At 37.1% G+C, this 288,358-nt stretch overlaps 6 protein-coding genes, 1 long non-coding RNA gene and 1 other non-coding gene across 13 annotated transcripts in view; 7 read left to right on the top strand and 1 right to left on the bottom strand.

The window, feature by feature from the left end:
* The first annotated feature begins 93,364 nt into the window (after positions 1–93,364).
* On the top strand, positions 93,365–96,043 carry LOC129928759 (ring-infected erythrocyte surface antigen-like). Its single transcript, XM_056044560.1, has 2 exons — positions 93,365–94,006; positions 94,037–96,043. The coding sequence occupies exons 1-2, from the start codon at positions 93,365–93,367 to the stop codon at positions 96,041–96,043; spliced, it is 2,649 nt and encodes an 882-aa protein (XP_055900535.1).
* Positions 96,044–147,314: 51,271 nt separating this feature from the next.
* LOC106051583 (protein fuzzy homolog) lies at positions 147,315–229,570 on the top strand. Of its 2 annotated transcripts, none has more exons than XM_056044165.1 (11): positions 147,315–147,423; positions 150,154–150,266; positions 177,924–178,045; positions 179,774–179,930; positions 219,245–219,355; positions 220,614–220,811; positions 221,662–221,757; positions 223,220–223,323; positions 225,981–226,150; positions 227,590–227,722; positions 229,201–229,570. In XM_056044165.1, exons 2-11 carry the CDS (start codon positions 150,189–150,191, stop codon positions 229,256–229,258), a joined length of 1,227 nt encoding a protein of 408 aa, XP_055900140.1. In that variant the 5' UTR covers positions 147,315–147,423; positions 150,154–150,188; the 3' UTR covers positions 229,259–229,570. The 2 variants fall into 2 exon arrangements, with proteins under 2 accessions (XP_055900140.1, XP_055900141.1); XM_056044166.1 differs by having other exon boundaries at positions 147,323–147,356.
* On the top strand, positions 221,290–221,428 carry LOC129928886 (U4 spliceosomal RNA). The gene has a single exon (XR_008780413.1). It is a non-coding gene; the product is annotated as a U4 spliceosomal RNA (small nuclear RNA).
* Positions 229,207–247,617, bottom strand: LOC106051586 (uncharacterized). 5 transcript variants are annotated; one of them, XM_056044163.1, is made up of 9 exons: positions 247,468–247,606; positions 245,090–245,270; positions 242,663–242,839; positions 241,725–241,893; positions 240,456–240,738; positions 237,614–237,721; positions 235,664–235,918; positions 235,142–235,369; positions 229,207–229,284 (listed from the first exon to the last, which is right to left on the bottom strand). In XM_056044163.1, the coding sequence occupies exons 2-9, from the start codon at positions 245,247–245,249 to the stop codon at positions 229,249–229,251; spliced, it is 1,416 nt and encodes a 471-aa protein (XP_055900138.1). In that variant the 5' UTR covers positions 245,250–245,270; positions 247,468–247,606; the 3' UTR covers positions 229,207–229,248. The 5 variants fall into 5 exon arrangements, with proteins under 5 accessions (XP_055900138.1, XP_055900139.1, XP_055900136.1 ...); XM_056044164.1 differs by lacking the exon at positions 229,207–229,284 and adding an exon at positions 233,642–233,964; XM_056044161.1 differs by lacking the exon at positions 229,207–229,284 and having other exon boundaries at positions 234,102–235,369; positions 247,507–247,617.
* Positions 247,618–249,703: 2,086 nt separating this feature from the next.
* On the top strand, positions 249,704–262,762 carry LOC106051587 (glycosyl hydrolase YngK-like). Its single transcript, XM_056044881.1, has 10 exons — positions 249,704–249,895; positions 250,849–251,018; positions 251,494–251,663; positions 255,782–255,905; positions 257,414–257,545; positions 258,102–258,178; positions 258,699–258,781; positions 259,241–259,433; positions 260,746–260,872; positions 262,307–262,762. Exons 1-10 carry the CDS (start codon positions 249,838–249,840, stop codon positions 262,634–262,636), a joined length of 1,464 nt encoding a protein of 487 aa, XP_055900856.1. The 5' UTR covers positions 249,704–249,837; the 3' UTR covers positions 262,637–262,762.
* A 1,888-nt stretch (positions 262,763–264,650) lies between these two features.
* LOC129928512 (uncharacterized) lies at positions 264,651–266,686 on the top strand. The gene is made up of 2 exons (XR_008780021.1): positions 264,651–265,149; positions 265,889–266,686. It is a non-coding gene; the product is annotated as an uncharacterized LOC129928512 (long non-coding RNA).
* A 268-nt stretch (positions 266,687–266,954) lies between these two features.
* LOC106058450 (glycosyl hydrolase YngK-like) lies at positions 266,955–282,388 on the top strand. Its single transcript, XM_056043132.1, has 10 exons — positions 266,955–267,725; positions 269,699–269,868; positions 270,425–270,594; positions 270,810–270,933; positions 271,201–271,353; positions 271,485–271,561; positions 273,538–273,620; positions 274,414–274,606; positions 276,976–277,101; positions 282,254–282,388. The coding sequence occupies exons 1-10, from the start codon at positions 267,662–267,664 to the stop codon at positions 282,270–282,272; spliced, it is 1,179 nt and encodes a 392-aa protein (XP_055899107.1). The 5' UTR covers positions 266,955–267,661; the 3' UTR covers positions 282,273–282,388.
* Positions 282,389–288,227: 5,839 nt separating this feature from the next.
* Positions 288,228–288,358, top strand: part of LOC106051584 (glycosyl hydrolase YngK-like) — a 13,834-nt gene continuing 13,703 nt past the window's right edge. Inside the window, exon 1 of the mRNA XM_056043717.1 lies at positions 288,228–288,358. This exon is cut by the window's right edge and continues 26 nt beyond it. The gene's annotated coding sequence lies outside the window, so the exon portion shown is untranslated.

Below are 288,358 nucleotides of genomic sequence, written 5' to 3'. Positions count from 1 at the left end.
ACTTCCTACGCAGCTGATAATTTCGCGAATTTTCTGTCAGAAAATGTTACAATAAGATTAAGTTCTTGAGTTTCTGTTTGGGCTACGATATAGTCTTTCTTTCTTCCTTTCACTCTCTCTTTTTTAATCCCTTCCCCCCCCCCCTCTTCTCTTTACATCTCTTTCCCACTCTTTCACTCTCTTATTTACTACCTATCTCTTTCTTTATCTCATATTTTCTGTGTCTCTTTCTTCCTGACATAATGTTCAATTCTTTTTCTTCCCCCTTCCTCTTTCGTACCTCCTCCCTTTTGTTTTTCACTAACTCTCTCTTTCTCTCTCTCTCATTCTAGCAACATGGTCTGAATTATGCTAATGTGAAAACACCTAAAAAACTACAAATATTTTGTGTTCTCATTCTTTCTCACTCTTCCTTTTTATTAGTCAACACTGCTGTTGTATGACTGTATTGTAACATTTTCTCTTTCTAAGTCTCCTCTCAAATGGCTCTCTTTCTTTAATTTTCTTTAAGTATTCATCTCTTTCCATAAAAAGATGCAGGAGGGCTATAAAAAATAAACAAATAACAATATTCCTTGATCTACTTTCATGGACTATTTAAAAAAATAATAAAACAACACTTACATTTAGGAAAAAAATTCTTAAAATGGTAATTAAGACATGTTAATTACCAAATCCATTAGAAACTTTTCTTTATAATTGATTGATAAGCATACTGTCTTTGATATAATCATTGCATAAATATTTAATCTTTCAAATCCAATCGACTAATTCTTCATATAACGCTTATTATTATTAGCCATTATCTATAAGAGAAAAAAAATACGACTCATTTATTAACTAATAGGTTTGATATTTTTTTAATTGATTCCTGTGTTGTCATCGAACATGAGCTTGTGTGTAGAATTTGATGACGATTGAATAAGTAGAAGTGGTTGAAAATTGATTACGAAGATCCAAAAATACAAGAAAGACATTCAGTGACTTCAGATAAGCGTTGTACAAACATACAAAGTCCAAATATGTCTTGACACTAAGCTTTATTCACATCATAAATTACAGGTCCGAAATAATCAAAATATTCCCATATCATCTTGTCATAGATCGAACATTTAATACTTGAACATTCGGTGTATATCCGATGAATGTCACAGCCAGAGTGTTAATGTTCCCACAAGATAAATGTAATAACCAAATGTCTTAAGTAGGTGACCGGTCATTTCATCCCCGGTCACTTCATCCCCGGTCACTTCATCCGCGGTCATTTCATCCCCGGTCACTTCATCCCCGGTCACTTCATCCCCGGTCATTTCATCCCCTGGTCACTTCATCCCCTGGTCACTTCATCCCCTGGTCACTTCATCCCCGGTCACTTCATCCCCTGGTCACTTCATCCCCTGGTCAGTTCATCCCCGGTCACTTCATCCCCGGTCATTTCATCCCCTGGTCACTTCATCCCCCGGTCACTTCATCCCCGGTCATTTCATCCCCAATTAAATATTTTATATATAAATATGTTTATGTAGAATGCTTTTTGACATTTTATGACTTGTTACTAATGCGTTTATAGTGTTTCCTCTTCCACTTTGTTTTCTTAATGAGAAATCTTATATTATATAGTAAATCTGGGTGTGTACTTAGCTATAGGCTTCTATTGGATGTGGGGGTTGTAATATCATAATATTATCCGGATCGAAGGCCAAGGTTTGGTGGAAGTAGTAAAAAATCATTTGAGAGATAGAAGTGCGATTAGAATAATTATGATCATGCCGCTGATAACTTATCATTAAAGGCCAAGGTGTGGTGCAAGTAGTGGAAATCTTTTGAGAGATAGAAGTGCGATTAGAATAATTATGATCATGCCGCTGATAACTTATCATTAAAGGCCAAGGTGTGGTGCAAGTAGTGGAAATCTTTTGAGAGATAAAAGTGCGATTAGAATAATTATGATCATGCCGCTGATAACTTATCATTAAAGGCCAAGGTGTGGTGCAAGTAGTGGAAATCTTTTGAAAGATAGAAGTGCGATTAGAATAATTATGATTATGCCGCTGATAACTTATCATCAAAGGCCAAGGTGTGGTGCAAATAGTGGAAATCTTTTGAGAGATAGAAGTGCGATTAGAATAATTATGATTATGCCGCTGATAACTTATCATCAAAGGCCAAGCTGTGGTGAAAGTACGACCATGTTTCACTTTATTTTATTTTTCAATTGCTCTTTCTTGACAATGGGCGCGTCATTTTTAGCCTTGAAATAAGGTTCTATTTTTTTTTCTAATAAAGGCTGAGTTCACCCATCCTCGGGATATCATGTCGCCTGTATAAGTTTTGCTTTAATTCCTTTTCAACATTAATATGTTACAATTTTGTCATTTAAATAAAAAATGAATACATTAAATATTGCTCATTTCATGATTTTTAAAATTACAATTTGTTAGATAAAAATGATCAGATGATGAAAATATCAGGGGATGAAATGACCCGGAGATGGAATGACCGGAAATCAGATGACCGGGAATGAAATGACCGGGAACCCTTAAGTATGCAGGTGGTATTTGCTGAAGGCAAGAAATAAGAAGAACCCTTTATAAAAAAAATAAAATACTTCAAGAATACAAGAAGAAATTACAAAAAAAGATTGAATGCACACTATTAACACACAATATAGCTTAATGTCAATAATAGATTCGCAAAAGTATTTAGCATGAAGCTTGAAATTTATTTACTGAAGAGTTCCGATATAAGTTTGTCTCCCCTTTAATAGATTTTCAAATACTAGCATCTCGAACAGGAAATATCGTAAAAACATTTTTTCATTCCTTATTACCCCCTTTCATTCTCCAGTCTTCTGTTTCGAAAAGTGAATGTTCGCGAAGCCAATGTAAAGGTAAACTTCCTGTTTACACTTCTCTTGAGACCTTGACGTGTACAGAGCATGACACTTAAAATAAATATATCCTTAAAGAATACAATAACAAATTTATACTTGTGTTCATCTACACAAGTCTCTAATAAAGTATCTCTAAAAGAGCACTAATGCCAACTATAAACAAAATCAGTATCGGATTTTAAGAAAGAAATAGAGTACTTGTAAAGAAAGAAATAGAGTACTTGTAAAGAAAGAAATAGTGTACTTGTAAAGAAATAGAGTACTTGTAAAGAAAGAAATAGTGTACTTGTAAAGAAATAAAGTACTTGCAAAGAAAGTAAATAGGGTACTTGTAAAGAAAGAGAGTACCTGTAAAAAAATAAATAGAGTACTTGTAAAGAAAGAAACAGAATATCTGTAAAGAAAGAAATAGAGTACTTGTAAAGAAAGAAATAGATTGCTTGTAAAGAAATAGAGTACACGTGAAGAAAAAGAGTACCTGTAAAGAAAGAAATACAGTACTTAGACGTAATTGTAATTCCGATCTTTTTCCCTTCATTTTCTTTGATTTAATATTTTAATAGATACTATTTTGTTACAAATTACATATTTTTGACATGTGGAGGACGCGTTTATTGGTGAGTCTCTGGGCTACGGCACAGTCTCGAGCTGTGGTAAATCCGGCCCTGTTGGAAGTATACTACATTTGTAGAGAGTGTTATATATCTTTACATATTCTGGCTACACACATGTCTGTAGAGCTTCGTTTCCATCTTCAAACACCTCGTCGATATAGCCCCAGTCCAAATGTAGGGCTAAACATTTCTGACAAAGATCCCACAATGCAACATTCTCAGTCTGTTACTGATGCCAGGGCACGAGGTGTGGGGAGGAGAGAAGTGGGGAGGGGGAGGTAGAGAAAAGAATCATCAAGGTCAGGGAAAATAATGAAGGTCAAATGACGTTTTTACGCTCACGATTAAGCTTTAGGATCATGTTGATGTTAAGGGTCAAGATGACATCCAATGCCCAGCAAAATCGGTAGCAAGCAAAATGGCGGGAAGGGAAAGCGGACAGGAGGGAATCAAAAATTGTCACCAGTTGGGTTGTGCTTCTTAGGCCATTTCCTAATTTCATTCCCCCCCCCCCTCCCCTCTCTTTTTTTCAAGTCTCTTTCCGCTTGTTTTCTCCCCCCCCCCCCCCCTTCTCTTCGCTTCTCTTGTTGTATCCGTTAATTATGCAAAGTGATGGATGCGAGGCAAAAATTAAAAGGTTTATTTAAAATAAAGAACTTCACAAACAAGAGAGGTGTGGGCATGGGAAGATAACTGCAGCTTATAAAAATCCGAATTCAACAAAAAAAAAAAAGTTAAATAAATAAATAAATAATAGAAGGGCTAATATTTTCAGATAATAACACCATTTCTTTTTAATGCTCTTCTGCTCTCGTGCTAGTTTGTCAGTTTATGTATATCTACAATCAAGACCCGCTACAATCCGCATCTTATTTTAATCTTATATTATTATTATATTTACGTGTACACATTTTGAAAGAGATCTGATAGATACATATCTTGTATACCGCAAATGTGTACGTGTGTACCGAACAATCCACAATCTCAAAGAAAAGAAGATTGAAGTAAAGCTTAGAATGCCAGTTGTTTTTTCCCCCTTTTTTCCCTTTATTTTATTCATTAAGTTTAAGATTCTACCATTGAATACAAATTCTACCATAAAGTGAAATATTCTATCATTAAATATAAAGCTCTACAATAAAGTGCAAGATTCTATCTTTAAATACAAAATTCTACAATGACGTGCTAGATTCTACCATTAAATTGAAGAATCTACCATTAAATACAAAACTATACATTTAATTGAACTATTCTACAAATAAGTAAACAATTCTTCCAGTAAATACAAAACTCAATGATTAAGTGCAAGATTCATTTATATCATCAGCAGATTCTACCATTAAAAACAAAGTTCTATCAGTAGGTAATTCTTCAATTAAATATAATATTCTACCATTAGAAAATGCTACCATTAAATACAAAATTCTACGATTTAAAAATTCTACCATTCTACATGTATAGACATTTCTACCATTAATGGTTAGATTTTTCTAGTCAGTACTTTGCAATACTAATTCTCTGCAGTCTTGTCAAAATAACTTTTAATATTTGCTATGCATAGCTTAACAATTCCCCTCAAAGTTCCCCTTTCAGACCTTGCGATCTGTAGAGAGAGATCATCTGTTGTTTTTTTTTTTGTGGCCCACGGTTAACGAGGGTGTCAAGTGTCCAGCACAATGACCAACCGCCTTTACTTTTTCCTCAACTAATTTAAGGTACCGATCAAAGCTAGATGGACTCACAGCTTGATGGACTTATAGGTGCCTTAAAGATCCCAAATTTAAAAATCCCATTCTTTGAACCCGAGACCCCTGGTTTGGAAACCAAGTGCTTTACCTCTCAGTCACCGCGCCTCAGCCACCGCGCCTCAATAATCCTCTTTGGTTAATCATAATGTATCTTAAATAATATTTCTAATGATAAAAATAATGTTTGAATAATGCCTTTGAAAACACTATATCAGTTTCTATACCTGTTTTCTTTGTCCCCGCAAGACACTGTCAATCATTGAACTAGAATAACACAGGCATTACATATGCAACAATGGAAGTCAACTTTAAGAAAGAATGATTAGAATTTAAAAAAAAATATATAGTTTGGTGGGGGGGAGGGGATGTCCGGTCACTGGTGACATGGGAAATAAAGCTCTCCCTTTTATCTTCGCAACTAGCAAATCTATATTATAAAGTAGAATGTGTGGTGTATGTATGTATGTTACTTATAGACATCAAAACCGCTCGACCAATCTTGATAAAACTTGGCAGGAATGTTCCTTGGGTACCAACTTAGACCTTAGTGAATGTATTGTAGCCCTAAAACAAATGTAAGACCCTCAAAAAAAATAAAGTTGTCCGACTCTATTACAGCTATAGTATTTTATGGATCTAGGCCATGTCTACAATGTTGACATAAGAAAAGATAGAAAGGATTTAGACCTAGATCTAATTTTAAGAAATACTTTTTGCGCAGATAGTTTTTTACTTTGACACGTGAAAATACAAAATAAGATTCATTGATTTCATTATGTAATAAAATTAACCTTCAATTTTGTGTTTCAAAAGCATTTTTTACATAAATTAGTTCCTGATATCTGTGACTACAGATTTCCTGACGAACATTCTTTCATTAGACAATACCGTAATGAATCGCGTACTAAATATTAATTCGTTTAATTGTTTACTTTATAATCCCATCCCTAGATCTAAAACTCTAATTCAACTCTAAGATGATAAAACTTCTCTTCGCACAGATAGTTTTATACTTTAACACATAAACATATTAATTAAAGTCCATTCATTTCATATTTTGATCAAATAAACATTCAAATTTGGTTTTCTAAAGCTACATTCATTTACCAAAGCTGCGAAGCCGAGTTGAGATAGGCCTAGATCTATATTCATTCATGAATCGCGTACTAAAAATTATTTCGTTTAATTGTTCACTTTATAATCCCACTCATTTAACAAAGCTATCGCTCTTTTTGTTTTTAATAGATAAGAATGTATCGACTTCGGGTAAACCATTTTCGCAAAACTAATTTTATTTTCGTAGCGAAAGAGAAATAACGTGAAAGGATCATTTGTTACGTTTAACATACATCTAAATCCAATCCACTAGATTATTCAAAAGCAAATGTTTTAATTTAAAAAAAAATGGATTTTCCCCTATTAGCTATTTTGATTTGATAGCTTCATTCACACTATTTTTACATTGACACATTCGCTTTACTTATTACATTATTATTTCGTTTAATTGTTTACAAAACACTCTCAGTGACTATATCGAAAGTAATGCGCAAATAAAGACCCGCGGGTCGCGGGTAACATATGTCTAGTATAAAATAATAACCGTGAATGGGTCTTGGGGTGGGGAGTGATTCGGTGTTGAAGAGTGGCGTGTAGATTTAGGCAACTAACGATAACCGGCCATAATAAACAATGGTTTAAGTAGGAGTCTGGCCTGGAGAGTGAACACACAATAGAGCAGATGGCCAGTCCAAAAATGCCTAGTTCGCTCAAACTAGGTCAATACGCAGAAAAAAAAAGATTAAAAAAATGATGTCTGGGTCTAAGAATCCTGGGTGTTGACTTTCAAATTTTGAGGGGTCAATTTATAACTCAATTCTAAAATTATACATGATATATCTATCACGGTGATCCTAGATGATCGTTAATCGGGAGATGGACCGGAAATGTATAGTGAACAATATCCCCCATCAGGTCCCATCCCTCTCTAAGTCTCACAAAGTCTTAAAGGTTTTCAAGATGTCAGGCCATTGTAGGGCTGTATATTCAAAATGTAGTTTCTATAAATAAACATTTCAAACATTTTTGTGTAATTGAAAGTGTTATTTTTAGTAATGATTCGCTATTTATGGAAAAACTGCTGATTAAAATGACTTTGCTTTCTTATTGCTAAATTCTGTTTTCTGATAGCTAGACTTAGAAGATTAGACTCGCCAGTTACAAAGCCAAAAAATAACATAGTATGTAAAAAGTAAAGTTCCCTTTTCAGACCTTGTGATCTATAAGTCAGATAATGTAGACTAAAGTGATGTTTCTGTGGCCCACGTTTTTTTTGAGGGTGTCATGTGGTCAGTACAATAAACAATCGCCAAATATAAAAAAAACACACTATTTTTTAAAACTTTTTAAAAATATCTAAACACAAACTTTGAGAAGAATTTCAAACTACACTTAAACTTAAGTATTTATTTATGTGCTAGCTGGTGGTAGAATGAAATCAGTGTCAAGGCTCGAGTCTCTGAAGCCAAAAGTAACGTGGTACAGGACATCTCTGTGATTGTGTTCTACGTGCGACAATATGGCCACGCCAAGCAGACCCAACTTCAGTTCACACCGTGAATTCTGAGCTTTAACTCTTTCTCTCCGTAATTATTTACCACATTCTGGTGGAATCAACGTTGGTATCGTCAGTTAGGAGAGAAAGAGTTAACACGTATAAGTCTACATCCAGTAGGCCTAACCAATGAAGTGTATATTGCAATCTGTGTGAATGTGTAATGTTAAAGAAGTGATCTCCAGTATATATAATCGTGTTGATCACATCTCTTATATGTATGCAAAGTCACATCAGATCTCTATGTATGTTTGTGATTTTAACTTTTTTGAAATGATGAAGTGTAGGACTACTTAAATATTCATATAAATATTATTTTCTATTTCCTTAATTTTGTTTATTAGTGACATTGTGTGAGCTTATAATTATTTCATGTGATTAGGCTCCTCTAAGATTTCGACAAGTGGAGCTTGATAAGCAACGATAAGTTCAGAGTACAGATGAAATGAATTACTCTGTTAATTAAATACAAAGTCCCTGCTATAGTGAAATAGCTCCTGGCTACATTTACTATAGAAAAATATTTTCTATTCAGATTTTTTAATACCAAAATAAATATATTTAAAAATAACTTTAATTACGTTTTGTTCTTATCACTCGTTTGGCCCTAATGGTACATTTATATTGATTAATCAAAATCTGTACAGTCTGAAAAATAATAACTCTTTCACTGCCATCACAAAGCTTACTATAGATGTCACAACTGGATCACAAGTAAAGTTATGTTGTAATGGTGTACAACTCTTGGAGAGCAAAGAGTTAATGTAACTCTCCTCCAATTAGGTCTACGTATTGTATTACGTAATTTTCTATAGGGCTCTAAATCATTTATTTGAAGAACAAAAATGGCCCCCACATTGTTTGCTCTGACAGATTTCAATGTTAATCAGCGGGGAAAGGGTCAAAAGGCCATATCTATCGATTGCTTTGTTCTGTCTCTGGCGTCAGCAGCTATTTCTGTAGTCATATGTACATTTCCATAAATAATGTATAACTAATAGAAGTCAACCGGAAGAACATTTCCGATAAATCCCGCCTTCCCCTGCAGCAGACGATCTACACCTAGGATTGATGGTTTCCAGATGCAGCTGTGGACTTCTGAACTGGACGGACACAAAGTGGACCGTGGGACATCGTTATCTATTATTTGTCATTACACAACCTCCGCTTTTATACAGGGGCGGTACTTGACGGATGAGTAGGTGCGGGTGAGCGGGAGCCCCTCGGCCTGAAAGAAAAAGTTTGACTGCTGATATCATGTAGGCAGGATATTTGTTAACTCTTTGAATGCAGTATAGTCTCGTTAACTCAGTTAACTCTTTGAATGCAGTATAGTCTCGTTAACTCAGTTAACTCTTTGAATGCAGTATAGTCTCGTTAACTCAATTAATTATGTAATAGAAAGTTCAATGAATAATTGTGCCCAATACGTTCCATTATAATAGGATTATGCATCAATTTATTTAGATCATCAAATTTATACCGTAAGAGGCTAATTAAGTCTAATTAAAATTTAATTAACAAAATAAAAAGCGATATCACTCTAAAAATATTTTATGAGAATGGGAAGGACATTAATTGTGATTATAGTTTTTTTTTTATTCCTCCAGTTTAATTACAAAATAATTGTTCCACGAAGTATTCATAATTTTAATTGTATTTTTGGCGGGAAAAGGTTAAGGTATTTGGTGACAAAGACAAATAATTGCTAAGTGTTTCTGCTTTAAGTAAGTATCAACATAAAGTCTAAACACTCTGGCTGACCTCAATAAAGACTCTAAAATTAAGAATCACTGTGTGGTCTCAGTACGAGCCCCTATGTGGGGCCTACTACAGTTAGCCTTGATAAGTTCACTGTGTGGTCTCAGTACGAGCCCCTATGTGGGGCCTACTACAGTTAGCCTTGATAAGTTCACTGTGTGGTCTCAGTACGAGCCCCTATGTGGGGCCTACTACAGTTAGCCTCGATAAGTTCACTGTGTGGTCTCAGTACGAGCCCCTATGTGGGGCCTACTACAGTTAGCCTCGATAAGTTCACTGTGTGGTCTCAGTACGAGCCCCTATGTGGGGCCTACTACAGTTAGCCTCGATAAGATCCCACTTTCAGACCTGGCGATCTACAGGGCAGGTGATGTAAAGGTCATCTGTTGTTGTTTGTTTTTGCCAAAGGTTAACGAGGGTGTCATGTTGTTAGCACAACGACCAACCGCCTTTTTTTCCCCAACTAATGTCAGGCACCCATTAGAGCTGGCTGGATTCAGACGCGCTATAAAGATCCAGAAATAAAAAAAAAATCTGTCTTCACAAGGATTCGAAACCAGGATACCTCGGTTTGGAAGCCAAGCGCTTTGCCACTCAGCCACTGCGCACCTAGTCTAGATAAGGAGTCTAATTAGTGCTCAACATGGAGCGTTATACTACTATAAGTCTCTTAAAGAATCGACTGGTCTATCATTGAAAAAGATTGTAATTAATTCGAAAGATAGTGAAGAATGGAGAATGATTGCAACAGGTCAAGTGTGGTGCCCCAACTGCTCAACAGACGATAATAGGTAGAAATGTGAAGGCGAAGTATCTATGTCGGGTATAAATACTGCTTCACCTTCACCTCCCCCTATCTCTTAGTTTAAAATACTACTGTAAGCCTGAAATTGGGGACTCAATACCACAGAAACTTGAATGGAAAGTTTTATCATTTTCCTTGCTATAAAATAGTGTCCAGCGCTGTCCAGTACTATCCAGTGATGCTAATAGACAAAATAATAATTCCCTAAGCTAAGTTCTTAATAACTGAGAGGGTCAAGCAATGAAATAAATGCCATTGTTGTGTTCATGCCGCACGCAAGCACACACGCACTCTTTGCCAATTTTTTCTCATTACCCGTAGCAACGCTATTTTTCAAACCTTCTGTGTGTGTGTGTGAGTGTGTGCGTGTAACTGTTGTCCAAGTGAGTGGTCAGGTGTCATTTGTTGACCAAACCCTTACCTTTGGTGACTTACGCTTTACAGATGAATGCGTCTGCTTTCTGTCCTGCAGCACTCTCCCAACGCACGCACGCACACACTTCATCTACACCTATTATCTCTCTATTCCTCTCCCCTCCCTCCACAGAGCTAATTTCTATTATCATCCTCTTTTTTCTTTCTTTCTACACAAACTCCCCTTCCCCGTTCCACTTACTAGTGTCCAATGACCATTTGGTCTACTGGCCACTCCTTTCACTTCCTGCATCTGCCCCCCCCCTCCCTCACCCCTTCCTCTTATCTATTGTCCAACGGGTCACAATAGAAAAAAAAAAGAATCTTCCGTCGTCCTTCTTGCATTGTCCATCACGCTACATCTGCAGTGGTCATCCAGCGGTTGGGTCATTTTTCTCTGGCATTGACACACCAAAAAGCAAACTAATGTCTACCAAAAAAAATATTCAAAACTGACCACTTGAGGCTAACATACAGTTTCGACTCCGACATAAACGGACTCTCTGTTCAATACGACGTACTGGTAATAGAAAAACTCTTTTACTTAAGTGCATGCTTTCCGAAACAAAACATCTTGCTTTTAATACTAGTTTGATCCTATTCTATCTGTAATCCTATTTGAAGTGTATTGTTTAAACTATTTACAGAATTTTCACAAAAGTTTTGTTATTTTTTTTACACACTGTGAGTGAATGAATCCTAAACATACCGCAAGTTGACGGGGTAATGACGGAGGGCAGGAGTCGAGCCCGGGACCCTTCTGACCACAAATGACAGTCCAGAGAGCATAACACTATAGGCAGCTATATTTTTTCTCTATATATTGTATGTGTTCAACTACAACAGTATGGATACCTGGTCGTGAGGTATGCGCTTGGAACTGTGGTCGAAATGTCTCAAGTTCGAACCTCCACTGCCGTCTTACAGAAGGATTGAGCTAGGACCTAATAATCTCCCTTCCTGAAGGAACGCCCCCATCGTATGAAACAAAAAACCTGGACACTATTTTACCAAAGCTGTTCACTGGAAACAGTTATGTAGACCAGTGGTTCCCAAACTTATTCCTTAACGGAACAGTTCACACATTCAGAGTATTTAACGGAACACTTTGATTATTTTTTTCAGTGAGATTAATTCACGTAGAGGCTTACTACTTAATTATCCCAGTAGTTCGTGTAACACCTATTCTCGCGGTACACAGTTTGGAAAACACTGATGTCGACAAACGTCAATGGTTCTAAAGTTATTTTGTAATGTCTCGCACTCTCACTGTTTTTTTTCTATTTTATTTTGTTCAGTCACAAACTCAATACGTCGGAAGAAACATTTACAGACATTTCGGGACAGGAGTATGAATTATACAATATTGATTAAGTTAATCTTTTCAATTTTTGTTTTTAATTAAAGTCCGAGTTGACATCTCTCTGAGTTTGTTGGATTCCTTCCAGATATTCAAATCACGTCATGGCGAGGATTAGAGTTGGAAAACGTCACGTGACCACAGTAGTCGCAGCTTAACAGAACATTTTGCAGTCATTTCTGTGACGTTTCAAAGTACACAGTAAGTCAAGACTAGTGAGGCGTCACGTGACCCTGACATCGTGTGAGTGTCTTACTTTCTTTTCCCAACCAATGTCATACTTGTCATTCAGTTGACATTTTGGTTGTGTTATCATTTGATTTTCCTTTAGTTAGTTTTTTTCATTTCAAGTGATATCCATTACAAATATGTACTTTATATGGTTCTTATTGTTATAACTTAATTACCCAGTGTAATTACACAAAATAATAGATTGGTGTGTGTCTACTGGACGCTCAAAGAATGGAGCGTTAGGGTTTCTAAATTTATTCAACTTATTGCTGAAAAAATTTTTAAAGAATTTTTTTTTTTAAATACGAAGAATGACCCAAAATATCTACTGATATCTTGACATTAAAACTTGGTAATCTTTTTATTTGTCGAACACCATTGATTGTACTGGTAAATGCTAATTTAAATTACCCACCGGGTTCAATAGTAATATGTCGTACTATTATTCGTACTGCTACATTTACATGATGCATAGTCTTAAACAATTTAGTCAGTATTAAAAATAAGAGTTTTATTATAAAAAAAAAACAAGTAATTGACATACTAGGTTGATTTCAATATGACCATAGTGTCAATGAGGAGATGTGATATACATTGTAAATTGTTCAAAAAAGGTTTTGCTTAAATTTAGTTTATAGCACACGCAAGAATTAATTGAAATGTTTATGGCTTTGTTTTTTGAAAAAAATACAGTGAAGCCTGACAACTTTTGTCAACCTGTACAAGTCTATCATGTCTTGTTTCACCTCTGAGACACAAACATTTTGTGCTGACATTAAAAGTAACCTCTTAGTTTATACCAAACGGAAGTCATTAAAACATTTTTTGAACGAAGATCACGTAAGCGTGTATTATACTTTAGACATCGTCTGCAAGGCCACGGAGTCCAAGAATTGAGCTACTAGCTATACTGAGGACTGGTCTTATTTTGAAGACAGTTTTAGTTATAATTATTATTATAAGCTATCTGACAAAAGAATTAAATCTTTTTCTGGTCCCAAGTGGTCCCGCAGCCAATCATGAAAATGCAATTGGAATTTGTTCTAGTTGCTACTTTTGATAACGTCACCAATAGCCCAAAGCCTAAGGTTAAAATATACGTTAAAACTTTTCAATTATGTCCAAAATTAAGGTCGCTATTAAACAGTGTCTAATTTTCCGGTGCCGAATTTTCCGACTTCTCAAAAAGTGCCTATAATCCGGTGCCTAAATTTCCCCGTGCCTAAATTTTCGGGTGCCTAAATGTCCGGGTGCCTAAATATTCGGTGCCTTAATATCCGGTGCCTAAATTTCCTAGATTAGCTTGCCCCACACTTGTCTAGAGCTTAAAACACAAAGAATCAAAATTAAAAAAACAAAAATAAATAAAAAAACTAACTTTCATTGCTGCCATCTTGTTTCGTAATTGACAATAAAGATACGATAAACAAATACAAAAACAGAGCAAAAACAAAACAATTCTAATGAACTTACTATATGGCAATAAGAAAACAGAGAAGCTTCAGTTTGGTCTTCCGTTGAGAGAGGCTTCAGTTTGGTTTAAATCTTCCATTGATAGAAGCTTCAGTTTGGTTTAATGTCTTTCATTAAGAGATGCTTTGGTTTTGTTTAAGTCTTCCATTGAGAGAGGCTTCAGTTTGGTTTAAATCTTCCGTTAAGCGAGGCTTCAGTTCACTGAGGCTTCACTTTGGCTCAAGCTTTCCATTGAGACAGGCTTCAGTTTGGTTTAATGTCTTCCATTGAGCGGTGCCTCGCTTTGTCTTCGTACAGGCCGCGTTTATCCTGTGAAATTTATGTTCTGTTAGCTCACGCGCAAAATAAACATTCGCCAGTTTGCCGAATAATATTTCAACTGTTCATGTCATCTCCCCCCTCCCCCAAAACTTGTACCCACTCCGCCTCTTTATCAGCAAATAAACTGGAACTCCGAAGCAAGAAGTGTTAGTAAAGGCGTGGGCGGTGGATTTTTTTTCGGGGGTGGGGGGTGGGGGGCATTACAAGTGGAGCTGAGAAGGGTGAGTGGAAAAGGAGGGGATGGGCGGAGTGATTGTTACCCGATGGGAAGGCATTAAGACGCTGCTATTGTTCGGCCATATGTCCACTCTTTCCAAAGCCAGTCCCTGCTGCTCCCTGTGACCTCTCTATTTTCGCTTTATTTAGAAATTGTCTATGCGCTTCTATTCCACCCTAGGGGGAAACTGCATCACCGATGACGACCGTAAGTCCTCTCCTCTTTCTATTCCTCGCCCTCCCCCAAAAAAACTTTCCACCCGCCCCTCTTTCTCACCAAGGGGACCGTTTTGTAAGGCTGGATGCGCTCGGCCTTGAAGCAAATCCTCACAATGACCAGTGCCCGGCTGTTTGGTGGAGGGCATCGTGACATAGGTAACGGAGGTGCTGGACTTCCCCCCACCCCCTCACCACCCCTGTTTTTATTGTGCAGATTTTTTTTTTGTTAAAGGGGAAAACCCACTGGGGAATTCCAACTACCTACAAAAGACACCGGAAGATGATGGAATGAAATGAAACATAGAACATGATATGTGAACAAGACTTAACTCCGATTCGCAGGATGCTAGTTTGGGAAAGTTGTGATATATACGCGTGAATGACCTTCATCCCTACAGGTTAGGGAAAGTTGTTTTTTTACCAATTGATGGCGAGTGTATGGTGTGACGAGAGGCTGTACAGATTCTGTTTTTTTTTTTTTTTAGAAAGCATAGATAATTAGTATATGATTTGCTTCGCATGACAAATTTTAAAGAAATGTAAAAGCTTGGCTTCCAAATCTCGGTGAAGACTGGGATGTAATATCACAAATCAGAATCCCAAACATACGCACACAATAGTTCAAGTAGACAAACACAATAGAAAATAATTTCAACAATAAATTCACGGTGATAGTGACGAAATGAAGGACACAAAGCAATATATCCCTCAACCTAAAAATAACTTTCTAGAATACTCTGGATTATCGTTATTACATACTTAAATGAATATTAAATTTTCTACCTCCCCTGGACATTGTAAACTATTTTTAGCTTTTCCATCCGCTGTAAGAGTGTGGTGGTAAGAGAAGTGCAGACAGACATCTTGTTGTCGACCTTGACACGTTTTATCACGTGACACTACGTTACTATTTTAATGACGGAAAAAAATCAGTTTTTCTAGATATGTCAGGTGGTTTAAAAATGACGAAGACAGTCGTCAACAGTTTGAGAATTTCAGAAGCTAAAAACAGCCTATAAATAAAGCCCTCAGCCAATGAACTCAAACATAGCAATAAGGGACGCGAGGCAACACATAGATAAACCTGCGTGCCCAGATAGCAACAAAGAGAGCTGGCCACGTAACTTCACACAAAATAGCTCCACCTGTTTTTTTCTTTCAAAATCTAATCTTTCGCTTTGGAACCAGTACACACAAGAAGGAGACAGCTAATGTTCAGGAAACAAAAAAAAATGGAACTAGCGAAATCTGCCCTTGTGGAGTGTCACCAGAGAATGCTGACCATGTCCTTCAAAGCTGCATTCTCTACCAAGAGGCCCAAACAAGACACTGGCCCCAAAACACCCTCTAGAAAGAAAACTTTATGGAGAGCTCCCTGATTTGGAAACCAATGCGTTATATATTGATCTAATCATCTGAACACTCCAACAGTTCATCTCATATATTGGTCTAGTCATCTGAACACTCCAACAGTTCATCTCATATATTGGTCTAGTCATCTGAACACTCCAACAGTTCATCTCATATATTGATCTAGTCATCTGAACACTCCAACAGTTCATCTCATATATTGGTCTAGTCATCTGAACACTCCAACAGTTCATCTCATATATTGGTCTAGTCATCTGAACGCTCCAACAGTTCATCTCATATATTGGTCTTGTCATCTGAACACTCCAACAGTTCATCTCATATAGTGGTCTAGTCATCTGAACGCTCCAACAGTTCATCTCATATATTGGTCTAGTCATCTGAACACTCCAACAGTTCATATCATATATCGGTCTAGTCATCTGAACACTCCAACAGTTCATCTCATATATTGGTCTAGTCATCTGAACGCTCCAACAGTTCATCTCATATATTGGTAACAGATCTATGATGTACGAACACAACAGCAACAACAACAAGAAAAACAACTGATAAACAAAAGAACATTCCATTGTATAGTTGTCTTATATCGATTTATTAAAAACTGTAACATAGAGTATTTGACATTCAATTTGCTTCCAACAGGACGTCATTTGCTTGGAATTTTCTTTGAAGAACAAAAAACGAAACAACTTTTTTTTTTTTTTAGATTTAGTGGCAACAAAAAATGTATTAAAAAATATAATGTATCAAGGCCGCTTCTGAGTGGACCAAACTGACCACTGTACAGCAGTCATTCATTACACTGAGAGTCTGATGACCATTGTCCAGACTTCTCAAGGTGTACTTCCTGACTGTGACATTTAATACTATTTCCTTTCACATTCCCCCCCCCCCTTTTTTTTTTGTCCACTTCAAAGATTTCATTTTGGAGGTCACTTTTAATGTCCACTCTGTTAGGACTCATTCATAAGCTATACTGGCCATTTATTCGACATTTCTTTTTCCGGTCAGTCGAATTACTTTTTATAAAAAAATTGTTTTAAATTCATTAGAATGATTAACGACGAACAATTAAAATCGAAAATTGACCTCATTTTTTTTAATGTCCAAATTTTATTGGCTATGATATTAATTTACACCAGCTATGGCGACTACAGTGTTATGTTTTAATGAAATTTTATTTGAGTTTTTTATTTCATAAATATTATTTGATTTTCGATAAAAGGTTTGTTGAATATTTCAAAATATGTATGTACTCATAAGCTACATGTATTTTGGATTAATGCATAAGCTTGTTGGGTGTGTGACAAAGAGTAGCCTTTTATTTTTGTTTTAATATCTTTATGATGGTCTATTAATTTTCACCTGTTTATTGTGTAAAAAAAGGGGGGGGGGGGGAGAGAATATTCACAGGTATAAAAAGTTGTTCACAGTAATCTGCTCTTTGTTTACACTTTACTTTTAAGATTTCGTTTACGTTATTTAAGCAATAAAAATAGAGCAAGAGAGAAAAAGAAGAGAAAGCTGCACGAAGAAATGTGGTGGCGATATAAGGTAAGCTAGCAAGAGACTTATAGAAATGAAAATTGGGCAATTCGGATACACTTTGCCTTTGTGTATGAAAACCTGCACTAGGTGAACCGTTACTTTGCTTTAGGTTAAAAATGTTTGTAAATAGCTTACATCTAGACTTGCTCCGGGGTACACTTTTAATTAGTAATCTAACTATTATAATATTAATTACTAAAAATTATATAATTTTATACTTTTTCAATGAAGCTACATTTATTATTTGTTTCAACTGAACACAGTGCTGTTATTTGGGCTATCATATATTTTGGTCTAATATCTATCTAGTCTTTCTTTTCTTCTATGAATAGAGGACTTTAGTTGCTCACACAATAACAGCTTCATTATTGAATATTGCTGTGTATAATATTGGACAAATGAAATGCTATCAAATTATAAAAATATTTGTGTGAACTAACTTATTCATCTTGTTTCAGCGTGCAAGTTTTCTTATCTGGATACTTTCTTGTACCAAAGTCTGTTGTACCTTGGGTACACCACAAGTAGTTTGCCATCACATTTCCCCCATCACCCTTATAGTTTTGTTGAAAGCGCCTCATCTAATGTAAGCCCCATTCCATTCCTTAATGCTGTTTACTCATCCTTTCATTTTCCTGTCTCACTTTATTTGGTACTGATGCTAATCCTGATGCGAATTTCCACCCTATGAGATGTCGACCTTATAGACCTAGTGCATCAAAAAACTTCCTAAAGGGTATCGTATCTAAGGCCTGAAATTTTAATTTCTTTTTTTTAGTTGTATTCTCCAATTTGTAAGAATCGTGAACTATTAAGTCACGTGATGTATTACGTCTCAAGATTTGCTGCTAACGAGTAACATAAAAAGTTTGTTGTTTATTTTTTAAAATTTATTCCACCTTTAAGAAACTGATGTTAGTCTATAATTTCTCAGTCTAATTATTTCTTCTATTGCTTCATGATTGCAAGGCGTCTTTCCATTGAGATTTGTAGTTTGTATTATCAAGTTCTTCCATTCAAAGTCCAGCTAATGGTACGTCTATTTATTTATTACATTTTTGTTTCACAGTTACATTTGAGCCAATTGCGGGAATTCCCGCTGAAGCCGTGTGCAAAATTAAAAGACTTAATCCGAATTTTAAGATGTTTTCAATGTGTGGCCAATAAGGTAGTTTGTTTATTTATTTATTTTTTTTTTACTAAAGATATTGTTGTAGATCTGTGGCAAGCAGCTCAACGCCATGGAGAAAACATGGGTTGAATCGACACTATTCGTTAGAGAAGGCCTCACCACTGACCTGCGATGTCACAACCTGTAGGCTGTGGAGACCAACAGCTCGTCGCCACGTCGTACAGGCCTGTGAGGGTGCTATTGGTCTAAACTGCCCACAGGTTAGGACGTTGCAGGTCAGTGATCAGTCCTTCTATGACGATTGGTCACGGTTTAATACCACATGAAATACACAGACACACACATGTACGACAACCAGCCTTCTTGAACACAGCTTCCATCTCAGCTACCATACTTAGGCGGAAGTAGAGTCTCTCTTTCTATCAATGGCCCATCCATGTTTTGTGCTGAACAGTGCGCTGGTGCGTACCATAAGATCAACTGCAGGGAAGGGTTATAACAATGTACATAAACTGTCGAATTTCTAGGAATATCGACGTTTTCGAACTACTCGTCCAGTATCAACTCAAGAACAGTTTGCAAGCTGGTAGGAGGAACTGTAAAAAGGAACTTTGTTTGAAACTTCAATCATTTAACTTTGTTCCTTTTTTTTGTCTGAATTTGATTCGTTTCAAACGTTTAATGTTCTCCTACTTTTTATCACATTGTAATTTTCATCAATGCTCTTATTCACAAAGGTTTTTGGTATCGTTTTAAAATTTTGATTCTGTTTCATTTTTATTGTCAATGACGTCATTTTTTGGAGGAATTTTAAATCTCAATGTTTTGTTGTGTTTTAATATTTTAAATAATAGTTTTGTTAAAATTTTATTCTTCAATTTTCTTTTCTCATTTTGTAATATTACATTTTTTAGCATTTATTTCTCCAGCTTCATATAATATTTATTTCATTTGCTAGACAAATAGCATAATGACATATAACATAATGAAATATAACATAATGACAAATAACAAAATGGCATATAACAGTTATAACATAATGCGCCATTATTTTGTTACGATTATTGCATTCTTCATATATGTAGGTCAGTGATGAGCATCTTTGTTGGACATTCCTTCTCTGTCCTGTCCACCCCAAACTAACCTCGTACACCAAACCAAATACAATAAATAAATAAATAAATAGCTACTGAGACTTCACTTAACGCAAAGTGGAGGACGTTGGTTGTTGTGCTGGCCACAAAACACCCTCGTTAACCATGGGCCACAGAGACAGATGCCCTTCATCTGCTATATAGATTGCACGGTTTGAAAGGGAAACTTTATTCTACTTTACTTAAATTCGAATGTATCATGTTAATAATAAATCACTAAGTAAAGAAATAATAAATGGAAGTTGTGTGTCCAAAAAAAAAAAAAACAACAAGTAAGCATATATCAAACTATAATGTTTTGATTAATAAATGAAATTAATACTTGATGATATTGAAATCTAAATAAGTAATTCTTTTTTTCTTTTATTTTTTAAAATACCCCCCTCCCCAAATCCTACATCGGCCACCTCAATTTAGATATAAACAATGAAGATGTATAACAAGGTTACAAGAATCAAGGACTTTTCCACATATATTTCCTCTAAATCGTACAGTTGGGAGACATACAAATACCATCTCTCTTCCTTCAGCTCACTGAGCTAGCCAAGTCTTTAAAATACAAATTGGGAGAAGAAAAAGACGAATTTCAAGGAACACTGAGAAGTCGGGTGCCGCTAGAGGGCGCGGGTGCAGTTTTAAAGAATGAGGGCTAAGTGAGGAGTGAGGGAGGAGGCTTTTAACGGAAAAGGGAGGGAAATAAAAAACAAACGACGTCCAGGAAATGGTCACGGTATCAGGGCAGGCAGTCCTGACCCTGTCCTTACAGCGGTCAGTGCCAGGCGTTTGGTTGGGTCACACCCAGCCACGGTCACAACTGGCGCAAGAGGCAGATGACGCGGCGGGCCGCAGTGGACGCTGCATTTTGCCAGTAGGAGAACAAGTGGGATGTGAAGGCAAGCGCTGAGGAAGGATGGCGGGGGGGGGGGGGGAGACTGGACAATAGAGACACTCACAGTGTAAATGCTTAGCGATAACAAGAAGTCCCCCCCCCCCCACAAAGAAAGAAAATAAGATAGGGTTTTTAAAAAAAGTGAAGAGAAAAAACAATGTGTGTGTGAGTGTATGGGGTGGCGGTGGAAGGGGAGTAGCGCTTAGGTGCATGCAGCTGACCAGAGTGGACAGACGGCGCGCGCGGCACGAGGCTAAAGATACTGACCGAAAGAGTTTAAGAAAGAAGAAGATTAACGTAGTCAATAAGCGGGGAAATGGGGGGGATGGGGCGCTTTAAAACTTGGATGGGGATGAGCATTGATATAAGAAAAATAGAATTAAGAGAACTATTGGGCCAGAGAGAGAGAGAGAGAGGGATGAGACTGAGAGAAAGAGAGAGAGAGAAAGAAAGAGTGAGAAAGAGAGAAAGGGAGAGAGAGAAAGAGAGAGTTGGAGAGAGAAAGAAGAAAAAGTGAGAGAAAGAAAAAGATAGAAATAAATAAAGAGAGAGAGAAAGAAAGATAGCCAAGAAAGAGATAGGAAGAAAGAGAGAGAGAGAGAAAGAGAGAGAGAGAGGGGGTGTGTGGGGACAAGGAGAATGAAAGTTAAAACTAGCACTGTACTCTAACCTAGCACGAAGGGTGTGAGGGTGCATCGTGATGACTATCGCACTTTGCGTGCCTCTGACTCGGAGGGGTGGGGGGGGCTGGTCAACTGTAACCAAGGGTGGAGCTCCGTTGGACAATAGGGCAGCTTGAATCAGACTGAACTCGGAGACATACTGTATGAATGGTCAAATGATGTCCGTCAAAGTAAAAAAAAAAAAGGATTGTGGAATGAGGTTAAGGGTTGGGGGTAGAGAGGAGGGTGAAGGACTCAATTGTTAAAAAAAAGTTTTTTTTCCCCACAGAAAGACTGGAAGAAAGAAAAGAAGGCATAATAGAACAGAAAAAATGGATTGTACTGACCTCGGGTCTGATATGGGTCAAAGTGTAACAGTTTGATGCACGTGCTGCTGGTTGCGCCCACTGACTGCTGAGCAGACGAGATTAAAATGGAAATAACTTTTGACGTCTGCCATGACCGTACAGCTTTATTATGGTCATGTGACTCTTTACATAGCAATAAAAAATATCCTCGAATTGGAATTTTCAAAATACTTTGATTTAGACCAGTTGTTCCCAAACTTTTTTGTCTCGTAGACCCCTTGCTATGTTTTCTGGTTTTCGGTAGACCCCTGCTTAACTTTCAAATTTTTGCAAATTTAACAATTTTAAAACTAATTTCTATCTGTGCAAAAAGTAAAGTAAAGTTCCCCTCTCAGACCTTGTGGTCTATAGGGCAGATGATGTAAAGGTCATCTGATTCTGTGGCCTACGATTATCGAGGGTGTCATGTGGCCAGCATAACGACCAACAGCCTTTACTTTCCCCAACTAATGTCAGGTACCCATTAGAGCTGGGTGGCCTCAGAAGAGCCTAAAGATCCCGCAATTAAAAATCCGTCTTCAACAGGATTCAAACTCGGGACCCCCGGTTCAGAATATAGCACTTTACCGCTCAGCCACTTTTCTATCTGTAGAGAGTTGAAAAGTGAAAAAGTAATGTAAAGCTACATATTAGAGATTTTAGAGATCTCTCTTTTTTATTGATAAAATTCAAAACCAATTAAAATAGCAATATGTATTGCTGGAATCTCCAAACACAATGGCCTTAAGTATCATTGTAAGAGTTTTCGCAAAGAGCAGTTTCTCGTGTATTTGTTGACGTTTCACGTGTTGCTCAAATATTGTGTCCGCGCGAAGATGTTATCACTATTGGGAGAAAGAGCGAAGGCGAGTGACTGTCACCTAAACCAGTAAGCCCAAACTTATATATGTCGTTTGCAAAGAATTACATATGAAGCTTTTAATTTTATAACTCATACCACCGAAGCAACCTTGAACTGTATTGTTGTTTAAAGAAATTCTTTTAATAATATCAGATGTGGGTTTGTGTAAAACATGTTTTAAAACTACAACGGCTGGTAAAAATCAATGTTTTACCTATGGTGTTTTCCGCTTTTTGCCATAAATAAGTAAATGCCCCCTTTCAGACATTGTGATGGTTTTATGGTCATCTGTTTCTTTGGTCAACGGTTAACGAGCAGGGTGTCATGTGGGCAGAACAACGACCAACCGCCTTTACTTTTACTAACATAATTCAGGTACCCATTAGAGATGGGTGGACTCAGGGGAGCCCTGAAAATCCTGAAATTCAAAATTCACAGAGATTCGAACTCAGGACCCCAATTACGGAAGCCAAGCGCTTAATCACTACCACCACACCCTTATTTTGCTATAAGTGAACAGATATTGTAAGACTCATAAACCACCATCTTCTCTACATGATGTTGAATAGAGATTTTGTGGGTCTATTCTGAACTTTATCTTTGAATGTTCAAAAGTTTTTCAAATCTATATCTTTTTATCAGGGTGATATTGTCGCATAAGATCCTCAAGCGTAATTAGTTTGATATCGTCATAAAAAAAAGGCAATCGGTAACCGCTTGGTTGACAAGGAAGGAATGAACAATTTTATAGAATCAACGCTAGACAGTCTACATTTCTTTTTGTTAAACATTATTTACATGAAGACAAAATTAAGTTATTTTAATAAGTATTGAAATTAAATACAACAATTTTTCGTTTGAATAGCAGGATAAATATTTAAATATTAACTAAGTTACAAATTATATATAGTGTGAAGAATTACATTAAAGGGATGTAAAAATTAAAGTTACGACCTGCTTATATGAAATCTATTGTCATAGACCCCCTTGGACATCTCATGGACCCCCAATTTGTTTTTTCACTTTCGTAGACCCCTTGAAAGTCTTCGTAGACCCCTGGGGGTCTATATAGACCACTTTGGGAATCACTGATTTAGACCATCATATAACCAATTTTCAATTTATTTTTACTTCGTCAACGGTTAAACGCAAAACTAGCCATTTTGGTGTACAGTATAGAGGGGACATTTTGGTGTACAGTATAGAGGGGACATTTTGGTGTACAGTATAGAGGACATTTTGATAATAAAGAAATGTTAATTGTGAAATAAATATTGAAAAGATTTACGATAATTATGTGTAATTTTTAACACAGTAAAATCACATTTCTAAGTATAATTTAGTTTTTTTCTATTCCTCTTATCAGCTTTCAAATTCTTCATGGGACCAGAAATCATTAACAATCTGCACAATGGCTCTAACGATTTTCCTAGAAATTAACTATTTGTAGCCTATATCTTTGGGAAAGAAATTTTAGCAGTTTGGCTACACAGGGAAAACTCTGGTTTGATCATTATAATTGTTCAAAATATATTAATCTTCAAAATAAATTTGGCCTGGAAATCTATAACCTTGGCTCATAGTAGTGACTTAGAGCTAGGCTAGTAGAATCAGAGCCCTGGTGTTCTGAGATATTTGAGAGGCCCCCATCAATCGGAAGCCCTAGTTTGCCAATGCCTTCGGCCGGCCATGATCATTAGTTGATAAGAGCAATGTAATCGCTCTTACCAAGAGTCATCAGCTTCATAAAGAAAGAAATGTATGTTCCAGGTTAATTAGCCTCAACAGTGATGTTACACTGCAGCATCCTTGACATTGTTTCGTTTGTCCATTAAATCAGTGTCTTCCAAAGTGGGGTACGCCTACCCCCCCCCCCTTTAGGGTTTCAGGAAAACTTTGGAGGAGGTACGCGTTGGACTTCATTAACTATGCTGATTTTTATTATGTTCTGTTAATAATTAAAATATGGTTGAGGTAGGGCGAAGAGTACTTAGCATTACAAAAAAAGGGGTACACATAGGTCAAAAGTTTGGGAAACGCTGGTCTATTTATTTCCAAATCTCTCTTACTTTTTCTATTTCTGTTTTTTTTTTTTATTTCTTTGGGTTTGGGAATTAAAAATTATCCCAAAAAAATGTATAGTGCGACCATACATGAGGAAACCGGATAAAGGATTCCCGGGATCGAACCCTGCCCGTCACCATCCTTCGCCGTCTTGCTGGAGGTTAGGGCTAGGACGTAATCATTATATTCTGTAGGAACAAGCCAAATTAAGTGCCGGATTTTTTAAAAATTTGTTACGTAGCACATCCTTCATACTTAAAACAAGTTCAGTGTGTTAAGGTCCTATCTATTTATTGTGTAAAAGTGTGTGTGTGTGTGGGGGTTATATGGGAGAAGGTTTCCGTGCTGACTATAGACGCTCAGCAAACACAACTCTGCTGGAGTTGAGATTCGAACTCGAGCACTCTTATTAGGTGGGCAAGCAGTTCACCTCTCAGCCACACATCCCACCAGTTAATATTTTAATTAAATATATTGATTGTTGACAGCTCCGAAAGTAAACTACAATCCCGGAACTTGCATAATAAGTTAGTTTCGAATTTCCAAAATACATAGTATCAATATAAACATAAGCAACACAATACATACACAGATAATCACACATACACACACACACTGAGAACGTTACTCCCTCAGAGCGATGTAATTATATGGATAACTATCTTATCTTATCTTATCTTGTCTTATATAATACAGACGTTACTTCAAAAAAGAAGATGATTACGTCCTACGCGTCATGCATTCAGTCATGCATATTAACCAATGACTTAAATTTTGCCAAGTCACTGATTTTCCTGGCTAGCTCAGGCAACCCATTCCATGCTCTTATAGCACTAGGGAAGAAGGAGTATTTGTACAAATTTGTCCTAGCATATGGGACGAGGAATGTGCCTTTCTCTTTGTGTCTTTCAGAGTATTTTATTAAATTTTGCTTTTGTATTTGAAGATTATTGTTCAGTGTTTTATATATAATTGCTACTTTACTTCTATCCTGAAGGCTTTCTAAATTTAGTGATTTTTACTAAAGGTGTTACTCTAGTCAAATGTGAATGTTCGTTTGCTATGAATCTCACTGCTCTATTTAGTGTCTGTTCCAGTTGTTAATGTTTTCTTGAGTTGAGGTGTCCCAAACAGAGGATGCATATTCTGTTATTGGCTTAACCAAGGTTTTTTTTAACATTTTAGCTTTATGTTCTTATTTGATTTATAGAAATTTCTTTTAATATACCCTAATGCTTAGTTTGATTTTTTTGATAGTTTCATCAATATGGGTATTCCATGACAGTTTTTTATTTATTATAACACCTAGGCATTTTGCGTTTTTAGTCTGTGTTACAGGTTTACCATGAATAAGATAAGTGGAATTAATTTGTTTTAGTTATTTTGTTACTCTTAACAACTGACATTTAACCAAGGAAACTTTAATAGTCCAAATGAAAGGAGCAATTATTTTAGAATAAAGAAAATCTGTCATTGCCTGTACAAAAAAGAAAAAGAGATTGATGGCTGACAAGCAAACGAGGAGGGGGTCCTGTGATGGGCTGGCTGCGATTCACACTTCAATGCGCCTAGCAACCGAATTTCTTTTTCTTTTCTTTCGTTCTTTTTTTTTTTTTTTTTCTTATTTTTGGGGGGACTCGCAATGGGGGTGCATTTTGTAATGCGCTGGAGGTCAACCATTGTCGTCCGGTAATCCTAGACTGCGTAAACCTCTCGGTCAGTCGGCTCGCGCATATGTCACTGGACCTGCACGTGGCTAGAGTTGACCGCGCGCGCCAAGAGTTCACTGGTCATCGTCTCCTGAACCTCCTGTCATAAGATACTTGCTTTTGATTACAAAAGGGAAAATTCTATTACTATTTTTTTTTTTTTGAGTTGCAAGGTGGGGCACTTTTGTGTGCGTGCGTGTCTGCATCTTTAAGGGGGTGGGGGGGTTGGGGGGGGAATAAGAAGATGATTACACACAAGAAAGAAATAATACCCCAGGAAAAGAGATGGACAAGAAAATGGAGGAATGGAGGAAGTTTACAACAAAGACGAGAACAAAAAGAAATGGTTATGTGGTCATCCTGGTAATATAAAGGTCAAGGGGTGGGGGGAATAGTGGTGCAACTCGTAGGATTGGGCATGTGGATTAATAGAGAAGGGGCTAGGCAAGGGACAGTATGTATACAAAAAATTGCTGGACTTGGTGGACACAGAAAGGTGAAAAGTGCAACAGACAAAGGAGCCTTTAAAAATAGTCTTCTTAGTGTTCTATCTTTCCTATTCCCGCAGAGATTGTAATTAGATCTAAGCGTTCATGGCGCACGCCCAAACCAGAGAAGTAGCAATCAAGCATAGTGTATATCTAAAGTGGATGTGGCAAAATATGCAGGTCACAGCTGGGGCTGCGCAGCCACGGGAAATATTGTATTCCTCATTAATCTTCGGACTCGAAGACAAGCCTTATTATATCTAAAGTAGACCTAACGATGTATGAAGTCGTGTTTCTTACATAAAGATGATGCATGCAACCCCTAGCATCTTATTAGGACACACATCTTGTATACAGTTGACCTTTGTATCTTATTAGGACATACAGCTTGTATACAGTTGACCTTTGTTCCTTGAACCAAGTTAAACCTCAAGTTTGGTCTTCGTTCAGGTTGGACCAACATGCCTACGCGGTTTAGTGCTTGACCTCACTTCTATAAGCCCTTACAGAAGCCATGTTTTGTTCATTTTATAAGCATCGAAACAGTTCGTAATCTCAAAAGGATATATTGGAGAATGTCACACAAGGGGGCGAAACCATAAATAAAAAGATTTTTTTGTGTATCCTGGTGTACAGAATATAACAATAAAAAGTGTTGATAAGCGCAGAACCGCACATTATCTGTGGACACGATGATTATATAAAAAGTAATGTTCCCCTTTCAGATCTTGTGACCTAGTGGTCTAGAGGGCAGATGATGTAAAGGTCATCTGATTCTGTGACCTACGGTTAACGAGGGTGTCATGTGGCCATCACAACGACCAACCACCTTTACTTTTCCCCAATGTTAATGTTAGGTACCCATTAGAGTTGGGTTGACTCAGAGGCGCCCGAAGATTCTGAAATTGAAAATCCCAGTCTTCACCAGGATCCGAACCCGGGACCCCGGTTTGGAAGTCAAGCGCTTTACCGCTTAGCCACCGCGCCTCCGTGATTATATAATCATTATTGAATTTTACGTGTTTAGAAAGGCTTAGCTATGACCTATATATCTTGCCACATATTACACAGATGAAACTGTTGTCTAAACTGATTTCAGATCTTTTTTGGACTCTAGTTTTCTACGTGCCTCAATAGTTTGTGCAGAAGCCATTTGTTCTATTTACATAATTCTTTAATTGAACTAGAGGGCGCTTGAATCAAGGAATAATGTCACATTAAAAATAAACTGTCTATCTTCCAATTCGAACTTCTTGTCTCGAAACGCCTATTTTAAAAAAATAAGAAAGTCAAAACAAGTCAATGTATTATGTTTACCACAACGCCAAAAACAAAATGGCGGTTGAAATGAAAACTTTTATAGTTCCCCGATTCACGTGGGAAAACTCGGTTGCAGTGTGGTGTTAGAACATCGCGGCCATTAAAACATACATGCAGGCCGAATTAACCCTCATTAATGCCCAGGGTGCTCGGTCGTAAAGACAGCTGACCGGCGACTTGGACAACCGATAAGGGGGACTACTCCTGCCTACTTGTTAGGACATAAATTGGCCAACGGATAAGAAGACTTGTTTCCTCCACTCATCCCCCCTACCCACCTTACTCTCCCCCCCCCCAACCAAACCCTACACGTGCCTAGGAATACATGAAAGTCTATTATTGAAAAACTGATTGGTAGATATCGCCACGAGCGTCTTTGAAAACGAGGCGACCAATCAAAATATATTTACGCGAGCCCAAGATAGCACGAAAAAAGAGGGGGGGGGGTGTAAGGAAAGAAGAAAAGCGCGTGCGGGTTATTGAGGGGTGGGGGGGGGGTGGTGAGTTAAGAATCCATTTTAATGAGGCGTTAGGTCATCGGGTCACGCAGCGGGGGTCAAGTTGAACTTTTAGATTCCATAAACAAAATGAATAAGGTCACACGCGCATAAAAAATTAAAAATAGATCTACATTCTATTGATTATTTTTCACATTTCTTACACACACGATTTCATCCGATATCCTGTAATGATTACATCTCACAACATAGAATGATGATAATTCTAAAATGTAATGATTGTACCTTACAAGTCTATATATAATGATTGTACCTTACAAGTCTATATATAATGATTGTACCTTACAAGTCTATATATAATGATTGTACCTTACAAGTCTATATAGAAACTTTTTTTTTTCTTTCTTTGCTAGAAAGTTAGTTAGACAATAACACATTTAGTGAAGTGAAAAGCAAATTTAGCAAATTTAGTGACAGAAAAGCAAATCTAACAAGACAATAGCAATTCAGTTAGCGAAAAGCAAATTTAGCTGAAAAAAAAAAAAGGAAATTTAGCTAGATAAAAGTTGGCTTGCAGCTTAAAATGGTTTTGTTTATGTTATAGCCCGTAGTGCCAGGCTTTTAGTTCATACACATTGGTGTTAAAATGACCCACTAATTTGTCAAGATCTTGATCGCTTGCTGATTGTTTTTAATCGGTATCTGGAACTAAAAGTTGGCTATTGGACATTTCCCTCAGGATGAAAGAAAATGTCACTGACACAAAATTGAATTCAATGATTCCAGCTAAATAGAGAAACAAATGAGTTACCAACAGAAGAACTTTTAAAATTTTAAAAATTTTAAAACTATATTTAGCACTAAATTTCTTTCAAGCTATCGTTCTCGATCGAACTTGTTTTGTTCCGTTTAATATCATGTAGATCCAACTTTTTGTTTCGTTAATCTTATCTTATAAAATACAGACGTTACTTGAGAAAAAGGTTGATGATTACGTCCTAAGCGTGTATCTGGGTCAATCACACACACACAGACGTAAACAAACACACACACACGTGCATTAGCACACTTGCAACAATAAATTCAATGAAAGACTACAGTTTCTATCTAAATTATTTTTTTACAAATTTACAATTAAACTTAATTAATAAACAACAACAACAACAGCAACAACAACACACACACACACACTCACTCTTGCACACACACATACAGTTTTTAAAGTTTTAAAAATGTTACTTTTATGTATATACTTTCTACATCAAAAATATATTTGTTTGTGTTTTTGTCTTGTCTATGTCTAGAACCATACCTGTGTCTATGTTTCTGTTTCTGTTGCAGTCTATGTCTTGTCTCTATGTCTGTTACTATGTGTCTGTGTTGCTGTTTATGTCCGTGTCTATGTTTATGTGTCTGTGTATATGTTGCTATGTTGCTGTCTATGTCTGTGTCTATGTTTATGTGTCTGTGAATATGTTGCTATGTTGCTGTCTATAACTGTGTCTATGTTGCTGTCCATGTCTGTGTCTATGTTTCTGTATAAACGTAACACCACTTAAAGGCCATTAAGGTTGTAGTCCCATCAAATAACTCTAAAATGAAAATACAAATAGACAGCTCGTGGAAAACAGAACAGGTCTAGGACTGTTGTCAACTGTTATATTCGTAAACCAATTCAGTTGTTACAGAAATGTAGTGCCGAATACAATCATCAGGATATGGACGATAGAGCACACCTAGCATAGTGTTCTTCTGCCCATACTATTTGGCATCTAAGAGAATTCGGGCATTTGGTTTTAAACAGTTTATAAAGGAACACTTTTGTTTTACAGTCACAACTGGAAAGTGCGTGGGCTGTGGACAAAATTGGGGGGGGGGGATTGTTTGGGTACATTCAATTCATAGCGAGTAGAATTAAAAAAATGGTTTTATTTTGTGGGTAACAATCTTGGAACCTAAATAGTTTCAAGGGTTCTATTGTTTAGGTTAGAAAAACACAGCTAATAGGACTAATTGATGATTTTTCAAAAGGTTTAGATACTAGCGAACAAATAGATGATATCTTACTAGATTTTTCTAAGGCTTTTGACAAAGTTCACCACCATAGTTTGCTTAAAAAATTAAAATATTTCGGCATTAATGGTCCACTGCATCAGTGGATTAAAGATTTTCTGATAGGGAGAGAACAAACTGTAATAATAATTGGCTCTAAATCAACACCGATAAGAGTAAACTCAGGTGTACCTCAAAGAACAGTCTTGGGTCCACTACTATTTTTAATTTACATAAATGATTTACCAAATTACATTACTTGAGGAACAAAAGTCAGATTATTTGCAGACGATTGCATAATATATAGAACAATAAAAACAACACAAGACACAGATATTTTACAAAGAGAATTAGATGAATTACAGAAATGGGAATCAAATTGGACCATGTCTTTCCACCCAGAAAAATGCCAGTTGTTATGAGTAACAAAAAAACTAAAAGAAATTAATTCCACTTATCGTATTCATGGTAAACCAGTAACACAGACTAAAACGCAAAATAGCTAGGTGTTATAATAAATGAAAAACTGTCATGGAATCCACACATTGATGTAACTATAAAAAAATCAAACAAAACTTTAGGGTTTATTAAAAGAAATTTCTATAAATCAAATAAGAAAATAAAACTAAAATGTTATTTAACATTGGTTAGGCCAATAATAGAATATGTATCCTCCGTTTGGGACCCCTCAACTCAAGAAAACACTAAGAAACTGGAACAGAAACAAAATAGAGTAGTGAGATTCATAACAAACGAATATTCAAATTTGACTAGAGTAACACCTTTAGTAAAATCACTAAATTTAGAAAGCCTTCAGGATAGAAGACTTAAAAGTAAAGTAGCAATTATACATAAAACACTGAACCATAAACTTCAAATATAAAAACAAAATTTAATAAAATACTCTGAAAGACACAAAGATAAAGGCACATTCCTAGTCCCATATGCTAGGACAAATTTGTACAAATACTCCTTCTTCCCTAGTGCTATTAGAGCATGGAATGGGTTGCCTGAGCTAGCCAGGAAAACCAGTGACTTGGCAGAATTTAAGTCATTGGTTAATATGCATGACTAAATGCATGACGCGTATGACGTAATCATCTTCTTTTTTGAAGTAACGTCTGTATTGTTATAAACTTGGTGGTGGCACAGAGAGGGGTAGAAGTGTGTGTGTAGTCAGCCGACGCAAATCGCCCCAGGCCAGCGCTAGACGAGCGGTCAACCGTGACGAGTTACGACGATCGGCCGAGACGAGTGTCAACAAGAGAGTTCGGGAAGGATCGCCGACGTGAACAGAGCTCAGGGGCGTCACGAGAGTTGTAGTCATCTGACCACCTAGAAACATCGAGCGGCGTTCTGTCCGGTTCGAGAAGGCCAGTAGGGACCCTATATAAAGAGCGGAGGTGTCGCAGTCAAGACAGTCGAGAAAAGGGGCTCAATACAGCAAGGTTCAGAAAGCGGGTTTACGACAGGAGTTCAGAACACGGTCGACTACAGCACAGTTCAACGGTGTGGTCCTGTACGGAGCATTACGACGGTCCAGTGCGGAGTACTATCAAGTACAGTTGAGACGAACGGCGTCTTGATCTTGGTCTGTGATCGAGTCCGACACAACGAGCCCAAGTGTGTGAAGTCAGTCCCGAACTGTTGAACCCAGTGCAAGCCCGGAACGAGACGGAGAGACCAGTGCAAGACTTGATACGGCGGAACGGTGTTATCGGAGAGATATTTGTTATCGCAGAGCAATTTGTACTATTCTACGTGCTGCCAATTGTACAGTATTGGCTGTTATTTATGGACATTAAACCTTTACGTTATTTTGGAGCCCTGACTTGTCAAGTTCTTTAAGTTGGTGGTGTATGGTGCAGTTTGCAGAGAGCCTGGATAGTGAGATTCGTAACAACTGGTGTCAGAAGTGGGATCGGATTGGAATCGGATTGGATCGGATCTACTATGGCTCGTCTGAAACTGCTGTACGAACTTGAATTTAGAGAACTGAAGGAAGAACTCCGTGATCGAGATCTGAAAACGAGCGGAAATAAAGAAACCTTACAAGCACGCCTCCGAGAATGTATAGTTGAAGAAGAGGAAGATCCAGACACGTATCTGTTTGAAGTCGCACCAGATTTTGGAGAGTTCATTCGGGCTATGAGTGTGACACTGAAGAAGTACACCGAGGACATCTGTAGAGAGATTAAAGAGATGGGTACCTCAGTGAAAGAAGTGACGAGCCCCGTGGTCAAAACGATGGACGAGGTGGAAGAAACCCTGCACGACCAAAGAGACTTGAAAGATAAAGGAGCTTCGCCATCGTTAAACAATGAACTACTACCCACCCAAAGCTTTGAAGAAATATGCAGTGACAACGGCAATGCTGATGAATGTGGTGCTGCCTGTCAATCTGAAAACAGGGAGTACAGACCTGTGGAGCCGAAAGAGACAGATGAAGAGACAATGGAAGCTGCCCATAGTTCGAACGAATCTTGTGCTGAAGCTTTACCTGATATGAGCACCTTAAACAGCAAAACAGACCAAGAGAACGCTGATTTTGCCTACAAGCCTGTTGCTGAGGGACGTTTACATGATGGAAGCTACCAGCGAGGCTTGGACCCTACTGACGTTTATCAAGATTCTCAGACCAGTGAGAAGAGCCGTGGTGGTGATAATGAGGACCCATTGAAACCTGACGAAGCCGTTGAGAGACATATCCAAGTCGAGAGATACCAGCCAGGTCCGAACCTAACAGACGTTGGTCCAGCTGCCAAGACTGGAGATGAAAGTCCTGATGGTGGTGCAGAGAATCCAAGGAAGCTTGACGTTGAAGTTGATGGACATTCGCACGATGAAAGTCATCGACCAGGTCTGAAACCAACAGGCGATTGTCCCGATACTGAGACGAGAGAGAGAGAGGTCCTGATGGTGGTGAAGAAAGCCGAATGGAGCCTGAAGCCGAAGACGAGGGACCTTTGCACGAGGAGTGTTACCAACCTGCCCCACAAGCATGCCCCCCAGACAAGGCTGAAGATGATGACCTGTCCCACAATTCCCTGTCCTGTGGATTTGAAGCCCATCCCAGTCCTTCTTCGCAAAGCCCTATGAAGCCACTTCTTTTGCCAACAATCTTGGTAATCCCTGCCCTTACATCCTATACCTCTCCATGTGTCGAGTGACTGCCCTCAGTACCAAACGACAAGAGAGCGATGCAACTACAACGTCACTGCAACAAGAGGACGATCACCTGGAGGAAAAGAAGAAGGCGGCGTTTGCTTAGTCCAATGTGCATGGTGATGCTACCAAGAAATAACTGCAGCCACATGAAGACCAACTGGCGGAGAAGAAGAAGAAGGCGACTTTTGCGGAGTGCAATATGGGTGACCATGCGATCACGAGGTCGATACAACCAGATGAAGGCTAACTGGAGGAGAATAAAACGTTTTCTGAGTTCCACGTGGATGGCGATGAAAGCACGACGGCGAGGCAACCAGGTCAAGGCAAACTGGAGGAGAAGAAGGAAGCGACCATTGCTGACTGCAACATGGATGGCTCCGTCAAGCTCAAGAGGCAAGCCAACTGCCACCGATCGACCCCCGCCTGCAGCGATGAAACTTCACAGCCAATGTCATGAGCTTGATTCTGTCCGGGACGGACAGATCTAAGGAGGGGGCAGTGTTATAAACTTGGTGGTGGCACAGAGAGGGGTAGAAGTGTGTGTGTAGTCAGCCGACGCAAATCGCCCCAGGCCAGCGCTAGACGAGCGGTCAACCGTGACGAGTTACGACGATCGGCCGAGACGAGTGTCAACAAGAGAGTTCGGGAAGGATCGCCGACGTGAACAGAGCTCAGGGGCGTCACGAGAGTTGTAGTCATCTGACCACCTAGAAACATCGAGCGGCGTTCTGTCCGGTTCGAGAAGGCCAGTAGGGACCCTATATAAAGAGCGGAGGTGTCGCAGTCAAGACAGTCGAGAAAAGGGGCTCAATACAGCAAGGTTCAGAAAGCGGGTTTACGACAGGAGTTCAGAACACGGTCGACTACAGCACAGTTCAACGGTGTGGTCCTGTACGGAGCATTACGACGGTCCAGTGCGGAGTACTATCAAGTACAGTTGAGACGAACGGCGTCTTGATCTTGGTCTGTGATCGAGTCCGACACAACGAGCCCAAGTGTGTGAAGTCAGTCCCGAACTGTTGAACCCAGTGCAAGCCCGGAACGAGACGGAGAGACCAGTGCAAGACTTGATACGGCGGAACGGTATTATCGGAGAGATATTTGTTATCGCAGAGCAATTTGTACTATTCTACGTGCTGCCAATTGTACAGTATTGGCTGTTATTTATGGACATTAAACCTTTACGTTATTTTGGAGCCCTGACTTGTCAAGTTCTTTAAGTTGGTGGTGTATGGTGCAGTTTGCAGAGAGCCTGGATAGTGAGATTCGTAACAGTATTATATAAGATAAAAGGTAAGAGGCTAATAGAGAGGTAACGCTAGCAACTGATTATAACTAGAGCAAGACATGGCGTCATTTTCTACTGGTCAGAACTAACCATTGTCAGTTTTAGAAGAAAGAACTTTTTATCCATTTTCTTTTAAGTGTCTGAATGTTCGACTCAATGTGGGACTTGGCCTTATCCGAGTCTAGAAGAAGCACTGGATGAGAATCTCAGAGCGAGGGTGTGGGATGGTCTAGGAACGAAAACAAACACTACGGTCAAAATGACCTTAATAACATAAAATGCATCGTTATAAATATATTTGTGCATATAGTGGGGGGGGGGGACGTAAGGAACGTCAGGAGCGTGACCTTCACATTTGGAGAGAGACAGGTGAGAGGGTGTGGTCAGTGGAGGTCAGTAAGAAATTGCACTCTTAAGAAAATAAGCAAACGTATTGTGGCATTCGTTCCAGGGGCAGCGACTTGAGCCTCGGGGCACTGGAAGGGAACGTTCGTTTCCTCTGCCACTTTTGTTTCCCACATTTGGAGTTGGCAGTATCGCCATATGTTACCTAAGAGGAAAGAGAAAAGACATTACTAAGTGGTTTCAAAATAATAACAATAATAATAATAATTTAATAATAATAATTTTATTTATAAAGCGCTGTTAACAAACAGAATGTAGGCTCAAGGCGCTGTGATAACATTACAAACAGAAAACAGAAACACGAGAGCTAAAAAGAAAAACTAATCAAAAAAACGTTTCAAACAGGTAGGCCTTAATGTTCTTCTTGAAGGAAGTGTAGCATGTTGTCTGCCTGAGATCAATGAGGAGTGATAACAATAATAATAACAATAATAATCGCCAAAAGAGGTTCTCGAGTCAACTAATTACTTTTTACGTCACATTGACAGACAATTTCTCAGTGAACACTGTTAAAGGGAGACTACATTGAATTTTGTTTCTCTCTAACAAAGCTCGACCCTGTCAGTGTCAGAGAATGAATATTCGTACGTTTCTAACTTAATAATAATAACAATATAACAATAATAATAATAATAATTCATAATAAGTTTGCGAAACTAGTTAGTGTATTTTAAATGTCTATCCCACAGCAAGATGGAACTTATAAAAAAAAAAATACCTACAATTATCTCTATTGAAGAATGAAACGTTTTATTAAATCGGGTAAACCCGTTTTTGCAAAATTCTATATTAGCTATGAAGATGTCAGCTAAACGGTTAAACCCCATTTTCATAGTCTACTTTCATTTTCGTGTGACAAAAAAAAAGTTGTTCTTAAGGGAACATGTCGCCATGTTTAGCATATAACTAAATCTAATTCACAAGATCAGTAATACACAAACCAAGTACCGAGGGCCGCGGGTCCTATCTAGCAAGTCATTAATAAATTATTTTATTTCTCGTATCTTGCAATTCAATCTGTTCATGGGACAGAAAATGTAAACGCGTGTTAAAAATTGAACTTTTACATTTTGAAGGGAAATTTTGAATTTTACATATTTCTTGTGTTATAATCTTATCTTGTGTTATAATCTTATTTTGTGTTATAATCTTATCGTGGATGTGGCTGGTGGCCGAGTGGTGGCTGAGTGGTAAAGCGATTGGCTTCAGAACCGGACGGTCCCGGTTCGAAGTTTGGTGAAGACTGGTATTTTTTATTTTTGGATCTTTTGTCCACCTTGCTCTAATGGATACCTGAAATGAGTTTGGGAAATCTAAAGGGGCTTGATCGTTGTGTTGGTCAAGTGTTTACTCAAATGTTCACTCAGGTCTCAAGACTCCTCAAGGGGACTAATTAAACTTATACTTGTACTGTCCAGTACGATTTCTTTCCCTTGTTCAAGATACCAAAACAAAATTATTAATTACCCAATAGTTAGTTAACTAATATGATTTTTTTTTTAAATTGATTCTTGTGTTGTCAGGTAAAAGAAATAATTGTGCAAAATTTCTGCTTAATCCGAGATTGGGTGTGGGAGAAATAACGTGTACACATTTTTTACTAGACAGACAGAGTTGATATTATCTTTATAATAAGTTTTACAGTTTTAAAACATTTAATCTTGTCTTAGTACACCAAGCCCCTTGTTCTCATTCCTTTGAAGCCTATGGTCAGTCTCAGTAAGGAGGCTATTGCGAGTCTAAAGCACAGCAGATGATGACTACTAGGTCTGGCAGCGTCGAGGCGGCGTTTCTTTGTTTTCAATCCCTAAGGAAACATGAGTAGCATTAGCCATGTACTCTCGAACTGACCATTACTGACCATTCGCCATGTCGTGACCTTTTGGCCTCTTTTTTTTTTATAAGCTGTAATGAGAGTTTAGGAAACGAGAAAGGCTGAATAGAGTAAGAGAGAGAGAGAGAGAGAGAGAGAGAAAGAGAGAGAGAGGAAAAGAGAGAGAGAGAAAGAGAGAGAGAGAGAAAGAGAGAGAAAGAGAGAGAGAAAGAGAGAGAAAGAGAGAGAAAGAGAAAGAAAGAAAGAGAGAGAGAGATGGAGAGAGAAAGAGAGAGAGATGGAGAGAGTGCGAGCATGCGAGTGACAAACAGAGAGAGAGAGAGATGCGACGAGAAAGAGGAGAGAGAGAGAGAGAGAGAGAATAAAGAAGCGAAAGGAAAACAAACAAAGAGTAGATTGGAGAAACGGACAAAAAGATATAAGGATGTAATATTAAGAGGGAGACAATCAGAGAGAGGGTGAGAGAGAGACTACTACTGGGAATGAGAGACAAGAATGTGCGAGTGAAAGAGTGAGACTAATAGGGAAAGAGAAGGAGCAAAAGGGGGATAAACAGGGAGAGGATGGGAATGAGAGAAATAGACAGACATGAGAGAGAGGGAGACTGAGAGAGAGAGAAGGAGGGAGGGCTTTCCATAAACGTTTCAAATATTGCTATGGAAGACTTTAGTTTAGACGTAACAGTCAATGAGAGAAAGAGAGGAGAGAGAGAGAGAGAGAGAGAAAGAGAGAGAGAAAAGAGAGAGAGAGAGAGGTAAAAAAATAAATGAAGAGAGAACTAATGACAAAGTGTCAAGACATGCAAGCATTTACACAACATCACTTACACAAATTTATTTTTTTCTGAATTTTGAGCCATACACTAGCCATGACAAGGTCAAGTTGAGGTCACAATAATCAGTTAAAGATGACATTAAATAATAATCGAAACATCCAAAAGAACAACTGCCTCAGACAAAACTCTCGTTTCTCCGACTCTAAGGGTGAAATTTGCGAAACAAAACAATAACGTGTGGAAAATGGCGGTATTCCACTTCCTGTATAGTACAAACGCTCTCGATGTTATTAGGTCAGATTTGCATGACTCGGCAACATCAAACAACTTCCGGTAGCATTCGGTTATGAGTGTTGGCAGAATGCAAGCTCGGAAAAAAAAATCCCTCTTGCTAATTATTAAAAAAATGAGATTATAACAATAATGAGTGAAAACATATTAGAGAAGTCATTGGCGTAGCGCCAATGAAAAGGAGGGGGAGTACTAACTTTGTTCGGTAAAGTAATCTCTATATATACACGTGTACACAAACATGTCACACTGGCCCCTTGATTTGTTCCCACGCATTCTATTGTTTATTAAGGCTGGAACATCACATCGTTTTTTTCTTATTTGTACATCCGACAAACAGTCCACATTTTAACGTTTGCCCTAATATACAGAGATCCGTACATTATTGTATCTTTCTCTTTCTTTCTTTATCTCTCCTCTCTCTCTGCCTCTCTCTCTCTCTCTCTCTACCTCTTTCTTCTTCTTTCTCTCTCTCTCTCTCTCTCTTTGGAACTTACATTTTTTGTCATCCTGCGAATCGTAATTTCTCTGACATAGACTTTTGACTTGATTTGGAGCGACTCGCTTTATAACGTCCAATCCCTGACACACAAACACACACACACATGCCCTTGAATTCTAATATCTCTGTGTGTAAATAGGAGTTTGTGTTTTGGGGTCAATTAAGGTCATGAAATAAAAAGCTGGGTTTACAAAGTGCATTGCTTGGAACAAATGTCCTTGGCTTCTCTTGCCAGTGCTTCTCTCTCCATCGGATCATTCTCTCATGGCTTCTCTTACAACTGATTCTGATTACTTATGTCATACTCTTATATTACTTCTGTTTTCAGCTGCTATTGTCAAACATATTACAGATGTCACCAGCTGCTATTGTCAAACATATTACAGATGTCACCAGCTACTATTGTCAAACATATTACAGATGTCACCAGCTACTATTGTCAAACATATTACAGATGTCACCAGCTACTATTGTCAAACATATTACAGATGTCACCAGCTACTATTGTCAAACATATTACAGATGTCACCAGCTGCTATTGTCAAACATATTACAGATGTCACCAGCTACTATTGTCAAACATATTACAGATGTCACCAGCTACTATTGTCACTACTTCACCAGCTACTTTGTCACCATTTACTATTGTCACACACTCATTTCGCTAATGTCACCAGCTACTATTGTCACATTCTTATATCGCTGATGTCACCAGCTGCTATTGCCAAACACTTATATCACCGATGTCACCAACTAATCCTGTCACAAATCTGGTATCACTTTGTCTTTCTGTGTAACAGTAATTAGCTGTTAGTTATTATGTCATTAATATGCCATAGAAAAAACAACCCAGTATCTCTGCTTGCATCCTATATTTCAACCCGTCCTCTGTCTAACCCTGCAGCGCCGCTCCCCTCCCCCCCCCCCAACTCCATGACTACTTCATAGGCACAATCATGTAGACGCTAGAACAGATGGACGCCCCCGGGGTGTAATCCTCCCTTCTTTCCTCTCGGCTTCCATTTAATGCTAATTTAGGAAGCAGTGCACGGAACAAGACAGAGTTGTGGACCTTGTTCTAATCAGTTACTAAAACTGAGCTAGTAGCGTCCCTTTAATTTTTAAATATACCCTCTCTTTACAACCACCGCCAGGACCCAAGGCCCCCCCCCCCACCCCGCCACTAGTCCATGTTTTAGTGTGATCTAGACACTGTCTTTAAGTTGTTGTTGTTATTGTTTTTGGTGGAGGGTGGAGGGGAAAGGGGTGACTTTTAAATAAACTCATTTTCTTGTCAACGACAACTCACTCTCCTGAACTCAACTCCGTACATTAACATCCCTCCCCCATGAGCCTCCCAACGCCCTCCATCCTGGTTTCCAATCACTAGCCCTATTATCTCCATGGAGTGACTGAAGGGACCAGACTGTATGTGAGTGCACATTAAAAGAAAGAGTGATCAACATAGCAGGACTCGGAGGAGAGGGATATCATAGAGAAGGAGGGGGGATGCACGAGGACGTCAAGGAGGGGAAGAAAGAGAGGAAAGCGATGTGGGGGGAAAGGTCTGAAAATGAGAGAGGGCATAAGAAGGGGCGTAGAGACCATGATGTCATCGCGCCAGACAAAGAAAAGGAAAGTGTCATCAGTTTTGTCATCGTCTTATGTCTAAATATAGCTCTTCAAGGGCAGATAACTTAAACTTTTCTTTCCAACTGCCCGATAATGAAGCCGAAGCACTTAAAATAACCATTTAAAAAAAAAGGAAAGAAATGATAAAGTGTATTGAAGTAAGACTCTGTAATTGAAGTCAATTATGTCTTAAAATACAATTGTAATATGTCGATTAATTGACTTAGTCATAGCTTTTCAGTTTCTCGATTTAAACAGCTTGCGCTATAGTTTTCATAGGGTAGCTACTCCAGCACTTCTCTGTACCTATAAGGTATCAATACATCATCTCATCTGAGTCATTGTTGAAGAGTTTCACTAACGTTTCAAAAGTACGTAAAGAGGCTAAATTAAACTTGCCTGTTGTCAACTAAATGAAAAAGAATTAAGTTTAATTTAAAAAATACCGAGATGCATTGTAGTAGATCTTCATATCAAATCTTCTTTATTGTCGCTCAATAGTTGACCGCTAGTGTAATATTTGGCCATAAGTCATTGAGTGACAAGTATCGTTCTTCATATTTAAACTTTTTGGTGCTACAAAAGGAAGATCTTTCTTAGAAAATCATTCTTCTTAGTTAAAAAAAGGGAACAAACATTACCCTTGACTTTGTAACAACAAAACGTAGCTTATGGACCCTGCCTTTAGTTTTATACATCATGTATATCGGAACGAAAACAAACTCGCTATTAGTTTTTTCAGTCATATAATTATATTTTGAATTGTTTAACTTTTTTTTTTAAATCCAAGTAAAGTTCACCTTCATCTTCACCTATCCAATAGTCTGTTGGACAGTTGGGCACCACACGAGATCTGTTGACCATATTTCTCCATTTATCTCTGTCTTTTGCCTAGGATAGAATCTCTTTCAGTGACAGGCCAGTCCATTCGGACTTCCCGTCGCTTTCTCTTTCTGCCTCTTTTTCGTTTTTTTTTACTGGTACTGTTACCTGAAGGAAGGTCTTTGTGAGCCAAAAGGACATTGCGGGGTCATATATCGCTGTATTAATCCTGTTTTGAATATCTTCAATTGTAATGAGATCTTCGTTTTTGATTCATAAGATCTTTCTGTAGCATCTCAATTCTTCTACTAGGAAAATCAAGAAGAGTTAGTAGACTATACAACAATTGTAAACAATAAAGTAAATACATTATAACTACAAGATTTCTGTGTAACACGACCTTCTAGTGCGTTAGAAGTCCTACACATGTGAAGTCCACATTCACACAATAAGATCAGAGTGTTTCTTAGTCCATCACTGCACCTAATATACCTAATCATTTCTTGGCATTAAGCGTAAGGCTGAAAATAATAACAAATTGCTAGCTCATGATGACCGCTGTAATATACATAAAAATCGAAATTTCTTTAAATATTTTTGAAAACTAATTCTTTGAAGAAACCCCCCAAGTGTTTTTTCACTTCTATAACTGTCTCACTCGATTGGACAAATTGGTTTATGATAATGACAAACTATTTGACATTGGTTCAATGTAAATTGCAATCAATTATACGTCTGACCTTGACCACATGTAAATCTAGTAGCTCATGTTAGCCTCTAAACAAAGTTTATACTAACGCCCGTCATAACACAAAATTCGTTATAAATCTAAAAACCCAATGTTGGACTTAAAGCCAAATTAGTCTATAAAAGTCAACATTAGTTTGAAAGCCAAATCTGATTAAAGTGACAGGGTTCGTACATTTGTAAAAAAAAAACATTTTTTGTGCCTAACTTAGTAGCTCAATGTCAAGGACAAATACAAAAATAGATTGGCTACAGCAAACAGAAAGTTGACTAAAAAACAAACAAACTCAACACTCGCAACCACACAAGTTTCCGTGAGATAGACCTACTCCCAAAGACCACATTGAGGATGACAGTACAGTGTGACGATGCCACTTTTGTCACGTAGAAGGTCTGAGTCGTGAGTGGCCCGGCAAGTGTATGACGTACATTAAGCACTTGGTCCAAAGTAGTTGTGCCCTTGCGTGCGTGAGCAAGTTCTAATTGAGATGTAGAAGTGTAGACTGATTCGTTGAGTTTAGTGTTTGTTTTGTTTTTTTAAGTGATTTAACACTCTCGAATGACATCATTATGACAATGATTATTCTTGTTATTATTGTATCTATGCAAACAAACTAAACCATTCCTGTCCTTTATATTTTATGTGCACATTTTGACCAAGATTTAACATTATTGGCACCGGATTAATAATGGTATATTCTACTAAGAAACATTATCATTTCCGGTCATTCATATTTTTGAGTCCAATCTTACAAATATCTTCAAAATCTTTCAATTTAAGCTTAAATACATAAACATTTAGCTTGATATATAAATTTATGATTAGATACATCAACTTACAATAAGTTATATAAGTTATATAAAGTTAAGACTACATATATAAACAGGAGATTCCATACATATACTACACAACATAAGCTTTAACGGGCCATTGCGTTTCTAAATTGTTTCAATACATCAGCACCTGCCTTAGGCATAGGCAAACTACGCAGCCGCCTAGAGCCTCCAATTGATGGGGGCCCCGTGCAGAGCTAAAAACATTGCGAAACGTGTATCAAATGTAAAAATATCACAGCACTACGGCTCTACATCTACTGCTAAGCTCTATGTCTCTAGGTCTACTATGACTCAAGGTTTATTGACAAATGTTGAAATCTACTTGCTGGGCTACTTATGTCTCTAGGTCTACTATGACTCAAGGTTTATTGACAAATCTACTTGCTGGGCTTCTTATGTCTCTAGGTCTACTATGACTCAAGGTTTATTGACAAATGTTGAAATCTACTTGCTGGGCTTCTTATGTCTCTAGGTCTACTATGACTCAAGGTTTATTGACAAATGTTGAAATCTACTTGCTGGGCTACTTATGTCTCTAGGTCTACTATGACTCAAGGTTTATTGACAAATGTTGAAATCTACTTGCTGGGCTACTTATGTCTCTAGGTCTACTATGACTCAATGTTTATTGACAAATGTTGAAATCTACTTGCTAGGCTACTTATGTCTCTAGGTCTACTATGACTCAAGGTTTATTGACAAATGTTGAAATCTACTTGCTGGGCTACTTATGTCTCTAGGTCTACTATGACTCAAGGTTTATTGACAAATGTTGAAATCTACTTGCTGGGCTACTTATGTCTCTAGGTCTACTATGACTCAAGGTTTATTGACAAATGTTGAAATCTACTTGCTGGGCTACTTATGTCTCTAGGTCTACTATGACTCAAGGTTTATTGACAAATCTACTTGCTGGGCTTCTTATGTCTCTAGGTCTACTATGACTCAAGGTTTATTGACAAATATTGAAATCTACTTGCTGGGCTTCTTATGTCTCTAGGTCTACTATGACTCAAGGTTTATTGACAAATGTTGAAATCTACTTGCTGGGCTACTTATGTCTCTTGGTCTACTATGACTCAAGGTTTATTGACAAATCTACTTGCTGGGCTTCTTATGTCTCTAGGTCTACTATGACTCAAGGTTTATTGACAAATGTTGAAATCTACTTGCTGGGCTTCTTATGTCTCTAGGTCTACTATGACTCAAGGTTTATTGACAAATGTTGAAATCTACTTGCTGGGCTACTTATGTCTCTAGGCCTACTATGACTCAAGGTTTATTGACAAATGTTGAAATCTACTTGCTGGGCTACTTATGTCTCTAGGTCTACTATGACTCAAGGTTTATTGACAAATGTTGAAATCTACTTGCTGGGCTACTTATGTCTCTAGGTCTACTATGACTCAAGGTTTATTGACAAATGTTGAAATCTACTTGCTGGGCTACTTATGTCTCTAGGTCTACTATGACTCAATGTTTATTGACAAATGTTGAAATCTACTTGCTGGGCTACTTATGTCTCTAGGTCTACTATGACTCAATGTTTATTGACAAATGTTGAAATCTACTTGCTGGGCTACTTATGTCGCTAGGTCTACTATGACTCAAGGTTTATTGACAAATCTACTTGCTGGGCTACTTATGTCTCTAGCCCTACTATGACTCAAGGTTTATTGACAAATCTACTTGCTGGGCTACTTATGTCTCTAGCCCTACTATGACTCAAGGTTTATTGACAAATCTACTTGCTGGGCTACTTATGTGTTAGACTGTTAGAAGACCAGTTTTGTTTTTGATGAAATGTATAATTTTATTTTTTCGTTGTTTATTATTTTTCTAATTTGGGGACATCAGATTCACTTTGCCTAGGGCCTCCAATACCTTAGGGCCTTCAATACCTTAGGGCCTTCAATACCTTAGGGCCTCCAATACCTTAGGGCCTCCAATACCTTAGGGCCTCCAATACCTTAGGGCCTCCAATACCTTAGGGCTGACCCTGACTAAATTTCCCCCACTCTATTTTGTGTTTTTCAACACTTTCCCACACATTCTAATCAACATTTTTAAGTTGTATAATATTTAAAACTGAAATATATGTGAAAAAGATGATATTGTATTGCTAAGGAAGTGGCGCTCAGAGAAGAAGAAGAAGAACCAGAGTAAAGCACTCAGTGATCTTGTATTGCTAAGGAAGATATACATGTCGCCAAAATCGGATGCAGGTGGGCGAGACACTGGACGTAGTTGGAGAGACTCTTTCAGAACAGAGACGCCTTGTGGAAGCTGGTTGGTGGCAGAGACGCCTTGTGGTAGCTGGTTGGTGGCAGAGACGCCTTGTGGAAGCTGGTTGGTGGCAGAGACGCCTTGTGGATGCTGGTTGGTGGCAGAGACGCCTTGTGGAAGCTGGTTGGTGGCAGAGACGCCTTGTGGAAGCTGGTTGGTGGCAGAGACGCCTTGTGGAAGCTGGTTGGTGGCAGAGACGCCTTGTGGAAGCTGATTGGTGGCAGAGAAGCCTTGTGGAAGCTGTTTGGTGGCAGAGACGCCTTGTGGAAGCTGGTTGGTGGCAGAGACGCCTTGTGGAAGCTGGTTGGTGGCAGATACGCCTTGTGGAAGCTGGTTGGTGGCAGATACACCTTGTGGAAGCTGGTTGTGGCCTATGTTCTAGATTGGACACAAGCAGAGATACAGGGCCGGCTTTAGGCCACTGCAACCTATGCGGCCGCAGTGGACCCCGCACTTTCTTAGGCCCCGCACTAATTCTAGGTGTAAATTATTAAATTAAACCATTTTAACTTATTATTACAGGATTCCCGCGGCCTTTGATTTTGCAGGAGCTCCTGGAAATCTGAAATTGCAAAATATACAAAAAGTCATGAAAATCTCCTGAAAGTATTAAAATCTCCTGAAAACTCTTAAAGTTTGTCATTTTTGGGTGTCATTAAAAATGGATAACGCCAATCCTACTCGCGATAAAAAAAAACGGCATTGTCAGCTTTCTGAATAAAAATAATAGGGCGAAATTTAACCAGAACAGGAAGTTCCTGTACTTTATTTACTTCAATAGTCACTGGCATATAAATATATAAATATATATCTAATTCTATCGCAATCTCTTTTTAAAAAATGATCAAAGCCGATAATTTGCTAGTCGATTGTAAATCTAAAAGGCATATCTGAATGTTTATCGGCTTTTTGTTAGAAAAATACTATACACTGTAGATGGCTCATATTTCGGAAAGTTTATGTGACCGTGATTTTGTACTTAGTAAAATCTGAATAAATAAAAATACGAATTTCTTTTCTAATTTAAAAACTTAATTTTCACTTATTATCCTTATCCCTACCCAGACTGGGCCCCGCGCAATCTGTTTCGCCCCGCAATCAGTAGGACCGGCCTTGCAGAGATAACCATGTCCAGCAAAAAAAGTGACTAGAACCATGTCCAGCAAAAAAGTGACTAAAACCATGTCCAGCATCACAGAAAACAGTACCTGAAAACAGACCCTACTGGATGACTAATTTATAGTTAAGCTTAACTTGTCATGTTTCTAAAGGTTCTCGAGGGTTAATCTTACTGGATCCATCTGTATTTCTAAGTAATGTAATCACGCATTCTAATCAAACGACGGCTGCCTGCTCGTGTGGTATGAGCTCTGGACTATCGTCTTGATGGTCTAGGGTTCGAACCCTGCCCCCATAATCCTCAGGCCTGACAGCGCGAGGTTTGTGCAAAGACGTAAGAAACCTTCCATTCTAAAGGAACACCAGAAACAGAAGAGTTGATACAACAAGTTTTTGTTCTAGACGCCATATTCTAAAATTAAAAAATATTTTTTAAAATATAGATTACAAGCCGGATATGACCCACGGCATGCGGGCATTAGTTTAGGTATTACTGATCTACAGGATTAAGTAAAGTTTTCCTTTCAGATCTTGCGATTTATGGGGCAGATGATGTTAAGGTCATCTGTTTCTATGGCCAACGGTTAACAAGCAGGGTGTTATGTGGCCAGCACAACGACCAACCGTCTTTACTTTCCCCAACTAGAGTCAGGTACCCATTAGAGTTGGGTGGACTCACGGGCGCCCTAAAAATCCCGAAATTCAAAATCCTAGTCTTCACCGAGATTCTAACCCAGGACCCCAGGTTCGGAAGCCGAGCACTTAACCACTCAGCCACCGCGGCCCCTACTTTCGATTTGTGGGAGAGAACCAGACAAAGCCCATAGCCCAAGACATCACAAAACGAAAATGGAGCTAGATAGGACACACCCTGCGAAAACCAGTTACCAATGTTGCAAGGAAGGCACTTGACTGGAACCCACAAGGAAAGAGGAAAGTGGGCAGACCCAAGCAAACTTGGAAGAGGACAGTCGTCAGTGAAGATGAGGGTACTGGAATGACATGGGAGCAGATGAAGAAAGCTGCTCAGAACCGAGTTCGGTGGAGAGGTGTGGTTGCGGCCCTATGCTCCCCTGGGAGTACACAGGATTAAGTGAAGTAAGTGAAGTGATCTACAGGATTGAGTTTAGATCTTCGTCCAACTTGGAGAATGTTGCAACGAAAATAAAATTAATGGGTTTACCCGTTCACCCGACAAATTCATCTATATTATAAAGTAGAATGTGAGGTGTATGTATGTATGTATGTTACTTATAGACATGAAAACCGCTCGACCAATCTTGATAAAACTAGGCAGGAATGCTCCTTGGGTACTAACTTAGAACGTAGTGTATGTATTGTATCCCTAAAAAAAACTTAAGACCCTCAAAAAAAAAAAAGTTGTCAGACTCTATTACAGCTATAGTATTTTATGGATCTAGGCCAATGTCTATAATGTTGACATGAGAAAAGATCGAAAGGATTTAGACCTAGATATAATTTTAAGAAATACACTTTGCGCAGATAGTTTTTTACTTTGACACATGAAAATACAAAAGAAGGTCCATTAATTTCATTATATATTAAAATTAACCTTCAATTTTGTGTTTCAAAAGGATTTTTTACATAAATTAGTTCCTGATATCTGTGACTACAGATTTCCTGACGAACATTCTTTCATTTGACAATACCGTAATGAATCGCGTACTAAAAATTAATTCATTTAATTGTTTACTTTATAATCCCATCCCTAGATCTAAAACTCTAATTCAACTATAAGATGATAAAACTTCTCTTCGCACAGATAGTTTTATACTTTAACACATAAACATATTAATTAAAGTCCATTCATTTCATTTTTTGATCAAATAAACATTCAAATTTGGTTTTCTAAAGTTACATTCGTCTACGAAAGCTGCGCAGTCGAGTTGAGATAGGCCTAGATCTATATTCATTCACGAATCGCGTACTAAAAATGATTTCGTTTAATTGTTTACTTTATAATCCCATTTATTATTATTATTATTATAGATTATTATTATTATAACAAAGCTATCGCTCTTTTCGTTTTTAATAGATATGAATGTATCGGCTTCGGGTAATCCCATTTTCGCAAACCTAATTTTATTTTCGTAGCGAAAGAGAAAAAACTTGAAAGTTTAGTTAAGTTTAACATACATCTAAATCCAATCCACTAGATTAGTAAACACAAACTTAGACCCGCAGGCCGCGGGTAATGTCTGGCGAACATCCTTTCATTAGACATTACCAAATGGTTACACATTAACAGTGATTAACACATCTCTCTACTGAGTCACTGAGTCTATTCCTAGGCCTAGGTCTAAAACTCTTATTGAACTCTAAGATGATAAAACTTCTTTTCGCAAAGATAGTTTTATGCTTTAACACATAAACATACTAATTATTGTCCATTCATTTCATATTTTAATCAAATTAACATTCAAATTTGTTTTTCTAAAGCATTTTTAATACATTCGTTCGCTGTTCGCTAAATAAAGCTGCGTAGCCGTGTTGAGATAGGCATATATTCATTCATGAAAAAAGGTCACGCATGCGCAACACAGAATGAACTCTATAAAAGCCAATTTTTAACTCTAAATTATTGTAGATTTAGATCTATGTCTACCTAAAGATCTACTTTATACTTTAACACATGAACATACAAAATTAAGTCTATTCATCTCAAATTTTAATCAAATATATGTAGGCCTGAATTTGAACAAATGGATTTAAGCCTATTAGCTATTCTGAATTGATAGCTTCATTCACACCGTTTTTACATTGACACATTTGCTTTACTTATTACATTATTATTTCGTTTAATTGTTTACAAAACACTCTCAGTGACTATATCGACAGTAATGCGCAAATAAAGACCCGCGGGTCGCGGGTAACATATGTCTAGTATCTAATAAAACAAAATACTGTGAAAACGGGTTTACCCGATTTGTTTAAAATTTTCGTTCTTTGAAAGAGATACAATTAAGTATATTTTGTCTATCCTTAGGGCCCTTCGGTTGTGGGGGGGGGGGGGGACATTACACATACACTACGATCTCCACCATGATCTAAGGAATATTTATGCCAAGTCTTATAACGATTGGTCAAACGGTTTTGATTTTTACTGAAAAAATAAAGTTCTCGGAGATAAATAATAAACCAAAAATACAATTGTTAATAAACTATAAATAAAAGTTACATTTTAAATAATATTAATTTGCATCAAAGAGAAGGCGAAGCATAGTTAATGTACCTCCTTGAAACTCCTACAGTACCCCTGGAGGTACGCGTACCCAACTTTGGGAAACACTGTATCAGATAATTGTTGTGGGCTACCTGTAATCGCCCAGAATTGGAACTACTTACAGGATCTCTACTTCTTATTAATGTATATAAGAATCAATTTATGCGCAATATCATAAAAGCTGACCCATATTTTAATTGTGCATGGTCATTTTTTTTTATTATTTTTTTCTAAAATAGAAATAAAAAGTCCAGTAAATTTATTCCCGATTCATTATTCAACTTACTTTCCCGCCGGATATACAAGGGACTACATTAGCTATGCCAGACTGGAGTTGCATGCCCCTGCCGCCAAACGAACCAATTCAGCCGTGGCCAGCGTTCCATGACACTGGCCGACGCGCCAGAACCAAAACCGAAATGTCACAGAATGAAGTAGAGTGGAAACAATGGTCCATCTAATTACCGACAAAACCAATGGAAACGAATATTAAAACAATAATGCCAACAAAGGAGTCGACCAAGTGTGCACATGTTTTATTCTGCTGATGGACCAATAATTATGGCAACAACCAATAAGGATTAAGGAGAAGTAATACAGCAATTATTCCAGGTTCATTTCTTAGAAGTTATAGTGTTATTACTATTAAAATGGAAAAGAAATTTTAAAAAAATTATTAAATGGTACTAATCTACATAGTCATTTTCTAAACTTAATAAATCTGTTAGTTTGACAAGAGTATATCAATCATCGGAGAAGACAAGTCGTATCAGTTTTTTTTTATGTTTCAATTTTGCATTCAAAAAACATAATTTCAAAATGTTTCTTTCGACAGGGAAATTAGATACACTCAAAGAAGATAGAAATCTCCTGATCAGGTACGATAACCTATATCTAGTCCACCAACTCCAACTCGCGATCCATTGCTACTAAAATCCGCATGAGCTCTCAGCATGGTTGATAAAACTCCAGTCCTGATTTGACGAGTTGATGGCAGTCATGGACATCAGCAAAATGGAACCCCCTCTGTCAACTTGTAGAGCCTGTCTACTAAGACGCAGAATCATCAGTCCTAGTAATAAAGTTCATTAGGATACCTTAGCCTGTATACAATATTCAACAGAACAATTAAAACCGTTTACATATAGTGTATAATAAAGCTTTGAGAAGACTGTTGGTGGGGCAATGCCTTTGTTTCCTCTGCGATCCATAGTCAAAGGACCTTGCTGATTTATTTGGATTTCTAGGAATGTTTACGACGCAGATGAATCATATCATCTCTATGATCGGGAAATGTATCTTACCATGATAGTGTAGACTGTTATTGCATGAATGAATTATAAAACTAATGATTGATGTATAGAGCTGTAATCGATAAAGCTAGCGCAATTAAACTTGGACAAGAACTTGGACTAGGAACAGCTAATGTAGACTTTAACTTTGAACTTTGGAAAACAAATGTAGAAATCTAGCTTTAAAATAGTATAAGGAGTGTAGACATTTCACTTTGAACTAGGAAATCAGATGTAGACATTTAACTTTGAACTAGGAAATCAGATGTAGACATTTAACTTTGATCCTGGAAAAATAAATGTAGACATTTAACTTTGGAATAGAAAAACGAATGTAAACATGTAACTTTGGAATAGAAAAACGAATGTAGACATTTAACTTTGGACTAGAAAAACGAATGTAGACATTGAACTTTAGAATAGAAAAACGAATGTAGACATTGAACTTTGGAATAGAAAAACGAATGTAGACATTTAACTTTGGAATAGAAAAACGAATGTAGACATTTAACTTTAGAATAGAAAAACGAATGTAGACATTTAACTTTGGAATAGAAAAACGAATGTAGACATTTAAGCTTGATCCTTGGAAAACAAGTGTAGAACTAGAAGTTTCTCTGTAAACTTGGACAACAAGAAAGACACGAAGAAAAGAATGGGATACAGCTAGAGTCATAATACTGAAGGTCATACTGGGTTGGGTGGGATTCCTTTTTTAATCAACTATTGATCCGGCCTGCGTATCAATAGCTAATTAAGAGTACATTAAGACTGTTTGCCTGAGACCGTTCACTGTAAATAAGATTGGCTATTCGTATGTTCAAATCTTGCAGTTTCAGGTCTCGGTGCTATAGTCACGTACATCGAGCCGGAGTTAGGGGAATGATGAAATGAAGCCGAAAGGCCATGGGCAGGGAGGATTCCGGGGGAAGGGGGGGGCTCCGTTTGAGAGGGGGATATGGAAAAAAAAAAGGATGAGGACTATATAACGGAGGGGCTTGAGTTAACTTGAGGGAATGAAGGATGTAGATTGTAGGGGGAGGGTGTGGGCTGGACAGGACATAATGTAGCTGTAATCAAATTACCATTGATCGATTGTTCTATACTATCTACACAGACAGCGCTCTGGATCGGTTTTGATGATGATGATGGCTGAATGGGCATAAACACACACACACGTGCGCACCCACCCACCCACACACAATCGAGTATCAGGTTTCTGTAGAGTGGATTCAGTGGAAGCTAGACCTACAGGCATAGATGATTCACATAGCATCAAGATTATTGGTTATAATATCAAGAATCATGATCACTCATCATGGGCCGGCCTTAGAATTGATATGAGGGTCCAGGGAATGAACATGATGTGAGGTGCTTTTCTTTCCAATGATGTTTTCAAAGGTAGAGGTAGACAAGACTAGCCCTTTTCCGAAGCCAGGGGCTGCCTCAATGCTGAAATCTCCCCCCTCTTTCTCTTTCTGTCTGTCTCTCGCTAATTGAATTAATATTTTTTTACGAATCTGACATTAATTAAATGATTTAAATGACACGAAATTGGTATATGTAGTTAAGAATAATACAAGGAATGGCATTTAAACAAATACAACTAATTATCATGACATCATTCAGTAGAGGTAGATATACAAATAATGCAGCGCTGTTTGCTCGCTATATTTTGCGACCTGATCTGGTTCAATTCATCACGCACGTGCGCTCTAGAGTTCAGCTACTCCCCATTCATACCCTCCTCACGCTCCTCCCTCACCCCCGACCACTGCTCCCTCCATCGAATCAAAGCTAAGTGTGAAAAGTAACATACAGTCGAGATACCCTGGAGAGTCCCCCGTGGGAACCTCCCCCGTCAATTATTGATGCCCCTGACGCGGTAATGTATGTGGCATTACCTTCTTTTTATGCTCTCCCTCTCTCTCTCTCTCTCTCGGGCTCCCCCGCTCCCACTACGCTTCCAGACACGGCTGTGAGTTTGTCAGCTGGTGCACCTGAATAAATTTATTTGTAGATTGGGAGTTTCGCCCCTGAACACACACACACACACATACACACACATACAGAGAGAGAGAGAGAGAGAGAGAGAGAGAGAACCCATTCCACTCAACATTTGCTTTATTTAATAAGCCCCCCCCCTTTTCCCATTTTTAATTTTGCATTTCTTTTATACAAATATACTGTGCCGTGACCTCCAGGGTTGATAGGTGCAGCATAGTTGAGTAACACACAGTCAAGGTTGAGGAATGGGGGGGGGGTGAAGGGTTGAGTTATAAAAAACAACAACACGTGCAATTGGGAAGGAGTATGTCTCAGGACGCCATCAGAGTGAGCAGACATTAATTAATCAGGTTCGGCCTTGACGTCTGCCTCAGTCTCACCTGACAGAATGCTCTGTTTCAAATGTCCTTCCAGAAATGACGAGTATTATGTCCAAGCCTCCTTCAGGATGTCAAGAGTTGATGGCGGTCAGGGCTCGAGCTCGGAACATAGGGCGACAGTCCACTCGACCAGGCCGCCATCCATACATACTCTGTCAATGCAACACAACTTTTTAAACTACAAAGCTTATAAAAGGGAAAGAACCGCTCACCATGGAAACGAAACATAAATACTCTGTAGATGTATCAGAACGACCCAAAAGATGCTTAAACCTTATATTCCCATAATGCATCGCTTTGTATTATAGTTGCTAATTTTTTTTTTTATTTCGAATGTGTACGGAATAATATATAGCTTCGACTATTCGTTAAGCACATTGTATATGAAGTAGTGTATATGTGCTAGCCTAATGTGTACAACTAGTTAGCAAGTAAAGTAAAGTTCCCTTTTCCCTGTGGTCTATAGGGCAGATGATGTAAAGGTCATCTGTTTCTAGTCCAGTACTTAAGTACTAAGAACAATGGTGTGTACATTTGTGTGTGTGTGTGTGTTGATGAGGGCTGTGGGTGACAAGGTGTATTTACTAAACAAAGAGACTTGTCGCTGTCAAAAAAGCTGACAAATGATGCTTCGTTAGGTAAGTCTACAGTTAGCTTTGATTGTCTGCCCATGGGCTACCATGTTTGTAAGGTTGTCATTTAATCAAACGAGAGAACACACACACACACACAATATATGTGTATAGCTAGACTAGGGTGTGTACAGGGTCGCCGCTACCTATTGTGCAATGAGTGAATTGCACGCAGGCGGCCGACATCAGGGGGGCGGCCAAATTATTATTTCAAGGTTACTTTAAAAAAAATTAGATAAATAAAAAAATTACTTCAATATTTTATATAAATTCTTATTACTCCATTATCCTTTAAAAATATAAACGATATTCGTACATTAGAAATTATCTCGGAAAATAGAACAAAAAGTAGATCAGCATACGAGGGATTCCCACGGTTTTCCCATAGATGCCTATTAATTTCGTGCCTTGAATTTTCGCGGGATGATTGTAATATTTTTTTTCAATCGAATAGCCTGCACTGTAAATGTAAGTAGATCTATTACCGGTAATTAAAAAGTCAATTTTAAAATCATTTTCACGGGGGGGGGGGGGAGGGGGGGCAAAAAGGTGCATTATGGAGTGTGTGTGTTTCTTAGGCGGCGGTAACAAGAGGTTAAGCGATTGGTTGGTGGTTATGCAGTGACGATGATGAAATTAGCTTACCTAGTGTCAATGTGAGACGATCTTAAGACATGAAAGAGTAAAGACTTATTTTATTGTTGTGAGGTAGATTTTGTTTAAATATCAGTTTATTTCATTACTATTAGATCTATATTTAATCTCAAGTTAAATCTTGAATAATTACAATTACATTGAGTTTTTTGTTCACAGGAAATTTGTTCAAGTTATTTAAGTTTTTTTATTAAAAAAAAGTCTATATCGGTTCAATTGTACTAGTCGTCTTGAGCTACAAGCCAACAAAAAGGTGCATTATGGAGTGTGTGTGTTTCTTAGGCGGCGGTAACAAGAGGTTAAGCGATTGGTTGGTGGTTATGCAGTGACGATGATGAAATTAGCTTACCTAGTGTCAATGTGAGACGATCTTAAGACATGAAAGAGTAAAGACTTATTTTATTGTTGTGAGGTAGATTTTGTTTAAATATCAGTTTATTTCATTACTATTAGATCTATATTTAATCTCAAGTTAAATCTTGAATAATTACAATTACATTGAGTTTTTTGTTCACAGGAAATTTGTTCAAGTTATTTAAGTTTTTTTATTAAAAAAAAGTCTATATCGGTTCAATTGTACTAGTCGTCTTGAGCTACAAGCCAACAACCGAACAGCAACAGGGTGGGGGAATTGGGCAGTGAAAAAAAATGTTTAGACCCCTTGCTGACTTGAGCGGAAACCTGCCGTATCTTCAACTCTACCTCCAGGAAGAACTTTTTACAACACTTAAAAATGATGTAGGCAACACAATGTCCCCCCAAAATAACCCACAACAACGTTTCAGTAAAATTTCATGACGTTAATTTGGTTTCTAGACACAATGTTCACATAAATAGAGGCTAAATAAAAAATAAAACATACAAATTGTGACTAAATTTCTTTTCTTTCTTTCTCACGGATCTCACTGTGGGAGCCTACATCGCTCCTCTGGGATCCAGCTTCTAAAGGGGGCTCGAACGAAAATGTTTTTACCTTGGGAGTTGTCTCCCGGGAATGTGAGAAGCACTGCCTTACTATGATTTATTTCAAGTCATTGTTTAATTATTTGTTCTTTGGATTATTTTTTTTGCATTAAACTCAAGAAAAATATTCAGCGCGAGTTGCTTCATTTGTTGGATAAATTAGCAGGCAACTCTGAATCCGTATATGTCAGATGATTGTGGATACAATGCAGATCTCTCCAAAATACAATCGTGATAATTATCGTATTATGAAAGTGTACAGAACGTTGAAAATTTCAATATTAATGGTATCCCCCCCCCTTCCAGAGTTTTTTGACGTTCAAAAGGGGCGGCATTTTTAATTTCGCACGCAGGCGGCCACAACCCTCACGGCGGCCCTGGGTGTGTAACACGGAGACTTAACTAGTGAAAGTGTGACAGACAGACAGACAAGACAAAGTTTTTTAGTTAAAAAGAAAGAACAATAGAGCAAAGATAAAATCACGCGAGTTTTTTTATGAATACTTAAAGTGACCTCTCACACCCTACGATTTATAGGGCAGATGGTGTACAGGTCCAGTTTCTATGGCCAACGGTGAACGAGAGGGCCATGTGGCCAACACAACGACCAACCGCCTTTACCTTTCCCGACGTATGTCAAGTAGCCAGTAGAGCTGGGTGGACTCAGGGCCGTCCTAAAAATCCCGAAATTTAAAACCCCAGACATCATCGAGATTCGAACCCGAACCCTCTTGGCTCGGAAGCCACGCACTCAAATCACTTAACCACATTGCCAAGTGAAAGAACCTCAAAATATTATTTTAAAGACAAAATGATATATCAGGTCATTTTAATGAACATTTTCTAAGAAACAAGAACTTACAGTCAAAGGTCTGAAACATCATACTTGTTACTTACATACAGACAGATAGCTAGAAAGTAACACACATAAAACGCTCAACCATAAATTACAAATACAAGAAGCAAAATAAACATGAAAAATACTTTTAAAATACAAAGCTTATATATAACGGAAAGAACCGCCCAATTACTGCCATTTCTCTCAATACTGCAAGATTTATTGTCCTTTTTTATTAAGTAATTAATTAATCATCACTAGCTTATTAATTAATTTGGTTATTTTTTTTTATTGATTTGTGTCTTCATCTAGAGTGAATAATTGTGGAAAGTTTCAAATCAATCCGAAAAGTGGGTGAAAAAATAAGTAATTCCTGTCAGATAGACTGGCGAATGAGTTGATATAAGCTTTGTTAATAACACAACCTAATTTAAAAAAAAAAAAAGCATAAAGACACAAAGATAATTCCACGTTCCATATGCAAGAACAAATTCGTAGAGCACGGAACGGGTTGCCTGAATCAGCCTGGAAAACCAATGACTAAGCAGAGTTTAAGTCTTTTATTCACATGCACCATTAAATTAACACATGAATACGTGTAGGACGTAATTATCTTCTGGTTTGAAGAAACGCCTCTATTTTATAATTATGATAAGAGAGAGAGAGAGAGAGAGAGCGGGAGAGAGAGAGAGAGAGGGGGGTATGGCCGATAAGAAAGAGGAGAGAAATACAAAACAGAAGATGGACACATTGGACGATTGTGGCCAATGAACTAAAAGATCTATGTAATAATTGCTTTAAAGGTCCAGAAAAAAAACAACAAAGAAAATTGTATTTCTAAAATAAAGATTTCCAGAAGAAAAAAAAGTCTATTGAATAAAGAAATCTGACTTCTGGAAAACAGTTAGGCGGCCATATTTAATATGGCGTCCATTGTTACACGTGGGGACATAATTAACAGTGTTTTCTTGTGTGCCATCTTATGACGTCATTGTTGGCTAATGTCAACAGACAGAAATCATTGTAATGGATTTCTTTCCTTTTTCTGGCAGAATCGTTCGCAAGAAAATTTATGCAATAATTAGGAACTCCATTCGGTAAACTTAAGCACATTGTTTTCCCTTCTTCTTTTTTTTTTCCTCACATCATTTTTGATGTGGAGTTTTTTGTTTCAAGACTAAAGATTTTATTCTTGATACGTCTTCTATGATTGGTGTGATTTATTTCTATTGGGGCGTGTCTAGCAGAGTGGTAGATCCATTGTTTCTTAACGTATCAGTTCAATGCAAGGTTGGCGAGGGACTGTGGGTGTATGATTGACATGTGCGCGCATGCAAACGCCTGCATTTTAGTGTGTGTGTGTAAAATATTAGGTTATCGATAAAAGGCGGCCACAATTATTTAAAGGAAAGATTTGTTGAATTACCTCGCTTTTTAATATCTACTTGAATTGACCTAAAGTCACCAATTTATTTGTAGAAATCACAGCTTGTTAAGGGAATCCATTAAATATCTATATGATTAAAACTTGTTATTGATATTTTAACCCAGTGATTCCCAATGTGGTCTATATTGACCACCAGGGGTCTACGAGGACATCCAAGGGGTCTGCGGAAGTGAAAAAATAAATTGGGGGTCTATGACCTGTAAATGGGGGTCTACGATAGTGGATCTCATTTAAGCATGTCGAGACTTTAAATTTCATTTCCCATTAATGATTTGTGCCTTAGTTAATCATTTGAATTGTATCTATGTTAGTCGAATGATTTTATTTTGAAATTTTAACATCTTTTTTTAAATAGCTTAATTTTGTCTATGTGAAAGTAATATTGTACATGGCCGAGTCTAAAATAACAGTAGAAAGTCCAGTGTTGGTTATTAGAAATTTGGCTTTATTATGTCCTTGTGAAACAAGCAAATACATTTGTGCTTATTATGCAATAAAGTTTAAAGTTATGTCGCTATGAAACCATTGAATCTGGAACATCATTTGAGACAACGCCAACATGATAAAATAGATTCAGATTTGAAATACTTTGGATCACTTCAAGTTCAGAATAGACCCAGAGTAGAAAAAAAGTTTGATTAAACATCACAAAAGAGAAGAGGTTTGTGGGCATTTTAAAATATTTTACTTTATCAAACTCTAGAAAACTGCACACTGTAGGCAAAAAAAATTGACTTTGCCAGCCATTGAGGAGGTTTTACAACCTGTTTTACACAATCCTATATCTGATATCAGGAGAAAATGTTCCTTTAAGCAACAATACAGTTCAAAGGTGTAATGGTAAGATGAGTTAGGACACTAAAAAGTTCTTATGTAATTACTTGCAAATGACTTACTTCTAAAAAAAAATAAAACTGGACTAGTTAACCTTGCCCGATTTTATAGTGTTATTACTATCAAATTTTTCTTTTTTTTTTTAATGAATCAAGAAATCAAAAAGAACTACTTTTTGATCAATGGCTCCTTCACACTGAAGTATGATAGTTGTCGAAAGGCTTAAATAGTGTGACAATATTTTGTCCTTGGGTGCTAAAGATCCAATTTTAAAACCAAAAAAAATAAGCGGGAAGCTGACATAGTCTATTTAACAGACTTCTTTCATAAATTTAATGTGGATAATTTGCTGCGACAAGGTGATAACCTAAATTTTGTCAAAGCGAAGTCATAATATCAGTGTTTATTGTGAGGATTAAATGAATGTAGCATGCATTGGACAGGATGAACAATGTTATTTTCCAAATTGAACTTAGTCAAACATTATCTAATCGAGAAGGTATAATGTTAAACCTTAATTCAAGCTCAATATGGAAATTTTATTATCAAACTTTTCAACCAACAGGGCTTTTTTTTTTATTAGTCAATTCATGTAATGCACATTATTATTATTTTTACTTCATTTTAATTTGAATATCATCGATATATATATATATGGCCTAGAATCTGTAAGAAAAACAAATTTGAAGTTAATGAATTTCCAAAAAAATGCAGGGGGTCTACCGAAAACTGGAAAACATTGCAAGGGGTCTACGAGACAAAAATGTTTGGGAACCACTGTTTTAACCGATCTTTATATTATGTCGTTCCCCTATTAGCTGATTCGGTGGTGTGGAGGGGGGAGGAAACATCTACTGCCCTTCCAACATTAACCCTTTAAGTGTGTGTGTGTGGGGGGGTCCTACTTTTTTTTAGAAATCATAGTTTGTTAACAAAATTTGTTGAATTACTATATCATTTTTATATTATGTCGCTACACTTCTGGTATCTTTGCCAATTCGGTGAGGTGTGGGGGGGGGGGGGGCGATTGCTTCTACTGTCCTCTCCCCTTTCCATACGAAAAAATTATGTTTTAAAACAGAAAAGTCATATATGGCGACAGAGTTTATGTAATTGTACACAAATATATCTGTTATTTTAAGTTTTTGTTTTGGAAAATTTAGAATTCATACGAAATTTGTCATTATAAGAGTAACAATTGAGATGAGTTCTGAACCCGAATATTATTTTCCTAGTCATCTTTTCCCAACCTTTACTCATGCTGATACTTTTCTGTTGTATAACAAAATGTGGGACTATAACCGTTACCTCCATATCGAAGGCGCCTCTATAACTCTCAATATAGGGTTGAATCCTAAAAATGCAAAAATTTAAAGTAGAATCTAATTGGTTCACTTAATTTCTCCTCCCACTTCCATGACAAGGTTACAAAGACAGTTTGTGTGGAAACACAAACTCAAACTCGGTCCCCGAAGTGGTCCTCCTAGGCAGGTAAAAGGGCAGGTTTCAATATTTTCAGAAAGAACATCAGAATGAAATGCTATCCAAAAAAATGACAGAGATGAATAGAGAAAGAAAGTTGACAGATCTTGTGTGGTGATCCAGCAAACCAAAGTATAGGTAAAGGTGAATGTGAAGTTAAACGTGTACCTGGTCTAATTAATGTCTTATAATGAATATCTAGTTGATCTAATTGTTTTTAAAGGGTCAATCTCTTATTCAAATCCTGAAGAAAAAAAAATTCCTTTAGTTAAGTGTTGTAGGTGTTTTTTGTCAGGATTTTATTCACTCGATAATATGAAAAACCTCTTTTTAATTGTTGTTTTAAATTATGTTCAACTTATATGCATACTAAATAAAAATTTTTCTTTAAAAAAAAACAAAAAACTTTTTTTTTATTAATGTAGTAATTTATATGACAGATCGTTTTTAACTTAGCAATACATTTGTAAAAAAAAATAGATAAGTTTTTGAAAAAAAATCTAAAACCTTTTGCTTAAACGTGTTATGCATTTGATATATGTTTGTTCTCCCCTCCCTAGTTTGTTACTATTAATAGTGAAACGTTGTAAAAGTGGTGTATTTTTATGAAAAAAAGCTGCTTGCATAAGTGATTTAAAAATGTAGATATTGCGCTTTCAGAAAAGAAAAAAGTAGCCGTTGCATCAGAACGTTGAATGGTCTAAAATATTAAGATGTCTTTTCCCCTTTCGGGAAGAAATCTCGGAAAGGGGCGGAGTTTAACATGCTGGATAAGCCAGACCTGTCCAAAAAAAAAATCATTAAAAAAAGTTGAATCTTTAATGCATTCATTCACAGATAACGATGTGTAAAGCCTGTTGACAAAGCAAAAAAAAATGTTATATTGTTATTTTGTACTGGAGCTATTACATCATACACGCACACGCAAACGTAATCATAAACACGTTTTTTGCAAACACACAGACACGCAAACAGACAAACACACAGCAAAATAAAGCCACAAGTTCCAGTCCTTCGAGCGCTTGCTTCTAAACACCTTGAGTCTGTCGTTAATCTTCTAATGTCTCATATTGAAGTCTCTCAGCTACCCCATTCTTTCATTTGAAAAAAAAAAAAAACAGAATGAAAACTATTTTTTAAAAGGACGAATGATGGGGGTTTGAAAAAAAAAATCAAAGAAAGACACCCCGTCTCAAAATGAGGTCACGTCTGCACGCACCTGGCTGTTGTCGACGACACGCGCCATCGCGAGGCGAGACTTAAAAAAAAAAACTAAATCAAGGGCATTCACTCCTTTTTTGGCGGCGTAACTTTACAAGAATTTAAATTTTTATCTTCCCCCCCCCCTCCTAATCTTTGAGCTACACACATCTAACCTCAACACGTAATGAGGTTGTAACTGTGTGGTGAGCTTCAATCTCAACATTGCACATGCATTTAGTTTTTTTTTTTTTTAAAGGGGGGAGGGGGTCTGTTTTCTCACCTGCTAAAAGAAATGCTTTTAATTGGCGGGTAATCCGTCGTACGTGTGACATAACAATGACTTAATTACCCACTTTGCCATAGTATCGGTGTTACCTCTCGGCCCCTTTTCCCAGCTCTCCTACAAGAGAAAAACTATTGTTTATAATTTAGGTGAAGTGGTTTTCGCTTACAACAAAAAAAAATCGTTTTCGAAACTTTGATTAAGTCCTTTCCCCTTTAATCCTTAAATAGCCAATATTTTTCTAATTTACAGACCCCATATTTAAATGCCAAGTAATTTCTGCAAAAGTTTACGCTGAACTTGCTGAAGACAACTAAAAGGTATAGGCAAACTAGGAAGCCGCCTAGGCCCTCTGATTGGTGGGGACCTCGCAAAGGGAGTACACTGGGTTTTTTACATACATGAATTTCATTATTATTTTTTTTCTCGCTGTTTATTTTTTAATTTTTCTATTTCAATTGTGGCCACAAAATTTACATCGCCCAGGGCCTCCATTCATCGAAGCCCGGCCCTGCAACTAGTTACTATTTTTAGCTCTTGTGTGTTTGTGTGTGTGTGTGTGTGTGTTTTAATCATTCTCGAATTTATAAGAAAAAATGTAGTAAAAATAAATGAGCACATTTAAAGTAGTATTTCATCTTGGAGGTGATATACAAGGGGATGAACAGAGAATTCGCCAAAACTATTGCAAATAGCTAAAGGTGCTCTTCTCGAGTGGAGAGTATTTAGAAACGTTTAATAAAAAGCATATACAATGTCGTCTGCGAAGCGAGCTGGCTATTGCTTCTCTTTATTTTTGAAGAGTTCCTGTGACCCAAATACCTCCGTGACAAGTCAAATAAATATGTAAAGCCACATTATAATCACCTCTTTTATTACTTAAAAAACAAAATTAAAATAAAGAAAATACAATGGTATAATGACGGAGTAATGCATAAGAACTGAAAATGTTTACTGTAATACCAGTCATTGGAAGCAATGATGACGCATCGAATATGTAGCGTTCTTAACCCTGAGTTTAGCCATCCATAATTATTTTTTGAAACCCTTGACACAAACATCATACTCTCTAGACCCCAGAGACATTGCACTGAACCCATTTACCGACGTTGTGCAACCCCTCATCCCTCCATGAGAGCCCCTAACCAACCATGACCTTAATTTGTATCTGAACCTCCACAGTTCTGCTTTAAAAGAAACCCTCATTCCGCCAAAGTGTACCACATATCCTACATTCATACGATAAGCCGCAATGGGCTCATACATATCACGAGTTATGATTCTTTCTTTGCTTGATTTGAAAACTCTCGACCCAAGGTAAGCAAGGTTGCATGGCAGGTGGTCGCATAGCCATTGGTTTCTTTCAGCTGACGAATGTATGTCAGACACACCCACTACTTACATCCTGTCAGACACACCCACTACTTACATCCTGTCTTGCGCGTGCGAGGAAGACGAATGTTATGTCTATCTGACGCCGCCTTCCATGCACCTCTCACTCTGATGCTTCCTCCCTCTCTCTCTCTCTAGCCTTTCTTTGTTTCTCGACTCCAGTATCTATTTATCTATCTATCTATCTATCTATCTATCTATCTATCTATCTATCTATCTATCTATCTATCTATCTATCTATCTATCTATCTATCTATCTATCTATCTATCTATTTGTTTGTCTGTCTGTCTGTCTTTCTTTTTCCCCCTCTTTTTTTTCTGCATCAATGGTTCGGTAGCTGAGTAGTTAATTAAGCGCTTTACTTCCGAACCTGGGGAACTGGGTTCCAATCTTGGTGAAGGATTTTTAATTTCGGAACTCTTAGGGCGCCCCTGATTCCACCCAACTCTAATGGGTACCTGAATTTAGTTGGGGAAAAGACAAGGCGTTTGGTTGTTGTGCTGGTCACACGACACCCTCGTTAACCTTCGGTCTTAGGAACATATGAAGTTTACATCATCTGCCCCATGGGAAGCACGATCTGACAGAAAGTTACTGCAACCTTATATATATCTATATCTATATACAAGTATATATATATATATATATATGTGTGTGTGTGTAATTTATGAGATAAGATAAGAAGATAAGATAATGAAAAGAAACAGAAAAGGGAGACAACATTTCCATAAATCTTAAGTTCGTCGCTTAGTTTTCTTTCTACAGGCACTTGTGGCTTTGGTCACGTGATAAAGAAAACGCGATGATCAACGACAGGTGTTCTGCGGGCATACCCCCCCCCCCTCCCCACCACCCGTTTATCCAGCCGCCAGGTACTCCACACATCACCCGGCTATCAAAGTAACAGATATTGCAGATGACAAGAGGGGAAAAAAAAAGCCAGTAGAAAGGGTGGGGGGCGCTCAAAACTCTGATTGTTCTAAGGCGGATGAATAAAAAATTTGGAGAACTTTTAGATTTTTTGTTTCGTTTCGGTAGAAAGACAACACTTGAAACAAAACAACATCCCACAGAAAACCAAGCTGGAGTGTGAAAAGATTGCAACGGTCCTGGTTATGGCGCGTGGCATGAGGGGTGGAAGGTCGGTGACGGCGTTTCTAGGACACGTGGCGGGACGTGAGGGACTCTCTGGGTGGAAGGTGTTCCGTGAGGTTGTTCAGGTAGGAGGACAAAAGGTGTAGGAGTAAACAGAGAGAGAGAGAGAGAGAGAATATATTCATAGATTGGTTCCGTAAGATTGTTTTAGCCGGAAGTGAAAATAGATATAACACTCCACTACCTATAATGCACAAATTGTAAGACAAATTTTCTTACGGATAATAAAGATTATTATTATTATTATTATAACATGCTTCCAATGGAATGCCTCTCAAAACCAACTCTGTCAACCAGTCCAACTCCTCGCTTTCACGTGTGGCTCCGGCGGAACTATTTTCACTAAGAAGGGACAAAGTCGAGTAACTGGTATTTGATTCAGTAAGCTTCGGACGGAAGGGGTCTGTTTGTTTTGGTTGGCCCCCACCACGGAGAAAGAAAACTCTGAATTCAAACCTTTGCTGCTTGCAGCTACATACAAACATTGATAAGTCCAAACATTGATAAGTCCAAACATTGATAAGTCCTCTGATTCCAAACTGTTTCAGCACTTGTCTTTTGTTTTTTAAATCTTATCTTATATATTAGAGACTTACTTAGACTTAGGTCCTCCCGCGCCGTTCGGCGCATTGGGCAGCAAGCTGTCTCCATAAAGATCTGTCGTTGGCAATGTCTGAAGTCTCCTCCCACCTGGTGTCCACTGTTCAGAGGTCCTCCATGAAGGTGTGGCGCCAAGTAATACGAGGACGCTACGTCAATAAAGAAGATATCTGACAAGCGCTGAGTTGAAATTTATATAATAATTATGATAATAATAGTAATAATAATAAATAATAATAATAATAATAGAAAACATGAAAAAAAGTTCAATAACTATCGACATAGCAATGCTACTATCACATAACGTTAAAAAAAAAGAAGGAAATCTTTGCTTTGAGACATAATGGGCTTGGAAGGTAACAGAAATTACAATATTTTCAATTGTCAGCCGAAGGAGTAAAGACTAATGACTTGTATCCATCTGGTTGATTTTAAACATTCCTGGAAAGATTTTCAATAATTGTCAGACAGTGGTGCGGCTGCAGACCTTCCATCTCATAAGATAAACAATACTTTGTTAAAAGTTAAGCTTATCTGAGGGAAGCACCATACAATCACTGTCACACCTTCAATACTGCAATGTTTATCTCACCCTTTTGTGTATAAAACAAAATGAACTAGTTACTTATTAATTTATTAACTAATTGATTAATGGATTGTGTTCGACTAGGAATACCTGTGTCACAATTTCAACTTGATTCGAGAATGGAAAGTGAGAGGACAAAAAAAAAAAAACGTTTAAAATCATCCCCTAGACAGACAGACTGACAGACAGATGGAGTGAGTTTGTAAAACATTGCTTAGTGAATACTGTTAAGGGGACTACAATGAATTTTGTTTCCCTTTAATGATTCTCGATTCTGGCAGCGCTAGAGAATTAGAAACACGTTTCATTAATCGAATATAATTAACCATTCCAACCACAGGTATGTGTCAACTAATGTTAACATCGGTTAAGCAGTATAAAATCTTTGCATTATACAGACAAATCTCAAGGTATGATTAAGTAGATAAAATAAAAACGTTAAACCCCCAAGGAGCCAAAAGTTTCGCCCAAAGTCACGTGAGTCACAGAAAAACTCCTGAGGCGCCAAGAGTTTATCCCCAGGTCACGTGACTCACAGTAAGAGTTGGGTAAGTAAAACTACAAGATTACCCCCCCCCTCCCCATCTTCTCTCTTCTTTCCCCGCCATCTTGTTTTTCCGGGGCGTTCAAATTTCTAGCGCCCCACTTGAAATGTTAGAAGAAAAGGGATTGGTTGAAAGCGTGTCTGACTGGAGGCTCTAGCACGAGACATTGGAACAAACACAAAAAAAACACCTGAAAGCATATTTTCTGATCTACCTGTAAGGTTCAAGGTGAAGGTCGCGTTTTAACGTTTACTTAAGTGAATGGGCGCCAGGTCTTATCAATGAACAGGTAATAGGGGCGTCTAATGGGGGAGGGTGAAGGAATAGCGCATTTTACTTATAGGAAGTAGATCAACTAAGAATGACGTAGTCAAAGCAGACGACAGAAACGAGATTTGAGGAATTGTGGGAGATTTGTAGATTGAAATGTCGACATTAGGCAGAAAGAAAAAGTAAAATAAATAATCTTACATAGATTGTGGTAAGACAGAACATGTGAAGCTCATCTTTTTCTATTTCCCGAGTTACGAGGGTGTCTTGGAGGAAGCACAACGACCAATTGAATTTTTTATTTGCCCTAATGTCAAGCAAACTCACGGGCGCCCTAAACAAAAATGTCCTGAAAAAAAAAACTCATTCGGTTTCTAAAACCAGTTGACCACTTAGCCACTGCGCCTTCTGGATAGAGTGAAGGACATCAGTACGTCTAAGAACATTTAGGGACATATACGGACTTTCTGTGGCATCTTACGTCTCCAGAGACGATCTTTTCCCTTTGCAACTTCATGTGTGACTAAGGTCATTCCTTGATGATGGCGACACTTCTCCATAGCTGGGAGAAAGTCTGGGAGGTTATAAATAAGGGCATGTAATAACATTTAAGGGCATATAAGGACATCTAGAAATGAGTCAAGACAGGACATAATTTGAAACGAGTTGAATCGTGACCTCGTGACTTCATATCACGTTGGCTGTGGTAGAATGAAGTATCGGACTGTGGGGGCTGACCGAATGCCCATAAGGTCTATCAACATCTTTCATTTATTGAACTGCAATGTCTCATGGTTACGTTTTGTTTTACTTTTATTTTGAACTAATGTTATATTTCTTTTTTTACTGATGTTATATTTCTTTTTTTACTGATGTTATATTTCTTTTTACCAATGTTATATTTCTTTTTACTAATGTTATATTTCTTTTTTTACTGATGTTATATTTCTTTTTACCAATGTTATATTTCTTTTTTTACTGATGTTATATTTCTTTTTACCAATGTTATATTTCTTTTTACCAATGTTATATTTCTTTTTACCAATGTTATATTTCTTTTTACCAATGTTATATTTCTTTTTACTAATGTTATATTTCTTTTTACCAATGTTATATTTCTTTTTACTAATGTTATATTTCATTTTACCAATGTTATATTTCTTTTTACTAATGTTATATTTCTTTTTACCAATGTTATATTTCTTTTTTACTAATGTTATATTTCTTTTTACTAATGTTATATTTCTTTTTTACTTATGCTATATTTCTTTTTTTACTAATGTTATATTTCTTTTTTACTAATGTTATATTTCATTTTTTACTACTGTTTTATTTCTTTTTACTGATGTGATATTTCTTTTTACTAATGTCATATTTCTTTTTACTGATGTTATATTTCTTTTTACTAATGTTATATTTCTTTTTACTGATGTTATATTTCTTTTTACTAATGTTATATTTCTTTTTACTGATGTTATATTTCTTTTTACTGATATTATATTTCTTTTTACTGATGTTTTATTTCTTTTTACTAATGTTATATTTCTTTTTACTAATGTTATATTTCTTTTTACTAATGTTATATTTCATTTTACCAATGTTATATTTCTTTTTACTAATGTTATATTTCTTTTTACCAATGTTATATTTCTTTTTACTAATGTTATATTTCTTTTTACTAATCTTATATTTATTTTTACTAATGTTCTATTTCTTTTTACTGGTGTTCTATTTCTTTTTTACTTATGTTATATTTCTTTTTTTTTTACTAATGTTATATTTCTTTTTTTACTAATGTTATATTTCTTTTTACTAATGTGATATTTCTTTTTTACTAATGTTATATTTCTTTTGACTAATGTTATATTTCTTTTTACTAATGTTATATTTCTTTTTACTAATGTTATATTTCTTTTTACTAATATTATATTTTTAAAAATGTATTTGTTACAGTTAACGTTATACATTTAATATTATTTGTTAACCATGTGAGACTCTTTTCCCCAATCAACTACAACTTTTAGTAAATAAACTTTTTTTTCAACAAATGTTATGATTACAAAAATATTAATGTTATCGTATTGTGTTTTAACGTAATGTTATACTTTGTTTGAAGCGAGCTCTACAAGAATGAAGTCTTAGTTACAACGATGTAATGAAAGAGATCAAAGAAAGAAATTATTTCGTTTGAAAATATTCCATTTTTTTAGAAATATTATTAAAAGAATTTGTTTTTTTTATTATTAACAAGCTAATACTTTTTTTTAATGCGATTTGTTTATACTAAACGATTGTTTCATAAGCAATTATAGTGTTTTAAAAACGTACTTCCCAAGACGAATATATCAGTACGTTACTATTAGATAATAGCTAATTTCTAATTACTATTTCATATGATTTAGAGACATGTATAGAACTGAGCTTTACACCAACACACCAATATATAATCTTTAATTCAATTGAATAAGTAACTTTGACCAAACAGTATTTAGCATTGCAGGGCTGAGTATGTCACGTGACCAAAGAAGAATAAGATTCCATTCTTTCTTGCTTTCTGTAGTAAAAAAAAATGCAAGAAAAAATGAATGCCCCAATTGGCCCCCAACTCTCCCTGCAACGCAACCCTCTTTATTCACACCCCCCCCCCACATACACATCTCAAATAACGTTCCACTGTACTCTCTCCCCCCCCCCCCCCCACACACATACACTTTCTTTTCCCAGGTACGCATGATGCTACGACAATGGTCTAACAGGTCAAGGCCAGACAAGTGAAAGATCCCGTCCTTCGGAAGGACAAGTCAACTGTCGTTTAGGTGGAGGGAGCGCTTCTGGAAAAGAAATCAAACACACACATACACACACATGAAGAATTTCTTTGATAGATACTATAGAATTAGACTTTCAAGAGAAACGCTCAGGGCGCGGGCAAAGATTGGCGATGTGGGGTGGGGGGGTATATTTTTGTCTGATCAAAACCTCCAGCACATTCAGATAAAAAAGAAAAATAAAGAAAAACGTTAAAAAAAAACAAAAAAAAAACAAAAAACAAAGCTTATTATTAAGTTTAATTGTTTAAATTTGTTTGGATCGGTCACGTAATTAGATTAGTAATAGACCTACTTAACAATAACAAACGTTTACGATTAGAATTAATTTTTTTGCCAATTTGTTTTTTTTGTTTAGCGAAATTTCTTACTTTTAGCTTTCTCAATACGTATGAATCCTATCACTTGTCTAGACAAGTTGAGAAAGGGGCGGGTCGAGAAAAGGGAGTAGGCCTATCTGTGTGAATGATACCGTGATTGCTTTTTAGATGCTTAAACAAATTGAACGACTTGAATTCCAACTCGAGGGCTCAGGCTTCCTCAGGCCAACACACTAACCACTGTGTCAGGGAAGTGCTTATGAATATAGAAGGTTTTATAGTTATCTCTTGCATGTTTCAAACTTTAAAGCGGCGACCTATTTCTCTCTACAAAGTATACAAGGGAATAATTTAACTTATACCCCTACGTCCGCCTAGTACAATTTCTTTCCTTTATTCGATACAAAACAAAATAATTAATCAACAATAGTTAATTAATTAAATGGCAAATTTTCATTATTCATTCTTGTTTCGACAGGTAGAAGAAATAATTGCGCAAAATTTCAGCTTAATCCGAGATTGGGTGTGTGGGGGAGTACAAACTTTGTACCAGACAGACAGATAGCCAGACAGAGTGAGTTGATATAAGCTTTGTAAAGAGCAAATCAAAATGTTGCAAAGATTGGTATTAAAACCAACGATTCAAATCTCATACAATGGATCCGGAACATTGATCTGGAATCAAAACGTTTTTTTTTTTGAGAAACTCTTACAAGTTTATATTGAAAACTGACTTAAGTAAAGTTTTTTTTTTAAAGAACAAAGAAAAGTCTATTTTTTAAAATCACATTAAAAACATTAAAAAGTTGAATTGTAAAACATTCTGGCAGCAGCGCTGAAGTTTCCACTAGAAAGAACGAAACAATGTCTGGCAGTATAAGCCACCAATTATCAATCATTGCAGCTTTTGTAGACCAACTTTTCTGCGTACTTTATGCAAATACACACTATAAACCTTTTTAAGTCAGTAATTCAAGTACATTTAATGACCTTCTTTAGGTCAACATTTAGGTACCTAACGCGGTCAAACTGTATGACCTTCTTTATATATGTATATATTGTTTGTTATCTGGTTCTTCCAGAATCTAGAAGATAATAGACAATATGTCCAAGCCATGTTTTATTCAGATACACAAGTTACTTATTGTTCAGTTGGTAATCTATTCCAATTTAAGGATACTCTGTATCTTGTAGTGTACAGTATCATTCTGCGGACAAACTAATTGATCGCTTCAATTACCTTCACGTCTATAATCTTAGTGCGTCCCATTTCCCAGATCCCGCCACACCCCTCTCCTATCCTTTTTCTCCCGTATTTCCACTTTCACCAGTCAAAATACAAAGTTTCAAAAGTCTCAAAGCAAGTTTTAAACAAAATTATATTCTTCCCTTCTGCTCAAACGCTAAAAGTTGGAAAGAGAAACGTGTGTTATAGCGTGTGTGTGTGAGTGAGGGGGGGGGGAACGTGTGTTATAGCAGCGGGTGGGGGGATGAGCTGGGTAGAGAAAGAGACATTTTTTGTTGTTGTCATATGTAAATTAGGTCACGGCGGCACGCGACCCCTAGGTAAACCATATGTCAGAGTTAAACTATACGTTCTGAGGGCCCATCTTCGTGCCCCAGCCCCCCCCCCCCCCCCGCCTGTTCAAGTAATGACAGTTGGCTTTAACGCTGGCGCGCACGAGGCACACACACACACATGTTGATACGCACACACAGACCATCACAAATCTGTCCTTGTTTTTTTTTTTTCCTTTTGTAAAACCGGCTCTTGAAGAAGATAAAAGTGTGGTGATGAATTACATTTAGTAGGTCAATAAAACATTCGAAGTAGAGGCTGGGGGACAGAGAGCTTCAGGGGCGTAAAAGGAAGGCTTGAAGGCTGTCTGCAGGAACTGAACGCAGACTGACTTGGAACAAAGGAAATGTTTTAATTATATATCCACGTATTTAATGTATATATATATATTCATTTATCTGTTTAGATAGATAGATAGATAGATAGATAGATAGATAGATAGATAGATAGATAGATAGATAGATAGATAGATAGATAGATAGATAGATAGATAGATAGATAGATAGATAGATAGATAGATAGATAGATAGATGGATAGATGGATACGATAGATTGATAGATAGATAGATACATAGTTAAATAACAAAAACTAGCTACGAACATGATTATAAAATATTACAAGAGACGACCTTAATTCTCTAGTTTTGTATATGACAAACATGTCAGGCTGTTATCAGATTGATTTAATAAAAATTACTTGTTTTGTTCATGTCAGCAATTACAAACACGTTTTCAGAAAAGTGTATGACAACATCATGGCCCTAAAAACTGGCCAATATAACCCACAAAAAAAAAGAAAACATGGTCTAAATAGAACGATAAGAAAACATTAAGAAACTGGAACAGACACAAAATAGAGCAGTGAGATTCATAGCAAACGAATATTCACATTTGACTAGAGTAACACCTTTAGTAAAATCACTACATTTAGAAATTCTTCAGGACAGAAGACTTAAATGTAAAATAGCAATTATACATAAAACACTGAACCATATTCTTCAAATACAAAAACAAAACCTAATAAAATACCCAGAAAGACACAAAGATAAAGACATATTCCTCGATCCATATGCTAGGACAAATCTGTACAAATACTCTTTCTTCCCTAGTGCTATTAGAGCATGGAATGGGTTGCCTGAGCTAGCCAGGAAAACCAGTGACTTGGCAGAATTTAGGTCGTTGGTTAATATGCATGACTAAATGCATGACGCGTAGGACGTAATCATCTTCTTTTTTGAAGTAACGTCTGTATTATATAAGATAAGAAGATAGTACGTCATGACCTGTAATTGAACGCCATGACCTAAAAAAAAGTGCTAAGATGACCTAAATAGAAAGGCTTGACCTAAATTGCATTGCACGTGAAGTTGTTTTTTTCCGGTCATTACCAAGAATAGTAAGGTCATGACCCTACCGACAAGCCAAATTATTAAATCTTCTATAATCGACATATTGGGTCCTACATATGCTCTAGATATGAATATAATAGGTCCTACATATCAACACGATAGGTTCTATTTATCTATGAATTTAAGGACATTTAATGTTTGTTTTGGCCAAAGCTAAATTCAATCAAATGTCTACTCTAAATAAAAGTGTTGAGAGCTGCGACTGGAAGTTAGATATAACAATCGTTCTTCCAAGCCAAATATAAACATGACGTAATAGTGAAAACATTAACAACTCCGATACAACAGAAACATCGTTCTGCATGAGTAAATTCTCGGACCGAAACAAACGTTTAACGAAGTGACTTAGACAACACAAATAATACGTCAGACATGGAGATAGATAAATGTAGATTTTGTTTCTTGCCAAGGTGACCGTCACAGATCGAGTGACAAAACTGCGTCACCAAGTCACCCCCTCCTTCTCCATTCAGTATTTCTTCCTCTTTCTCCCTGAGCTACGCCACTTTCGCCTGTTTTTTTGTTGCATATTGCTTGCCCTCAGTGGTAAGTTTCGCCCACGGGTCAGTGGGCACAGAGTGTACGTTGTGTAGACTAGTGGATATCAAATCAACCTACTTGGATTGACTTCTAGAATTTCTTTGCTACGCCAAATGTTTGGCCTCTATGAGTAAATGTGTCATTTTTTTTTAATTTTTAATTTCCATATCTTGTTTTCAGGTTTAAGAAATGTAGAGGGAAGATCAACTCTGTTTTATACACTCCCCAGGGGCGTAGCAAGGTACGTTAGCCTCCCCCCCCCCTCTAAAGATGAGTAAGACTGAGCACAAATTGAGCCAACTGTATCTAATTTGAGAGCACATCTCCAAGAAAACAAGACACTAAGTACACACATTCCTGAGGTCCAAAACTTCCGGTCATTTAAAAAGTCCATTTCACTTGTCAAACATGTAACTTACTAGGATTTCGTCCCTCCTGTTGAATCTTCCGATATTCTGAAAGTGTATATCTGGAACTCGGTGGGGATGCATAAAGGTTAATAAGCATTTCCAATTATGAGGGTGCGACATAATAACATTAGAACTTTGACATAGAAATGAATTATTTTACTTATTTCCCTTGTGAAGTTCTTATGTTTCTCTCACTTTCTAGTGCACCACAAGTACATTTGAAAACAATCATTGGTAAATATTAGCCTAGGTCTCTGCAGAAATGTCAATTGCAACTCTTCAGAAGTGTCTGCACTTTATCTCCTCCTGCAGGACCATTGTTCTGATTACCTCCCCTAATGCATAGAACAATAGCCAGAGTGATAGTCGGCTAAGATAGGTCATCTATTTAGTTTACTTCACTTATTTCAATGTACTGTCCACGTACTGACGTAACAATGAGGGTGAGTGTATGGTCAACTCATACAATTAATTAGTTTATCATAACTAGTACATACATTTTGTAATATTAAAGAAAGAACAATTAAATATGAACAAAAATAACTTTATCTAGAAGGTTACTTTTACAAAATTTCATGTTTGTTATTATTAAAATTATTATTTTTATTATTATTAACTATTACTATAATTATTATTGAGAAATGTAACGCGTTAGAATCAAATAAAACTCTGAGCTGACAATACAGGAGTTACCTTCCTTTAATAGATTTCATATCGTCATGTCTCCCTTCAGTCGTGAAGTGGCAATGAATCATACAGAATTGAGATGAATGCCTGGGCATTAACTATGGATGAAACGATATTGCCCACAAAACGGTTGCCCCATCTCAACGCAGCTGATCTATACGAAAAACGGTAAGTGCCCACACAGTTTGGCTCTTGATTGTTTCTTAGGGTTGCCTGCTGAAACCTTTCCCATGTTAAGGTCTACCTGCAAGCAGCAGAGGTTTGAATTCTGAGTTCTCATTCTCCTTTGCTGGAACCATACATAGAGAAATAGATGAATTACAGAAATAAGAATCAAATCGGAGCATGTCTTTCCACACTGAAAAAAATGCCCCTTATTACGAGTAAAAAAATATAAATAATAAAATTAATTCCACTTATCTCTATTCAAGGTAAACCAGTAACACAGACTTAAAACTCAAAATACCTAGTTGTTATTATAAAATGAAAAACTATCATGGAATCCCAATATTGATGAAATTATCAAAAAATCAAACAAAATTTTAAGGTTTATTAAAAGAAATTTCTACAAATCAAAAAAGAACATAAAACTGTTGGTCAGGCCAATAATGGAATACGCATCCTCTGTTTGGGAGCCTCAACTCAAGAAAACGTTAAGAAACCGACACAAAATAGAGCAGTGAGTTTCATGAGAAACAAATATTCACATTTGATTAGAGTAACACCTTTAGTAAAATCATTAAATTAGAGACCCTTTACTTTAGAATAAGAGACTTAAAATTAAAGTAGCAATTATACATAAAACACTGAACCATAATCTTCCAATACAAAAAAACCTTATACAATACTCATAAAGACACAAAGATAAAACTATATGCATATCTATCGGTCGTGAACCCCATCGCGCCATGGTTGCTACGCCTCTGACACGCCCTATTCCTTCTTCTCATTAAATTGCTATAAGGATTGGTTTTCAAACAAGACATGTAACATGGGTTTCTCTGTCTCTCTTTCTCTCTCTAACTCTCTCTCTCTCTCCCATTCTCTCTCTAACTCTCTCTCTCTCTCTTTCAGTCTTTCTCTCACTCTCTCTCTCTAACTCTCTCTCTCTCTCTCTCTTTCACTCTCCCACTCTCTCTCACTCTCTCATTCTCATGTACTAAAACACTAAACAAACTTTACGGCATATGGTCCAAAAAGAAGAAAAATAGACTTGTCAGTCAGTTGTGTCACAAAGGCGTTCAGACCCCACGATGACATTCTGACCTTTGTAAAAGGCAGGTTAAGACTATACGGCAATGTCAGGAGCAAATCTCTTAAACACATTTCTGCAAAGACCAAGATATGAATGGACGGCCCTGTTAATGAAAGAGACTAATCATGGCGACAGACAGGACTGGATACATGCAGTCATCAGATCACGTGATGTTCAACACTAGTCTAAATCACGAAGGTGACGTTATGTCTACAGTCTTAGCTTTCAATGCAACTTGAAATATAAAATATCAATGAACTGTACACACTTCACACACAGGACTATGACCAAACGAAGTTGTCTGCGACGATAGAAATGTAATCCTCTCTTTATGTGACCAGTTGGTAGCTTCGAGGACCTTCTCTTGACACCCCCCCCCTCCCTCTAGAAAAAACAAAACAAATTTTAATGGTTAGTTTACCTGAAAATAATGCCAAGACACTTATACAATAAGAAAGTAAACTAACAATAAAAAAATCTATACGCTTAGAAATATTTTCACCAATTGTTTTTTTTTTTTTGTTTTTGTTTTGCGCAATTTCAAGCTTTTAGCTTTCTTAATACGCTGTGATCCTGTACCTTGTCTGGACAGGTTGGGAAAAATACGAGGGGGGTTGGTGAGGTAAGGTAGTATGTATCACTTTTAAAATGCATTAAAAAAATTGAATTCGAACTCAAGGGCTCACGCCTCCTCATGGGGACTAATTCTACTTATAACTCCACATCTGTCAGGTACAATTTGTTTCCCTTGTTCGATTCCAAAGAAAATAATGATATACTAATGTTAATTTGCTAATTGATTTTTTTTTATTGAATCTTGTATTGTCAGGTACAAGAAATAATAGTGCGAAGTTTCAACTTGATCCGAGATTGGGTGTGGGAGAAATAATGTGTACAAACTCTGTACCAGACAGAGTTGATCTAAGCTTTGTAAAAACGGCTGGATAACTGTATCTATCTATCTATCTATCTATCTATCTATCTATCTATCTATCTATCTATCTATCTATCTATCTATCTATCTATTTTCAGTTTCAGCTTACGCTGCCGCCATTGTGTCACGTACCTATATATTAACCCTGTAATTACAACTTCCTTTCTTTGTTGCAAGGGGCGGGCCCTGCAGAGGTTTATACAACAGTTTCAGGAGGGTGTGTATCCTTACATTTACATACAGATGTACTTTGTGGCGCAGCGGATGAAGAAATAAAAAAAAAAAGGTGACAGGGTTAGGTACAGTTTATGTACAAGCTTTTTTTCTCCATCTTTTTTTCCTCTTTATTCAAACCCCTCCGTTTGATATATATTTTTTGCAGGTGCCGAAGCAGAGCAGTGGCGTAGCTAGGGTGGGGGAGGTAAAAAGGTGGGGGAAGAATTTAAAAAATCCCCCAGGGCCCCCACTTGAGGGGGCCCCAAATGAGTGTTTTCTACATTAAATATTAAATATTACGCAAAAATGCAGGGGCCCCCAAAGAGGTCAAGCCCCCGGGCCCCTTAAAAGGAGGGCAAATTCCTAGCTACGCCCCTGAATCAGAGGCGATCTATTTATTAATTTGGGGACAACTGGAGGAAATTGGATCCTACATTTATAAACGTTCCCAAGTATCCCATTTTGACAAAATATAATTATTTACATTAAATTCATCTCTTTATAATTTTTAGAAATGAAATGGATATGGAAGTAATGACATTGTGTATCCATTTCATGACATTGATATCTAAATTGTTGATAGGTTGCAAAGGTGATTTTATGATGGGGTAAATATTATAAAGCGGCTTTGCTGTCACTTAAAGAGTCTGGAGTTGGATATATTTTAATCCGAATCATACAGCAGGTCCGGGTTTACACGTTTCTAAGCTGACAGCGCGGATCATAGATCTGGTCACGTGACATTCTTGTCAACGACGGCAACAGATGAGTTTGAACTTCAGTTTGCCTGTGGTCCTCCAGGTCGCGTAGAAATCATTTTGTTTACAATAGTATTAAATTAAATAGGCTTATGAAGCAACTTGTTTATATGCATGCATGAATCAATGCATCTATGAATATATATTTGCATTTTGTATGCGTGTATAAATAAATAAGTAAATGTGTATGTATGTATCTATAATGTATGTATGTATGTATGTATGTATGTATGTATGTATCTATAATGTATGTATGTATGTATGTATCTGGTGGCGCGGTGGATGAGAGGTAAAGCGCTTGGCTTCCGAACCGGGGTCCCGGGTTCGAATCCAATCCTGTAAGATAATTTCGGGATCTTTGGGCGCCTCTGGCTCCACCCAGCTCTAATGGGTACCTGACATTAGTTGGGGAAAAGTAAAGGCGGTTGGTCGTTGTGCTGGCCACATGACACCCTAGTTAACCGTGGGCCACAGAAACAGATGACCATTACATCCTCTGCCCTATAGAGATTCCAAGGTCTGAAATGGAAACTTTACTTTTTATGTGTCCATCTTTTTTTTTCTCCTCTTTATGATAAAATGCAGGGGTCAAGAGGTCAAGCCCCCGAACCCCTCATAATGATGGCAAATTTCCAGCTACGCCTCTAAATCAGAGGCGATATATTTATTTATTTGGCGACTCAACTGGTATGTCTGTCTGTCTGTCTGTCTGTATGCATGTACGTATATGGAAGTGTATTTGTATGTTTGATGTAATGTGTATGAAATGTAATGTCCTATTATGTCATGTATGGAAGCCCAGCACTAGACATCATTTAATCTTTTCTTATAATGTCGTATCGAAGTTCTCTTATTTTAACTGTATAAGAAACTATGCCAGAAAACTCTTATCTGACTTAACACCTGGTCCTCGATAAACCCTGACCTATGACATCAACCAACGCACCGGTGCGTAAAGAAAGAGAAGTTAAGTCATAGACTCAATTTACATACAGATGTAGAGCACGTCACGTCTCTGACCTGTTCATCTAGGGGGGGACGGAGACAGTTTGTTTTTTACTGGGTCAAATCGGTGAATGTGGGGTAAATTGTGACCTCCGTAGTATTTACTTCCTAGCAATAGCCTCTTTTTATAGTCTTGTTGATCATCAAAAGCATAAAAGTCAATTAATTATGTGTAATATTAATATGCTGGATCTAGAAATATTTACTTACTTAAGAGTTTAGAGTACTCCTTTAATGGTACGTAGATCTAATCCTTCTACTAAGCCTAAGGTAGACTCTATTACCGCTGGCCATTTTTTCTTTCTAAGGCATTATTCATCACCTTTTGGTAATCGGAAAGCATCTGCTAGATCTAGATCCTTTACAAAACGAGACATTTGTTCACCATTGTAGATCTAGAGTTTTAATCCATGATGAATATTTTGAAAAGTCCAAATCATATTTAGATGAAGATTCTATTTGTTTCAAAAGAAATCTTTCTGTCTATGTACACTAAACAGCAACACAGTCGTTTAGCACACACACATCATCAGTGACGCATAACCTTGGACTCTGACCAGTGATGACGTAGGCCGCGACGTGGTCAGAGCTAAGGCTTTGTATGTCGTAGGCGCCGGGTAAATGGTCACATTACCATGAGGTTTGGGTGCCAAATTACTAGATTTACTAAGAGTTAAGATGATAGATATTGTTATCGAGTATTAGATGCTCTGCCAACTACGCGCTGCTTTATTCCACTTTTGACACTCTGAAAGTCGCGCTAACTAAATACAAGATAATATCAGCTCTGTTTAAATAAAAGAACTTTCTAATGGTCGCTTTTACTAATTTGCAGTCTAGGTCTGATATTAGTATGTTTATTTGTAACATTTGTAACATATTTTTTTTAAGTAATATAGATTCGCAAGGGCTACTTACGATCTTGCGTTTCACAAACTCACCATATTATTTGGTAGTATTTGTTTATTTTTTATTAATAACCTTTATGCGCTTGTATTTGAAAAGAGCCCTGTTGGTGCTTTATGTTAAAACCATTTCCAATAAAGTTAAACTGTTTTACGTCGAGTCGATCTCATAGCCACCGGCCTGTGTTGATCACAGGAATCTAGAAATCCTCAAACTATTTCTATCAGCTGGCATCAGACTCACGCCAATGTAAGGATTAGGATTTCGACTTGGACCTTTCAGAAACTGGGTATGTCATTCAATCTTTGGGCTGTCCACTGTCGGATACGGAGGGGGGCGGTAGGGGCGATCTACTGCCCTCACAACTTTAGACATTTGAGAGGGGGCTGCGGTCCAATTTTTTAAGAAGTGGTGCTCTCTGGTCAGCTCTGGAAGTCTCAATAGCCCGGGTTTATACTATTGCGGGAGATTTGGGCTAGGCTATAAATTATCTTCAACTGTAAAGGAACATCCGAAATAAAAGCTTTTTCATTTGCATTGCTTACAAAATAAAGATACCACAGGGGCCACTTAGAGTTTGTGTGGAAACGAAAATTATCTTATTGTGTTTGTGTGTAAATGTTTAATCCTTGATTTGATTGTGAAGTAATAGCCGTCATTTTTTTTTTTTTTACAAAAGCTGATAGTGATTAAATTTGTAAAAGTGTTCCAATGTTTGCCCAATAAGTTGTGGAGATATTGTCAACAAGAATACATCGAATTTACTTCAACAATGTGACGTTCTCTATCTCTCTCTCTCTCTCTCTCTCTCCCTCACACACACACACACGCACACACACACATACACGCACGCACACATACACAAACACACACAAGAAGAGCCTGTTCTAATATAGAAGTGCCTTAAACGTTCTATGCTGAAATTGATTGCTCTATTTATAGACCTCGTTTTGTTTATTTACAATGTACTAGAGATACTTACAGACCGAAACCACAAGTATCGTAAATTAGTTCAACGGCGCTTCCTATGCACGTATTGTAAGGCGCATAGCACAACTGAATTTCGAAACTAATTATTACGCTCTTTTGCTTTAATTTTGTTTACAATTTCTTCGCTGGGTCTGAAAATAAAAAAAAAGGGTGGGGGGGTCGGATGGTTGGGGTAAAAAATGTTTTTTGAAACTATCATTTATTGTTATTAAGAGTTATTAATTGCTCTTTAAGCTGCATAAATGAGGAATTGTCTTTTTTAAAAACGTATTTTTATGCTTTACTTCTTTTTGTCTTTAAATTATAAGCAGACAATGTCTATGTATGTGTTGTCAGCCATTAATATGTGCTGTTCTGAGTTATTATTTCGCACATTGCTTGATTTGTTATGTCACATATTTGCATGGAGACTGTTTGAGCAGAGTTTTTGACTATTGGACAATAGGACCTTGAATCGTGTTTGAAAGTTGAGATTCGAATTTTCTATTTTTTAAAAATCCATAATAGGAAATAGCAGCTCGCACTCTCTCTCTCTCTCTCTCTCTCTCTCTCTCTCTCTCTCTCTCTCTCTCTCTCTCTCTCTCTCTCTAATACGTTCTAGTATTAGGTGCAGAGAATTTCTTCCTACACTCCAAGTCTGCAAAAATATGAGTCCATGGGTTTTTTAATTATTTTTTTTCCCCATCTGCAGACTATATATTTGTCCTACATATTTCAGGCTAGTCCTGCCTAGCATTGACAATATCGTTGGACTCTATCCATAGACGTAGTGCTGAAGGTGAGCACTAGTTTGTGTACTGGACATTTTCACGATTAACTGAAAAAGGGAGCTAACTCGAACTTGCAAACTAAATAGAATGAATGAGATTATAATTTTAAAAATATTTCAGTGAGCAGCGGTTGGTCATCGAATTAAATCTCCTTTATTCCTGTAAGTTAGTTGCCGATTTGTTTTGAAATAACGTTTAAGTCCTAGAGCGAGAGTCTAATGCTGTCTTCAAGTAGAAATTAGTTGATGTTGTCAATGGGAAGAGATTAGAAAACAAATTGATTCTTCCCTTTAAAAAGTGCACATATATATATAACAACACTTCCAAGTTTGTGCACACCCGATACACGAAGAGCTAGCTATTTATAGTTTAGTCCACAATGTATGACAATGTCCAATACAACTCATATTAGTCAGAACAAAAAACTGAAAATGTTTTTAATCATAACGCAGTTCTGTTCAAGTATTGCAGACTGGAAACGCCGTAGTCGCATCTGTGGAGATAGACTTGTATGTGTCGTCGTCAATCAATTGATTATCTTCATTATTAAACATAAAATATCGTCTCATTTCTTTTCGTGAAATCGCTTGCTTTAGATTTACAAAAAGTATATTTGTTTCGAATTGGCAGCCAGTGCTACTTTTTAGTTGTTATGGTTCATTTTCGGACATGCGATATTGACATTCACGTCTGGGAAGCACTAGCGGCAGGCTTTTTAAAGCGAGGATTCGACTTCACAGTCATCTTCGAGTCCATAGGATATGAGAAATGTATTCATCTTTGATCACGAAGGAGGATATATATATATGTGTGTGTGTGTGTGTGTGTGTGTGTGTGTGTGTGACGATGAGGAAAGAAAGCGGTTGTTGTGACTTAAATGTTGCTGATGAAATCACGGCATGGTCTGTAATAAATGATCTCAACAGAAGTCACGTGTGTGTGTGAAAGTGGAACCGGAGACAAATCAGAGACGTGAGAAACGACTTGAGTGAGTTCTATCTTACTTCTACACACATCTACGTTCAAGTTGAAGCTGTGTCTGTTTGCTCATAACAGTGACATTAAGTTTTGTCTACTCAAGAAGTATATTTCAAGTCCTACATCGAGAATGTAATACGCGCACACTTTTTTAGTTGTACTATCTGTATGGGGCCCCAAACCAACGAGCGACCAACAACAGAGGGGATAATAGAAAGGTTGTTCCAGCACGTACACCTGGCATGCTAGCAGAGTGGGCCTTAGAAGTAAAAGAGTCCCTTTTTTAGTCTTATATGCCAGACCTAGATATTCATGTCGTAAAGGCTGTAGCAATATCCAGTGACAAGTCCATGTTTAGGAGAACTGTCTACAAACAGTCTATATTTAATTGATAAGTACATCAAAATGCCTGGCAGAGGCCCAGCATATTCTTTATAATGGGCTGATGGTGCTCCCCCCCCCAGCTCTCATGCGTGGGGCCCCTGGGGCGATAGCCCCCTGTTCTCCCCATAAGCTACCTCTGACACTATTCAACCGCGTATTTCCCGCTTCTTTCTTGTCGCCCGCGTAATATAAATCTATAAACTGTAAACCACCTCTGGAGTGTGGGTAGGTGTGTGCGTCTATGTCTCTTCTAGTGTACATTTATAAATAGGTACATATCGCTGCCAAGTCACATGGAGATAAGATTAGCATAGGTTCTGCAGCTATTTGAGAGTATCCTTGACTGCCCTACACCAAATGTTGGTTACAATTCCCATGATTTAACTTTCTATTTAATGTACCAGTCCCCATTCCACACACATGCACTACATAAGTAAATGAGTCTCCGCCCGACCTGTTTAAACAAAAATTTGAGGGGGGGGGGGGAAGGAAAGGGCATTTCGTCTCAAAGTTTCGATCTTAACCAACAATACACCGGAAATGGCCTTAGCTATTTGAATGTAGATCAGACGTGTATGCTTGGTACAGTGCAGGAATGTCTCTTGTAAGGAATTAACAGTTGAGAAAAGGGGGGGGGGTGTACAGCTTTCTGAAAAGGTACAGACCAGAACTTATAAGAAGAAAAAGTTTGTTGTGTTTCTCCATGCTCTATTATGTTGCATTTACAAATCTAGATGTACATCAGGCTACATTGAACTATCAAATGGTAACCTTTATCCTTAGAAAAAAAAAAAAAGACACGTATTCAATAAGGGAATGCAATAACATTAATTCTGGTCTTTAGGATTCAGTTTCCAAGTAACAAAATAACGAAGTAAATATGTGATCAGGTGAAATTCTTAATGTCATTATAACTAATCAGATCAGAGTACTGGAATCTAGAGTTTTATTTATTTGATTTTTTTTTTAATTATTTATTTTTATTTTGTTTGTAAAATTTTAGAGTTTTTTTTTTTTTAATTGACAAAGCAAGGTAGAAAGGCGTTTCCTTTTGTCATGGCCTTCCCTGGAGTCTCCAGCTTCTTTCACAGGCCATCAGTGAAGTCCAAGAAGGGGAACAAGTCTATTGTTTCTCTACGCCCCTTTCCTTCTTCTTTGTAACGATAAGATCACTGTACGAAACCTGGTTTCATTGGCCCTCATTAGACAATGCCTGTGTTCTTGGGATATGTCTCAAATACATGCCTGCCTTCTTTGACAATATCTATGTCCGCGGGATATGTCTCAAATACATGCCTGCCTTCTTTGGCAATACCTATGTCCGTGGGATATGTCTCAAATACATGCCTGCCTTCTTTGGCAATATCTGTATGCCCTAAAACTGATCTGAGATTCCACTTTGTCTCCTCTTGTAACCCTAGCAAAGTCTCTAAGAATGGTTTCTTTGGATCATGGGAGTAAAGGGAAAGATGTGCTCCAGCCAAGCCAGTCTTAATGTGCTCTTGTTTTCAGAAAGTTCCAGAACAGTTTGGACTCTCGAGTGTCAACGGACAGCCAGCAGGATGTTAAATTGCTCGGACATTGCGACAGCTTCAAGGTTGTTACCGTTCGTAGACATTATTAATCCTAAAGTAAACTGCGTATTTTCTCATTTGTAGATTATGGGTGATCCCTTTCAGGTACATGTAGTGCCAGGGGCGATCACCAAGTCAGAGGTAGGGGTCTCGAATTAGGTGCAGGTAATTTTTTGTTGGTCACAAAATTACTATAAATATATTTGTGAGTGTGTGTGTGTGTTGGTCACAAAATTACTATAAATATATTTGTGAGTGTGTGTGTGTGTGTTTGTGTGAAAGAAAGCTCAAATGTGTTTGTGTTGTGATTGTGGTGGTGTTTATGTTGTGTTTGTGTGTATGCTTATCTACAGAGAAGTTATATTTGAAACAGGTTTAGAGCAGATTTTAAGAAATAAAACTAGGACATAGTGCGCAGAGCTGGGTGGGTAGGTGGAGCAGGTAGGTCACGCAACCTGAGGTGCCTATATGGTACGTGTACCTTGATCCAAAGTAGGTCAAAATAAGACAGGAAATCTTAAATCAAACTGTTAGCTGTGATTTATAATGGGCTATTAAAGACAATTAAAACACACAAAGGTAATTGTATAGCCCATTACTAAAAACACAATAGGAAATGACGTAGTGCCACAACTTCCAGATATCAAGTTTCCCGTGGGGCCTACGGGTCAGAGGATGTAAAACATTTTTTTCTGTAGCTATTGGTTCAGGAAATAGTGTGGCCAGCACAACGGCCGATAGAAGTAACTTTACTCAAAGTCTGAACACGAGATTATCGCTTGACAAGGCAAGCGCTCTACCTCTCAGCCATCGTCAAACTATACCTTCAGAAATATTCTGATCACAATTTGTTTTGAAGATTAAAAAAAACAAACAAATTTTCTTCGCCTCTTTCATGCGGTGCATAGTGGGGTTGTCCATTATACAACTTAAAATACAATAAGATATTTTATTTTTTTAAAGCTCAAATTTGGTATCAAATGCCCGAATGCGATTGTCCTTATGTTATCTTATATAATACAGACGTTACTTTAAAAAAAAAGATGAGTACGTCCCACGCGTCATGCATCTAGTCATGCATGTTAGCCAATGACTTAAATTTTGCCAAGTCAGTGGTTTTCCTGCCTGGCTCAGGCAACCCATTCCATGCTCTAATAGCACTAGGGAAGAAGGCGCATTTGTATAAGTTTGTTCCTTTCCAGAACGCGATATTTTTTTAAAACCGATGTTGGATCTAGCCCAATTAACATTTATTTATTTTTACTTTGAAAAATTATGACGGTCAAACTAGAGTTTTCTCCATGTTACCAACGAGCTAGCAATTCTCTTGTCAGCGTTAAATTTATAGGAAATTCGTTAGGTTCCTGGATCCAAGTTCCATGAAGTTCTGACTTGAATAGAGGTATTGTAATATAAAAAAAAAGTGGATTTCTTCAGTGAAACGTAAATTGTATTGATTTCACACTCAAGCATTAGACTCAGAAAAAACAAGTTATACACACAGCACAGAAACCTCACATTCACAAGAACATACCCAATATATACACAAGAACATACCCAATATATACACAAGAACATACCCAATATATACACAAGAACATACACAATATATACACAAGAACATACACAATATATACACAAGAACATACACAATATATACACAAGAACATACACAATACATACGAAGCATATAAACAGCACAAACACAAGAATATGCTCAATTATTGTGGCCTCCGTCAGCAACTATGGATCATGTCATGGAAATGAGATGATTGCCTGGGCATTAGCTATAGTGCGAACGATGTCGCCACACAGCTGTTCCCCTGTCTCCATAAAGCTGATGTGTCCAAAAGGGAACGACAAGTGCCGATATAGTTTTGAATCACCGGCTTGGCAGGCTCTGCCAGGGTGCAGCTGCAGCAAACTGCCTAATGGTAGCAGGCTCTGCCAGGGTGTAGCTGCAGCAAACTGCCTAATGGTCGCCGGCTCTGCCAGGGTGTAGCTACAGCAAACTGCCTAATGGTCGCGGGCTCTGCCAGGGTGTAGCTGCAGCAAACTGCCTAATGGTCGCCGGCTCTGCCAGGGTGTAGCTGCATCAAACTGCCTAATGGTTGCAGGCTCTGCCAGGGTGTAGCTGCATCAAACTGCCTAATGGTCGCCGGCACCTAATTTTTCTTTAAGTTTGACTCCCGAAGCCTTTCCCATTCTATCTATGTATTTAATAAGTAATGTTTCGTGTTAACAATGGTGACCCACGGATAGTCTACCAAGAGAATTGTAAATTGCAATGTAAATAGCTCCAATGAAGATAAATTTACTGACAATTGTCAGCTTTAAAAGAGAACTGCCTAATATATGTCTAAATGACCGTTATGACTAAAAGGAGTACAAGTTCATGTTCAAGTTCATGTTCATACAAGTTCATGTTCAAGTTCAAGTTCATACAAGTTCATGTTCAAGTTCATGTTTATACAAGTTCATGTTCAAGTTCATACACGTTCATGTTCAAGTTCAAGTTCATACACGTTCATGTTCAAGTTCAAGTTCATACAAGTTCAAGTTCATACAAGTTCATGTTCATACAAGTTCAAGTTCATACAAGTTCATGTTCATACAAGTTCATGTTCAAGTTCATACACGTTCATGTTCAAGTTCAAGTTCATACACGTTCATGTTCAAGTTCAAGTTCATACAAGTTCAAGTTCAAGTTCATACAAGTTCATGTTCATACAAGTTCAAGTTCATACAAGTTCATGTTCATACAAGTTCATGTTCATATTCATACAAGTTCATGTTCATACAAGTTCAAGTTCATGTTCAAGTTCATGTTCATACAAGTTCATGTTCAAGTTCATACAAGTTCATGTTCAAGTTCATGTTTATACAAGTTCATGTTTAAGTTCATACACGTTCATGTTCAAGTTCAAGTTCATACACGTTCATGTTCAAGTTCAAGTTCATACAAGTTCAAGTTCAAGTTCATACAAGTTCATGTTCATACAAGTTCAAGTTCATACAAGTTCATGTTCATACAAGTTCATGTTCAAGTTCATGTTTATACAAGTTCATGTTCAAGTTCATACACGTTCATGTTCAAGTTCAAGTTCATACACGTTCATGTTCAAGTTCAAGTTCATACAAGTTCAAGTTCATACAAGTTCATGTTCATACAAGTTCAAGTTCATACAAGTTCATGTTCATACAAGTTCATGTTCATGTTCATACAAGTTCATGTTCATACAAGTTCATGTTCATACAAGTTCATGTTCAAGTTCAAGTTCATGTTCATACAAGTTCATGTTCATACAAGTTCATGTTCATACAAGTTCATGTTCATATAAGTTCATGTTCATACAAGTTCATGTTCATGTTCATACAAGTTCATGTTCATACAAGTTCATGTTCATACAAGTTCATGTTCATACAAGTTCATGTTCATGTTCATACAAGTTCATGTTCATACAAGTTCATGTTCATGTTCATACAAGTTCATGTTCATACAAGTTCATGTTCATACAAGTTCATGTTCATACAAGTTCATGTTCATACAAGTTCATGTTCAAGTTCAAGTTCATGTTCATACAAGTTCATGTTCATACAAGTTCATGTTCATACAAGTTCATGTTCATACAAGTTCATGTTCATGTTCATACAAGTTCATGTTCATACAAGTTCATGTTCATACAAGTTCATGTTCATACAAGTTCATGTTCATGTTCATACAAGTTCATGTTCATACAAGTTCATGTTCATACAAGTTCATGTTCATACAAGTTCATGTTCATGTTCATACAAGTTCATGTTCATACAAGTTCATGTTCATGTTCATACAAGTTCATGTTCATACAAGTTCATGTTCATACAAGTTCATGTTCATACAAGTTCATGTTCATACAAGTTCATGTTCAAGTTCAAGTTCATGTTCATACAAGTTCATGTTCATACAAGTTCATGTTCATACAAGTTCATGTTCATACAAGTTCATGTTCATGTTCATACAAGTTCATGTTCATACAAGTTCATGTTCATACAAGTTCATGTTCATACAAGTTCATGTTCATGTTCATACAAGTTCATGTTCATACAAGTTCATGTTCATGTTCATACAAGTTCATGTTCATACAAATTCATGTTCATACAAGTTCATGTTCATACAAGTTCATGTTCATACAAGTTCATGTTCATACAAGTTCATGTTCATACAAGTTCATGTTCATACAAGTTCATGTTCATACAAGTTCATGTTCAAGTTCAAGTTCATGTTCATACAAGTTCATGTTCATACAAGTTCATGTTCATACAAGTTCATGTTCATACAAGTTCATGTTCATGTTCATACAAGTTCATGTTCATACAAGTTCATGTTCATACAAGTTCATGTTCATACAAGTTCATGTTCATGTTCATACAAGTTCATGTTCATGTTCATACAAGTTCATGTTCATACAAGTTCATGTTCATGTTCATACAATGGATGAGTGGAAAATAAAATAAATAATCTATCTATTTTTAATAAAGTGAACATTTGATTAAACAATTTTCTTAAAAATCTGGATAATAATGTTGGTTATTATTACATTCAATGATTGCCTTCTGTCTTTAATGGTGGTTCTGCACGAGTGAGCGCGAACAAAAGACAATGTGTATATTGAACCTTCCAACTATCGCGCAGCTATTTTATAAGCTTCTAGGTTTTTGTTGAACTTTTTTGTGTTTTTCCTTAAGTTACTGTACTTACTGATGGTCAATTAAACTGCTTCTTCTAAACAATGCAATGTACTATGTTTAATAAGATATAACAGTCATCTCATCTGATTAAATGTAGTTTGTAAGGTGAGGTACAACTGGTGCATACATTCTACAGACTAATCGGAAAAGAAATGAGAGTCTGACTAGGACTTTAGCATAGTTTTTTTTTTTGATTGGACGATTTTTACAAAGCTTAAATAAACTCATTCTGTCTGTCTGTGTGTCTGTCTGGCCAAAAGTTTATACACGTTATTTCTCCGACACCCAATCTCGGATCATACTGAAATTTCGCACAATTATTTTTAAAAATTTCGCACAGTTAGTTTAAAAAAAAAAAAAAACGACCTGAATTCGAAGTTGTGAGCTGAAGCCTTCTAAGTTTTTTTAAGCCAACGTGGCAACCACTGCTTTTTTTATTGTTAGTCTAAATTTAACACAAATTTAACGACATGACCGATCCAAAGTAATTGACAGAAGTACGCTTAATATAAGCTTTGTTGTTTTTTTTTAAAGCATTTTTCAAAATGTTTTTCTTGATGTTAGCACTGCGGTTCCAAGATTCAGTGGCGTAAGAGGGGGAGGAGACGAGAGAATTTGAAAATCCCCCGGACCCCACTTGAGGGGGGGCCCAAATGAGTGTTTTTGACATTAAGTATAAATGTTACGCAAAATGCAGGGGCCCCGAAATGTTGGAAAATTCCTAGCTACGCCCCTGTCAGGATTGTTTATTTCTTATCGATCACATTAATAAATATCTCCGAGGTTTTAGGAAGGAGATACAACACTGATTCGGTGGCCGAGTCTGAATAGCTAACCAAACCGTTCTAAACACGGAGGTCGCTTCGGAATACCCACCATCATGAGGAGAGCTTGGGGAAGTTATGCCAAGGAACTCGGCGCTCACATTTTAGTAAGAAGAGTGAATGTCCCTGTGTGCGCGTGTTTGGGATGCTAGCTGCTAAGACACTTAAAGGCACAATAACTAATATTGGTCTTGACCATTTACGATCCTTCACTGGTAACATTATCCACATTGTGCCTTATATCATTCAGCATTCTTTGTTATTTTAGACCTCGTGAACTGATACACTTTTGGTTTTAAGAATATACATTTTTAAATTACTTTTTTGACATTACAACTTTGTCCTCCTACAGGGAAGTGTAGATAATATCAAATTTTAAAACGCGACAATAAATAAATATGTATGGCCTACGTCTCGGATTAACCAAAAATAATGTCAATCTAAATATTTTTTAAGAAAAAAAAATGTTTGTACAATGAATGAATTAGAGCGTAGGCACCACTAAGGTGAAGGTCAGACCTGCTAACAAAAGAAATAGACTTTAAGATCAGGGGGAAGTAAGAAACTAAAGACAGGAAATATTAGCTTACTGCAATAGTGGGCTTGTCTATCCAAAAGTTGAACTGTAGCAATATCGGAGAATTTCCACAAATCAAAATATACTATTACAAAAGTATGTACACACAGTAACCTAATGACGGGAAAATAAATAGTTGGGCTTTTACCCAAAACTGAAATACACTAGACAAATATGTACAGCATAGTTTAGTGTTTGCTTTTGTTAAATATTTTAAATGGGCTGCATATGCAGAAGTTTAATAATAATAAATTCAATTGTACAAGATTGTCTGTATTCTTGAGTAGACAGTATTCTTTTTTTTTTTTCTTCTTTTATTTGTAAGCATAGAATGTTTAATTTGCAATGTGAAATTCATGGAAGAAAAAAAAAAGTGTTGAAACAATGAAGAGAAATGACATATCATGTTTGTTTTATAAATGTCATTTTGAACTATTAAAATCCGCATTACGTAAGGTTGTTATTGGCAGACGTGGTAATGGATATAGGCAATGCTTCCAATAGCATGCGTCTTAAATAGCCTCTTACAACAAGTCCAAGGTGGGGCTCGTTAGCCATGGCTAACTACCCATTTAGTGTTATGGAGTGTGTGTGTGTGTGTGTGTGTGTGTGTTTATGGTGACAGTGGGAAGAGGTTAACAATTGGTTGTGGATGATGCAACATAGGTGTTAATGTTGTCGTTTGGTCTTAGTAATTACAGACGACTCCAGAACGTGAGACTGAAAGATATTGTAGCAAATTAGATTTTGTTAAAAGATATAATTACTAAAGTCTATAAAATTTAACTCATTTGATCACAAGTTGATGTTGTCTCTATTATAAATAAAGCTCTATTTTGGTCTTGTTCACAAGGAAGTTATTGGAAGTTTTATTAGTTTAAACATGTACCACGCCTACAACGGTCAAGTTGTCTACCAGCAGTTTGCTGCTTCAAGTCAATGACCGGTCATCTAGGTCCTAGGAGAAGGAAGACATGGGAAAGACTTCGGGAGTCAACCCTAAGGAAATATCAGGAGCAGGTGACCCTCAAGGGGACTGAACCTTGATGAACAAGTTGTTGGCAATTTACGCTTTGCTTCAACACACGTGATAATGGCTGGGACTTTTACTTTTTTTTTATTCCCTAATAATCTTTTTTTTTTAAATTGTTATTTTACATGCTGAGTTCCTGAATACAGGACACAAGTATCGAGCCATTTTTCATGGGCCAGATATGTTCCGCAGGCTGGTCATCAATGAACGTGTCTTACACTGAGTGAGACTTGAGAAAGTATCTTTGCTAGCCTAGCCTAGCCTAATATTGCCACATATTATTTGTATATCATTCGTTACATTTTCCTAACACGGAAGCCACAAAGAGGAAAGATAAAACCCGTTAACGTCTAACATGGTGTCGGCCCTTCCTAGAAAACCTAAAATCCTTGGCACAATCTGGGAAGAGGCTGTGGATGTCGTCTGTAATCGAGCTCTGTAGAGAGAGCCTGTCGCCCTATACGCTGAACGTGGCGTTAGGATCCAAGTCTAAGTCAAAGTGAAGTCTGATAGTGCACTGCGTATTTCTGACTCTATATATTCTACAATCTGAATATACAAATAAACCTGCTAAATTTCAAGTTAAGTGTATAGTCAGTATGTAAACACATAAACGTCCAACTCTCATTCTAGTTACAGTAATGACATAAAAATACTCAAAATGATATTGGATTACAGAAGTCACTAAAGAGTATAACTTGCAAATTAGTGCAACCATTTCTGAATATGGTCCCGTCTGAGTCTTAGACCACCTGAGTTAGATGTCCTTTGTGGTTCAAGATTTCGGCATCCGTTTTATGAACCACGTGACCAAGGAAAGGCTTTTATCCCGTGGCCAGGATGAGAAAATGGCTCTTCACCAACCCCTCTGTCTGAAGTCCCCCAGCGACTAGATGATCATTTAACCACATACGTCTGGTCGTGGGACACGGTCCCTTGAGCCAACGACAAGGGTTCCCCCAACTAGTGCGAGGCCGGAGGCCCATCCTACGGGGGCCCTCCATATGCCTATAATGTGCCACCGTACCCATGAGGGGACCATCACCACCCGTATGGCTTCCGTTGGGGAACGAAGCGGTGGGGGTTTCGGACTGGTTAACACGCCTTTCTCACACCCCCACCACGTGCAAGTACACTCGCTAGAGCATAACTGTGGTAGCTCACTGGGAGCCGTGTTCGCTTCCGTTATTGGCCTATCCACTTCCCCGGAGGTGCTAAGATGAGGCGACGGAAGCTGGAATTTCTCCGGCTTAGACCACCAACCTGCTTCCTTTAGGCGTATCGTTTCTAGGCAAGTCTCTTTTCAACATCTCCACGTCTTGCCCATCAGCTTGGCATCAGCTTCCAAATCTCGTCGCAATGTATTTGTGGGTCACCTCATCTTCCTCTTTCATTGGGGGGGTTGCTGGTGAGTTTGTCTTGTGATGGTGATGCTGGCCTAGACTTTCAAGAGCCTTTGATTCAGATCTACCGACAGTTTCAACTGATGAACTTAGCAGCGATCTGATGGGCGGAAACAGACGATTTAGTACGTCTGAGAGAAGTGACAGCGAACAACATTTGCTGCTTTGAAAAATGTTTTATTATCATGTCAAATGTGAATGTAAAATTGAAGTGTAAAGATACAAAATGGAGAGACCTGGCTGATAATATCATAATAGTAATGATTTTTAGTGGTTTTTTTTTTAAAGGTGTACAGCCTATTAACAAAAAAGTTTAATGTATACTCTCTCAATAGAAGGCGTACAGATTTGTTTTTAAAAAAAAGTAACACCGTTAAAAAATGTATTTTTTATTTAAACCTAAATCTAGGTTTTTAAATCTAAATCTAGTTCAAGAGATATATGACCAAAGATTTTTTTTAAAGTTTTTTTTTCTTTTTTACGAGAAAAACAAAAAAGAAACACATTTTAGTATTGGAACGGAAATCTTGCAATAATAGATCTCCATCTTCTTGAAAGTCTACGAATACTTGTAGAACTGATCCACCATTACAGAAATAATGGATCAAAATTTTTTTTTAAACCCCAAGACCATTGTAAACCTAGACGTTCGTGAGGTGCCTCGAGCCACAACATCATGCAGGGGCGGAGACACGTTGAATTGAAGGGAGGGAAAAGTGTAAATATTTTGAGTTTGAGTTTTGATTTTAGGCACATCGGCGCAATTTAGTATAGAACAAAAAAATCAGCAACACACTCGCACTATCTCGGTCAAACAAAACTAATACAAGATATTTATCTATTGATGGAATGGTTTATTTTGAAATATAAATATTGCCACCACTTTTATAAATGGAACAAGCTGTCTAATTTTAAGTATACACAATTCTTTTGGTCTGTCTTCCTGTTACGATTTGTTGTCCTGTTTGTGCTCTTCGTGTTTGATCTGCTTTAATGTTCGTTACATTGGTTGAAGAGATGGTTGAAGATAATGTAGTAGAGATGGTTGAAGATAATGTAGTAGAGATGGTTAAAGATAATGTAGTAGAGATGGTTGAAGATAATGTAGTAGAGATGGTTAAAGATAATGTAGTAGAGATGGTTGAAGATAATGTAGAAGAGATGGTTGAAGATAATGTAGTAGAGATGGTTGAAGATAATGTAGTAGAGATGGTTAAAGATAATGTAGTAGAGATGGTTGAAGATAATGTAGTAGAGATGGTTAAAGATAATGTAGTAGAGATGGTTGAAGATAATGTAGAAGAGATGGTTGAAGATAATGTAGTAGAGATGGTTGAAGATAATGTAGAAGAGATGGTTAAAGATAATGTAGTAGAGATGGTTGAAGATAATGTAGAAGAGATGGTTAAAGATAATGTAGTAGAGATGGTTGAAGATAATGTAGAAGAGATGGTTAAAGATAATGTAGTAGAGATGGTTGAAGATAATGTAGTAGAGATGGTTAAAGATAATGTAGTAGAGATGGTTGAAGATAATGTAGAAGAGATGGTTAAAGATAATGTAGTAGAGATGGTTGAAGATAATGTAGTAGAGATGGTTAAAGATAATGTAGTAGAGATGGTTGAAGATAATGTAGAAGAGATGGTTAAAGATAATGTAGTAGAGATGGTTAAAGATAATGTAGTAGAGATGGTTGAAGATAATGTAGAAGAGATGGTTAAAGATAATGTAGTAGAGATGGTTGAAGATAATGTAGTAGAGATGGTTAAAGATAATGTAGTAGAGATGGTTAAAGATAATGTAGTAGAGATGGTTGAAGATAATGTAGAAGAGATGGTTAAAGATAATGTAGTAGAGATGGTTAAAGATAATGTAGTAGAGATGGTTGAAGATAATGTAGTAGAGATGGTTGAAGATAATGTAGTAGAGATGGTTGAAGATAATGTAGTAGAGATGGTTAAAGATAATGTAGTAGAGATGGTTAAAGATAATGTAGTAGAGATGGTTAAAGATAATGTAGTAGAGATGGTTGAAGATTATGTAGTAGAGATGGTTGAAGATTATGTAGTAGAGATGGTTAAAGATAATGTAGTAGAGATGGTTAAAGATAATGTAGTAGAGATGGTTGAAGATAATGTAGTAGAGATGGTTGAAGATAATGTAGAAGAGATGGTTAAAGATTATGTAGTAGAGATGGTTAAAGATAATGTAGTAGAGATGGTTAAAGATAATGTAGTAGAGATGGTTAAAGATAATGTAGTAGAGATGGTTAAAGATTATGTAGTAGAGATGGTTAAAGATAATGTAGTAGAGATGGTTGAAGATAATGTAGAAGAGATGGTTAAAGATTATGTAGTAGAGATGGTTAAAGATAATGTAGTAGAGATGGTTAAAGATAATGTAGTAGAGATGGTTGAAGATAATGTAGAAGAGATGGTTAAAGATAATGTAGAAGAGATGGTTAAAGATTATGTAGTAGAGATGGTTGAAGATAATGTAGTAGAGATGGTTAAAGATAATGTAGTAGAGATGGTTGAAGATAATGTAGAAGAGATGGTTAAAGATAATGTAGTAGAGATGGTTAAAGATAATGTAGTAGAGATGGTTGAAGATAATGTAGAAGAGATGGTTAAAGATAATGTAGTAGAGATGGTTAAAGATAATGTAGTAGAGATGGTTGAAGATAATGTAGAAGAGATGGTTAAAGATAATGTAGTAGAGATGGTTGAAGATAATGTAGTAGAGATGGTTAAAGATAATGTAGTAGAGATGGTTAAAGATAATGTAGTAGAGATGGTTGAAGATAATGTAGAAGAGATGGTTAAAGATTATGTAGTAGAGATGGTTAAAGATAATGTAGTAGAGATGGTTGAAGATAATGTAGAAGAGATGGTTAAAGATAATGTAGAAGAGATGGTTAAAGATTATGTAGTAGAGATGGTTGAAGATAATGTAGTAGAGATGGTTAAAGATAATGTAGTAGAGATGGTTGAAGATAATGTAGAAGAGATGGTTAAAGATAATGTAGTAGAGATGGTTAAAGATAATGTAGTAGAGATGGTTGAAGATAATGTAGAAGAGATGGTTAAAGATAATGTAGTAGAGATGGTTAAAGATAATGTAGTAGAGATGGTTGAAGATAATGTAGAAGAGATGGTTAAAGATAATGTAGTAGAGATGGTTGAAGATAATGTAGTAGAGATGGTTAAAGATAATGTAGTAGAGATGGTTGAAGATAATGTAGAAGAGATGGTTAAAGATTATGTAGTAGAGATGGTTGAAGATAATGTAGTAGAGATGGTTGAAGATAATGTAGTAGAGATGGTTAAAGATAATGTAGTAGAGATGGTTAAAGATAATGTAGTAGAGATGGTTAAAGATAATGTAGTAGAGATGGTTAAAGATAATGTAGTAGAGATGGTTAAAGATAATGTAGTAGAGATGGTTAAAGATAATGTAGTAGAGATGGTTAAAGATAATGTAGTAGAGATGGTTAAAGATAATGTAGTAGAGATGGTTAAAGATAATGTAGTAGAGATGGTTGAAGATTATGTAGTAGAGATGGTTAAAGATAATGTAGTAGAGATGGTTAAAGATAATGTAGTAGAGATGGTTAACGATAATGTAGTAGAGATGGTTAAAGATAATGTAGTAGAGATGGTTAAAGATAATGTTGAAGAAATGGTTGAAAGCTAAAGGTGCAGAGAGAATTGAAGAGATGTTGAAACTAAACAAAATACAGTTTAGAATGTTTAACAAGAACAGGAAGGGAAGGTGGACACGTTTTACTGGGTTATTCAAATGATACTAGATTTACTAATGATATATACACATATATATAAAGCCTTATAAGTCGTTTCTGTAGATTAACTTTGAGTATCCAATAGAAAAATGCCACGTAATCGTGTTCTTAAAAGTCACCTGGAAGTTCACGTGGTGTGTGCTGGGCCCAAATATAACAACAGAAGATGGACAGAAGTATTGCGAAATAGAAGGTAAAACCACCTACCCATATAGGCCTGTGGGTGAAGCCATACTCTCTCGTCTGGGTCATGTGTTTGTTACCTGATACGCATGAGTGAAATATAAACTTCCGAGTATAAACTTCCGGATTGAAATAGCGTCACCAAAATAAAAAAAAAAAAAAAATTCCCTGTGTCATAATATGTAAGAAATTATTTCTATTGAAATAGCCTTTAATTGGATACTCTGTTATTATTTCTATAGATTTAAGAACTAGAAGATAACTCTAAATATTTATAAAATGTCTTTTTTAAAATGTATTCTGGAACATTATTTTTTTGGTAACTAGTGGAATGTGACTAATTTGATTTGTTTATTATTCATTCAAAACATCAACATATTATTTATAATTCTGACATTGTCATTTTTCAGCATTTTTAAAAATAATACAGCGCTCTAAGTCTATAAAATTAAAATCTTATCTTATTGAAATAAGCAATCAAAATTACGATATAAATTTAATACACAATTTTAAAGCAATGACCTATATATAGATTCTGTCTTATATTGAGTACATCGTAAAGAAAACAGAAAGACCTTTTCTCAGAGTAGTTTCTGTTAGGTATAGTACATTTCTAGCGCTATATACATAGATGCAGCTGTGACGTCATCTATTTTATAGTGTCGGTCGGCCTTCTTCTAGCAGTCAAAAATGAATTCTGTGGATTCATAGCATAGCTGAATTTTGTGACAAGATTTCAATCAGCGTTTACATTGTTACTCTTTCAATACATCACAGTTTCTATGACAAATATAGGTCAGGTAACCCCCATTCCCTTTTTCAATGACTCCAAACATTCTTCTTCTATGTAAGTACTGGCAAGAACCCCCCCCCCCCCACACACACACCCATTTGTTTCAAAATAGATACCAAAATTCAAACATCTATGGCTAGTACAGACAAGACGAATCATTATTTTTAAATAGATACTAAAAACATATTTCTAGACATCTTTAGGATAGACCGCTCTTCCCTTCCCATTGTTAGCACTAGTATTACCTTTAAGCATCCAGTTATAACAAGAATAATTTAAGGCTGCATTATTAATGCATTTTATTCTACAGTGACAACTTCCTGTCTCGTGACGGTCAGTGGCCATGAAGAACGTCATAGAAAGGACGCAAGCATTGTGTCGCAAAGCAAGTTATTCATGGCTTCTGTTTTATTAGGTGTCACTCGCATTTGGTCTTTGTAGTTTCTATTTATTCACGACATGTCAGTACATAAAAGTGAAGCCATTATTTAAAAAAAAACATCGGGAAATGAATATTTTAAACGAGCTTCCAATGGTTAATGAATACAAATGATCCTCATTGTAAATACTAATAAATAATAAGACGTGATTGAGGACGAACTCAGGCTTATGTTGGCTCTCAGAATAGGGTTCAGAATGAACAAAGCATTTCATAACACTAAAAAAAAAATTATCAAGACACAACAGGCTTTCTTTCCAGACCCTTTCCATAACACACACACACCACAGACAACACCACACACACCAAAGACAACACCTCGCACAATAAAGACAACACCTCACACACCACAGACAACACCACACACACCGCAATCATAGAGAGTTTTGATAGTAAAGCTTTCCATTCATGTTGCATGATAAGAAATGAAGCCACAACTATTTCTTTGACCAAAATGACAGCTTTAAAAATGTGGCTCCGCTTTGGAGATTTCGAATGTCATTTCAATGTAGCGAAAGTTCAGGAGGCAGGCTTTTATATAATTCTTGTGTGCTGTAAATTTGAGCTAACTTGCAGTGAATAGGAGCTAACTGATAGGAGCTAACGTGCAGTGAATAGAAGCTAACTTGCAGTGATGTGAGCTAATGTGCAGTGAATAGGAGCTAACTTGCAGTGATAGGAGCTAACGTGCAGTGATAGGAGCTAACGTGCAGTGATAGGAGCAAACGAATAATAAATAGGAGCTAACACGCAGTGAAAAGGACTTAACGTGCATTGAACAAAAGATAATGCTCATAAAATGAAGCTAAAAAGTAGAGAATAGGAGCTCAAGTACAGCGGACAGAATCTAACATGCAATAAACATGTGTGATTAAGTGTAATTAATAGGAGCTTAATTGTAATGTAATGGAGTTTAAGTGTGGATATTAGAGCTAAATTGTAGTGTAAAGGAGTTAAAGAGTGGGGATGGAAGCTAAATTGTATTGTAAAGGAGCTAAAGTGTGGGGATGGGAGCTAAATTGTAGTGTAAAGGAGTTAAAGTGGGGGATGGGAGCTAAATTGTATTGTAAAGGAGCTAAAGTGTGGGGGATGGGAGCTAAGGAACAGCGAAGAATAGCTTAAGTCTAGTAAAAATAAATACATTCACACACCAGCACGTATATTTCACGCCACACGTACACACCAACACGGATATTTCACACTACCCTCACAGCTCACAACTACCAATAATGGCATGCAAATCAAATAAATTTCGAATGTCACCCCCTCACACTTCCTTTGCACCCCCCCCCCTTTTCCCTCCTCGTCTCTTCTGCTGGGATCTTGTAGTTGGTCAGAGATGACCGGTTATGACATTACATTGACTAAGTCAGAGGATCTCAAACTCCAAGCGTGTTTTCTCTCTTAAGAATTTTTTTCTTTCAACATCTTAAGGTGTCATTCTGTGGTCTACGGAGACCAAACAGCTTGACCATTTAATGACTACCAGCCTTAGCAATTGTAGTTGAACCAAATTGACAAATGGATGATTAAAAATCTTTAACTGTAGATGAAACAGAACAAATAGTGGCCAGACGGTCTGATCAAATGTAGACCAAATAGTCTGTCCAATAATAGGCCAAATAAGATGATCGACAAAAGACCAAACGATATTATGCTAGCTAATTTGAGGTTTCCAACTATCCATTTGATTACCTGCAATGAAGGGTATACCATATTCAAAAAAGCACCTTTAAAAACATGACGATGATTTATCCTCATTTTGTTTATAGTAGTTTCATCGCTGAGTTACAGTTTTATTACAGTATAGACCGAGAGCCGAGAGTGACACCATCATATCAGAGTCTTATGGTCTTTCTGAACGATTTTTATGGTTTTATGACCTTCTATAAATTCACATCAGATCAAATCTACAACCCCATCGATGTACATACTTTGACAGTAGGACTATATTTCTGATAAATTGAGCCAGTAAATGTATTGCCATCAACCAAGTCTGTTATTATGAGTTTTGAGACCAGCATAACAAAATAAAACGCAAGTAGTTCGCAGGCTACTTTGTATAGCAACGTACTTATCTATAGGTCAGTGTGGTTTTTTTTTATCTGTCATATCTGTTATGTGTGTGTGGGGGGGAGGGGGGGGGAGGGCTTATCAGTATTGTGTAAGGACCGTCGACCTAAGCCAATCATACATGGGAAGGGGGGAGGGGGAGGCACCGTCGATCGATCGTCTTCTTTTGTCCAGGCCTCATAAGAAATCTCAGTCGAGTGGTTCTGGCACGTAGAAACAAAAAGATGGGAGTTAGTTCCCCCTGTTATCGACCAAAGCAGATGAGGGGGGGGGGGGGGGACCAGGCGGGGCGGTTGGGGTGGGGGGTGGGCGATGGGAAGGGTCCGGTCCGGAACCCGACATTGACTATCATTCAAAATAGTCTAAATATTCCTAGACGTCTGCGCACAGAACGTGTTTGCTCGCATCTGCCTGCTTATGTGTGTAGATGCGTGTGTGAGTTTGAGTGTGTGGGCGTTTGATTGCGTGCGTGAGTTGATGAATTTTACGCAGGGAAAAAAAAAGAAAAAGGAAGGGGGGGGCGGGGCTTAAAAAGTAACTGGGGAGGGGTGAAGAGAAGGAAGAATAAGTCTTAGACAAACAGCAGAATTTGACGAGATATTAGAGAGGATGTCTGGCCTTAAGAAATAAATAACAAATTTTGAAGAGAAAAAGGAGAGTTAAATATGTTAGTCTTGACGAAAAGGGGAGTTCACCGAACAGAAACACACACGCACACATAGTATAGACACACACACAAACACACACTTTTACACGTAAACACATATTTTGAACACACATTCACACATTTTTCTGAGGCTTACCTATGGACGTGCCACATCCTTCCTTAAAGTCGGGGTGATTTTGGATTTATATATTTCATTCCCTGGTATACTGACTTGGGAAGAGAGAGGGGGGTTGAGTGGTTGAAGAACAGTTGGGGAATTTATGCTGGACAATCAGGAAGAACTATCCTTTCTCTCTCTCTCTCTCTCTCTCTCTCTCTCTCTCTCTCTCTCTCTGTCTCTCTCTCTCTCTCCTTCCCCTCGCCGTAAGCCAATTTTACCAAATGTATCTTTGACTATTGCACCGCTATTAACCCAAGTTAAACACCTGATAAATAAACTTCATTCTCTTACTGAAAGCTTTGCTTTGTGTGTAGATAAACATAACTTCAAGAGATCACTTTAGATACAGTAGAATATATCAAGTGTAGATATATATCAGAGAGATATAACAGATACATATATGTATAACAATATAAGAAAGACGTAATGGCTACATCGTTTGGAGAGAGAGAGAGAGACAGAGAGAGAGAGAGAGAGAGACAGAGAGAGAGAGAGATAGAGAGAGAGAGTGAGGGTGAGGGAGGAAAATAGCTTTTGATGTTTCTTTCTTTTTCGTGTCTTAAGAACTGGTGAAAGTAAGATCATGGACGTCCATACATCATCACCAGTGGCGGCACCAGGGTTGGTTCGGAGGTCAGACGTACTTTGAAGCTTTATAATTCGTTAAAATAATAATCTAAAATCTAAATAATATTTATATAAAATTATTATTACTTTATGTTAATTATAATTACAATAAGTAATAATTTAGATAGCATTTCATATCTATATGGCGCGTAGGACGTAATCGTCTTCTTTTTTTTTAAAGTAACGTCTGTATTATATAAGATAAGATAAGAAGATAAGATATTTTAATAATCTTTTTTTTTTAATTTTATGTAATTTTTATAAAGAAGTTAAGTCATCAATCTTGGGGTGGGGGGGTGGGGGTGATGGTCTCTCACTACTTGCAGACCACAACCAGATTTTTTCCTCAGTCTAAGATATTCCAAACGTGATACATGGTCAGCATACAAATGACTTATTGGTGTAGCTAAGAGGTTTCTCACTTTGATTACTAATAATGAGGAGTATTCTAATATTCAAATGACATTTATTTTGTATTTGAAGGAGGCTTGTCACTTCTCAAACTTTTAAATAGCCTCGCTCTTTTTTTATTATTTACACTTTGAAAAAAATACATGTAGTTTAAGCTTCATAAACGTCGAATATATAGGTCCTGTGTGTCCTCTTCAACGAGGCCGAATATAGGTCCTGTGTGTCCTCTTCAACGAGGCCGAATATAGGTCCTGTGTGTCCTCTTCAACGAGGCCGAATATAGGTCCTGTGTGTCCTCTTCAACGAGGCCGAATATAGGTCATGTGTCTTCTTCTTCTTCAAAAAAAAAAAAAAAAAGCAGAATATAAAAAAATATTATTTGTAAACAAAGCTTTTATTATGTAAAGCACCTCAAAACCACTGACAAAACTTTAATTACTGCAAGATTTATCCCCGTTGCTATATAAAATCAAATTATTTAATTTCCACTAAATAATTAACTAATTTCTTACTTTTTGGATTGATTCAAGTATTGTCTCTAGCAATGAATCAATTTCTTAGAAATTTCCAATGGATCCAAGAATGGGAAGTGGGAGAAGAAAACATGTCAAAGAATCTACCCGGACAGACAGACGGAAGGAGTAAAACATTGACACCCAATTTTACTTTTGCCCCCTCCATGCACTCCTTTGGTTTCTATTTTCAATTTTTTTTTTCCTTCCATGAACGTAATTCATTTAAAAAAGGGGGGGGGGGGGGCGACACAAGAATATATTTCCTACACATAGGTCCAATTAGCTAACATACCCCCCCCCCCTTTTTCAAAAAAAAAAAAAAAGAGACAGGCACGCAACTGCTATTGAAAACAGTGTTACGATGGCTACATAAAGGTAGAAATAGGTAGAGTCAATCTCAACCACTTTCATCTGCGTCATGAAGTTTGTTTATAAAACTATATGTAATTCTAAAAGTACACAGAAGATATTGCAGACCTCTCAGTGTTTCCTGTTGTCGACTCAAGTCTTGCAGACATTCTGGACAATCTTTGCTGAGTCGAACCAGTTTACTTAAAGAAAAACAATCATTGAATTAGTTTCTTTCTTTTCAGAGGTTAGGTATTTTCTTGGTTTTATTTCTCTCGCTCTCTCTCTCTCTCTCTCTCTCTCTCTCTGTTTTTGTTGTTGTTGTTTTTTTTGTTATGGTATTTTTATTTGCAGAAAATGAAAATCCACATTAAATACTGAAGGTTGTTTTTTTATGAAAAAGGTGGGGGAAAATGGGGGGGGGTGATAGTTGTTTTTCTAGTTACTGTTGTAGTTTTGTGCCCAGCCTATACCACCTACTCTTGAATATATTTTCTTTTTACTTATAAACAAAGGTAATTCTGAATTAGAAAACAAGGACTCCATCTTGACCTTGTGTACACTATCTTGTCCACATCGACTATTGATATTGTCCACATCGACTATTGCTGTCAGCTCAACTGTTTGATTGGCACCTTGATTCATTCAGTCCAGTCAATGCTCAAGTGCATGTCTACTAGAGGGAAAGATTATCAAGGTCCTCTTTCCATTGTAGACGTCTGCATGCTGAATAAGATTCTCTTCAGTTTTTGAAAAGTATTTCTCAGAGTTTGATTACAAGAAGGTTTTAGTTGGTGGGCATTTTTTTTACATGTGTTCTTCAGGAAATGAACTAAGGATACTAGCCCGATATGGGTAATTGTGTACTTCTGATATATCACGTGATGTACTTCTGATATATCACGTGATGTACTTCTGATATATCACGTGATGTACTGCTGATGTATTACGTGATGTACTTTTGATGTATCAGGTGATGTACTTCTGATGTATCACGTGATGTACTTCTGATGTATCACGTGATGTACTTCTGATGTTTCACGTTGTACTTCAGGTCATTCAAATGACAATGAGAGTGGTCCTTCGCAATGAAAAGAACATAAAAAACGTAGTAATAACAACTATTAAATAACACAAAGCAAAACAGCAATAACAAACTCAAGAAAAACAAAACAAAAACAAAACAAAACATAATGGCGAGAGGAAACAAGAGAGAAAGAAAAATATAATGGACATTCAAAAAAAAAAAAGGAAAAAAAATATAATGGACATTAAAAAGGTATATGCAAGATGGCTTGCTTGACAACGGCATCGATTTGCGGTGTCCAGTTTCAAGATAGCCATTAAGAACTGGCCTCCCGGTGTGCCAAAGATCCCCTACCCCGGCGAGAGACCCGGTCTTAATAACAGGCGTATGTCAACATTAGACTGTGGCGTCGCATTCAGTTCCACAATAACCAATAGTGTCACAGCACACATTCCCACACACATTCTTACTTACAGGGGCGTGTAAACTGGTCTCGAGTATTTAGGAACTGTCTCCATTGTCCATTTTCAGAGCAAGTTCATGAAAACAACCAGGAACTAGAAACATATAGAATTACTTTTGGAAACTTTACGTGTAAGGTGATGCCGATATTGTCACACATTAATACATTGGGTGTAAAATAGGTTTATCTATCTATCTATCTATCTATCTATCTATCTATCTATCTATCTATCTATCTATCTATCTATCTATCTATCTATCTATCTATCTATCTATCTATCTATCTATCTAATCTATCTATCTTATCTATCTATCTTATCTATCTATCTTATCTATCTATCTATCTATATGTATATATATATATATATATATATATATATATATATATATATATATATATATATATATATATATATATATATCACTGGTGGATCAAGGGGCGTGTCGCACACACACTCTGATCTCAAATTTTATCATTAGTAAATATAAAATAAAAAGAGTAGTACCAGATGGGAGGGGCGATACATGCAATCGCTCACCGCCCATCGGAAAAACTAATACTTTTTAATTTTTGTATTTTAGTTGTCACAAATATAATTTATATGTGCTATAAATTAAATTCTTATATTAAGTCGCCTCACCCCTATTCTTTAATGCAAATGCAATCATTAGCAGAAATTATAAAAAGGAGCAAGGATTAACGTTTTCACTACCGCCCCTCCCCTTTCCAGATGAAAACATGACGTTATAAAACGTAATATTCGTATATGGCGACAGAGTTTATGTAATTGCACATGATTTACATAATTATTTTAGAAAGACTTTATTTTTGAAAATTTAGAATTCATACGAATTTTTTAGTATAAGAGTAACAATTGAACCCAATTATTGTTTTCCTAGTCATCTTTTCCCAACCTTTATTCATACTGATATTTTTCTATTGTATAAATTATTTTGGGACTATAACTCACGAATACAGAAGAATCTAATTGGTCCACATCATTTCTCCTTCCACTTCCGACTTTTTTTGTCTACAGCTTTCAATTCTAGTTCTGTAACAAATCAAAGTTACAAACATCACTATTGAGCAAAATGTATTACTTAAACTTTTTTTTTCCACAATGCCTTCATCTAAATATGTTTGGGTATCTTATCTTTTCAAGGAACCAGTCGGTTGTATTTGCAATGTAAAAAGGTCCTGAAATTCATATTAGAATGAGCTGTAGACGTCAGGAGAAAGCATTCAAACATTGAAGAATGCAAGAAAACGCTTTTGGCGTCTGGGCTTTGCCCTGAACTCCACTGGGGAGCTTACAGCGCTCCCCCAGACCCTTTAGTTGTCAAGAGAAAGGCCTCAACATGTCTGTTTTTTGTTTTTTTATTTCGCTGAAAGTTGAGGAACACTTTCTTTTTTTATTCTCATATACATATATATTAATTATATTATAATTATATTAATATATTTATAAGCCTTAATCTAAATATGTGAAGTATCCTATTTCTTTACATATATATACACATATACATACATACAAGAATAGCTCGCTTAATTAAGAGTTTAGGATATATGCAATATATATATATATATATATATATATCATGGGCGTAGCCAGGGGGGGTTCTTGGGGTTCAAACCCCCCCTCCCCCCCCGAAATGAAATCCCCCCCCCCCCCTGCGGAATTAAGTGACTGATTTTTGCTTTCATTTTGTTTATTTTAGGTGAGATTTTAATACTAAATCATCACTTACCACAGCACAGCCGAGGCAGTTATGAGTTAAAAACCCTCTACCAGGGGGTTTTGAGTTTAAATCCCCCTACCAGGGGGTTTTGAGATTTTAAAAACCCCTATCAGGGGGTTTTGAGATACAAATCCCTCTACCAGGTGGCTTTGATTGTGAATTTTAAACCCCCTACCAGAGGTTTTTGCAGTTAAATTCCCCTCTTCTATAAAACAAAACAAAAAAATGCAAACAACAATCCCCAAATTCCAACAGCACAGTTGAGGAAGATTTTGATTTTAAAACCCCATCCAAAATTTACGATAACCCCATCTTCAATATTAAAAAAAGCAAATTACACACTCAAAATTCTATGAGCGTAGCCAAAGGGGTTTTGAGTTTAACCCCCCTCCCCCTTCCAGTTGGGGTTTGAAGCTAAAAAGTACCTCTTCAATATAAAAAAAGCAAATTACACACTATAAAATCTATGAAGGTAGCCAAACGGGTTTTGAGTTTAAATCCCCCTCCTCCAGATGGCTTTTTCTTTAAAGTTTAAAACCCCTCCAGATGGTTTTGAGTTTAAAATTCCCGTACAGAGCGTTTAGAGTTGAAAACCTCTCTCTCTTCAATATTATTTTAAAGCAAACTACAGTCACCAAATGCTATGATCGTAGCTAAATGGGGTTTTGAATTAAAAACAAAACAAAAAAAATTTTTTAGTTTAAAATCCCTCAACAGATGATTTGACGAAAAAACTTTCTTTTTCGATATAAAATCTAAAGCGAAATACAGGCATGTAATTCCAAGAGCGTAGTTAAGAAATGTTACAAATTTCTACCAGTGGCTTGGGCTCCATTAATTAAGTGTGAATAGTCTTCTGCCGAAATTGAAAATCATTAAATGTGTCTCAACAAAGATGGCTTAGACAGATTTTAGGAGTCAGTCATAGAGATCGGGTCTAAATCAAAGAAATCATATGTCGAACTGGGAGTCGAATCCTTAGTAAGGTTGTGACAGAGTGTCGCATGAGGTTTTGCGGGACATGTTTTCCGACAAAATGAATTACGCAAAATAAGAGTTGCGGAAACAGCTTGCCGGAAAATGCGCCGAACGTCGCGAGAGGGTTTAAAGTCAGTAAGAATAGCACATTAGGTTTTTGAAATAAAACTTTTTAATAGCAAGATAATGCACTGTAGATACCTCAGAATATGCATTTTGTTGGCTTTCAATACCAGAAATAGTGCTCGGCGGCGGGGCTTCGCCCCGCGGTGGGGGAGCGCTGCGCACTCCCCCAGACCCCCTTGCTGTCAAGGGCGGGGAGTCTACAATAAACGTCTTCCGAAAGGGTCAGAATGTAATAAAGATTAATTATGTACACACACACATATATATCTATTTTTTTTCACGGGGGGGGGGGGGTGGAGGTCGGGGAATCCCCCCCCCCAAAACCCTCCCCGAAAAAAAATCCTGGCTACGCCCATGATATATATATATATATATATATATATGTTACGTCTTCATATTGGATGAGACTCTTTAGACATGAAAACGACAAATCACAGTTTATAAATACTTTAATCTGTATTAATACTGAAAACACTTTCTTGTTCATATTCCTCCATTTTGATTCTTCCTTCCTTTCAACACGCAATCGCACCATTTCACATTCACACTAAGATGCGCACGTATGTCTTGGCTGCCTTGTTCCCTACGAATGTCTGAAAAATCTCCAATGTTCCAGTATCAGATGACAATGATAAGCCTTGCTCTATTCTACCTTTCTCCCAGTCCTTTCTTTCCTGTCTGTTTCCTTGATATCTTCCGTTGCGGCTATCATTTTGTCTTTCATATGTACCACTTCTATACTGTCTATCCTGTGTCTCCCTTGTTCTGTGAGAGTTATTCTGTGTCTCACATGTTCTGTTAAAGGCAACTTTTTCTTCTATATCACTGCCTCTAGATAATTTCTTCTCGGGATGTGCCACTTTATAAGCCCTTATCAGTCTTACTATGTCTTCTATGGATTTCGGTTTCCTCTCCAACAGAAATATTTTTAATTCCTCCTGACACTCGTACATCACTTTGTCCAGCATGAGAAATGTCTTAAGACTGTCAAAGGTTTTTTCTACCTCAGCGGTTTCTATCCAGTTATCGAAATGGCTGCTCATTTTGTCCAAGAAGGTCTGCGGGTCATCCTCTGGTTCTATCTCACAATTAACAAACTGTTGGCGATAGAAAGCTTCTGTTTTCCCGAAAGTTCTAAGTAGTTGTTCTTTCACAATGCTGTAGTTACCCTGGTTCATACATATTTTTGAGGGCACCTCCGCTGTAAATGATCTCGACAATAAGAATGTCCATTTGTCTTCAGGGTACTCCAGTTCTCTCATTTCTATCTCGAACTTCTTCAAAAAAATGTCTATGTCCATTTTGTCTTCGTTGAATATCAAACCTTTATATTTTGCCAGTTTATTCCCTGTAGAGTCACTCTTTCTTTTATCATTCTCTTTTCCTTGGTCTGTTTTTAACTTTTTCTCTGCTGTCTCTTTTTCAAATGCTAATCTTTCTCTTTCAATGGCGACCAATTCATTTTTCTTTTCCCTTTCAATTGCTACTATCTCCTTATCCTTTTCTCTTTCTCTTTTGTCCTCCTTATCTAATCTCTCCTTTTCTTTTTCTCTTTTGTCCTCCTTATCTAATCTCTCCTTTTCTTTTTCTCTTTCTCTTTTGTCCTCCTTATCTAATCTCTCCTTTTCTTTGTCTCTTTCCATCGCTAATCTCTCCTTTTCTTTGTCTCTTTCCATCGCTAATCTCTCCTTTTCTTTTTCCCTTTCTCTTTTGTCCTCCTTATCTAATCTCTCCTTTTCTTTGTCTCTTTCCATCGCTAATCTCTCCCTCTCCATTAACCTTTCTTGTACGTATTTTCTTAGTTCTGCCCCTTCAAGCTCCAACAACCTTCCCTCTTCCTTCAACGCTGCTACCTCAGCCTTGTCCGCCATAGTTGATTACTAATAATATCGAATCGAATGTTCTCCTGTCTCTAGATCTAGACTATACTATCTCTACTGTCTGCTGACAGGAGATCCCCTGTGAATAGAGGGATACGTGGGTTACCTTTGCGTTGGGCGCCACTTGTTACGTCTTCATATTGGATGAGACTCTTTAGAAATGAAAACGACAAATCACAGTTTATAAATACTTTAATCTGTATTAATACTGAAAACACTTTCTTGTTCATATTCCTCCATTTTGATTCTTCCTTCCTTTCAACACGCAATCGCACCATTTCACATTCACACTAAGATGCGCACGTAACAATATATATATATATATATATATATATATATATGCAGTACGCGCGTTTATGCACAGGCTAAGGGTTTACTGGGCGTTAGGGTTAGGGTTTGGAAAAAATTCGCCCCCCCCACTCCAAATTTCTGGCGTACCGGCACCTTTTTCAATGTGGGGAAAAATATTACTTGTATTCTTGTTTTTTTTTTTACGTTTATTATTAATTTATTAGTAGTTAAAAGTTAGACAATTCATCACTGTGTACCGGCACCTATTTGTTTTACAAAAAAAATGCACTGTATATATATATATATATATATATATATATATATATATATATATATATATATATATATATATAACTTGCACGTTAAAAAAAATGTATCGCTGAATGGAAAAACAAAACATCTGAAAAAAAGGACTTAAAGCTGGAAGGTTATCTCTGTGAATGTGGCACCATGACATTTTGACATCTTTGCTCTTCATGCCAAACAACGGAAGATAACATTAGCTAACTTCATGTCACTACAACCATTTTTCACGAGCCATTTTAACTCTAGAAATGTTCAGCTTCTGCTCAATGACGCCAAGAGCAGACCATGATCGCAAATAGAATTAATGAGAAATACAAACAACTTAGGCGCAACAATTTATCTTATCTTTTGTCCATCAGTTATATTTCTTGAAAGACTAGGCTGTCCAACAGGCTGTCCAACAGGCTGTCCAACAGGCTGTCCTACAGAGTCAATAAAAAGTACACAATATAGTTTTATGTTGTTCTATGTCACTGTCGATATGCTAATATATTGTTCACACGTGTAAAATGTCTGAAATATTAAGCACAAGCTCTTTTCTCTCCCCTCTCTTTATCATGTTCTCTCTCTCTCTCTCTCTTTCTCTCTCTCTCTTTATCCTCACTCTCTTTTTCTTTCTCTTTTTCTCTTTCATTCTCTTGTTCTTAATTTCTCTCCCCTTTTTCTTTCTCTCATTTTCTCTTCTATTATCTTTCTTTTTAGCTCTCACTTTTCTTTCTCTATTTCTCTTTCTTTCTCTTTATCTTTTTGTCTTTCTTTTTCTCTTCCCCTATCTTTGTTTCTAGTGAAGGAAAAGATAAATGTAAAGAAAGTAATAAATGTAAACATTAAATGCTATTCAATTATTTAAAGTTCGGATTTTTTATTTCTTTAGGTCTGCAAAGTGAATTTAATCTTATCCCTTCCTTTTTCACGACCAAACAGTTTACATCTATGTAGAGTAGAGCGTTAAAAAGGAGATGAGCTATCAAACTCCTGATAATGCTAGCGATATTATGTGGAGTTCGCAAATGAAACAATAGTTCTTCAATGATAGATAAAGATAAAGTAGTGTTTTGCATTATGGTGTATATAAGTACGAATAATAGTATTCTAAGATACTCTTTCATCTATCAAGAGAATATATATATATATATATAGTACATCTCTATTCATTTAATGTCATTTTACAATGTCATTGCCCGATACAATGATTTACTGTAGTTATCCAATACTACCCATTTTATTGTAAGGAAGTCGTTAAGGCTCATTTCTAAACGTCATATATCCTGTCTAGGCAACGAGCTACACACGGGGACTACTTCATGGGAAATAATTTGTATTTCTATGTGGAATCCCGCTTGCTCCCCCTTAAATCCGGCCCTGTCCACATAATCACAGTGGTACCTAATGTACAACTAGAAGTAATTGAACACGTCTCAGTATTAGTAACTGTTATATCATGATGCCACATTACATGCTGAGAAAAAAGACCGGCCTGTTTTCAATTACTGCATCTCTAATTAATGCCAAGAGTTTAATGAATTTGTTGTTTTTTTTCCTTGTGAAATTTGGGTTTTACAAACTGTTCTGATCAGTTTTATTTCTTTAAATTTTCTATTGCAGAAATATTTTTAAAATAATTATTTCTTAGGAATGAGAAGGTTGGAGTGACCGCTGGGTTAGGTCACTTTGACGAAATTGTTTATTTCTTTATAGAAATAATGATTTTATTTAGGGTTTGAAAATCCTGTGTCAATTTGTGAATATGTTTGTTTATAAGTAGGTTGATCTATCTATCTATCTATCTATCTATCTATCTATCTATCTATCTATCTATCTATCTATCTATCTATCTATCTATCTATCTATCTATCTATCTATATATATATATATATATATATATATTTCTCTTTCTCTCTTTCTCTCTTTCTCTGTCTATCTATCTATCTATCTATCTATCTATCTATCTATCTATCTATCTATCTATCTATCTATCTATCTATCTATCTATCTATCTATCTATCTATTTATCTATCTATCTATCTATCTATCTATCTATCTATCTATCTATCTATCTATCTATCTATCTATCTATCTATCTATCTATCTATTTCTTTCTCTCTCTCTCTCTCTCTATATATATATATATCTATCTATTTGGTTGGTCGTTGTCGTTAACCATTGGCCAAAGACACGGACGACCTTAACATCATCTGCCTTATAGATCTCAAAGTCTCAAAGGGGAACTTTACTTTTTTTATTTTACCACATCCTAGGAAACAATCGTAAGATTTAATACTTAAGTGTCTTTCGAATTGAAATATTTGAAAATCATGCAGGTAACCCATAGGCTAAATTCAAACTATTAAATTTTACTAATGTAAGGGAAGTAACTACTTTTAGGCAAATGCATAAAGTTGATATAGCAAGTAAATCAATACAATCTATACTAATGCATTCACATTTTCAATATTTAAATAATCTTTAGCCATGCCTTGCCTTTTTATTTTATTTTTGTTCTTTGTAGATTTTCATGCAGGAAGCCTAATCCATAAATATTAACTTTTTGGTATATCATGTGTACATAATGCTGCAGTATTGATAGCGGAAGTATTTTAATAAACGATATAATTGTTATATGTGCTTTCCAGAACTGTAGAATCAAAATTCCAAATTCTTTCGCTAAATATAATTCTCCCGTCGGTTATTATTTAGTTGGTTACAGTTATCTTTAATATTTTTTTTTACGTTTTACATTAGTTGCCATTTCTTCATATTGCTTTCTTTTCTTTTTCTCTCTTATTGTATTTTATTGCTTAAAGAATGCCCGATGGTATATCACAAATCAAAGTGTTTACAAATAGATTTGAATATTTAACTTTTAATTTAAACATCTCTAATAATTGTTTTTAAAATAAGCTCGAACTATGACCTCTCTGATATGTAATATTCACTACAAGCAGTCTGGAAACAAAAATTGACAGAAGGTGGGAGGGGAGGGTGGGAAAAACGTTGAGCAATCAATCTGTAACATAAAATCAATACAACTTGAAAAGTCGCCTTGCAGTAGCTTTTTGTAGGTCGAATCAGACATTCTACGGATTTGTTTCTTATCAAGCCTTTCCCCTCCCCCCTCCACCTTGTCTTCGTTCGGATTTTCAGAACATTTTTCTGAAGACATTGCCTACGTCACAGGCAAGGTGTGGCACGTGATCACAGCCAAAATGTAAATAGTTCAACAGACGTAATAGTTTCCCTGTCAGACCATGCATGATGTCAAGGTCATCTGTTTCTGTGCCCTTGGTTAAGGAGGGTGTCATGTGGTCAGCATAACGAACAAACTTCTTTACTTTACTAATGTCAGGTACCCATTAGAACTGGGTGGAATTAAAGGCGCCCTTAAAATCACGAAATTAAAAAGTCCCAGTCTTCACCAGGATTTGAACCCTGAACCTCCAGGATTGGAAGCCAAGAGCTCCAACATTAGCAATCGCACCTCCAATAGAGGAAATACCGCGTAGAGTTGTATGGTCCAGAGATAACGCAATACTAGTGTAAGTGACAATATCACATCCTGCATTTGACTTTGTTTAAACCACAGTCCAACGCATACTATACACAGATTGGAAGCGCTGATCTCCAAACACAGCACAACAATGTCCTGAAACATTTATCAACTTACTTGTGTTTTTGAAGTGTTGAACATTTCTGTTGTACGCTCGTCTCTCTGACGTTTCGATCTCAAATTTCTCACCTATTTTCTAATATCGACCCTTTTACGTATTTCTATTGACGTTTGACACTTTAAAAATCACAAACACACACAAATACGTACAGGTACAAACAAATAAACTCACGAATACATACCAACAGACACGCTAATTCATACACAAACACACCGAAATACACATAATACACCTATTAGTATAAAAACACATTCATAAATTCGCACACACCAAGACACACAGACACAAATACACACAAGCGCACAGAAATACACTCATACACACAAAGGTAAGTGCTCATTATTCATGCACAAAAATTCAGTCAGAAAACATTGAGACAAAAGTCGTCTTTTTGGACGAGTTATTTCGTGGGTCACGTGATCTCTTAACAAACGTCTGCTACAGATTAAGTGAAATGTAAACAATGTCAGATTTGCAAAAACAAAAACCAAAAAAAAAGTAGGAAATTAAAAAAAAAATACTTGTACTCTCTCAATTTCCCAGCGTACCTCTAAAGGTTGTGTATGCGCGCACTTCTTTTAGCTTTCGTCTGTTGGTTTTATTTCTGTCTTGGAACCTTTTGTTTTGTGTAATATTCCCTCCCCCCGGGGGAGCACTCAATCCCCCCACCCCTGAAGACCAATATAACAGTAACGCGTACATTTCGCGCATACAGGATACATTTTTTTTTCCCGACGCTTCCTGCTGGTCAGCTCGCTGTGTCCACAGGACGACCCTGCGAAAAACAAACGAAAAAATAAGAAGTTTTGTTTTTTTTCGTCTTAGAACTATTCTCCCAGGCTCCCCCTCCCCCATTCTCCTATAATCACTTGCACCATTCTTGATGTAATTCTCGCAGGTGGGCGACTTGATCTTTACATTTCTACCTTTATCTTAGTGCCTCCCCCCCCCCCCATCTTCCGCCCCCCGTTAAAACGTTTCGTTCACGTATCCACCCCACCCCCTTCTCTCCAAACACAAATAGGTGATTTCAAATATTGAATTTGAACCAGTTGAAGGGAAACTGGCCAAACTGACCAAATGTTGGCAACGAAACTGCTTTTATTAGTGGAGGAAGGCAATACATGTGGGGGATAGGGGGAGCTAGGGAAATGAAAGACAAAGGTCAACAAATGGATGTTGACAGTTTAGAAAGAAAAGCAAAACACACACACAACAAATAGGTCAAGCAGTGGTCAAACAGTGGTCAGACTCGACATGTCTGCCCGATAGTCGTGTGAAAGTTGCCGTATGTGTTGATTTCAATCATCTATCTATCTATCTATCTATCTATCTATCTATCTATCTATCTATCTATCTATCTGTCTGTCTGTCTGTCTGTCTGTCTGTCTGTCTGTCTATCTGTCTGTCTGTCTGTCTATATGTCTGTCTGTCTGTCTATCTATCTATCTATCTATCTATCTATCTATCTATCTATCTATCTATCTATCTATCTATCTATCTATCTATCTATCTATCTATCTATCTATCTATCTATCTATCTATCTATCTATCATATATCTAATCTATCATATATCTAATCTATCGATCTATCTATTTATCTATAAAGCAAGGCAGTGTTGTGGAAGGTAAAGGTTCAAGTCCAACTGACAATGTCTATATAGCAAGGCAGTGTTGTGGAAGGTAAAGGTTCAAGTCCAACTGACAATGTCTATAAAGCAAGGCAGTGTTGTGGAAGGTTAAGGCTCGTCCAAGTAATAATGTCCAAGCACAAAGGAAACAGACAGAGATGAGTTAGAAGTCAATACAGATACATGGAAGCTTATATGGAAAAAGATAAGAGAAAATGTACGAGCTGCACTTTTCTGGGAGGGGGCCCCCGGGGGGGGGGCGATAACATGGGTGGTTGAATGAAAGTCCACCAAGAATATTCTTCAGGGACGGCAGCAGCGGAAGCGAGGCGGAGGCGGGAGGCACGTACAGTGTAGACGAGTAGTGATCTATCAGTCTCTCATTACCCGGACACCTGTTTGCGATAGGGTGTCAGGTGGCTCCAAGAATGGATTGTGATAGAGCCTGGATCGAAGCATGCACACTGAATTTAACTGTGCGTGGGGGAGAAAAAAAACGGGGGTCGGGGGGGGGAAGCTATCGACTCACCTGTACCTAAGTTATTTGTCATTATTTTTTGGATGTCATAGAAAAAAAACATGACATTGTGAGAGAATGTGTAGAGCAATTGTTTGTCATGTCTATTGCGTCTTGCACATTTGATTAATGCCTTGGCCTTTAGTTCAAAACCAAGCTCGTTTCCCTTCCCCAGCCATCTCACAAGACCTAGAGCTGGCTTTAAAGAACAGGGATAAAATAGGTCAAACTAGTATTTTTATCCCTATCATTTAGATTTAGTGCAGGCGTCAGCGGCAAATAAACAATACATTTGTAAATGTCGCCGATTAATTCTTCTTTTAAGTTAAAACACTAAGCAGTGGTGTAGCTACGGGGGAGGCGGGGTCCGAATTTGAAACTTCCCCCTGCCCCCTATTTAAAGGGTCTCCATAATGAGTGTCCGAATTGTTTTTTTAATTAAATATTTAGCCAAATCCATATTATCTTGCTATTTGAGTTGTTATGTAAATCAGTGACTAAGTTGCATACATTAGACTTATATATTTATTAAGTACATTCTCTCATGTCATGATGTCGAATGTCAAAATGCAGGGGCCCCTAAAGAAGCTAAGCCCCCGCCATTCCCCCAAATCCGTTGCTACGCCACTGACACCAAGACACCAAGAAAGGCGTTAAGTCAATAGCCAAGGATTAATCGGGGACTATTTTCTTAGTCTGCGCATTGTATATTCTCTTCACCTTTTCTGTGGGGATCTGGGACATGAGTGCAATATAGAAAGCAGATTTAGAACTTTTTCCACCAAAGGTTGCTGCTTTACCATTAAACTGCAAAGAGAGATCTCCTGGTGAATGTCTGTGTGGACAGGCTAGAGACACAGACACTGCTTACTTTTCGACTCATGGGTGAGGACATTATGCAAGAGGCTTTTTTTTTTTTTGTAAATGTTAAACGAGGGCGGAGTAACAGAGATGCCCCAGAGAAACGTTTTGAATCTTAGACTGCAGCTTGCTTTAGCTGGAACAGAATCAAACGCCTGGCTGCAAGTGGCTTAGAAAAGAGACAGAGAAATAAATACCAAAGAAAATATATTTCCGTGGATAGGCGGAAAAAATAGAAACAAACAAACAGCTTAAATCAGGTAGTCAACGGCTGTGTCTGCGTTGGGTGAAGCTGAACATGTAGATCACAGATGGGACATACGTAGTCACGTGAAATACTGCAGTACTCTTTAATCTTCAGACTCGAAGTCAGGCCTTAATGGTATTATACTGTTTTTGTTTTAGAATTTCGCAAACCAAATCGACTCTTCAACGACTGTCACATGTCAATGGAAGTGACAACATTGCAAATGATGTCAAGATGATGTCACACTCTTATTACAAAGCTTATATCAACTCACTCTGTCTGTCTGTCAGTCTGTCTGTCTGGTACAATTTTTGTACACCTTATGTTTCCAACTCCCATTGAAACTTTACACGATTATTCACCCTACCTAACAAAACATAAATCAATAAAAAAACAAAAATACAACGAAATATCTAATTACTTAGTGGTAATTACATTTTTATACAAAAAGGGAAATAAATCCAAAACTATGGAGAAATATGTTTTTTTCATTGGAGTTCTTCCCCTTAGATAAAATTTGTTGTTTTTTTGTTCCAATGCTAAGTAGGTCTTTCTGTACTGGAAAGAAAAAAGTGGCGCCCATGTTTTGGCTGTTTTTACAATTCTCGTGCTCCATCCAATGATGGCTTCACAACTGACGAATAGTCCAACATGATGGTGCTCCTCATGTAATGTCTTTACTAAAGATGGTATTAGGATGTCACATTGTCTTCGTTATCTACGACCTAATCAAATGTCTACTGTCAGAGGAAATAATTGTCACTGGCGATGATCGTCAAAAGGTTATTGGTCCTGGCCGGAACATGTCTGGTGTCACTGTGACATTCCGAGTTGATACAGTACAAAATATCTGCTCCAACATTTAATCCCACATATTTTAGTCAGTTGATAGTTGGTGAATTTAGGCTTCGGAAACAAATGACGCTAGTTTTTATTTTTAAATTCTACATTTTCTTGGTGAGGAATTTTTTAAAAGGGCAATATTTTTTCTAAGAGAGAGAAACAGAGAGAGATAGAAAGAGAGAGAGATATAGAGAAAGAGAGAGAGAGAGAGAGAGAGAGAGAGACTGAGAGGGGAAGAGGGCTGAGGAAAATATCCCAAGAGCCTATTTAAGTAATTTCTACTATATACTAAGAAGTACAAGGTGCAAGCGTGTCCAGTTAACGGTCTTGGGTTTGAATCCCGATTATTGAACTGGTGTTAAGTGTTTGAATCCCGATGATTGAACTGGTGTTAAGTGTTTATCCAAAGCTTGGCTGAAAACTTTACCAGATCACCCTTTCGTTCGAATGTCTACAAACGGGATCTAACTAGAGCACTCCTAAGTCTTTCATAAGATTAACAAGCATTCACAATACAAGAATACAATACAGGAATACAATACAAGAATACAATACAGGAATACAATACAATAATACAATACAAGAATACAATACAGGAATACAATACAGGAATACAATACAAGAATACAATACAGGAATACAATACAATAATACAATACAAGAATACAATACAGGAATACAATACAAGAATACAATACAGGAATACAATACAATAATACAATACAAGAATACAATACAAGAATACAATACAGGAATACAATACAAGAATACAATACAAGAATACAATACAAGAATACAATACAGGAATACAATACAAGAATACAATACAGGAATACAATACAATAATACAATACAAGAATACAATACAGGAATACAATACAAGAATACAATACAAGAATACAATACAAGAATACAATACAAGAATACAATACAGGAATACAATACAAGAATACAATACAGGAATACAATACAATAATACAATACAAGAATACAATACAGGAATACACTACAAGAATACAATACAATGAATACATTACATTGAAAAAAAGTAAATAATAGATTAAAGCAAAAAAAAAAAACAACAAGAATTGTATGAAAAATCTCCCTTTTTATATAAAAAAAAATCCACAGCTTATCTAAAGTGGAAGATCTCCAACCATAAAACTACATCTACCAATACTGTACAAGTTATTTCTCTAATTCGAAATTAAACAAAATAATTAATTGCCAATAAATAATTTACTACTTGAGTATTTTTGTTTATTGATTCATGTTTTGTTAGGTACAATAAATAAATGTTTAAAGTATCAACTTGATCAGAGAATGTGTGAGGGAGAAACAGCATTAACAATTATTTAAGGAGACTAAACCCAACAAATTTAGCTATTTCTGTGAATACTGTATTAGTTTCCCTTGTCGCTATTAAACAAAATAATGAAGCAACGATAAATAATTGTCTAATTGGTTAACTTTTTTTTTTCATTTATTCATGTCTTGTCTATGTCAATGAATAATGGTGCGACGTTTCAGCTTGATTCGAAGACGGGTGTGGCAGAAATAAAGTGTATACCCTTTTTACCAGACAGACAGACAGACAGAGCGTGTTGATATAAGCTTTGTAATATTAACACCTGCAAATTACCAGATAAGACTTCAGAAACTCTTTCTTAATATCGCTTCCACGACAAATGCTTCATAGACAAATGCTTCATAGACAAATGCTTCATAGACAAATGCTTCATAGACAAGTGGTTCATAGACAAATGTTTCATAGACAAATGTTTCATAGACAAATGCTTCATAGACAAATGTTTCATAGACAAATGCTTCATAGACAAATGCTTCATAGACAAATGTTTCATAGACAAATGTTTCATAGACAAATGCTTCATAGACAAATGCTTCATAGACAAATGTTTCATAGACAAATGTTTCATAGACAAATGCTTCATAGACAAGTGGTTCAAAGACAAATGCTTCATAGACAAGTGGTTCATAGACAAATGTTTCATAGACAAATGTTTCATAGACAAATGCTTCATAGACAAATGCTTCATAGACAAATGCTTCATAGACAAATGCTTCATAGACAAATGCTTCATAGACAAGTGGTTCATAGACAAATGCTTCATAGACAAATGCTTCATAGACAAATGCTTCATAGACAAGTGGTTCATAGACAAATGCTTCATAGACAAGTGGTTCATAGACAAATGCTTCATAGACAAGTGGTTCATAGACAAATGCTTCATAGACAAATGTTTCATAGACAAATGTTTCATAGACAAATGTTTCATAGACAAATGCTTCATAGACAAGTGGTTCATAGACAAATGTTTCATAGACAAATGTTTCATAGACAAATGCTTCATAGACAAATGCTTCATAGACAAATGCTTCATAGACAAATGCTTCATAGACAAATGTTTCATAGACAAATGCTTCATAGACAAATGTTTCATAGACAAATGCTTCATAGACAAATGCTTCATAGACAAATGCTTCATAGACAAATGTTTCATAGACAAATGTTTCATAGACAAATGTTTCATAGACAAATGTTTCATAGACAAGTGGTTCATAGACAAATGCTTCATAGACAAATGTTTCATAGACAAATGTTTCATAGACAAATGTTTCATAGACAAATGTTTCATAGACAAATGCTTCATAGACAAATGCTTCATAGACAAGTGGTTCATAGACAAATGCTTCAAAGACAAATGTTTCATAGACAAATGTTTCATAGACAAATGTTTCATAGACAAATGTTTCATAGACAAATGCTTCATAGACAAGTGGTTCATAGACAAATGCTTCATAGACAAGTGGTTCATAGACAAATGCTTCATAGACAAATGTTTCATAGACAAATGCTTCATAGACAAATGCTTCATAGACAAGTGGTTCATAGACAAATGCTTCATAGACAAATGTTTCATAGACAAATGCTTCATAGACAAGTGGTTCATAGACAAGTGGTTCATAGACAAGTGGTTCATAGACAAGTGGTTCATAGACAAGTGCTTCATAGACAAGTGGTTCATAGACAAGTGGTTCATAGACAAATGTTTCATAGACAAATGTTTCTTTGCTTCATTTGTCATGACGCCGTCAATAAACATACACTAATTAACATTGAAACATATAGGTATCAAAACCTATCATCAGTTTCGGACCTGTCGAAAACTGTCAAGATTTTAAATTGTACTTTGCTGTAGATTTACATAAGATGGAGGTAAAACTATTCATAAATCGAAGGATTCAAAGACAAAATTGAAAAAAAAATTTAACTTTTGGTATGAAAATGTCCACTAGTGACAAATCTGTTGTTGTTTTTTTTTAAGTTTTATTCGGAGACATTTTCTATTGTTTGTTTCTTTAGACTTAAGTCTGAACAGTGAGGACCCATTGTCGATATGAACGATTGTCTATCTATTAAAGAAAAAAGCAATATTCTTTGACTCAATTTTTATGGGGAGGGGGGTAAATTATTTAACTTATTAATTAATATTTTGTCTATTTTATAACACTAAAATATTAATGCTATAAGAACATTAAGCTGCATTATAAAAGCGCGTAACTATCAAGTTTTGATTTATTGAAATGAATGTCTAAACAAAAAAAAAATAATGGTAAAATAAAATGTAGATTAACAACAGTTGATAGATTTGCTCTAAACGAAGTTCGAAATGTCTTTTTATATAAACATATTACAATTCCATAAAGTAGTATAAATGTTCAATATTTCGTTAGTATTGGGTCACCTTCCCAAGACCATTAATGCTTTAATGAAGTAGATCAGATTCTTACAACATACCGCATTCATTACACGAGTTACCGGACACCCAGCAAACAAGAGGAGGACAAATCCTCTTTTTCGGGTCGAATCCTCTATCCGGCATATATTTGCCCAAATTGTGAAAATGTTCCTCGTAGCTACTGGCACATACATTCTTTGATAAATGGGGTGTATTGTCATGCATAGAGCACCTTAGGACATGGGACATTGATTTGAAAGATGTTCCGTTGGTTTGACCAGTAATGTAACTTGAGATCATTTGACATTAAAATGACATTTTTTTTTATTTTTTGTACGAACTCCATCTTAAACAGAGATGCTTTATTCAGTGCTTAGTAAGATTTGTGAATATTTCGTCTGACAAAAAGGACGATATGACAAAAGACAAACAGACTCTTTAATGACTTAACGTCGTTTATCCGGACGTCAGTTATCCGGAACGTCAAATATCCAAACTTAGAATTCTGACTTCTTCCCATTCTCTTCCCCTTCTTGCACCTCATCCCCCCCCCCCCACACACACACACTGGTCCATAAAAGTGACAAGACCATTGCGCACTGAGCACAATAAGCGTAGAAGTTGCGCAAAACAAAAAGTTTATAAAAAAAAACGGCATTATGCAATACCCTTAATTGTGGAATTTAGTGAAAGAAGCTTCTCGCGCCTCAAACTAATGATGAATTACTTGAGGTCAACAATTCTCAAAGATAGATTGAAACATTTGGAATTTTTTGCTATTGAGCGTGATCTATGTAGGAAACAGAATACTTATGATATACTGTTTGACTTCGCTACACGCAAGGCTCGTGTAGTAAATCTGTGTGTAGTAAAGAATGAATAAAAATGCAAAGACGAATATATTTTCTAATACAAACTATTAATTTTCACTTATTATCCGTTTACCTTCCCAAACTGGGCCTCGCGAAATCCATTTTGCATTTGGCCCCACAATGGTTAAGTCCGGCCCTGCTATTTAGTGACGGGTGAATACAGAGTAGATTGCTTGTTCTCTTTCCATGACTTCTTGGTTACAATGGTTAAGTCCGGCCCTGCTATTTAGTGACAAGTGAATACTACTTGTTCTCCACCACCCCCTGTTTTGTTTTCGTGGTGTAACTCTAGTCCGTCCGACTTGCAGAAATAAAAGAGTGATCTTTCCTTTATGATATGTCCATAGACATAAATAAATATAGACTGGCCAATTAAAGAGTTTTATGAAACGAAAATTTGTGACTTGCAATTTTGTGTACTTTATTATAAAGCATTTATGAGCAGTATAAAAGTGCTTTTTTAACTTTGATACACACCTATATATATTGTCTATAAGGAGGCAGTGTAGATTTGTTTAATCTCTAAGAATGAAGATCATGCAACTTTTCATAATTCGGAAATCCGAATACAATAGATGTACATGTTTTCAAGTTACATGAAGTTACTTCCTTTTTCCAGTCTATATTTATTTATGTCTATGGATATGTCCAAACTCTTGAGTCATGAAGATATATATATAGATAGATGTTCAAACAAACATATAGTAATTGTAAAATAATATGCATATTTATAATAGTTTATGTATTTGCTCAAAAGGAAGTTTAAAAAGTTATTTGTTTTGAACCTTGTAGTGTTGACTGTATAAGAATGTACTTTAATTTTGAGGTATTTTGCTCACATGCTCAATCCCATCAGTACCGTTCACACCATTATAGTTAGGACCCTTGGACAAACCGAATTCATTACAGCTATACATTGCCATGTTGATGTTATGACCCATCTAGTTTAAATTCTTAAAACAAAAATATGACCATATCACAATGTTCTCATGGCTCGCAAAGACCATCAGGGAATAGTGCCAGGTCAAGAAGAAGAGGCAGACAGAGAAAGCGATGGGAAGACAACATATAAGGATGGCCAGGCCTGTCATTGAAAAGAAATCTATCCACGGCAAAAGACAGAGAGGAATGGAGAAAGACGGTCAACAGATCTTGTGTGGTTCCCCAACGGTTCAACAAACTAAGGGATTGGTGAAGGTGAAAACACTAATTATGGACAAACAGTGCATGAACCAAAGTTCTGCAACTCGCTCCTCATTGAGTTCAGAGAAGAAAGACTACATTCCAGAAGAACATAAAGAGCAGTTCAAAACTTTTTTTTAAAGATTAGTTTGAGGAGGCGCTGTGGCTGATCGGTAAAGCGCCTGGCTTCTGAACCGGGAGGGTTTGGGTTTCGAATCTTGGTGAAGACTGGGATTTTAAATTTCTGGATGTTTAGGCGCTTCTGAGTCCACACAGCCTTAATGGGTACCTGACATAGGTTGGACAAAAGTAAAGGCCGTTGGTCGTTGTGTTGGTCGCATGAAACCCTTGTTAACCGTAAGCCACAGAAACAGATGACCTTCACATCCTCTGCCCTATAGACCACAAGGTCTGAAAGGGGAACTTTTACTTTGGTCGATCCTTCGAAGTATTTCTTTCATGTCGTTAACGTTTGATACTTTAGAATTCACAAACACGCAAATATAGGCCTACATACAAGTACACACAAATAACCGCATACAAACACATACACTAAGCCACGCACACAAAGAAACATACAGAAATACACATATATAAATAAACCTATATACAAACACATTCATAAATACGCACACACAAAGACACACACACAGACACACAAGTACACTCAGCCACACACAAGTAAGCCCTGTATGTGTTCATTATGATGTAAACAAATTCAGATAACGTTGAGACAGAAGTCGTCTTTTTTGGAAGAGTTACATCCTGGGTCACGTGAAGTAAAGGCGGTAGATCGTTGTGCTGGCCACGTGACACCCTCGTTAACCGTAGACCACAGAAACAGATGACCTGAAAGGTCTGAAAGGGGAACTTGTCATTAGACCTCTCGGGCCTATGACTGTTTTAGTCTGCGCCTTGAGCCTGCTAAATGTTTGCTGACAGTGCTATACACATTACAAAATTAGTCATTAGTATTCAACACTGTAATACTCACAAATATAGTGGTGTGAGTTTTAGTTTATAAACAATCACAAACGTCTGCTCATTTATTATTTCATAGTTTAGTTTAGATTCTCATGTGTCCTTTTTTTTTGTTTTCATAAAAACTAGATCTAAATCACATGCACTGTCTCTGTCTCTCTTTCTCTTTCGCCGTTTCTCTCACTCTTTTCTGTATCTTTCTCTCTCATACTTTCTCTCTTTCTACTACATATGCTCTCTCTCTCTCTCTCTTTGTCATCCATCATCCATGTTATTTCTCTCTCTCTGTCTATCTCTCTCTTTCACTCTCACGCTCTCTTTCACTCCCAAGTTCAACCACCCTCTCTTTCACTCTCAACCATCCTTTCTTTCCCTCTCTCTCTCTCTCACACACACACTTATTTTCACTCTATATGGTTTTATTTCTTTTTTTTTTCTATTATTTTTCGCCACATTTCTAAATAAAAAAATATTTTGGACTAATACACACAAATGTTTACAAATTTCATTAAGTTTTTTTTTTTTTTTTTTTTTTGTTGCTTAAAACATGATCCTAAAACATTGTGTTTCCAATAAACCATTATATCCTCAATAGACGAGGCAAAATTTGTTTCATTTCTTGGCTAAGCCTCCAGATGACCAGATATTCACTGACTCCCATTTCCTAGATTCTAATTTTAATGAAGATGACATCATAAAGAAGAGCCTATGCTTCAAAATTAATGGAAAAAAAAGCGCGCATGCAGAGAGGTCACGTGGGGGTCAAAGGATGCAAAGTGTCCTGAAGTTCTTGCGCGTATTGAATGAAAAGTAAGAGGGATATTCCTAGACACTAATTTCAATTTGATTAAAGTGTCTTTCTTTCCCAAATAACAGATACTTCATCTAGAGTTTTGTTCTCACTCACTCTCTATAACACCATCTTTGTTTTATACAGACTCCTTATGTACTGTTCAAATAACTATTAAATATAATTTGTTTGTGTATTGGAGTAGTATGCCTTCAAGTGCTCAATTAAAAGTATGTAATGTGTTAAGTGAGAGAGAGACAGAAAGAGAGAGGGGGAGAGATAAAGAGATACAGAGATACAGAGAAAGAGATAAAGAGAGAGAAAGAGTTAGAGAAATAGAGAGGGAGAGGGAGAAAAAGATAGATAGATAGAGAGAGGGTGAGGGAGATAGAGACAAAGATAGAGGGAAAGATAGAGAGATAAAGAGGTGGGGATAGATAAAGAGAGAGAGAGAGAGAGGTTCAAATAAATGCTTTAGTTCACGTCACGTGACTACCCTATTTCACTTTGGCTTTCTTTTAATCCACGAACGGGCACTGATGAAACGGTGTAGTTTGAAATCCTTAACAAATGCGGTACTATCACCACATAGTAATCATTAAGCAGTAGTGTGATTAAAGTCACTAGACCATTAAGACAACATTAAGACAAGCCTAACATGGTAGATGTTCAATATAGTCTCCAGATTTGATATGCTACGCTACGTGCGTAAGGCATGTATACATTTTTGAAAACAAAATATGTATACAAAATATAAAAAAAACATGAGTAAGATTTAATAACAAGTACTTTATTTCTTTAGTCTTGAATATGACATGCTTTTAGATTATTATTAAATGTATCAATATTGAGACTTGAAGACGGTATGTGTCACTACAAAAATACTGCACTGTACCTCCACTTACTGTGGTCTGGCTCTGCCCCTGATATCTTAACTATATGATTTAACATTTTTAAACATGATTCTCCACTCTTCGGAAAGTGGGAAATGGGATTTCTTGGACCTGGACAGTATTGTTTGGCACTGCAGTTCTATGAAGCAGATTTCATGTATTAATATTTCTAGGAACAACACATTGAACTATTGGTACGTATAAAGTCTGTTCTGTTTTATAGTAAACAATCCCCAGTGCAATAAAGTCATTTGTTTTTAACTTATTTCCAAAAAAATGTTATCCCAAGATTTATTTATCAAATTTAAAACAAAGTTAAAACCTGGCTTCCAATGCAATGTAGACATTTTTAATTGCGCAATCATTCTCTCTCTCTTCTTTCTCTCTCTCTTACTCTCTCTCTCTCTCTCTCTCTCTCTCCTTTTTTCCCTCTTATTTATTTATTTTCATTTAACTTTTTTTTTATTCTTTTATTTCTCCCATAAATTTGTTCCGTTCTATTTTTTCAAGGCAATCTCAGCTATCGTATTTGCCTCCTCCTCAAAATTTCACCTCACTTTCCATTCATCTTTTTATGTTGTCAAATTAAATTTTGCATGAACATTTCTAAATTTTAATTAAATATTATTTTTTTTTGAATATCAAAAAATGTAAACCATAGAGTCATTTTCATACCGCAAAATCAGTGGAATAATAATGAAATGTCATGACATTTGTATAGTTGTAAGTACAGATTTTATAAATTGCATATGAACAAATAGTCTACCATTCAACATATAGTTGAACACAGAATTTCTGTTTTGTGACAGGTCACATTAGTGAGAGTTTGTTGTTGTTACCAGTCAATGTTTTCTAGCACCACACTGCTGATAGACAACTAAACCATTGTTGGGTAATATATCTTAACTAGTAAAACTTCAAATATCTTGAATCACTTCAGTGTGAACAATAGTAAATATAACTTTTATTATAATATAAAAATAAATCAAGTGGAAATGAGATATAATATCTGTAGTAGAATTTTAGTAGTAACATTTCTTAAGAAAATCTCACTCACTACAATAATATGATCATTATCAATATGATCTCATGTTCTGGGGTCGTCTTCCCTAACTCAGACCAAGTGACGACAATGCCACCTACGTTGCATCATTCACAACTAATCGCTAACCTCTTCCCACCGTCACCATAGAAACACTCACACATTCCACATTCTTTGTCCACGGTACTCCTACAAGCTCAATGACAAAATTGAATTAAATATAGCTTTTGATGATGAGAAATACATATAATAATAATAATAATAATAATAATAATAATCGTTATTATCTATACGGAAATTTGTCTTGCCATTCGTGCAATACACCAAACAAAACATTATAACTATAGAAAACCAAAATATACATTCACACCAGACTCACTCATAATTTACATGTAAAAGGTTTATATCAGATAGTTTCTATTTTATCATTTGATTGGCAGGGAAGAAAAAGAGTTTTTGTTTCTATTTGTCTTTGCTATCGGTGTCTTGTATCTCTTTTGTGATGGTAAAATCACAAAATCTGACCCAAATGGTGATTTGGTTTTTCTAGAATCTTTTTAGCTTTTTTATGAATGTTTTTCTCAAACAGCTGCCCAAACGGGATTTGATTTTGCCAATGACTAGCAGCATTTGGGATTCTATGAAGTTTATTTTCTTGAATGTTCAGAATGCCATACCAGACAGTGATACGTACTTTACAAGACTTCAAAATAAACGGAAAAGATATTTTCTATGGTTGAATAAAGTTCCTCTAGGTCAGTGTGTTAGATTCTCTGTTTGTTTGTTTTTGTTAATGTTTTTGTTTCTTAGTTTTGTGCTAGAAATGTTTTCTAAAGAACTACTGATTGTTAAGCAAGCGCAGCACGGTTTAAAAATGAACTAACTTAACAAAGTGAAAGCAGTATATAAAAAGTTTGGACAGACAGTTGTCAGACATATTATATAAAGCCGTTATATACAAATCAACGAGATGGCCATGTTAAATCACTAGAGTGTCACCTCAAGACTGTGTGACCATTATCTGTGTACAAGATGAGCCTGTCTTTTACAGATAATTTTTGATACCGATAACACACAATTCACAATACAGACCTACCACAAGCTATTGCTTATAGTTTAAGTTCCGATGCCATAGCTTCCATTACCTTTTGGATGGGTTATACGCCAATCTATTATATGCAAGTACAGTAAGTCTCTATGAAAATTCTGCTCGTATATCTCCATGCATCTCCCTCAAAAGCTATGGTCTGCGGGCTTTTTCAGCTCACGGACCAAAGGTTTGGAACTCACTCCCCATTGATCTCAGACAGACAACATGCTACACCACTTTTAAGAAGAACATTAAGACCTATCTGTTTAAAACTTTTTTAGATTAACTGTCATTCTAACTGTCGTGTTTGTGTTTGTAATGTTATTACAGCGCCTTGGGCCTACATTTTGTTTGTTAACAGCGCTTTATAAATAAAATTATTATTATTATGCAAAGTTTACTTCTTCATGTTAATGATATGATGAGCTTTTTTTTAATCTTCTTTTCTTTTACGCTTTTTCTCACATCATTTTTTTTTCAAATCTTTTCCTCTATTTCCCCCCCCCCTTCTCAATCTCTCCCTGTAGTATTTCCCAGTTTAAATAACTTACAAACTTCATTTCTGCATCTTTCAACTTCAGTGAGTCTGAGAGTAACGGAAGCCGAGGAGGCCGCGTCCTTTATTATATTTAAGTCACACCCCTCCCAGCACTCACTCCCCATTCTTTCGTACTCCCCGATCCTCTCGCATTCACTCTGCTGTCCCCAGAGTTCTTGAAACTGTCCCCTCATCTCCAACATCACCAAACCGCCCCCCCCCCCACTTTTCCCCCAAACTAAGGTTGCGATTCTTAATGTCCGACCAGAGTCTCTGTTCGGCTCTATCTGGGCACACTTGTCAATAAAAATCTGGCTCGCCCGAGTCTTTGTCTCACGACCAAATTATTACGGACCACTGCTTTGGCTAGGGTTCTAGACCCCCCCCCCTTCCCTCCACTCTCAGAGTTTCAGAGACCCCCCCCCTTCTCCTTACTCTGAAAGTTCTTCACCATCTTCCTCAAACTTTTATTTTTTTTTGTTAGTGTTTTTCTTGGTTACAACTTTTCCGCTGCAATACCCCCCCAACCGCTTATTTTTAATACCCCCCACCCGCTTTAACGATTCTTTATCGTTTTCTGTCTTCTGTCTTTATCTCTGTCTTCCACTATATTCTTCCTCGTTTGCAAACCATCCCCCGCCCCCTTTCCAGTTCCTCTCTTATTTTATTCAATAGTACTTTTGGAGTGTCCCTCTTCGATCCAACGATCCTACCTCCCTCCCTCCAAACACAGCATGTTAATCGCTCATAGAGTAAATAAGAATCCGTTAAACTTCAGTCCTGAAAGCCCCCCCCTCTCTCCCCTATCCGAGCCTCCCTTCAACGATGCGCCATTACATCCTCCCTGACGTTTTACTCCTCCCAAAACTTTGTTCCATCTCTCCTCATTGTCTTCCCTTCTTCCCTCTTTTTTTATCTGTACACTTCTAAAAGTTTGTTTTTAGCCTCTGTCGCGATTACCCCAAGTACGTCACGTGACTCACTGTGACCTTCCAATACTCACTCCTCGAACACCATCTCCCCCCCCCCTTTTCGTTCTTTGAACCTTTTATCTTTTCCTAACTTCTGATAGTTAAAAGTTACAAAAAAAATGTTGTGGAGTCAAGAGGTTGCTGCAATCTGTTGTCGTCTATTGCCTTATGTGTCTTTGTGTGTCTGTCTTTGTGTGTCTGTCTTTGTGTGTTGTGTCTTATCTGTATAGATTCACGCCTTATAGATCTAGATGTATTAGTTTTTCCGGCCTATGTAAATGTAAGAGTCTTAAGAGTACTCTAATCCTGACCCTATAATCAGATTAATGAGTTGGAGCAATGGGAATCAAATTTTAGCATGTCTCTACCCAGAAAAAATGTAGATTATAATGAGTACCCCCCTCCCCCGAAAAAACATAGGGACTGGGGTATTTAAAGCTCAAAATACTTAGATCTATGTTGAAATAACTCAAACATTCAAGTAAGAAATTAAAAAGATGTTACGCTTTAGTTAAACTAGTACCAAAAAAATGCATTTTTGTTTTGGGAGCAAATAATTAAAAAGAAAATAAAGATTTGATAAAATTACAAATGTGAGTATCGCTAATGATAAATATTCTCTCTTTGCAAGCATTGTCAGAGTTTAATGGAGACACGGGGCAGTATCTTTGTGGATATCCCTGGCATTTCATCATTTTATGAAGACTTTAATGAAAAAACATGCTCTCAAAAGTAGGCTACTGTTAGTTGTAAATCTACTATTATGCACTACCATAAATCTGTCCCAGTTAGAAATAATGTCACTATTGGTGAACAAAAAAAACATTAAATTTACAAAAGATTTAAAATACCCCCCCCCCCCAACTAAACTCTCATTGACATTGTTTACCCCCCCCCCCCAACTAAACTCTCATTGACATTGTTTACCCCCCCCCCAACTAAACTCTCATTGACATTGTTTACCCCCCCCCCCCAACTAAACTCTCATTGACATTGTTTACCCCCCCCCCAACTAAACTCTCATTGACATTGTTTACCCCCCCCCCCCAATTATTTATTGCTATGTCTCTTTCTTTTCCTTTTTTTTTTCTTTTTTTTTTCTCTCTCCACATATTTGATGAATGCGACTTATTAAATGATTTCTAGTTCTTGCTCTTAACTTACAGGGTCTGAGAAAATGTTCAAGCCAAGAAAGAGTTTGACATTGTCGTAAAATCTGAAAAAAAAAAACAACAATATTTTTGTCTATATGTATATGAAAGTAAAAGACAGTGCATTTGGTTTTTGGTTTAATTTAAAGCAACAGCATATTTTGTCTCTCTCCTATGTTCTCTTGTCTGCACCCTATTGACTTATGGCCCACTTTTTTTTCTCTATCTCTTGTTGTCTGTCTGACTATGTCTCTAGCAGCACACCTTTGAAAGCTGCACATAAAACATATTTCTCGTGTCTCTATTTATAAACACTTCATTCTATTTCAATCCTTAAATTGCTACTTTTTTCGTCCAACGTCCATAGCAAGCACAGCTTTGAGAAAGATTAAAAAAAACTTACATATAAACAAGCCACAGTAATAAGGTTGACATGTCTCTAACTAGCGATTTCTTGTGAGTTCGCTGCTTGTAAACTGTAAAAACACTGCAGCAGCTAAATGGATGTAATATTTCATTCTTATCTACGACATTCTCACAACTCAGTTCATGTAATGAGAAAATCTATCATTAGGATTTTTTTTTCCTGACTGACAATGTCCTCACCATTCCGAGTTTTATTTACGAGGTCTTTCAACTTTTTCACTCGTCTTTCTTCTTTCACATTCTTGGCTTATAAGCGTTTACTTTTATGCACATGATCCTGCACCAGTGTCAAGTACGTGCAGAGTAATGTATTAGTACTTTTTATCTGCAGTCGATAGTACATAGTATCACAACATATTAATTGCATTACATCATCACAATGAAGACACAATTTGTTTAAAGGGCGTTAAATTAAAGAACTAAGCAACGAGTGTTCAGAATACTTTTTCAGGCATCGGCTAATCAGGGTAGATTTATACCGAGAGACTGAGAAGAAGCTAACCTCACTCGACTTTTCAAAAAAGGAGATAAAATCCGATCCATGAAACTACAGACCAGTGTCACTCACCAGCTGCATATGTTTCTTTAATATGGATATTTGGCCTCATAATTTCTAGATACAGCAGCTACACATAATGTCCTAAATCCATTCTAACATCGCCCAAGGCCCTAGGGAATAAAAGTCATGTGAACATTAATAGGTCTTATTAATATGTCTTTAGGAGGCTTAGAAAATAATGTGCAAATAAATGACATTTTATTAGACTTTTCCAAAGCATCTGATAAAGTTCACCACCATAGCTTGCTTAAAAGATTTTGGTCTAATTGGTCCATTACATTATTATTACACCAATGGGAGATGACAAATTGTAATAATAAATGGTTCCAAATCAACAGATTTAACACATTAACACAATAGATATTTGTTATAGTCCACCATTTGTAAGCCTCCGTGTACTGAAGCTCAGAGACTGCATCGACTGCAGTACGGTCGATGAGTCTAGCCATATTCCTCAGTGTCTGCCTTATTCCGCACGGAGCGAGACCCCCATTTGTACAGGTCGTACCGTTTTTAAAACCTTTTGCGTCTTCGAAACCTGTTTTAGTAACATGTACTAGAAAGGAGAGGAGACGCGGTGTCTGAGCGGTAAAGGACTTGGCTTCTGAACCGGGGGTCCTGGGTTCGATTCCTGGTGAAGACTGGAATTTTTATTTTCGCGATCTTTGGGCGCCTCTGAGTCCACCCAGCTCTAATGGGTACGTGACAGTAGTTGGGGAAAAGTAAAGGCGTTTGGTCGTTGTGCTAGCCACATGACACCCAAATCCATCGTTTCCTTTTCTTTTGGCACTGTTCACTTCTGGGATCAACGTTTTCACAGAGCCTAGCGGAGTAGGTATCAGTGGCATGTGAGACATCAGTGACATGTGAGACATCAGTGGCATGTGAGACATCAGTGGCATGTGAGACATCAGTGGCATGTGAGACATCAGTGGCATGTGAGGCATCAGTGGCATGTGAGACATCAGTGGCATGTGAGACATCAGTGGCATGTGAGACATCAGTGACATGTGAGACATCTGGCTAGAATTGCTTGTTCCTTACCGTGTACCTATGTGAGAGATGGAGGAACTTTGAGACTTTCTGGCCTGTGCTGCATTGGTCCAGTTCTTGAGTTCTTGTACCATTTAGATCTGTTCCACTCACCTTAAGCCTTCCAGTTCTACCTCCAGCCCCAAACAACGAAACAAAACAAAACAAAAAACAAAACAAGAAAAACCTATGCAGACGTTGCTGTTAAAATATTGAATACATTCTGCAATTATTCGTTTCATTGTTAGTTTTCATGGCGAGTTAGTGAAATGTGGGCTAATGAGCTCCTCGACCAATTTGTTGTTTCACACCCCCCCCCCCCCCATAGTGATTCTCTTCTACCAATCATATACTTTGTTTTTCCAGGCTTAATTCAATCTTTGAAACAAATATTTGTGACAAACCTCGCTGAAAAGACCGTGGCGTTGTCTCGGCGGGACAAAGCACATAAACACATGGCGAGAACTGATGAGTTTGTTACATACAAGGCGAATGTACTGTTTTTAAGTTAAAGCTATTTTTTTTCCTTCACTACAGAATTTCATAAGATTGATCAATTGTAAGAAGCTTACAAATAAAATGTACAAATATGAAAAGGTTTAGTTCAGATTTGCTTAGTTTAGTTTTAATTTAATTTAATTCTATTTAATTTTAGTTTAGTTTAGTTTGGATTAGTTTGGTTTATTTTTAGTTTAGTTTGGATTATATGTTTTCCTCGGTGTACGTCATAGATCTTGTTATTGCAATGTTAGTTCAAACAAGGTTACTAAGATATTTCGTGTGGAAACACAAACTCATAATCGGCCCCCGAAGAGGTCCACTCAGGGAGGTAAAAATAAAAGGCAGGTTTCAATACTTTCATAATCATAGTTGAAGCTAGGTGCTGAAACAAATGTGATACATACATATATTAAACATAAATGAATAGCAGCACCAGGGACCAAGTTTTTAAGAGAGAACGTAGTGGAATTAAATGCTACGAAAATAAGGGACTGCGCCGACCAAGGCTCGAACCAGTGACCCTAGAAACGACAACAACAGCGCCTAGCGATAACGCACTAAGCGAACCTAACATCTAGACCATCGGAATGTCCAAACAATAACATACTTCTCTCTCTTTGAGAACAAAACTAAACACTTAACATTCTAAATGTGAATGTCTTACAGGAAACTCTAAAAGTGGTAATACAATTATTTTCCAAAACAAATTGTCTTTAGAAAATGACTCAACCTGTATCTATGGATTCTAAAGTGTATTTCTTTGAAGATTTAAGTCAGGCAAAGATCATTGACCAGGCTCCTGGGTCAAACTCATTACTTATGACAACAATAACTCATCAAGAGGCTGGCCGCTGGAACGTTTCTCAACAGAACAAATTCAGATTTAAAAAATAATAATTTTGTAACGTGTGTTCAGTGTTCGGTCTCTCTGTGTGTGTGTGTGTGTGTGTGTGTGTGTGTGTGTGTGTGTGTGTGTGTGTGTGTGTGTGTGTGTGTGTGTGTGTGTGTGTGTGTGTGTGTGTGTGTGTGTGTGTGTGTGTGTGTGTGTGTGTGTGTGTGTGTGTGTGTGTGTGTGTGTGTATATGTGTGTGAGTATGTGCCGAAGGGTCAGGCGTGAAATGGGTTTGTCTTTAAATTATGATCGATGAGATCATCAAAACAAATCGTTCATCCTAATTATGGATTACAGACGTTTGATCTCTTACAAACTTACTTATAGAAGGAATCAGTACTACATGGCCTGTACCTGTGTGCCATTGTCTGTGTCTCTTTATCTCTCTATCTCTCTCTCTCTCTCTCTCTCTCTCTCTCTCTCTCTCTCTATCTATCTGTCTGACTGTCTATCTATCTATCTATCTATCTATCTATCTATCTATCTATCTATCTATCTATCTATGACTGTCTATCTATCTATCTATCTATCTATCTATCTATCTATCTATCTATCTATCTACCTACCTACCTACCTATCTATCTATCTATCTATCTATCTATCTATCTATCTATCTATCTATCTATCTATCTATCTATCTATTTATCTCTGTCAATTCGTTCGTTTGTTAGTGAACGTTTTTCTTAAGCTCTCTTACTCTCTCTGTCTTCTTACTATCACTTGCTCTCTCTCTCTCTCTCTCTCTCTCTCTCTCTCTCTCTCAGTTCGTCTTACGACAGAGAACTTTCATGTTACATTTTTCTTTTAAAACTTCTGAATGTTCTATTTTACTTTCTTCAGTTACAACTTGCTTTTTGATCTTACCTCCCTTGTTTCGTAACTCTCTTTCGTTTAGTTGAGCGATTGTTTTTTCTTTACCATTTCCCTATATTTTTAATATTTTGTTTTTCATTATAATTTTATCTTATACATTTTGTCTTTCTTTCATTCTCTGTCATTTCTTTTCATTTATTGACCACATTTCTTTTCTTATTTCTATACATAAAACAAGTAATTAATAACAGAGAGAACGTTTTGCCCACAGACATCCCCCAACCCACCTTTTTTTATTCGTGACTCCATCTGGCCAACTTTTCATTTTCCTCTGAAGAAATCGCTAATAAATCTAGATCTAGCTGCCAACTGCCCTGATTTTATTCAGCATGACAGATACGTGAGACCAAAGTCTTGGATTAGTGAGATAATTAGGCATGTAAAGATATACATTCTATATATGCAAATTTAAAGGATTAGATTACAAAAAAAGTAGGTGGGGCCAAACAAATTTGTGATCAATTACATACTTAAAGAAAATGCCGGACTTCCGTTACCGCGCGAACACAGCCAATGAACAGCGGGACAAATGCGTAATGGTTGGGCAAAATGAGGAAATTGCAAACGGGAGATAAGTGGGGTAGGGGCGCGGGGCGGGTGTAGGGCGCATTCAAAATCAAAAGTCGTTCAATGGCGTTTTGTTTCTGCTTTTCGTATTTTTTTTTTTGTGCTGGGTTAGACTGGTGCATATTTATTTATTAAACATATTTGCCAGTTCTATTATTTATTTCAGAACTGTGAGGGGAGCACAGGGCGTACTGCGGGGTGGGGGAGGAGGCAGTAAGATTAGCTTGAGATAACTCTCTTCCTGCTCCCTGGGGCGTTTGTGTGTTCGCCTACTTGTCTGGTGCCCCAACAATCACATTTGTTACATCTTTGATAGATCCAATTTGTATTGTATATCTTGCTCCCAGGGGGAGACAATAACTCACAATGCTGGTCTACAATTATTTCCCCTTCGGCGTTCGGCTGTTCACCAAAATAATAAAGTTATCAGCATAACATATTATAGCTGTGACATCATAACATATTCTGGATGTGACATCTTACTGGTTTCTGCTGGTTCCGTTTAATTACTTTAAAAAGCGATGCTAGCTCATGGTTTCAAAAATGTATCAGAACCGGAACTTGGGCAAAGCGGAGATTGATTGAATATGACTATGGCGCAGTGTTTCGAAACAGCCTTACATAAGCCACTTAGGCCTACGTATATATATATATATATATATCATGAGCGTAGACGGAAAGGTCATTGGCTCAACCCCACCCACTCGGAAAAAAAATCACCACAATAAAAAAAAATAAACAAAACTGCAGTCAGCGAATTCCTTGAGCGTAACGAAAGTGGGTTTTGAGGTTGAAACCCTCTCTTTAAAAAAAAAGTGAAACTACAGTCCCCTAATTCCACGTGCTTAGCCTAAGGTGGTTTTGTAGTTTTGTATGCATGTGAACAGAAAGGAAAATAAAGGACCTCCTCCTCCAAAAACCACTTTGAAAAAGATCCTGGCTACGCCCATGGAATACTTGCATACAGTTCCCCGATAGGCATTAAACATGTTGTAGAAACCTGTATTCACTTAAGATTATGCTTCTTTAGATTATGAACAAACTGATTAAGAAAAGGGGGATTCCGTCCTCGATTAAAAAAAAAAAAAGAACCGTTGATCAAGCAATTTAATGTCTTTAATAGAACCTCAGCGTCTTGGATTTAAATAGAGTATCTGACTATTTGATAGGACTTAATAGCTGAGAGGTAGAGCATAATGTTGTGTAAACGAGGGTGTGTGATTAAATCCTGATGATTTTAGTATCAATGTGGCTACATCACTGCCGGATCGCCCCACCCCTCCTTTTTTTCCAGATTTCAATTAAAGGGCAACCAGCGTACCTTTTTTTTTTGTGTGTGTATCGAAGGTTAAGAGACACTGTTCTTTACTGGGCGTTAGAGCTAGGGTTTGGGAATAAAATCGTTCCCCGCCCCCTCAAAAGTTCTGGATCCATTAATGGGCTACATCGAAAAAGTAATAGAAGTCATGTCCATAAAATCAATTTGATTACATCTTATCTTATATATTACAGACGTTACGTCAAAAAAAAAAAAAAAAAAGATAATTACGTCCTACATCTACTTGAAATACGCTGAAAACTAATGGATTTCCGATGGATTATTATTATATATATATAATTTACTAAAATAATACCTTGTTACTTTCTTCTTCTTCTTCACATTCTTAGTATCGATATTGACGACGTTTTATTCTTGTTATTGATATTATTAGATGGGTCACAATACTATAATAATAATGGCAATGTCTTCGATTCCAAAGATTAATGACAATACTAAACTCAGTGGCGTCACTAGGGTCGGTGTCACACGGTACGGTTAGCAAATGGTGTCACTTCCTCCTCTTCCCTCCCCCCCCCCCCCCGAAAAAAAACAAAACTTTATCCAAACATTTTCCCCCCAAAACGCTATCGTTAAGCTTGTTCTTTTTGTTGAACCAATACAGTGAGATGATTATACTTTGATTGATTGTTGCAAAAATGTAGACATTATCCTATTGGTTACGACAGTTATCCAATAGTTATTGCATATTTTACAAGGCAAGTTTATTAAATACAGAAACAGAGTGAACATCCCCTGAACATGTTTCCTTAGTTAGACTTCCAGACGGCAACACTATAACATTACGACGAGCCGTTTAAACTTACACAACCATCTAGACCAGAACATGTAGGTCTGCTGCTTCCCTAATCAGCAGTTGGTCTGTTGGAGCGCTTAAAGTTTCCACAGCGGAATTCGGGGCAGAGCCCCGTGCGCCAATCCCTTTTCAGCTTTTCTGAGCTTCAGAAACTGACTCTCTTTCAAGTCTAGCCTGCACTATATCTAAAAGTAACAAGATTGCAAGTCACATAAGATTCAATTACAAGAGGGTGAAACTGGCCGTATCTGAAATGTTAAAGGCGTCCGACTTCATCCGAGGCTAACGAGCAGTGTTTCTCAAACTTTTACCGTTGGCACCCAGTCTAACGTTAAGTCTTTTTTTTATTTCAGAAAAATTGCTTGATTGATAGATAAGCTTAAAGTATTTTTTTATAACCAAAAAAGTTCTTTCTGGAGATATGATGGCCAGGATGTCGCACTCCCCATGAGAGAACATTTTGAATAGAAAGACCACTTTTGCATCCTCCTTGTAAGCACTTAGGTAGCGTTTTAGACATTTGTACAAACAAACAAAAATACAATAAAATAGATAGATCTATATTACTGTAGATGTGCCTAGGCATGTTTGGGTTCTAGAGGTTTCTTTTTTGATGTTCTAACTTTTGCAAAAATATAATTTTTCTCACTTGGGGGTCACCCCCATATGGATGTCACAAAGGTGCGGACCGCATCCTCCCCCCCCCCCCCCCGCACAGCTTAGTGACGCCATTGTTATAACTATAAAGAAAAGTACTTTTATTCTCACAAAATTATAATTTCGCCGCTAATTGTTTGTTTGTTTGTTTGTTTGTTTGTTTGTTCTTGCAACTAATGTAGCAGTACCGGTAAAACAAAAAGATGTGTTCATATTGCTATTTCCGTGTTTGAAAAAAAGCACAATAGAGACTCACTGACAGGTCAAGTCCATGCTAGAGACTAAATCTGGACTGTCCCAGATGGTCAACTCAAGGCCGGTCAATTCGTGTGACCAGTTTCTTGGAATGTCACCGTGTCTCAGACTTAGCCCCCCCTCCCCCCCCCCAACTGTGACGTCATGGTCAGCGGGCGAGCTCATCACGTGCCGGGTGCATAATGAAGAAACATTAGCGAGCCAGCTGATGGATCCTTAGCCCTGGCCATGACGGAGGGAGGGATCGGGAAAAGGAAGGGGGTTGAGTAAAAAGAGAGTGGAATGAGAGATGGAGTGAGGAGAGAAAGACGGAGGGTGAGTAAGTGAGATTCTCTTTGTGGGGCACCGTGACCCAACCCACAAAAAAAAGGTGTCGGGAGAGGGATGGGGGGGCGAAGGACGAGAGCGTACATGTCTTCGTAGGATGATATAAGATGACCCAAGTTAATAGGAGAGCGTGCGTGTGTGTGTGTGTGTGTGAAAGAAGAGAAGGAGGGTAAATGCAAGAGTGCGTGGGGGAGGGGGGGGGGAGGATTGAAAAATGAGGATATACAATTTTTTTTAAATGAAAGTGAGGGTGTCATTGTGAGGGCATACGTGTGGGTGTGTAAGAAGTGTGTGTGAAAGAGTAAGTTGAGGAACGGGAGGGAAAACGAGAGAGGTGGAAAAAGCAGGATACATAATTTTTAGGCATGTCAAAATGTGTTTGTGTGTTTGAAAGTGTGTGTGTGTGTGACAGATAGAGAGAGAGAGAGAGAGCGAGAATAAGGATGGAGAAAGAAGAAAGAAAGTATAAAAAAAGAAGGATATATAATTTTTCTTAAAGACTGAAGAGGAAAACGAGTTTATTGAGGCTCAGATGACATTGAGAACAACAAGATGGATGCCTGGATGTAGCGGGCTTAGAAGAAAAATAAATGTTGAGGAATACAGAAGCAGAAGTGTACAAAAAAATTGATTGAAATTTGATGAGATCGTGTATCTTCTTAAATATCATTTCACAGCTAATGACCGCCATATATCTATGCCTAGTTTGCTGCGGCTAATGAAGCCCAAACAGATGCGGACAGGTTTTCAACAAGAAAATATGAAGAGCAGTTTCAAGAAATAAGTAGATATTCTTACAACTAATGTGTCTTCAAGAAATAAGTAGATATTCTTACAACTAATGTGTCTCCAAGAAATAAGTAGATATTCTTACAACTAATGGCTTCAATAAATAAGTAGATATTCTAACAACTAATGTGTCTTCAAGAAATAATTAGATATTCTTACAACTAATGTCTTCAAGAAATAAGTAGACATTCTCACAACTAATGTCTTCCAGAAATAAGTGGATATTCTTACAGCTAATTTTTCAAGAAATAGGTAGATATTATTACAACTAATGTCTTCAAGAAATAAGTAAATACTCTCACAACTAATGTCTTCAAGAAATAAGTAGATATTCTTACAACTAATGTCTTCAAGAAATAAGTAGTTATTCTTACAACTATTGTATTTGATTAATTAGCTGACAATGTCATAAACATAATTAATGACCTCAAAACAAAAAAGCTGATATTCTAACAACTAATGTCTTCCAGAAATAAGCAAATGTTTTCATAACTAATGTCAAAAAATTATCAGATGTTCTTACAACTAATCTTTTCAAGAATTTAGCAGATATTCTCACAAATCATGTCTTCAAAAGTGTCTTTAAAGCAAAGCATAATTAAAACTGTCTTCGTGAAATTATAAGATAGTTAGCCTACTGATTTCTTCATGTAATAAGTAGTTATTCTCACAATTTATATTTTCGATGTACATGTAGATATTCCCACAATTTATGTTTTCAAGTAATATATAGATATTATCATGAAATAATGTTTTCATAATAAACATATATTTTCTAAACTCCACATTGACGAGTGGATAGAAAAAAAAGGAGAAATAGAGAGAGAGAGACAGAGGGAGAGAGAGAAACAGAGAGAAACAGAGAGAGAGAGAGGGAGAGAGAGAGAGAGAGAGAGAAACAGAGAGAGAGAGAGAGGGAGAGAGACAGAGGGAGAGAGAGATAGAGAGAGAAACAGAGGGAGAGAGAGAATGAAGAGTTGTTAAGAGAATAAACGAGAGATGAAAAAAAAAAGTTACAGAGATAAGAAAATAAATATGGCAAGTTCTGGGAAAAAAAGAATCAGAGAAAGAAATATTTATTTAAAAAAAAAGAACATTAGAAGCCACCTCAAACTAATACTACACTAATTCTACTCTAATTGTTATAATAGTTTTTTTTTTATACAAAATAATAAAAAAAAATGTACAGATGAGGATAATACTCTAACAAACAAAACTGATCTGCCGTCATGGACAGAACTCTTCAGATAAAACCTTACAATAAGAAAACAATCCCTGCTACCGAGGACCTACAATGACAGCTACCAATGCCATATCTCTAGACTATTTTGGTGACACTATAAAGCGAAAGAACCAATCAATACCAGGGACAAGTCTGCCTCCTCCCCTTCCCATGGGACAAAAAGATGCAAAGATAAATGTGGACGCTTTGGAAAAAGAAAAAAAAAAGGGGGGGGGAGAGAAAGAGGGTATTTAAAAAGGGAGAGGTTAAAGGTCATGGACTAAAAACAAGGGCGTGAGCTGTGACCCCTTCCAATGGATGACACGCGCAGAGAAGAAAAATGAGTATCTTTTGTTTATTGATCTTGGAGACATTGTTTCTCCACATAACTAGTAGAGACACTACACAAGAGTGAGCTTTACCAGGGCCTCGTTACCAAATCGAGGTTAGGTTTAGAAGAAAAAAAAAAGCATTGTATAGAACAAATAATAAAACTGGATAGTCTCGACACGAAAACAAAAACAATCTTGTTTAGAGAGTCAAGATATTATTTCTCTTCTCATATTAGGCAGGCCTACATACACAAACAAAGCAAGAGTACTACATAGTGAATGGAGTTTTACTTTATTAAGTAACTAGCCTGACATTACCCGCGGCCTACGGGTCTAAGTTTGTGTTTACTAATCTAGTGGATTGGATTTAGATGTATGTTAAACTTAGCTAATGATCCTTTCAAGTTTTTTTCTCTTTCGCTACGAAAATAAAATTAGTTTTGCGAAAATGGGTTTACCCGAAGTCGATACATTCATATCTATTAAAAACGAAAAGAGCGATAGCGATTATAAAGTGAACAATTAAACGAAATAATTTTTAGTACGCGATTCATGAATGAATATAGATCTAGGCCTATCTCAACTCGGCTTCGTAGCTTTCGTAAACGAATGCAGTCTATTAAAAATGCTTTAGAAAACCAAATTTGAATGTTTATTTGATCAAAATAGGAAATGAATGGACTATAATTAGTAGTATAGTATAAAACTATCTGTGCTAAGAGAAGTTTTATCCTCTAGAGTTGAATTAGAGTTTTAGATCTAGGGATGGGATTATAAAGTAAACAATTAAACGAATTAATTTTTAGTAAGCGATTCATTACGGTATTGTATAATGAAAGAATGTTTGTCAGGAAATCTGCAGTCACAGATATAACCAACTAATTAATTCAAAAAATGATTTTGAAACACAAAATTGAAGGTTAATTTTATTATATAGCCTAATAAAATCAATGGATCTTCTTTTGTATTTTCATGTGTCAAAGTAAAAAACTATCTGCGCAAAGTGTATTTCTAAAAATTAGATCTAGGTCTAAATCCTTTCGATCTTTTCTATGTCAACATTGTAGACATGGCCTAGATCCATAAAATACTAAAGCTGTAATAGAATTGGACAACTTTTTTTTTTAGGGTCTTAAGTTTGTTTTAGGGCTACAATACATACACTAAGGTCTAAGTTGGTACCTAAGAAACATTCCTGCCAAGTTTTATCAAGATTGGTCAAGCGGTTTTGATGTCTATAAGTAACATACATACATACACCTCACATTCTACTTTATAGTATAGATTGTAATGACAGGACGCTATAATACTTGCGATTATGATACCAAGTTTAGATACATCCAATACATTACACGAGTTCTGTAGGATGCTTGTAGGTACATTTCTCGTGGGCTTGTCGTCCATAGCAGTATTACAGTACTGACAACAGTTACAGGAACTATGGCGAAAATATCATTACAAAGGCTTGCTTGTGGAGCGTGTATGAGGTTTTTATTTCCATGATGTCAATCCAATGTGTAGGATTCTATTGGATGAACATAACAACTTTACAGATAAAAAGGACTGCACTTTGTTAATATTATTTCTAATTCAATTCAACAGTGTACAAACATGATTAGGGCTATAAGGTTTATATAAGAAATATAGTTTATAACATGTAAGCATTCTGTTGACCAGATGCACAAAAAAAAAGTTTGCAATTTCTGGATTTGCCTCCTTTTTATCTGAGCAGGATATACGTATAGGCGACAAAGTCTGTAGCTGTAATAAGGGCTCTCACTCTTTGTCGTACACCCCAAGATATTGTCCGACTGAGTTAGATATAAATAATCATGATTCGAGGTATATTCAGGGCCGGTCTTAGATAATTGGAGGCCCTAGGCGAAGTGAGTTTGGTGACCGAAATCAAATTGAATAATAAAAAATAAACAGCGAAAAAAATAAAATTACGCAATTTATTTATTAACCTTGTGAGGTACAGCAATAACACTGAACACAAGTTTCGCTATTTCTTCTCTAAAAAAATTGAATCTTGTGCTAGGCCCCCACCAATCAGATGCCATAGGCGGCTGCCTAGTTTGCCTATGTCTATGGCCGGCCCTGCACTATCTGTTTCTTAACTGTATATCAGGTCAACCCTCTAAGGATCTAAAATCTTATTTGGAACTGACTTATAAATGGCCCTTTCTCTTAAATAGCTGAGAGCCTTAGAATGTCTAAATCCAGCATTCATTTAATGAAAATCTCGAAATACATATAGAAATTATTTGTGAATTAATGTTCATTTTTATTTTGGTTACGACATCAAATTTTTGGAATATAACCCATGCACTATATATATAGTCTATGAATATAACCCATGCACTATTTCCTTTTGTATGTTCCATACCAAGAATAACGGGAAAACAAAAATATCTGTGTCTTGAAAGTGCCGAGAATCCCGGAGCCTCTTCCTGCGTCTGCTTGCACACGAACTTTGACCCCGAGGACTCCAAGAACAGTAACTGCAACAGTGAATCAATACTGAAGAGATAACTAGTTCTCAAACAAGGGCAATGCCAAGAGGGTTTGGGAAGGAACGGGACAGATATGAGGAGGAGGCAAGAGAGGAGAGAGACACAATAATAATATGAAAGTGGAGAAAGTCTTGGAGGCATTGAACCAAGGGAGTAGGGGCTTGTTGTCTTCTCTCTGGTAAAGTCGATGTAGTTTGGTCTAAACAAAAAAGAAAAGAGGGGGTGTCCATAAAAATGGGAGAATCTTATGATTAAATGTGAGTTGAAAAGCGAGGAACTTGAGCAAAAAGAAAAAAAAATGGAAAAGAGGAGGGGCGAAGTGATGGGGGAACTTCGGGGTGAGTGCTTCCAAAAGTTGACTGGTAGAGCTTAAAAGTAAATGTAGTAGACGGGTTTCCCTCCCTTGACAAACCACTCTTTTTTTTTTCTACCCCCCTTCCCCAATCGCCTTTCTTCAAATTTCAGCTTCGTTTTAAGTAATCGATTTTAGTTTAGTTTTTTTTTTGGTCCAATATAAAAAAAAAAAAGAAAATAAATTTTTAGTGAGAGATAAAGACGATATGGTGGCGCATGCGCAATCGAAGCTGAATGGCAAGAAGAAAGATGGAGTTTGACTTTCAAATAGATCTAAGTAGTCCTGTCACTGCTCCGACCCACCCTCTTCCTTTTTACCCACTGAACAAAAAAAAAAAAAAAAAGCTGAATTCTTCATATATAGGCCTATGTTTAAATAAAAAAAAAATTTTAACAAAAAAATAAATAAATCTTCGTTTTATTTTTTAGCGGTTTGTATAAAATGTACATTTTATTAACTGAAGAAACAGATTTACGATTTAAACAAAATGGTAACCAATATATATATATATATATCCATTCATTGGCCTCCTTCAGTCGTAGAACGACTGTGGTTCATCTCAGAGCACACTTCCTCATATATGATATATAAAATAACGATATTGTTGATAATGATTAAGTGGTGTTATGTTTAGTACTAGACTTTTGCTTGATTGTGTGGTTGAGAGAGAGAGAGAGAGAGAGAGAGAGAGAGAGAGAGAGCGAGTGAAAGAGAAAGACAGAAAGACTCTGAGAGTGCTTGTACGTATATATGTATTCCTATCTATGTTATGTATGCAGTTTGGTGTGTGTGTAAATGTATTAGCATACCGTGAATAATGTTTACAACTAACATTCAGCTAATATTATTTATACTTAAAGTTTTTATGTTAAGGATCAATCAGAATATTAAAAAACGTTTCTTTTTTGTATAATTCTGTCTTACTGTCCTACCCCTCTATTGAAAAAAAAAAAGAGACCTTTATACATATTTTTAAAGCTTTAAAATGGGTGTTAACTTCAGCTATTCCTCTGTTTTAGTATCTGTGACTGTAAACTACTGCTGTAATCACTGTTCATGCATCAAGTCACATGCGGCTTGCGAGACTTGCAAGTCATATCCAGAAAAGTCACAAACAGGCTAAACGTGGCAGTGATAGCTAACAAGGATCCTAGGAGTCGTACCGAGATCATGTCACCAATAGAGAAATATTTGTGTCCGCATGGGAGCTCGTTCCCTAAGCCAAGTGGTGTCCGTACATCGTTTAAGATTCGCGGTACACATACTTAGACAAGAGGAGTCACCACGTGGGGGTTGGAAGGAAGCAAACGAAAACCTGTACGTCTATTCTAACGCGAGACTTTCGGTAAAAGAAAGTTAGGCACCAGCAAGGAAGAGCCAGTGGAAGTCTCCCTATGACAGTTTTGTTGATGTTTTTTTTTTGGGGGGGGGGGGACAAAATAATAATAGGTACACGGCAGACGACTTTCTGAACACGAAGAGATCTTACAGACGTACGTACGCTATACGTAACGCCAATGTTCTCACATAATAGTAGGCCTATTAGCACTGCTGCCTCTTTCTTTTTTTAGATTTAATCTGATCTGCAAACTTTTCTTTCTTGCTAGAATGAATAGTTGCAAGAAATATACTGTTAAAAAATCCCTTTGTATGGTTTGTAGTACATAAGGTTTATATTTTTGCTTTGATTTAGTTTTAAAAAATAGGCCTATTAATAACTTTCGTATCTGAAAGTTTTATGTATATTTTTCTGTTAGTATTACAGAAAAAGTAATTGCTTCTATATAACTTTTTTATGCTTGATTCTCCATTTATATAGATAACAGTAACATTTACATTTCTTTGAAGTAAAACTTTTCATCAAAAATAAATTCAGATATTAACAAAGTTGTTTAACAAGTAAGTTTTTAAGTTTCAGTAGGTTTAACTCTTTTTTTATATAGACTTACTCAGTTACAATAGACTTATCTTAGATCACCCATTTAATACCCAGTCAATAAATGACTCTATCAATAATGTATTAATTCTTTCAATGAATTGATTATGAATTAAACTACCCAACATTAGATATTGCCATTTAGAATATACATTCTAAAAAGTTTACTGGTGTGATCTCAAAGAGAAAAAAAAAAGTACAGTAATCTTAACTGGCATAACACGCTTAAATAGAAAACAATATAGCATCATGCAATCTTCATGGATGTTAAATACTAAAACTAGTTTATTTGATTTTAGACGCATTAGTCATTATATATAATAGTGAACAAATAGATGCTTTCTTACTAGATTTTTCTAAGGCTTTTGACAAAGTTCACCACCATAGTTTGCTTAAAAAAATTAAAATATTTCGGCATTAATGGTCCACTGCATCAGTGCATTAAAGATCTTCTGATAGGGAGAGAACAAACTGTAATAATAAATGGCTCTAAATCAACACCGATAACAGTAAACTCAGGTGTACCTCAAGGAACAGTCTTGGGTCCACTACTATTTTTAATTTACATAAATGATTTACCAAATTGCATTACTTCAGGAACAAAAGTCAGATTATTTGCAGACGATTGCATAATATATAGAACAATAAAAGCAACACAAGACACAGATATTTTACAAAGAGAATTAGATGAATTACAGAAATGGGAATCAAATTGGAGCATGTCTTTCCACCCAGAAAAATGTCAGTTGTTAAGAGTAACAAAAAAACTAAAACAAATTAATTCCACTTATCTTATTCATGGCAAACCAGTAACACAGACTAAAAACGCAAAATACCTAGGTGTTATAATAAATGAAAAACTGTCATGGAATCCACATATTGATGAAACTACAAAAAAAAATCAAACAAAGCATTAGGATTTATTAAAAGAAATTTCTATAAATCAAATAAGAACATAAAACTAAAATGTTATTTAACCTTGGTTAGACCAATAATAGAATATGCATCATCCGTTTGGGACCCCTCAACTCAAGAAAACATTAAAAAACTGGAACAGACACAAAATAGAGCAGTGAGATTCATAACAAACGAATATTCACATTTGACTAGAGTAACACCTTTAGTAAAATCACTAAATTTAGAAAGCCTTCAGGACAGAAGGCTCAAAAGTAAAGTAGCAATCATACATAAAACACTGAACTATAATCTTCAAATACAAAAACAAAATTTAATAAAATACTCTGAAAGACACAAAGATAAAGGCACATTCCTTGTCCCATATGCTAGGACAAATTTGTACAAGCACTCCTTCTTCCCTAGTGCTATTAGAGCATGGAATGGGTTGCCTGAGCTAGCCAGGAAAACCAGTGACTTGGCAGTCATTGATTAATATGCATGACTAAATGCATGACGCGTAGGGCGTAATCATCTTCTTTTTTGAAGTAACGTCTCTATTATATAAGATAAGAAGATATATAATCAGTACAAATATTAAGAAGAATTCGAAAGCGTGTTTATGCTGGAGTGAAAACACTTGTATATGTTAGCAGACCAATTACTTATCTGTAGTTAGTAAGTTACTATAGTCTATGGTAATTAATAATAATTCTGTTTAATAATTAACCTGTGTAAATTAGAAATGATAATATTAAAAATATATAGTTCTGTGATTTGACTTTATTTCTTCCTTCAACTTCAGGTTTTTGTTTTTAGTTTTACCTTGGTGAAGGGGAAGTAACTACGGATTTGTTTACAAAATGGACGTCGAAGTATTTATAATATTTATAACTAATAAACACTTAGCACTTATTTAATGCTACCGTAGATTTATTTATGGTAAATACTTTTAACTTCTAAATCTTTAAATTTAAAAAGAACTAAGTAAAGTATATTAGAGGATCTAGATTAAATATCATCTACTAGATCTAGATCTACTAATCTAGATCTAGAATAATCATTATAATCATAATGATAATCTAGAAATCTAGATTTAGATTATATTATCTAGAATCTAGAATAGAATAATCTAGATTCTCATTCGATCTGGATTATTCCAGATCTAATCTAGATTTTAAATTTATAATAATTTATTTTAATTTAAATTTAAGACATTACTTAATTAGATTTAGATCTAGGATAATGAATATAGATCTAGATCCAAGTCTTAAACTTAAAGCAAACCTAAGACACTTGAATAAATTATTTAATAAGTAATTTTTAGCAAATTTTTCTTTAATCATTGGATGATTAGCCCAACAAAATATTTTATCTAAACTAGAACTAGAATTAGAGTACGTATGTTTCAGATTTGCCTTCAGGTTAGAAGATTATTGCATCCTAACCCAAACCTAGCAGTGGGCAGGGTTTGAACCCTGGACCACCAAGTCGACAGTCCTGTGTACATCATCACTACATTTAGGGGTTTACATGTTATACCACAAAATCAGGCAGCCAGATAGATGTATAATTTATTGTTATAATATTCTAAAAATCTAGATCTAGGTTGCAAAGGTCAATTCATGTGCTATAAAAATTTCTTGTAGATTTAGCTTTATTAATATAATATATGATTTGGGCTGCATCCATTGTCATCATGAAGGAGGTGTTTTAAATAGAGTATAGTCTTCACTTCTGAAGGAATGTATGAAACAACAACACACTAACTCATTTATTGTTTACATTTAGGACCACTTTTTTTAATCAAAGTTTAGAGGGGGATCAGGTTGTTTATCATGGTATACAAAATGTATACATGAAATGTATTCATTTATGATTTGTGAGTTTTCTAATTGCCTTCTTTGAATTCTGTGCAAATAGTTTTCATTGACATTATTTATCTTATCTTATATAATACAGACGTTACTTAAAAAAAGAAGATGATTACGTCCTTCGCGTCATGCATTTAGTCATGCATATTAATCAATGACTGCCAAGTCACTGGTTTTCTTGGCTAGCTCAGGCAACCCATTCCATGCTCTAATAGCACTAGGGAAGAAGGAGTGCTTGTACAAATTTGTCCTAGCATATGGGACAAGGAATGTGCCTTTATCTTTGTGTCTTTCAGAGTATTTTATTAAATTTTGTTTTTGTATTTGAAGATTATGGTTCAGTGTTTTATGTATGATTGCTACTTTACTTTTGAGCCTTCTGTCCTGAAGGCTTTCTAAATTTAGTGATTTTACTAAAGGTGTTACTCTAGTCAAATGTGAATATTGGTTTGTTATGAATCTCACTGCTCTATTTTGTGTCTGTTCCAGTTTTTTAATGTTTTCTTGAGTTGAGGGGTCCCAAACGGAGGATGCATATTCTATTATTGGTCTAACCAAGGTTAAATAACATTTTAGTTTTATGTTCTTATTTGATTTATAGAAATTTCTTTTAATAAATCCTAATGCTTTGTTTGATTTTTTTGTAGTTTCATCAATATGTGGATTCCATGACAGTTTTTCATTTATTATAACACCTAGGTATTTTGCGTTTTTAGTCTGTGTTACTGGTTTGCCATGAATAAGATAAGTGGAATTAATTTGTTTTAGTTTTTTTGTTACTCTTAACAACTGACATTTTTCTGTGTGGAAAGACATGCTCCAATTTGATTCCCATTTCTGTAATTCATCTAATTCTCTTTGTAAAATATCTGTGTCTTGTGTTGTTTTTATTGTTCTATATATTATGCAATCATCTGCAAATAATCTGACTTTTGTTCCTGAAGTAATGCAATTTGGTAAATCATTTATGTAAATTAAAAATAGTAGTGGACCCAAGACTGTTCCTTGAGATACACCTGAGTTTACTGTTATCGGTGTTGATTTAGAGCCATTTATTATTACAGTTTGTTCTCTCCCTATCAGAAAATCTTTAATCCACTGATGCAGTGGACCATTAATGCCGAAATATTTTAATTTTTAAATTTTTTTTTAAATATTGGGGTGACATTAGCTTCTTTCCAGTCCTTTGGTACTCTGCCCTGGTTAAGTGAAGCCTGAAAGAGTATATCAGCCTATTGCACACTTACAGGTGTTCTTCTGTATTGTGTTTTTCAATTAGGCCTTTATCTCTGCTTAGTGTGAGGCACCATAATTTCTTAAAAGCAGCATTCATCGAAGTGGCTTTGTTCTCAGTGATGTTTTGGGAATGTGTTTGAAAAGTTTCCTTGCTATGAGGTTGTTTTTTTCCTCCTTATAGTAATGCAAAACAGAGATTTTAGGAAAATGCAGATTAGGTCTTCCATTCTGAAGTCAAGATTAGTCTGGTGCATTTATGACCGCATCAGTTTGGTTTAGATGCTTGTTGGTTAGCGCTTACAAAAATTCCAAAGTTAATTATAAATATTTGCCAGCAAATGTCTTACAATTACTAACCATTTTAAGGATGTTGATTAGTATAATTTCATATTTAAAATGATTCTAAAATTGGACAAATTTCTTTTTTATTATAAGCTTTGTTTCTTATTTGCTGTGTATTCAAGTCATAAACTTGCTGTCAGATTGAATGAACTATATTTATCTATGTTATTTACAAATAATTTCAGCCAACTAGCTAACATAATTTTGACTTACATTACAGGATATTGTTTATGTATATGTGTGATTTTCAAGACTATGGCAGCATACATCATTTGTCTGACAAGTGGCAGCGGTCTTCCGGTCTTCACTCGCTCTGTTGGCAATGTCAAAGCTGTAAGTGTTTAATTCAATTTGGTAGTTATTCCTTTGACATTTGATTGATTTACTAATTATTTTCATTATGTCAATTAATGCATGTGCTGCATTATGTCTTGAGTTAGATGCTGAAACGTTGAAGTTTTATGTTAGTTTCTTTTTTTTTTTTTTTGTCACAATATTAATTAAATACAAATTCTGTAGTAAAAATTCCACATAGATTTAGTGCAGTGGTTGCAGAGAAAAAAAAATGTTAATGCTACAATAATGTTTATAGTGTTACCAATGTAAGGCGTGTGTATCCTCTTCCATTCTGATAGTGACAGGCACCATGTTAAGCCTGCCGCTACCCATCTTCCAATTGTGCTTGCTATTCATATTTGCATGAGAGCCACCAGTAAACATAACAAAACTGACATAGAATGTACATGAAGTTAATGAACACAACCACACTATTATCTGATAATTTATGTTGTGTTTTGATATCCTGTTTTGGTACACCCTACTCTCTGGAACCTTGGGTGACTGCAACCCCTTTTTATTTTCTCTTTATGCCACTGTTTTCTTCAGGCTGTTTTACTCTCTCTATTTTCTTCTTTTAAATATCATGAGAGCTTACATGCTCATACAGTTTCTGCTCTGGTTTCTAGTACTAAAATTTTGAAATAGAATGTTCTATTTTTTTTTATTATATCAATACCTAATGTTTGTTTGTCAATTTTTTCGATGTTTTTGGATGTTCCATTAGATCTTGTAGATAATTACATCTTAGTTTAAACTTCATGCAGGACAATGGGGGATGGCTGTGGTTAGGGTTTGAACCCAGGACGTTAGATAACTGAACATAGTTCCTAACACATGATCAGACAGTCATCACTTTGTTATTATCTTACTCTATTCATACTAAAAGGTGCTGCCATTAAAGTATGCTTTCCCATTGCTAAAATAAAATATATACAGAAATGATATGTCAGAATGGCTACTTTTACAACATTTAATTTTTACAAAACTTACAGCTGTATAAAGAAAAGGGTTTGAGAAAAACTGGTAAAAAAAAATCTAATCTTTAAATTGTATTGCACCCAAATTTACTGGATTAAACAACAACACAACACAAAATATAAGAATCAACTAAAAACAATCCCCCACAAAACACTGATTTAAAAAAAAACAACAACTTTAAAAGACCAATCAAAACAGTAGCTGCCAGGGCATGAAATGATATAATTGTGCTATTTAAAATGTTGATTAATTGGGAGATGCTTTTTAAAAAAAAATTAACTGTGCTGTAAAAAGCTTCTAGTCACTATGTGAGTGTATAGCTAAATAATGTTCATTGTCATGAAAGTTCTTGTTTGATGCATTGCAGATCTTTTCTACTTTCAATGCCTGTTTACTTATTGAAGTTTTAATCATTTAAAAGTTTTTTGTGTAAAAGATTGTCTTTGTCCAAAACTACAGCTTTTTTAAAATTGAAAACAGCAACAAAACTGGAATCATCTTTCCTTTGTCTAGCTGTGTTGTTGGTATCTTTTCTAAGGGTGTGTCCAATCCATCTCCACTTTCTCCCTAAAATCTGCACCTCTATACTTCTCTGTTCACCCATCTCCCACAGTTTGGGATGGGATATGAAAAACATATTTGGCCTTTTTCTTGTTTGAATCATTTAAACTTCTTCACTCTACCACTCTCTCCCATCAACTGCAATTTCTGATGGTAAAGATCCCCTTTCAGAACTTGCATATATAGGGCAGATGCTTTTAAGGTCATCTGTTTGTTTGGCCAACGGTTAATGAGCAGGGTGTCATGTGGCCAGCACAATGACCAACTGCCTTTACTTTCCCCAAATTAAAGTCAGGTACTCATTAAAGTTGGGTAGACTCATAAAAATCCCGAAATTCAAAATCCCAGTCTTCTCTGAGATTCGAAACCAGGACCCCAAGTTCGGAAGCCAAGCACTTAACCACTCAGCCACAGTGGCCCTCTACAATATCTAATAGGCAGACTGTAACTTTCTCTTAACTATTGGACTGTGAGTTTGATAGTGTGTAGGCGATGTGGGAGAGGGGTGATTTTCTAAAGGAAGCAGTATCAAATCTCTAATACATATACATGTTATAGGCTATTGGAAAGTTAGGAGGGGTAAATGCTCCGGCCTTCACCCTCCTCAGCTCCGGCCTTCACCTCCCCTCCTCAGCTCCGGCCTTCACCCTCCTCAGATCCGGCCTTAACCCTCCTCAGCTCCGGCCTTCACCCTTCTCAGCTCCGGACTTCACCCTCGTCAGCTCCGGCCTTTACCCTCCTCAGCTCCGGCCTTTACCCTCCTCAGCTCCGGCCTTTAGCACCTCCTTTTAAAATGAAGCTATAGCAGATGTTTTCTATCGAAGCTGGACTTTTTTGAGGCGATGTTTGTTTTGTTGCAGCCAGTTTAGCGCGTAATGTTTTAGTCACATTATTTTTGTTCATTTTATTATGTCCTTAAATAGACAAATTCATATCTAAGTTTTGTATGTGTATTTGCGTTCAATCGTATTTTGTGTGTGTTATTTTGTCCTTGGTATTTTGGATTTAAGGTTAATTATGATTATATCACTAACATTCTAATGTATGTGTGGCGGGGATTGCAGGGTTCGAATCTGGGGCTATTAGAAGGACATGTTCCCGAACCATACGACAAGGCAGCCATCCATAGTTCGCATTGTGCGTTCATGAGAGAGTCAATATTATTACAACTTTTTTTTCGAGCTTAGTGGAAAAGAGTGTGTATACTGTTTGTACTTTTGAATAGTAAAATAAATAACAAATGTGGATATAAGAAGATTAGTGTCTTATGTATAGTCGTCAGCATGGGCGTAGCCAGGATTTTTTTTCGGGGAGGGTTTGGGGGGGGGGGATCCCCCCATAACTACCCACCCCCCCGCGGAAAAAAATTATATATATATATGTGTGTGTGTGTACATAATTAATCTTTATTACATTCTGACCTTTTCGGAAGACGTTTATTGTTTATTGTAGACTCCCCGCACTTGCTAGCAAGGGGGTCTGGGGGAGTTCGCAGCGCTCCACCAGCGCGGGGCGAAGCCCCGCCGCCGAGCACTATTTCTGGTATTGAAAGCCAACAAAATGCATATTCTGAGGTATCTACAGTGCATTATCTTGCTATTAAAAAGTTTTATTTCAAAAACCTAATGTGCTATTCTTACTGACTTAGACCCTCTCGCGCCGTTGGGCGCATTTTCCGGCAAGCTGTTTCCGCAACTCTTATTTTGCGTAATTCATTTTGTCGGAAAACATGTCCCGCAAAACCTCATGCGACGCTCTGTCACAACCTTACTAAGGATTCGACTCCCAGTTCGGCATATGATTTCTTTGATTTAGACCCGATCTCTATGACTGACTCCTAAAATCTGTCTTAGCCATCTTGTTGAGACACATTTAATGATTTTCAATTTCGGCAGAAGACTATTCACACTTAATTAATGGAGCCCAAGCCACTGGTAGAAATTTGTAACCTTTCTTGACTACGCTCTTGGAATTAAATGCCTGTATTTCGCTTTAGATTTTATATCGAAAAGGAAAGTTTTTTCGTCAAATCATCTGTTGAGGGGTTTTAAACTAAAAAATCTCTGGGGTTTTTTTTTGTTTTTTTTTTTAATTCAAAACCCCATTTAGCTACGATCATAGAATTTGGTGACTGTAGTTAGCTTTAAAATAATATTGAAGAGAGAGGTTTTCAACTCTAAACACTCTGTAGGGGAATGTTAAACTCAAAACCATCTGGAGGGGTTTTAAACTTTAAAGAAAAAGCCATCTGGAGGAGGGGGATTTAAACTCAAAACCCCTTTGGCTACGCTCATAGATTTTATAGTGTGTAATTTGCTTTTTTTTTATATTGAAGAGGTAATTTTTAGCTTCAAACCGCAACTGGAAGGGGGAGGGGGGTTAAACTCAAAATTTTTAGGGTGTAATTTGCTTTTTTTATTAATATCGAAGAGGTACTTTTTAGCTTCAAACCCCAACTGGAAGGGGGAGGGGGATTTAAACTCAAAACCCCTTTGGCTACGCTCATAGATTTTATAGTGTGTAATTTGCTTTTTTTTTTATATTGAAGAGGTAATTTTTAGCTTCAAACCGCAACTGGAAGGGGGAGGGGGGTTAAACTCAAAATTTTTAGGGTGTAATTTGCTTTTTTTTTTAATATCGAAGAGGTACTTTTTAGCTTCAAACCCCAACTGGAAGGGGGAGGGGGGTTAAACTCAAAACCCCTTTGGCTACGCTCATAGAATTTTGAGTGTGTAATTTTCTTTTTTTCTATTGAAGATGGGGTTATCGTAAATTTTGGATGGGTTTTTTAAATCAAAATCTTCCTCAACTGTGCTGTTGGAATTTCGGGATTGTTGTTTGCATTTTTGTGTTTTGTTTTATAGAAGAGGGGGATTTAACTGCAAAAACCTCTGGTAGGGGGGTTAAAATTCAAAACCCCCTGTAGGGGGTTTTAAACTCAAAGCCCCCTGGTAGAGGGATTTGTATCTCAAAACCCCCTGATAGTGGTTTTTAAAATCTCAAAACCCCTTGGTAGGGGGATTTAAACTCAAAACCCCATGGTAGAGGGTTTTTAACTCAAAACTGCCTTGGATGTGCTGTGGTAAGTGATGATTTAGTATTAAAATCTCACCTAAAATAAACAAAATGAAAGCAAAAATCAGTCATTTAATTCCGTCCCCCCGCCCTGGGGGGGGGGATTTCATTTCGGGGGGGGGGGGGTTTGAACCCCAAGAACCCCCCCCCCCCTGGCTACGCCCATGGTCGCCAGGACCTTTGAACTCGAAACGGCTGCCCCAAAACGTCTATCGCACCAAAACGACTTGCGTCAAAACATCGCATATAATATCCACTTTCTATTGATTCTTTTTTTTTTTTAAGCTTCTGGAGTGTCAGCAGTTACATTCTTTTGATTTCATTGATAAAATGCCTCCAAATAAAGAATAACATGGTTATGTTTCAATGTTATTCATAAAAAGAAAAGCAATCTATTCCTATAGAAGTTTTACAAAAGATTATCTCCCTTGATTTCCTCATCTCTGCTCATTTTCCCATTATCCGGTGTTTTTTTTGTGTGTTCCTTATTTTATTTGAAATGATATTTTGCTTTTGCAATTTCAAGTTCCCACCATAGTGTACGATTTGTTTTTTTTTTTTCAAATGTGTATTATTGTTTAACAGCTCATACATAATAGATAACTCATGGGATTGAACAAAAATACATGGAGTTGTCTTCCCACTTATAATACGATGAGATGTGGTGTAATACATCCGATGAACTATTGAATACGAACATCACAGAGATTATAAAAGAAAAAAAAGTAACAATCTTAATATTTCAATGTACATGTATTTATTTATGAATCAACAATAGTTACAACAATTCAATCTGTTTTAACGACTGTGAACGATATAAATGTAGGATTTCCCAACCATGTATTGCCCATTATGATTATGTCCTTGTTACAGCGTCGGATGAGCCTGGTGGCCCAGTGTATTGCACTTAGCCTCCGAACCACGAGGTCTGAAGTTCAAACCCCGAAAAAAGAATGAACAGAAGTATTGCAAGAAAGAAACGTTCAACAAGTTATGGATTAATGACGTAACAGACGTAGTTCTGCTTTCATGACTTCCGGTCCCTGACAACAGTTGTAAACAAAGCTTGCTATACAATAGTACTTCTAATATTGTTCCTAGATACAGAAAAGTCTCATTACGACATCTTGTATCAACTTTCAATTCGCAAAAGTGCGGATCTCATTAGTGTGTCATATTACTCGTTGTGTGTGTATCTTGCAGTTAAAACAGTTACTTGTGTAGTTTCAAGATTGTTTTTATGGCAACCTTTTTAGTTTCTTTTAATATTTAATTGCATTTTTTGGAGTCCTTGGCCTTTTTTCTCCCCTATTATTTTCTTCAACATTTGTGTGCGCCATTCTACTGTTTTGACCCAGTCTGTCTACTTTTACCGTTCTAACCAGGCAGATGTACAGCACCACCTCCGCTTCCCCCACTCTGCAGCCTGTTACACTTTTGACCTAATCCCTCCGTGACGCCACGCATGGGCTAACATCTGCATGAAATAATCCCCCCCCCCCCTCTATACTCCCCATTCATCCCTTCCTCTTTTTATTTACGGAGGGGAGGGGGAGACACGAATCTGAATGCTTGACCGCACCTTTCTGGAAAGAAAAAGTAATAGCTTGGACAAATAAGCAGTAGAAAGATAAGGAGAAGCTGGGCGAGGGTCCGTGCCTCGTAGACTATAGCACAATAATCTAATACCTCCTACCCCATACGCCCCTGTACAAAGCGAAGGGATGACCCTGAGCGTTGGGCAATTAGACTCCCGGTGCTAAGGACAGACCTAAGAGAGGCACTTCGGTCGGGGGCAGGAGGGGGGTGGTGGAGAGGCGGTTATGAATGAAGAAAAAAAATAGCGGTAACATAAGCTGTGGACCAAGGTTAGAGTGACCAGTGGTCAGTTGTATAAAGGAAAAAAGGGGGGGGGAGGTGGTTGGGAGAAGTCAAGTGGGGCGTGAGAGGGTGGATAGAAAGGTGGCGGGCTAACAAAGACGGCAAAAGAAAAACAACAATCCGGCCAGGTAAATGAAAAGAGTAGTTGGATGGGTGGTCAGTACTGGTCAGTGCAAACATACCACTACCTTTAACGACGACCCCGTCTCTCCTACCCTCAGGGCAAAATAACAGGAAACTGCGAAGTATAGACAGATGCAGTTACGGCCATACATTTGAAAACCAAAAAATTCAAATCTGGACCATTCAGTGGGTGCTTTGACCATGTTTGTCATGGACACGTGCATTAACCACCCAAATTGATCTTTACAGAGTATTTCTATAGTAGTGACTATCAACTTGCATAATAGTTGACATAGCAACGGAATCAACCAAATATCCACTTGTCTATAGCAACGGAATCAACTAAATATCCACTTGTCTATAGCAACGGAATCAACTAAATATCCACTTGTCTATAGCAACGGAATCAACTAAATATCCACTTGTCTATAGCAACGGAATCAACTAAATATCCACTTGTCTATGATACTGTCTATAATTTAATATACTTGCTATTTTATATTGAATTTGATAGAAAGCCAACCATTGCATTTGATAATTATTAGCAGCTGCGATGACATAGAGACCAATACGAGGAAAGCGCAAACGGGTGTTCTCGTATAACTTGGCACTACACATTCATGGAGGACCTCAGAGCAGTGGACACCAGGTGGGAAGATGCTTCAGACATTGCCAGTGATAGATCTTTGTGAAGACAGCTAAAGACTAAGTAAGCTATAATTCCTAGTGCTTTATCAAGTGGCCCCTACTAAAAAGTTGGCAGTATAGACAAATAATTAAACGAAAATAAAAAAAAAAACATTATATATAATATAAAGATAGATGATCTAATTCTATAGAATGGTTGGTAATTGCGCAATCAATACAGTGTCATAAGAAAGTATTTCGATTTCTCAAAGACATGTGTATTATCGGTCAATATGTTCTATTACATAACAATGTGGGTTATTTTTGCACACTTGTGCATAGTTTTCATGAGTTGATACATACCAGATGGTGGAATAAACATTTGATAGGTCTAGAAACAATACGAAAATCAATATTTCGTTGCAAACATTGTTGATAAGATGTGATACCTACAAAATGGCAAAGAATGTGCTTTATGTTAGTGTCATGGTCATCACCAGAAGGACTTGTGTAGTGAGACTTAAAGATCTACATAAAGAAGTTGATACTTAATAGCCGTCTGCTAGATTATCTGTCTATCACCTTCAACGATCTTAGTATTGACACCCCCAACCCCCCAGTATTCTAACCGGTCACCGTGACACTAATTCCAGGTGAACCTGGAAGAATAGGAAGAAGACATCTGCACTGCTAAACTCTCAAGTCCAGGTGAATGGGGAATGTAAGGAAACCCATTCTCTCCACTTGTCTACTTTCATGAATCTTGGCAGGCCGTGATGTGTCCGCTGACCCTGGACACTGCAACATTGGAAGGTCTTTCATGCTCCCTGCGTCCCTTCTTTATCCCGTAGGTCCTCAGACGTGCTTTCGTTGTCATTGTCATGGGAAAAGGGAGGGGGGGGGGGCTAGAGTTATTGCGCTCTGGACTTATTTCAGTAGTTCCATATTTTTTTGTTTGTCTGTCTGGTATAAATTCTAAACACGTCATTTCTTCCACTACCCATTCTAGGATCAAGTTAAAACTTTGAAAATATTATTTATAGTACCTAACAAGGTGTAATTCAGTAAAAAAAAAAAATAACTAATCAATGGACCTCATTCACCAATCGTAAACAAACAACACTTAGCCACGCAATTCTCTATCTCTTCTATACAAATTACGATCTAATTTTTATAAACAATGGCTATCACGTGACAGTTTTTTTTTCGTAGTTCTAACAATATTATCACGTGACTAAATGTTGTTTGTTTACGATTGGTGAATGAGTTTATGTTGATATTGATTAAGGGAATTAAATCTTACAATATTGACATATATTGCTATACATTTACAGTTTTTTTCCTTAGATAATTAAAAAAAAAACAGTATTTGTATATGTGGCTTGTTACAAATCTAATATCAACTCACTCTGTCTGTAACAACGTGGTTTCTATTGCTTCCCATTCTCGGATAAAGTTAAAACTTAGGCCTACATTTTCACACTGTCTTCATTGGCTCGGACAGAACATGAATCCATAAAAATTAACCAATTGATTTCATAATTTTGTTTCATATTGAAAAGGGGACATAGGGCTTACTATATATAAATATTTTTTTTCTTCCAATTATATATGGTTTATATTGTGTGCTGAAGTTATTTTGATTTTTTTTCCAGATTATAAGAGAGATTTGATTGTAACTTTGTTTTCGGTTTGACTAAAAACGAAACGAAACAAAAGTGAAACACACTTAAAACAGAGAACAGATTTCACGCTTTCTTTTATATTTTTTTAAAAAATATATCGCTATTAAATTATATAATAATTATAAGAGTGAGATGTAAAAATAAAATTTGAATCTTAACAAGAAAAAAAAATGTAAGCGTATGTCACGATGTCAACATACAATGTTAAAATACTGATTGACAAAATAAATAGTGCAGAGCATTTTCTTTTGTAGCTAGACGTTTGTCTTCCAATACTGCGAAGAAACATTCCAATTTTTTTATGTCATCGCCAAGTTGAACTCTTCGTTTTGTCAGACATTTGTTTAGAGTCTTTATTCTGTGTGTTGACACTGACAGACGTCTCCATATTTGTGTCAATGTTTTAAATATTAAATCAATAACGCGCTTAAACCAGTGTTTCTCTGTCTACCCCCCCCCCCCCAAGTAAATTATATAGTTCATTTCCGATGATTCCTTATACATGTTTGGGGCACTTCGTAATAAATTCACTTTACCCCGCTTCTTTTTAAAATGTATTTCATAATGAGTTGCTCTATTTAAGAGGAAGCGTTCAGACGATTGGTCCTTTTTGCACTCACTTGACATTGCTGATAGCGAGGTTAAAAAGTAAAGTTCCCCTTTCAAACTATGCGATCTGTTTGAGCAGACGATGTAAAGGTCATCCGTTTATGTGTCCACGGTTAACGAGGGTGTCTTGTGGCCAAGAGCAACTTCTAACCGCCTTTACTTTTCCTCATCTAATGTCAGGTACCCATTGGAGCTGGGTGGACTCAGAGGCTCCCAAAGATTAAAAAAAAAATCAGTCTTCACCAGGATTCGAACCCGGGACCTCGCGCTAAGCGATGTTGATTATAAGTTAATTTTAACCATCATTCGGGCTGCTCAGACTACCTTTGACAGTTGGCTGTTTGTCGTGGCTTGCACCATGAAAATGGTGTCTTGTATGGAATCGTTCTGTTTTCATCAAGGCAGTAAGGTTGTGTCCTGAAGGTACTCGGGAGAGTAGATCTGCTTCATTGTGGTCCGATCTGAATGTACTCGGCTGACCACTTCAAATTTCTGTCGTGGTTACTTTTACCCCCCCCCCCCCACCTTCCGTCCCCCACATAGCTATTCTTTCACTTAAAACATCATCTGGAAACAATGTGATGGAATGTCAAGGACGAGTGACCCCGTTCCCACTCCTACTTTCCATCTTTTATTTCATCTTCTGTTAGTGGTAGGCTTATAGATACTGCATACACTATTTCACGGTGTCGCCATTACAGACACATGTCTACATGTTTTGAGAAGAGGTTATTAGAAGATAGGCGCCGGAACGAAATGAAAACAAAACAAGATGAACATTGATGAACAAGCAGTGTTTTATCTTACGTATAAATGGAGAGTCCCTTTCGGCCAGATGATGCAAAGGTCATCTGTTACTATGGCCTGGTAATTTTATTAAGAGAATGCCATGTTGCCAACACGATGACCAACCGACTTTACTTTCCTAAACTTAGGTACCCTTTAGAGTTGGGCTACACCCTAAGGCGTCCTGAAAATCCGGAAATTTGAAAGTTTTCACCGGCTTTGAATCCAGGACTCCTTGATTCGAAAGCAAGTGCATTACCACTCGCCCTCCACCCCGCTCCCCACCCTGTTTGTTGACTTTTTTGACGTCAAAATTATTTCATTTGCAAACTTCTCGATTTTTTTGCCTCCTTAGTTTTGTAATTAAAAAAAAAAAGTTGAGTTTTTTTCCCTACCAGTTGGCTTTAAAAAAAATGATCTTGACATCTAAAATAGTTTGGTCAGTAGACGTCTAAAATGGATTTGTATGCAGACATAGGAAATGAATTAGTCTGGTGACGTTTGCTAGAACCTTGTCTTGTTGAGCACATTCGTTCTGGGCTTGTCGTCCTTAAACTAGGCGTTGTTTTTTTGTACTTGCGATTTTTTTCTTTGTTCAGCCTATAATTTATAAGACTTTGCAGCTTTTGATGAGTTCACTGCTGACTAAACCAGCCATACTTGTCTTTACTAGTGACGTGGAGGTTATCACAGAATGTAATATGGTCATGATGGGATAAGAATACATGATAGGATAAGAAAGTCATCATTGGATAAGGTCATTATGGATAAGGTCTTTATGAGATAAGTAGATCATTATGGGCTGAGAAGGTCATAATGAGACAAGAAGGTCATGATGGGATAAGGTCATTAACGGATCCATTATTTCAGTGACTTCAAACGTTAATTGATGCGACTTTGTAAAGTGTTCAGTCTGGTGACGTCACTTCATGTCCTTTTTAGCAACTGTCAAATCATAAAATCATCACTTGGTATTGGACCTCGTATCTCTGTTGTATTACAAAGATTTTTGATATGACTTCGAACTGTACTAAGAACTCTTTCAATACCATAGAATGGTACCTACTTCTTCTCATATTTACCTATAGTTGTAATGGTAGTTAACTATGTAACACATCCAGTACATATACTATAGGCTGCTATCCAATGACCGGATTGAAACGCATGTAGGTCAACTTTTTTTTGTTGGTAGTAATTTGTTTCATTAAACTTTCATTTAAACGAAGATGTATATTCAATGAACTATCAATCACAACTGAATGGTCGCAACGACACGCATTGCGTGACTAAACGCAAAGACTTTGCCCGTATCACTGAACCAAAAACAAAAAAGTTTAGAATCTCATTAAAATTATTGTCACACGCTTAGAGCTGAAAACGAATTTATTTGTATACAATTGAATCATGCATGTCTAAATACATTAATCCAAGGAGGCTCGCAACTTTTTATTTATGGCCTTATCAATATTGCTTATAAAATGAAAAATAGTTACACTTGAATGTTTTGTTCACTGTCAGACAGTCAGTCTTGCAGTTAGAGGGAATTTAATCATCTGAACATTTTTGGGGGAGGGGGGGCGGAAGGTCAAGGTGGATATTGTAGTGCTCGCATTAGGCTAAAATTTAACTAAAAAAAACAACAAACTGAAACTAAGAATAAGAAAGGTGGGGGATGGAGAGAAGAAAGTGTTATCTTTGTGAATGTTTACATAATCGTTTTTTTAATGCATTAAAAATGTTGTCTCAGGGCTTAAGAGTCCTCAAGGGGACTAATTCTACTTATACCACCGCATCTGTCAAGTACGATTTCTTTCCCATTCCTCAAGATACCAATCAAAATAACATATTAACCAATAATTCATTTAATAATTGATTTTTTTTTCATTCTTTTGTTGTCTGGTAAAAGAAATAATTGTGTAAAATTTCAACTTCATCCGAGATCTGATGCGGGAGAAATAACGTGTGCAAGCTTTTTACCATACCGACAGAAAGAGGGGGTTGATGTAAGCTTTGTAAAAAACAAACATAAGCAAAAACTCTAATATTTTAACAATCTGTTATGGGTTAAACGAAAGCCACGAATTATCACTTTAATATATTGACAAATTCCCGATCTACGATTTAACACGTTACAACTGGTGTCAGAAGTGGAATCGGATTTAGTATGGCTCTTTTGAAACTGCTCTACGAACTTGAATGGTAAGAACTGAGGCCAGAGCTCCGTGAGCGAGGGCTGAAGACAAGCGGAAACAATGAAATCTTTCAAGCACGACTCCGAGAAGAAGATCCGGACATCTGATTTAGAACCCGAAGTAGTAGAGACCTTGTGCACCTTTCTACAACAGATCTTGGCTGACATTAAGAATCTGATCAAGGATGACATACAGAAAGAGACGTGTGCCAGATTGGAACAGTTGCAACCATAAGTGATCTGGGCCCCCTAACTGAACCCAGAGTCAGCCCTAAGGGCGCCCATTTGGGCCAACTATCATCCCCAAATAGGGCCCATGTGTTTAGCCCTTTCAGGCCCCTCATTGTTTGCCCCCATAATTGCCCCATGAGGGATCCACCAGGGCTTCATCTGGGCCCCCTAACTCAACCCAGACTCAGCCCCTAGAGCGTCCGTTTGGGCCAATGTTCATCCCCTAAATGGGGCCCATGTGATTAGCCCCTTCCATGCCCCTCAATGTTTGCCCCATACTAGCCCCATCAGGGTTCCATCATGGCATCATCTGGACCCCCTGACTGAGCCCAGACTCAGCCCTAAGGGCTCCCGTTTGGGCCAATGTTCATCTCCCAGTTGGGGCCCATACGGTTAGTATGGGCTGCCACAGTTGGGACCCTTAATAGGCCCAAAATCTTTGCTATCATATGCATATGTATACCTCAGTGAAGGAAATGACGAGCTCCGTACTGAAAAATTCGGACGATGTGGACTATTCGATATATACATACACCGTGCAGTCAAAGTGACTTGAAAGAGGAAGAAACTACGTCATCATTAAACATCCAACTTCTACATGTCAAGATAAATATTAAAATTACTTTTCTTTTTTTTTTAAAAAGACTTTTCCTCGTGTATGAAAAATGCAACAACGGTACTTCTATTATGATAGTATGTTACAAATTGATTCTAAAAATGAAGTCTATTGAAACAAGTTCTTGCATATTCCTGAGATATATTGACGAAAAAGTGTTTTTTTTTCAGGTTTGAAACATGAAAAGACCGTATTTTTCATATTAGTATTGAATATTGCGCACTGACTGCATTCTCTCATTTATTAGTGCATTTATTTCTAACTATACATCTTTAGTCGACACATTTTGTTTTTTAGAAATTATTTTTGTTCGCCTCAGTCAGTTGATAGTATCACGCCATCTATTTTCGAATGGCAGTACAGGTGATCCATGTGACCTTGACTTCCTTGAGCTGTATTTATTTTCCAAGTTCCACCCACCTGGATACAGGAATGATTATCACTTTACTCTGGTCAGTGTCGCCCCCCCCCCCCTCTCCCCCTTCATCCAAAACTTAAATAAACGTCTCATCCTTATTTTTTTTTTCATCCTTAGAGTACCCCCACTTCCACTCCCCCCCTCCTTTTTTAGCCGTACCTACAGGATTCCCACCCCCTCCTCCTTATCGTGTGGACATTTTTATTTTTGTGAATGAATTTCGCCTCCCACCTACACTTTCATGGTCAGTTAAGTCCATCCGTCCTTGACCTTTCTCTCTGACCGTGTGTCTCATCTCTATTATCTTTCTTCTTCTGCTGCTAAGTCCAGTACTGACAAATTGTCTACTCGGCTTTAGTTTCCGTCCCCCCCCCCTCTCTCTCCCATACTTGGGTCAATCCCCGTTTTTGAATGTTTAAAAATCCTTTTGGAGGTGTGACCCGTTATGGAAGAGTAGCTGACTCGATTAGGGCTAGTTGTCCTCCCCCCCCCCCCCAATTCACTCCCTTCTTGGACCTTTCCCTCCGCCCCCCCCCCCAACACCGCTTCAATTGAGAGGCACGTCTACACGTTTCGCGCCCCCACGCAGTCGCCTCGCCTGCGGCACGATTATTAGTCTACACCCAGTGATCAACGGATCAACTTACTCCCCTGGGATGGGCGCTGGTCATTCTCGTTGAAATGTTGGTCGAAAAGAATCCGGATTGGGGGGTGGCGTAAGAAGCGGAAAGGATTTTTTTGTGGGGGGTGGGGGAATTAGTGTGGAAAAAAAAGAGTTAGTTTAGCTATTTTGATTATTTAATAACAGATCGCTTCCCCTTATCTCTGTATCACTTAGCGTTGTCTCCCCTTGCGACTTATATATCAAGCGCTGGCCACTAAGTCAAAAGATCAATGATAAACTTCCCCCAAGTCCACCTATCATTAGATACCAGATACCTGGCCAGTAGAATCTTGAAATTTAATTATAGGCTATAAATAAACTATGCCATATAAAACGGGAGTTGTTTTTTTTTCTTCGGCCACGTCTGTCACAGAGAGTTCTAGACGGAGGTCATCCTTCTCCTAGCCTCTCATTGAAATATACACCAGAAACTTGGGTAGACCTTTTTAATTATATACTTGTAATGGCGGCGTTAATGTGTTTTCTCCCAAAGGAAAAAAAACAACTTTATCATTATCTTTTATATAGTCACTCCAAACATCTTCGATTTTTTTTTTCAATTTCTAAACAAAATAAAAGGAACAATGTTATAACGAAAGCACACACACACGCACACACACTTGCACAATGTGCTTTACATTGTGCATAGACAACACATAGATTTCCAAATAGTGGCAGTTATTGCAGTGTGAAGTATTATCAACATAAGAAATAGTTCTTTTTTTCCCTTTTTTTTAAATTACCAAAGCTTCTATCAACTCTCTGTCTGTCTCTGTCTGTCTCTTTCTGTCTCTGTCTGTCTAGTACACATTTTGTGCACGTTATTAGTCCCACGTCCCATTCTTATATCAAGTTAAACATTTTTCACAATTGGTCGGTCAATGGCGGCAGCAACACATGGATTCATTTAAAAAATCACCAATTAGTTCATTAGTTGGTGGTGATCAATTTTTTTTTATATAGAAAAGGGAAGATGGAACATTGAGAGATAAATCTGCTGGTAATGATAGATATGGTAGTAATTGTGTATCTCTTTTATAAGCTTTTTTGTTAAGTATTTTGTTTTGTTTGTTATTGTGTTAGGGACAACATTGAGTCCAGTAATATAGTGTGAAAAAAATACTACGCACAAACAAACGAAACTAAGCACTGAAATCAATGGCACAAGAAATCTGAACTCTCCGTAATTAAAGATGCAATTTATATTATTTCGCGATTTATATGGATACCATATTATTTTATTCTTCTTCTGTCTAACACAGTGATGGGCAAACGTTTTCAGAAGCGGGCACAAAATGCTCAAAGGGAAAACTTTGGCGGGCCATATTTTTTTTTTTAATTTTTTTTTTTTTATCGATACCGGTACCTAGAAAAATACAGAAATTTTGTATAAATTTCATGGCGCCAAGGTTAAACTAATGCGATGCAATGATTGCAATAACAGTTCGTTATAATTTGGTTAAAACTTCAACGTAATTAGCTAAGATTAATCTGACACAGCTTTTTTCCGAGTATCATTACTGAAAAAAGAAAAAAAGCTGTTTTGAAGATGCAAGATGGAAGAAAAATTCTTTTTGACTTTCTTCGATTTTCGGTTTCCAAATTCTTCCGAAAATGTGTCTTGCACCATATTAATTTTCGTGTAGTATTAGATATACATTAGAGTAGTCAGATTGCATGGAACTATGGAACTCTTGTAATTGTCTGCGAGTAAGCCCACTGGAACAAATAGTATTGACAAGCCTTGCTATTACATTGAGGACTACTTTTATGGTTAGGACAGTTGTACAGAGACTAAACACCAAATGAACAGTCGAGGCACATTGGACGTGCTCCGAAGTTTTGGGCGAAGTCTTGAATCATCAAAACTAAAATCAATTGTAGTCTTATGTTTCAATACACATAGAAAACTTGAATATTTCAATTATAATAAATTATAAGAAATTTTAAAAATATTTTAAATCATTTTTACCAAACGTGTGGCGGGCCGATTAAACCTTTCTGTGGGCCGGATTTGGCCCGCGGCCTATAGTTTGCCCATCACTGGTGTAACCCCAAAAATTGGCCGCGACAGTTTGGCACTTTTGATGAGTTAAAAACAACATTAAAAAAAAAAAGTCTTACGACCTTTTGATTATACAAATAAGAGTTCTTAGATCATTGGAAGCCGTTGTCGAGTTATTATGGCATTGGTTTTAAGCACCAGTCTCTTTATCGAAGTGGGCTCAAATACTACTGACAATTTTCTTGCACTTTTTTTTAAAAGCCCATTGAGAATGGATAGGCAGAACGAATGGATTGACGGAATGGACAAACAAATGAAGTTTAATAAAAGTGTACAAAAAGAAGATTATGTTCTTATTGTTAAAACTGTTCCTTTCAGATCTCTAGAAATTCGTTTGTTTTCTTTATACACACCATTTATTGTAACCATACCTGTTAGAAATCAATGAAGAATGTCAATTTACCCCCCCCCCCCCCCGAGCCCTCCTTTTTCCATCCACACGCTTTCTAAAATATAATTTGCTACTTATCGGGTTCCATCCTTCTAAACATAAAATTGACCACCAATGGTCAGTTAGACCAAGTAGTCCCCCCCCCCCCCCCACCTCTTTTTTTGTGTTCAAAGTAAAGACAGTCTCTTTACGAGTCATACGCAGTATGAAAGGAAGTTGGGCCACGCGCGTGACCTTGACATTGAGAGGTCCTCCATTCCGGATGGTATATGTTATAGAAATAAGTATACGGGCTGGGGCCGGGGGTCGCTTTCAAGGCGCGAGTCTTAAGATATGAGTGAATAGATAGAAGGATGAAAGAGTGTGTGTGTGGGGGGGAGGGAAATAAAATAAATAAAATAATAGAATGTGAATGCTACCTTTTACGTGTGTGGTGTATTACTTCTTGTGGAAGGATTTGAGTTTTCCCCTGTGTTGGAGCGTTACTTCTTGTATTGTGTGTGGGGATGTCACCTTTTACATGTTTCTGAATGTCACTTCTTGTATGTGAGAGGGGGTATCAACTTTTAGATGTGTGGATGTCACTTCTTGTATGTGTGTGGGGGTGTCACCTTTTACATGTGTGTGGATGTCACTTCTTGTATGTGTGTGTGGGTGTCACCTTTTACATGTGTGTGGATGTCACTTCTTGTATGTGTGTGTGGGTGTCACCTTTTACATGTGTGTGGATGTCACTTCTTGTATGTGTGTGTGTGGGTGTCACCTTTTACATGTGTGTGGATGTCACTTCTTGTATGTGTGTGTGGGTGTCACCTTTTACATGTGTGTGGATGCCACTTCTTGTATATGTGTGTGTGTGGGGTTTACCTTTTACATGTGTGTGGATGCCACTTCTTGTATGTGTGTGTGGGTGTCACCTTTTACATGTGTGTGGATGCCACTTCTTGTATATGTGTGTGTGTGGGGTTTACCTTTTACATGTGTGTGGATGCCACTTCTTGTATGTGTGTGTGGGGATGTCACCTTTTACATGTGTGTGGATGTCACTTCTTTTATGTGTGTGTGTGGGGGGTTAGCTTTTACATGTGTGTGGATGTCACTTCTTTTTCTGTGTGGGGGGGGTAGCTTTTACATGTGTGTGGATGTCACTTCTTGTATGTGTGTGGGGAGATACTTTTTACATATGTGTATGAGATATCACGTCTTTTATTTCGGGGCTGTTATTGTGTAAGTGTATTTTATCGTGTCGCTTCTTGCATTTGTGTATTAGTTGTCACCTTTTACATGTATGTGGTGTCATGGTTTTACATACATGTAGTGTCACTCTTTACATGCAAGTGGTGTCATTTTTCATATGCATGAAGTTTCATTTTGTTCTATGTTTGAGGTGTCATTTTTTGTATGCATTCGTTGTTGCTTTATGTTTTGCATGTTTCGTGGTGTGACACTTCTTGCATATTTCTCTGGGTTGTCACTTTTTTGACTGTGTGGATGTCACTTTCTGTAATCAGTTGGAGTGTGCAGTTTCTTGTATGTTTTAATGGGGACTCTCTTTGCCTGATCTGGAGTGCTGCTTCATGCACGGGCCTCACAATTGTCATGGGTAACATCTATCGCTTTTTGTTCACTCTCATTTATAGCTGTACTGAGGGAGTATATAGATCACAGATTTCGATGTTATATACATTTTTCTAATTGACGTCTTAGTGGTGGTGACAGTTCTGAATGTTTTGTTCTCCAAAGAATGATTTATTCAATTTACAAGTAAAAGAAACCAGAATACTTAAAAAAAAAATAAAGCTTATCTAAGAGAAACAACCGCTAATTGCTGCATTTATCTAAATATGACTGAATTTAGCCCCCTTTATGCTATATAAAATAAAATTTGTTAATTAGTACTAATTGATAAGCTAATTTGTTAATTTTTGGATTCATTCGTGTATTGTCATCGACTATGAATAGCTGTGTACAAAGTTATTGGAAAGCGGGAGAATAAAGTTGACATAACGTAATAAGAGGATTAAATCCATATATACATCCACATCTCTCATTAAGTATTATTTACTCTTCATATTTCGATATCAAACAAAGAAAACTATTACCAATAATTAATGAGCTAATTAGTTATTTTTATTTTATTGCTTCCTGTCTTGTCAATGAATAATTATGCAAAGTTTCAACTTGATCTTAGCATGGAAAATTGGAGCAAAACATGTTGAAACTTTTTTTTTACCAGACAGAAAGAGTGAGTTGATATAATATTATATAAAATAAAACAACTTTCTTCTCTACCATTTTTATATCTCCCCTTCGAAAGCCTGTTACACGTCATGTGTGCCATGAATTTACTTTTCTTAAAACACATTCGACCTGGTCAACCACTATCTTTCTTTATTCTATTTTCCAATAGATGAACTTGTCCTTGGCCAGTGTCACTGAGTGACCACTGGTGACAATGGCATACATGGCACATTTATTTTGTCTTGACATTACATAGCGGCGGCCAGCCCGCCCTGTTAGCGCTGTCTCCTGGCTGGCCAGTCTATCCAAACAACGGGAAAGAAGAAACAGAAATCCCCAACCAAAAGATCACATATGCGGTACGAGCTTACGGTCTGTACTGGTCATCCAGTCTGGCCAGCATCTTACCGTCAGCTATTTGGTCTGTCTAAATACTCTCACAGACACAAACAGAGATACATGCACACAGCTCTTACAGACTCATGCACAATGTCCCCCACCTTTTTTATCCCCCCCCCCTTTTTTTTGTCAACAGACTTAACCATTTACCTGGTATGTCCTTGCTATCATAGAGAAAAAAAAACGAACCTCGCGTCGGCCAGCTTATGTCCGGTTATATGTTTTGTAGTTTGTCCAAATAACAGGGGACATGAGTCTGATCCTCACAACAGCGAGACCTCAAACACATCAAAATAGACCTTTGTTTCCCAGGACCTTTGTATTTGTATTTGCTTACGTTTGATTTGGTCCAAGTTTCGGGCCAGGTATTTATTAAACCCTCTGTCTCTGAAACTACTTTCCAAAATGTCAATGTTTTCAATCACAGACATTGTTCAATCGTCTCACCCTCTCTCTCTCTTTTCTCTCTTTTCTCTCTCTCTTTTCTCTCTCTCTTTTCTCTCTCTCTTTCTTTTTCTCTGTCTTCCTATTTTCTATTATTTCTTCCCCTAGTTAATAGTTTTGACAATTTTAGGCACATTTAAGCATTCGGGAATTAGAAGAATTGTCATGTTATTGAGATCCAAGTAATTTCAGAAGAACCTTTTTTTTTTCACAAAGCTTATATCAACTCACTCTGTCTGTGTTTATGTCTGTCTATCGTTCTGTCTGTCTGTTTGTCTGGTAAAAAGTTTGAATATGTTTTTTCCTTTAATTTACTATTCTCCGATCAAGTCGAAACTGCACAATTATTGATTGTACCTGACAAGACATGAACCAGTTAGTAGCTTAACCATTGGTGATTAATAATTTTGTTTCATATGGAAAGAAGGGCAATAAATGTTACTTAGCGAAAGTTGTGGATGTATTCCCCATATACATTTTGGACACATTTCTTCTCACACTTCCCATTCATTCATTCTGGGATCAAGTTGACATTTTTCATTATTTTTCATGGGCGATGACAATACACAAAATCAATTAAAAAATTAATCAATTGGTTATTTGGTCAATTGGTTAATCAATTAGTACTAGGGGTACAATTTTCAGATAAATGGCAGTAATTGACGGTTATGCCCCTTAGACAAGCTTTGTTTTTTTTTTTTGTCTATTATTTTTCAAATAAAGCTTTATTAAGTCACTCTGCCACAGTCTATCTTTCTGGTATTATACTCGTTTCCCCCCCCCCCCCCACTTCCCATTTTTGGATTAAGTTGAAACCTTGAAGAATTATTCATTGTCGATGAAAAAACATGAATCAAGAATCTATACAAAAAAAAAAATTAACCAGTGAGTCCATAAATGAGTTGTTATACATTTCTTTTATATAAAAGTCTACAATGCTAAGGGGAGATGAGCCTTGTGTGCAGAATTAGGTTTCTCGTTAACAATTTTAAAGTATAAAACCTCCATTTTTAAATACTTAAGTAGCTAGTGGTCCACTAATGGGTATTGACCAGGGTGCACTGAGCATGCTATAAGTTGCGTTAAACAAAAACATTAAATAAAAAATTATTTACAATCGCTCAAATCTATCGCTGTTCTATTCTATTTAAAATAATTTACTTGATTAATTCAAAATAATTGATGCAATTGCAATCAATATAAGCTTTGTTTTTTTTTTAAAGTATTTTAAAAAATTATTTTTTCGGGTTGTCTTTGGTCGTTACAGCCATTTTCTCAGTGACCCTTCGGACAGTGACTTCAAGTTTTTTTTTTCCGCCCACGTATTTATTGCCTTGTGTGTGTCCTTGCGTGTGTGTGTATGTGTCCACTGACCCCTTTTCCCCGCCCCTTGGAGATGTATATACGGCGGACAAAGTCGCGTCAATGATCGCACGGAAGATCCTGCACTCTTGTCTGCGTGAGAGTGTGCGTGTATGTGTGTAGGGTACAGAAAGGAGGGCACACAACCATGAATGAACGAGTTGGTTAGAAAAGAAAGAAGTGTGGGAACATTTTAAAAGGGAGACAAGAATGAAAAAAAAAAACTCGAAAGGATGACGTGAATGAAAAAAAAGGAAGAGGAGCTAACTCCCCGTGAAACCCATAAAATTTCCTCCCTTTTTTTTTTTGTATTGTGTCCTCCCAAAAAATACAATAGATAAAAATAACAAAACCCATCAAGTACAAAGAATGGGGGGGGGGGATATATGTGTTTAAAAAAAATGAGAATAAAAAAAAGTTTGAGGTCGACAGGATGTCGGAATAACGATAATGCCCCTCTAGAATTGTATAGACCTCACCCCTGCTGTTTATCTGTCCACTCGTAGTGTAATACTACACTTGACATAGACAAGGACATCTGCTGACCAGTGTATGCTGTTTCGCCGTGAGAGAACGATACCGAACATCTCAGATACCGCTACTTTAACCTAGTAATGCCTAATTTAGCGCATTCTATTTCGATTAAAAAATAAGTTTTTGCCTTTATCGGGGCTTAAAATTGTCTTTAGTATTCCCAACCTTTTCGAACCAATCTGTACAAATGTTAACCATTTTGAATTGACCTAAAACAGTCATCAGGACAGGAATTAACTCATTTTTTTAAAATTATCACCCGATCGGTTTTTCATTATACATATTTGAAAGCCAAGCCTATTTGTATTGTAGTCTGACCTATTTCTACTCAAGCCAAATCTGTTTTAGTTCCAGCCCAAAAAAAACAACAACAAACTTACTCTTGGCAAAACAATTTCTTTATTCCAGCCAAATCTTGTCTACTGTAGCCAAACATTTTGTTTTTTAGATTAACCTTTTTTTTTTTTCACCAAACAATTGTGCACTTTGTCCCGAAAGATGTACATTTGAATAGCTCTACAAGCGATTCGGACAGCTTTGAAAGGGTGCCAGACATTTAGCTAGAGCTAAGCAGAGCATGACCGAAGACACAATTACCGTGCATGTTAATCTTTGATTGCATCATTTCAGAGGCTGACGTTACTTAGTATCAGTTAATCATAGCTAAGTATTGAATCTAAGAAACAAAGTATTCAGATTTTTCCAAAAATAAACACATTGCAAAAGCAGTCCATAAAAAAAGTTCCCCTTTCAGACCCTGAGGTCTATAGGGCAGATGATGAAAAGGTCATCTGTTTCTGTGGCCTACGGTTAACGAGGGTGTCATGTGGCCAGCACAACGACCAAGCGCCCAAAGATCCCGAAATTAAAAATCCCAGGATTCGAACCCGGGACCCCTAGTTCGGAAGCCAAGCGCTTTACCACTCAGCCACCGCGCTTCAAAACAGTCCTTACTAAGAATATATTTACATCTCGATGTCAGGAGCTATAAGTATAGGTGTACTTAGTCCTACAGATACATTTGGTTTCAGGTATAAGAACAGGTGAAGCTAGGACTACATATACATTAAGCTTCAGATATAAGTACAAATGTAGCTAGTAGGCCTACAGATATGTTTAGTGAAAGTTCCATAACAAAACACCAAGGTCATGTAGAACACCTGGATCTAGATCAAGATTGACGTGGCCAGTTCGCCTTGAAGCTGGACACATTGACCTACTATGACCCTTCTCACCATCTTTATCCTTTATTATCTTTTTTTTTTTTTTGAGTGGGGTCTTTTTTTCCCTTTTCTTTTATCTATTTCCAAAGCCTTTGTTAGGAACAATGCGTTAGAGAAACTTAGCTGAGCTTACACCATGTCTTCACATTGGTCCACGGGAGGCGGCCGTTGACGGGTCCTTTCATTGTTCTTCAGAGCAGTCTCATCTCTCCCTATTGACAACTGAACGGGCAGATGCTACCCGAGGGCGTTGGTCCCCTACCAGACCACAGTCCATGTAGATGATGATAGGGTTGTTTTTTTTTTTTTACCTTTTGTCCTTCTTTGACCACTCTTCACCTCAGCTGACCAGTGGCGGGTATCATAGTAGATCTAAAAGAATTTTTCCTTTTTAAATTTCACTTGATGTGTTCAAAGCATAATAGAATCGTCCTTTTTTTATATTGATCGACTCACTAGGGGTCATTTTATTCATTGACTGCATCGTAGGATTAGTCCTCGGTCCACTGTTGTCAGAAAGTAGGCCTCGAATAAAACCAAGAAAACAGGCAGGTAAGTGGTCACTAGAGAGGACAATGTTTTCAATGTACAAACAGATAATAATCAAAATGTCCACCAGGGAGGTCAAATTTAGTTCAGAAGTCTTCAAACCCAAAAGTCAACTGTGTCTTAGAGACACTGCTTTCTACAACGCAGAGGCATTTATACACAAATCTATACAACTTTATAGGCTCCAAATTTTAACACTAGTTTCCTCATCCTTTTCCTTTTCTATTTTGCTCAGTCTAATGACTCAAGGACTTGAGGTCTGTATCTCCAAAGTCTCCCCAGTAAGGACGTGACTCAAAGAACTGAAAAAATCGGAGAATTTTGACGCTTCCTTTGCATCGCCTTCTACTTTTATGTGAATTTATAAACTTTGTATTCTATCGCTAATTAAAAAGAAAAATCGACCAACAATCTGCATACAACGATTTCAACTACGATGTTTCATTTCTGTAGAAATAAAATGCTGCCTCTGTCTGGAGATAAAACATGGATTCTGATTTCACCGAATTCTAACTTCTGTTTCTGGTCACCACGCAATACACGTTAACAAAAATAGGATGAAGCTAAATCTTATTGTCCCAGAGATTGATTTGAATGTTCGAATACATATACTTCTGTTATTTGTAGCACTTTTTATAGTGTCACCCAGTGAAATATTAATGACACACAGTCATACTTCTAAAATCTGATTCAGAATTTTTCTGACAAGGTCTTGGAAAGAAACTCATTTCTACTCATCCTCAGAGCTCCAACTATATGATTTCCATTGCCTGGTGTCATTTTTTTTTTTTACTAAATATTGAATGCTTTTACGACTAATAAATCTAATACGTGACGCAAAAATGCGCTGTCCAATGGAAGTAGATATAATATTTATCAAGTCTGGTAGAAGTCAGGCAAGCTCTCATCTCTCCCGTGACTGCTTCCGTTCTGTGTCGTCAACCATACCTGTGTATTCATCCACTTCCGCTACCGGGTTACAAGTTTTTGAAAGATAGTTTGTAGCTATTTCATTGGTGACATTTGGTTGCAGACATAAAAACCCGGATGTCGTCGTAATCGGTCCCCACCAGTCAGACCCGAGGACAAACTTCAGATGTGAAGGATGCGGGCGTGTTTCAGTGGGCTAGAGGTGAATGACCACGTGCAGCATCACAGTGTGTTCTTTGCCTTCAAGACATTGTCTCGCGCGAACAAACTAGAAGTGTTTCCTTTCTTTTTTTCTTAAACGCAACAACAATACCTACCCAAACACGCACGCACTTTTCAAAATCCAAAACAAAAAAAAAGTGATATTTGAATGCTGGAGTTTTCAGTTTGTTTGATCAAAACAAAACGGGTTTTAAAAGCTTGACATTTTTGTACAAATTTATATCCATTTTGGCTTTCTCTTTTTTTTTTCGTTGTGCGGCTTTTCTTTGCCTTTGGCGGATTTTAATGTGAATTAAAGAGGACGTTTCTTTAGGAAAGAAGTTAATAGAATCGTTCTTTTTTCTCATCAATTAAGAAATTAATTACGCAGTGGCCGCTTGCGTAACATTCCCATGTAATGTATAAGACAATAACGTGGTCTAAGAATGTTTTTTTTTTATGGTTCCTGAATTTCGGAGGTGGACCTATCAGGCCTCTAAAAGAGGAAGGGGGTGGGAATTCTAGAGCAACAAGTGTGTGTGTTGGGGGGTGGGGTGGGGGGGGGGGAGAAAGATTATCCAATAGGGGTAACATTGGTCTTCACAACTAAGGCTCATTATCCATCCCCAGGTCAGCGGGTCAATTAAAGGCCTATAATGTCTTAATTAATGTAAGATCGAAATTGGATGAGGACAGGACAAAGTGACCTTCACCCTTGAAAAAATATGGCTTTTAAATTGCCTTGTTTAGCATTAAAGAATTGGGGAATATTTTGTTTTTCTTTCAGTAATTAGTGCATTAAATTTAAAGAGTATATTAAGAGATTAAAGGAAGACTTGGATGAGAACACAATACATAATTAGTATATTCTGCTGGACTAACATTAATAAAAAAAAGGATGTTTGGTCCAGTTTGACTATAATACGTTCGTCCCCTCCAAAATGTTAATCCTTATGACTGATTTTTACCAAGCTTTTATTAACTTTATTAACTCACTCCGCATGTCTGTCTGTCTGTCTGGGTGGAGTCTTGTACACGTTATTTCTTCCACTACACAAAACATAATCAGCGAGGAAAAAAAACCTCAGTCAATTAATTATTGGTCATTAATTAGTTTGGTAGATTAAGAAGAAGGAAAATAACTTGTACATTATTGGTAGATATAATATTAAGCACGGAGTTCTTCCCCTTTAGAGAGTTTTTTTTCTCAATAAGGATTTTTTAAATATTTTGCTTTTTAAAAAATAACTATAACAAACACGAAGTTATGTTTCTAAGAACTATTTAAACTCATTCAACACATTTAACGGTATCAGTGGATGTGTAGGCCTATGTACGTTTGTGGGTGTGTGTCTTAAAGAAAAGGTTCTATTTCTAGCAGCAGACCTACGTCACTTATAATTCAGGGGTATACTTCACCAGGGAACAATGCTCTGATCTGTCTTCCTATTTCCAGCGGCTCCTGATGTTTCGCAGCTGGTTTCTTGGTGTCAGTTGTAAGATTGCGTCACGCTGTGTGCTTCCGTAGGGTGCAACTTTCTTCAGAGTTCGACTTGTCGGTTCCTCATCAGTGCTGACCTGTGGATGCTCCTTAACAAACTGCATAAGTCAGCATTAACTCGCTCATGTTTTCTTCTTTTTACTTTATATTCAACGGTAATTGGCAGGTTCTTTGCCACAAGCACTTGTTGATGATGTTATTTTATTCAGTGGTGCGGAAAGTTTCTTTTAAGGCGCTGCTCACTACCGCCTAGTACTTTTGCTGTAGCAAACCTGAGCTGAACGTAGTATTTAACTCCTACTCGACGATGCCAGCGTTGATTTGAATCCCCCTTTAAACTAAATTGATTTTTGGATGTATAAACTTTAATTTGTGTTGTGTAAACAGAGCATGCTTTCTCCTACAATTTAATACCAAATATAACATTCTCTGATAACAAACAAACGAGTAATTGAAGTTTAACCATAACAGGGTAGCAGTGAAATACACATGAGCAAAAGGAAGAATGCTATTGAAATGAGGAAAATAATTACGGAGAGAAAGAGTTAAAAAAAAACTAGAAATGATATCAAACTCCAACACATCATATTTACCGTCTTAAGACGCTTTCAGTATGCGCTCTGGATTGTCATCTCGATGGCTCTTGGTTCGAACCCCAGCCTACCGCCATCTCACGCCCGTCTGCAGGAGGCTTGGGTTAGGCTGTAATAATCTTCAAAGCTGAAGAAACTTCCGAAACGTAAAAGAAAAGAAATGTGTTCTCTACTTCTTCTATACCAGGGGCTCTCAACCTGTGGTTCGCGACCCCTTTGGGGGTCGATTGACGATTTGCCAGGGGTCGCCTAAGACCATAAAATATAAGAATTGTTATTGTCTATTCTTCTTTTGCTGTATGTGTGTGTAGGGAGGGGGGTCGCGGCAGAGTGGGATATTGTAAAAAGGGGTCGCCGAGCTTAAAAGGTTGAGAACCGCTGTAATCTATACGGACAAAATGTGAGAATTTATGTAGGTCACAATTATACGTTTTCTCCTTTTCATGAATTTTCATCAATATATAATAAATCTTGAGAATGGTAATGTTCTACAAATTGGATCTCTCTCTCTCTCTCTCTCTCTCTCTCTCTCTCTGTCTCTCTCTCCATTATCTTTTTCTCTTTTTTCCATGATATATTTTCTTATTTTCTCTGTATTTTTCTCATCATTTTCTCTCTTTCTCCCATTCCAAAACCTTAACCAAATATTATTATTATTATTTCCCCGTGTTTGTAACAGTGTGTGTGTGTGTGTATTCCCTTCTCACCGTTTTTAAATATTTTTGGTCGTTGTTCTAACTGATTCTCTTCTCTTGTTTATTCAACGAGCTCAGCTTCCCTTCCCTGTGATTGGCTCCTTGAATGCCGTCCACATGTTCTCAGCCAATCACGACGCAACTTTGCAGTCGACCACCACGGACGATGCCAGGATTGTCTGGAGAGAGTTTCATAACAGGTAAAGGCTACAATTTTTTTTCCCTTCCAAAGGCAGGAATGGAGAGGGTCTGGCAGAAATGAGGGTAATGTCAAAATGACATTGGGAAAGGCGAAGATGATATATGTCAGTTGCTATCTTTGAAATTGTGTGTATGGGCCCACGGTTGGGGGGGTTGAGAAGGTCATTGGAGGTTAAAGAAATGATCAGAAAAAGGTTGCTTAATTTGTTGAAATAATTAATAAATGCTTCGTTGAAGAGATTCTATTCAGTTTTTTTTAGTATAGAAAGGCGAAAAATAATCAGGTTTATTTTTATTGAACTATCTTTATATTTCTCGTCTTCTCAATGAAATGTATCTAACAATACGTTTGGTTATCTGCCGGATTGCTTTGCCCGATGACCGTTCCTATCGGTATCTGCACCATTCCTTCCGGTGACTGAGTGGTAAAGCGCTGAAAACGAGTGGTCTCTGGTTCGAATCTCGGTGAAGACTGGGATTTTTAAGGGCGCCCTTGTGTCACCAAACTCAAGTGGGTACCTGACATTAGTTGCGGATAAGTAAAGGGGGTGGTCGTTGTGCTGGTCACATGATATCCTCGTTAACTGTGGGTCACAATAACAATTTATCCTTTCAACATCTGCCCTATAGATCGAAAAACTTGAAAGGGGAACTTTACTTTTAAACACTCTCTGTCTTTGTTGAATTGAATTCTTGGCTGTGTTTAATTGTCAATCTCTCTCTCTCTCTCTATGGCCTCCTTCAGTCGCGAAGCGACTATGGATCATCTCGGTGAGATGAATGCCTAGGCATTAGCTGTGGTCGGAACGATGTCGCCCACACACATTAATTGTCAATACTAGTAGGAAAACAATGGATGCACAATGTACATCATAGAAGGATAGAGACAGAGTATTGGAGCAATAGACTTGTGGCTCTACTAACATTGAGCCCAGAGGAAATACTACTCGCTCTGCTGCAGCATTAGTTTTCTCCTAGGGACGCATCCTTTTGTCTAAAAAAAAAATTATGGTCTCCCCTTACCCATAGGTCTCTGTCGACCTTGCTTGTTTGATCCGCAAAAACAGATGCCTAAGAAATGGCTGGACAAAGACTAGTTGCATGAGCTGTTGAAGGAAATACAAAAGTTCAACACTGACCAAACAATGTTCCTAGGACTAGACGGTGTGCTCCCCCCCCCTCCCGGAAACTTCTGATCACAGTGTAAAACCGAAGAGGTTCAGGTGCAATGAACTCTTATGATATTTGTGGGGATGCAGATCTTATCTTATCTTATCTTATTACTTACTTCTAAAAAGAAGATAATTACTCCCTACGTATTTCTTGTGTCAATCAAGACATGCATGTCAATCAGTCACTTAAAAACTCTGCTGAGGATTAGGTTTTCCTAGCTGACTCAGGCAACCCATTTCATGCTCTAACGACATGGTATATCGCCTTAAGCAGAAAGTGTTTGGATACACCTCTCATGGTTGAAAGCACCAACGTCTCACAGTGACTTTACATTTCACTATTCACTCAAGGTAGTCTCCTGAAGCTTAAGATTTGGGAAATAAGATAAATAAATAGACTATCGGAGAGATGTTTGATTATGCACTTTTTGTTTTGTCTTTGTTCCTTTTGAAAAGCCCATCAGACAGCAACCCACCATCTATTCTTTTAATAACTCTATACGTCCAAAGTTTTCCAAGCAGACCTTATCCCATATCCTACTTGTTTTGTTTCAGTCTGGTCCTTATTGCGGTGATGGGCCGTGACGGAGCCTCCGATGACGCTCACATGGGCAAACTACTGGACAATGTCTTCCACGCCATGGTGCTGCTGTACGGTCTGGATGACCTGGTCAACATCAAGAACGTGGAGAGATTCAAGAAGGAAATAAGGGTAAGGGATCATTCATTTATGACGTTCACATTTAGAGATTCAAGGAGGTAAGGCTAAGAGATCATTCCTTTATGACGTCCACATGAAAAGATTCCAAAAGGAAATAATGGTAAGGGATCATTCATTTATGACGTCCATATGAAGAGATTTAAGAAGGAAATACGGGTAAGTCGGGTAAGGGATCATTCTTTTATGACGTCCACATGAAGAGATTCAAGAAGGAGATAAGGGTAAGGGATCATTCACTTATGACGTCCGCATGTTAAATAGAAACATTTGGACCCAAGTAATCAGGTTCTTTGGTGGAAGGGGTCAGAAGTGTAACTCTATTTAAGTCCATTGATATAAAAATGTTTAAAGCTTATAATGTTAAACAGAAATAGTTTCATGGATGTAAAGTCATGTGTTGAGCACTGTCAGTGTGGACAAGTCATGTTTTGAACACTGTCAGTGTGGATGATGCAACAATGTGTAGTGGAAGTTTTATTTAAAGAATTAATAACTATGCATTATCTAATGTAGTCTTTTTTTTTAGACCCAAAATCTTCTAGGCTCTTTTTAAAAGCGTAACTTTTATTTCTTTAGTTACATTTTTTTTGGTACCAACCTTAATGAGCAACACAAATTAAGACCAGGCTCTTTCAAATATACAATTTAGTGATGTCTTCTCAACATGGTCATCTACTGTATCTTAGAACTTATACTTCATACATTAAACATTCTGTTCAACCACTTGTTATCTGGAAAACTTCATAATTTACATTGAAAGTTGTTCCTAATGAAAATTATGAACGCTTCTCGGAAAGAGAAAATAAAAAAGACACTGAACAATTAAAAAAATTGTGGAATAATTAGATCTGGCTCTGTACTAAGGAATGGAAATATTGCACTTATTTGTATCCGAATTGTTGACAATTAAAAATTGAAGGTTTCACGTAGAACTTTGGGATAGGGGAGGTAACTTAAACAAAAACTTGCTTGCGATTGCGGGAAAGAGAGAGACTGACCCAAAAAAAATATAAATGAATGACAAATAAGAGATCGAAAATAAGCAGAGATCTCTTTGAATAAATAATATAGCTTCTCCGTTTACAAATGCTGTGTCAACCAGTCACCATTTTGTCAATGTAAAATAATTAAATATAATTAATAATTGCCATGATGTTCTCAGACACGGATTGCAACTAGTTTTTAACATTACAAGTAAGCTCATTGCATTTTGTTTTAAATGTTGCATAATACGACCAAGTCACTCCATGAGATAGTTTCAAGTACAATCATTTTTCTTTCTTCATGTGTTCACTATATCAGTTTCAAATAAAATCATTTTTCTTTCTTCGTGTGTTCACTATATCAGTTTCAAATAAAATCATTTTTCTTTCTTCATGTGTTCACTATATCAGTTTCAAATAAAATCATTTTTCTTTCTTCATGTGTTCACTATATCAGTTTCAAATAAAATCATTTTTCTTTCTTCATGTGTTCACTATATCAGTTTCAAATAAAATCATTTTTCTTTCTTCATGTGTTCACTATATCAGTTTCAAATAAAATCATTTTTCTTTCTTCGTGTGTTCACTATATCAGTTTCAAGTACAATCATTTTTCTTTCTTCATGTGTTCACTATATCAGTTTCAAATAAAATCATTTTTCTTTCTTCATGTGTTCACTATATCAGTTTCAAATAAAATCATTTTTCTTTCTTCATGTGTTCACTATATCAGTTTCAAATAAAATCATTTTTCTTTCTTCATGTGTTCACTATATCAGTTTCAAATAAAATCATTTTTCTTTCTTCATGTGTTCACTATATCAGTTTCAAGTACAATCATTTTTCTTTCTTCATGTGTTCACTATATCAGTTTCAAATAAAATCATTTTTCTTTCTTCATGTGTTCACTATATCAGTTTCAAATAAAATCATTTTTCTTTCTTCATGTGTTCACTATATCAGTTTCAAATAAAATCATTTTTCTTTCTTCGTGTGTTCACTATATCAGTTTCAAATAAAATCATTTTTCTTTCTTCGTGTGTTCACTAAATCTAAATTTATGCATCATGACGTTCATGTGTATTGCGAGGTCTGTATTCCTCATTTTATTAAAACCACGCTCTGTTTTTGTGCTGCTCCATTGTGCTAAGCGAGCCAGTCCAATAAGAAGCAGGATGACATGGCAACAATACGATCTCCTTGATGTCAATGGATTGACGCGGCCCCTGTAATTGTTACTTCGATACAGTAATATATTACTCTGATCCAACCCTTAAAAACATTAGTCTCTTATTATTTTATTATTTACTACATTGCGTCTCTTATTTTTTATTATCATTACGATTCTCTGTGTATAGCAGAACAGTTACAATAATAATTCACTGTTAGTATTGTAACTCCGAAAATTAATTGAGATTGTCCATTGACCTGCTATGATAATACAAAAGGGCACCCCCCTTCCCCCCTTTTGCTCTCTGCTTTTAACCCAGTCTGTAGCCCATTAGTTTGTCCTACACGTTGGGCCACTGGGTCTATTGAGCATTATAGTCTGTTAACGAGATCTTCATTTAGCGGATTGAGTTTTCAGCAGTGATATTAGCCACGCCCCTTTGTTTTGTGAGTCGTCTGTGCATTGGCTTCTCTTATGCAACCTAATACTCCTTTGATCAGTGACAATAGCTGCTTCTGTTTTTTTTTTTGTTTTTTTTTTAATGTTATCCTTTTTTTTTTAAATTTGAAAATATTGCTGACAATGAGCGGTGCCCCTTGTCCCGTATGTGCAGATTATGAGGATACGGATAAAGACATAAAGACAATGGGTTTTTTTTTTTTGGGGCGGGGGGGAAGGGTGGTATGATTTTTGCTTTTTCATCTCTTGCGATGATTGCTCTTTTCCCTCTATTTTTTGTTCCAGTCCACCCCCCCCCCTCCTTTTCCAATGTACAAATGTACACAGCTGCTTTATCTTTTTTTTTCTCTCACTATTGTTATTTCTTTCTTGACTTGTTTGTGATGCGACCCGGCTCTGTCTTTAACAGTTTGCACAAGGATAAATACTTGTGTTTTTTTGTGGTATGAATGGATGAGGGGGGGTCGTCCTTACCGCCAAAATCCCAAACGCAGGATGGGGGGACCGGAAGAAGGGAAAAAATAAGGTGGGAGGGGGGTGTTAGTTATTGGGGATAAGCCAACTGGTTCTCTTCCGGGCCGCCATCTTGGGAAGTTGTCGAAGCTCTGCCAAGATCGAACGGAGGGAAAAACTAACATTTTTGTTGACCTCCCCCCCCCTTCTCTCTTCCTAGGGATGATCTTGGGATGGGGAGAGATGTAGAATGTAGACTTAAAAACAGATGTTGTGTGTGTGTTGTCCACCTTGTTTGTCTGGTAGAGCATCTACTGTCTCTCTTGTCCCGCCTGATCTATGCCCCTGTGAACTGGCGCAGGAGTGCCAACAGGAGGGATACATTGTTGGCGAGGTGTTCCAAAGGTGGACCACGCAGGGAAAAAGGTGTGTGGGGGGGGGGGCGGCATGTCGAATGAGAAGAAGGAAGTGGACTGAAGACTTCACGTGGACACGAGAAAGAAACTACAAGTACAGTGTCTATGTTGATGTGTGGTTATGAATGTGTGGGGTTGCCTTCACGTGTGATATTGAATGTTAGAGAGTGTATATTAGTGTGAATGTGCGTGAGTGGTATGCATAATTAAAGATGCTGGGGGGGGGGGGGTAAGTGTTAATGGATGAGGTAGGCTAGGCTCAAGAGATAGACCAGAAACAAAAAAAAAACAACACAAAAAAAAAAATAGGTTATTGGTCTTCCCACGTGTTTGGGGAAAGGAGATGAAAAAAAAATGGGGTTCAGGAAAGAGGAGGGGGGACATCGGTCTTGTATTTAGTCAGAAACTTCACACAGAGAAACAAAGGGACATATTTTCTGGCTCCCCCGGACTGTGTTTGTTGACGCTGTTTGCCCCAACGCTTGCTGGCCTGTACCATGTTTGAGTAACATCCCGCTCCAAAGTCCAAGGGGAGACCGCTCTCACTAAACTTTGTTGTTTCTTCTTCTCCTTCATTTTGTCCCCTGACCTACAATGGAGGTATTTGTCAACAGTTGTCGCTGTAAATACTTCGTCTATTTAACCACCAATCTAGGTGTGCGTGTGCATAGGTGAGAGTGAGTAAATGTGTGTTATGTGTGTGTGTGTGTGTGTGTGTAAATTGAGCGTGATTGTATGTGAATGTGTATTTGTGTTTTTGAAGATGATAGAATTCAGCCACCACTCCATTTCCTTGTTTCAATGTATTCTTATCGCATTTTTCATCTATAGCAAAGATCCCCCCCCCCCTCTTCCATATTCCCCACCCTGTTGAACTTTTTTGGCTCCAGTGTGTGTTGACAAATGTTTGAAGCTATTCGCTCTGTTGACTTTTAAAAAACAAACACAATAAATATTAATCACCAGGTGGCGCCACTTGTAAACGATATGATTTCCTGTGCAATATCTTTGGATGCCTCGTCATCGATTTTATCACAAACTTAGAGCTGGGAAGACTTTTAAAACTCTTGAAGCCATCTCCCTGTTGAAAGAACAAAAGCTTCTATCTGGGAAAGATCCAAGCAGATGCAAATGTTTACATCCTTATTACCGATAGCTCGTATCCCAAGACATTCGGGCTAGAAACGAGGCCAATGACCGAGCTCACCAGGGAATCTTCATTTTCCTACTTTGTATCACAGCCTCCGTGCGAATGTCCGCCATAAAACGGCCCCTGTGTGTGGATCGTGACAGTGCTGTGGGGGGTCTCTCTCTTACATCCTCGCCAGTGTGATGATCGAAATTCATATTCCCACCAAACGGGGTTTTGTTTTGCTTCCCTATTGGCCTAATCATTTATTTAATTCTTTCTCTCCGTAATTATTTAAAACATTCTGGTGGAATCAACGCTGGTATCGTCAGTTAGGAGAGAAAGAGTTAATGCTCGTTTTCACCCGGGCGCTACGTTGAGGCTGACAAGCGCTGGCCTGGAGAATCGGTAAAAAAGGAGATTTTAAAGTCACATTCAACGCTGTAAAACAAGATTACCAAGAGCTTTGTGTGAGTAGAAAGTATGCATTAAGATGTACTTGCCTTCTCATTAGGGGACGGGTTAGGGTACGTTAAAAAGTTGAGAAACAATTGTGTGAAACCACATTTCAAATTTAAAAATTCAACTATCGCATTCAGTTCAAGAAAATACTACGAATTATGTATGTTCTTGAGAGCAATATGATCTAGACTTTGATTCAGACTTAGTGATTTCAATGCCTCATAAAGTATTAACATATAATGTAAAGAGAACCAACAGTTTTTTTATTTCCAGTATAACCGCTATTTTGAAAGACAACGCCGTCTGTATCACTATGGCAACACGGCTGACTTCAATGGCGGTTCTATCGAACTCCGTAGCAGCCTTCCTTTTGACGAGCTCGATTCCTTTTGCCATCCTGGATTTCTCGGCACTCGCGTTATCTGGCCCGCCTCCCAGTCTTGATGCCTCCACTAGAACTTGCCCTAACAAATGTTTGCTGTACGATAGGAGTTGATAGATTGTCTGGAAGTACAGGCCGAGCTCGGTCATGGGTACAGTTAATCAATACATGAAAGATAACTCCGGCATCAGTCAGCGGCAGCAACTCATAGGTTTAAAATACAAATAATAGAGAGTTATTGGATCTAGCTATTAAGATGACCCCTTTACCTCCTAGCACATAGAAATGATATAAACCTAACTTTTATTTATTTTTCTAGATAGTACTCATGAATCTGATACCTCTACGCAGACTATTAATAGACACATTAACATCGTATTGTTTCGGCATTTACATATATCCACCGAAATACTTGTTATTGTTTATTATGGCCGGAACATCCCTCATTTTGTTAACTTCCAACAATATACGGGCCACATGATAAGGATCCCCCTACACACACACACACAACCACTTTCACACTATTCGACCCATTTTGGTTATATTAACATCTCCCCCCCCCCACCACACACTTTTCGGCTTTTGACTGTTATATATAGAACCTTTGATTAGTTGTACCTTTTTCTTTGCGTTCTTTAATATCAGGTAAACATTTGCACGATATTAGACACCGCAAACATATTAGACCAGGGGTTCTCAATCTGTGGGTCGCGACCCCCTTGGGGGTCGATTGACGATTTGCCAGGGGTCGCCAAAGACCATCGAAAAAGTTTATTGTTTTTGTCTATTCCTCTATTGCTGTGTGTGTGTGTCCGGGGGGGGATATCGCGGCAGAGTGGGGTATTGTAAAAAGGGGTCGCCGAGGTTAAAAGGTTGAGAACCGCTGCATTAGACCATCCGTTTCGGTTCCCTATTGAAAACCTTCTTCCCGTTCCGGACTCTACGTTTATTTTGGTATTGTATCCTTACGAAAAAAGGAAAATCAATTTGGTTTTATTAGTTGTAATTGTTAATTTGACCCCTTTTGAATGTAGAGAAACGACAGGGCCGCAGAGTACAGAAGTGCTATCTACACACGCACACTATCATTCCTTGCTCTCTCTCTCTCTCAAAAAAAAAAAAAAATAGACTCGCAAATTGCGAGTTTCGAATCTGTCACTACTATGTCTTAGTGAGCACTTTAAAGGTAAAAGAAACCTTTATACGACATTCATACGAATACGTTGTTTTTAAAAAAAAAAGACAGTGACGCCCAACCTAATTCGACCTGCGTGCCATTTTAATTTCTGTCGCGGGCCACATGAACGAAAAGGTAAAAAAAATATATATAAAAAAATATGAAATTGACCTGAATTTGAAACTATTTGATTAAAAGACCCGTGGATCTAGTACTTACATTAATGAATTAGATATCTGAATTGATTTTTTTTTACACGCTTCAGAAAATAGCTTAATTTATGTACTTAAAATAAAAGCAACATTGTAGGTAGCCTTTCCACTGACTCATTTTCTTGTCGCTTTTTTTGTAAATATCCCTATCGATCCTCCAATCTGTAGGCGTAGTTTAACAATTTTTTAGTCGCGGCCCCCCTCTACTCTTTATACCGACATTTCGGCGGTCCGGATAAAACCACGTCGCGGGCCGAATCTGGCCCGCGGGCCTTATTTTGGGCATCACTGGTTTAAGAGATCTTTTGATATGTTTATAGGTATATAAATAAGTGATATTCAGCGCATATATTTATATATACACTGTCTTTATACATAAGGCACCTACAGTAATGATTATATATATATACACTGTCTTTATACATAAGGCACCTACAGTAATGATTATATATATACACTGTCTTTATACATAAGGCACCTACAGTAATGATTATATATATACACTGTCTTTATACATAAGGCACCTACAGTAATGATTATATATATACACTCTCTTTATACATAAGGCACCTACAGTAATGATTATATATATACACTGTCTTTATACATAAGGCACCTACAGTAATGATTATATATATACACTGTCTTTATACATAAGGCACCTACAGTAATGATTATATATATACACTGTCTTTATACATAAGGCACCTACAGTAATGATTATATATATACACTCTCTTTATACATAAGGCACCTACAGTAATGATTATATATATACACTGTCTTTATACATAAGGCACCTACAGTAATGATTATATATATACACTGTCTTTATACATAAGGCACCTACAGTAATGATTATATATATACACTCTCTTTATACATAAGGCACCTACAGTAATGATTATATATATACACTGTCTTTATACATAAGGCACCTACAGTAATGATTATATATATACACTGTCTTTATACATAAGGCACCTACAGTAATGATTATATATATACACTGTCTTTATACATAAGGCACCTACAGTAATGATTATATATATACACTGTCTTTATACATAAGGCACCTATAGTAATGATTATATATATACACTGTCTTTATACATAAGGCACCTACAGTAATGATTATATATATACACTGTCTTTATACATAAGGCACCTACAGTAATGATTATATATATACACTGTCTTTATACATAAGGCACCTACAGTAATGATTATATATATACACTGTCTTTATACATAAGGCACCTATAGTAATGATTATTAACGTATGCAGAAATCCCAATGAAATGACCTCTTCCCACAATTCATTATGTTCAACACGCTCTTATATCACCTCCATTAATCACTGACATAAACAAATTATAAACATTTGTGTGTGTGTGTGTGTGCTGCTGTTGTTGCTGTCGAGGCTGTAATTCTTGTTGCTTGATGGCATGTGCTAAGAACAAAAGAAGTGTATCAGGTTTTCAAGGCTACGTGAAAACATTGTTCACTTCTCGATGCCTGCGGGGCTTTTTTTTTTTTTTTTGGTTCTTTGTCATTCATTATTTCCTCATTTGGTGATATTTGGTTAGTTCGAACAGTCACATATCTGAACTATATGTAATACAAATATTCACTTCAATATTGTTATCACTTCTTGTTAAGTAATGGTATTTAGGGAAAACTAACATAATACTGTAAGGATTGCATTAAGAGACCTGTTTTAAATATTTTATTGCTTGCATACGTTATCAAAAAAAGTGTAATGATCAACTCCGTAGGTACATATACTAATACTTTTAATCATTTTTTTTTTTGCATAGTCTTTCTGTTTGTGGTACAGTGCTACTGGCTCGTTCTATGTTGACTAATATTTGTGACGTCGCTTAGACTTTTGTTCATCTCTCTTTCTCTCTCCTTTCCTGTCTGTTTTTTTCTTTGTCTTTCTCTATCCCTCCCTCTCTCTCTCTCTCTCTCTCTCCCTCTCTTTTTTTTCTCTTGTTTTTTCTCTCTATCTCTCTTTTACTTTTCTCCCTTTTTTTCTCTTATCTTATAGATCACAGACGTTACTTCAAAAGAGAAGATAATTACGTCCTACGCATTACATGTGTCAATCCAGTCATGAATGTTAATCAGTAACTTAAACTCTACTAAGTTGTTAGTTTTCTTCTTTTTCTGTCGCTCTCTTTCTCTCTTTCTTCTCCTCTGTCTCTGTCTTCTTTTCCCTCTCTCGTTTGTCTGCCCTCAGTCCATACTCGCAAATCCTTACCACTTCAGCAATAGGCAATATTTTGTTTTCATCTTTGGGTACTCGTGGTATCAACATTTCACTTTTCTAAGTTTCAGGAGCAAACAAGAACTATAGGCCTACACCGTCTGACTAAAATAGAAAAGCGTTTGTAGTTAACGCTAGACAGGGTATAGGAAATTTCCGAAATCTTAGTATCAGATCTAAGTTAAGTTATTGACATTTATGGAACATAAATAATAATGTAGATGAAATACATTATGTTAATAAAACAGACGTATAATATATATATATATATATATATACATTTTTTTCCCCCCCAAAAAAAGCTTTTGTTGAGTGAAATTGCATCAATAATTTTGAATCAATCATGTAATTAATTTTTAAAAGATCTAGACAAAAAATAATAAATTGTGCTTTTGGAAATATTTAATTAATTGTTGTGCTGACATCATGCTCATCGCGCCATGGTCCTAATCTTTTTGTGGACCAGTTTGGGAGGGGGGTGGGGGTGGAGTGGGTATCTGGGAGAAGGTTTCAATGCGGCATTTTCAAAAACAATTTTTCTAAAAAGGAGGGATAGTCTGTATTTGAAATTTAGTTCTAGGGCCTCCATGATGGAAGGCCGACGTCACTGTGCTGTTAAGGTACTTATAAAAAATAGTCTATTGTTACTATAAAAATTTTAGCGAATCACCTAATTCTCTACATAAAGCTTAGTACATTTTCTTTATAAAACAATATTAATTAATTACGACTGATTGATTGATCAATTGATTGGCCAATGTGTTCATTTTTTTAAATTGATCATGCCAAGGTTAAACTTGATCCGAGAATGAGAAGTTTGAGAAATAACGTGTAAAAGATTCCACCTAGACAGACCGAATGAATATAAGCTTATTAGCTTTGTAAAAAAAAAATCAAGGTTACAAAGACAGTTTGTGTGGAAACACAAACTTAAAATCGGCCCCCGAAGTGGTCCACCCAGGCAGGCTTCAATATTTCCAGAAAGAACATCCAAATGAAATTATATCAAAGACAAATGAGAGATAAGAATGGAGAAAGAAGGTTGACAGATCTTGTGTAGTGCCCCAATGGTGCTGCAGATCAAAGGATAGGTGCAAGTGAATGCAAAGTTAGATGTGAACCTGGCCTAATTAGTTCCCCTTTCAGACCTTGTGGTCTATAGGGCAGATGATGTAAAGTTCATCTGTTTTTGTGACCTACGGTTAACGAGTGTGTCATGTAGCCAGCACAACGACCAACCGCCTTTAATTTTCCCCAACTAATGTCAGGTACCCATTAGAGCTGGGTAGACTCAGAGGCGCCCAAGGATTCCGAAGTTGAAAATCCCAGTCTTCACCAGGATTCGAACCCGGGACCCCCGGTTCGGAAGCCAAGCGCTTTACCGAGCCTCTCCTAATCTTTACATAATGAAATTGTTTTGTAAACGCTTAATCTTCTATTCGAATTCTCATAATCAATACATAAAAAAAAATGTAGAAGAAAATGAAGCTTATAAGATTACTATTCGTCTTAAATTAGGTCTAACTTATAATGCATACTAATTAGCTCTTTCTCTTTAAAAAACTGCTTGCATAACTGATTTTAAAAATTAGATTTTTCGCTTTCAGGAAAAAAAAGTAGCCGTTGCATCAGAACTTTGAATGGTCTAAAATATTGTGATGTCGGATTTTCAATATCTTTTCTAGTTTACGAGATCTAAACGGGACGGACGGACAGACATTTTGCACAAAACTAATAGCGTCTTTTCCCCTTTCGGGAGCCGCTAAAAAAGGCGACAAGTCTTTGATGTTCGATGTAGTCACACAGACACAAACCCAATGCGTCTGATTTCTTGGCGTAAATTACGAAATTTTGTAATAAACTCCTTCTGGCGAAGGGGCATGATTGGTGGGGGAAGGAAATGTAAAAAAAAACAAAACATGTTATTGCGCACCACAGGTCACCGCACCGTGTTGAACACTATCCTAGCCTCACTTTCTATAAGCGCGGACCTATACAAACTATATTTACTCATGCCAATGCTCTGTCTAATGCCTTAACTCTTTCAGTAAATAGGGGTTTTAAACATGAAGAAGCATGAACAGAAGTGACAGTTTACATCTTGAGCCATGTGTTGAGGTCAATCTATAGTACACTGAGACTTTACGATTCAATGAAATTTTATGAAAGCAGAAGTAACTCAGTCTATGTAATGTCTATCTCAGTCTATGTACCTGTATAATTTTTTGAAATATCTTAATCTCATTATATTTAGTACAAGGCTGTTTGACAAAATAATGTATTCACGAATTTTATCATAGTATTGTACATTAGTTATAATTATTGTAAATGTAGACAGTTCATCATGCAGCATAAGTAACCTTGTTTAGTTTGACTGAGTGGTTGGGCGCTTGGCTTCCGAACCTGGCGTCCTGGGTTCGAATCTCGGTGAAGACTAAGGCGTTTGGTCATTGTGCTTGCCACATGACACCCTTCTCGTTAACTGTTGGCCAAAGAAACACCATCTGCCCTATAGATCGCAAGGTCTAAAGGGGAACTTTAACTTTAATTTAGTGACGTATGACTTTGTCACGTTACACAATAAAGTCTACAAATAGATGCTTTAATTCAGAAAAGAAAGTAATACAGACATTCCCCTTGGCTGTGCACAAAGAATATCTCCATTAGATATTGAATAGTTTGGACTACCTTGAGCATTACAGCCATCTTTTATTTCACACAACGTTCGACCTGACAATGATTAGAACTTCCTCTTTAGTAAATCACCTTTGTTATTGTAAACTGCAATGCCGTTTTCTCGAGTGTTTACATTTATCTATTCTGTTATGTACCTGGTCAAAGCTAGCTCTTGTAAGAACAAGTCAACGCCAAACCTTTGCAAGCATCCCCAAACGTTACCACGCAGTAATAAAAGCAACCATTAAACCAAGTTGACACCATATCTTGTCACTATAATTGTATTACATTCCAATCTCTAGAGTATTACTTTGTTCTATTTGCACCTTCTTCTCTGTATTTATCCTGACTATTCATTTTCCTTGTTTCAAATCTGTATTGTATTGATGGCCGATAACAATTGATTGCATAAGCTTACAGTCAATGACAAACGGAAATAGTCAAGCTATGTTCAGTGCTAGCCAATCGATGGAGCTGGGTTTCCTGACCGCTTCAGTCGCTTGGTATCTTTATGTATTCCTTTTTTTTTTTATATTTCTTTTTTTTTTTCTTTATCTCTTTGAAGTCAGGGCGGCTGCCATCTTCAGAGAGATTTTATACTGGCCTGCTATTTGAGTGTATTCAGATAGGGTTCTCAAATATCACGTAGTCGGCTCGTTTGCAACAATGCATTATCATGCCTTGTGAGTCCAAAGAAGTTTAATTGTCGGTACGTCTGATAGTCTAATGAACAAACGAATTACTTAACTCAATCTTTCAAGAGACCATCTTCCTGTTTTTTGTTGCTTTTATTTTCTTCAGAAGACAACCAAATCTGTTTCATCATAATTTCACATTAATATTTATGCTAGCTTGCATTTTGCTGATGTGCAATGGCACACTTAAGTTTTAAACATATTGCCTCGAAAAAAAAAAAGCAAACAACACAAACTAACAAACTTCTTCCCTCCTAGAGTTAGAGATGCCTTTAAAATAATATTAATAATAAAACAGTCTTCAAATTTTCAGATTAAGAATGATTGCAAAACATTTTGAATTTTGCATATGTTGCTGCAAGCCTTTGTCTTCCGTGGGTCTATTTAAATCTATTTCTTTGTAGCCTTCGCATGTCTTCAGCAAGGGTTTAACTTTGGGACCTAAATTGTTGTTTCGCGTCCTTGGTGAGAGTAAATGTTTCTTTTTACTAAGCTTATATGAACTGTTTGTCTGGTAAAAAGTTTGTATATGTATTTTCTCTCATTTCTCATTCTCGCTTCAAGTTAAAACTTTGCACAATTATTTATTGAACCTGACAAGACATAAATCAATAAAAATTAAACAATTAGTTAATAGTTAATGAGATGTGTTTATATATATATATATATATATATATATATGGATTTAGTCTCTAATTATCTTTTGACATGTATTTTCTCCCACTTACCATTCTCGGATCAAGTTGAAAATTTGAATAATTATTCATAATCAATAAAAATACACGAATCAATCCAAAAATTAACAAAGTAGTAAATCATTTAGTATTATCTTTTAAATTTTGTTTTATATCGTAGGAAGGGAGCTAAACCCCGTAATTTTCCGATAAATGGCTCTGTGTCATACTCACCGCTTCTTTTTCGTCTCCCACTTTTTCATTGTGCCACGTCATCGACTCATGCTAAGGCTAATGGTTTATCAGGTGAGACTGGTTCGTGGCAAATTTAGTGTCGCAACTAATGGTTCACAGATCACTGGTTCAACGATACTTTGTTCCCTACAAATGGTTCACAGACCACTGGTTCAACGACACCTTTGTCAGTTTGTTCCCTACTAATGGTTCAGTAGATTTATTGTTAACCGACAACTGTTTCACCTTTAAAATAGTTCACAGACCACTGGCTCAACGACATCCCGTTCCCGATAAATGGTTCACTACATTATCTGTTCACCGACAAACGTTTCTCCTTGAAATAATTCACAGATCATACTTTACTAACAACTGGTTCAATGACACTTGATTCGTAGATGGTTCCCACTACAAATGGTTCCTACTACAAATGGTTCCCACTACAAATGGTTCCTACTACAAATGGTTCCTACTACAAATGGTTCCCACTACAAATGGTTCCTACAAGGGCTTAACATTTTGGATTTCTTATATTCAATAGTAAATAGACATCTGTTGATACGCGGCTAGCTAGTTAAAATTTTCTTTCTCATTCTAATCAAGCAACTGAAAACAATGTGTCAGCGTTCTCTTTGACCACAAACAAAATTTGCATAACAAACTGTCGAGCAGTAATTCTTTTCCTTTCGACTGACCACTCTGTGTTATGTCTGTCCAGGTTTAGCTACCGCTAATTCTCTCTCTTTATGTTCCGACGGGAAACCCCGATCATCTCGCATGTATTTTGAGGGGAAAAAAAAAAAGGTCCAAGCTGTCTTATCGTGTGACGTCAGCGGACTGAACTTCAAGGGAGATAATGTATGCACGCCGCTTTGAATATCCGGAAAGGGGACATAAACTGTTCGGACATGACAAGAAGCCCCTGGCTCGATGTATGCTGGATATGTCCGCGATTTCATTCAAGTCCTTATTTACTGTGGCAGCTGAGCAAATGTTTGGGAGATGGGGGAGGGAGGGGGAAAGCAAAGGCGTTCCGTGGTGACGAGGATAGGTGTCCCGGTTCTGGGAGTGAGAGAAAAAGAGTGAGTGACAGAAAAAGAGAGTGAGAGAGAGAAAAACACCAGAGGATAACAGAAAGGGTCGCGGCTGTGGTCGTCAAATAGTTTTAGAGGATAGACCGAACGAAGTAGAACTCACTTAGATCGGGTTATAGCCATGTCCACATAGAGGACAACTCGTCCGATTGGGGGAAGGGGGTGCTGTGCTTGTGCATGGAAGGGAGTGAGTCGTCTGGAATATCTCTATCTCCATGCCCCCCCCCCCCCCACTCTTCGATGCCATATCTCCAGCTCCAAGTATGACAAGGCCGTGGACTTCAGTGAAGAGGTAGACTGTTGGTGAAAGGACGGGGCCTGTGATGGAGGTGGGAATTAAGGTGATCCAAACAAATGGGGGGAGGGAAGGGGTACATTAAAAAAAAAAAGTCTCACATATCTTAAGGCCAGAGAATCGTAAAGAAAAAAAAAAGCTTGTGATATGGTTAAGTACATTTCCGCTCTATGGGATAATGGCTTCAAATGAAAGAACCGAATGTCATCAGTAAAATCGCGTTGAAAAGGTTACTGCCAATAATAGTTTCTTTTATGTCAACCTTTATTTAAATGTTCAGTGTTTTGTATTACGTACAACGTAAGTACAATGTTCCCGCGAGGTCCCGATACTGACACAGGGAGTCTTACTTTCTTTACTCTATCCCTGTGGGTTTACCGAAGAGGTGTCGCGGGGTTTTGAGATAGACGTTCTGGAGCTAGATGTGAGACCAGAGTAAGGGTGAGATACATTTCTGACAATGTTTCTGTTGTTCCTCCAGTCCATCGTATAACCTGGCCTTCCTTTAGCCTCATATACTGTTAGTCTCAGACGTCTCGTCCGAGATGAAGATTATTATGTCCAGACTTCATGTAGGACAATGGGGATGGTAGAGGGCAGAGTTTGAATTTGTTACCATCGTCAATACTTTCCTAAACGCATACGGTACCAAACGAACAAGCAGCCATCGTTTGTTTTGTGACTTCCTGGACTTTTGACCCATGTTCCTGTGTTCATGCAAAAGGTAACTGTCTCGTGCATAGGTAACTGTCTCATGCATTGGTAACTGTCTCATGCATTGGTAACTGTCTCATGCATAGGTAACTATCTCATGTAAAGGTAACTATCTCATGCTCTAGTAACTGTCTCATGCACAGGTAGTTGTCTCATGCACTGGTAACTGACTCATGCACAGGTAGTTGTCTCATGCACTGGTAATTGACTCCTACACAGGTAACTGTCTCATGCACTGGTAACTGACTCATGCACTGGTATCTGATTCATGCACTGGTAACTGACTCATGCACTGGTAACTGACTCATGCACAGGTAGTTGTCTCATGCACTGGTAACTGACTCTTGCACAGGTAGTTCTCTCATGCTCTAGTAACTGACTCATGCACAGGTAGTTGTCTCATGCACTGGTAACTGACTCATGCACAGGTAGTTGTCTCATGCACTGGTAACTGACTCATGCACAGGTAACTGTCTCATGCACTGGTAAATGACTCATGCACTGGTAACTGACTCATGCACTGGTAACTGACTCATGCACAAGTAGTTGTCTCATGCACTGGTAACTGACTCTTGCACAGGTAGATGTCTCATGCTCTAGTAACTGACTGATGCAGAGGTAGTTGTCTCATGCACTGGTAATTGACTCCTACACAAGTAACTGTCTCATGCACTGGTAACTGACTCATGCACAGGAGTTGTCTCATGCACTGGTAATTGACTCCTACACAGGTAACTGACTCATGCACTGGTAACTGACTCATGCACAGGTAGTTGTCTCATGCACTGGTAACTGACTCGTGCACAAGTAACTCTCCCATGTACATGTTATAGCTTTTTTTTTAACCTTAACACATTTTATTTCATCTTTCCTTCTGGTTGCATTCTTTCTATTTCATCTAGTTCTTTCTTTCTCAGTATTAGCGACAGTCTCTTTATCCCACTTTTTCCTTTACCTGCTCACTCAATCTTTCTTCTTATTTCTTTTCTTTCCTCACTTTCTCTTTCGTCTGTTCTATCTTCCTCTAATTCTGTCTCCCTCTGTAACTATCTCTTCCGCGCTTTCTCTATTTCTCTCTCTCTCTCTCTCTTTTTCTTTACGTCTGTCTCCCTCTATATCTCTCTTTCTCTTTCTCTCTCTCTCTTTCTCTCATTGTGTCTCCCTCTATGTCTCTCTCTTTCTCTTTCTCTCTCTCTCTTTCTCTCATTATGTCCCCCTCTTTCTCTCTCTCTCTCTCTTTCTCTCTCTTATTTCTCTCTCATTATATTTACCATGTATTTGATCCCACCACTCCCAAGTGTTATTTTTTCAGCGCCCTCTGCTCTCCCCCCCCCTTTTCATGACATAAAAACAACAAAATCGATGCCCGTCATCTATCGGTAACTTGACCCAGCGGCATATTTTTCATGTACTCACAGCTTACAGCCTCGCCCCTCCCTCTTTTCTAAATCCATCCTTCAAGGCAATCGATTATTCTAGACCTAGTCCCTGGTATTAAATTAACAATTAACGGTTTTAGCATCGGGGTGCGATTCACGTCCTCTCCCCACCACACTCGTTCCTGCAGGGGGCAATTAAAAACCTGGGCGGCTCAACCTATTGGCGCCCACTCCATTGTTTCTCCAATAAAGCCCTTTGCCATTGTCCTGAATTGTGTGAAGATCTAATCTAAAAACCCTTTACGGGGGCATAGATGTATCAATTCAAAAGATATTTTTGGTGTTATGTTTTTCTATTAACATCACTTTAGAATTCTGTTGTGTGTGCGTGCGTGAATGTAGAAAGAATCCTGGAAAAATAAACAACATTCTCTGTGTATGTGATGGAGGGTAAGGCAGGTAGATGGCGTTGAAGAGTTTTGTTGATTTACCTAGGAGGCATAATTGTCTTGTTACTTCCCTTTGTTTTAATGGACATTTAGATGAAATTAAAATGTGTTTTCTTTTTTTTAAGTTCTCGTGTAGTGAGCTGTATTCATTAATCTGTCGAGATGGACTGGGACCAACATTGTTTTGAACAGCAATGCAGATAATAATAAGCAAAATAATGCTGTTTAAAGAATTAAGTTTTTTTCCTTCTATTTTTAATCTTAAAAGTAAGATTGCACTTGGAAAAGACAAATCGGTGACAAATCTTGATGGGCAAATTGTGTACGCCTCCATCATATGTTGTTTTTATTTAAGTCATTAAGAAGTCAGTGAAACGCCCCACCTTCTTCACTTTGATATAGTGAATTGTCACTTTCTCGTTATATGTTCAATTTTAGACGTTTGCCCTGTGTCGTGGGTCGGTTTTATGATTTTAGCTTCAAACAGCTAGCTGTCCTAATACAACTAAACCTAGTTAGGCGTATTATATTTTTTCTTATTGTAGAACTTGAATTGACTTGAACAAACACTGATACAAATCGCAACAAGATTTCAACAAAATGTCACAACCAAAACACGTCTTTACTCTTTCACGTCTCTGGGTCGTCACTTTATTCACGTTTCAATTACGCCAAGGCCTGTTGTGGTTTCATCATGCTGCCATCATTCTGCACTACCCAGAAACCAATCACTAGCTTCTTACCACCGTTGCCTTGGAAACACGCACGCACACACCATGGCATCCTGTTGAGTGTCCTCCTCTCGGGTATTCAAACTCGGGACTATCCCGCGGCACCCCATCCCTCAACCACTTGTCTTCACACCCCAAATAAATCTTTTTTGATTGGATTCAAATTGCTTGGTGGCAGTTTGAAACTAACCACTGAAAGTGTGGGACTCCCTGAAGAAAATGAAAACAAAATAAAACAAGGTTACAAAAGACAGTTTGTGTGGAAACACAAACTCAAAATCGGCCCCCGAAGTAAAATGTTTTACATAATTCGGATAATCCTTCAGAGTTGAAGATAGTTTACTTCCTAGTCCAAACCTCCCGCAGGACGACGGGGGATGGGAGCAGGCAGGGTTTGAACCTTCGATCGTCGATAAATCCAAATGACAGTCCAGCGCGCAAACCGCACGACCAGTGGTCCACCCAGGTAGGCTTCAATATTTTTAGAAAGAAAATCCGAATGAAATTATATCAAAGACAAATGAGAGATAAGAATGGAGAAAGAAGGTTAACAGATCTTGTGTAGTGCCCCAACCGTCCCGCAGATCAAAGGATACGTGAAAGTGAATGTAAAGTTAGATGTGAACCTGGCCTAACTAGTTTGTGGTCTATAGGGCAGATGATGTAAAGTTCATCCGTTTTTGTGGCCTACGGTTAACGAGGGTGTCATGTAGCCAGCACAACGACCAACCGCCTTTGCTTTTCCCCAACCCATTAGAGCTGGGTAGACTCAGAAGTTGAAAATCCCAGTCTTCACCAGGATTCGAACCCGGGACCCTCGGTTCGAACTAAATAAGTTAATTGTTTTGAAAAGGCTCAATCTCATATTCGAATCCTAAAAAAAAAAAAAAAAAAATTCCGCTATATAAAAAAAATGTTCACGAAAATGATGTTTATAAGATTACTATTCGTCTTAAATTAGATCTAACATATAATGCATACTAATTAGCTTTTTCTTATAAAAAACTGCTTGCATAATTAATTTTAAAAATTAGAATTTTCGCTTTCAGGAAAAAAAAAAGTAGCCGTTGCATCAGAACTTTGAATGGTCTAAAATATTGTGAAGTCGGATTTTCAATATCTCTTCTAGTTTACGAGATCTAAACGGGACGGACGGACAGACGGACAGACATTTCGCACAAAACTAATAGCGTCTTTTCCCCTTTCGGGGGCCGCTAACAAAACAATGAAAGTAAAAGATTGCCTTTTGTTGGCCTTTAAAAAAAGCAAACAGATATTTTTGCTTTAATAATACCACCGATTTAAATCTAGGCCTAAAGACAGAGTCTCAATGTTGGTCATTATACCACAAATAATACTACAATCGATTTGGTTATAGCCCCTGGTCTCTATGTTGGTCATTATATCGCCAGTTTGAATCAACCCCTACCTCCATTTCAGCCTGTTTCAAGTTTTGTGTATGCAGTGCGCAAGCTAACATATGAAATTTGAATATATTTTTACCGCCAAGTTAAGAAACTAAGCGGTGGTCTTTCAGTCTGGCCTGCATCTTTCATATGTCTGTTTATTCAATTCGTTTCATGTTGTTATTGAAGAAATTGGAACCCATAGAAAGGACTTTATATTGTTCAAGCTTCTTAAAGCCTGTAGTCCATATGTTTTATTCGTCTCTTCTCTCTCTGTCTCTTTGTCCCTTTCTCCCTCTTCTTTTTGGTTTCTCCCTCTCTTTCTCACTCTTCATCTCTTTCTCTGTCTTTTTTTTCTCTCTCTCTCTCTTTCTCTCCTCTCTTTCACTGTATCGCTCTCGTCGTTTTCTCCCGTTCATCTTTTTCTTACGTGGGCTCTCTCTCGTTCTTTCTCTCTTTCTCTTTTTTCTCTCTCTCTCGTTCTCTCTCTTTTTCTCTCTCGCTGTCTCCCTCTCTCTCGTACAGTGACACACGCTTACACTCACTCCCCTTCTCTGCTCTCCTACATACCCCACCTAAATGACGGAAATGGTATATATGGCTTTGGGGGGAGGACAGAGAGGATGTGGACCCCCTACCGTGTCCCCTCCGGCACCGTCTACACTGCCACACGTACGTGCACATATCAACGGTCTTATCAGCCAGGACCTCAAGCACCATCCATCAGATGGTCGTGGCATTGATTTTCTGCCATGTCGTCGTAGTCTGGCTCCCCCCCCCCCAAACAGTGAACGCCCCCCCCCCCTCCCGATCCAAAGCCACTTGACATAGCGCTCTGCCTAATTTGAATACTTGTGTTGGTACAACCAAAGCATACTAACAAGTCTGTGATTTTACTTTTTGCTTTGTTTTTGTCTTTTTTAGAATTCTTATTTGTTGCTGTTCTTATGTATGTGTTTGCATTTACAAATATATTTGTTGCGTGAGAAACTTGTCCTTTGTTTTGTAGAGCTTGTGACTGTTGCAATGCACGTGGGTTCCACTCCCACTCCATCCCCTCTCTTTCTCTCTCTGTCTGCTCTCTACCCCCTCCCCTCCCACAATCCTTTATTTCTTGTCATTGTTTTGTCTTGGAATGGACCACACCTGAACCACATCCGAACCACATCTGAACCACACGATCTTTGAGTTCTAAGCTCCTCCATATTTGTCCCCTTCTTTCCCCCCCCCCTACTGCTGTTGGTCGGTCGTTGGCTTGTAGCTGCAATCAGCTAGTGCAGTTAAACCGATGTAGGGCTTTATATTTGTAATAAATAAACTTTAAATAACTTGAACACATTTTGTCTTGTCTACAAATACTCAATGTGACTTTCATTACAGTACCCGCAGATGTCACTTTGTATGTGATATTGATCTAGTAGTAATGAAATAAACGGATATTTAAACAAAAACATGTCTTTACTCTTTCATGTTTTTAGATGGTCTGCCGTTCGTAACATAAATTATGACAGACCCCGTCGTGATTTCATCATTATTCAACACCCAAAATTAATGCTTCTTTTCTTCATCAGCATCTTGGAAAACACACACACACCCACACACACACACACACTCCCATAACACCAATTTTTAAATAAGTTCCTAGTTCCTCCTCAGTTGACTCTTAGAAAACACACACACACATTCCATAACACCAATCTTTAAATAAGTTCCTAGTTCCTCCTCAGTTGATCCTTCTCACACACACACAAATCACAACTTTGACTTGTACTTTCAGACACTCGTTCAAAAACGAACATTCTTACGTCTTTCTACAGACCGTCAGCGGATGGTGGTGGCAGGATTCGAACGCGGGAATCAACGATACGACTGTTGTTGTTTGTTTTTTTAATGCACACCTTTATTATTTGCAAGCATTAAAACCAATCGATTCATTGGAATTATTACGTTGTAGACTCAGCAGTCAGAGCCCAGAGAGACTTCATACACTGCAGACATACTTACGCAGCGTTCCCCCGCCCCTTGCCCTCGACCGCAAGTCCTTTTCAATATCAACTCCACTTAGACCTTTTGCAGTGACGTTTCCTTTAGCCTCCCAAACCGGAAATCCGGTTGTACGGTGCTCCAGCTGCTAAGATGTCCTAGGGTTAATTATCCCATCTCTGCATAGGTGGCTTTACCTGTTCTGTAGGCGCCGAGTTTTGCCTGGATCTTACGGTGACGACATGAAAATACACTTAAATTTAACATCCTTAGGCCCATTGCCTTTTAAAAAAATGTAGCTACCTCTATTATATTTTTTTCTCTGGAGTTTTTTATTATTGTAAAAAAAACAAAAACTTCTCTTAGAAAGTTGGTTGTCTTTCTGACAACGTCGACATTGATTTGAGTTTTGTCCCCTGTTTGTGGCTCATTTAATTCCTGCTCAAACTAAAATGTAAGCGTGTTCTTTGATTTGTGCTCCCCCCAATCCCCTTCTCAATCTATCGAATATTAACTGCCATACACACACTATATATGTGTTTATATCAGACGCTATGCCTTTGAGGTAGAGAGCTAAAGGGAATGGGTTCGAATCTTCAGCCGTTTGTTGAAAAAGAAAAGCTTTGAGTGTGCACCTGTAACAAGGCAACTTCTAAGTGTTTGGTAGGTAAACTTAAATCTTTTTTTGCAACATCTCTTTGTTGGAAAAGGGATTGGGTTTGGGGAGGGGGGGTAAGAAAGAAGTGGGTAACTGTGGAAATGCTACCGTGATCGCTTTGTAAATGTATTTAAAAAAAACAATTCTTTAAAAAGTCGAAAGAGTATGAGAGACCATTGTGCCAGGGATTCGCTTAGGAAACTAGAAGGTTTAATAGCTATCTGTTGTTAGTTTTAGACTTTAAAGCGTCGACCTACTAAGTATAAAGGGAGCTCATTAAACGTAGACCACCACACCTGTGAAGTACAATTACTTCCCCTTGTTTGAGACCCCAAATAAAACCAATTATCATTAGCTTATTAGCTATTTGGTTATTTTTTTAAATTGATTAACATGTTGTCAGCTAAAAGAAATAATTGTGAAGAAATAAAGTGTATACAGAAATAAGGTGTATACAGAAATAAAGTGTATACAGAAATTAAGTGTATAAAGAAATACAGTGTATAAAGAAATAAAGTGTATAAAGAAATACAGTGTATAAAGAAATAAAGTGTATAAAGAAATAAAGTGTATAAAAAAATACAGTGTATAAAGAAATAAAGTGTATACAGTATACATTTTTTACCAGAGACAGACATTAAGCTTTGTAAAAAGTCATACTTTAGTTAAAAAAAAAAAGGTGACTTATAGATGTTCCTCTTTTTTAAAGCACCTATGACATTAGTAATTGAGTCTTTTGCTTATTTATCTCTACCTCTGTCCTGCTTGCAAATATCTCTTTCCTTGCCCTGATCTACAGGTCGCCATTGTTGAGACGTTGAAAGTATTTGTAACTACCTTTTAAATGTAACCGACGGAGAAAGAACTGTCTCAATCTTTGCTTGTCCCTCTTTTGGATTTTTTTTTACCCCCGCTACTAAATCTAACTGTCGTCTACAGAGAGAGGCTTAAGTGGATGGATAGTAAGAAGAGGATACGGAGAGATGAGGGTCTGATAAAGAGGGAAAGACAAACACACACACAGAAAGAGAGAGAGAGAGAGAAAGAGAGGATGGATAGACTGAGTGAGAGTCTGACGGTTGGGTACTAAAACACTTTAGCTAAGTTACTGTAATGCAGTATAAAATTTATCGATCTCTCTTTTTTTGGGGGGAGGGGGGAGAGTTACTTTAAGACGATTCGGCATATCTATTGATTGGTGCCCCTCACGCCGATTTCTGGGCGATGTAGAAGACTTAAGTAAGTGACGAACTAACCTCCCCTCCCCCCCCATTCCTACTTTGTCCTCTTGCCTCCCATTAAAAAAAAGAAACTTTTTAGTTTGTGTGTGTGTGTACACTATTGAGTCCTAGTCACTTCAGACGCATTATAAATGTCCACAAGCACACACATAGTCCCAGGCTCGCTCACACACTCGTACAGTCTAACCCGTGGTTTCTGCATAACAAATCAGGAAGCGGTATGCAAAGCCCAGAAGGTGGCAGTGGTCTTTGCTTGTGCGTATTTGCTTGTGTAGCTCTAGAGTAAGCATTAATATTCATCTTCATTGAATATTAGAATAGTCCAACAGGTAACTATTTGCAATGACCAGGTCAATAGGAAGCTTAAAACTTGACCATCATCATCATCATTTTTAGATATGAATTGTGTCTGGAAAGACAGTGCAAGCGCCAAAGCGAGCATCTTGCTCAGCTGCCCTGTAGCAACGCCAAATCGAGCATCTCTCCCAGCTTCCATGTAGCAACGCCAAAGCCAGTTTCTTGCTCAGCTGCCCTGTAGCAACGCCAAAGCGAGCATCTCTCCCAGCTTCTATGTAGCAACGCCAAAGCCAGTTTCTTGCTCAGCTGCCCTGTAGCAACGCCAAAGCGAGCATCTCTCCCAGCTTCCATGTAGCAACGCCAAAGCCAGTTTCTTGCTCAGCTGCCCTGTAGCAACGCCAAAGCGAGCATCTCTCCCAGCTGCCCTGTTGCAACGCCAAAGCAAGCATCTTGCTCAGCTGCCCTGTTGCAGCGCCAAAGCGAGCATTTTGCTCAGCTGCCCTGTTGCAGCGCCAATATTTTCTTTAAATCTGATGTGTGCGATTTTATTTTTTTGAGCTGCATTTATAACAAATAAAACAGTTGTATTATCCATATAATAGTGTAATGCGTAAAAACCATTCAAATGAAACATTTTGTGGAAGAGACAACCTGGACGCGTTGACGTGTTGATCGTTTTAAATGTTAAAAACAGAAATGCATTTTTAAATGAATATTAATTATTGATACATCTAATTAACGAAACATCGTCTATAATTAAATCTTCAACTTAATGCACAACTTTTTTTTTTCGGTGCTGTCCGGAACGTTTGTAATAACTGCAGAAGTCCAAAGCAATTAGTTTTACAATAAGAATTAATTATGCATTTCACGCAATCAATAATTCATGAGATTCGTGGAGATTTTATTTTTAGACTTGCGAAAGCCAGTGAATGAAGCCTTTGTTCTCTGTATCAGCTTCTATTGTATTTTCGGGATTTAGTTTTGTGTCTTCAAAGTTCTAAAAATCGATTGTATAACTAGAAATGATGTGAATTTTGTAAGCCATGATGACATAGGTATTTCTCAACGTAAGTTAATCCTAGAGGCTCCTTAGAAGGGGAAAAAAAAGTTCTGACCTATACTTAAATAAGTCGCTTATAAAATTAAATTGCACAATGTCTTGACCTTCCGGAAAAGATGGTCAGGCGTCGAGATAAACACAATGAACATTTCAAGCCCAATTAGAAATCACTCTTGATTTTCGTCTAAGGTGCTGTGATATTTCATATAACCAAATGCATCCACTCTTTCCGGTCAGCTGCTCTTCTTATCTGAATATCATAAGAGAGGTCGGTCCTTTCTTCCATGATGTTCCTATTCGTTAAGGAGGAAGTAGGATAGAGTAAAAGCCCCACCTTAATTTGAAACAAGCTTTAGTTGTATTGGTGTTGTTAGACCATTTAAAACCAACTCATGCAATGCCGGGTATTTCTGCTAGTTGAATAACATTTTAGAGTTGTAGTCTTTAACTTATAGGATTGATGCTTTTTTTTTTCAACGAATGCGGCCGTTCGGCACCATCGTTCTCTTGATCTGTTCTCTTTCGAAGATTGCATTGCTTTGTCCCCAGTTTAATACCGTATCGATTCTCTTAGCAGAATCGTAATGAGATATCCCCCCTCCCCACTGTACAGGGTGGCTTATCTTTCACAGGGGGCGCCTTAATTGTTTATGATAATAATGAATGTGTGTGTGTGTGTGTGAGGGGGAGAGAGCGTGAGTGAGATTCGTTGGGAGGAAATACAATTGTTTATTGGAGGTAGGGATGCCAATAAAATGTGGGGGTTGGGCTGCCACTGGGCTATGATATTAATATACCACCTCACAGGGAGGAGGGCGGAGGAGGGTAGTCAAGTACAGGAAATATGGGTAGTCATAAATAATGAGCTTATCGAGTTTTAAAATTCATCTGCTGTATTTGCACCAGATCGGTTTCTGCAAACCTCGCGGACGCCATCTTTATTTACCTTGTGCGACCTCTTTTTTTTTTATTTTTTGATGCTGCATGCAAATGAGGCTTGCCCGAGCGCGTGATGGCCAGTTTTACATATCGCTATTCACGAGCAAACAACGGGCAAGTTGTCTCCCGTGATGTATGCCTCTTTGGTCTAGTTATAATTAAACTTGCAGAAAACAAGACTCCACCCATCTCATCGTTTCTTCTAAGTAATGCCGTTCCATTCCCAAGAGAGTTTCACTAAAAGCAAACTCGCTACGGGTTTTTGGCATATAGTGCGATATGTATGTTCAATTTTTTTTTTCCTTCAACTTCTCTCCAACTCGCGGAATGGGTTTCAGAAATTTACATACGTTCTGCAATTTACCTGCGCCATTTTTAAAAGCTTTATCTTATTGTCACCCCTTGAAGGCGGAAATGGCACACTGCGCGTGCTAAGGAAAAAAAAAAAAAAAGATAGTTGTAGAAAAAAGAAAGGTGGATTGGAAAATGTCAATAAAATTTACTTTCTCGTTAAAAGGATCTCATTTCAATACAGAGGGCACTTGAAAAGGATTAAAAGATAGAAATAATAAGAAGAATAAAGACTAGAAGAATAAAATAAAGTGAATAGAGAATGAAGCACACACAAAAAAAAAAAAAAGAAAGAGAAAAAAAAACGAGGTTTTGAGATTATAATAATTATATTTTAATACAAAAGAAATGACGTCATTAGTAATGCATAAATTGATGCATAGAGAGAAAAAAATCTGGCATTGTCACCAGAACAACTGATTTTGCGACAATGGCCATTTATGTTGAGACCATTGTTAGAATATTGTAGACTTCTCCCTACCCTCCCCCCCCCCCTTTATTCTTCTCCTTCCTCCTGCTCCCCAGTAAGATGACTTAGCTAGATATTCGATAATTACCTTGGCATCAGGAACGGGCGTGGTGTGGTATTTAAAAAAAAAAAAGAAGAAGGGTGAGTTTAAGACTGGGGTGTATGGATGTTGGGGGAGGGGGGTGGAGGGGGTGCGCTCGTCGGCTAATAGGATTGTTTAGTGTGATGTTTCTGAGAATGAAAGGGGAAAGAATCGTATAATTTGAGTATTGTATAATAGTTTATTATTCCCCCTTTTGTCACGATTGGGATTTCGTTGTTGCATTTGTATCCGAGCGCCCGTCTAGTTTTTTTGTTTCTTCTTTGTCTTCATCCTCTGGCTGCCCTAAATACCTTTGCATGTTTCATAAGAGAAATTAAATGACATTTAAATTTGACAAACTTTGAACATTTCCCAGGTGTGTACGGTATCAATGACTGTCTGGGATGTAAGGATTGGAATTGTGTCAGTACATAGGACAACCGAGGCCTTTATTTGTAATCTTTCACTCTTTCGTTCTCTCTCTCTCTGTCTTACACACACACACACTTATACATTGTTTTTTTTCTCTCTCTCCTCTCTTCATTTCTGTTTCTTTCACTCTGACACATACCCTCTCTCTCTCTCTCTCTCTCCTCCCTCCATTTCTGTTTCTTTCCCTCTGACACATGCCCTCTCTCTCTCTCTCCTCTCTTCAATTCTGTTTCTTTCCCTCTGACACATACCCTCTCTCTCTCTCCTCTCTCCATTTCTGTTTCTTTCCCTCTGACACATACCCTCTCTCTCTCCTCTCTCCATTTCTGTTTCTTTCCCTCTGACACATGCCCTCTCTCTCTCCTCTCTCCATTTCTGTTTCTTTCCCTCTGACACATACCCTCTCTCTCTCTCTCTCCTCTCTCCATTTCTGTTTCTTTCCCTCTGACACATACCCTCTCTCTCTCTCTCCTCTCTCCATTTCTGTTTCTTTCCCTCTGACACATACCCTCTCTCTCTCCTCTCTCCATTTCTGTTTCTTTCCCTCTGACACATACCCTCTCTCTCTCTCTCCTCTCTCCATTTCTGTTTCTTTCCCTCTGACACATACCCTCTCTCTCTCCTCTCTCCATTTCTGTTTCTTTCCCTCTGACACATACCCTCTCTCTCTCCTCTCTCCATTTCTGTTTCTTTCCCTCTGACACATACCCTCTCTCTCTCCTCTCTCCATTTCTGTTTCTTTCCCTCTGACACATACCCTCTCTCTCTCTCTCCTCCCTCCATTTCTGTTTCTTTCCCTCTGACACATACCCTCTCTCTCTCCTCTCTCCATTTCTGTTTCTTTCCCTCTGACACATACCCTCTCTCTCTCCTCTCTCCATTTCTGTTTCTTTCCCTCTGACACATACCCTCTCTCTCTCTCCTCTCTCCATTTCTGTTTCTTTCCCTCTGACACATACCCTCTCTCTCTCCTCTCTCCATTTCTGTTTCTTTCCCTCTGACACATACCCTCTCTCTCTCCTCTCTCCATTTCTGTTTCTTTCCCTCTGACACATACCCTCTCTCTCTCCTCTCTCCATTTCTGTTTCTTTCCCTCTGACACATACCCTCTCTCTCTCCTCTCTCCATTTCTGTTTCTTTCCCTCTGACACATGCCCTCTCTCTCTCTCTCCTCCCTCCATTTCTGTTTCTTTCCCTCTGACACATGCCCTCTCTCTCTCCTCTCTCCATTTCTGTTTCTTTCCCTCTGACACATACCCTCTCTCTCTCCTCCCTCCATTTCTGTTTCTTTCCCTCTGACACATGCCCTCTCTCTCTCTCTCCTCCCTCCATTTCTGTTTCTTTCCCTCTGACACATACCCTCTCTCTCTCCTCTCTCCATTTCTGTTTCTTTCCCTCTGACACATACCCTCTCTCTCTCCTCTCTCCATTTCTGTTTCTTTCCCTCTGTCACATACCCTCTCTCTCTCCTCTCTCCATTTCTGTTTCTTTCCCTCTGACACATACCCTCTCTCTCTCCTCTCTCCATTTCTGTTTCTTTCCCTCTGACACATACCCTCTCTCTCTCCTTATTCATTTCTGTTTCTTTCCCTCTGACACATACCCTCTCTCTCTCCTCTCTCCATTTCTGTTTCTTTCCCTCTGACACATACCCTCTCTCTCTCCTCTCTCCATTTCTGTTTCTTTCCCTCTGACACATACCCTCTCTCTCTCCTCTCTCCATTTCTGTTTCTTTCCCTCTGTCACATACCCTCTCTCTCTCTCTCTCCTCCCTCCATTTCTGTTTCTTTCCCTCTGACACATACCCTCTCTCTCTCCTCTCTCCATTTCTGTTTCTTTCCCTCTGTCACATACCCTCTCTCTCTCCTCTCTCCATTTCTGTTTCTTTCCCTCTGTCACATACCCTCTCTCTCTCCTCTTTCCAATTCTGTTTCTTTCCCTCTGATACATACCCTCTCTCTCTCCTTATTCATTTCTGTTTCTTTCCCTCTAACACTCCCTCTCTATCGGGTTCGAATCCTGGTGAAGACTGGGATTTTTAATTTCGGGATCTTTAGAAAGCCACTGAGTGATTTCATTGGTATCAGAAATTACTTAATGGGTCATCTCATCATCTTATCTCTGCCTGTCGTCCCTTCTGGGGCATAGGCCACTAACCAGCTTCCTCCAGGCGTCTCAGTTCTTTGCGAGTCTCTCCAACTGTCGCCATGTCTTGCCCATCTGCTTGGCATCTGCTTCCAGATCGCGGCGCCATGTATTCCCTTTTCCTTGGGGGTTTCAGGGTAGGACTTCCCTTGTTATGTTGGATGCAGGCTTGCAAAGGGTGTGGCCTATCCAACTTCAGTGTCTTTGAAGGATATCTACTTCAATGTTGTTTGCCACAGTTCCTCATTCGAGATCATGTCTGGCCAACGGATCATAAGTATCCTCCTCAGGCAGGTATTGATGAATACCTGGATTTTAATGGGTACCAGACATTATTTGGGAAAAAAAAAACTAAAGATGGTTGACACCTTCGTCAAGCGTGGGCCACAGAAACAGATGACCTTTATATCATCTGCCCTATAGATCGTAAGGTCTGAAAGGGCAACTTAACTTTCTAGTCCGATGTCCTTCTCCCCCCCCCCCCACGCACAAACCAGGTAGTCGTATGTCATGCTTCGATTGTGTCTGAGACCAGTGGCGTGTGGCAGAGGGTATGGCAGTGATATTAGCACGGCGGTACAGAAATAAGAATAAAAAATCTGATTTAATCGTTTCGTCTACAACTTCTATATAGACGTCTACAATCTCATCTAGTCTTATCATCCTAAACTTAACTATTCGCACTAATGTATCTTTGTTGTTTCAGATACCGCAACATTAGATGCCATTAATTGATACTTTTAACACTAGAAGAGAGAAGAAAAAAAGTCCATATTATAAATCCAAGGCCAATGTTGTCTCTAATCCCTAAGTTACGCCGGTTTCACTAATGACAGAGACGGAAAAAAAAACAATAAGTTTTGTGTCTATTTGTTACTCCCAACTTAATTCTAGCGTCTAATTAAGTGTTGTGTGGTGAAAACAGAGTTGGGTTCAAAGAACGCCACAAACAAACTAGACGCTCAGGTTTGCCTATCTGAAATGCTCTGTTTGCCCAGCTCCCCCCTTCCCCCCCCCCCCTCCCAATGAAGTAGTGAGCGTACCTTGAAAGAATGGCGGCTACTTATCGGCTAGGCGAGAGTTCGACCCCCTCATTAAGGTACGGTTAAATATTGGCCCATCTGCTCAGCGCGGTCAGATCGATGGTGATAATAAATCTAAGCCCAATGTCCGAAAGTTGACTTTATACTTTCTAGTCGTTTCCCTTTTTTTTTTATTTGTTTTGACAACCTTCTTATCTCCCTTCTTCGAGAGTTCTCTCCTCTTACTCTTTTCTGCTTCCATGTGTAACCATGTGGTGATTTCTATCGCCCATGGGTAACTAGTTAGTGTTGTATGTTGGTATTCATGTGGTGGTTTCTATCGCCCATGGGTAACTAGTTAGTGTTGTATGTCGGTATTCATGTGGTGGTTTCTATCGCCCATGGGTAACTAGTTAGTGTTGTATGTTGGTATTCATGTGGTGGTTTCTATCGCCCATGGGTAACTAGTTAGTGTTGTATGTTGGTATTCATGTGGTGGTTTCTATCGCCCATGGGTAACTAGTTAGTGTTGTATGTTGGTATTCATGTGGTGGTTTCTATCGCCCATGGGTAACTAGTTAGTGTTGTATGTTGGTATTCATGTGGTGGTTTCTATCGCCCATGGGTAACTAGTTAGTGTTGTATGTTGGTATTCATGTGGTGGTTTCTATCGCCCATGGGTAACTAGTTAGTGTTGTATGTTGGTATTCGTGTGGTGGTTTCTATCGCCCATGGGTAACTAGTTAATGTCGTATGTTGGTATTCATGTGGTGGTTTCTATCGCCCATGGGTAACTAGTTAGTGTTGTATGTTGGTATTCATGTGGTGGTTTCTATCGCCCATGGGTAACTAGTTAGTGTTGTATGTTGGTATTCATGTGGTGGTTTCTATCGCCCATGGGTAACTAGTTAGTGTCGTATGTTGGTATTCATGTGGTGGTTTCTATCGCCCATGGGTAACTAGTTAGTGTCGTATGTTGGTATTCGTGTGGTGGTTTCTATCGCCCATGGGTAACTAGTTAATGTCGTATGTTGGTATTCATGTGGTGGTTTCTATCGCCCATGGGTAACTAGTTAATGTTGTATGTTGGTATTCATGTGGTGGTTTCTATCGCCCATGGGTAACTAGTTAGTGTTGTATGTTGGTATTCATGTGGTGGTTTCTATCGCCCATGGGTAACTAGTTAGTGTTGTATGTTGGTATTCATGTGGTGGTTTCTATCGCCCATGGGTAACTAGTTAGTGTTGTATGTTGGTATTCATGTGGTGGTTTCTATCGCCCATGGGTAACTAGTTAGTGTTGTATGTTGGTATTCATGTGGTGGTTTCTATCGCCCATGGGTAACTAGTTAATGTTGTATGTTGGTATTCGTGTGGTATTTCACAACAGATTTCCTAACCGATTGATAGGCAAGCTTACACAAAACATATACGCTACTAATACACCAACTGACTGACAGATGGCGTTATGATGGAAGGGGGAATTATGTGTGGCGCTGGGGGGTGAGGGGGAGCTAGGCGCAAACACAACTACTACGTAATAAAAGCGGTCCGGAAACAGAAGTGTCATTAGGACCGGCTGCGTCGTCTGCTAATGGTCCCCCTCCGTTTTCTTAGCTTCCTTAGGTTGTCTTGTGTAAGGATGATTACTCGACCATTGTATGCATCTTAATGGCAAGGCTCATAGCCAGGTCTTATGATTAGAGTCGACTCTCTCTCTCCCTTTTCTCTCCTCTTCTCTCCTTTTAAAAGTGTTACTCTCTTCCTGTTGTACTGAGTACTCACTGGTAGGGACTAAACACTTTTATGCGTACGCGTTTACTTCCGGCTAAAAGAGAGGCCTCTGTTTGGCGTGTAAACAATGCGCGTTAATTGCGGGCCTTGTTAATATCATTAATTATAGTCTTCGAGTAAACTAAAAGTGTATTGTTGTAGGTCACATAGGACTCGATTTGGAGTCCATTCCAATATAGTTAGTAAGATTTGTTACTTTGAAGTCATAAGCATTAGATTAAATTTTCACATTAATTTTTAGTAGGATATGTGAGATAAATAAATCTACCCAGATTCTAGGTATTTAAGTGAATTTCACTCCCACTCATACTAAACACACTCACGTCTTGTATTTATATTGAACCCAATAGTCCCTTGTATTATAAGCGTTGTATTTGTTTTTATTCTCTTTACTTTTTATTAATTTTCAAAAAAAATTATGCATGCATATTTGTAAAATGAATGCTGGGATCCGAAAAAAACTAGATCTGGAATAAAATATCAAGTGTCAGAAGCACTGCACTGTACGTTAGGCTCCAGCCTGGCTCCATCTTGACCGCAGTGTCTACACAAATGTCTCCTGGTAACCAGTGGTCAGATTGTCTTCCCTTGGCGCGTAACACAAATCCTAGTTTGTTTTGTTGCCTTCAAGCGCCCTTTGTTTCCTTTATTGAAATAGAGAACTCGTTTTCCCTTCGCAGCACACATACACACCATCGTCATGGTTACTTCTTAATGTTCACTTCTCGGGTTTGTATTTGGTATGTAGTTAGGGACGAAATAAAAAAATTATTATTTGAAAATATTTGTTTCGTTGTCGATGTGTTAATACTTTTTTTCCCCTTTTTTTTAAACTTAGCAATATTTGTTTGTATTGTTTTACTTAACGTCCCCTCTCCCCCCCCCCCTTCTCTTCGTGTTCTCCCTCTTTCCCGCCCCTCTCTCAAACTCAAGTCCCGAGTCTTATTAGGATAATGGCGTCTGGCGTTCTTTGTTTTGTTACCTCCCCCCGATCATTTGTTTTCACCACACACACACGCACACACACTATTTACACTTGCGCCTTAGAGACAAAAATATTTTTTTTTTTTTACAAATTAAAAAAATAAAAAAAAAAAGGTTGGGGTCTATGAGAAGCAGACAAGAAAACAAAACAGAATCTCTTTTGGTTTTCACTGTTGCGGTGAGAAGATGTGCAAACACGCGGGCCTCGTTACTTCTCGCAACCCTCCCGAGATGTCCCTGCGGTCTGACCCCCCGCAACGTAAGACGACTGGAAGCCGCAATCTCCCGGGTTTCTTATCTAGTTGGTCAATATTGATAAGTTGTGTTTTTTTCTAATCAATAGCTAGTTGTTTTTTTTTTCTTCTCATCAATTAACTGGATTTATTCCTAGAAGAAGGGGCGGCGCCCGTTATTAATCCCCTGATATATTCCTCCCCTCTCCCGCCCCGTTATCTTATTCCCAAACTATTTTTTTTTCTCTTTACCTATTGAAAGATCACTCCGCGTACGTGTATCGACTTTTAGGGATCCTGCCGCAATGGGGACTTTATTGCGGACTAAATCCTATTGAATTTTGTTTTCAAACAATAAATCTAAATTTAAGTAATTTTTTTTTGTATACATAGAGGCTCACACTGTCATACAGAAATACAGTGCCATACACACACACTTTTACACAAACACACACTCTTAAACAATCGCACACATACACACCTTTTAGCCACACGAAGATTGTTTAAATAGACTCTAGTGATTTGTGTTGCGTGGAAAATAATGATTAGCTTTTGTTTCGTATCGGGAAAAGAAAATCTGTAATCCTCTTACGTCCCTTTGTCCGTCCTGTTCTTGTATGTACTCTTGCAATACGCCGTGCCAACAACTAGAGTAAGGTTGTTTTAGCTGACATCACTGTCTCCTTATTGCTATACTTTTACCACATACAAGTTACGGAGGCGTACGCTGCGATGTCTAGGTTGTTATGTTAATTTACTTTTGTATAATTTACAATGTACACGTTACGATACACAAGTTATATGTTAGTCGCCGTGTACATTTATCTATATGTGTATGGACGCCTTGAGGAAGCTGGTTGGTGGCCTGTGTCCCAGACGCCTTGAGGAAGCTGGTTGGTGGCCTATGTCCCAGACGCCTTGAGGAAGCTAGTTGGTGGCCTATGTCCCAGACGCCAGGAAGAATCTGGTAGCGATGCATAAGTTACAATTTAAGTCAAAAAGTTCAATTTTCAGTTTCTAAATTCTTTCAACATAAAACTCTCTTACAAAGGTCATGTAGCCGTCAAATCTCAAAGATAACGGTAACCTCCAATGTCATCGCCTCAATGGTTTCTGATAGTCAGGTCTACAAACCTTGGTTTACCGTATCACATCTACCATCACCCGTATTCAGGGCTAGTGTAAAAAAACATCCAACCTTCTTCTCAAACACTTTATCAGCCATGTGTCCTGGTCACTTGTTCATGTTGTCGTCCATTAGGCGACCGGAAGTTTTATGTATGCTCAGTTTTGTTCCTTGGTCATTAGTTTTTACAGTGTACAGTGAACAGTGCAATTTGTCTTGGACGTTCGTCCACTTATGATGTCAAAGTGAATATCACATTTGGTAGGTCTGATGACGTGTGTGCATTACCACACCAAATGTATATTAGGTTGGTTTCCATTGATTTGTAGAGTTTGGGTTTATGAAATGAGTCGGTGAAATGGGCTGGTGACATGGGTTAGTGAAATGGGTTGGTGAAATGGGTTAGTGAAATGGGCTGGTGACATGGGTTGGTGAAATGGGTTAGTGAAATGGGCTGGTGACATGGGTTGGTGAAATGGGCTGGTGAAATGGTTTGGTGACATGGGTTGGTGACATGGGTTGGTGAAATGGGTTGGTGAAATAGGCTGGTGACATGGGTGGGTGAAATGGATTGGTGACATGGGTTGGTGAAATAGGCTGGTGACATGGGTTGGTGACATGGGCTGGTGAAATGGGTTGGTGACATGGGTTGGTGAAATAGGCTGGTGACATGGGTTGGTGAAATAGGCTGGTGACATGGGCTGGTGACATGGGTTGGTGAAATGGGCTGGTGACATGGGCTGGTGACATGGGCTGGTGACATGGGCTGGTGACATGGGTTGGTGACATGGGTTGGTGAAATGGGTTGGTGACATGGGTTGGTGACATGGACTGGTGACATGGGTTGGTAACATGGGTTGGTGACATGGGCTGGTGACATGGGCTGGTGACATGGGTTGGTGACATGGGTTGGTGACATGGGTTGGTGAAATGGGCTGGTGACATGGGCTGGTGAAATGGGTTGGTGACATGGGTTGGTGACATGGGTTGGTGACATGGGTTGGTGACATGGGTTGGTGAAATGGGTTGGTGACATGGGCTGGTGACATGGGCTGGTGACATGGGTTGGTGAAATGGGTTGGTGACATGGGCTGGTGAAATGGGTTGGTGACATGGGTTGGTGACATGGGTTGGTGATTGGCTAAGGAGGTTCAAGTTTGTTTTGTTTGCCGTCAGATGTTCGGTACTCGTTTAGCGAACATAGCACTAGTCCTCGAATCATTCAAGTTGACGCAGACCTCTCCAAGTTAAGAAACACTAAATACATTAGCGCGAGTCCATAGAGACTCAGTGGGTCCACTCAGGTAGTAGTCACAAGGCATTACGTCTAGACAAACAACTGATTGGAATTAGATCATAAACATTCACCACAGAGGCGGAGTGTCTTTTGGGAAGGAGTGACACTGGATTATTTGTGAAAGGGCCTTTAAAAAATTGATTTGTAATTCTCTACATCTCTCTCTCTCTCTCTCTCTCTCTCTCTCTCTCTCAATAGTATATTCTTTGACTGATTTTCTATTTCCTTTGTGTTGTCTTTCACCGAAAAAAACACTCCGACTCTGCTTGTGTCACCCAGAACCAACATGTAGAATTGACATTACGTTTTACTCTCTTTACAATTACATAACTCTGTGTACAGTGTGTCTCTTACATAACTCAGTGTACAGTATGTCTCTTACATAACTCAATGTACAGTGTATCTCTTACATAACTCTGTGTACAGTATGTCTCTTACATAACTCAATGTACAGTGTGTCTCTTACATAACTCTGTGTACAGTATGTCTCTTACATAACTCTGTGTACAGTGTGTCTCTTACATAACTCTGTGTACAGTATGTCTCTTACATAACTCTGTGTACAGGGTGTCTCTTACATAACTCAGTGTACAGTGTGTCTCTTACATAACTCAGTGTACAGTATGTCTCTTACATAACTCAGTGTACAGTATGTCTCTTACATAGCTCAATGTTCATATGTTAATCTCAAAACTCAACTTACTGCATGTCTCTGATATACATCAATGTACAGTACGTCTCTTACATAACGTAATTTACAGTACGTGTTTTAGTCGTTTAAAATAAGATTCTTATAGGAGATAAAAACTGAAACAGTAATCACCCCCTTCCCCATTGAACGATTCCTTATATTATCTTCTAACTAGGCGCCACCACTGCATTTCCGCCCTTCAGTCATCCTTAACAAGACAAGGGCATTTACCCCGAAATTCGTTGGTCGTGTAAAGTTGTGTCTAGGGCCCTCTTCAGGGAGCCCCTTGTTTGGATGCACATAATTTTGTTAGCTGGTTCCTCTTGTGGCCGTGTCCTTGTAGGACGTCATAGGCTGAAAGACAAAGTGGAGGAAGACTCTAGGAGGTGGCCAAGAATTGTGACAAGTGAAATGAGTAGCTGGTGAGATGGGAGGAATCTTGAACCCAAGAGAAACAGACAGAGACTTTCTTTGTTGTCTGTTATGGGAGATACAATAACAACCTAAGAGAGACTTTCTTTGTTGTCTGTTATGGGAGATACAATAACAACCTAAGAGAGACTTTCTTTGTTGTCTGTTATGGGAGATACAATAACAACCTAAGAGAGACTTTCTTTGTTGTCTGTTGTGGGAGATACAATAACAACCTAAGAGAGACTTTCTTTGTTGTCTGTTATGGGAGAAACAATAACAACCTAAGAGAGACTTTCTTTGTTGTCTGTTATGGGAGATACAATAACAACCTAAGAGAGACTTTCTTTGTTGTCTGTTATGGGAGATACAATAACAACCTAAGAGAGACTTTCTTTGTTGTCTGTTGTGGGAGATACAATAACAACCTAAGAGAGACTTTCTTTGTTGTCTGTTGTGGGAGATACAATAACAACCTAAGAGAGACTTTCTTTGTTGTCTGTTATGGGAGATACAATAACAACCTAAGAGAGACTTTCTTTTTGTCTGTTATGGGAGAAACAATAACAACCTAAGAGAGACTTTCTTTGTTGTCTGTTATGGGAGATACAATAACAACCTAAGAGAGACTTTCTTTGTTGTCTGTTATGGGAGATACAATAACAACCTAAGAGAGACTTTCTTTGTTGTCTGTTGTGGGAGATACAATAACAACCTAAGAGAGACTTTCTTTGTTGTCTGTTGTGGGAGATACAATAACAACCTAAGAGAGACTTTCTTTGTTGTCTGTTATGGGAGATACAATAACAACCTAAGAGAGACTTTCTTTGTTGTCTGTTATGGGAGAAACAATAACAACCTAAGAGAGACTTTCTTTGTTGTCTGTTATGGGAGATACAATAACAACCTAAGAGAGACTTTCTTTGTTGTCTGTTGTGGGAGATACAATAACAACCTAAGAGAGACTTTCTTTGTTGTCTGTTATTGGAGAAACAATAACAACCTAAGAGAGACTTTCTTTGTTGTCTGTTGTGGGAGATACAATAACAACCTAAGAGAGACTTTCTTTGTTGTCTGTTATTGGAGAAACAATAACAACCTAAGAGAGACTTTCTTTGTTGTCTTGTTTCTAAGCTTGAGCTACTCTGTACACACTACATACCGTAGTACATTGTACACAGTACACGGTAAACACTGCATAAAACACACTGCATAAAACACACTGCATAGTACACACTCATATTATATAGTACACATTACACACTGCATATTACATAATATATATTACAAAGTACACAATACACAGAAAATATTGCATGGTACACACTACATACCTCATAGTACACACTACATACTTAATATTATACAGTACACACTAATATACTTCATAGTACACACTACATACTTAATATTATACAGTACACACTAATATACTTCATAGTACACACTACATATTAAATAGTACACACTACATTCTTCATAGTACACACTAAATAGTACAACACCTTCATGAGACACATCTTGTTTGAAGGCAGTACATCTTGGTTCTACGTGTGTATTCCATTATAACCGTTCTTTGTAGACTTTGGTTCAGCGTTTCTCAAACAATGGGGCTTAGGCATGCGACGAAAATCGGTATACTTATTCAAAAATAAGTCAAATAATGACACAGTCTCTGTAAGACAAATGATGACACAGTCTAAGACAAATGATGACACCGTCTAAGACAAATGATGACACAGTCTAAGACAAATGATGACAGCGTCTCTGTAAGACAAATGATGACAGCGTCTTTATAAGACAAATGATGGCACACAGTCCCTGTAAGACAAATGATGGCACACAGTCCCTGTAAGACAAATGATGACACACAGTCCCTGTAAGACAAATGATGACACACAGTCTCTGTAAGACAAATGATGACACACAGTCTCTGTAAGACAAATGATGACACACAGTCTCTGTAAGACAAATGATGACACACAGTCTTTGTAAGACAAATGATGACACACAGTCTCTGTAAGACAAATGATGGCACACAGTCCCTGTAAGACAAATGATGACACACAGTCCCTGTAAGACAAATGATGACATACAGTCTCTGTAAGACAAATGATGACACACAGTCTCTGTAAGGCAAATGATGACACACAGTCTCTGTAAGACAAATGATGACACACAGTCTCTGTAAGACAAATGATGACACACAGTCTTTGTAAGACAAATGATGACACACAGTCCCTGTAAGACAAATGATGACACACATTCTCTGTAAGACAAATGATGACACACAGTCTCTGTAAGACAAATGATGACACACAGTCTCTGTAAGACAAATGATGACACACAGTCTTTGTAAGACAAATGATGACACACAGTCTCTGTAAGACAAATGATGACACACAGTCTTTGTAAGACAAATGATGACACACAGTCTCTGTAAGACAAATGATAACACACAGTCTCTGTAAGACAAATGATAACACACAGTCTCTGTAAGTGGCACATTGTATGTTACGTTCTCTCCTTATCCCCCCCCCCACCCCCGCCCCCTATTATTACTTATGTGTAACATTTGCCTACATATATAACAATTATTCCACTTCTTTTTTCCCCTCGTAACAGATTTGTTTTCAACTAGTGGACACACTCATACAGCAGTCGGCGTTGACCACATTTTCTGACTTGACCAACGCTGTGGACATTATGCTGACGCCTGACAACGCCATGCTACAGGTTCGGATAATTTGGTATTTACTAAGAAGAAAAATTAAAAGTCAATTTTCTCCTAGGTTGAGATTTTTGTTATTTGTTTTTATTCTTAATTAAACCACACACGCACACACATACATATGCGTACAGACATTTCTTTCTCTTTTTTTTTTCTTAGAAAACTGACCTAACTTATCTTGGCCCATTTGACTATATTTAAGAAAAATCTATAGCATTATACATAGACCATGTACTATAGTCGACCAAATAAGCACTATATAATTAAATAAAATAACTTTTATCTAATATATATATATATGGCTCCTTTTGTCTCGAAAGGCAATGGATGCGCGTGTTGTTTTAGCCGCTTTGCAGCAGCACCAGAGTTTCCTCTCCGGGGCGCATTCCTGGGCCTTGGATAAAGGGGTCATGGGTGGCCCATGCGTCATGATCCCTCTCTCGAACTTGCTGATGTGATCCAAAGGAACGCATCGCATTACATTTGGCACCAACTCAGTTGCAGAAGCTGCCGGAGGGAATTTTATAGCTGATACTCCCAACGCCTAAGGGGCTTCACTCCTGATTTCTACTCGAGGTTGTCTCCTGAAGCCTCAGTACCGCAAGGCAGCGGGGGTTTGAAGTTAGAGTACCCCCTCTCCTAGATGAACTGCCTTACTAGGCTGACGAGCTCCATCTGCCCGAAGCTCCCGGTTTTGTGGCGCCAGGTATCCGCCTTCACCCCTTAACCTGTTAGTAAGAGCAGTTTCGCCGGGCTTAATATCTAAGCCACACGAGCAGGCCAGGTGCTGGACTTAGTTGTCAGAGGCTATTTGAGACGCATGCCATTAGGAGTATTTTATAGACAATGGGAGCTTAACCCCATTGACACCCCCTGGCCATGACAACCTTTGTTACAAAAATTTAAATACATATGCATCATCAATACATAGAGAAAACATTTACATTATTGAAATGGCTCTAACCCCTATGATATAAAGATCTCCATATACTATTTAAGATTGATACGATGTATCCTGGTACTACTACTTATACTAAGAGAATTGCCATTTCGGACTTTTTCTCTCGTGAAATGTAGTCAAAGGTAGATAACAACATTAAAAAATATGACACTATTAATAAGGGACATAACCAAGAAAATGTTCATCGAAATGCCGATGTATTGTTACTGAGTTAAAACACTTTAATGGTTTTACACAATAAAGTTTTCATTTATTTATATTTGGAGATATATATTTCATTTGTAATTACCATTTACATTCAGAGCTTTTTAGACGCTTTTGTTGAAGCCTCCGACAGCCCTTACGGCTGCCTCCTGGCCAATGGCAGAGTTGTGGTAGCAACAAGCAAGTGGTGGGAGCTGTCATCCACTGAACTTGTGTTGTTGTCACTGCTGATGCAGTCAGTGCCCCAGTGTACCTCTAGAGATATCCCAATCTACCTCCCTCAAGCAAGTCCTTCAGTAAGTGACACCTATAACATAGTCTGATTTTGATTTATTCATAAAATATATATAAGTACAGCCTTTAAAATATTTTTTATTAGCTCAAATAATACAATCATTTTTAAAATGTTTTATTTTTTTTTTTAATTTAAATAAAAATTAAAAAAAAAAAAGGGCTGAAATAATTATTGTATTCCAGAACATTTTTAGTCCCCTCCCTCAATGTAGATTAATATTAGTTATTTCCCTTTGAAACAATTTTTTTTTTTTTTTTTTTTTAAATAATCATTTCACACTATTTTTCAAAACATTGTAAATATAATTATTTAATATAAATTATAATTAAGATACATTTTATTACTTATGCCTAAATTGAAATTATTTTAGCGATTCATTTTTATTATTCTCAAAACAAATAATTTTATGCAAACTTTTACACACCTTTTTTACTTATAACTTTGGTATCATGGCGTCTCAAATCCATATAATCTTATTTAGCTTTGCGCAGTGGCGGTACCATAGCCAATGAGGTTTTACCGAGGCGTGGTTATTGCTAGTTGAAAACTATTCCCAATACCCCGCACAGACGACCTTAACCGGTCGGCTAGTGCAATTTTTTACGGCTCTTACGGGAGCTATTATAATTATTAATGACATGAGAAGGTTCAGTAGTCATGAAACTATAACTTGTTACACTTGAACATGCCTTTTTACCTCCTGCAACTGCAGTTATAAATAAGGGGAAAATATAATTCATGTTAAAATGTTAGGTCTCAAATATTTTTTTTTCTTTGTAAACTTCTTTTTGTAAAATATTGAAGTTTAAATTTTTTAAATGTATTCATTCAACTAACTAATATATTTTTAGGTTCCGCACAGATTGATGACATTTGAGCTGATAAAAAATGTGGATGTTTGTGTTATTTGTGGACCTTCGCCAACCTTAGCCCAACTAACACGAGAAGTAAGTTGATAAAACTAAACATTGTCAGGACCAGATTCAGACTATTAGAGGTTTGGGGCCCTTACTTGCTGTTACTTCAAAATCATTGAAAATTTTCCTTTAACCATTTTGGGAGCCTAAACTATAGCTTACGTTGCCTATAGAGCATAGAATGTTGTTTTTTTAATGGATTTGTAAATGATGTTGAATGGTGTAACGTTGAAGAATGCGAATGTCGTGAAATGCTGGGTTCTTGCTTCCTGAAGTACTCTTAACACGTGACAATTATAGTCACTACAAACTGACTTAAGTCCGTTTCAGCAGACAAATATAAAGTTTATTTTACAACATAATAATAATACTGCACTCCTTGTTAGTGCTACAGGTCAAGAAATAATAAACAATCCTATCCACATAACAGTGGTCCAAAGTATCCCACTTGACTGACTTGACTTGACTAAACTCAAAGTCAGCTTTATTCATTCTACTTCCTGTTTTCTACATCAGGAATTCCGTGTGTCTTTTAACCTCTTAACATGACGTGAATATTAAATCAAGCAATGTCAACTGAGACTATGACAGGATTCAGCCAGCAAAACCATTGACGTGGCAGAGTTTAAGCCACTGATTAACATGCATGACTAGATTGACACATGGATACTTGCAGGATCTTCTCTTTGAAGTAACTTCTGTCATTTATTACTTATTATTAACTCTCCATCATTAAATCTGTTACCATGGCATACATAAATTGAATGACCTAGATCATCTATTCTCAATCTATCGCAACTCCCTTCTGCATAGACTTCCCCCCAAATTCTTGATCTGTTGAAACAGAAACAAGCTTTGCCATGACATTGGCTTCAATTGCTTGCACATAAAATGGCAACAATTTTGTAGCAATGTAGTTTTCCATTGCTCTGTCTGTCATCTTTGCTTTGCCTTGCTAATCACATTGTCATGCAATTGAAAAGTAAATAAATGCAATTCATAAAAAAAAAACTTTTGAGTTTCATTATAAGCAGAAATATATATCGCATAAAATATAATTACAAAAGTTTCTTATCTTGTATGATACAGATGTTGCTTCATAAAAAAAGATGATTACGTCCTATGCGTCATGCATTTAGTCTTGGTAGTCTTGCGTATTAACCAATGACCTTTCTTACTTCAACATAAAGCATTGGCAATGCATATATTTACATTGTGATTATGAGTTTATAACATTAATAAAAGCTCAGTTATGAAAATGTTTTTAATTTAATATCTCTTCATCTGTAATGATTACTAAAGAAGTCTGTATTACAAAAAATATTACTTTACTTACTGAAACTATTTCATATTTTTTAAATGTTTTATTAAAAAAACAACTTTTAAACCTTCAGTCTTTTATCCAGTTTGAATCATTTCTGTTATATGTTTGAAATGTTCAAAGCTATTTCTGTTTTTATATTGTCAATTTTTGGGCGTTCTTTAATTCCAGATATCCAGGTTCTGGACACCAGCAATAGAGACACTAAAGTCTACCAGACAGTTAAACTTAAGAAATTTCCCCTTGACCCTAGACATGGATAGCAATGTCATGGGGTAATTATACACATTTTAAAAAAAAATATTAACGAGTCAATTGTAAATGAAACACTTGTTCCAGTTTTTTTAACATGTTTTCTGAATAGATTTATGGTTGATTTATGTTCATGTTACATAACTCTTGCACTTTTTGAAATTAGGATTTTAAAAGTAGTACTCTCCCTTCTTGCTGCTTGTGACCTTATGAGCTGGTCAAAAGATATAAATTTCAAAGGATCTAAAGTTATGGAATTTGATCTTATGTTTAAACAGTCCAATCTGGTTGATGGGACCACATTGTGATGCAACTCACTGATCCAATTGTCAGGACCAGACTGTATAATAGTATTTGTTTTGGTATATAATAGGATTCTGTTTCAATAAGCAGTTAGTCTGATTAACCGCAGTGATCAATGTGATTGAACTGTATACAAACAACATAAAATTGCTCTTATTTATTTTTCTATATATTTTTTTTGCTCTATTAATATTAATTTTAGTAAATATTGACTGAACCTATTCTATTCCCATAAAAGTGGGTCCTATTGTTTGTTAAGGTAGCCAATGATACTGTATAGCTTATATTGAACAACAAAGTCATGTGATTGATTCTGTTGGTAAAACTAGGAACTATTAAAAAGAAAAAAACAAGTAAAAGATAAAAAATACTTGAAAAAAAAAAATAGTACTTATATATTGAGTAGTATTGCATCACATATTTTAAATCAATATGATATTATTAATATTCATTAGATCTAAAGGAACAATAATAAATTTATGCAATTACTATAATTAGAAATATTTTTATTAATTGTTTTTGTGTAGTTCAACTTTCATCATGCTTATAGCATTCTCAGTGCACTATGGTCCAATCATTTTTTGTGTGGACCAGAGGATGAGGGATCAGGGGTATCTGGGAAAACATTTCTGTGTGGACCAGAGAATGAGGGATCAGGGGTATCTGGGAAAACATTTTTGTGTGGACCAGAGAATGAGGGATCAGGGGTATCTGGGAAAACATTTTTGTGTGGACCAGAGAATGAGGGATCAGAGGTATCTGGGAAAACATTTCTGTGTGGACCAGAGAATGAGGGATCAGGGGTATCTGGGAAAACATTTCTGTGTGGACCAGAGAATGAGGGATCAGGGGTATCTGGGAAAACATTTTGTGCTGCTTTTCAAAGCAATTTTTTAAAAAGTCTGAATTCAAACTCGAATGTCTCAATTCTTCATGCTGGAAGACTGATGTGTTGGCCACTGAGCTATTATAAAAATAGAAGGTTTTTAGACCTCTTAGTTTAAAATTTCTAGCGACCTTATTCTCTACACAAAGCTTATCTCCACTAAGCTTAGTAGATTTTCTAAATAAAACAAAATTAAGTAATAACGTCTGATTGCTGGACTAATTAGTTAATTTTTTATTGATTTATGTGTTGTCATTAATAATGAATAATTTTGCACGGTTTTAACTTGATCCGAGAATGGGAAGTGGGAGAAATAACATGTAAAAGAATTAGTAAAACCTTTGTAAAAAACAACAACACATCAATAGAGTTTCGACCAGATTTTTGTTGTTTGAATCTAGCACTCTACTATATTTTAACCCCTGCAGTTTATTTGACACTCCCACTATATATACACTCAAAACATATTCAGTTTTTAGAAATAATAATAGTAAAACCATTTTATTGGTTTAAATAAATGGGACATGGTGGGAGTGTAGTTCATTGCTTATTTTCTGATGAGTTAATTTTTTTTTTTTTATTCAGCATTTTCCACAATACTTTCATTTGTAATAGATACCTGTGGTTTATTGAGCATTATAGGTCTTGTTTATGCTATATATTATTATTATAGTTTAAATATATGTCACATTGACATTTGAATTATTCTTTGCCATAGAAACACATTAACTAAACTTTTTTTTTAATGGCTTTTTTTTTGTGTGTCTGTCCCAGTTTATACCTTGATTAATGTCCATTCTAAAATAAAAAAAAGAAAAATGTTGCTAATTGTCACGTAACATAAAGCAGCTATTTCTAGCACAAGGTCATGTTGTTGATATGTAATGACAAGTTTATTTAAAACTAAGACAGTTTTCCCGTTAGCTCAAAAAATAGTTTGATTGTTACTAGAAGAAGGCAAGAGGTAGTATTTCAAAACTTGCATAGACAGTTTCAAGAGAGAGAGAGAGCGACGAATAGAATAAAAAAAGTAAATTAAATTGATTTGTAGTAATGTACATTTATGTAGTGTTTATATTATTAAAATGATTTCCTGTTCCAAAAGAAAAGCTTTGTATTTATTTAAAAGAAAATTTCTGTTTTGAGTTTATATCTTGAAGTAGTATCTCCGGCATCATGGTATTTTTTGAAAATCCTGAATTTGTCTAACAGAACTGTACAAAATTAGAATATCAGAAATATATGATCAACACAATCTCATTATAACATCAAGACATTGTTGTCATCTGGCACTCACACATATATCTTATGTAGTGCTAGTTCACATAATGTGTTTAACATCTCTGTAGAGAACATAACTGACATATAAAAGGTTTTATGAAATTACATCTTAAGTTTAACAAACCAACCCACACCATTTATACTTCATGTAAATGACATGTAAAGCTAAAATATACTTGTTTAATTCATTACAAAATACCTCAATTTCAGATTTCTCCTAGTCAATACAAAGAGCAACAGGTGCCTCAGTTCCGTGAATGTCAATAGAGAGAGAGAGGACACTGCAAAATTTGAGAAGAGACGTGCTGTGCTCAGGTCATTCTTTAAATATGTTGTGGGCACATACTTCAGTAACAGCAGCATCAAGGGTACTGAGAAAGGTTGGATTATACATTTATACTGAGAACATTACTCACTTTATCAACTATTTGTTATTTAAAGACATTTTTTTAAAAGGAGTTTTAGACCACATAAAGCATGTTTACACATTGACAAATTAAAATATTTATACTCAAATTGTTTACATATTTAATAGTCATATTGAGAGCATTATGAGAACTTTCAAATATTACTATTAGTTTAAAACTTTATTTTCTAAACACTTCACTACCCTAGATTGTCTCCCTTATCTTCAGTCTGTCTCTTATCTTCTCCAATCTTATATTGTTATGTGACTTACTTAATGCTGAGATGCTATGAAACAAAATCATTTACAATTATGTGTAGTGTATTTAACAAAAATGTTTTTCAGCTTGTAGGAAGTCTACCTTATAGTCAATCTGTCTCTTCAATTATCTTCTCAAATATTTCCCAGTCAGTCTTGCTTGTACATGTGTATGTTATGAACTTGATCCATTCTTCTGGTGATTCATGATACAATTCAAGTTTTACTTCATCTCTGACTTCATTTAGAAAAGGCAAATGTTACAACCATACACACTTACTTCCCTTACCAATGTCTGGTACCTATTGGAACTCAGTGGATATTAAGTAACCAAAATTAAAAATCCCACCATTCACAGTAGATGTTCCGTTTAGCCGATTTAAGTAGCTCATTTTATTACTGTTCTACAATCCTCTACATCATAGAGCTGGGTTTTTTTTTGTATTTGTTTATTATTTTTTTTTTTTTTTAAATATGTCTAGCATTTTTTTTTTGCATCTATCCAAAAGTCCTGTATGGCTTCCTAAATGCCTGGTATGCACATTGGACTTTTGTCTTAATGGTCCAGAGTTCAAACTCTGCTTGTTACCATCCTCTCCTCTGGTGATTCATAATACAATTCAAGTTTTACTTCATCTCTGACTTCATTTAGAAAAGGCAAATGTTACAACCATACACACTTACTTCCCTTACCAATGTCTGGTACCTATTGGAACTCAGTGGATATTAAGTAACCAAAATTAAAAATCCCACCATTCACAGTAGATGTTCCGTTTAGCCGATTTAAGAAGCTCATTTTATTACTGTTCTACAATCCTCTACATCATAGAGCTGGGTTTTTTTTTGTATTTGTTTATTATTTTTTTTTTTTTTTTTAAATATGTCTAGCATTTTTTTTTTGCATCTATCCAAAAGTCCTGTATGGCTTCCTAAATGCCTGGTATGCACATTGGACTTTTGTCTTAATGGTCCAGAGTTCAAACTCTGCTTGTTACCATCCTCTGCTGTATTGCAGGAGGTCTGGACTAGGATGTAATAATCTTTATTTCTGAAATAACATCTGAAACATACAAACAAACAAAAACAATGTCTAGATAGATTTAATTTATAAGTCCCTGTTGGGAAATAAAACAAAGCATTTATATATCTCCAAAGGTCCATCAGAGTATAACCATCAGGCGACAGACACCTACATTGTCTGTTCTGGACATAAATGCTACGCCCACATCTCAGGAAATTACCAAATCTTTCTGATGTTTTCTGCCAAAATTCCAACGTTTGCTATGAGGTAATACTTTTTTATTAAGTGATTTTTATACTTGATAACAAATATTATTGCCAAGTTTTTAACATAAAGTCCTTTCATTAACACAAAATTGTAAAATAGTTTCCATATATGAATTAGGTTTTTTACGAGAAATTTATTTTTCTTCATGTTAGAAGGCTTGTGATATTTTTACAAAGCTTATGTAAGCTCATTTTGTCTTTTGTCTGTCTGTTAAAATGTTTGTACAAGTTCTATTTTTGTTCTCCCGCACCCAATTTTGGATTAAGCTGAAATTTTGCACAATTATTTCTTTTACCTGACAACACAAGAATCCATAAAAAAAAATTAACCAATTAGTTAATTAACTATGGGTAATTAATTATTTTATTTGTTATCTTGAACAAGTGAAAGAAATCATACTTGACAGATGTGGTGGTATAAGTTGCATTTGTCCCCTTGAGGACTCAAACCCTGAGTGAACTTTTTTGTTTTACGCCTTTCAAAAAAAAGATCATGTCAACATTGACCAAGATATCCCCTTCTTCCCTCCCCCTTTCCCAACTGATCCAGAAAGTGATAGGATCAGAGCGCATTGAGAAAACTAAAAACTAAAAAAAAAAAAATAATTGATAAAAATATTAATATATTATGTCTTGGTGGATCACATGCATAATTACATTAATGATCCAAACTAATTGATACAATTACACTTAATTTTTGATTTTGAAAAAAAAAGTTTTTTTTTTTTTAAAGTTTCATTTAAAATTTTAATCAATTCAATTTTTATTATTGGAAAAGCTGTTATAAATGTTAACCTTAATTAAACATTATTTACTATTGAAAAATGGATTGATTTAGACCAAAGTGTCAGAATGATTAAGTTCCCAGTGTCCAGTTTGATGGGTCAGGACCAAATTCCACTGAAGATTGGGATTTACCATCAGATTTCTTAGCATGTTCCTGAGTCCATTCTTTACTAATGGGTACATTAATTGGATGCTAAATAATTTGATTTAATGTTATCAATGATATCTGATTTAGATAATGGGAAGGCCAAGTAATATTGCATAGGTTTAGCAGAGGGCCTTAGTTTGAATCAGGCCCTGATTTCCTTTGATATATTAAGTATTCCTGGGTACACACAGATGTCATACATATTGGAAAGAGAAAGCTGTTAGTTGCTGACCTTGTTTTGACATTAGCCACAGATGTACTCCAGTAGCTAAGTAATCTCCCTTCCACCCATCTCAGTCTAACATTTTGTAACCAAAGGTCAACTTGGTCAGTCTTTATTTACTATAGATCCACTTCTACTTTTTTTTTTTTGATTGATGTTTACACATCCTGGATTTAGTAAAACTGACTTAACACGTTTTTAATACCATCAAGAAATATTTTTCTCACCAGAATTCAATCCTAGGTCTTAAAGTACAAGCTGCAGAATTCTTTGATCCACTTCTTTATTATGTTTATTAATTTTTGTATCTTTATGCCCACAGGTCTGTCTGTGTGAAAACTTTGAATCTCTTCATAAAGGACAAAAACAATCAAATATGAACATTTTGTAGAACTTTTGTTTGGATCTGTGGAATAGTGAAATGTTTATATGTATATGTGAAACAATGTATAGATAAGTAAAATATATATACGTATATGTGAAACAATGTATAGATAAGTAAAATGTATATATGTATATGTGAAACAATGTTTGGATTACAATAATCCCAAAGTGGTTTGAAAGAAATATATATTTTGTGTATATTGAACAAATGTACTTCATATTGTCAATGTCAAATTTTTTGAAAATGTTTATATTATGCTGAATTTTTTTTTATTTAAATTTAAATTAAAACAAAATTTTAATATTCACTGAGTAGTTTGAATAAATTTGTATTTCAGTATTTCCCATTGTAATTCATCCCAGTTTTTGTAAACAAAACCTTAAAAGCTTTAGTCCCAACCTCACAGACACTTAGATTATAAATGAGTACACAAGCCTTGGTCATTCAGTTTATACCTCACTCCTCCCAATCTTCTTAACCAAGGGCAACCTTTGCCAAGCTTAATGCCATAAAAGAAATTTAAAAGTTAAAAAAAAATCACTGAATTAATTGACTTGGAACTCAAACCCCATCACTCAGCATCCAACCTATCTACCAATGTGCTCCAAAGTGTTTGGTACAGATTATACTTGCTAACATCAATGTTATTGATGCTTGGTTCAATGGAGCTTATTTCAGTTTTGTTTTGTTTTTAATTTTACAACTTTAGAAGCTCCAGTAAAAAAAAAACTGAAATAAAATGACATGAAAGACACAAAGGTTAAATAAATTAACTAATTATCAAGTATCTGCAAATTGATTTCATTTCAGACTGAATACAAGAATTTAACATGATTCGCCTCATTATCAGAAAAAAATTCTATAATTTAAAAAATATCAAAACTATTTAACATCAAATTTTGTTTAAAACATTTAAGTTAGACTATCTATTGGTTCACACATGTAGTCCATCTGCTCTTCTGTACCAGACCCCCACCTTGTGGCACAAGAAAGGAGTCATGAGATCTGTGGAAAGACAGGCAATAATGTGTGCAGCACGGACCCCAGGCAAACCGCAAAACGATCCAAAAGGATCGGGAGCTTGAACTCCACAAAAAACAAGCACCAAGGTCTTCTTGAAACATTGTCTTTTTATTTGGTGAATATTCATGCTTTTGATTTTCAACTAATTATTAAATTAGTTGTTGTTTTTTTTTGTATATGTAAAATATTATTTTTTTTTTTTTTTTTTCTAAATAATAGGGGAAAAGGCAAACAATTTAGGTTTCAGTGTATGTGATTAGTATTAACATTTTTTTATTGTTAGGTAAGTATTATTTACAGTTTTAATGTCATTTAAAAAATGGATAAGACTAATTATTCTTTATACATGTTTAAAGGATTGTACCTCCAAAGAGAGACAATTAGGACATACATTAATAGAGCTTGAACATTGTTGTGGTTTCGTCCCTTTGATTAGGTAACTGGAGCTAGCTTTCAAGACGGCGTGCATGCCTATAAGATGAACTTTGAGCCTTAATTAAACTTGATCTACTATCGGAAATATAAAAAAAAAATAATAAAATGAATTAATAACTCTTTAAGGAAATAATAGTTCTATATCTTATTCTTGAAATCTAGATCTATTCATTGAAGATTATTTCTCACTGCACTAGTCTAGCATGAGCAGCATTTATTTTAAAAGTGAGTTTTGAGGAATTCGAGAGTATAATGAAAGGGATGCGATCCTAATTTTACAAACATATTCCAAATAATATTTGATTACTTCCCTTGTGAAACAAACTTTTTTTTTTTTTTTTTTTACATTTATGTGCGGGGCCCTTAAATTAGCCGTAAGGATGGACTATATATATACCGTACCACATCACGCTAACCGGCTAATCCATCTCTAACGCTGTAACAATAACAAATAGTATGTAGGCCTCTAAGCTGTGCTGTGGGCCTTACTATTGTTTCAAAACAGAACATTACGCAGGTACAGTTGACTTACTATCAGTGACCCGCGCACTACTAATAGTATGTCTCCGCTCTCACTCTATAAATTGAAGCCAGTTGGACGTTCTATAAGAACAAAGTGTGTTATAAGAACTACAGTGGTCCATACACTTTCACAGACCCGACTTTTGCAGAAGGACTATACCACGGGCTTTCAAAAAAATTAATTTAAAAAATTACTCCAGCGTTGTTATTACCACGGTGACACGGGTTACCCACGGCCGTACGATGTCTATTCACAGCAGCCTAGTGGGGAAACAAAACAACAACAACCTTAATACGTCATCGCCAAACTTTCTGGAAGCTGATTGGCCGAACAAGCTGTACAAGCACCTCAACTGGTTCACTACAGGCTAGGTTACAGTACCAAATACATCTCATACACCCGCAACCCTTTTTTTTTCATTGCAGACTAAATTAACAGTAGGCCTATATTTAATGTATAGGTACCGATTCTTTTTATACTATAATGCGACATAATAGTGTTGTATGATACTTTTAAAAATTACTGAACATTTAATGAGTTTTTAAAAGGAACAGCATGTAAAAGTTATTAATGAGATGGGAAATGGTTATCTAGTGGTTTTAAGTGTTTGGGGATGTCCTGGGTTACTATTTAGATCCGAAAATAGTGTACGTTTATGAAATTAAATACCGCAAAAATTTGACCATCACGTGCGGTCTTAAAACGTATCACCAGCGAAAGTCAAGAAAATACTGTACATTTGTTTTGTTTTTTTCATAAAAATCAATTTGTCAAAAGTTGCATTTATGTTATGTTACTACAAATGTTATAAATGACACTTTCATCTACAATTTTTCATAATGGAAAGAGTAGTTCAAACTATTATCACTTCGAATTTTCCCTAATAAAATCCGATTGGACGTCGATGTTTATATACAACAAAAAACGATTTGGATTGGTTACTTCAACCTAGGTGTTGTTATTGATGGCAAGTTGAACTGTTCAACGATGATAGCATATTAGATGCTGTCTTTACCGAAACTGAACAGTATTTCGAAACAAAAAATGTATGTAAAGAGCTTAAATGGTAATTGGTATCCTAAAGATACTGGGAAAATATTGAGTGACAAGTCCTAGCTCATGACAACTGATTTACTTTTCGAAGTTGGTGGCAATAAAATCTCCCGTTGCGGGGCCCCCTTCAGGCGTGGGGCCTGGAGTGGTTGCCCCACTTGCCACCCCCTAATGCCGCTACTGGTTGGAGATTTCCATAAATGGATGCAAATTGTTAAATTGCTATCATTTTCTTTGTGAATACATCTATTGTCATCTATTAGGCACTTTGCAGTACTGTAAGAACACACCGCGTTTACGTTTGTAGCACCGTGCAATTGGATTCTTTAGTTGGCAAGTGAGAGCCTAGTCCTACTGACATCACGTGCAGTGAAACCTAATACGTATAAATGTCTTAAAACTCATGAAAGGTTACACAATTATTTGCTTCAATTGGCCTCTAAGAATTACTTCAATAGTGTGAATTATAAATATATCCTAAATAATTCTCAATGACAGATGCTAATTTCACTGAACAGTGTATTTCATAATGAACTATATACAACTTCTCAATAACCTTGACTACTGAACAGCATTATATGGTCTGGACGTGGATGCGTTAACCTGTTTCTCTGGTGTGTTAGTGTAAATGAAAGTATAGTCTGAATAAAAAAAAAGAGATACTAATTGGCCAGTTCTGCGAGATCTTGTTCTTCCTTATTGTAGCATGCAACGTAACTGTTTCCAGGAGTAAGTTGTATACAGCTGAATCAATATAGGCTCTTAATGTCACAAGAAAGGAACCTGTATGAATCATTATAGGCTCTTAATGTCACAAGAAAGGAACCTGTGTGAATCATTATAGGCTCTTAATGTCACAAGAAAGGAACCTGTATGAATCATTATAGGCTCTTAATGTCACAAGAAAGGAACCTGTATGAATCATTATAGGCTCTTAATGTCACAAGAAAGGAACCTGTATGAATCATTATAGGCTCTTAATGTCACAAGAAAGGAACCTGTATGAATCATTATAGGCTCTTAATGTCACAAGAAAGGAACCTGTATAAATTGACATGACGGCCTCAGGACAACAAAAACAAGACCCTGAAGACTTCCCACAGAGCATTAGTTCTGACTGAATGTCTCGGTCCAACTTCACAATATACAAAAATTATTCAACCACAATAGTTAAGACAGTTCGTTGTTTATCTTTCACCGTAGAAAATCATTTGTGAATTCGAGCTAAAATTCAAAGGGATTTAATACTCTAATTACTTTATGATTTTTACGATGTAGTTGAAGATTGTGTTACTGACCATTGTGGAATACACATGTGTCTACTCTCAAAAGTGGAGTAAAAGTTCTTTTTTTCCCTAGAGGTGTAACTTAGAGCTAATAAAAATTCTCTTATTAAAAAATAGTATCAACATGTCTTCCCCTGCTTGTGTCGAATTGTGATCTGATGCGTATATGTTGTAACTCCGCTCCCGCGCCACACTGATGGTTACTGTGGTCTGAGCTGTCTTGGCACAAGAGTCGTCCTTTGTGCTATCTGTGAACTGTGTTGAGGACCTGGGGCGGCACTGGGAAGTGTGTCGTTAGTCTGTACTCATAGCGCAGGTGGAACTTAAGACACTCTGGGACTTGAGAGCTGAAGTCCATGTTTAAGTATTTGTTTATACTAGCTGTAAATAAATACACAAACTGTTATTACCTCCTTACTTTCGTTGAGTGCTTGCCTTAGATTTACATCAGTATATACAGATCTATATAATTTGCGTATTATCTTTGCAATGTGAAAAATGAAACAATTTTCCGTACATTAGCAAATTACCTTAGTTGGCAGTATTAGTTTAATTATGATAATCCTCATCTTTCATTGGACAGGTAAAGTTTGTTACATTCACATATCATACAATTCCAGTCAAGTTTTTTAAGAACCACTTATCACGAATTGAAACAAATGGATATACTAAACATTATTACATTAGAAATAAAAGTAAATGAATACATTGTTTGTCCATGAGCTCTAAGCGCATTAACAATGGTGTTAATGGTTTAGTGACACTAGGGAAATCACAATGGTGGCTAAGACTGATAGGGAATCACAATGGTGGCTAAGACTGATAGGGAATCACAATGGTGGCTAAGACTGATAGGGAATCACAATGGTGGCTAAGACTGATAGGGAATCACAATGGTGGCTAAGACTGATAGGGAATCACAATGGTGGCTAAGACTGATAGGGAATCACAATGGTGGCTAAGACTGATAGGGAATCACAATGGTGGCTAAGACTGATAGGGAATCACAATGGTGGCTAAGACTGATAGGGAATCACAATGGTGGCTAAGACTGATAGGGAATCACAATGGTGGCTAAGACTGATAGGGAATCACAATGGTGGCTAAGACTGATAGGGAATCACAATGGTGGCTAAGACTGATAGGGAATCAATGAAGTCTATGGTTTGTGAGCTGATAGGAAATCAATGAAGTCTATGGTTTGTGAGCTGATAGGAAATCAATGAAGTTGTCTATGGTTTATGAGCTGATAGGAAATCAATGAAGTTGTCTATGGTTTATGAGCTGATAGGAAATCAATGAAGTTGTCTATGGTGTGTGAGCTGATAGGAAATCAATGAAGTTGTCTATGGTTTGTGAGCTGATAGGAAATCAATGAAGTTGTCTATGGTGTGTGAGCTGATAGGAAATCAATGAAGTTGTCTATGGTTTGTGACCGTCTATTGTTTGTGACCGTCTATGGTTCGTCACTGTTTGTGTCAATGTTTTGTGTCTATGGTTTGTGAGCTCTAAGGGAGTCAACGTTGATCCACTCCATAGCCCTGTAAGGGGAAATCACCTTGCAGTAAAAGTCCCCAGGGAAAACCGGGCTGTGAAGTGGAACTCTGAGCGCCACTGACTGGACGTGAAGACCGCTGTCATCCTCTACAAGCTTCAGAGGGTTTTCAGCCCACTCGAAGCCTGACTTATAGGTCACATCGTCTTGAAACGTGAGAGGTCGACCTTTGCTCTTGTATCTTTGTTGTGCTTCGGACCTGCTGTTCAGGTAGGCTATATTTAGTGCCAACTGTAAAAGTGAAGTGATAATCTTTAAAGGCTAGTTGCTATTTCATTCTTCAATAACTAATTTTACATACAAGATAATAATAGTACCATCGTTTTAAATACTTTTTAGAATGCTGAACTTCATGCATTCATGTAAGGTAGAAATATACACAAGAAGATAAACACTTTATATCAAAGATTTCGATTAAAGTATATAACTATGGCAGATGGTGTGAATTGTTTAAACAGTCAGCAAGATTGCCCTGTCTTTGGATAACAGGTACGAATGGGTGCCCATAAAATGTTCTTTTCATACCTCATTCAAGTCTCTACAAGTGGTGTTAGCAGCGGTCAGACTGGCCGACACGTTTAGCGCTGATTGGATGGCTTCGTAGGATTTACACTTTACATCCACTTCCTGTGGGCTCTCCGGCGTGGTGGAAATGTCCAGAGGGTTGCTGTCGTACTGGATGAAGGATTTCGTCTTAACCACCAGGTCCGTGCTGTTTTTCGCGATGCTCGGAAAGGAAACCACGAAAATAGTTTCTGTTGGTGCTACTAAATTGTCCACCTAGCAACGAAACAAACATAATTTATGTTAAAACTAAAAAAATTGTCTAAGTAAAAACTAAATATTGGCTTGAAGGAAAAATGCCGTGAACGTGACCTAATTATATTGTCAAAAAAATTCTAAGTTACTATTCGAGGTTTAAAGCTTGTGCGACATAAAGAAAAGTCAACATGTGAATCCAGTAAGCCAAACCATCCCGCAGGACGAAGGGGGGAGGGCAGCGTGCAGGGTACGAGCCGGGGACCATCAAGAAGACCGAATGGCAGTCCAGTGCGAATACTACACTACCAGGCAGCCATCCTCTTTTCTCTAGAGGACCCTAACCATGTCTTGTACAGTTTAAAAAAAATGAAAATAATAATCTTAATATAAGCATATCACATTTTATATGGAAGAAGTATCTGTCTTGTATTTTCTTTTAAAATAACTCATTACAGATTAAAATAGATTTAAAAAGCCTCACGGTGAAAGCGCTCTCAGATAAGGTCAGTACCAATACATCATAAACATTGTATTTTGATGTTGAGTAAATGATGTATTTACATTTTTCAGACCAGGTATTGTAATGAGCATTGACTTTGGCAAAGTCTTCCATCATTGAACTGAAGTATTTGTGAGGATATTATACACAAGGGTCATGAAAAGAAAAGCCCGTTCTCTCATGGGCCACTGAAGTTTTCATTCTGTTGAAAAGTTTTGATCTTCTAAAAGACCGCTCTCCAGAATAACGAGTGACCCTGAGAACTAAGTTATTTCAAATGCTCTGCTTTACTTTTGTTTCCAACTGTTTGCAAGCAAATTGTTTTTGCCTGTCTTAGAATATTCTTATTGAACGAGATAGTGCTTAATAAAAGTGATGCACAAGATCATTATATACAAACAAGATGTTTGGTGCTTCTTAAATTTCTAACGCATCCATCTAAAATGCTCAAATGAGATCAGATGCTATTATATTCTAATCAGAAGTCACGTTTTGATGTTTAAACCGCACATAGTAACAAGTCATTCTGTCATTTTCAAGTTGGATTTCAAGCCCAAACAACGTTGCTTTTATTTTAGATCTAGTTCCTTGCTCCAATAAGCTCTGCCTTAACACCTCGTTGGACTTTTCATACTAAAAGTTAAGTTACAATAATTTGATCTTTTGTTTTGCGCTTCGCTTAAAAGACCCTTTGTATACTTTAAAGCAATCCATTATAAGGAAGGAGAAAGATAAAAGATCGAGCAATAAAAAGAAACGTGGAGAAAATATTTGAGAGCTAAAGAAAAACGTTAGAAATCAAAAGCAGAATGTTGGGAGTCTGAGATTTTGAAATAAATACATTTTTTTAAACATTTCAATTACGCCATTTTGAAAGTTGACTGTTGCCAGCTAAATACTACTAGTTACTTTATGTTGTAGGTGAAAGAGTTTCGACATTTTAGTCTATGCTGCAAAATGCAAAAGAATTATTATCTGGATTATTAAAATACTTCACGTATCAATACTGCCGTATTCTGTACTCCGAATACGCACAAAAAAACAACAACAACACAACAATTAGCTTGTAAGGCTTGTCTCCAGGATTGTAAACCTCTAATAGTCTTTTTGACGAAGCAATCAAGATTACTGGTAAGATTTGGTTCTGTCCTCCTGTCTGTCTCTCAAAACGTAGTTTCAAAATGTTTCGAGAAGAGACTTCAATGTTAGTCTACCTTTATCTTGGGGGCGAGTTCTCCTGCCATCACTTCTTGACATAGTATGGACCACGGGGAGGAAAGTAGTATTGGCACTTCATCCATCGATTTCACAAACAGCAGAGGCTGGAAGGGAGACAACACGCAAAAAGGACTCGGTTATATTTATAATATTTTGTCATATTTCAAAGCATGGAACGACGGTGTTCTCTTTCTTCTTTTTTGCCAATGAATCTGACATAAAAGGTTATTTTAACAATAACTAATGCATAACTTCAACCAAATCTCTAGTTCTTTTAAATAATAATAATGAAAACTTATATTTATGTAACAACAAGAACAACAAAAACCATTAGTAACTAAACTCCCATTGGCCCAATTTACATAAAAAATCTTTAAATATTAAATTTCTTTTTAAAATATTGTTGTTCTCACAAAACGTATAGAAACTCCTTATGTCTGTCTCTGTCTGGTACACATTTTGAACACATTTCTCCCACCCCCATTCTCGGATAAAGTTGAAACTTTACACAATTATTTATTTTACGTAACAAAACAGGACTCAAAACAATTAGTCAATGAATTACTGGTAATTACTTATTTTGTTTGATACCAAAAAGGAAGATTAATCCTTTAGTATTAAGAGATATGGCTTAATATGTAGGGTTTTGTCCCCTTAGATAAATGTACACGTTATTTCTCACACAACCATTCTCGGTTGAAACTTGCTAAATTTTTTATTATACATAACAAAGCACGAATCAATACAAAAAATTTAACCACTTAGTAAATTAATTACCGGTAATTAATTATTTTTATACGAAAAAGGGAAATAAATTCTACACTATTGAGATATATAGTAATAAAAGCGGAGTTCTTCCCCTTGGATAATTATTTATTTTTTAAAAGCCTTTTTAAAAATATTTTGCTTATTTTGAGTATGCTGCTAGTTCACAAATTATTTTAACACCAAAGCCAAAAGGTGAAAGATGGTCGAAAGACAAGTCAAAGATTAAAGTAAAAAATCGAATCATTTTTTACAAGCCGGATATTTTGAGCATGGTATTATGGCTGGCTAGCTAAGTTGATAAAGTGTAGCGCCAACATGGGCGTAGCCAGGATTTTTTTTCGGGGAGGGTTTTGGGGGGGGGGATTCCCCCCCCCCGACCCCCCCCCGCGAAAAAAAATTATATATATATATATGTGTGTGTACATAATTAATCTTTATTACATTCTGACCCTTTCGGAATACGTTTATTGTTTATTGTAGACTCCCCGCCCTTGCTAGCAAGGTGGTCCGGGGGAGTTCGCAGCGCTCCCCCAGCGCGGGGCGAAGCCCCGCCGCCGAGCACTATTTCTGGTATTGAAAGCCAACAAAATGCATATTCTGAGGTATCTACAGTGCATTATCTTGCTATTAAAAATTTTATTTCAAAAACCTAATGTGCTATTCTTACTGACTTAGACCCTCTCGCGCCGTTCGGCGCATTTTCCGGCAAGCTGTTTCCGCAACTCTTATTTTGCGTAATTCATTTTGTCGGAAAACATGTCCCGCAAAACCTCATGCGACGCTCTGTCACAACCTTACTAAGGATTCGACTCCCAGTTCGGCATATGATTTCTTTGATTTAGACCCGATCTCTATGACTGACTCCTAAAATCTGTCTTAGCCATCTTTGTTGAGACACATTTAATGATTTTCAATTTCGGCAGAAGACTATTCACACTTAATTAATGGAGCCCAAGCCACTGGTAGAAATTTGTAACCTTTCTTGACTACGCTCTTGGAATTACATGCCTGTATTTCGCTTTAGATTTTATATCGAAAAGGAAAGTTTTTTCGTCAAATCATCTGTTGAGGGGTTTTAAACTAAAAAATCTGTTTTTTTTTTGTTTGTTTTGTTTTTAATTCAAAACCCCATTTAGCTACGATCATAGAATTTGGTGACTGTAGTTTGCTTTAAAATAATATTGAAGAGAGAGGTTTTCAACTCTAAACGCTCTGTAGGGGAATTTTAAACTCAAAACCATCTGGAGGGGTTTTAAACTTGAAAGAAAAAGCCATCTGGAGGAGGGGGATTTAAACTCAAAACCCCTTTGGCTACGCTCATAGATGTTATAGTGTGTAATTTGCTTTTTTTAAATTTTGAATAGGTACTTTTTAGCTTCAAACCCCAACTGGAAGGGGGAGGGGGGTTAAACTCAAAACCCCTTTGGCTACGCTCATAGAATTTTGAGTGTGTAATTTGCTTTTTTTTATATTGAAGATGGGGTTATCGTAAATTTTAGAAAATCAAAATCTTCCTCAACTGTGCTGTTGGAATTTGGGAATTGTTGTTTGCATTTTTTTTTGTTTTGTTTTATAGAAGAGGGGGATTTAACTGCAAAAACCTCTGGTAGGGGGTTTAAAATTCAAAACCCCCTGTAGGGGGTTTTAAACTCAAAGCCCCCTGGTAGAGGGATTTGTATATCAAAACCCCCTGATAGGGGTTTTTAAAATCTCAAAACCCCCTGGTAGGGGGATTTAAACTCAAAACCCCCTGGTAGAGGGTTTTTAACTCAAAACTGCCTCGGCTGTGCTGTGGTAAGTGATGATTTAGTATTAAAATCTCACCTAAAATAAACAAAATGAAAGCAAAAATCAGTCACTTAATTCCGTCCCCCCCCCCAGGGGGGGGATTTCATTTCGGGGGGGGTTTGAACCCCAAGAACACCCCCCCCCCCTGGCTACGCCCATGAGCGCCAATAACGTTGTAATTATTGTTTTCTCAGACTAGGTCACTGACCTATTTATTATTCAGAAAGTAAGTCATGTAACCCACATGGTTTCTTAGCTGGTCTCCTCTTTAATAAGTCTTACCTCAAAGCGTTTTCCAGAGTCCACGAAGCTGTCCACTATGGCCTCCTTAGCTTCAAGCACGTCCATGGCTGACGGGCCGTCAAAGGTCACAGTTAGAAAGTTGCTGACTTGTTTCCCAATTAGAACATGAGCCACGTCCTCGGTCACCTCCGGGGTCAGGTCGTACTTTGTGACTGCTGGGGGCATGACCCCGGATGCGAACTGGGCATGGTTGATCTTGGGAATATTAACGACTGGGTATCTAAAGACGGCATCAGGTGTCTTGATGATATCCTGAAGTTTTCTGCATGTGATAGGAACTAAAGCCATCAGGCCAGTTATGACACAAGTCAGTATTTTATTTATATATATATATAATCGATGGTGTAAAATACAATAACAAGAATGTGACGATGCTGTCTAGGAGAGCAAAGCTCTTCAATAAGTGGGTAGACTTAGAGACGACTCTAAAAATCTTGAACCCCATTCTTCATTATGTTTCAAGCTTTGACCCCATTACCTCCAAGACAAACTCTATACAACTCAGCTGCCACTTATCTTATCTTATCTTATCACACTTATCTGATACAGTAGAGACGTTCTATAATAGTATAAAATAATTACGTCATTCGCGTATGCATATGCTAAACTAGTCACTATGTTAATTATAGACTTCAACTCTATAAATAGTTCTCCTGGTTGATTCAGGCAACCCGTTCTATGTTGTAATGGAATTTGAGTAGAAGGGACACTTGTAGGGACTTGTTCTAGACTATGGTTTATGAAATGTGCTTTTTAAAGCTATTAGAGAACACTAATTGACCTAAACGTTTATTATAAAACCCTAAAGCAGAATACGATTTGAAACAGCCTCATTTCTGACGCCCAGCAGAGATGTAAGATTTCTAAATAAACATTAAGCTAAAAATATCATTTGACTAACGAAGATTTCCCTTTGTTGATTTTTAGCGTTAGGGAAATGTTAAAAGCCTTTAAAAAATGTCAACATAACATAGATCTATAGAATAGAAAGCAATTATTAACAACATCCTTATATGTAAATGAGGAAGTGACCTTCTCTCTCTCCCCTCACACACACGGCTTCTGTCCATGGTACTCTAGATTAACTTGTAATGTCCTGGACACCAATGACCATGACAGATCATCTATAACGGCTATTTAGATACAAATGTCTGACATTAGAATTGCTATCTACTTCTATCCACTATATCTAGCCAACCATTTAAATGATCAACAAACTACTTGACAGATTAATATTCTCTGCTTTACTTGTATTCCACTGCAATTCTTGTTATTCTAGCCTGACCGTCCAATTCTCCTGACAAGGTTAACACCGGAAGTGGATAGTCTTTGAACGATGTCTCCCTGGACAGATAGGACCCCAGCAAAACCACGGCCTTCAGCTGAGATTTTTTGGCGTATGTTGAGAGAAATACACCTGGAAACCAGACAAGGAAAGCACAAAATAACGCTACATAATTAAATACAGATTTGTTTACTATAGAGAGAGAGAGGCGTAGAGAGTTGTCTAGCATACTCATACCATCATACATACCATCAATAGTACAATGCTTGGTGGATACTCTAATTGACAACAAAATAATGTATTATACAAGTAATACAACTATCTAACCATGTCGTCTATTTATATGACAAAGTTTGAAGTCGCTAGACCACAGAATGCAGTTCTTTATGTCAGCCTTCTTGGCGAAGATATTTAGTTCAATTTTTAATTGTAAATCTGACTAACATAAATAATATGATATTTTGATATTTTGGGTTTTTGGCACATCGTCACAATTTAGGCCATGCCGTGCCCAATAGCACAAATAAAAACATAGGTCAATAAATGCCATAAATATCACATACCGTATACATACCAAACGTAGATAAGGTCATAAAGATGATGCAAAGCAGGCATAGACACAAATATAAGCATAAACATTGATATGAACTCAGACTGTGTATAACTGTGAAGTTAGTCCTCACCACACGAGAAGATATCTTTGCTGCTCTACGGTTGAAAAAGATGGTATATGTTTACTTTCCCCGGCAGACTATTTTATCCTAATAATCCTTTAGGTAAAAGGTTTGTATTTTTTCGTCCATCGCTAGAAAAGAATTAGTTTTGATCAGTCAGCCAGTCATCACTCCTTTAAATGTATAGTGTATGTGAAAGCACAACGAAGATTATTCTGTAAACTTACCACCAAGACTGTGAGCTATGCCTGTGTAGTTGTCTCCCTTCATTCCAGCCTTACTAAGCTGTCTTATAGCGTTCTCCACAGCCTTTGGCAGTTCCACAGGGTTCGGTGTTTCGAGCGAGTAGTTCCCCGTGAGTGCCACCCAGAGACGAAGTGGACTTACATTCTGTATGGCAGCAGCTGTAGCAGGAGAGAAAAACAAAATTATTATTAGGTTTATTTTAATACAAAAGCACGGAAACTTTCTACCAAATTTCCCCTCCCTTCACTGGTCCTCAAAAGAGATTGGACCTTAGTACACTCAGCATGCTATAAGCATGAAAGTTTGAGCCATAGTGCACTGAGCATGCTATAAGCATGAAAGTTTGGGCCATAGTGCACTGATTATGCTATAAGCATTAAAGTTTGAGCCCTAGTGCACTGAGCATGCTATAAGCATAAAAGTTTGGGCCATAGTGCACTGAGCATGCTATAAGTATAAAAGTTTGAGCCCTAGTGCACTGAGCATGCTATAAGCATGAAAGTTTGGACCATAGTGCACTGAGCATGCCTAAGCATGAAAGTTTGGGCCATAGTGCACTGAGCATACTATAAGCTTGAAGGTTAGGACCCATAGTGCACTGAACATGCTAGAAGCTTGAAGGTTAGGACCCATAGTGCACTGAACATGCTAGAAGCTTGAAGGTTGGGACCCATAGTGCACTGAACATGCTAGAAGCTTGAAAGTTGGGACCCATAGTGCATTGAACATGATAGAAGCTTGAAGGTTGGGACCATAGTGCACTGAACATGCTAGAAGCTTGAAGGTTGGGACCCATAGTGCACTGAACATGCTAGAAGCTTGAAAGTTGGGACCCATAGTGCATTGAACATGATAGAAGCTTGAAGGTTGGGACCATAGTGCACTGAACATGCTAGAAGCTTGAAGGTTGGGACCCATAGTGCACTGAACATGCTAGAAGCTTGAAGGTTGGGACCATAGTGCACTGAACATGCTAGAAGCTTGAAGGTTGGGACCCATAGTGCACTGAACATGCTAGAAGCTTGAAGGTTAGGACCCATAGTGCACTGAACATGCTAGAAGCTTGAAGGTTGGGACCATAGTGCACTGAACATGCTAGAAGCTTGAAGGTTGGGACCCATAGTGCACTGAACATGCTAGAAGCTTGAAGGTTGGGACCCATAGTGCACTGAACATGCTAGAAGCATAAAGTTGCGCTATACAAAGTAACGTTAAAAGTAAAGAATCCTGTTCAGACTGGCGCTCTAAAGGGCAGATAATGTAAAGGCCATCTATTTCCTTGGCCCACAGTTAACGAGGGTGACATGTGGACAGCACGATAACCAACCACTTTTACGTTTTCCTAAATAATAGCAGGTACCCATTAGAGATGAATTAAACCAGGGTCGCCCTAAAAAATTAATCAAAATACCAGTCTTCAGCGGGATTCGAACCCGAGACATCTCGTTGCGGAACTAAGCGCTTTAACACTCATCCACCACGCACCATGGGCTTTACAAAAGCAATAAAAAAAATTGCTATGTGTAAATTAACTTTCTATATGAACAAAGAATATACAGGGTGCGTCATGTATACACACTTTGAACTGTCATAGACAATTTATTTCACGTTCTACAATGCTTAATTTCTGGACATAGAAAGCTTAATTTTCAATTGGAAACATTTTTGACGCACCCTATATATATATATATATATATGAGAATTTGTCACTTGCCTATAAACATGAATTTGTTTCTGTAATCAAATGAATCATGTAATTAAACATCGATAGCTGAGATATATCTACATTAAAAGGTCACTTTTTCCTATAACTGTACATTCAGTGTCACGATTGTATTGTTTGGTTTTCCCAAACCTCAAATTCTAGACAAGCGTATGCCGATATTATAACGGGACACATCCAATTGTGAAACTCGAATATTTGAATAGCACAAACATGAATGGTCAAATAAAGAAGCGAATGATACATAAATATAACAAAACAAAATCTACATATTTAATAATATGCATGACTGAATGTATAACGCGTAGGACGTAATCATCTTCTTTTTTTGAAGTAACGTCTAAATTATATAAGGTAAGATATAAGATAAGATAATTTACATAATATATCCACGATGGTAGTGTTAAAAAGGAGCACTATAAAAATGATTCCAAATTTCTTTTTTTTTTTTTGTGTCCCCTTGTTAAAAAAATGCTGCCATCTCAGAATACATTCTACAAATATCTGAATGCAAGTTTTTTGTGAGGTCTGAGTTTATTTTTAGATCTCTCGAGCGTTCGCAAGCCATTTTTAGCTCAACTACTAATTGTAGTAACGAATGTTTGAACAAATCCACAATCGTTGTTACTGGCGACACGAATCACATCTCATTCACAAACGTACGACAAAGTCTGTCTACACCTACCAGTCTTAAGATACGCCTCTCCTTTGATGTTCGCCCCTGGAATGAAGATGACAGCCGCTTCTTCTCCACTGGGCCGGATCGGTGGGACGATCAGTGACGTCACAGCGTCACCCGGGCTAGAAAGTGATAGGAGGAAGGCGAGTCCGAGTAGTATAAGCATTCTGGGATACTTTGTTCACGTCTGCAACACGAGAGCATGGATGACGTCATTCAAACTTCTTCAAATCATTTATTTCATTAATTGTCAGTCAATTACATTTACAAAAAAAAAAAAAAGTCACTTGTTGTAATATTGATTTTTGTTCCCTAGATCTTGAACGAGGCTGATGTCTGATTAGCATATCTTGTTACCATTGACAACGGCGTGCCCGTCGTAGAAACAATTAAATTGCGATTCGACGTCAGAGACTTTGGCTAGAAGTCTAGCGCTCGAGATCATTTTGACCCACCTCTACCGCAACACCTCTCGACACGTTTTATTTCTATTTCACAATAAACTAATGATCTGAACACATCCAATCCATGTATTTATTTATTATTTATTTATTTATGTTTAGTTCCACCTTTTGCCATTGAGTAGGACAAAAAATGTCCTCACTATTTATTGTAGGCGTCCTTAGCGAAGAAACCATTTCTTGAGCGACTGTTTTGTCTTGGATTTAATTCTTAGTCACTACTTCTTGCATTTACTATTTCACTGAAAAAGCTATAGAATTGGTGATGGACAAATAATGCCCCATGTGTTTAATGTAGCCCACAGAAGTGTTTAATCCTGCCCGCAAGGGTTTAATCCGGCCGCAGAAGGGCTTAATCCGGCCCGCCACATGTTTTGTTAAATGCACGACCGCATTGAATATTTTGTTTTGTGTCAACGTGAAATTTAATCTCATAATCCCCGTAAACAGATTAGTTCTTAATGTTCTAAAATTATAATTCTACATGAACTTTTAAACATAGTTTCCCATATACAATATCTCAAGTTCAATGTCTACATCTTCTGATCTTCATATATTTGTAAGCAGCTTTTTTTAGTAATGAAACTTAGAAAGTTGGTGTCAGAATTAGATGAACGGACGAACATTATATTCTACCACTATGTATATCTACATTCTTATTTAAATTAAATTACGATGGACTATTATTAAATCGGTTACGGTTTCATTGATAACTTTTTGATTATTTTACATTCTCGATATAACTTTAAACTTCTGTATTTTATGTGAAGTATTATGTTCCGCTACAACCTTTAAGGTTTTGGCCCGCTCTTTAAAAACTTTGTCCATCACTGTCATTAAACTGTGAATACACCCTTCATTGACCCACCCCAGCTCAGAGTATGTCATGACATACACATGAACTGTCTTAATACTCAATTGATATTATCGCTTTCATTTCTTTTAGTTGCGTCCCTCGTCAGTGCTAGACGAAACAGAGGAGTAGTCTACCTTTGATATAAAAAAATATTGCCGCTCTAACTGGGTTAATGAAACATAACACAAAAACTATTCAGTATCTTTGCCTGAAGAAAACTGTTTGTGTTTGTTGAGACCCAGGACAAACACAACTGTTCGCAAACTGAACCAAAGATGTTAGAATAAGTAGCAGCATTAAAACATTTGGAATCCGTGCGGACGGTGCGGTACTTGTTGAGGAGGCTGGAAACAGTTTGGGAACTTAATATTGAATATATATATATATATGTGTGGCATTTGTTAGTGACAGGAAGAAACGAAGGTGAAAAAAAAAAGATTGATGTCAGTTGGATCATTCTACTTATTGAAAGGAAAGTTTGTGTATCTGGACGATATGTAAATATATTCTAAATATTTTACTCTAGAAGAAATGGATAGGAATCATGGAAAAGAAAGAGAACACAGCAAAGGAATAAAACAACTTACGTTCCTAAAGTGGAAATATTTATGTTTGAATCAAGCAAAAAACAAACCCCATTTGGGCAGTTGTTTGAGACAAACATCTATAAAAAAGCTAACAAGATCCTCGAAATAAAGAATCACCCTTAGTGTCAGGATTTTGTGATTTTACCATCACAAAAGAGATACAAGACACCGATAGCAAAGACAAACAGACACAAACACTCTTTTGTTCCCCTGGCAATCAAATCATTAAATAACAACAATCTGGTATAAACTTTGTCACATGTAAATTATGAGTGAGTCTGGTGTGAATGTACACTTTGGTTTCTTATAGTTATAATGTTTTTTGTTTGGTGTAATGCACAAATTGTAAGACAAATTTCCTTACGGATAATAAAGATTATTATTATTATTATTATTATTTCTTCCACTTCTAGTTACATAGATAAACCAAATGATAGATTAGCTTTAAAGAAACAGATAAACCAACATTTATATACATACATAGACATAGAATTGTAGACAAAACACCTTTATGTTCACCTGAATTCTACCTCTGTTGTCTGACCATCACAGTACAGCAGGTGGCGCTGCAAGCTTTTGAAATGAGATTTGTTTTCAGACAGCTGATAAAATATAACACCTATAATATAAGACATCGTCAACATGAGTAGATTATTTTAAGATTATAATAATTCGAGCTAAAGAATTAGTTGTTAGCTGTTTAAGACAGCGAGATAGTTATTTAGGGCAAAGATAAAACTACAATTACATATTTTTCTTATCTCTAAGAGTGCTTGATAAGGGGAGAGCAATCTGTAGGTCGTTTCTATTTTCATTATTGTCAGCAGAAGTAAGTTATGCAGAGATTTAAATAGAAGTGAACAGATTGCATTCATTCACATTCACATTATTCTTCGCATCATTGAATTTCGTAAGAGAAACAAAAGGAAAGGAAAAATTGTAACCGAAAGTCCTAGACACACACACACAAATGTGTAGTTTATGTGTTGTTACCGGTCGTTGGCTTGTAGCCCCAAACTGCTGGTAGACATCTAAAACGTCGTAGGCGTAAGATATCTGAACTAATAAAACTTCTAATGACTTGAATAACCTCCGTCTGTGAACACAACTAAATAGAAATGTATTTCTAATATAGACAGAGTAACTTGTGATGAAATAACTGTAGCAGACTTTAGCAATAATATTTGTAAAAATAAAATCGAACTCACTACAATAACACAACCTTTCACTCTCACGTTCTGGAGTCGTCTCCCCTAAGACCAGATGACGACGATGACACACATTGTTGCATCATTCGCAACCATTAACTAACCTCTTCCCACCGTCGCCATAGAAACACACACACTCCATATAGTACCTCCAGAAAAAAAAAATCTGGGACACAGCAGAGCTAGACGATCTGTACGCTATTATTGACCCTAGAAAAGAATACCGATTTTAACTTGAAGACCTTTTTATATATCTGTTTCTGTACAGCGCATCATTTATGCTATGGAATACTCAGCATATCTTAGAGAAGGTTTCCGTGCTGCCTTTAGGCGCTCGGCAAATACAAATCATATCAAGTCAGGAATTGAACTTGAGCCCCTTTGGGCTAGCGGCTTATTTCCACTCAGCCACACATTTTAATTTTGGACACTGCTAAGATGACTTTGTGACACTGCCAAGATGACTTTGTGACACTGCCAAGATGACTTTGCGACACTAAAAAGATGACTTTGCGACACTAAAAAAGATGACTTTGTGACACTAAAACGATGACTTTTTGACACTGCCAAGATGACTTTGTAACACTGCCAAGATAACTTTGTGACATTTTTAAGATGACCTTGTGACACTGCCAAGATGAGTTTGTGACACTGCCAAGATGACTTTGTGACACTAAAATGATGACTTTATGACACTACCAAGATAACTTTGTGACACTGCCAAGATGACTTTGTGACACTAAAAAATGACCTTGTGACAATACCAAGATTACTTTGTGACACTACCAAGATGACTTTGTGACACTGCCAATAATGACTTAAGTCAAAGAGTTAGTGCTGCAAAGCACCTCATATAAATTGATGCCAACTATCAGTTGATGTTTGAAAAAAAAAAGGCACGGAGAAAAGTTTTGGGTAGGTCTTCTGTTACAAATAACGAATGCTCAATGTTGATAGCGCGATCTGTTCGTTCTGGAAACTTGGAAGTAGGCAAACAATTAGTGAGCTTGCATTTGGCGGGAAACAATGGGGAACTGGCGGATTCAGGGAGAAGGAGTGGTGGCGAACGACCCAATTTATGTAAGAAATTTAAACTAATTTCAAATACATATAAGATATTTTTGATAATTTATCTCTCTTGTTGTATGTCCCCATCTCACAACTATTTTTAAAATACACAAACAATTTAAGCTTTTTTTTTTACTTTGTAAATGACAAATTCATACTATTTTATCCTCTCTTCATGCTGGATAGCTTATATTAAGATTTCTTTTTTGTATGGTTTAAAATTCAAAGTAATATTTGAGTCAAGAAAATGAGATTCATGACATTTGAGTTAAATAAGGTGACTCTAAAAAATGTAATCCCTTTTTTTAAAATTAAATAGCTCGATGTCTCGATTCAATCAACTGTGCCAGCGACTTGCACTTGACCTCATTAGCCAGATATTTATAAAGATGTATAATTATAAAATGTTGGCAGAAATACGCTTTAAATTTAGCAAATTGTTTATGTAACCGTATTTTGAATGGACGCGCGAAATGAGGTGTTTACAGTAATTTGATAAGGCTAAAGGGAGTTAAAGCATAATCACAACTTCAGATGTGCTGTGTTGTCACACGTTCGGCGGGAGTTACTCAACATGATTTTAAGCATATGTTGTGGCGTTTTGTTTACCTTGGTAACCACTGCTGAGTCAGGTAAGTCTTTAGGTCACATTCTCATGTGTACAAAACAAGGGATCTGTAAATCATCCGTATCTTAGTGCTAAATGCATTTCTTTAAATAAATTTGAAGTAATAAACAGATCGAGCTCGTGTTATAAATTTTGTAATGTGTCAAATTGTAATAATACGGTTAAATGAAAAAAAAAATCCCGTCACGGAAATTATTTTGAACAATATGACAAACTGAAAGACTGAACATGAAAACAAGCTAAATATATTTTAAAAAATACTTTAAAAATAAAAATAAAAAAAGCGTATCTTTAAAATGGGAAGAACCCCACATTTAAAACAATATATCTCAATAGTGTAAGAAGTATTTTCCTTTTGCTGCCAAATAAATTTAATTAATTTCCACCTTTTAATTAATAATTGTTTACTTTTTTTCCCAATTATTCATGTTTTGTTAGGAACAATGAATAGTTGTGCAAAGTTTCAAAAATTGTACCAGAAATGCTGACAGACATTCAGACAGAGTGACTTGATATAACCTTTGTAACAAATCAACAAACAACGTTTCAAAGTCTAGACGTAGTGAATTTTTAAAACTGTTTTCAACAAACAACGTTTCAAAGTCTAGACGTAGTGAAGTTTTAAAACTGTTTTAAAACGAAGCCATTGCTATTGTTGTTTTTATATTCAAATAATTAAAAAGCAATCTCTTTCTCACTCTCCCTCGCCCCCTCTCTCTTTTCCTTGTTCTCTTTCTCATTGTCTCCTCTTCCCATTCTAATTTTCCGCTCTTATTTCCACACACTTCTCTTTCTCCGCTCTTATTTTCAAACACTTTCTCCTCTATCCCAAGCACAATTAGTTCGGTTCCGTATCTTGAATACTTCTCAGTTATAATCAAAAACTTTTTCAGTTCCCATATAAGAAAAGTGTCTAAAATATTTTTAGAGTGCAGTGTTTGTCCATCTTTTTGCTAGCCTGCAGTGCGGGCCGCACCAAACATGAACTGCGAGGTGCCTGGATCGCCACAGTCAGCAACATCGACTGGCCAAAGTCCAGCTCAAAGACAACAAGTCAGAATAAAGATGACCTCACAGCATTACTTGATGCTCTGGCCTCCGAGACCATCAACGCTGTATTCTTTCAGGTTTAATGAATTCCTTTGGTTTTAGATTTCTCTGTTTAGTTTATACGAACAAAATTGAGTACGTTTTTTCTTCGTTGATACGCGTATCAACCACATAAGTTTCAAAGTGAATGAACAATCTACTTTATCTTTCTTAAGTACGTTGATCTAACATAACATTATTTGTATAGATGATGCAATAGATACACTTTTAGAACCAGGCAAAAATAAGAGAAAATGTTTCAGAGAAAGAAAAAAAATATACACATAAATAAATACAAATTAAAACATCTTTTTAATCTACATAACTGTTTGTGGAGGTGCTGGGGGGTGGTGGAGGATGTCCATTCCAGCGAAGTACCTCTGTTGTTAACTACTTTACATTGCACTTCAAAAAGCTCAAATGTGTGTGTGTGTAGGTATTGGAATGCAATGAATTGACCATTGAATGTATGTTCATTGTGTTAATGGACTCTCACTACTTTACAATGTACAGGTTCGATCTAATGGAGAGGCGATGTACAATTCGTCCATCGAACCATGGAGCCAGTACTTGACTGGACATCAGGGCACACACCCGACTCCTGCCTGGGACCCTCTGCACTTTCTTGTCATTGAGGCTCACAAGAGAAACATTGAGGTCCACGCATGGTTTAACCCATACAGGTCGACCTTTTATACATTTATTACACACATCAATATATATCTAACGTTATTTACTATAGGACTTTGTCTTTGAACAGTCTCCAAAGGTTATTGAATATAGACCTAATGTTTATAGACCTAATGTTATAGTGTTCTGGACAGTATCTTGTGTGTTATGTAAATCCACTACTATTTCATCAACTACTCTACATTAACCAAAGAACATTACAATTAATAAGATAACAAGACTTTCTACTTCTGTAAATGATGCAATTATTAACACTTGAGATGTCTCGTCTACTGATCCGTCGTTGCTTATCTGTCTCTAATACTAATCAATCTTCTTCTTAGCTGTCGCCATATTGTTCTTCATCTTCGCCTAGTCTCTCCTACGTCATTCGTCTGTCTTATTACGTCACTACTTTTACCGTCGCTAAAAAAACAAAACAATACACAATATATTTATCTACCAAAACTAACATACTCTCTAACTAAACTAGGTCACTACAATAGACCTAATGATATAGTAGGCTACTAATGTTATATAGCTAATGCTATCAAAGAGAAGTCTAAAGTTATTGAAGATTGTCGTAATGTTTTTGAAGAGAGGTCAAGTTTTATTGAATATGTTTAACATTATTTAAGACAGACTTAAAGTTATTGATGACAGGCTTAATGTTATTGAAGACAGTAATATCATTATTGAAAACAGGCCTTAAGTTATTAAACAAAGCCCTATAGTAATTGAAGACTGGTCTGAAGTTATCGAAGACAAGCCTTAAGTTAATAAAGGCTGTTATAATAGTATTGAAAACAGGTCTAACATTATGAAATATATTCCTAAGGTTATTTAAAACAACCTTAAATTGTTGAAGACAGGTTTAAAGCTATATAAGACAGGTCTTAGTTTATTGAAGACTGGTCTTAAGTTATTGAAGACAGGCCTCAAGTTATTGAAGGCAGTTTTTTTTCAACATAAGCCAAACTGTAGCTTTGTTATTTGAAGCATATTTCTATAGCAACTATTTAGTAAGTTTCCCTCCGAGGCATATAGGTTTCATTATCCAAAGAAATAACAGAAGAGCCATGCCACTTGACCAATAGTGAACAGCTATTGACCCAGCGGTTGAAAGCTTGGCATAGAACTGAGCTCATCAAATTTATGAATCAGGTTTAATACAATACAAAACGCTCACTTTGACTTTGACTATCAGCGGCCAGAGAAACTTTTGAAGTAGTTACTTCCGCTTTCTGAGTCCTTAGCCTTATGGAACATTGAGAACACATTCCCCCCAAAAAATTACTAGATTCTAGGTGTTTATTGGTTATTATAATAACTAATTCCTGATGTATTCACTAAAGTACAATCATTTTAAAGTATATGGTTAGAGAGCACACTTTTACCAAAGTGAAAACTAAAAGAACATTTTGAATTGTGACCTTTGGCTCAATGAAGGATTGGATTTTAAGTATGATAGCAGACTTTTGTGACATATTGCGGTCAATGGCAGATAAAATAATGTTAAACTCATCCGTAGCAATACTTATAAAAAGCACATCGACCTGAAGACTTCTCAAACGACAGATTATAAGGTACCCATAACAATTTAGTGTCATACATATTAAATATCAGAAATTTAAAAAAAAAAAATTAAAAAAAAATTTGTTTTACATTTAATATGAAATATTACGCAAAATGCAGGGGCCCCCAAAGAGGTCAAGCCCTCTGGCTCCCAAATGATGGCAAATTCGTAGCTACGCCACTGAATGCAATGTATTTTATACAATAACAATACTGTATTACGGCTTACTGGTCTCAAAATATCGACACACGGCGTAGCATACGCCGCTATTTTGCAGGGCCGGCCTTAGGCCACTGCAACCTTTACGACCGCAGTGGGCCCCGCACTTTTCATATGACCAGCGCTAATTCCAGGTTTAAATTATTAAATTAAACCATTTTAAAACTTATAACAGATTTCCCGCGTCCTCTTCATTTACCAGGAGCTCCTGGAAATCTACTGAAATTGGAAAATATACGAAAAAGTCATGTTAATCTCCGGAAATTATGAAAATCTTTTTAAAAACTCATACAAATCTCCTGAAACATATAGAAAAAAAAATTGCCAGTTTGGGGTGTCATTAAATATGGAAAACGCCAAGACTACGCGCGAAAAAAAACGACATTATGCAATACCCGAAATGGTGTAATCTGGTGAAAGAAGCTTCTCGCTCCTCAGACTAATAAAGAATTAGTTGACCTCAACAATTTTCGTAGATAGATTGCAACATTTGGTAATTCTTGCTATTGAGCGTGATCTATGTAGGAAATAGAAATTTTATGATATACTGTATGACTTTGCTACAGGCTAGGCTCGTAAAGTAATTCTGTACCTAGTAAAGAATGAATAAAATGCATAGACGAATTTATTTTCTAATACAAACTCTTTATTTTCTTTCACTTATTATTCGTATACCTACCTAAACTTGGCCCCGCGAAATCCGTTTCGCATAGAGCCCTATAATGGTTAAGTCCTGCTATGACGGGTGAATACTACTTATTCTCCCACCCCCTCTCTTTTTTTCGACGCTAAAGTAACGTGGGGTAACTCTAGTCCGATTTGAAGAAATAAAAGAGTGATCTTTCCATTACTTCTTGGTGTCCAAACTGTTGAGACATGAAGAGAATTATATATATATATATATATATATATATATATATATATATATATATATATATATATATAGTAGTTTATGCTATTCGGACACCTATAGGCCCAAATTTGAAAGTTTGACTTTGACAGCGCATTATTTTACAATGGTTTGACATAGAAAAGAAAATGACGTATCAAAATCTTCTTTAGTTAAAGGAGAATAAGGATGACTACTTATATTTGTTCCCCAAACCTATATTTGTTATTATATTTAAGGTCAAAGAGGCTGTGTGTTTTCATTTAAATCGGACACATTTGACCCACATTATTTGATTCCGGACACCATAATTTATTTCGGACAGTCTCTATATTTAGGCATCAATAAACTCAGATTTTAATTCTATATTAACATTAACTAAATTTTAAGATCCCCAGGCATAGCCCCTCACATGAAATCATTACGATGTTTTCAAACTATGCATAAATACGAACACAAAAAAAATAAAATATGAACACACTTATTCTACCAAAATTAGGTCACTGGAATAGTGATTTCTGCACCGACTTTTAGACTTATTTTATGTTTGTTTATTTTATGTGTGTTGAATGTTTGGGGTTTGCATGATTAGATGTGTGTTGAATGTTTGTGTTTTTTTTTGTTTATTAATTTAATAAATTTCTAATACAGATGATCTTTTGTAGTATAGTAGGCCCCTACAGGTTACGATAGCCATTCTTGCCTAACTGAATCCTCTATATTCTCTCTATATAAATCTAGATCTATCTAGTAGGTCTAGATATAAGCATTTAACTTCATTCAATGTACCAAGCTCACTCCAAACATTTGCCCATTTATTCTCTATTTAAAAAAAACAACAACAAACGAACAAATATAATATAAGATCATTTTTATTGATGTCCAAAACTGACTGTCTGAAATAAATTTTGGTAAGAAAATCGTAATTTAATTCGGACACCGTATTAATTTTTTTTGGTATGGAATTAGAAAACTTGGCTTATGAATCAAATAAATTAGCTCCAAAAACAGAATAAATATTGCCAGGCTCATTAGTATAGACTTAGCCAATCAAAAAATACAGTCTTAACTCTAGGAAGAGGTAAAGTCATCCGGGTAACATAGGAAAAAACAACAACCTGACTAACAAATTTGAAATTCGTTTTTCTTACATAAAAAGACAGCTAAATGGAAGGAAATTGGATCAGAATCATTGTAAAATGGACAAGCACATTATACAGCGCGCTAGTTTTATAATACAAATTAAAATAATTATTTAATGACCACAAAAAACAGCGAATGTCCGAATTCATGTAATGTCCGAAATAAATAAACTACTATATATATAATTCTTTACTGCCAAATTAAAATTAAGGAAACCAATCTAGACTTTTTATTTATGGCCAAACATTTTGTTTAATTGCGATGACATCCTAATGATCGTATCTCATGTAAATATTTGTCTACAGGGCAAGATCTGGTTCCACGACCACCACAGGACTGGCACCCAATCATATGGCCAGGGAGCTATCCGCCCACGCTCATCCGTACGGCAATTACATATGGATGGATCCTGGAAGCAAACAAGTTCAGGTGGAGTCCAATGAGACCAATCGTCATAGAGGGTATGGTCACTGATCTGTGACGTCGCAACCAAAAGTTCGTTGCCAAGTCACAGTCGTGACGTAAGAAATGTTGCTGGTCAGTGTTCAGGCTTTCATAACGATGAGTCTCGGTCCAACTCAGTTTAACACATTGACTGAAACACATTGACTGAAACACATTGACTGAAACACATTGACTGAAACACATTGACTGAAACACATTGACTGAAACACATTGCATTGACTGAAACACATTGACTGAAACACATTGACTGAAACACATTGACTGAAACACATTGACTGAAACACATTGACTGAAACACATTGACTGAAACACACATGGACCAACACACACATAGACTGACACATACATAGATTTAATAATAAATAGACTGACACATAGACTGACACATACATAGATTGAATAATAAATAGACTGACACATAGACTGACACATACATAGATTTAATAATAAATAGACTGACACATAGACTGACACATACATAGATTTAATAATAAATAGACTGACACATAGACTGACACATACATAGATTGAATAATAAATAGACTGACACATAGACTGACACATACATAGATTTAATAATAAATAGACTGACACATAGACTGACACATACATAGATTGAATAATAAATAGACTGACACATAGACTGACACATACATAGATTTAATAATAAATAGACTGACACATAAACTGACACATACATAGATTGAATAATAAATAGACTGACACATAGACTGACACATACATAGATTTAATAATAAATAGACTGACACATAGACTGACACATACATAGATTGAATAATAAATAGACTGACACATAGACTGATACATAGACTTTATCCTTATCCACTTGGATCGCAATGAATGCGTGGTTAATAGTCTCTTCATTAAATAAGTAAATAAAAAAATTGCTTAATAAACATGACATTTTTAAAGCAAAAAAAAAAAATATTTCTACTCAAAGATATATCTTTAAAACGCAGAAATAAACATACCCTTTGACAAATAAGTCGTCACACTCAACACTTGGTACTATTAATTCTATTCTATTTAATTTCGTAATAAATCTGTTACATCGTATTGTAATAATTTTTACCTTCACTTTTGTGTGTGCTAATAACAAAAATTGCTAAAATTACCAAAAAAGATTAATTTATTAAATGTAGGCCCGCTTCCATTCCTACAAGCCGCGACGCTAGACTATTAACCCGAGAAATTATTTAAACGCGACCAGAGATTTCGACAAAGAAGAATCTAAAAACTGAGTCGCTTCTTATAAGGAAATTTTAAACTAAACTTAAAACTAGCCGAATCTTATCTTATAAAATACAAAATAAAATAAAAATATAAAATACAGACGTTACTTAAAAAAAGATGATTACGTCCTACGAATTAAATGTTTTAGAAAAAAAAATCGTCACTTTTCCATTTTTTGACTAGTAGTGCTTCATATTCTACTTCCGGTGTCGTTGCAGGACCGCGTGAACGCTGTGGTGATGGATGTGGTGAACAGATATGACGTCGATGGTGTCCACATGGACGACTACTTCTACCCGTACCCAACGGCTGAAAGTTTTCCAGATACAGCCACATTCAATGCTTACAAGGTGAGAGGGAGACTTGGCAGTGTAGTCCTAGCCATTCAAACGTAGCACTACAGACTCAGCCTTGCATATTTAGCACAGAATACATAGCTTTGCAGAGATAGCATTGCAGACAGAGCAAAGGAGACAGCACAGAAGACACTTAAAAATTAGCACTGCGTTCATAATACAGAAGACTGCGCAATTAGCACTTTTATCATAGCACATAATGCTTAACACTTAATACTGCAGTTTTAGCATGAAGACTTAGCACTAAAGATGTAGCTCTGCAAAGCTAGCACCGCAGTTTAACCCAGCTAACCCTCTAGACGTAAAACTTCAGTCTTAGCACTGATTAATTAGCACTGATTACTAAGCACTGAAAACTGAATACATGTACTGAGGATTAAGCACTGGATGCTTAGCACCGAAGAATGTCTTTGAACTATAGATTTAGAAAGCAAAGAGAAATTATAAGGATTCAATGTGAATACGATCAATAGAGTAAAATAGACATTTAAACATAATACAATTAATAATAAAAAACATAAATTACGAATATTTGTATGTTTTTCTCCAGAGTGCAGGAGGTAACTTGTCACACAACGACTGGAGGCGTGAAAATGTGAATACTTTAATCCACAGACTGTCTACTAAGTAAGTGCAGTAGTTGAGAGATTTTGTTCCTACTATTTGACTATTTGCTAACAACTTTACTTTTACAAACTGGTTGAAATGTATACTTTATTTTCTGCAAATTATAAGATACAAAGTCAGATCACACGACACAGACACACAGGGTTTCAAATAGAGGACAGATAAAAAAAAATCATAAGTTTATACGTTCTACAGATTTTATTTTGTACTAAGAGAGAACTTCTGTAACTTCGACAGTTCTGTAAGTTCTTAAAAGTTTTGTACATTTTAAAACTTCATTAACTTTTAACACTTTTACAATTTTAGACACTTTATGAAAAATGTTCGACACCTCCGTGAATTTCGACACTTCTGTTACTTCTGACATTTTTGTTACTTCAGACACTTCAGGAACTTCTGAAAGTTCTATAACTTTTGACACTTCTGTAATTTCTGACTATTCTGTTTCTTTTGAAGATTCTGTAACGTTTGTCACTGCTATTTCTTGTGTCTTCTTTTATTTCTGTTACATCAACTTTAGCATTCATCACGCCAAACCTTGGGTCAAGTTCGGCATTGCACCATTTGGCATATGGAAGACTGGACATCCTGCTGGTGTCGTAGGTAAGTAGTATACAAAAATGATCATGACATCCACTTGGAAAGATTCCAATCATCCGAGATTCATTCCCTCAACTCTTTAAAAGTGCTGGATTTACCCATAGGCATTATGAGCTAGAGCTTAGGACCCCCAGCTCCAAAAATTGTAGTAAAGAAAAAGGTTAGAAATAATTGCCTTATTTAGATAACAAAGGGTCCAATATATCTCAAATAACTTAGGGCCTTGTTAGCCTACAGCCGGTCCTGCAGAGCTACCAAGCCATTCCAGGTACTTCCAAACTACTTTAATTAGCTTAGCTACGTTTGTTTACATGTTAATCGCATGGTTCTGACCAAGCACGCTTTGCTTTAATATGTGTCTACAAGTAAAAATAAACATGAGCAAATAAAATGTAAATGTCTGATAGTTCAGAAAGTGTGTTACATAAAAAAGTGGTTCTAATCTTGAACAATCTTCAACAGGTCTGTCCAGTGTAGACTCTCTACACGCAGATTCACGACACTGGCTGCACCAGGGTTGGCTGGACTACATCGCCCCTCAACTCTACTGGGTGATTGATGGGCCCCAGAGTTTTACCAAACTGATTGACTGGTGGTCAGACCCTGCCCAGAACCCAACACATAAACACGTGTACGCTGGTCTTGCCGACTACAGGTATATTATTTATTAATATTTAGCTGTAAATAGAAATTAGTTGTCGAAAAAATAAATTAAATACTTAAATATCCATTTAAAATAAAATAAATAGGCCCTATAAACAATCTAGTAGGGCCTATTAACAATCTAGATAGGGCCTATCAACATTCTTAATGAAAACTATTGGAGATTTTCCCATTAAAAGTTAGTCACAGTAATCTCCCATTTTTTAATACTTTAATGTTGTAGGTTCCCATTTACGCACAAAAATCTATAAAAACGCAATAAGAGAGATAAAGAAGAGAAATAGATATGAAGACATGTTGTGGCGGCCTAAAGGAACGTTACGAAAAACGTCAGAAAAAGATTGTGAGAAAGAACATTATGTTAAGGATGTCGTTTTGAAAGTACACTGTTGACAACTAAACATTTAAAGTTACTTTGTAAAAGTTTATAAATATTCATAAATTAGGTATAAAGTGCTGTTCATAAATTAGGTAATAAAGTGTCTTCATAAATTAGGTATAAAGTGCTGTTCATAAATTAGGTAATAAAGTGTTGTTCATAAATTAGGTATAAAGTGCTGTTCATAAATTAGGTAATAAAGTGCTGTTCATAAATTAAGTAATAAAGTGTCTTCATAAATTAGGTATAAAGTGCTGTTCATTAATTAGGTAATAAAGTGCTGTTCATAAATTAGGTAATAAAGTGCTGTTCATAAATTAGGTAATAAAGTGTCTTCATAAATTAGGTAATAAAGTGCTGTTCATAAATTAAGTAATAAAGTGTCTTCATAAATTAGGTATAAAGTGCTGTTCATAAATTAGGTAATAAAGTGCTGTTCATAAATTAGGTAATAAAGTGCTGTTCATAAATTAGGTAATAAAGTGTTGTTCATAAATTAGGTAATAAAGTGCTGTTCATAAATTAAGTAATAAAGTGTCTTCATAAATTAGGTATAAAGTGCTGTTCATTAATTAGGTAATAAAGTGCTGTTCATAAATTAGGTATAAAGTGCTGTTCATAAATTAGGTAATAAAGTGTTGTTCATAAATTAGGTAATAAAGTGCTGTAAAGTGCAAGAGAAACTATCACACAGCATTAAAATAGCTGGCTTATTAATACTTCCGTACTCTGAATGCCTGATAACACAAAACAAAAAAACAAACAATGTTCTATTTATGACTAGGTTTCCAAGAATGAAAGCCTGTAATAAGATAACCTTATAAGATAAGATGTGCACTTTGCTTGTGCGTGTTTGTCTTGATCTCAGTATTCATTGACTGCATCGTTTGGAACTAAGTCGTTCATTGTGTGTCACTTTGACCAGGGTGGTTGAAAACAACTGGAATGTGAATGAGATACTGCACCAGGTCCAGGCCACTCAATCAAGAACTGCCCACGACGTCTGGGGGGTCATTCATTACAGCGCCAAGCATGTGGAGCATAACGTCCACGTGAGTTACAGTTCCTTGTGTGAGTGGCATTGCTGCAGAGGCGTGGTTAATATTCTCGATAGGCGTGGTCAGTAGTGAAGGCTTGGTTAATTGTTGTGGATTGTGACTTTAGACCAGTTTAGACATGGTTGACTGCGACTTTAGACCAGTTTAGACATGGTTGATTGTGACTTTAAGCCAGTTTAGGCATGGTTGATTGTGACTTTAAGCCAGTTTAGGCATGGTTGATTGTGACTCTTGGCCAGTTTAGACATGGTTGATTGTGACTTTAAGCCAGTTTAGGCATGGTTGATTGCGACTTTAGACCAGTTTAGACATGGTTGATTGTGACTTTAGACCAGTTTAGACATGGTTGATTGTGACTTTAGACCAGTTTAGACATGGTTGATTGCGACTTTAGACCAGTTTAGACATGGTTGATTGTGACTTTAAGCCAGTTTAGGCATGGTTGATTGTGACTTTAAGCCAGTTTAGGCATGGTTGATTGCGACTTTAGACCAGTTTAGACATGGTTGATTGTGACTCTTGGCCAGTTTAGACATGGTTGATTGTGACTTTAAGCCAGTTTAGGCATGGTTGATTGCGACTTTAGACCAGTTTAGACATGGTTGATTGTGACTTTAGACCAGTTTAGACATGGTTGATTGTGACTTTAAGCCAGTTTAGGCATGGTTGATTGTGACTTTAGGCCAGTTTAGGCATGGTTGATTGTGACTTTAGGCCAGTTTAGGCATGGTTGATTGCGACTTTAGACCAGTTTAGACATGGTTGATTGTGACTTTAGACCAGTTTAGACATGGTTGATTGTGACTTTAAGCCAGTTTAGGCATGGTTGATTGTGACTCTTGGCCAGTTTAGGCATGGTTGATTGTGACTTTAAGCCAGTTTAGGCATGGTTGATTGCAACTTTAGACCAGTTTAGACATGGTTGATTGTGACTCTTGGCCAGTTTAGACATGGTTGATTGTGACTTTAAGCCAGTTTAGGCATGGTTGATTGCGACTTTAGACCAGTTTAGATATGGTTGATTGTGACTTTAGACCAGTTTAGACATGGTTGATTGTGACTTTAAGCCAGTTTAGGCATGGTTGATTATGACTTTAGGCCAGTTTAGGCATGGTTGATTGTGACTTTAGGCCAGTTTAGGCATGGTTGATTGTAACTAAACGGACTAAAAAGACAGATTTTATTTTTCAATAATCGGCAGTTGGCATCAATTTATTGGCGACAACGGATACATAAACACTATCTAATCAACTTGGATTGACTTGGCTGCATTTTGTATAAGTTGAGAGATTGAAGTCATTCCTTGTCCTAATTATCAATAGTATAGAATTTATTACTAAGTTGAAAGCCCATAGCATTGGGAAATTACAAGCTAGGGACACAGATTTAATGAAAGCAAGTTAATTGATATTTTATCTATTATCTTAGAGTTTGTTCACCACTTTGAAGTCGTCTGTCTACAAACACCCCGCTCTTCCGGACAAATACAGCTACCGGGGCGGGGTCCCAGCTCCTGCCGCCCCGAAGGTCACAGCCAGTGGACCCACTCTGGACTGGAGTGGTAGCAGTCATGAAAACGTCCGCTCCTGGGCTGTGTATCACAGCGTGGCAAACACCTGCACACTGGTCAAGGTCCTGAACGCCGCCACCACTCACCTGGATGTCAGCGGTCAAGGCGAGTACGTGGTGTCAGCGGTTAACAGGCTGGGGGAAGAAACTGACGGAAACCCCGTCACTGTGACAACAGTAGTGGGCTAAGTGAAATAGACTTTGTGTTACTGTTGTGGAAGTTTAGGGTCATACATTTATTTTTCAATGGTAACTGAATAAAAGAAAATATAAAATAGCTACGCTTTAAATCCACAATAAATGTTGTTCTTCATATATTGTGATTTGTGACACAGCTCTTTGTCATTATATGATATAATCTCCGTTATAGTAACACTAGTGGTCATCTAATATCTGTGAAGTAAATTTAAATTTGGCTGGAAAACGAGAACATATTTATCTTGAACAGAATATAGTTTTTTTGGGGTATTTCCGCAAGTAGACATTATTCATTAAAGAGTGTAATGACTTAAAGTTCAGGAAAATTTTGCGCATCGTCTTCTAAGTCTAGACTATATATATGTCTATGGTCTAGACCTAAAGGCCTATTATTGGAATGTTATAAAGTCTAGTAGATCTATACATTCAATAAACCAAGATGTCTTTCATGGGGCGGGAGGGATGTAGTGGGGTGAAACATGTCTTTTAGTGATTAACAGGCAAAGAATGGCTATTTTGGTGTAGCCATGTACAGAATAAAGCAAATGTGTATAGACTATGTTTTTAACAATTCCCCTTCATTCGGAAATGTATGGCTGGGTGGAGCCTGAACACGGCTCTGGAAAACGATATTTCTTGAAATGTGACAGGTTGCTGAGAGGTAAAGCAGTTGGCTTCCGAATGGGTCTCAAATCCTGGTGAAGACTTGGATTTTCAGTTTCGGGATCTTTAAGGCGTTCAGCTCTAATGGGCTTCTGGCCAGGGTCGGATCTAAGGAAAGACAAGCGGGGCCTCCAAATAAAAGAGAAAAAAATGTATCCAAATTTCGACGGATCAGAAACTTTTAAGTTTTTGTTTCTTTCTAAATTTTTGGTTTCGCATTTTTTCCTGCGGCAAAAATGTTATTTTTAAAGAAGTGTACGCTTGTAGCTTGCTCGGAGTAAGTAAGAACAGCTCTGGATTTACGACAGTGCGTGTCCCAAGGGTCTTACTCTCCACTTAAAGATAATTTTAACATATTTGAAGAACATATTAACCAAAGAAAAACCAGAAAGTCTGAACTATGTTAGAAAGCTGCGTCAATCAGCAATGAAATGAAATATACATTTCGTAAGTATCTTTTCAAATGAATCACGTCAATGTCTGGTAGAGTTGCTGGTAGAGTTGCTGGGTCTGTAACCTTGCTCGAAGGGTTTGTAAGGAACGTGAACAAGATCACGACGTCTTTGTGTAGTCACTCAATGAACTTCTCTGTCTCTTGTGTCTGTTGTGTCTCTTGTGTCTGTTGTGTCTAGTGTGTCTCTTGTGTCTGTTGTGTCAAGCGTGTCTGTTGTGTCTCTTGTGTCTGTCGTGTCTCTTATGTCTGTTGTGTCTAGTGTGTCTCTTGTGTCTGTTGTGTCTTTTGTGTCTCTTGTGTCTGTTGTGTCTTTTGTGTCTCTTGTGTCTGTTGTGTCTAGTGTGTCTGTTGTGTCTGTCGTGTCTCTTGTGTCTGTCGTGTCTATTGTGTCTGTCGCGTCTGTTGTGTCTGTCGTGTCTCTTGTGTCTGTCGCGTCTGTTGTGTCTGTCGTGTCTCTTGTGTCTGTTGTGTCTGTTCTCTTTTGTATTGTTTTGATTTATAATTTAAAAAAAATAGTATTTGTGATCACAAAAAAATGTCCAATACGAATCAATAAAGCAGTGGAAAAATATGGACACGGTAGCATGCTAGGATACCACTTTGTGACGTGTGTGAATCATTTTAGAGCCAGAGAATTAAACAGAGACTTCAGAGACCATTGTGAACAGATACGGAATGTGACGTTTTTCTTCTTTTTAGCACCCTCCCCCCCACCCTTTTTTTTTTTGGCTCGGAAAACGTTACCCTGATTTCGTAATTGAAATGTAAATAAAGAGCAGATTACTCTGTTTACAATTTATCGTGAAAGTTAATAATATTATTGTGACAAGTCAAAAACTCGCTGTCAGAGTCACTCAAATTTATCACAGCATTAATTATTATTTTTCATTATTTATTTATTTTATTTTAATTATTTCCCCATCCAACCCCTAAATCATTCACCCGCCACACCTTTTCCTCTCTACCAGGCTAGACTTAGTCCACCACCTTGGAGAAAATTAGGCCAGTCCTTTCATTTATCTTCCCTTGACCGGGGCAAAGATACGCTCAGACCTTGATCTTATCGACAGGATGTCTGACAGCCGCGGTTGACACCACCTTGGTTTGAATGCAAGCTAATCCTCCCCCCCCCCTTTCCTCACGTCTCTCTTTGATCTAAGAGATTACCCTGGTCAACACACCGCGTGATACTCCAAGGTGCGGCTCTTGTCGGATTTCACCCACGTGTAAGATAATTCTTAGCCTAGGACATTTCCGGTGTCCGCCCACACTTTTCAGGCATATATATATAGTAAACCAACTCAAATCACCCTCTCTTTCTCATTCGAGCTGAGCTATCGAGTCTGGACTATATCACTTATTCTTTCTCCTAGAGGAATACCTGGTGGTAAGCCGAACTTAATCACAAGTTCCATCTCAATTACTCTGTGTATATTTCCATTGGATTTTATCATGTGTATTTTGCTTAGTTCATTTATATTTAATTAGTGCATTGTGTATTTCTCACTGGCGTAAGTAGAAAACATAAACTTGTGCTATGTATTTATTTATGTATTGCATTAATCTATTAATGCTACGTTGCTCAATTGATCGTTGATGCAACCATGTATATATTTGTACATCTTATTTTATTTCTTTTATCTCGGTTGACAGCCTTGATAATCTTACTAGCGCACTGATACTGCGTCTAGAAAAGAGATATGAATTATCTTCCCTGTAATGGATTATCTCCCCTTTACTCATTTTACTCTAATGAGAGTTGCGCCGCTTGAAGGGACATTCAAGCACGCTCCATTGTTCTCGACCCACGGTCATATGCAAACAAAGCGTCTCGGTCGCTGACCACCGCCCAACTCACCCCCCCCCCTTTTTTCTTTCTTTACCCACCTGTGTTGTTTATTTGAGATTATTATTTCCCCTTCTATGTACATTTTTATATTATTACGTTCTCTTTCATGTACATTTTTATATTGCTACTATCTGCCATCTATTTTCCAAATCCCATTTGTCATCATCTCCCCTTTATGCTCTAAAGCAATTTTACCAATCTGACGAATGCACCTCAGTCGAGGGCATCGATAAGATGTATGAGAGACATGTCCTAACTTGTCTTTATTTATCCGCAGCCTCCCTCAGGTGTCTGCCTATTTGTTTGATATCAAGAATCACCTACTATTTATGTGCTGAGTGCTATCCAGCACTGCACTGTCCTACTGAGACCTGCCTATTTATCGGATTACTTACCTGCCTATTTGCCTACTGGCCTATCTATGTGCTTAGTGCTAATCAGCGCTGCACTTACCTAGTCGCTATCAAGAATCACATATTGCCTAGTTATTGGATCAACGATCTATTTACCTGCAGTTGTGCTTAGTGCTATTCAGCGCTGCACTTGCCCACTGAGATCTACTCAACTCTACTACTTGGCGCTATCGGCATTGCCCGCCTATTCGACAGCCCACCTGTCAAGCTATTAGGTGCGACGTCCCTATAGACCAGATCTGTGTGAGACGTCATAGCTACGCCAACCCTCTGCAACTCACTGGACATATCCTGTCAGCCACGCTGCCCACGGCAGATCAGCTCTGCCCGCAGTAACCTTGTGCCCACGGTATCCGGCCACCCGCCATACTGTGCCCACTACAGATACTAGAACTTGGGACTGAGACTCCACAAGAACTATATCGCCGGCGTCCCTCTATCCGCTAGAGCGCCACCTCCAGCTGCAGAACCTCAAGCCAGGACACAGCCAGCTGCGACATCAACAGGACAACCAGCTAAGTCAGAGGACAAAGTGACATACTCTCTTATTATGTGCAAGAGTGATGATTAAACATAGAATATACTAGAGATAGATGCAAACCCTCCCCCTTTTTCTTATTATATGTATATTTATGTAAATAAATATCCTTTATTTTAACTTTTGTATCTATCTTTCATTGCTTTGTCTCGTTGCGTGTCTGCTCCCGATTTATATGCTGATAAGTGGGGGTGTGATAGCTTTAAAAATAATCATCCCCTAGACATAAAACGTGCCAAACACACGTCACATTTTCCCACCTGTCACAATTATAAACCCTTTGTTTTGTGCTTATTATGTTTCTTCATGAGAGAGGTGTGTGTCGTTTTTTTTTATTTTTTATTTGTTTGTTGTTTTTTTTTTGTTTTTTTTTTTTGCTGTATGACTATGAATGTCAATCTGGCACTTACTAAAGACACGTAAGTGGTATGAGAAACAGACATGTTCTATGGTATCGGTGGATTAGGAATATATATATGCATAGAGATAAGAAAAATACATTTTGATTCGGCAGCGGCGCTGGGAGAGGTGTTCTAAGTCTTACTGCTCCATGTATTGAAAATAAAAAAAATTTGTATTTGGTCTGTCACGGGGATGGGGGAGGCGATAGCACAAAAAACTTGCCAAAACGTATAATTACTAAACATTATAATTAAAGTTCTTCATTTCATCATCTCTCCCCTACCCACCTTGAAAAAAAAAAACAACTGTAAGCGAGAACGAGGTAGGGCTTTTTTTTTAAAAAAAAGATCGCCACTGCTTAAAATATCATTTCTTTAGAAGTTCAAAATCTAAAGGTTACAAACGAAACCTTTTTAATTTGTGCTGATTCAGAGACTATGTTCATTCAAGAGTAGCTGACTGAGTAAGAGGTAATGTACAACTACATATACTTGTTGCAGACTGTAGGGTCCTCGTCTCTATTAAAAAAAATATTTTATCGTTTTAATAAAATACTTCTACTAGAACATATTTATCTCTCCAAGTAGACTAAAACTAATTTATCTTTTTTTATACAAATGAAGGGATTTATTTATTTCAATTGTTAACGGCTTTCCCGATATTATCAACATATTTGTCTCGATAACAGAACACAGCCATGGTTTTAAAGGTGGTACTTCTATCCATACTTCTGTGTGGGATAATATCCTTAGTAGACTCAGGTAAGTAGGACATATCACTGTACTTACTACATAGTTTACTTTTAGAATCTTTTAGTGATTTGTACTTAGTGGTTAATTAAAAAAAAAAACGAAAAGAAAATGGTTTGCGTTTAAGTTGTATCAAATCAAAATGTAGTCTTGTCCATTGCTTCATGGGATCTATCGTGGAAATTCCCTGTGACGCACGTGCATCAAATGACATTCTTATATATTCGAAGGGATAATTAAAATTAAAATTAAAGTAAGTACCATTTAGGTTCCCAGACCATTTAGCTGATACCGCAATGATCTAAGAAGTATTGTACATGTCGAAGTTTCAAGAGAATTTTAAAAAAGGCTAGGTATTGATATAAATAACATGCTAACACACATAAATACTTACTGACACCTTACTACAAGCATCTGTTTTATAGATACTAATATTGGTATGTGGTGTGCACATGCCTAGCATGTCTTTAAGAGTTATGTAACTTGACATCTTTATGCCTTTTCTAGATGGATTAACCTACGCAGATAATCAGTGCTGGATTAACATACGCAGATAATCAGTGCTGGATTAACCTACGCAGATAATCAGTGCTGGATTAACATACGCAGATAATCAGTGCTGGATTAACATACGCAGATAATCAGTGCTGGATTAACCTACGCAGATAATCAGTGCTGGATTAACATACGCAGATAATCAGTGCTGGATTAACATACGCAGATAATCAGTGCTGGATTAACATACGCAGATAATCAGTGCTGGATTAACATACGCAGATAATCAGTGCTGGATTAACCTACGCAGATAATCAGTGCTGGATTAACATACGCAGATAATCAGTGCTGGATTAACATACGCAGATAATCAGTGCTGGATTAACCTACGCAGATAATCAGTGCTGGATTAACATACGCAGATAATCAGTGCTGGATTAACCTACGCAGATAATCAGTGCTGGATTAACATACGCAGATAATCAGTGCTGGATTAACATACGCAGATAATCAGTGCTGGATTAACCTACGCAGATAATCAGTGCTGGATTAACATACGCAGATAATCAGTGCTGGATTAACATACGCAGATAATCAGTGCTGGATTAACATACGCAGATAATCAGTGCTGGATTAACATACGCAGATAATCAGTGCTGGATTAACCTACGCAGATAATCAGTGCTGGATTAACATACGCAGATAATCAGTGCTGGATTAACCTACGCAGATAATCAGTGCTGGATTAACATACGCAGATAATCAGTGCTGGATTAACATACGCAGATAATCAGTGCTGGATTAACATACGCAGATAATCAGTGCTGGATTAACATACGCAGATAATCAGTGCTGGATTAACCTACGCAGATAATCAGTGCTGGATTAACCTATAAGCAACATAAGCAATAGCTAAAGCCCTCCCCCCTCCCAAATGTCTCCAGGCATATTTTCAATCCATATGAGTAAAGAGCATAAGAAGACTTTCGATTATGTTGATTACAAGGAGCCCCATATCTTAAATAGTGTATGGCTTTTTGAATTGAAAGTATGGTTCTAAAGCTGATTAGTTTATAGACAAGATTTGTTTGTTATAAATTGTTTGACATGTTTCGGATGTTCCTTCTGAGTTGAAGATAATCTACTTCCTAGTTCAAACCTCACGCAGGACGACGGGACAGGGCAGTTGGGAGGGTATGAACCCTGGACTATCAAGACACTCAAACGAGATTCAAGGGCGCATACCGCACAACCAGGCAGTCATTTTGTTGGAACAATTTGTTAACTCTTGATGTTCATCAAACGTCCAGTTCTACATTTAGAAATAACTCACTAGTTTGGTACGACTTGATTCACTTGGCCTCAACAGAGTTCTACATTAAACTATAAACAATATTAAGTCCATTTAGTTATATGAACTAAGATTACAAGATTTATCTCCCTGCCCTTATAAACTTTCGTACAAAGATTTTTTTTGTTTCACTGTGTAGCATGCAGTGCTGGAAGGACCAAACGTGAGTTGAGAGGCGCCTGGATAGCCACGGTCAACAACAAAGACTGGCCAAGGTCAATGTCCGAAACAACACAAGCGAACAAGCTCCACCTGATCTATCTTTTGAATATTCTGCGTGATGCCAACTTCAACGCTGTGTTCTTCCAGGTCAGCATTTCGTCTTGACATTTTTACTTATTAAGTCTGGTAGAGGAAACATAAAATAGAAATAGCTATTATGTTCTGCAACCTTCAGCGGATAATACACGGACATAAGTCAAACATATTCATAGTCGTAGTATTGGACGTATCTCAGGCTTAGCCCAAAACGTATGTCAGCCATAACTTAGTTCGAGATGCATTTTAGCCATATCATAGTTTAGGATGTTTTTCAGACATATCTTAGTCTAAGAACTGTCTCAGCCTTAGCACACATTAGTCTTAGCCATACTATTGACATTTCTTAGACATACTATTGACATTTCTTTGTCATACTGTTGACTTTTCTTAGTCATATTGCATCTTGCTACATACATGTCTCACATATTTAAAAACCATATCGCAGCCTTATTTCAGCCATATTATTGCTACATCTTATCGCCGTTATATAGATAACAGATATATTAGGGAGAATTCATCCTTGTCGCTGTAATATCTGAAACATATTTAAACAAACTCTATCAACCAATCGCCGTCGTACTTTTCTCTCTCACAACCTATGTAGGTCAGGTCAGCCGGAGAAGCGATGTACGCGTCCAGCATCGAACCATGGAGTCAATACTTGACCGGCACTCAGGGAATGGCCCCGAGCCCAGCTTGGGACCCTTTACAGTTTTTAATTGACGAGGCCCACGCCAGAAACATGGAGGTCCATGCCTGGTTTAACCCATTCAAGTTAGTTAGAATCTCAAACCAATTCTTATTTACTTATCTTTATTTAGTTTTGCCATTATTTCTTCTGTAATCTCTAGAGAATAGTCCGCCAATAAGACAATCGTAAGTTCTCTCGTTTTCAAAACTAAATTTACATAATTAAATCCATTTTTTTTAAATGCTTTAATCTTTCATCTAGAATACTAGATGTTACACTTTCTTTATAACACGTTTAGGGCCACGTCTGGTACCATATCTACAGCTGGGATGTCAGCCAACCACATTGCCAAGGTTATACCAGCTCACGTTCATCCGTTCGGCAGAAACCTGTGGATGGACCCGGGAAGTGATGAAGTACAGGTGAGAGGTTGATCTGATTCATTCAAATTCGTCAAGTAATTGTCTAATACAATTACACTCACAGTTCTTTTTATATTGTTTTACAGCTAACATTTACACTGACTATAGCACTAATGATATTAATTATGGTATATTATAGTATATAGTAGAGTATAACCCTAGCGGGGTCGGGGCGGTCTGAAAAAAAAAACTTTGTATTTTATGATAACTTAAGATGGAGCTGACATGACATGGACACAATGCATAAACTGGTGTCTATGTTCTCAGGACTGGGTGGTCAACGTTACTCTCGATGTGGTCAGGCGTTACGACATAGACGGTGTCCACATGGACGGCTATTTCTACCCCATATCCATAGGCGACCGCATCACCCTCTTTTATGGCGGCTTCGACGACTCAGCGACGTACAACGCTTACCAGGTAAAAGCATGCCACACGTCTTACTTTACTTCTGGTGAAAGTTAGGTGAAGATATCAAACTGAATCATGTCATGAAGATGCTAGTCATTCTAATCATTCAACTGTATGCATGCTCCTTGATGTTCTCACAGAGTGATGGTGGAACTATGAGCCGCGCTGACTGGCGACGTGACAATGTTAACAAATTTGTGGAAAGATTATCTACCAAGTAAGTGTTTCTTACGCAGTAAAGAAAAAAAAAAGGTTAAGTATCTTTTTCAGACCTTACGATGGGCTGGTCAGATGATGTGAAGGCTAGAGACACAAGATCCATATACATATATATATATGTATATATATATATATATATATATACTATGCATAGGGTTAGGGTTTACTGTGATGGTGAAACTATGAGCCCCGCTGACTGGCCACGTGACACTGTTAACAAATTTGTGGAAAGATTATCTACCAAGTAAGTGTTTCTTATGCAGTAACGAAAAAAAAAAGGTTAAGTATCTTTTTCAGACCTTACGATGGGCTGGTCAGATGATGTGAAGGCTAGAGACACAAGATCCTTGTTCTAAACGTGTGATTCACTTCGTGATATGGTCTTCTGATCATCCAGAAAGAACTGACTATGCTCAATCGTTTTCGAGATGACCTCCGGGGACAACTATATCATTATGTTTTATTAGCCTGTGTTTTTTTCCCCACTTCTATGCTATTGTTTAGAGTTTCGAATATTATTACAAGGTGATTTGTGCTTTAATCTCTTTGTGACAACCAGCGTTTAGTGCGTGTATATGTGGCTTGTTTTTGTCTAAAGCCTAGGGGAGGATTGTGTGAGTGCGCAATGAGCTTGGTCACCATGGATAAACGGGAAGCAGGCAACAAATAGATAATAGAACAGAGTATTCTTGAAATTTACAATGGCGTTTATTTACACAAATAGAAAAGATATGGGAACGGGGGTATCTCCTAAAAGAATATTTTACCATCCTTCTTATCACATGTATAATAAGAGAGAGATAATTTCACTTTGTCCTTGATTAAACTTATCTGAAGGTCCCATTGGCGTCGCGCTACTTTTATAGGGCTTGCAGTTGGAGGTAGAGGGTTGCCGTGTACACAGTGCTTGTGGTGGAGGTAGAGGGTTGCCGTGTACACAGTGCTTGTGGTGGAGGTAGAGGGTTGCCGTGTACACAGTGCTTGTGGTGGAGGTAGAGGGTTGCCGTGTACACAGTGCTTGTGTTGGAGTATAGTTATAAGTGTCACTGCTATCGATCTTTGGAACAGAAGTGCGGTTGGCGGGTACCGTGGGCACGATAAGCATAGCAGGCAGAAATGGTACCGTGGGCTGTAGTAGTAGTTTTATCAATAGCTGTATCAAGTAGCAATCGTAGGATAAAGTAGGCTTAATTGTAGAATCGTGTAGCAAGTATTGCAGAATCGAGTAACAAAGTGAGGTGAATTCGTCAGATTGATAAGATTATTTGCGATTACAAACAGGGAAGATGATGACAAAATAAAATAGCTTAAAGAAATTATAATAACAACTATAAAAATAAGAGCATAGCAAGGAGAAAACAAATCTCTTTTAAACATAAGCGAGGGAAGTAGTAAGACTTAATGTTAAATTAGAACAATACCAAAAGATAATCATCAAAAGTTATTTTGATCTCTCTCTCTCTCTCTCTCTCTCTATCTCTCTCTCTCTCTCTCTCTCTCTATATATATATATATATATATATATATATATATATATATATATATATATATATATATATATATATATATATATATATATATATATCACTTAGTTTTCTTGGCAAAAGGTCTAAAAGTGTTGTTGTTTTTTTATAGACTTTAGATTATTCAGTTTGTTTATAAGTTGGAAGTAACATCAATGGATTCTTTGAGATTCTATTTCTTTAGATAATAAAAAAGTGGTTCCATCCTGGATTGTTGGATCTAATGGGGGCCGCCTCTGAGTTTGTGTAATAACACAAGCTCTTTTTGTAATCGTGTTTATATTTAGTGTTAGAGAATATATTCGTAAACTATCAAAAATGATTATTTATTACGCCTCATTATAAAATCGCGTCCAGAAAAATAAATGTATTACAGGCACCGATGGACTTGTGTGCACATTGCTTCTAAACAGTTGTTGGTCAGTTGATTTTATTTCCCTCTTTCTTACAGAATCCATGAGACAAAAGACTGGGTCAAGTTTGGTGTTAGTCCATTTGGTATTTGGCGATCTGGCTACCCTAGTGGAATTACAGGTAAATAAAATCAGCCCTCAATATTTTAACACTTACTTTGGTTTTTCGATAATTCATTCTTTAAGCTAATATCCTTTCACTTATCTGGACCTGTTGGGAACATGGAAGGGATAAAGAAATTGATATCTTGGTGGATTTTACCGTAATTGGTTTTTAAAAGCCTAAATTTGTAATAGATCTAGACCAACAACAGATTTATTGTTGTTGGTCTAGATATATTACACATTTATTTACAGGACTAATTCAAACTGATTAATACAATTACATTTTTGTATAAGCTTTCTTGGTTTTTTTTTTTCAAGTATTTCTTATGTTTTTTTTGTTCGGTCTTAGGATCGTATTAATGATCGATACGACCGTCACTGGCCGCATCCTAGCAAACAGGCCAATGTAACCAGAGCCTTTGAGGCTTCATTGTACACTGTGGGCAGGAACCTCTAAGACTTATACATTGAGAGCAGAAGGAGCATCTGAGGCGTCATTAAAAACTGTGGGCAGAAGGACCCTCTGAGGCTTCTTGTACACTGTGGGCAGAAGAAGCATCTAAGGTGTTATATACGCTGGTCACTAGCCAGCACAACTTTCCCCCTGTAATTGTTTGTACCCATTAGAGCTGAGTGGACTCAGGGGCGCCTTAAAGATCCCGAGATTTAAAATCCCAGTCTTCACCAAGATTGGAATCCAGGACACAGTATGAAGTAATAGGTTTTGACATAAAGATCGGGAATGTCATCATTAAATTTCTTTAACATAACATGAAGTATTTTATTTGTTATTTTATTATATATTACAGGCATATCCAGTGTAGAAGATTTCTCCACAGACTCGCGACTTTGGCTGCAGAAAGGTTGGGTAGATTACTTGGCTCCTCAGCTTTACTGGACCATCGATGGACCACAGAATTTCAGCAATCTCCTTGACTGGTGGTCCGACTCTGCACAGAACCCCACTCACAAGCACATCTATGCGAGTGTGGCTGATTACAGGTCAGCAGATTTTTTATTACTTCAATATTCTACTTGCCATTCCAGGCATTTGGGAAACAGTAGTGAAACAAAAAATTGTAAAAAATACTTAAAAAAAAAAGTTATATTAAGCGTATTTGTGTCTATTAGTTTGAATCTGTCAACTAATTAAATATGTAATAGATCTAGACTAACAATAATACATTGCAGTGATTTAAATAATTTATCAATTGTTTTTTAGCGGCCCCCGTAAGGGGAAAAGTCGCTATTAGGTTTGTGCAAAATGTCCGCCTGTCCGTCTGTCACACTCAGATCTCGAAAACTAGAAGAGAAATAAAAAAAATATTATTTCACCATGCGATGCGGCTTGAAAAGTTTAGGTGCAACGGCTAAGTTTGGTTTTATAAAAGCAAAACTGTTTAGTTTATAAATTTAATTATGCAAGCGATTTTTTCATAAAAATATAACAATTCTAAGACAATTACGTAAAAGTAAGGGAGGCAATGTTACAATATTGTTATGACTCTGCCATGCGCACCACCATCTAAGCTAGAAGGTGCGCACTGTGATAAACTAGACTGAGAAGGATGTCAACATTAGGAAGAGAGGAGAACGATTTCCGCCCAAGTTGAGAGCCGAAGTGAAAAGACTGTGCCTAAGAAACATGTTGTTTTGTGTACCTGTGATGTCGTGTAAGTAAACATATATGTGCCTCGTTGAGTTGCCTCACTTCAGTTATTACAATTGGTGCAGAAGTGGGATTATAGGCAACTCAATGAGAGGAGGTAGGCTTTGATTACAATGACATATTTGAAGCTATTGCATCAGCTCTCTGATCTCAATTTAAGAGCTAAGACAAGAGCTTCGGGACCGAGGTTTAAAATCCCTCGGTATCAGGGAAACGCTCACGGCTCGTCTGCGGCAAGCTCTGATCAATGAAGATCTACACATTTGAAATTGAACTTGGGATTGTTGAGTTCATTGGCAAGATCCAGGACTATGTGGATGCATTTGATGAACAACTGAACATGATTGGGAACATGATTGGGAACATGATTGGGAACATGATTGGGAACATAATGTTGAACAAAGTTGATGAAAGTGTATTGCAAGTAGAAGGCCAAATACACCAAAATGATAAAATTGTGTCGCAAGCAAAAGGAGGAATAAACTCGTTAGGGAAGGAGCAGTTGCCTGGTCAGGACTGTGGCTGCACAAACAGTGGTGATGGAGGCGCTGGGGATTGGACCGCTGTCTGAGACTGTGTTGTGGGCAAGTCTGGCGGGGATGACTTTCAGGGCGAGAAACGTGACAACGATTGCTGCGACGATCTCTATGGGATGTACAGAATTGAAAGACAACTTAAGAAAAAAAAAAGTGACACCAGCGAGAACTTTTTAAGTTGTCTGCATTGAATTTTTTTTTCCTTTGGCCTCGACCAGACCGGCCCATTTGGTACCGGCCCACCGAGCATTTGCCCCTTCGCCCATATAGCCAGTCCGCCCCTGTGTGGTACGCTATATATAGGCTCAGGACACCACATATGACACTCGTCCAGGGACCGCGTTCTGCTAAGGCCACCTCTGTTGAGGAGTTACATTTCTACAAACATGTTATATATTCTGTGTCACGTAGAAATGTCCTAGACATAGACTTGACGTATTCTAAATAAGAAAGTTTAGTTGATTTTTGCATTTCATAATAAAATATCTCTGTACTACAATTTGTTTATATATTTAAAGTAATAATAATTAACGTAAATAATTATTTAGTAATTAAGATATTTGTAAAAATTTCTCTACTTTAACTAATTTCTCTCCCAATCTTTCACTCTCTGTCATTCTCTCTTTCTCTCTTAAGTTTTCACATTTTTTTCTCTTTTCTCTCATTTCTAAATTCCAGAGAGTCTTTCTTTCTTTCTTTCCTTCTTTTTTTTCTTTTCTTTTCTTTCTTTCTTTCTTTTTTCTTTTCTTTTCTTTTCTTCTTTTTTCTTTTTTTTCTTTTCTTTCTTTCTTTTCTTTCTTTCTTTTTTCTTTTCTTTTCTTCTTTTTTCTTTTCTTTTCTTTCTTTCTTTCTTTCTTTTCTTTCTTTCTTTTCTTTCTTTCTTTTTTCTTTTCTTTTCTTCTTTTTTCTTTTCTTTTCTTTCTTTCTTTCTTTTTTCTTTTCTTTTTTTCTTTCTTTCTTTCTTTTTTCTTTTCTTTTCTTTTCTTTCTTTCTTTCTTTTTTCTTTTCTTTTCTTCCTTTCTTTCTTTCTTTCTTTCTTTCTTGTCAACTCTTTCACAGCATATTCCTCTTCCTACTCTTTTATTGCAAGTCTTTCTGTTAAACTGTCAGATCTGTAAAAATCTGGAAAAATCGCACTCAATCCTATGTCCACTTCCCCACATCAGGATTGTTGATAACAACTGGAGTCCCGACGAGATGGTCCACCAGATACAAGAAGTGCAGATGCGAACTAACAGGCAGGTTTGGGACGAAATTTATTTCAACGCCCACCAACTGCAATCCAAGCAAAAGTAATTTCAATTTAGTCTTTGTCTCGTTATTTTTACGTCTTGTTACGGCATGTAACGTCTTGTAACAGTATGTCATGTCTTGTTACGTCTTGTAACGGTATGTCATGTCTTGTTACGTCTTGTTACGGCATGTCATGTCTTGTTACGGCATGTCATGTCTTGTTACGTATTGTTACGGCATGTCATGTCTTGTTACGGTATGTCATGTCTTGTTATGGTATGTCACGTCTTGTTTCTGCATGTCACGTCTTGTTACGGCATGTTACTTGTGGTTACGGCATTATACGCCTGGATACCGTCTGCTTTGTTTGGTAACAGCGTATGTTATGTCTTGGTACAGCATTTTATGTCTTGTTACTAAATATCACGTCTGGTTACGGCACATCTTGTCTCGTTACGGCATGCTAAATCTTGTAACGGTATGTTAAGTCTTGTTATGATATGTTACGCCTGGATACGGCAACGGCATATTATATCTTTTTACGTCAATCTCTGTGTTCTTATGTCCTGTTACGGCATGCTATATCATTGTACAGCATGTTACGCTTGGTTATGGCATGTTGTCTTGCCAAGACTGAAAAAGCTGACAAAACGGAAAAAAAAATGGCACTTAAGTGAATGCGGGCAAAATTGGCCTTTGGATTAAAGTCATTTTATAATTCAGGGGAGGGCAGGTGGAGATAATTCCTTGCTCATGGCTTCACCTCCATCTCCAGGCCCCTATGGTTGACGGGTTATTTTCGGTATTGATAGTTACGCAATATGTGTAAATAATTAGTTGCTACTCTAAATTCTTCATTTTGTCAGATTTTCTGTTGTGTCATGAAAATACATTAAGTATCTTTTTTTATATCGTTACCTATAGCTCATAATACCTAAAGGATAAAATATATTAAACAGTGCCCGATTTTCTGGTGCCTATGTTTCCGCACTGTCCAGAAAAGCCCAATTTACCGATATGTACATTTCGATTGTATAAATTTATCTGATTCCTACATACAAAACACTGTCCCATTCAGTTTTCTTGGCAGACAGTGGTCGAAAATTCATAGCCGCTATTAAAATCGATTTAATTTTAAAATTATTTTATTCTGGTATTTTAAATTAAAGTACACTGAAAGCAAAACCAAAATACTGTTGTAAATCTAAGACAGACAACTCAACGAAGTTCTACAGTTAAAAATAAGTGTGTTTATGTACCTGGACAAACACATAAAAGCCTTTGCATTCCAGGAGTCTTGTCACTAATTCTACCAGTCCTTTCACCAGCAACCTGAATACGGACCAACGACAGCCTTCCCCGCTTCGCTCCAGGTCCCCACTACAGTCTTCAGGCAACACAAAAGATTGGTCCTTAGTTTCCACCAATTCAGACTCTCCACAATCACGTGATACACTGTTCTTTCCTCTATCTTAGCGTCGTCCTGTTCTGGTTCAATAGTGCGCTTGTACTCACCACATGGCGCAGGGCTGGGTAACAAGGATACTTATACTTTTATACTTGCTGTTTTTATATGAGAAAAGAGTCCTTGTGATCACAACAAATTTCCATAAGGATCAATAAAACAGTCTTAGTCTTAGTCTTTACAAAGCTTATATTAACTCACTCAGTCTGTCTGTCTGGTAATAAGTTTGAATATGAGTTTTCTGCAACTTCTTCCCATTCTCGGATCAAGTTAAAACTACAAAATGAGTCATTGCACCTTACAAAACACGAACAACAATTAGTTCATTGCACCTTACAAAACACGAACAACAATTAGTTCATTGCACCTTACAAAACACGAACAACAATTAGTTCATTGCACCTTACAAAACACGAACAACAATTAGTCATTGCACCTTACAAAACACGAACAACAATTAGTTCATTGCACCTTACAAAACACGAACAACAATTAGTCATTGCACCTTACAAAACACGAACAACAATTAGTCATTGCACCTTACAAAACACGAACAACAATTAGTCATTGCACCTTACAAAACACGAACAACAATTAGTCATTGCACCTTACAAAACACGAACAACAATTAGTCATTGCACCTTACAAAACACGAACAACAATTAGTCATTGCACCTTACAAAACACGAACAACAATTAGTCATTGCACCTTACAAAACACGAACAACAATTAGTCATTGCACCTTACAAAACACGAACAACAATTAGTCATTGCACCTTACAAAACACGAACAACAATTAGTTCATTGCACCTTACAAAACACGAACAACAATTAGTTCATTGCACCTTACAAAACACGAACAACAATTAGTTCATTGCACCTTACAAAACACGAACAACAATTAGTTCATTGCACCTTACAAAACACGAACAACAATTAGTCATTGCACCTTACAAAACACGAACAACAATTAGTCATTGCACCTTACAAAACACGAACAACAATTAGTTCATTGCACCTTACAAAACACGAACAACAATTAGTTCATTGCACCTTACAAAACACGAACAACAATTAGTTCATTGCACCTTACAAAACACGAACAACAATTAGTTCATTGCACCTTACAAAACACGAACAACAATTAGTCATTGCACCTTACAAAACACGAACAACAATTAGTCATTGCACCTTACAAAACACGAACAACAATTAGTCATTGCACCTTACAAAACACGAACAACAATTAGTCATTGCACCTTACAAAACACGAACAACAATTAGTCATTGCACCTTACAAAACACGAACAACAATTAGTCATTGCACCTTACAAAACACGAACAACAATTAGTCATTGCACCTTACAAAACACGAACAACAATTAGTTCATTGCACCTTACAAAACACGAACAACAATTAGTTCATTGCACCTTACAAAACACGAACAACAATTAGTTCATTGCACCTTACAAAACACGAACAACAATTAGTCATTGCACCTTACAAAACACGAACAACAATTAGTCATTGCACCTTACAAAACACGAACAACAATTAGTCATTGCACCTTACAAAACACGAACAACAATTAGTCATTGCACCTTACAAAACACGAACAACAATTAGTCATTGCACCTTACAAAACACGAACAACAATTAGTTCATTGCACCTTACAAAACACGAACAACAATTAGTTCATTGCACCTTACAAAACACGAACAACAATTAGTTCATTGCACCTTACAAAACACGAACAACAATTAGTTCATTGCACCTTACAAAACACGAACAACAATTAGTCATTGCACCTTACAAAACACGAACAACAATTAGTTCATTGCACCTTACAAAACACGAACAACAATTAGTTCATTGCACCTTACAAAACACGAACAACAATTAGTTCATTGCACCTTACAAAACACGAACAACAATTAGTCATTGCACCTTACAAAACACGAACAACAATTAGTCATTGCACCTTACAAAACACGAACAACAATTAGTTCATTGCACCTTACAAAACACGAACAACAATTAGTTCATTGCACCTTACAAAACACGAACAACAATTAGTTCATTGCACCTTACAAAACACGAACAACAATTAGTTCATTGCACCTTACAAAACACGAACAACAATTAGTTCATTGCACCTTACAAAACACGAACAACAATTAGTTCATTGCACCTTACAAAACACGAACAACAATTAGTTCATTGAGTAGTAGTAACTAGTCGACCCACGGTGTAGCCTATGAAACTATTTTGCAGGGCCGGCCTTAGGCCGAGTGGGCCCGGCATTTTCATAGGACCCGCGTTAATTCTTGGTGTAAATTATTACATCAAACAATTTTATAACTTATAATAGATTTCCCGCGGCCTCCTAATTTACCAGGAGCTCCTGGAAATCTCCTGAAATTGCAAAATATACAAAGAAAACATAGAAATCTCCGGAAGTTATTGAAATCTTTTGTAAACTCATACAAATGTCTTGAAATATATAGACAAAATTAAAATTGTCATTTTGGGGTGTTAATCAATATGGAAAACGCCAATCCTACTAGCGATGAAAAAAAAACGGCATCATGCAATACCCGTAATTGTGGAATCTGGTAAAAAAGGCTTCTCGTGCCTCAAACTAATGAAGAATTACTTGAGGTCAACAATTCTCGTAGATAGATTGAAGCATTTGGTAATTCTTGCTATTGAGCGTGATCTAGGTAGGAAATATAATTTGTATGATATACTGTAAGACTTCACTACACGCAAAGCTCGTATAGTATTTATATACGTAGTAAAGAATGAATAATTTGCAAAGGCGATTTTATTTTCTAATACAAACTCTTAATTTTCATTTTTTTATCCGTATCCCTACCCAAACTTGGCCCCGCCAAACCCGTTTCGCATAGGGCACCACAATGGTTAAATCCGGCCACCTTTTTAATGAAGGGTGAATACAGAGAAGATTACTTGTTCTCCCCTCCCCCTTTTTTACGTGGGGTAACTCTAGTCCGACTTGCAGAAATAAAAAAGTGATCTTTCCATGACTTCTTGGTCACAATGGTTAAGTTCGGCCCTTCTATTTAGTGACTGTTGAATATTACTTGTTCTCCCCCCCCCCCCTCTCTTTTTTTTCGCCTATTATGGTACGTTGGGTAACTGTAGTCCGACTTGCAGAAATAAAAGAGTGATCTTTCCTTTACTTCTTAGTGTCCAAATTGTTGAGCCATGAAGAGAATTATATATATATAGACTTATTATTGTGTTTGATATCGTAATAAGGGGAATAAGCGCTACTTAATGAGAGATGTGGATGCATACATTAATTTATCCCCCTTATTACGTTTTGTACGTTTTATCTTTTACTTTCCACTCGATTTAAACTTAAATTCGATTTTATTAGATCGATTATCTCTGTTATCGACTATATCTACATTATTTTAGCCCGGAGTTTCAATTTAATATGAAAATGAGATTTCAATTTCTTAAAATTGTGACTTGATTAATGTTCAGATTATTTCACTTTCACGTATTTTAATTTTCATTTTCGTTCTTCAGTTTAATACTATGCCCTTCGATTTAAATCTGGTTATTGTAGGATGTCTTTTCGATTACTATTATCGATACTACTAACACTGCAATACGTTTCTTGAGTGTTCTTCTTCTTCTAACAACAAATACAGTTCATGTCTCAGTACACATATCGCTGGCCATAATAAAACCCATTGTTTCCTCCTAGAATCTCCCGAGGACACTGAAGTCAACGATCTACACATCACCCACTTTGACCGACGCCTACTACTACAGGGGCAACGTCTCTTATCCCTTCCCACCCAACGTTGAGGTTGTCGGGGACGCCCTGGTCTGGTCTCACAGTTCCATAGTCAACGTTCGCGCCTGGGCAGTGTACAAGAGCACATCCAACACCTGCACCCTGGTCAAGGTCCTACCTCCAGTGACAACGTATAGCACGGTCGACAGCAGCGGCGACTATGTGGTCACTGCTGTCAACAGGCTCGGGGTAGAAATGGACAGCGATCCTGTCACAGTGCTGACCACTGTAGTGGGATAAGGTCACTGCTAATAATGGAAATAGAAATAAAGTTTTACTTGACATAATTTAAAGAGTTTAACATGATTTTTCATTCATGACACTAATAATAGCAATAGAAATACAGTTTCACTTGATGTACTTATTTAAAGATGAATAATTTGACTTTCCATTCATGATGTCATCTTCGCTACCAGACAAAAAAGTTAGATAAATGTTTCGGTGCTTAAGGGTTCTGTTTGCTTCTCACACAACAAGAGTATAGTGTTTTTATTAATCTACTCTATACCATTCTTGGTCTTGACCATTCACTTATAATCACAAATTGCCCCACTTGCTGTGTACGAAAAAATGCGAAAATGTAGAAATCACAATTTGTTAACTTAATTAGTTAGTAATTGATATTTTAACTATCTTAATATTGTGTCGTTCCCCTTCTAGTATGTTGGCTTATTTGGTGGGGTTGGAAAGGGCGATAGTATAAATCCGCCCCCCCCCACCATTAACTTTCGAGTGCGGGTTTATATATTTTTGCAGATATCACAGTTTGTTAACATAATTAGTAACATATGTATATGATAAAAGCAACTTATTGGTATATATGTAAACAAATCTTTATAGTCTGTTGCTCCCCTTCTGGTATATTGGCCGCCTCTTTGGCGGTAAGGATTGGGGGTGGCGATTACTTCTACTACCCTCGTCGCTTTTAACTTTTGAGGGGGTGGGGGCCGGACCCATTTTTAAGCAGAAAACTACTACAAGAGGCCTAACTAAACATGTAGATAACATTACGATAAATACGCGTAAGAAAGATATACCTACACTATCTGTATCTGGATGATTGTCACTCACTTCAGTATTGGCCACTCGTAATTTATTTTTACTAAATTTGACCTACCTTTTAAATAATGAGCTGTGAATGACAAGACAATGCGTTTCTGGCAGTAAAAAACACAAGCTTGGCGCCGAAGCTCCGCCCCGAACCCCTACTGGGGGAGCTCCCACAGATTTTTTGTTTGAGAAACAAACTGCTCTAGTTGTAATATGACCACTTTTTGTTATTCTCTGTTATATTGTTATTCTCTGTTATATTATATATAATAATACTTTATACTATAAAGAAAGTAAGGCGTATGTATGTTTGTCCCGCATAGAAATCAAAACCGTTTCATTAATCTTGATAAAACTTGGCATAAATGTTCTTTGGGTACTAACTAGAACCGTAACGTATGTATAGTAACCCTAAAACTATCTTAAGACCCTAAAATAAAATTCTATGAAAGTATTACTATTTCATGGATCTAGGCCATGTTTACCATGTTTAGATCAAAATGATCTATACCTAGATCTAATTTTTAAAACTACACTTTGCACAGAAATTTTTTTACTTTTACACACGAAAATACAGAATATAGTCTATTGATTTCATTATTTAATTAAATAAACCTTCAAATTTGTGTTTAAAAGCATTTTTACATAAATTTGTTCTTTACATCTGCGAATTTAGATGTCCTGACATACGTACTTTAGAATCCAAATAGACAAATTTACAAGAGACAAGAGGGAAAGGTCACGCATGCGCAGAGCGAAGGCTCCGCTCTTGCACACAAACATCAGATGCCTAGGCCCAACTCTAACTCTTGAACTAATTATAAGATGATAGATCTACTTCATGGGCGTAGCCGGGGGGGGGGGGGGTTGGGGTTCAAACCCCCCCCACACACGAAATGAAATCCCCCCACCCCTTCGGGAGTCGGAATTTAGTGACTGATTTTTTGCTTTGATTTTGTTTATTTTAGGTGAGATTTTAATACTAAACTATCACTTGCCCCAGCACAACCAAAGGGGTTTTGAGTTTAAAAACCTCCTACCAGGGGGTTTTGAGTTTAAAACCCCCTACCAGGGGGGTTCGAGTTTAAAAACCCCTACTAGGGGTTTTGAGTTTAAGACCCCCTACCAGGGTTTTGAGTTTTAAACCCCCTACCTGCGTTTTTGCATTTAACTCCCCCTCTTCTATAAAACAAAACAAGAAAAATGCAAACGAAAATCCCCTAATTCCAAGAGCACAGTTAAGGAAGATTTCAATTTTAAAACCCCGTCTAAAATTTACGATAAACCCCCTTTTTAATATAAAAAAAAGCTAATTACGCACTCAAAATGTTATGATCGTAGCTAAATGGGTTTTGACTCAGTTTTGAGTTTAAACCCCACTTCAGCGGGGTTTGAAGGTAAAAAATACCTCTTTAATAATAAAAACAAAGCAAATTATACACTAAAAATGTTATGAGTGTAGTCTAAGGGGTTTTGAGTTTAATTAAACTCCCCTCCAGTGGAGTTTGAAGCTAAAAAGTACCTCTTCAATATAAATAAAAGAAAATTACTCACTCTAAAATCTATGAGCGTAGTCAAAGGGGTTTTGAGTTTAAACCCCCCGCCAGGGGGGTTTGAGGATAAAAATACATCTTCAGTGTAAGAAAAAAAAAAAGCAAAATTACGCACAAAATGCTATGAGCGTTGCCGAAAGAGGTTTTGAGTTTAAACCCCCATTCAGAGGGGTTTGGTGCTAAAAATACATCTTCAATATAAAAAAAAAGCAAATTACACACTAAAATTATTTGAGAGTAGCCAAGCCAATCGGGGATTTTGAGTTTAAACCCTTCTTCTACAGATGGCTTTTTTTTAAAGTTTAAAACCCTCTCCAGATGGTTTTGAGTCTAAGATCCCCCTACAGAGCATTTTGAGGTAGAAATGCCCCAACAGAAGATTTTGACGATAAAACTTCTCTTTTCGATATAAAATCTAAAGCAAACTACAGTCACTTAATTCCAAGAGCGTATTCAAGAGAGGTTACACATTTTTACCAGTGGCAGGGCTCCATTAATAAACTGCAGTGAATAGTCATCTACCGAAATCGAAAAACACTAAATGTAGCTCAACAAAGATGGCTAAGACAGATTTTAGGAGTCAGTTATAGAGATCGGGTCTAAATCAAGGAAATCTAATGCCGAACTGGGAGTCGACCCCTTAGTAAGATTGTGAGAGAACGACGCATGAGGTTTGCGGGACATGTTCTCCGACATAATGAATTACGCATAAGAAGAGTTGCAATGATATCCTAGTACAACTTGATGCCACTCATTCATGGAGGTCCTCATGGTTGGTGGGAAGAGGCTTCAGACATTACCAGTGACAGATTTTTATGGAAACAGCTTGACGTCAAATGCTCTGAACGTCGTGGGAGGGTCTAAGTCAGTAAGAATAGCACATTAGGTTTTTGAAATAAAACTTTTTAATAGCAGGAAAATGCAGTGTAGATACCTCAGAATATGCATTTTGTTGGTTTTCAATATCAAAAATAGTGCTTGGCCGCGGGGCTTCGCCCCGCGCTGGGGTAGCTCCTAGCGCTCCCCCAGACCCCTTTGCTAGTAATATCGGGGAATCTACAATTTTTCCACTAACTCATGGAAGAACCTATTCTAGGGCACTATAAACGTCTTCCGAAAGAATGAAGGGTCAGAATGTAATAAAGATTATGTACACACACACACACAAATACATATAATTTTTTTTTCGCTGGGGGGGGGGGGAGAGAAAAAAAAAATTCACCCCCCAAACCCCCCCCCCCGAAAAAAAATCCTGGCTACGCCCATGATCTACTTTATATTTTAACACATGAATCAAAATCAAATTACCCTACAAATGTTTGTTTCTAAAGCATATTTACATACATTCGTTCGCCATGAGTGCAACTCTATACTCTTGATATCACGCGCTTCTAAATATAGATGTCGATGTTTTCATAAAAAAAATATGTTTAGGTCGATTAGCTATTTTTAGCTCTATTCACTATATTTCTATATTCATAAATTCATGTATTCGCTTTACTTATAACATTATTATTTTCTTTCATTGATTCTAATGCACTATATCAGTGACTTAATCAGCAATTCGCAAGTTAAGACCCGCGGGCAGTGGGTAATATCTGGCTAGTATATATGCTTCCGGAAAAGGTTGGGCTTTAGAGCGAGAGAAGGAGGTCGACGTGTTGCGCGAATACTTAAATCAAAATTCCAAGTCACTAGGCATCCCCCCCTCCCCCAAAATACAACTAAATCAAAGACCTGTGGCGACAGGCAAGCAGTGAAGCGGTAGGTGTGGGTACACTGGAAGGTCGTTCACCACTGACACAGAGCAGCAGTGGAATCCGGCAGCCACCTGAGCGGCTGAGTAGCCATTTTTAGGAGTGCACTGTGCACTGATCACCCCCATAGCATGAGGACAGGGCTAGAAAAGGTGCCCCAAACATTGCCTGCTCTAAACTACCCTAGTTAGCCTAGCGCAGTTGGCGGGAACCCTACAGAAGCGGCCGAAAATCAAAGAAAAAGACGAGGATAGTTCCTCTTACCTTAGGTGCATGAAATGTGCCCACACTACTTGACAACGACACATCTGATAGACCACAAAGACGAACTGCACTAGTAGCCAGGGAGCTCCACAGATACAACACAGACAAAGCAGCACTGACTGAGACTCGGCTTGCAGATGAAGGTGAACACAAGCTGCTTATATCAAACACAATATTCAGTCTCCCAATGAGTAGGCGAACTTCTTGGATGCATCCCCGCTCAAGACACTGGCACTTCATAGACTACGTTATCACCAGACAATCTGACCGTCAGGACATACGTTTCACCAGATCTAGACATACTCGGATCTATGGAGAGAAACCATCAGGACTGGTTTGATGAAAACAGTGCTGAGATCAGAAAACTATTAGATGAAAAGCACAAGCTCCATAAAGTGTATTTGAACAAGTTTGAACAACCCAAACTCTCAGTCCACTAAAGATGCTTTCACAAACATCCGCAAAAATGTGCTAAAACAGTTACGCCCTAATTCCACTGTTGGGCTTGGGCTCAAATCTCATATCCTGCCCGCTACCATCCTCCGTCGTCCAGCGGGAAGCTTGGACTAGGAATTAAGCTATATTCAACTGTAAAGAACCATCCGAAACATGTGGGGAAAAAAGCATTTTACAAACATTTTTACATCTCATTAGTTCCAAGTTTCGTGTGAAGTTTTTCAAAACAAAGATTTTCTTTAAATAATTGCAACACATTCAGACAAGAGAATACAAAATTTAGAGCCTGTGGAATTACATCAAAACTGTTGCCTTTAAAAGTCATATTTTCTGTGGTAGAGGGGAGGGGTAGGTAGAGGGTAGACGATTAATCAGATACAGGTCCTCTGCCCATATTATATCTATAACCAATAATTGCATTTGACATTAGCTGGGGAAAGGGTGATATAAAAAGGCATATAACATTTATAATCTATATTAGTGATAGTATTTTTTAATTAAATTATGTAACTTCTCCACTAAACTACGCCCCCCACCCATTAGAAAAGACCTGTCGTAGGGTGATATTATATACCGCCCTTTCCACGGTCCAATACGGTAACGACATCCTGAAATAATGTTTTCTTAAAATTCTGGATACTGCTTCCTAAACAAAGCTCTCTGAGTTACACATATATAGACATACACTACACAGCTTGGAACACACTAACACATATACCTGGACTTGTACACACGAGGATTTTTTCCAGTTTACAATTAACTTCCTTGAGGTGGAACTAGGCCTACTTCCTGTTTCACTTTTATTGATTTACTAAAGTAAAGAATGTATGTTGTTAAATTGTTCTATTTTCTTTTTGAGTACGTCAACTAGATTCATTGCAGATTTTCATATATGGAAAGATAACTACAAATGGTTAGCTTATTGGTGTATC

This window comes from Biomphalaria glabrata, chromosome 10 (assembly GCF_947242115.1).
Source record: "Biomphalaria glabrata chromosome 10, xgBioGlab47.1, whole genome shotgun sequence".
In the NCBI taxonomy this organism is placed as follows: domain Eukaryota; kingdom Metazoa; phylum Mollusca; class Gastropoda; family Planorbidae; genus Biomphalaria; species Biomphalaria glabrata.
Note: the sequence above shows the minus strand (reverse complement) of the source record. Positions and strands in the feature narration are given on the sequence as shown.

Bases quoted from the DNA above. Each gene is read 5' to 3' on its own strand.
- LOC129928759 (XM_056044560.1), top strand. From the start codon at position 93,365: ATGGTTGAAGATAATGTAGTAGAGATGGTTGAAGATAATGTAGTAGAG. The intron at 94,007-94,036 runs GTAGAGATGGTT...AATGTAGTAGAG, and splicing joins AGATGGTTAAAGATAATGTA to ATGGTTGAAGATAATGTAGA.
- LOC106051583 (XM_056044165.1), top strand. From the start codon at position 150,189: ATGGCAGCATACATCATTTGTCTGACAAGTGGCAGCGGTCTTCCGGTC. The intron at 220,812-221,661 runs GTAAGTGACACC...ATATATTTTTAG, and splicing joins TCCCTCAAGCAAGTCCTTCA to GTTCCGCACAGATTGATGAC. The intron at 221,758-223,219 runs GTAAGTTGATAA...CTTTAATTCCAG, and splicing joins TAGCCCAACTAACACGAGAA to ATATCCAGGTTCTGGACACC.
- LOC106051586 (XM_056044161.1), bottom strand. From the start codon at position 245,249: ATGCTTATACTACTCGGACTCGCCTTCCTCCTATCACTTTCTAGCCCG. The intron at 241,894-242,662 runs GTAAGTTTACAG...TCTGGTTTCCAG, and splicing joins CATAGCTCACAGTCTTGGTG to GTGTATTTCTCTCAACATAC. The intron at 235,919-237,613 runs GTAGACTAACAT...TTTCGTTGCTAG, and splicing joins AACTCGCCCCCAAGATAAAG to GTGGACAATTTAGTAGCACC.
- LOC106051587 (XM_056044881.1), top strand. From the start codon at position 249,838: ATGATTTTAAGCATATGTTGTGGCGTTTTGTTTACCTTGGTAACCACT. The intron at 257,546-258,101 runs GTGAGAGGGAGA...GTTTTTCTCCAG, and splicing joins CCACATTCAATGCTTACAAG to AGTGCAGGAGGTAACTTGTC. The intron at 258,179-258,698 runs GTAAGTGCAGTA...CATCAACTTTAG, and splicing joins ATCCACAGACTGTCTACTAA to CATTCATCACGCCAAACCTT.
- LOC106058450 (XM_056043132.1), top strand. From the start codon at position 267,662: ATGGTTTTAAAGGTGGTACTTCTATCCATACTTCTGTGTGGGATAATA. The intron at 267,726-269,698 runs GTAAGTAGGACA...TTCACTGTGTAG, and splicing joins AATATCCTTAGTAGACTCAG to CATGCAGTGCTGGAAGGACC. The intron at 270,934-271,200 runs GTGAGAGGTTGA...CTATGTTCTCAG, and splicing joins CGGGAAGTGATGAAGTACAG to GACTGGGTGGTCAACGTTAC.